This window comes from Patiria miniata, unplaced genomic scaffold, assembly GCF_015706575.1.
Source record: "Patiria miniata isolate m_02_andy unplaced genomic scaffold, ASM1570657v1 HiC_scaffold_20, whole genome shotgun sequence".
In the NCBI taxonomy this organism is placed as follows: Eukaryota; Metazoa; Echinodermata; class Asteroidea; order Valvatida; family Asterinidae; genus Patiria; species Patiria miniata.
Genome location: NW_024037059.1, coordinates 27,900,003 through 28,178,347, shown reverse-complemented (window position 1 = coordinate 28,178,347; position 278,345 = coordinate 27,900,003). Strand labels below are relative to the sequence as shown.

The 278,345-nt window shown below is 39.3% G+C and overlaps 12 protein-coding genes and 3 long non-coding RNA genes across 30 annotated transcripts in view; 9 read left to right on the top strand and 6 right to left on the bottom strand.

Annotated features, from left to right (window-relative positions):
• Positions 1-3,999: 3,999 nt before the first annotated feature.
• LOC119728737 (regulator of MON1-CCZ1 complex-like) lies at positions 4,000-9,923 on the top strand. Its single transcript, XM_038201093.1, has 8 exons — positions 4,000-4,129; positions 4,264-4,376; positions 5,107-5,176; positions 5,672-5,778; positions 5,938-6,135; positions 6,668-6,841; positions 7,478-7,703; positions 8,459-9,923. The coding sequence occupies exons 1-8, from the start codon at positions 4,000-4,002 to the stop codon at positions 8,530-8,532; spliced, it is 1,092 nt and encodes a 363-aa protein (XP_038057021.1). The 3' UTR covers positions 8,533-9,923.
• A 14,414-nt stretch (positions 9,924-24,337) lies between these two features.
• LOC119728456 lies at positions 24,338-47,088 on the top strand. Of its 4 annotated transcripts, none has more exons than XR_005271059.1 (5): positions 24,338-24,457; positions 25,577-25,645; positions 44,137-44,310; positions 45,450-45,603; positions 46,919-47,088. It is a non-coding gene; the product is annotated as an uncharacterized LOC119728456 (long non-coding RNA). The 4 variants fall into 4 exon arrangements; XR_005271061.1 differs by having other exon boundaries at positions 24,403-24,442; XR_005271062.1 differs by lacking the exon at positions 24,338-24,457 and adding an exon at positions 24,911-24,943.
• On the top strand, positions 32,528-36,067 carry LOC119728457. Of its 2 annotated transcripts, none has more exons than XR_005271063.1 (3): positions 32,528-32,567; positions 34,301-34,369; positions 35,912-36,067. It is a non-coding gene; the product is annotated as an uncharacterized LOC119728457 (long non-coding RNA). The 2 variants fall into 2 exon arrangements; XR_005271064.1 differs by lacking the exon at positions 35,912-36,067 and adding an exon at positions 35,331-35,654.
• A 12,150-nt stretch (positions 47,089-59,238) lies between the features above and the next one.
• LOC119728732 lies at positions 59,239-69,264 on the bottom strand. 2 transcript variants are annotated; one of them, XR_005271136.1, is made up of 5 exons: positions 69,066-69,264; positions 66,667-66,888; positions 63,148-63,302; positions 61,394-61,562; positions 59,239-60,091 (listed from the first exon to the last, which is right to left on the bottom strand). It is a non-coding gene; the product is annotated as an uncharacterized LOC119728732 (long non-coding RNA). The 2 variants fall into 2 exon arrangements; XR_005271135.1 differs by having other exon boundaries at positions 59,240-60,091; positions 63,148-63,274; positions 69,066-69,260.
• A 3,739-nt stretch (positions 69,265-73,003) lies between these two features.
• Positions 73,004-73,792, bottom strand: LOC119727961 (uncharacterized protein K02A2.6-like). Its single transcript, XM_038200043.1, has one exon. It carries the CDS (start codon positions 73,790-73,792, stop codon positions 73,004-73,006), a length of 789 nt encoding a protein of 262 aa, XP_038055971.1.
• A 2,369-nt stretch (positions 73,793-76,161) lies between these two features.
• On the bottom strand, positions 76,162-134,568 carry LOC119728453 (neurogenic locus notch homolog protein 1-like). 5 transcript variants are annotated; one of them, XM_038200702.1, is made up of 64 exons: positions 134,258-134,568; positions 131,155-131,271; positions 130,718-130,837; positions 130,398-130,511; positions 129,762-129,881; positions 128,133-128,243; positions 127,471-127,584; positions 126,663-126,779; positions 126,079-126,189; positions 124,779-124,889; positions 123,742-123,861; positions 122,962-123,072; positions 121,201-121,320; positions 120,767-120,880; positions 119,422-119,535; positions 118,548-118,658; positions 117,799-117,909; positions 116,606-116,728; positions 116,282-116,392; positions 115,645-115,755; positions 115,167-115,280; positions 114,410-114,520; positions 112,540-112,653; positions 111,831-111,947; positions 110,002-110,112; positions 109,305-109,412; positions 108,739-108,849; positions 107,647-107,757; positions 106,242-106,352; positions 105,769-105,879; positions 104,353-104,478; positions 103,428-103,544; positions 102,352-102,474; positions 101,542-101,655; positions 101,033-101,146; positions 100,328-100,447; positions 100,048-100,173; positions 97,423-97,536; positions 96,549-96,677; positions 95,791-95,913; positions 95,258-95,380; positions 93,592-93,708; positions 93,021-93,140; positions 91,743-91,856; positions 90,868-90,996; positions 90,180-90,308; positions 89,927-90,052; positions 89,349-89,471; positions 89,018-89,134; positions 88,267-88,383; positions 87,987-88,100; positions 87,460-87,567; positions 86,675-86,791; positions 85,596-85,709; positions 84,290-84,412; positions 83,279-83,410; positions 82,792-82,908; positions 82,080-82,199; positions 81,079-81,438; positions 80,742-80,849; positions 79,963-80,079; positions 79,234-79,344; positions 77,863-77,976; positions 76,162-77,000 (listed from the first exon to the last, which is right to left on the bottom strand). In XM_038200702.1, the coding sequence occupies exons 1-64, from the start codon at positions 134,316-134,318 to the stop codon at positions 76,627-76,629; spliced, it is 7,911 nt and encodes a 2,636-aa protein (XP_038056630.1). In that variant the 5' UTR covers positions 134,319-134,568; the 3' UTR covers positions 76,162-76,626. The 5 variants fall into 5 exon arrangements, with proteins under 5 accessions (XP_038056630.1, XP_038056633.1, XP_038056634.1 ...); XM_038200705.1 differs by lacking the exon at positions 114,410-114,520; XM_038200706.1 differs by lacking the exon at positions 123,742-123,861.
• Positions 134,569-137,222: 2,654 nt separating this feature from the next.
• Positions 137,223-153,685, top strand: LOC119728452 (cell surface glycoprotein 1-like). Its single transcript, XM_038200701.1, has 5 exons — positions 137,223-137,691; positions 146,122-146,241; positions 147,132-147,206; positions 149,189-149,539; positions 153,324-153,685. Exons 1-5 carry the CDS (start codon positions 137,505-137,507, stop codon positions 153,338-153,340), a joined length of 750 nt encoding a protein of 249 aa, XP_038056629.1. The 5' UTR covers positions 137,223-137,504; the 3' UTR covers positions 153,341-153,685.
• A 6,813-nt stretch (positions 153,686-160,498) lies between these two features.
• On the top strand, positions 160,499-163,458 carry LOC119728855. The gene is made up of 2 exons (XM_038201263.1): positions 160,499-160,569; positions 161,794-163,458. Exons 1-2 carry the CDS (start codon positions 160,563-160,565, stop codon positions 163,413-163,415), a joined length of 1,629 nt encoding a protein of 542 aa, XP_038057191.1. The 5' UTR covers positions 160,499-160,562; the 3' UTR covers positions 163,416-163,458.
• A 1,592-nt stretch (positions 163,459-165,050) lies between these two features.
• On the bottom strand, positions 165,051-208,366 carry LOC119728450 (brefeldin A-inhibited guanine nucleotide-exchange protein 2-like). Its single transcript, XM_038200700.1, has 34 exons — positions 208,243-208,366; positions 205,102-205,132; positions 203,589-203,736; positions 197,415-197,561; positions 197,108-197,287; positions 196,093-196,267; positions 195,470-195,541; positions 194,739-195,087; positions 192,830-193,064; positions 191,763-191,862; positions 190,416-190,664; positions 189,110-189,314; positions 188,059-188,205; positions 187,509-187,764; positions 186,569-186,728; positions 185,447-185,598; positions 183,774-184,061; positions 182,948-183,092; positions 181,150-181,284; positions 180,323-180,492; positions 180,075-180,226; positions 178,916-179,088; positions 178,129-178,289; positions 177,412-177,545; positions 176,352-176,481; positions 173,612-173,747; positions 172,810-172,948; positions 171,611-171,689; positions 170,389-170,560; positions 170,109-170,251; positions 169,579-169,762; positions 168,818-168,956; positions 168,150-168,267; positions 165,051-167,950 (listed from the first exon to the last, which is right to left on the bottom strand). Exons 1-34 carry the CDS (start codon positions 208,364-208,366, stop codon positions 167,810-167,812), a joined length of 5,469 nt encoding a protein of 1,822 aa, XP_038056628.1. The 3' UTR covers positions 165,051-167,809.
• Positions 208,367-213,828: 5,462 nt separating this feature from the next.
• LOC119728446 (cytosolic carboxypeptidase-like protein 5) lies at positions 213,829-223,303 on the top strand. 4 transcript variants are annotated; one of them, XM_038200690.1, is made up of 16 exons: positions 213,829-213,975; positions 214,849-215,122; positions 215,544-215,715; positions 215,895-216,058; positions 216,373-216,550; positions 216,726-217,795; positions 217,952-218,087; positions 218,197-218,381; positions 218,480-218,655; positions 218,764-219,245; positions 219,530-219,649; positions 219,908-220,023; positions 220,198-220,388; positions 220,697-220,754; positions 221,327-221,405; positions 221,932-222,024. In XM_038200690.1, the coding sequence occupies exons 2-16, from the start codon at positions 214,923-214,925 to the stop codon at positions 222,022-222,024; spliced, it is 3,420 nt and encodes a 1,139-aa protein (XP_038056618.1). In that variant the 5' UTR covers positions 213,829-213,975; positions 214,849-214,922. The 4 variants fall into 4 exon arrangements, with proteins under 4 accessions (XP_038056618.1, XP_038056619.1, XP_038056617.1 ...); XM_038200691.1 differs by lacking the exon at positions 213,829-213,975 and adding an exon at positions 214,180-214,218; XM_038200689.1 differs by lacking the exon at positions 213,829-213,975 and having other exon boundaries at positions 214,923-215,122; positions 221,932-223,303.
• Positions 223,304-223,816: 513 nt separating this feature from the next.
• Positions 223,817-231,471, bottom strand: LOC119728449 (TATA box-binding protein-like 1). 2 transcript variants are annotated; one of them, XM_038200698.1, is made up of 6 exons: positions 231,254-231,471; positions 230,227-230,419; positions 227,293-227,375; positions 226,374-226,544; positions 225,564-225,658; positions 223,817-225,280 (listed from the first exon to the last, which is right to left on the bottom strand). In XM_038200698.1, the coding sequence occupies exons 2-6, from the start codon at positions 230,335-230,337 to the stop codon at positions 225,045-225,047; spliced, it is 696 nt and encodes a 231-aa protein (XP_038056626.1). In that variant the 5' UTR covers positions 230,338-230,419; positions 231,254-231,471; the 3' UTR covers positions 223,817-225,044. The 2 variants fall into 2 exon arrangements, with proteins under 2 accessions (XP_038056626.1, XP_038056627.1); XM_038200699.1 differs by lacking the exon at positions 231,254-231,471 and adding an exon at positions 231,041-231,217.
• Positions 231,472-236,478: 5,007 nt separating this feature from the next.
• Positions 236,479-242,963, bottom strand: LOC119728447 (TATA box-binding protein-like 1). 2 transcript variants are annotated; one of them, XM_038200693.1, is made up of 6 exons: positions 242,873-242,963; positions 241,840-242,226; positions 239,771-239,853; positions 239,207-239,374; positions 238,687-238,781; positions 237,737-238,003 (listed from the first exon to the last, which is right to left on the bottom strand). In XM_038200693.1, exons 2-6 carry the CDS (start codon positions 242,131-242,133, stop codon positions 237,768-237,770), a joined length of 876 nt encoding a protein of 291 aa, XP_038056621.1. In that variant the 5' UTR covers positions 242,134-242,226; positions 242,873-242,963; the 3' UTR covers positions 237,737-237,767. The 2 variants fall into 2 exon arrangements, with proteins under 2 accessions (XP_038056622.1, XP_038056621.1); XM_038200694.1 differs by lacking the exon at positions 242,873-242,963 and having other exon boundaries at positions 236,479-238,003; positions 241,840-242,133.
• Positions 242,964-243,226: 263 nt separating this feature from the next.
• Positions 243,227-249,134, top strand: LOC119728448 (geminin-like). Of its 2 annotated transcripts, none has more exons than XM_038200695.1 (7): positions 243,227-243,369; positions 244,210-244,390; positions 244,699-244,806; positions 245,068-245,193; positions 245,940-246,068; positions 247,126-247,215; positions 247,761-249,134. In XM_038200695.1, the coding sequence occupies exons 2-7, from the start codon at positions 244,253-244,255 to the stop codon at positions 247,950-247,952; spliced, it is 783 nt and encodes a 260-aa protein (XP_038056623.1). In that variant the 5' UTR covers positions 243,227-243,369; positions 244,210-244,252; the 3' UTR covers positions 247,953-249,134. The 2 variants fall into 2 exon arrangements, with proteins under 2 accessions (XP_038056623.1, XP_038056625.1); XM_038200697.1 differs by having other exon boundaries at positions 243,235-243,369; positions 244,251-244,390.
• Positions 249,135-250,639: 1,505 nt separating this feature from the next.
• On the top strand, positions 250,640-266,695 carry LOC119727960 (cell wall protein RBR3-like). Its single transcript, XM_038200042.1, has 7 exons — positions 250,640-250,952; positions 252,869-253,009; positions 261,946-262,214; positions 262,935-263,019; positions 263,480-263,935; positions 264,739-264,841; positions 265,378-266,695. The coding sequence occupies exons 1-7, from the start codon at positions 250,874-250,876 to the stop codon at positions 265,913-265,915; spliced, it is 1,671 nt and encodes a 556-aa protein (XP_038055970.1). The 5' UTR covers positions 250,640-250,873; the 3' UTR covers positions 265,916-266,695.
• A 6,489-nt stretch (positions 266,696-273,184) lies between these two features.
• Positions 273,185-278,345, top strand: part of LOC119727173 (adhesion G protein-coupled receptor E3-like) — a 17,666-nt gene continuing 12,505 nt past the window's right edge. The window contains exons 1-7 of the mRNA XM_038199034.1: positions 273,185-273,482; positions 274,012-274,253; positions 274,781-274,936; positions 275,337-275,384; positions 275,842-275,950; positions 276,351-276,503; positions 277,476-277,554. Coding sequence (XP_038054962.1) covers positions 273,278-273,482; positions 274,012-274,253; positions 274,781-274,936; positions 275,337-275,384; positions 275,842-275,950; positions 276,351-276,503; positions 277,476-277,554 — 992 coding nt within the window. The 5' untranslated portion in view covers positions 273,185-273,277. The remainder of the gene's footprint in view (positions 273,483-274,011; positions 274,254-274,780; positions 274,937-275,336; positions 275,385-275,841; positions 275,951-276,350; positions 276,504-277,475; positions 277,555-278,345) is intronic.

The window sequence follows — 278,345 nt, the reverse complement described above, 5'->3', positions numbered from 1 at the left end:
GAGTATAATGTAGCTCATTTCTTAATAGCTTTTCCTGGCCTTCAAGAGCGCCATCCATGCGTAGCTTTATTTTACGTTAAAAAAAAAATAATTTGAAACTAGGAGGTAGATGATTTATTTGCAAATTCTGTAATTGTCTGCAGTCTGTAACTTCCATGAATAGAGCATGCAGCTACACAAAACAGATTTTATTTATCGAGTGTTGTTTTTTTTTTGGCGGCGGGCAGTACGTTTTCCGGAACGAAGTCGGTTGTTTCCCTATGTGTTATTTTGTGAAGTTTGTTGAACATGAATTTTTAGAATTTTGTCCGCGATTTGGTGGGCAAATTGGCACTAGCTGGCGGAGTTTTGAGATGGAGAATGTGGACTTATTGATTTGCCCGCGATTTGGGCTTCAAATTGGCTGTAGCTGGCGGAGTTTTGAATTAGTTCAAGAATGTGTTTTTATAATTTTGTTCGCGATTTTGGGGGACAAATTGGCACTAGCTGGTGGAGTTTTGATTTTAAGAACGGGTGGATTTCTAGATTTCTAGTTGGTAAAGTGTGCGGGTAAGATGCCCAAACAAAATAGTAAAAAAGACGAACTTCAAATTCATTAAAACGGGTTTTTCTTCCTATGCAAAAGGAATGTGTTGCTTTTATTCCAGAAACATTGACTTTCATTCGGATTGTATTTATCGCGTGTAAAGACTTTATTGTTTCGGTCAATTTTTTTATATTAGTTGATGATTTCTCATGAAGTTAAATTTCAAAATATAAAATATCATGAGAAATCACCTGGTATTTCTCGGGTTATTGCTAGAGAATTTTTCCCAAGTGTTTTAATGCCCGAGTGTTTTATTTTTCAATGAACGTTGACTTTTTTTCGGAATGTATTTTTCGGCGTAAACATCGTTTCTCCCAAAGTTACAGTAGATTGACAATCTAGAAATGGATAAATAGCTCAAATTCCCCAAAACTATCAATGTGTATTCCAAGTAGGTCATGTTGCATTGCATTTCAATGAAGGATTTTAAAACAGTTGCCGAACTAAAGTTTTTCCATGCAGTACTAGCTCACTAGACGCCCCAGCACCGCAAGCAACGTTAGACTTTCTATTTTCACTTTTCCATCCGTGGCGTTATCTGAGCTGAAATTGCATCAATTTGGGAGGAGTTATTACATTATAACGCTATCCGTGAATTTTCATTCGCAAACACGGGACCTGTCTTTTCCCATAAAAAAGAGGAACTGGAGCCCGATACGAACATGAAAAAATGATATGGGCCTTCGGGACGACCGTCTGTTACAACTGATAATGTAATAACCAACGGATAACGTATCAACAGCCGATAATGTCACACGTTATACAGGTATGTGTAGGAATTTTGTCACCAATAAAACCGAGGGTTTGTGCTAATGATTACCAAAAAGACACAGAAGGCCATAGACAGGGATCCAATTAGTTAATAATTGGTGGGATAATAAAGTAGCAATTACGAGCAAAGTATGTAATTACTCCAAGGTTCCACTCTTCGTAAGTAATTTGGTATGTGCTCGGCGAGGCGTTTATCATTTAAATTAGATGAGAGCTCTACATATACATCAATGATGAAGTCAATGCCAGTCGTCAGTTATCGCAAACTATCACAAGTCATTCGTTAAGTAACAAGCTGTATCTGTCATGCAATATTTTTTGTATTGTTCGACGGTTCGTCATGAATATATTTCAGTGTATGTGCAGGTTTTGTTAATCGGTATGCGCTGCCACTCAGTACGATGTTAAACAATGAAGACGTATTAAAGGGCCGCTAAGTCCTGAAATCCCCGAAAATTTCTTGTTATGAATTGTTTACTGATCCTATTTCATTGCAAACATGTGGTTGAAAGGAAACCAACCTAAAATGTTCTATCCAGCAAAATGTATTATTGAATTCAGTCGTCGTTTGTATTTGGTGTGGCTATGGCAACGATGATAACTGTAGCCATGGTAACGCACTGAAACACTGTTGACGAGTGTGACACGTTGCTCATATTGCTGTTCCACAGCGCGGCGTTGTCATTTCGAGCCAGCCAGTGATTCTCGCCGTTTCACAGCCAAGTCCGGTCGCAGAAATATTGACACTTTGTAAACTTGAGTGACTGAAAAGCGAACGTTTTGAATTGTCCGCTCATCATGGCGTTCATGTCCAAATTTTTTGGCATTGTGGTTGGCATTTTATCGATGAGGGCTCTCTCTGAGTCAGATTTCTGCCCGTCTCGGTCCCCTGTCAGATGCTCTTGCCCGCCAGAGTGGCAATTGTGGGGGAACGGGTGTTATCGCCTCACTCCTTCAAAACACACTTGGGATGACGCCAAGACAGCTTGCCAAGACATGGGAGGCAAGATGGCCGCTCCTCGCTCGCTCCAGGAACTGAAGTTTCTGGCAGAACTGGCACGAAAGGTGGACAGTCAATACAAGGCCTGGATTGCTTGCAATGACAGAGAAGTTGAAGGAGCTTGGGAGTGTGACGGTCAGGAAGGAGGCGAGCCCTTCTTGGTATGGGGTGATGGGCAACCAAATGGTTTCAAAGGCGAACAAGATTGTGCTTTCGTAGGCGCAAATCATGACAAGATGGGTGATGGTTCCTGTGGTAGCCCTTACTGGGCTAATTGTGTTCGCAAGGCTCACTGCACTGGTAACCACTGCATTCATCTCACAACCCAACCCCGTCAATACTGCGTCTCTACCGACACCCACGGCCGCATTCTCAACTCAACCTGCCTCCTCGACCACAACATCCGGGAGTTTATCACCCAGGGCGTGGTCGCTTGTGGCTTGGCCTGCGCCCAAGAACCCCGATGCGGCTCTTTCAACATCAAGAAAACCGAAGACGGGAAGAAAATATGCCAGCTGAACAACAGCACAAGCGCCGAAGATAAGGACAAGTTTCAGAAGACTGATTATTTCTGTACTATGTACGGAGAAGAATTGTGCTCTGACTAGTCATTACAATAATAGAACAATTTCAGAGATGCACTCTACGAACTTGTGAATTCGGATTTGGCCTTAGATGATGAAACATTCGCGAGACACTTGTCCTTAATATTTAGATCACGTGGCAACTATTTCATTTTCTTTCGTTCTGAAGAGAAACAAAAGCTTTGGATGTACTTTGAAGTAAAAAAGATGAATGTTTTGCTCTTTTGCGAACAAGAAAAGGATTAGATTAAAAACATTTTGAACTGATGAAAAAATGTTTGATTTTGTTCACAGACTGCATAACAATTTGAAACGCTAATGCATTGTACATTCGTAAGTAGTGCTAGTTTTAGCAATGTTTGTATTTGTCAAAACAGCAACAAAAATATAAGATCAATGTTATCGCTGATTTAATATATCTTAAATTATTACTGTCGTCATTTTCTTCACTGACCAAAAAAGTAATTCGAAATTACTTACGTGTGTCATGAAACAGTCCTTTCAATTGTGGCTGCCCCTATGTTTTTAAAAACTGAATTTCATAGGTTTCGGAGGGAATCAGAATTTCTCAAGTTGTTCGATATGTACAAATCACATTTTTTTTTTGAAAATTTCAAATCGCTGGCATGCGTTCGATCGCTGGCATTCGTTCGATATTACATAGGTTTGCAGAACGATGAATCTGTACCGTGTTGCTTTATCAAATCCAGTATGTCGAATAAATTAATTATTGGTGTTGTAGGTAAAGGACCAACTACTCTCATCAATTTTTCATTCTTTGTGATACCTTTGTTAGGATTTTATAGCAACTTAATTTTAAGCAACCCAACTGGATATAATGGTGACGGGGGAGGGCGTGGTCAGCAGTGGCGTCGCCAAGGGGGGGGGGGGGGCAGGGGGGGGGCACGTGCCCTCCCTGGAAAACCTAGTGCCCCCCGAGTGCCCCCCCATCAAATGCTGGTGCCCCCCTATCCTCTGCAAAATTCTGCGCGTTGTTAAAATCATTACCTCAAAAATAGCAATTTCTTGAGATATCTTCAGATCGAATTTAGCATCAAATGTGGCACCATTTTGCATCTAGCCCAACGTCAACTACCACTACCCAGTCCATCTGGCCTATCAAGCTGAGGGTTGCTGGGATACCTACGCAGACGGGACTAGAAATGCGCGAGGTCAACATTGATTTGTGTATCCTTACATAATTGTTTGGGGTTCTGGCCAGGAAGTGTTTTTAGGTGGTTAAGAGTGCTCCATAAGCAGTGTTATTGTTATTGGTTTGGTTGTGCTGCAGTTTGTTCCTTAACGTTGCAACCGATACCAAGACTCACCCAACTGGGTGGTGTTCCAACCCAACACGGTGATTGATGCCCGGCTGGGATGTCTGTGGCATGTCCATCTCAGACTGGAGCCACTGGTCACAATGATCCCAGACAAGGTAAGACAATAAACAATATCAGATGATTCCAAATGAAGTAAGATGGTCATAGACAAATGTTAGATGATCGCAGATGAGGTGAGATGATCACAGACAATGATTTCAGATGATGTAATAAGATGATCACAAACAATATCAGATGATTCCAGATAAAGTAAGATGATCATAGAAAATGTTAGATGATCACAGTTGACGTAAGATGATCTCAGACAACATTTCACTCTTTCCTTACTAGCTTTCCAAAGTTGCAAAAGCCAAATATTCTGAAGTTTAAATGAAGTACATGAAAAGTTTGGCATTTGGAACAGTTAACAGGGACTGCTTCCAAAGACAGAGAGTCAGAACACCCCCCCCCCCTCCCCCGGAGTGTCGGTGGTGAAAATAAGTACATAAAGTTGCACCTGTCGGACACCTACATTTTTGAACAAGTTTGTTTTCTTGAAATTGTGTTTGCAAACCAGATATGTACATTTTTTCACGCCAGGATTGTTTTAACAAGAAAGGAACAAGGCGTGGTATTACTTTTCACTCGACCTTAGGTCAGGCAGGTTGAAGCCATCATGCTCGGGCAGCACACTCATATTTCTGGCTTCGCTCCCTGCATGATGTTATCGGTCATCCATTCCAAATACTGCAAAGCTTTGCGTGTGTGAACGGCCTCCAGCACGAACTGGTTAAAGTAATATGATGATCTGTAGTTGCTCTTAAAATTGTCTTGCTTGCTTTGCAGTGCCGTCTGATCGACTTCCTACTTTTGAGGAAGGAGAGCAAAAAGGTGATCTTGTTTGTTTGCAAGCAAGGTAAGTGATTAGAGAAACCATCGGTTGTTCTTTGCCACATTCAAGCATGCAACTTTTCCTCGGATCCACTGATTTGCTCATTTTTTTTTACTTCTCACGAATGTCATTACAAATTGAAAAAACACTGTGCAAAGTATTGTCGTCTTTGGAGTTTCCTTTTTTTTTTATAAAAATTCCTAGTTGCATGCCTGCATATTGTTGTGTTGTAGTTCAAATTATCACTTAATTCTTTTGTAGATTTATTAGCATTCACTTGATTAAATGATTGAAAGTTAAATATTTCTGCCTTGGAAATGTATGGAATAAATAAAGCATATCTCCTCAATTTATTAAGGGAATAAATGTTCGCTTTGAAGGTTTATACGCTATGTTTATAACCAATTGGAGTATGGATGCTGATAATTACCCGAACCAAAGGTGAGGGTTTTCCTGACACGACAGCAATGTTGCTTTTAAGTTTAGTGCTGTCAAAATCCATATTGTGATATTTTCCAGTCTTATTGCCGGGGCAACAGTGTAGCCTAGCGATTATTGCTCGGATGTTTGACAAGCTCAACCAGGTCTATCGCAACTTCCTTGAAGACGAACAGTTGGCAGCCCAGGTAATACAGTTGAACTTGTACCAAAGTAGCTTGTAAGCGTGGCTGAAGGAATGAACATTCTTCTGTGTACCGTGTTGTGTTATCAAAGTGAACATAGTGAGATAGTAAGTATCGAGCCTTCCTTGATGAGGATTCTCAGAACTTCTCTTTTGTTGACAGAACCCTGAAGGCGGTGGAACTCCTAAAGCAGCCGCAGCTAGACCCCCAATCATCAGAAAGATTGTCATCGACCAATCGGACATGTACACGCATGTATTGACACCCGTTGCTGAACGCAAAGACATCAAGTATAAGTTTGTTGTAGCAGTGCTGGTGGAATACATCAGGTCACTCAACCATTATCAAATCCCTGTTCAGGTAAGGACACTAAGGCATGCACCAAAAAATATGTCAAAGCAACTTTGGTATTTGAAATATCCATGTCAGAACCGTAGTGCATAATACACAGATGGATGACAACTATAGGAAAGAAGCAGTTCTCTTCAGAATATTTACCTTTTTTGAGTAGTCTGTCATTTTTGTTAACTATCATGTGAATCATGGGCAACTTGTGTTTGTTGTTTGGAAATGACGTTGTTGTTTTGATGGTTTTCTTGGGGGGGGGGAGAAGTCCATTTGTGCTGCGTGTATCAAATATGGTGACATCATGATGTCAAATAATTTGTGAATACTAATGTTTGCGGTAAATTCAGCCTTTGAATAATCAAAACAAGAACAAAGAATGATTGAATACTGAACAGCAAAATAAGCTTCAACTTTATTGAAGATATAAGATTTTTTTGCTTTGCATGGTGGAGTATCAGTGTTGTTTTGGTTTGCGGTCACGGTAACACCAATAACTACTGTCACTCCGTAGATCTTTAGTTTATTGAAGATATTTTCTAAACAGCATTTCCTGTACGAGTTGGTCATCAATACCTTGGTCCATCACAACTGTTTCTATCAACTGCATCAATTCCTGCAATATCACGTCTTAAGTGACTCTAAGCCCATTGCTTGCCTACTGCTGTCATTAGAGAGCTGTTACCCACCGGCACATCAACTAGCACTGGATATGCTCAAGGTATGACTGGGGGTTTACTCGGAAGGTTGTCCCTGAAGTTATAACCACTTCTCAGCAATCTTGATTCCATGGGTATTGATTCCATTTGGACTACGCAGATACTCATTATCCTTGGCCTAAAACCCCTATGAGTTTCATTTAATTTTAGTCATGTATCACTACACAATTGACAATTGATCACAACAACATTTTTGGACACTGTGACCAAGTTCCTTGCCGTATTCAATTTCAGTGCTGTGTTATGTAAGCTGTGTAAATTCCTGCATGCTGAGACAAAAGGCCGATGTGGTTTGGGATTGGAATCATTTGCCCTTGAGCATTCAACTGATGTCTCGCCATGATGACTGATAGCCATGCAAATGATTCCAATCCCAACCGCAGCCCTTTTCACAACATGCAGGATTTTACACAGCTTACATAACATATTGGACTTAAAAGTCCACTCAAAACTTTGCGGATGACAAATATCCACATTGTGAATTCATGAAAAGCATTAAGGAAATAGTGGCAGAGCTCTACATATTTCCGTTGGAAAAAAAATTGCTTAAAACCTCTTTGTGAGTATTTAATAAGAATTTTGTATGGTAAGTGTTTTAACGTGATATGTTTTTCTCTTTTTTGGGTGGAAAATAACAGAGGGTGTCAACAGCAAACGAAGAGATAGTTGAAGTGCTTCTGTCTAAAAACCAGCTGCTTGCCGCACTGAGGTTTCTCCGTAGTGTCGGGGGTGCCGATAGTGCCTCAGCTAGGAAGTTCCTTGATGCCGCGCTGAACACAGCAGACAGCATGCTCTTCTACACAGTCTTCAAGTTCTTTGAGCAGAGGAACATCAAACTCAGGGGATATCCTCAGTTTATGCCAGGTAAGTGCAAGACAGCAAGGACGCAAGGGTTAAAGGTACAAAATGTCTAAATTTAGATGCGACATTTAAATGTTTAAAGGCAGTGTAATGTATTTCTTTAAATGCAATCCCTGAAAATGCACTATTCTGTCACATTTAACCTCAATTTCATTTTCGTTTTGCTATGTTTAAAAACAGTTTAGTATGTTTTGGTTTTTTTTTTTGCATAATGCAAAGCTTGATGTCATTTAAGGTGGAGACCTTAATGTAATGGCACCAACATTTGCCAGAATTTTGGATAATTTGCTGTCGTGAAGATTCTTTTCTTTGGCTTACTGTCGTGTGCTGAAACAACAATAAATCACCAAAGAGCAAAGTTTTCTTGCTCATATTCTTTTTTCATTGAGTAAATATTGGGTTCACAATTTGAATTAAAAACTCTTAACAGTGTGTTCCTGAATGAAACCACAGAAACACGCCCTCAATTGTCATAAAACGTGTGGAAAATGGTGAAGCTTAAAACTGTGCACTTCCTGATGAAATTAAGGAAGTCAAATAGTTTTCATACATTTAAAAGCAATTGAGAGTTGCACAAAATATGTTCTCAAGTAAAATTCATGTCATGGGTCTTTTAAACAAAATCCTTTCTAAATCAATTAACAGATGTACCCATTTTTTAAAGCAGATTCTCGTCAGAATTGAAATGGCATCATGATTACAGCTTAAATTTAATGTCGTGTTTTGTTTTCTTTTTCACCATTTCTTATTTTCTGTAGGTGAACATTGTGAGAAGTATGTGAAACATTTTGAGGCGACGTTTGGTATCGAGTCACTTGCCCCTTTACCTTAACATCTACCGTGCTTCTGTGGACTATTTCCCATCAAGCAACCATCTTGGACTTGTACCCTGATAATGTGTTGTTTGCAATATGTTAAGTTTTAACATGGCACCAGGCGCCAGACTGTTTAGGAGCCTAGCTTTTACATGTACGGCCACGTCTATTGTCAGCGTACTTCCAGGTAATTTGTAAATTATGTCAAAGTCTCAAAGACCTTCTGGTAGACACTGACCCTGGAAAATATATTTCCCAAGAACTAACGTCTTGGGAATTCATAGGAATTGGAGCAAGGCCGTTTCATGTACATTTTGTAAATGAGACTGTTGGTGTAAATATTAATATTGTTGAACAAAATGGCGACTTTCAATTTGATACTGGTAGTCGTACGCGAGTATCACTGCGTTGCATATCTAATTAGTGATTCTTGATCACCAAAATTCACAATGGAATTTCTACGCGTAGCGCATATATTTATTTTAATGTGACTGACGCGCCTGACTGACTTTAAACCATATCCTGATTGCTGATTGCTTTCCTAGAAAAGCTTTGGAAGAAAATAAAGAAAACTTAAGACCACTACTACAAAATTTGCAAGACGTTAGTGAGAGTCTAATTATTGTGTCGTTAGACGGCGCACTATGCACGATCACAAGCATTTTGAACCAAGACTACTGAAGGCATCCAAAAATAATCACAAAAAGTTTGGGGTTTGGTAAAACTTACAAACATACAAGCTAGACATTTATACACCTAGGAGCGATTGTTATGAGAGTACATGGGAAAATTGTACACGTGTATATTTGATGTAAATACAAGTAGATTAAAATTATTCCGTAAAATTATGGAGAATTGAAAATTGAATTTGAGAGAAAACCCAGGTGCTTGACATGTAGGAGGATGAAATTTGTCAGACGAGACGTACAAGTTATAAAAGTTTATTTGTTCATGTCTCTGAGCCAGCCAGTAATCATTTTCACTGTGAACAGATTGTAAAAATTGAAACGCCAGCCTTGTGTATAAAATAATCTTCTAATCATGACTCAATAAACGGTACCCCCATATAATATTAGTTTCTTTTATTATTTGCAGACCAATGTTCAAATGAACTGGACGGAATAAAAGGCATTTGTATGTTGATCCACTGTAGAGACCATTTCTCAGATATTTACAGTATATGAAAGAGATGCATCCTGTCGTCCTCAAATTGCTTTAAACTTTCAGGGAGGATGCCTACAGAACCATAAAACACATTCATATATTTTTCAATTTAGCTGAAAAAACAAATCACTTGAAACGTACAGGGGATGCCTAGTTCTTTTATGTAAAATTGTTCAAGCAAGTGATTTTTGAAAACTATTATTGGAAAATTAACACATTTGTAATGATAAAGCCAAACCAGAAATGGAACCGAGCTTACATGTACATGTGTGTAGGGCCATCATGTCTATTTTAGCCACTGATTTCTGTTATAGCGATCAATGTTCCTGCTCTGTTTGCAAGCAAGGCAGAGGGTACGAGTGCAGAAAGCCAACTGCTTCATAAATTCAGAGCATTATAGGGCGCTATATCTGAAAACAAATAGTAGTCCAATCAAAGGAACAGGAAAGCAGTTGTCTGTAATTTTGTTGCAGAGCCGACACACTGGCAAATCTACCATTTTGGCAATTTTTAGATTTTGGGGTTTTTTGGTATACAGTGTATAAAGGATTCTCTTTTAAGTATTTATGCCAAAATTCTTAATTTTTGTCTGGATTTTGAGATTCGGACCCCCTCCTGTGGCGAATCAGACACAATAACTGATCCATAATTTGACATGCAATACGGAATTTCAACGATTATTCCAAAGTTATTTGTCAGTTTGTTAGATTGTGCACGCATGCACGCGTGATCTGATAAACTGACGAATAGCTATACAGTGTGAAGAACAACTGGCTTTTAGAAATGTTACAATTTGACAAACTGACGAATACATTAACGATCAAATAAAATCATATTGCACAATTTCTCTGATTAAATAAGTAACCTGATGGATACTACGTTTCCTATTTCATTTCGAATATACACCAAAAGGGTTATTATCAAAATATTAAGGGTGAAATACGACGCCCAGAAAAATGTCCAACTTCAAATGTGAATAACTCGAAACAGGATTTTTGCTTATTCGTTGGTATGTCAGCTCTTTGAAGATTTGAAACTACTCAATAAACTCGCCCCGCTTTAATTATATCAATACATTATGCAGAATCGCATGTAGTCAACAGGGGCACTACTGAATGGAGTCGAAGCATGCAAACATGCAGACATACAAATGTGAGTTGTGTATAATATTAGAAATAAGCAAATAAATTCCCCCTTCATGAAATGAATTCGTCAGAAATACAACTGGTGACAAATGGTCAGAATCTGTTGGATTGGGAACCAGACTACCATTATGCACATACAAACATGAACAAGCACTCGATCTGCGGCTGTGTAGTAATTCACCCACGCAATCTGGCCAATTTTCAGTACCTCCGTCGCGCGCGCTGAGGATTTAGTGCTTGGTGAGTCTTCTGCGCCAGCTTGGTTAGTGTATATTATTTTGCGCTACAGAAAGCCTACAAATCATCTCTGGACTCGAAAGCATTGACTCCAGGAATGGAGAGGCCACTGAATGGGAATAGATTCCTCCCTGGGCCCGGGACAGGCCCCAGCAGAGTCTGCTCAGACAGCTGTGACGACATGCCTGGGCCGGAGCGTGGTCATTGGAACTTTACATCCTTCGCATCGCTACTGGTACCGGCTGCAGCGACAAGATGATTTGCATCACAAGATGTCACAGCTTTGGGGTCATCTGAATGCTGACATCAGTCAACTCTGTACATTGAGGTAAGATTACCTAATAAGCCCGGGGCGCAAAACCTGAGAGGTCATAGAAGACAACCTGAAAAGAATCAGCTGACCTTTTAGGTTGGAGGTGTGGCTACGATACAGCATAGCAATATCCCAGGCACATAGGGCTACCATCACAGCAGTCGTTAACCAACAGCTATCAATACACGACCATCTTATGCATCTGGTTCCCTGACCTTAGTATAGTATTCAACGTCAGAATTTTTGGCTGTTGGAACCAGATTACCATGTACATGTAACCAACCAAATGGTTTCTCGGACTTCATTTCGGAAAGAATGTTGCAACCTGACGCTACTTCAGCGGTTGTGTACAAAGTTATGGAGAGTGAAGGAAATTTTTTAATTTTTCCTAACAAAATTGGAAATATTTTTCAGTCCCAGATTTAAGTCTTATCATCATTTTTGCACTTTGCACTGCATTGGCACATAGTCAAGATAGTGGGGCAAACTCCTAGTCTGGCAATAGCCAGTTAACCATGTAAAAAACAAAAAAAAGTTAACCCAATGTTAAAAAGGCGTGTTGGGTCCAAGTTCCCTGGACTAGTCACTGCCCAGCTGCTAGTTGGACGGTGACTTTGCAATACAGTAACGATATAGCTGTCGAATGCAATTTCAGTCCCCTACGCAAGTTTAAACTTGCGCGCGCAATTTGTAGCAAGAAAATTAATGCGAGCGCAAGTTTAAACTTGCGTGCACGTAGGTTTAAACTTGCGCGCGCAGGTTTAAACTTGCGCGGGGGACTCAAATTGCGCTCAACATAGCTATATAGCAATAGCATGTAGCAGTTAACAATCGGGTTACAAATACAGCTGCTGTGTATAAGTTGTAACAACAGCCACCTTGGTCGGACATGCCTAGCTGTCCAGTGATTTCAGTCATTTGATCTGGCGATCTTCCCACATGCAGAAATTTTCCATGGCATGTCATTAAAATGAAATCACTAAACATCAGCATTTTGGGCCGAGTTTATAACACCAAAAAATGGCAAAAATTAGTTGATTAGTAGTACGAATTAAGCCCCGGTACTGGTCATGCTGGAAGTACGAACGTTTGTTTACAAATCGACAAAAACGTGTTTGGCGCCCTCAATATTGAGGGCGCCAAACACATTTCACTGCTTGAGTCTCATGCAATGCGAGGGCGACATACACTCCGGCCGGTGTGCTTGACATGCCAATTTTCTTTCAAAAGAGGGCGCGCTACACAAATAGTGGTCGCCACCACAAAAAGTAAAATAAATAAATAAATAAATAAATAAATAAATAAAATTCTCGCCACGGAAGAAAAAACCTGTGTCTACAAAAACAGTACATTCGTTTCAGGACTAGAATATAATAACTCCAGAAACACCTGTTGTATCTAATTATGTCAAATTATTGCTTGAAATTATATTTTATATTTTTCTTGAACATAAAGGGAAATATACTTTTCTTGAATATCAAAGGAATAACCCAAAAATAACAATTAATAATATAATATCTAAAACAATGCAGTGCTTTAAATGTGATTTTGCGCTATATATATATTTTTATTAACTTTCTCGGTCCATCGATTTTCTTGATATAGGCAATAATCAATAAATCAAATTCATACAAAAGACAGGCTTTTTATATTGGCCCGGACGCAACTAGTGTTCTTGAAGAAAGTTTGCCGCAAGCGACCAACCTTGTTTTGCTGTAGAGGGAAACGCAGATATGGCATGTTTTTTTTCACACCCCCCCCCCCCCCCCCCCCCCCCCTTGGCTCCTGGAATGCGCAAGTGCTTTAGAGTGATACGCAGTAATGGCATGTTTTCAAGCCCCGTGGCTCGTATGCGCTAATGCTATCCGGTGATACGCAGAAATGGCATATTTTTTTAGCCCCTTGGCTCGTATGCGCTAATGCTATCGAGTGATACACAGTAATGGCATGTTTTTAAGCCCCTTGGCTTGTATGCGCTAATGCTACCGAGTGATACGCAGTAATGGCATGTTTTTTAAGCCCCTTGGCTTGTATGCACTTATGCTATCGAGTGATACGCAGTAATGGCATGTTTTCAAGCCCCTTGGCTCGTATGTGCTAATGTCATCGAGTGATACGCAGTAATGGTAGTTTTCCAAGCCCTTTGGCTCATATGCGGTGGTGCTACCGAGTGATACGCATAATGGCATGTTTTCTACGCCCCTTGGCTCGTATGTGCTAATGCTATAAGCAGTAATGGCATTATGTTGTCTACACCCCTAAACTCAGATAGGGCATGTTGTAATTTTTTGACCCACTTTGGGGGTACCAAAATTGTTTTTGCCCCCCCCCCCTTGTGTTCTGGATCCGCCCATGCTCAATATAGCTTGGCCTGGTGAGCTCGGGTATTGTTCAAACGAGTGTATTAATTATAATTTTTCCATGGACGTTGACTTTTTATTTTTCATTTGGTTTGTAGTTTTCACGTTTAAAATACTATAATTGTTTCGGGTATTTTCTTTTTTATTGTTTGATGGTTTCTCATGAAATTAAATCTCATAATGTAACACGGTCATCATGACAAATCACTGGAGGAATATGAAATTTTGAAATACAGAACGAACTCGTTTTGGGGGCAACAACTCAAGAAATACTAAATTTAATTGATTAAAATTTCAAACGCCTTGGCGATCAAGAGTTGTTAGCATTAACAAAAACTGGAAGTGCGTGTAAATGGGCAATTCTCCATGGGAGAGCAAAAAATGTCAAAAATAAATATTTACATATTAAACCTTTTTTGTACTTTTTCCAGACCTCAATTAAATGGGGAATTCAGTTCAAAAAACGAAATTAAAAAAAAATACATATTTCTGGTAAAAACAGTGATTTTTGCATTTTATGATTAAAAACGTTCAGATTTGGTAAAAAAATAAAATTTTGTGTATGTATTACTTTCTGAATTATAGGGAAAAGATTTGATTTATTTTATGATGTTACAAGTTACTAACATTACTCAGGGTCATTAAAAAAAAATCTAAAAATATAAATATATATATATATATAGTGTAGGCCTTCATTTAAAAATGTCAAAATTAGCACGTAATTCCGTTACCGAAAAAATGGCAAAAGTTACTTATTTCACAAATGTTCTTGTTTTTTTTCTACAAATCATGTATGTTGAGAAAAGACCCTACTATAAACATAAATGAAAAATAAAAACTTTAAAATAGTAATTTCTTGGCATTTTTCCAAGTGGTAACGGAATTACGAAACGGTAACGGAATTACGGTAACGGAATTACACATGCACAAAGTATGCACACTTCCCCCAGATTATGTACATGTACATGACATATTAAATAGGAGATTTGCATGTAAACCTTGGACAATAACTTTAAATACTAAATTACTTGTTAAATCATTTCCCTCTTTAATTGCTATTATACAATTAAAAATAATCAGGGGTTCCATTGATATTTTTTACTTTTACTTTTTCTTTTTTACTATTTAAAAAATGCTAATTGTTTGGATGCTTAAAGGGAATATACAACATTTGCAAACATCAGAAAATAAAACTACCAAGTTTTTACCAAATACCTTACTAGGATGTTGGTAAATGACAGTCTAAAGCATCCTGTAAAATTATGGCACCTGGTGTGAAGTAATTTTCAAAAAAATGATATTTTTGTATACATTTCCAACGGTGGTCGGCCGACCACCGTTGGAAAAACCTAAATATTTTTCAACTACTGCTCCAACTTTACACTCTTTCCAGTCCAAATTTTGTTTGCTACACCTATTTGTTACATGTTCATGAATGGGTGCAGGCCAGCTAGTCTGGTTCCCTTACCTTCCACTTTTCCAGCATCTATAAATTGATCCATTTTACCTTTAGTGGAGTCAAGGAACCAGACTACTTGAACAGTTTTGTTTTTCTTGGTTTTCCAGCATTTTCGAACGGAAAACTTCAAACATGTCAGTGTAACAATATTTGATCTATTACATGTATACTAACCCCTCAAATAGTTCATTTCTGAAAATTACAGCAAAATCCAATGATGTACATTCCCTTTAAATATGTTGCCAAAGCCGTTGTCTGGTACCCAGAGAAAATATATTCCACAACAAGTATATGAAAGTTGAGTACCAGACTGTACTTGTACTTCTACTTAACATCTTCCCTTGCTCAGAGATGCCAACCAGTACAGTTTAATTGTATTTTCCACGATAAACTAGTGAAATAGGATAATAATTGTTCATAGTAAAATTTGATTTTCGTTAAAAAATAAATATACATTGCTAACAGGCAATGCAGCCATCACCAGACTGCTTTCATTTAACCTTGACCTTTGACCTAAAAAATGAAGCCCAGACATGTTTAGGCCTACATTTACATTTTGATCTGCTTATTTTCACTGAGCTTTCCCCTTGTGGCATTTTACATACTTCTAAAATTTGTATTGTGATGAGTTTATGTTTAATTCAATGTTAATGTATTGCATTTACCTATTACATGTAAACCTATGGCGTAATTCCGTTACCGCCCAGGCGTAATTCCGTTACCGTGATTAAAATGCAAATTATGAAAAGAGTGATTATTTTTTCAACTTTGTTCTGCATTGTAGTTAACAACACCCCTGAACTCTACAAATAACAGGTAGTGTCCAATTTTAAAATTTCAAAACTTCAGAGAGTTTTATTAATTTATGCGAGAACTCAAATATGCTTGTCCTTCGTCCGTAATTCCGTTACCGATATTAAGCTCCGCCCCTAAAAGGGTAATCTTGTGGTTTTTTTTTTTTTTTTAGCGGTCAATCAATTCTACTGGGTCTTGGCTCCCTTTCCATGTTTAGATTAGTTGCCTAGCATTGAACATATTTTCTTGGGAAAGAATAAACCTTGACAAAGTGACACAATTCCGTAATTCCGTTACCAAAGAATTGCCCAAATATCACTCTATGGGAGCCGATTGAAAGGTCTGAAGCCATCGAAATTCAAAAGGGCGGCGCGCCCTGTGCATGCGGGTTTTTTATGTCGCGACAGTTGGGGGTTTTTTTTCTCAAAATGAAACCATTTTTGTTTTTATGTGACGTCGCAATTAAGGCAGGCACTGAGTACACCACCATCTTTTCCTCCTAAAACGTTGGTTAAAGTGGTCAGAAATTCCCTCAGATCGCACCTAAGAGCATCTAGAATCCAAAAGTTTTTCGGGGCCCTTAAGGGGCCCCGAACCCCACGCCGTAATTTGTGGAATCACTTTTTGAGGGACCAAATTTTTTTCGCCCCCCCCCCCCCCCAAAAAAAAATTGTGTTTTGGATCCGCTCTTGGGGAAACGCAGGTACATGTTTTCTACACATCTTGGTTTGTGCGTTTATGTCTTTGGTGGTTTGTGCCATTGATCTCAGACTGTGTACAGTACAAAGGTTTGAGCAGTCAATGAAACGTGTTTGGCGCCCTCAATATTGAGGGCGCCAAACACAGTTTAATTGCCAAACACGCAGCTGTCCGTCTTGCAGTCTTGGTCACTGTGTATACTAAGTTTGTTTACTTTTCTGCGTTTGTGATTATGGAATATGGGTCTTTGGTTGAGACCCTCCCACTCCAGTTTCATGTTCTTATTTCATTATCATATTTCTAATATTCATAGGACTGCAGACATGGTGTACAACCTCTGTCTCTCCGTTCCTTTGGAATATTGAGGAGTCTTTGGATGAACTCGCGTTTACTTCTGGCAATAGCTAGCAAACCTTCACGTGGGCTTGATCATCTTCTGTTGTTGGATGAGCCATAGCAAATGTCATCGCCGATCGCATCATTTCGGATGTCATGACGGCGGTGCAGGAGGGAAGTCAACCAACTTTCCAAAGGTAGGAAAAATCCCTTGATGTCAGTTTTTGCCTTACTGGAAAAATGTTGCATCCTGACAACACTTCTGCGATTGTGTGTGTGTGTGTGTACAGGCATTACATTCACTGTGCGGACTTCCGAACGAACAAAAGAGGTCCACATATTAAAACCAGGTGGAGGAGACGCTGTGTGGACTTGGGCAAGTCCACACAGTGTTTCCCCATTTCTGGAAAACGGGTTTAGAGGCATTTTGGGGTTAGGTTTATCTGTAGCATAGCAGAATGAAGAGAAACACTAAAGGGAATCATAGAAAAAAAATTTGGGTTGAAAGAGTTTTCACAGTTTGAGAAAAATGATTTTTTTTCACTGGTTTTTCTTAACTACACGAAAGCAATGGAAAGTCCACACTTGGTATGTAACGTAGACTTGGGTGTGTGGGTGTGTGTGTATAAAGTCTATGGACACAAATGAGAGTCAAGAAAAAAATGCTGAGTTATTTTCCTAACACAATTGGGAATGTTAATTCTCAGTGCATGCAGTCCCAGATTTATGTTGTTAGTATCAGTATCATCATTTTGGCGATCATGTATAGTTTAGTATAGTGTAGGGCCCCTGTTTTGTTTTGATCAAATTCGATTTTTTTTTTATTTCTAAAAAACGATGTCAACCTAAAGCAGACTTCTCTCAATGTAATGACACCTTTTTGAATGTGGGTAATTTTTGAACACTAGTAATGCCTTCAAGAGAGAACTGTACAAAGACAGAATATGTCTCATTTTCCTATGATTACTGTTATTTTTTGCTCAAACAGCTGATAAAAATCAACCAGTCTAAGTAAGTTCTCTTGGTTGGAGAGTCATTTGGGTGGTAACGAAGCAGTGGACCAGGCAATCAATTGAGCACACCATTGAGACATGGATCAACCTCCACTGATTGACGGAGTTGTGCTGACTTAGATTGACACCATTGATGATAAAGTAAGTAGCAAGTTTGAGTCCTGTATGGGTTTGACCTTGGTTCAATTCCTCTTCTGTTCCAAGGTGTAGCCTTAGTTATCCTTGAATGAATTGAAAAGTTTTTGGTTCAGATCTGCTTGTTTGGTTTGATTCCTTTTTATTTCAAGTTGTAATCTCAGTTATCCTAGTATGAATTGAGGAGTCCTTGGTTCATGCCTAGTCCGAAAATTGGGGACTCTACATGTACGGGGCATTCATCCAACATGAGACAGAATTGCGCACAGGCCGTGAGGCCAAAAGAAAAATAGTGGGTCTCTGGTCAGACCAAAGTTCTGGAATTGATGTAGTGATGCGTTTAAAAAAATATTCTTTGTCTGTACCATCCAAGCTTGGGAAAAAATAGCAAAGTGGTACTGCTTTGTTTGTTTGAGTTCTCATATGGGCTTACATCATTTGACTTGGTGCCCTATCATTTGTCTTGGTGCCCTTGTGCTCCTTAGTGCTAAATATTTGAGGTGGTGCAGCACTAAAGGGCACTGTTGTGGCTACAGAAAATTTTAAAGAAAAAAAGAAATTTACTCAACAGATCAAAATTGACGCACAACAATTTTTTTATGGCTGATGAATGGACAATAATGCAAGTGGGGGATTTTTGTTTTCTTTTTGTTTTTAGATTGAGTGATATTATTAATAGCCTTTGATAGTCACTCTAATCTCTGCCTATGCACCTACCCAGAGTCTAAAGACGACTTCTATCTTCAGCTTAGTGAGTTGTTGCACAATATCCCGGCTGGTGATGCAGGGGTTGCCCTTAACTTTTTTTTTGACTGGCCAGCCGGACCAGTTGGCTAGAATTTTGACTGGTCCGCCAGGTTTTTGACTGGTCCGTCTTATACAGCGTGTACCCACCAGTTAATCAGTTTCACATAAGTCATAACAAGACTATGGTCATCAACACCCATGTCATCATGTCACCTGAGCAATAGAGGTCTATTTTCTTCCCCCATGATCTGAGGCCGCAAAAAAAATATATGGTTCTGCCTCAGATTACATGCCTTTTAAAAATAGGGTCGGTCGGTCGGATTTTTGGGGGTTTTTTTGGGCCATTTTTTTTATGCCGCTTGAATGGGGTATTCAATTAGGCCTCAATATGCGAAGTTTTAGCCTGATTTTATTTTCATTGCTGCACTATGAAAGCTATACACAAAAAGATGGCCACAAAAAAATGAATAAAACCTACCTTAATTAGGCCAAAAAAATAGTTCTGCTTCCGATTACATGCCTTTCAAAAATGGGGTCGGTCGGTCGGAAATTCTTCTTTTTTTTGCCAATTTTTTATGCAGATTGATTGGGGTATTCAATTATATGCGAAGTTTTAGCCTGAACTAGTTTCATTGCACTATGAAAGCTATACACGAAATGGCAACAAAAAGTGAATAAAACCTACTTTTAATTTTTGTCAATATATTTACGTTCGATAATTTCAAAAAATAATGGAAAATTCAGGTCGTTTGCACCATATGCACAACGCTAGTCACGACGCGGGGAGCTGGCCGAAACTCCGAGGTGTGTGATGCGTGCGTGTGTGGTGAGCGGCCCACCATGGGCCGACAGACCCGTTTTTACCGTCAAAAATTTCGGGAAACACGCGGCATGTAGTGCGATCTCAAAATGAACTCTTGAACACAGAAAATACATACACAGATAAGCACAGAAAATACATACACAGATAAGCTAGATCAATTCTGTAAATTAACTTGCAAAAATGATCTTTCTCCATCGGTGTTTTCTTGGCATTTTTACGATGTCGATTCCGACCAGTTGACAGAGCACAATGCATAGCCGGCCATGCTATCGCTATCGATCGCTACTCCTAGAACTAACGTATGAGGCTCCACATAGTGGAGCCTCATAGATTAAGAACCCCGCAAAATGGTTTTCAGCACAAAACACTAATCAAGTACAAAAACGTCCATCAAAATGCAGAAATTTCCAACAGAACCGCTGCACAGTTTGCCCCCAAACTTCGTACTACACCTCATGACATACTCACAAAATATGCACTGAGCCAACCTGACACTTGAAACGTGCACGCATATGATCGAGCGATGATTTTCGGTTCGTTCGGAGCGCGCCGCGGGGGGTACCCCCCTGCGGCGCGCTCCGAGCGAACCGAAAATCATCGTGCACGTTTCAAGTGTCAGGTTGGCTCAGTGCGGAAAGGGCATATTTTTCATCATTTTAGCCCCACAAAAAGACAAAATCCAGCGATGTTTGTTCTGCGCATATTTTGTGAGTATGTCATGAGGTGTGGTACGGAGTTTGGGGGCAAACTGTGGAGCGGTTCTGTGGGAAATTTCTGCATTTTGATGGACGTTTTTGTACTTAAATAGTGTTTTGTGCTGAAAACAATTGTGCAGGGTTCTTAATCTATGAGGCTCCATAGACCGTGCACAGACTAGTTACCGCATTTTCATCGTGTCTTCTAAATTGGCGCGGCGGGAACCAGTCATCGCCGCATTGAGCTGGGTTTACGCACATGATTATAGTCACCGTGACATCGAGTTGCGAAGTAGTCATATCGCGAAGCGAATTTGTAAAAATAACGGAGGTTTCTTTTTAAAAAATATAGCGAATGTAAGTAAGACACCAAATAAATACAACAAGCATTTTTTTGATGCAGATTTTTTTGGCTGGCCAGCCGGACCACTTGGCAAGGTGTTTCAGCTGGTCCGCCGGCAATTCAACTGGCATTTGGCCAGCGGACCACCGCTAAGGTCGAACCCTGGTGATGGCATCATTCTCCTTGGGGACTTCAATGCCCGCATTGGTTCTGACTGCAGTGCGTGGAAGAATGTAATTGGCCCGCATGATGTTGGGAGAATGAAAGACAATGGTCAACGTCTCCTCGAGCTCTGCGCTTCGTACAACCTATGCATTGCCAACACCTTCTTCGCAGGCTCTGTTCGCTCCAAGGTCACCTGGAAACACCCTCGCTCACAGCACTGGCACCAACTGGACCACATCATTGTCAGACAGAGACAACTGCGCGATACCACCCACTGCTGCAGCTTGCATTCTGCTGATTGCAATACAGACCATGCCCTTGTTTGCTGTAAGCTTCATTTACTACCCAAGAAGTTCCATCGTGCAATGCATAGACCATTGGCTGCTATTGACACTGTCTCAACTCACGACATCAGTCATGTTACTCAGTTTCAAGAGCTCCTTTCTGGTAATTTCAGCTTAGCACCAATCTCTGCCAACCCTGAAGGTGCTTGGTCTAGGTTCCGTTCAGTAGTCTACAACAGTGCTGTGTCTGCCTTTGGTCGCTGCTCACGAAAGCAACCTGACTGGTTCCGGGACAGCGCGGACATACTGCTCCCTGCACTAGAGAACAAACGGTCAGCCAGAAACAAATGCCGCTTGATCAACACACGCTCCTCAAAAGCTGCCCTTCGGGCTGCCAAGAGCACTGTCCAGCGTCTTACTCGAGCAGCTTTGCAACGCTACTGGTCTCACCTGAGTGATCGCATCCAACGTTGTGCCGACTCTGGTGACCTACCCGGCTTGTACCAAGGCATTAAGGAGGCAATTGGTCCTACCCCAAAGAAATCTGCTCCTTTACTGTCGTCCACTGGTGCCATCCTCACAGACCAAACAGCACAGCTTGACCGGTGGGTAGAGCACTATAGCTCACTTTACAACAGCGATGCTGCAGTCAGTACTTCTGCAATATCTGCCTTACCTCGGCTTCCCGTCCTGAAAGAGCTGGACAATTCCATCACCTTGGATGAAGTGAAACATGCCATCAACGGCTTAAAGAACAACAAGGCTCCTGGCACTGATAGCATCCCTCCAGAGGTACTTAAGAAGGGTGGTAATATCTTGGCTGCAGAGCTCCACGCTGTTCTCCTGACCTGCTGGCAATCCCAGTTTACACCACAGGATCTAAAAGATGCAAACATCATAACCCTCTACAAAAACAAGGTAACCGACAAGACTGCAATAACTACAGAGGCATCTCACTGCTGTGCTTAGCTGGGAAGGTTTTTGCTCGAGTGCTGTTACCTCGGCTACAGGTCATTGCCAACAGAATCCTTCCCAAAAGCCAGTGTGGCTTTCGCCCATCCTGCTCCACTGTTGACATGGTGTTTTCCTTGAGACAACTCCAGGAGAAGTGTGTTGAACAGCGGCGACCTCTGTACATGGTCTTCATCGACTTGACTTAGGCCTTTGATAACGTGAGTCGTTCAGGCCTGTTTTCCATCCTAAAGCGCTTGGGCTGCCCAGATAGGCTTTGTCTATTCTGATGTGTTTTCATGATGACATGCACGCCACAGTCCAGTTCAATGGCTCAAGATCTGCTAAGTTTGAAGTTCGCCGGGCATCAAGCAGGGGTGTGTACTTGCTCCTACCCTGTTTGGGATCTTTTTCTCAGCCCTGCTACACCGTGCATTTCCCGAACCATCTGGTATCCTACTCCACACACGCAGCTCCAGGAATTTCTTCGACCTCTCCTGTCTCCGTGCCAGGACGAAGATTCGGCATGTTCTCATCCGGGAACTCCTGTATGCTGACGATGCTGCCATTGTTGCCCACTCAGCAGATGAGCTTCAACATCTCTGCAACTCATTTGCTAGTGCTTGCTCGGAGTTTGGCATGATCATCAGCCTTGGCAAGACAATGGTGTTATCGCAAGGCCCAGGTCCCCCTCCCATGATCACCATCAATGGCACACCTCTGAGCGTGGTCAACAAATTTCAGTATCTGGGTTCTACAGTTACCAGCACCAACTCCCTGGATACCGAACTTGACTCCCGAATAGGTAGGGCTGCAACCACCTTTGGCCGACTCCCTGCTCGTGTTTGGGACAACCGGGCCCTTTCCATCAAGCTGAAGATTCGCATCTACGTATCCTGTGTGCTTAGTGTGCTACTATACTGCAGTGAGTCATGGCCGACCTACCGCCGTCAGGAACGTCGACTGAACGCGTTCCATTTCCGCTGCCTACGTTCAATTCTTGGAATCTCCTGGCAAGACCGAGTCTCAAACCCTGCCATTCTTGAGCTCACAGGAGTCAATGACATGCTCACATTGCTGTCAGCTCGCCGCCTTCGTTGGTCTGGTCATGTCTGCAGACAAGAGGACGGTCGACTGCCGAAGGACATCTTCTTTGGGGAGCTGGCTCATGCTCCTCGCCCCCGTGGTCGTTCAAAACTCCGTTACAAGGATGTTCTAAAGCGTGATCTGCGAACCTTCCAAATTCCAGTCACCTCCTGGCAGACCGTGGTGCAGGACCGCACTCGTTGGCGATCCGCTGTCCATCTTGGCCGCTCTGCTTCCTCTGCCGCCTATATTGCTGATTGCGAGAATCGTCGTGCAACTAGACACCGAGCTACATCGTCGTATTCGACGGGATAGGCCACTACCTGATAGTCACTACTTATGTTTTAAGGAAATTGTATAAAAAATATGGAGTAAGGTCTAAGGCATGTTTAAAGTAAAAATATTGGGCTTGTTTCATTGTTTTTGTCATGTAATGCTGCGGCCGGGTGAGGTGGGGTAGAGGGCGCTATTCAGGACTTTCTTCTGTCACCTTGCAAGATGTAATGATGCCAAGTCACTATAAATTTATATTTCCCGGATTCGTTTGTATCAAAGATATATAACCAGGCATCCTATTCTAGGATGGGACTAATAAGGGAGCAAAGACACTTCTTTTTCAGTGAAACAATAATGTATTCTTAAAATCTCCAAGAGTTCTCTGACCCAATTTGACATCTGTATACTGTAGGACTCAGCTATCATTGCTTGTTCATCTGTCATCCGCTATGAATAACTGGTTAACCTGGTTTTTTTTAACCTTGTTCCACTCGAATTTGCAGGATAGCTAATAATGAATACAAGTAAATGTTTCAATCAGTATCAAACATTTTTTACCAAATTGACAATATTCAAATTTCTTGACCAGGTGATGGCAGATCTACCAGCTCACTTCACATCAGAGAGCTCTCTTGAGAAGCACTATAGAAGCACTATAAGGCCCAGGAGAAGGACTGCTTCTCACGGCTAGAACAGACTCAGACCAGAGCTCTCTTGAGAAGCACTGTACGGCCCAAGAGAAGGACCGCACCAAGTACATCACTACCTTGCTGGTACTTCACAGGGATGGTACAGACTCAGACCAGAGCTCTCTTGAGAAGCACTATACAGCCCAGGAGAAGGACTGCATCAAGTACATCACTACCTTGCTGGTGCTTCACAGGGATGGAACAGACTCGAAGTAGGCTACTGCAAAGTAAGACTTTTTCATATTTGAAGAGAAAATGCTCTAACTGTACTTTAAAACTGTTGAGTTAGGAACAGCAAAAGATCTATCTTGCCGATTTTTATGCTCAGCACAATAAAACAAAGAAAGAACAAAAGTGGAAAATCTGTCAAAAGCAGGATTCATCACACTGCATGTTTTTTTGGACTTTTTGATCGGGTACAACCTGATCACCTTTTTCAAATGGTAATAATTATTCTTTGGGTTTTTTTTCTGGACAATAATTCTTTACGGGTTTTCTCCTAAACCTACGTGAACTCGCTCGACCTTTACTTCTGGGTCTACTGGAAGGTCAAAGTTGGGTGAATTTTATATTACAGACAGAATAGCCTCAAAATCAAAACGAACCACATCTTATCCAAACAGTTCACGTGATGACGATAAAACCTACATGGAATTTGAACCCTGGTACGAAGATGTACAAGAAATTGTGATGTCATCATGACATCACCTCAGGTATCAAATTACAAGCGGGTTAACATGAAAATTTGAGAGCTTACTTTTAATTAGGCTATAACGGAACAGAGTTGTCATTTTTTGTTGTTTCAAACATTGCTACTGGCAATATTTTGTTCCAGCATGTCCAGGGCGCATACCATTTGACCTTTACTTCCAGTGTAACCGGAAGTGCAATGATAATAAATTTAACTTGAAGATGGAAGCATTTTGCTACAGTTATATAAATTATGCAAATATTTAGTGAGGAATGTCCAACACAAACATTGGCATGATGACATAATTACACGAAAGGGCACGTACCAGTACATTCACGCAGTGCGTCTCTCCAACTAGGGCTCTCAAAAGTTGTCAAAAAGGGACAATCTACTGTTTGGGCACGTAATCTTTATAATCTTTACCTAGGGCATGTAGGGCCTAGTACTTTTTAATCATGTTCTCAAAGGTGGCTTAAGTTCAAAACGTACAATGCACTCAAATTTGATCAAATTGTCTACTCAGATTATTTATTTATTTATTTATTTCAACCGGATCCAACAGCGGCCAAATCGCCAATTACAGTAGCACCAAAAATAATTGCAAACCAATAGTATCACCAGAGTTACCCTTTACATCTTGCGCTTAACTTTCCAGGTTGTTAACTTGTTGAATGCCTTGTACACGCTGTTCAACGCCATCATTTCCAACTATGACGTCTAAAAGGTAAATATTTCATATGACCCAGCAGATTGTTTTAACCAGTTCGCGCTGGACTATTTTGACATTGACCAGACCAAGACTTGTGATTGTTTTCATGAATCTGGATGCCAGACGGCTTCAGGCTGTCATCTACGGGTAGCTCGCTGCAAGCGGGCCACTGACAGACATTTTAGGCCTCGCTTGTTGCGTGTTTATCCATCATCCATTCCGATTACCGCAAAACCTTGCGTGTATACATACACGTTGTCTGATGTGAACTGGTTAAGCCAAACGTGCCATATCACAGGAAGTTATTTTAAAGGGTACTTGCAGTAGATTATACTTAATACACTTATCCTGGTTCATTTATTTTTTATGGTAAATATGCAAACATGAAATGATCAACAATACATTGACAGAAAGCACCTTACCCGTTACTGCTTGGCTTGATTCTACCATCTTAGATCTGTTTTACTTTCAGAGTACTTTACAAGCTATGCTTATAATTTGTAGTCTTGCATATTGACTGCTTCAAGTGGCATTATAAAACAGGTCTAGGAGGCTACCGGTAGTTTGATTATGCCACTCAAAGTAGTCAGTATTAAAATGGAAGGTGCCATAGTCCTTTTAGCCATGTACATGTAGACGGAAAATAGCAAATACTATGTGATGCACACTCTCGGCCACTGAAAAACACAGAATCTGTGGGTGCGGTGATATAATTTCAAAAAGTCACTTGCATTATCATTGTCAACATTACTGGGCTGTTCGCAGGCGTAGTCATGACAATCACTTATATTCAGCGTTAACATCAAGTGGACTTTGCTGAGTACCTGCGTACATGTAGGGCCTAGATGTAGATCTAGATGACCCGTGTTGACATGGTTGACTTCTGGCATGTCTAGCAATCCGGCGATCGTCTGCTTTTGATAAAGGTGATTTTTGCGCAATTAAAAACATTTTTGACTCTTATTTGATCAAAACAAAACAGGGGGTCTACAATTCACGATCGCCAGCAAACCTTCACGTGGGCTTGATTATCTTCTGTTGTTGGTTGAGCCAATGTCATGACGGTGGTGCAGGGGGAAGTCAACCAACTCTCCCAATGCAAGTAGTTAACACTGAAATGTCAGTGTTTGCCTCACTGGAAACAAATGTTGCAACCTGATGGCTGATGCCCTTTCTGCGATAGTGTGTGTGTGGGTGACTACAAATTCGTATCCTTGTGGAGACACACACACAATAGGGAACAAAACATTGTAAAGGTCTCCACAGGGCAATTTCTATAGATGAATAGGTCTCCACAAGGTTTTCACGAAATAGATATATGGGTTTTACTCAAAAACTAGGAATTTCCAAGGTGGGTTGATCTGTCGCAAATGAAAGAGTTTTAGAAAAGGGATATTAAGTCCAAATTTCAGCCAAGGCAACTAATTCTGGTTAAAATAAGAGCATTTTGAAACTTCACTTTCAAAATTGAACACTTTACTACACGAGAACAAAGGAATGTCTCCACAAGGATACAAATTTGAGAATGTGTGTGTGGGTGTGTGTGTATAAAGTCTATGGACATGAATGAGAGTCAAGCAAAATTGCTGAGTTATTTTTCCTAACACAATTGGGAATGTTTCTCAGTGCATGCAGTCCCAGATTTATGTCGTCTATCAGTATCATCATTTTGGCAATCGTGTATAGTGTAGGGCCCCTGTTTTGTTTCGATCAAATTAGAATCAAGGATTTTTTTATTTCTAAAAAATGATGTTGTCAACCTTAAGCAGACTTCTCTCAATGTAATGACACCTTTTTGAATTTTGGTAATTTTTTAACATAATGCCTTCAAGAGAGAACTGCACAAAGACAGAAAATGTCTCATTTTCTTATGATTACTGTTATTTTTGCTCAAACAGGTGATAAAAATCAACTAACCAGTTCTCTTGGTTGGGGAGTTATTTGGGTGGTAACGAAGCAGTGGACCAGGCAATCAATCGAGCACACCATTGAGACATGGATCAACCTCCACTGATTGACGGAGCTGTGGTGACTAAGATTGACACCATTGATGATAAGGTAAGTAGCAAGTTTGAGTCCTGTATGGGTTTGACCTTGGTTCGATTCCTCTTCTGTTCCAAGGTGTAGCCTTAGTTATCCTTGAATGAATTGAAAAGTCTTTGGTTCAGATCCTACTGCTTGTTTGGTTTGATTCCTTTTTATTTCAAGTTGTAATCTCAGTTATCCTAGTTGGAATTGAGGAGTAGCCTATTTGGTTCATACCTACATGTAGTCCGAAAATTTGGGACTCTCAATATAATATACATGAGACAGAATTGCGCACAGCCAAAAAAAATAGTGGGTCTCTATCTGGTCAGACCAGAGTTCTGTAATTGATGTAGTGATGCGTTTCAAAAAATATTCTTTGCAATTTTTTTCCCAATCTTGGATTGTGCAGACAAAGTGGTCCTGTTTTGCTTGTTTGAGTTCTCATATGGTGTTACATCATTTGCCTTGGTGCCCTATCATATGCCTTGGTGCCCTTGTGTTGGTGCTAAAAAATTGAGGCGGTGCGGCAATAAAAGGCGCTGTTGTAGCTACTGTGGAAAATTTTTAAGAAGTGATGCAATAGATCAAAATTGACGCATGACTAGTTTTTTGAGGGCCTAATTGAGAATAATGCAAATGGGGGATTTTTGTTTTCTTTTTTTATTTTCAGCTTGAGTGATATTAATAACCTTTGATATGTCACTACTTATATTTTAACCCTAAAGGGGCCGGGGGGGGGGGGCGCCCTCCCCCCCTCAACATTTTCCGTGATAGCCTCTAAAAAAAATGTTTTCGCGACCCGAGCTGTTATGACTTTTTAGCCTCGAGCTTTGCGCATCTTTTGATACCAAAAACATAAAAATCGGACCACGGGTTGCCGCGTAGCGAAAAATTTTCCGGCGCTACGTGCCGTGAAAACTGAATTTTCGCATAAACGTTGTGTACACAGAGCAGAATTGCCATTCATACATATGAATAATTAATTAGCCATAATTCCAAAACCCCTTGACCTATAGTCATGAAATTTCTTGGGTATGTTAGGGAAGAGTTGCTCTATGCATGTGCCGAGTTTCAAAATTTGTCGTCACTCGATGGCCGAGTGATGGTCGATGGCTCGATGGCCGAGTTACATGTATAATACACAGAGCTGAGTTATACAGACAATTCTTGGATTTTTTTTTCTATTTTCACATACAGACTTTGTTGCTAGTTTAATTATGCTTTGGATGCACACTCGCTTTGTTACAAGCAAATAGCAAAATAACCCTTATAATTCAGACGTCCACTTTTCATACAATTTCCAGAGCAAATTCAGAGTGCAGCTGCAAAGTATCACACTGTAACGTTTTTTGGATGACACCAAATTGATCTGCCAATATTTAAAATTGGTATATTTCTTATACTTCTTTGAATTTCACTTTTGGTCTTCTTTAGTCTCTTTATTTAATAAAAGACTTCAATAATCACTTAAAAGTTAGAATAGTTGACAGTTTCTACAAATATTATAATCAATGGTAAAGTTCACTCTGTAACAGGATTTGCTGACACCAAATGTTACAGAGTGATGGTATTTTTAGCGGGCATGTCAAAATGATACAAAGTTGCCGATGCACGAACATTTTGTTTAATATTAAGTTTTGGGTTTTCATCAATCATTTAGAATTAAAAAGGACCAAATTTATCAATTGACAGAATGAAAACTGTGCACCATTGGACAAGCTGTAAAAATGTCACGCAATTTTACCTAAGTAAAAATGTCATAATTCTGGCTAATTTTTTATCAAAATTATACAAATGCATTGTGGTGATTTAATTTTTTTTTATTTCAGTGGGTACATAGTGATATGGGCAATAAAGTAAAAACACAAATATTAGCAAGCTGGTTATTTTAACATGGAAATGGCCCTTGAAAGGAGAGAACATACATGTGCATTATACCACTGGCCTCCACATTTATGTAAACACCCATATACAACCAGGCCTCCTATCCTATCTACAAGGATGCGACTAATAGGCCTAAGGGAGCAACTTTTTTAGACGCTTTTTCTACAGTGAAACAAGAATTCATTCTTAAAAACTCCAAGAGTTCTCAGAACCATGCCAATTTGCCAATCAGTATTTATAGGACTCAGCTATCATCAAATTCAGCTCGAAAACTGGAAAATACAAATGTACTTGTCTGCCCAGGCTGTACATAAACTCCCCCATTTCTTAACTGGACTTAATTGAGTTACATGTATTATTATTGTTATTATTATTACAATATTATTTTTTATGTATTATTACATTGGTAACATCACTTGTAACACCCCTAATGTCATATATCTTATTTCTTGCAGGGTCTGTGGAGTGCAGTATGTAGGTGAGACTAAGAATACGCTCAAGAAGCGTTTCTATGCCCACCGGTCAACGGTCAACACCAAGAAACTAGACACCCCTGTTGGTCATCACTTCAACCTGCCTAACCACTCCATTTCTGATATGATTTTGCAGGGCATTGAATCTCTTGGCCATCGCAAGGACTCAGTTCGCCTCAGCAGAGAGAAAGTGTGGATGAATCGTCTTCGAACTATTCAACCACATGGTCTCAACATCCAACTTGGAAATGATTAATATTTTTCTTCCTCCATTGTCTTCTGTTACAGATAATCCACCTGGTCTTCATTGTTTGTGTTTCCCCATCTTTCCCCATCTTTCATCCCTTTCCACCTCCATACTGTTCCCCCCCCCCCCCCTGCATAATCCCCCTTCACTCCCACACTCTTTTGTCCGTTCCCACTCCCTGTGACCTTTGATCCTTTCCCTTTCTGGTCCCTCCCCTGTTCATACCAGACCCCTTGTGGTTTGCCATCTCCCTTTGTTTCTTTGTTCTCTCATCCACCCTCCCCTGCATCTTTCCACACCTTTCCCACCTAATCCTCCTTTTGTGTTTCTTCTTTCATCCCTGCATGTTTGTGTGCACCCCCATGTTAATGTATGTACCTCTGTCATTTCTGTTTTAGCCTCTGAAGAAGAACTTGCTAAGTTCGCAACGTCAGGCCACATTAATTTTTAGATTTATATATTTCAGGTCCACCCAGTCAGTAAGCAGTTTGCAGCAGTCTTACTTTTTTCCTTATTATTATTACATGTATTATTATTATGGTTTATTTATTTATTTGAATTAAAAGCAGGCCATAGGCTGAAAACATTCAAATTTACAATGTGTATTTTACTTAAAAACTAATTAGAATACAATCAATACATCTTTAAATTGTAAATTAAAAGGTACAAATCAAAACGGGAGAATTATTCATTATCATTAACAGACTTCTAAAGATTGCTAAGATAAGACATTGCTGATTAAAACTGAGTGTAAAACTATTTAAAATTATCGTTAAAAAAATGAGAGTGGATCACAGAGGCTTTACTTATTATTGACAGATCACTAAAGACTGACGGATCAATTATAATACACAGAGCTGAGTTATACAGACAATTCTTGGATTTTTTTTTCTATTTTCACATACAGACTTTGTTGCTAGTTTAATTATGCTTTGGATGCACACTCGCTTTGTTACAAGCAAATAGCAACATAACCCTTATTCAGACGTCCACTTTTCATACAATTTCCAGAGCAAAGTTTGGAGGCTGGTTTGTACACGTTTGAATGTAACCAAATTCCAACATGCCATGGCAATGGTAACAGGCAAGCATGATAAGTCGTTATCGGCGATATCGATATCAAACCAATATCGATAAAATCGATATATCGATATATCGACTGTGCTTAGTTAGCTGTCAGTCACGCAGCGCTTAGCCTTTAGTCAAGTCCCACGCGCTTACCTGGCACGTGAGGCACACAAGATGCTGACACGTAAAAAGACTAGCACGAGTGGCAAAGCCGCGAGGGCCTTTACCATCTCGTGGAGAATGCTTATGTTTTTCCTTACATTTTGTCTACCGATTTGGTAGACATGCATTATGCATTACCCGTTGTGAATTGACCAATGACAATGCAGAATTTCTAATGTAACTCAGCTGTCGTCTGGCATCAGACAGCAATATCAAACATTTTTTCCCAAATTGATAATATTGAAATTTCTTGACCAGGTGATGGCAGTTCTACCAGCTCTCTTCACATCAGAGAGCTCTCTTGAGAAGCACTATAGAGGCACTATAAGGCCCAGGAGAAGGACTGCTCCTCACGGCAAGAACAGACTCAGACCAGAGCTCTCTTGAGAAGCACTACACGGCCCAGGAGAAGGACCGCACCAAGTACATCACTACCTTACTGGTGCTTCACAGGGATGGTACGGACTCAGACCAGAGCTCTCTTGAGAAGCACTATACAGCCCAGGAGAAGGACCGCACCAAGTACATCACTACCTTGCTGGTGCTTCACAGGGATGGTACAGACTCAGACCAGAGCTCCCTTGAGAAGCACTATACAGCCCAAGAGAAGGACTGCACCAAGTACATCACTACCTTGCTGGTGCTTCACAGGGATGGTACAGACTCAGACCAGAGCTCCCTTGAGAAGCACTATACAGCCCAAGAGAAGGACTGCACCAAGTACATCACTACCTTGCTGGTGCTTCACAGGGATGGTACAGACTCAGACCAGAGCTCCCTTGAGAAGCACTATACGGCCCAGGAGAAGGACCGCACCAAGTACATCACTACCTTGCTGGTGCTTCACAGGGATGGAACAGACTCAGACCAGAGCTCTCTTGAGAAGCACTATACAGCCCAGGAGAAGGACCGCACCAAGTACATCACTACCTTGCTGGTGCTTCACAGGGATGGAACAGACTCAGACCAGAGCTCTCTTGAGAAGCACTGTACGGCCCAGGAGAAGGACTGCACCAAGCACATCACTCCCTTGCTGGTGCTTCACAGGGATGGAACAGACTCGAAGTACTGCAAAGTAAGACTTTTTCATATTTGAAGAGAAAATGCTCAAACTGTACTTTAAAACGGTCGAGGGATTAACAGCAAAATATCTTTCTTGCCCGATTTTTATGCTGAGCACAATAAAACTAAAACAAAAAAAAGTGAAAAATCTGTCAAAAGCAGGAATTCATCACACAAAACTTTTTGGGGACTTTTTGATCGGGTACGACCCGATCACCTTTTTAAAATGGTAAGAATGATTCTTTTGGTTTTTTTTCTGGACAATAATTCTCCGTGGGTTTTCTCCTAAATGTACGTAAACTCGCTTGGCCTTTACTTCCGGGCTACTGGAAGGTCAAAGTTGGGTGAATTTAAATTACAGACAGAATAGCCTCAAAATCAAATTACGCAAATATTTAGTGAGGAATGTCCAACACAAACATTGGCGTGTTGACGTAATTACATGAAAGGGCGACCTCTAGCGGTACGTCAAAAGATCTATAGATGGAATGTTTGAATTTAAAAACCATTCGTTACAATTTTACAAAATTGCCTCTAGATATTAATTCTGTTTACAACCTTTGAAGAAATTTGGAAGGTTTCAGAATCGTGACAACATTCGACTGGAAGTTATTGTACAGAGAAGTGAAAAAACGATCAATTTTCTTTTCTTTAAATTTAAATTCGTCATTTAATCCGTGTCCACTATGTTTGTACTTTATGTACTTCATTAACTTTTAACTTTGCACATAATTATATCGACCCTGATCAAAATAAAAGCGAACCAAATTTCTTCCAAACGGTTCATGGGATTAATTGTTGATGTCGATTTGTAAAAAATGTACCGAGTAAAGTGTAGATTACACTTTAACAATAATGTGACGTCACAAAAATAGTTTAATAATACAAACACTTCAACATTCATTACAATTCCTTTATTTTCACAAATTCTTTTTACTTATAGATGAACATGTATTTTCTCTTAACTAAATCAGTATTCAGTTTGCGTATTTTAATTTATAATTTATGAAACCGGAAATTCCATGTATTTCTACATATTACAATTTCTAAACTCAAATTTATCAGACTCCAAAAGATTTTTTTCTACAAAAATAAAACAAATCATACTTCTCAGAGGGTGAAATTTTGTGATCCTCTTTCTGTTACGATATTCACAAGTACACTGGACACGTTCATATGAAAATGTCACCCGATCACCCTGCGTTTGTAACTCAACAAACGCAAATCACTAGTTATTTTTACATTTGAATGCATTGTACCTGATGCTCACGCGAAGAAGCTCTGGATTTGTGCAAATCCAGAATAAAATTAATCTTGTGTATTTCGCCCCATATTATTTTTACATTTGAATGCATTGTACCATAGAGCTAGGACCCAGATGCTCACGTGAAGAAGCTCTGGATTTGTGCAAATCCAGAATAAAATTAATCTTGTGTATTTCGCGCCATATGCGCGGGCACTAGTACGGTACACGCAATGTGTCTCTCCAACTACACAATGTAGGGCTCTCAAAAGTTGTCAAAAAGGGACAATCTACTGTTGGTGCACGTAATCTTTATAATCAGCCTAGATAAACATGCAGCTAGGGCTTAATACTTTTCAATTATATTCTAAAAGGCGGTTTAAGTTAAAAACGTATACTATTATCAAAAATGCACTCAAATTTGATCAAATTGTCTACTCAGATTATTGCAAACCATTAGTGTCACCAGGATTACCCTTTACATCTTGCTCTTAACTTTCCAGGTTGTTAACTTGTTGAATGCCTTGAACACGCTGTTCGACGCCATCATTTCCAACTATGACGTCTAAAAGGTAAATATTTCATATGACCCAGCAGATTGTTGTAACCAGTTCACGCTGGACTATTTTGACATTGACCAGACTAAGACTTGGGATTGTTTTCATGAATCTGGATGCCAGACGGCTTCAGGCTGTCATCTACGGGTAGCTCGCTGCAAGCGGGCCACTGACAGACATTTCGGGCCTCGCTTGTTGCGTGTTTATCCATCATCCATTCTGATTACCGCAAAACCTTGCGTGTATACATACACGTTGTCTGATGTGAACTGGTTAAGCCAAACGTGCCATATCACAGGAAGTTATTTTAAAGGGTACTGCAATAGATTATACTTAATACACTTATCCTGGTTCATTTATTATGGTTAATATGCAAACATGAAATGATCAACAATACATTGACAGAAAGCACTTTACCGTTATCCCTTAACTTGATTCTACCATCTTAGATCTGTTTTACTATCAGAGTACTTTACAAGCTATGCTTATACAAATGTAGTCTTGCATATTGACTGCTTCAAGTGGCATTATAAAACAGGTCTAGGAGGCTACCGGTAGTTTGATTATGCCACTCAAAGTAGTCAGTATTAAAATGGAAGGTGCCATAGTCCTTTTAGCCTGTACATGTAGACGGAAAATAGCAAATACTATGTGATGCACACTCTCGGCCACTGAAAAAAACACAATCTGTGGGTGCGGTGATATAATTACAAAGAGTCACTTGCATTATCATTGTCAACATTACTCGGCTGTTCGCAGGCGTAGTCATGACAATCACTTATATTCAGCGTTAACATCAAGTGGACTTTGCTGAGTACCTGCGTACATGTAGGGCCTAGATGTAGATCTAGATGACTCGTGTTGACATGGTTGACTTCTGGCATGTCTAGCAATCCGGCGATCGTCTGCTTTTGATAAAGGTGATTTTTGCGCAATTAAAAACATTTTTGACTCTTATTTGATCAAAACAAAACAGGGGGTCTACAATTCACGATCGCCAGCAAACCTTCATGTGGGCTTGATTATCTTCTGTTGTTGGTTGAGCCAATGTCATGACGGTGGTGCAGGGGGAAGTCAACCAACTCTCCCAATGCAAGTAGTTAACAATGAAATGTCAGTGTTTGCCTCACTGGAAACAAATGTTGCAACCTGATGGCTGATGCCCTTTCTGCGATAGTGTGTGTGGGTGTGTGTGGGTGTGTGTGTATAAAGTCTATGGACATGAATGAGAGTCAAGCAAAATTGCTGAGTTATTTTTCCTAACACAATTGGGAATGTTTCTCAGTGCATGCAGTCCCAGATTTATGTCATCTATCAGTATCATCATTTTGGCAATCGTGTATAGTGTAGGGCCCCTGTTTTGTTTCGATCAAATTAGAATCAAGGATTTTTTTATTTCTAAAAAATGATGTTGTCAACCTTAAGCAGACTTCTCTCAATGTAATGACACCTTTTTGAATTTTGGTAATTTTTTAACATAATGCCTTCAAGAGAGAACTGCACAAAGACAGAAAATGTCTCATTTTCTTATGATTACTGTTATTTTTGCTCAAACAGGTGATAAAAATCAACTAACCAGTTCTCTTGGTTGGGGAGTTATTTGGGTGGTAACGAAGCAGTGGACCAGGCAATCAATTGAGCACACCATTGAGACATGGATCAACCTCCACTCATTGACGGAGCTGTGGTGACTAAGATTGACACCATTGATGATAACGTAAGTAGCAAGTTTGAGTCCTGTATGGTTTGACCTTGGTTCAATTCCTCTTCTGTTCCAAGGTGTAGCCTTAGTTATCCTTGAATGAATTGAAAAGTCTTTGCTTCAGATCCTACTGCTTGTTTGGTTTGATTCCTTTTTATTTCAAGTTGTAATCTCAGTTATCCTAGTTGGAATTGAGGAGTAGCCTATTTGGTTCATACCTACATGTAGTCCGAAAATTTGGGACTCTCAATATAATATACATGTATGGGGCATTCATCCAACATTGTCACAACGTAAATTCTTTTCTTATATTTTTTATTTTCGCGCACCTCATTACTCGGTAATGAGATCACCCTACGCACATAAATAGTCGAGTCCTAAAGTTTTTCTCCAATAAGAAACGACTATAGTTCCTGCGCCATTAAAAACGTATAACCACTGAGATTTAAGGCGTTGGCATTCGATGCATGGAGCGATGTGATGTAATAGGACATGTTCTAGCATTCTCCAGCATTGTCATCAACCATTGTGGTTGGTGGTACTATTATTCCCTTAATTGGTTGGTATGTAAATGTACATAGAATGAGAGAGAGAATGAGAGAGAGGGAGAAAGCCTTGGGAAGAACGATAGTAGCGTCAGATCAGAAAGCATCATCAAAATTAGTCCGTGTTAGTCTGAGTGTGTGTGAATGTGACCGGTATCAACCGTCCGAAGACACCTGAATGCAGCAGGTTATAGAAAACCCAAGATTCTGATTTTTGTGGAAATCAGCCACAAAATCCAGTTTGTCAGCTCGATCGGCAAAATTACAGTGCCGAAGTAAGATCTTCGGACCAGCAGTCCCCGGTCCGATTTTGACCAAAATCGCAACACTCAGCCCGGCATCAATTAAACTGCACTCTCCACAACCGTAAGTGTTATTTTAAAATATTTATAGACTTATTTAGACATTCATTTTATTTCATTGTGCAAAGTCGACAATCCATGAAATGAATTGTAAATCACGTAAGGCCACATCCTGAATGTCGTGTAGACCTTAGATGAATTGCCATGGTTGTGAAATTAAAACGAAGAACGGTCTACATGTATGCCGAAACAGCAGTTGTTTCAATTTATTGTATTAACCTTGCCTTTGTTTGAATTATTGGACGAAATGCTCTTTAGGTTTTTGGTTATTATATTATTATTGTAGATGGCCGTAAATACTGGTATGATCTAACCCGCCACTGAGCCTGAGGGACCGCCTGAGAGACCGCCTGAGAGATCGACTTCTTGGCCGTCATACTCAACTACCTACAGCACGTCTAAGTAAAGCGCAGAATAGTCCTACTTTCACCGTAAAGGTCAAGTTGAGCGGACAACATCTCCTTAAAAAAAAAAAAAACTGTACGGTATCCATATTGATCAAAAACTCCTCAAAGAACTAACTGACAAGAAACCTGTGTGATATTTAAATAAATATGATAAAATTAAGTGTTACAAGTATATGTAAGTAATAAGAGAACTAAGTGTTCACAAGAAAGCCCAAGTGTTGGGAAAATTAACTGTGAGACGTCTGCGAGTCACCCATCAATACGGTGATAAGAAAACTAAGTGAGAATTAATAGAATTGACTGGTAGAAGATCTGTGTGATCTATCGAATTGAGTGTAAATCTAAGACGTGATAAGCGATAAGATAAATTAGTTTACAGAAAATTTGTACGATTGATAGCTTAACCTTAAGCCAAGAGAATAAGAAAACTGAACTACAGAAAATCTGTGTGAATTAGATAAGTGCAAAAGTTAAACTGAAGTCTTCAATCCGAGAAGACAGTGATTGGAAACATAAGTTCTATTTGGATCCTTGTATATATTAATTGTAAATATTAAATTGGCATATATAACTTGTTAAAATAATACCTGTTCAAAATATGAAGATTATTGTGTCTGTTGGTTTATATTTCTTTCTGTCTGATACTTCTTTGATCATTGATAATTTGAGCCGGGGTCACCATTAATAAAATTATACAAGTCGATAGAGATAGAGAAAATGAAAATGGTGACAAACATGAGACAGAATTGCGCACAGCCAAAAAAAATAGTGGGTCTCTATCTGGTCAGACCAGAGTTCTGTAATTGATGTAGTGATGCGTTTCAAAAAATATTCTTTGCAATTTTTTTCCCAAGCTTGGATTGTGCAGACAAAGTGGTCCTGTTTTGCTTGTTTGAGTTCTCATATGGTGTTTCATCATATGCCTTGGTGCCCTTGTGTTGGTGCTAAAAAATTGAGGCGGTGCGGCAATAAAAGGCGCTGTTGTAGCTACTGTGGAAAATTTTTAAGAAGTGATGCAATAGATCAAAATTGACGCATGACTAGTTTTTTGAGGGCCTAATTGAGAATAATGCAAATGGGGGATTTTTGTTTTCTTTTTTTATTTTCAGCTTGAGTGATATTAATAACCTTTGATATGTCACTACTTATATTTTAACCCTAAAGGGGCCGGGGGGGGGGGGGGGCGCCCTCCCCCCTCAACATTTTCCGTGATAGCCTCTAAAAAAATTTTTTTCTCGACCCGAGCTGTTATGACTTTTTAGCCTCGAGCTTTGCGCATCTTTTGATACCAAAAACATAAAAATCGGACCACGGGTTGCCGCGTAGCGAAAAATTTTCCGGCGCTACGTGCCGTGAAAACTGAATTTTCGCATAAACGTTGTGTACACAGAGCAGTATTGCCATTCGTACATATGAATAATTAATTAGCCATAATTCCAAAACCCTTTGACCTATAGTCATGAAATTTCTTGGGTATGTTAGGGAAGAGTTGCTCTATGCATGTGCCGAGTTTCAAAATTTGTCGTCACTCGATGGCCGAGTGATGGTCGATGGCTCGATGGCCGAGTTACATGTATAATACACAGAGCTGAGTTATACAGACAATTCTTGGATTTTTTTTTCTATTTTCACATACAGACTTTGTTGCTAGTTTAATTATGCTTTGGATGCACACTCGCTTTGTTACAAGCAAATAGCAAAATAACCCTTATAATTCAGACGTCCACTTTTCATACAATTTCCAGAGCAAATTCAGAGTGCAGCTGCAAAGTATCACACTGTAACGTTTTTTGGATGACACCAAATTGATCTGCCAATATTTAAAATTGGTATATTTCTTATACTTCTTTGAATTTCACTTTTGGTCTTCTTTAGTCTCTTTATTTAATAAAAGACTTCAATAATCACTTAAAAGTTAGAATAGTTGACAGTTTCTACAAATATTATAATCAATGGTAAAGTTCACTCTGTAACAGGATTTGCTGACACCAAATGTTACAGAGTGATGGTATTTTTAGCGGGCATGTCAAAATGATACAAAGTTGCCGATGCACGAACATTTTGTTTAATATTAAGTTTTGGGTTTTCATCAATCATTTAGAATTAAAAAGGACCAAATTTATCAATTGACAGAATGAAAACTGTGCACCATTGGACAAGCTGTAAAAATGTCACGCAATTTTACCTAAGTAAAAATGTCATAATTCTGGCTAATTTTTTATCAAAATTATACAAATGCATTGTGGTGATTTAATTTTTTTTTATTTCAGTGGGTACATAGTGATATGGGCAATAAAGTAAAAACACAAATATTAGCAAGCTGGTTATTTTAACATGGAAATGGCCCTTGAAAGGAGAGAACATACATGTGCATTATACCACTGGCCTCCACATTTATGTAAACACCCATATACAACCAGGCCTCCTATCCTATCTACAAGGATGTGACTAATAGGCCTAAGGGAGCAACTTTTTTAGACGCTTTTTCTACAGTGAAACAAGAATTCATTCTTAAAAACTCCAAGAGTTCTCAGAACCATGCCAATTTGCCAATCAGTATTTATAGGACTCAGCTATCATCAAATTCAGCTCGAAAACTGGAAAATACAAATGTACTTGTCTGCCCAGGCTGTACATAAACTCCCCCATTTCTTAACTGGACTTAATTGAGTTACATGTATTATTATTGTTATTATTATTACATGTATTATTATTATGGTTTATTTATTTATTTGAATTAAAAGCAGGCCATAGGCTGAAAACATTCAAATTTACAATGTGTATTTTACTTAAAAACTAATTAGAATACAATCAATACATCTTTAAATTGTAAATTAAAAGGTACAAATCAAAACGGGAGAATTATTCATTATCATTAACAGACTTCTAAAGATTGCTAAGATAAGACATTGCTGATTAAAACTGAGTGTAAAACTATTTAAAATTATCGTTAAAAAAATGAGAGTGGATCACAGAGGCTTTACTTATTATTGACAGATCACTAAAGACTGACGGATCAATTATAATACACAGAGCTGAGTTATACAGACAATTCTTGGAATTTTTTTCTATTTTCACATACAGACTTTGTTGCTAGTTTAATTATGCTTTGGATGCACACTCGCTTTGTTACAAGCAAATAGCAACATAACCCTTATTCAGACGTCCACTTTTCATACAATTTCCAGAGCAAAGTTTGGAGGCTGGTTTGTACACTTTTGAATGTAACCAAATTCCAACATGCCATGGCAATGGTAACAGGCAAGCATGATAAGTCGTTATCGGCGATATCGATATCAAACCAATATCGATAAAATCGATATATCGATATATCGACTGTGCTTAGTTAGCTGTCAGTCACGCAGCGCTTAGCCTTTAGTCAAGTCCCACGCGCTTACCTGGCACGTGAGGCACACAAGATGCTGACACGTAAAAAGACTAGCACGAGTGGCAAAGCCGCGAGGGCCTTTACCATCTCGTGGAGAATGCTTATGTTTTTCCTTACATTTTGTCTACCGATTTGGTAGACATGCATTATGCATTACCCGTTGTGAATTGACCAATGACAATGCAGAATTTCTAATGTAACTCAGCTGTCGTCTGGCATCAGACAGCAATATCAAACATTTTTTCCCAAATTGATAATATTGAAATTTCTTGACCAGGTGATGGCAGTTCTACTAGCTCACTTCACATCAGAGAGCTCTCTTGAGAAGCACTATAGAGGCACTATAAGGCCCAGGAGAAGGACTGCTTCTCATGGCTAGAACAGACTCTGACCAGAGCTCTCTTGAAAAGCACTGTACGGCCCAGGAGAAGGACCACACATCACTACCTTGCTGGTGCTTCACAGGGATGGAACAGACTCAGACCAGAGCTCTCTTGAAAAGCACTGTACGGCCCAGGAGAAGGACTGCATCAAGTACACATCACTACCTTGCTGGTGCTTCATCACAGGGATGGAAGAGACCCAGAACAGAGCTCCCTTGAGAAGCCCTATGCGGCCCAGGAGAAGGACTGCACCAAGCACATCACTCCCTTGCTGGTGCTTCACAGGGATGGAACAGACTCAAAGTACTGCAAAGTAAGACTTGTTCATATTTGAAGAGAAAATGCTCAAACTTTACTTTAAAACGGTCGAGGGATTAACAGCAAAATATCTTTCTTGCCCGATTTTTATGCTGAGCACAATAAAACTAAAACAGAAAAAAGTGAAAAATCTGTCAAAAGCAGGAATTCATCACACAAAACTTTTTGCGGACTTTTTGATCGGGTACGACCCGATCACCTTTTTAAAATGGTAAGAATGATTCTTTTGGATTTTTTTCTGGACAATAATTCTCCGTGGGTTTTCTCCTAAATGTACGTAAACTCGCTTGGCCTTTACCTCCGGGCTACTGGAAGGTCAAAGTTGGGTGAATTTAAATTACAGACAGAATAGCCTCAAAATCAAATTACGCAAATATTTAGTGAGGAATGTCCAACACAAACATTGGCGTGTTGACGTAATTACATGAAAGGGCGACCTCTAGCGGTACGTCAAAAGATCTATAGATGGAATGTTTGAATTTAAAAACCATTCGTTACAATTTTACAAAATTGCCTCTAGATATTAATTCTGTTTACAACCTTTGAAGAAATTTGGAAGGTTTCAGAATCGTGACAACATTCGACTGGAAGTTATTGTACAGAGAAGTGAAAAAACGATCAATTTTCTTTTCTTTAAATTTAAATTCGTCATTTAATCCGTGTCCACTATGTTTGTACTTTATGTACTTCATTAACTTTTAACTTTGCACATAATTATATCGACCCTGATCAAAATAAAAGCGAACCAAATTTCTTCCAAACGGTTCATGGGATTAATTGTTGATGTCGATTTGTAAAAAATGTACCGAGTAAAGTGTAGATTACACTTTAACAATAATGTGACGTCACAAAAATAGTTTAATAATACAAACACTTCAACATTCATTACAATTCCTTTATTTTCACAAATTCTTTTTACTTATAGATGAACATGTATTTTCTCTTAACTAAATCAGTATTCAGTTTGCGTATTTTAATTTATAATTTATGAAACCGGAAATTCCATGTATTTCTACATATTACAATTTCTAAACTCAAATTTATCAGACTCCAAAAGATTTTTTTCTACAAAAATAAAACAAATCATACTTCTCAGAGGGTGAAATTTTGTGATCCTCTTTCTGTTACGATATTCACAAGTACACTGGGCACGTTCATATGAAAATGTCACCCGATCACCCTGCGTTTGTAACTCAACAAACGCAAATCACTAGTTATTTTTACATTTGAATGCATTGTACCTGATGCTCACGCGAAGAAGCTCTGGATTTGTGCAAATCCAGAATAAAATTAATCTTGTGTATTTCGCCCCATATTATTTTTACATTTGAATGCATTGTACCATAGAGCTAGGACCCAGATGCTCACGCGAAGAAGCTCTGGATTTGTGCAAATCCAGAATAAAATTAATCTTGTGTATTTCGCGCCATATGCGCGGGCACTAGTACGGTACACGCAATGTGTCTCTCCAACTACACAATGTAGGGCTCTCAAAAGTTGTCAAAAAGGGACAATCTACTGTTGGTGCACATAATCTTTATAATCAGCCTAGATAAACATGCAGCTAGGGCTTAATACTTTTCAATTATATTCTCAAAGGCGGTTTAAGTTAAAAACGTATACTATTATCAAAAATGCACTCAAATTTGATCAAATTGTCTACTCAGATTATTGCAAACCATTAGTGTCACCAGGATTACCCTTTACATCTTGCTCTTAACTTTCCAGGTTGTTAACTTGTTGAATGCCTTGAACACGCTGTTCGACGCCATCATTTCCAACTATGACGTCTAAAAGGTAAATATTCCATATGACCCAGCAGATTGTTTTAACCAGTTCGCGCTGGACTATTTTGACATTGACCAGACCAAGACTTGTGATTGTTTTCATGAATCTGGATGCCAGACGGCTTCAGGCTGTCATCTACGGGTAGCTCGCTGCAAGCGGGCCACTGACAGACATTTCAGGCCTCGCTTGTTGCGTGTTTATCCATCATCCATTCCGATTACCGCAAAACCTTGCGTGTATACATACACGTTGTCTGATGTGAACTGGTTAAGCCAAACGTGCCATATCACAGGAAGTTATTTTAAAGGGTACTTGCAGTAGATTATACTTAATACACTTATCCAAGTTCATTTATTATGGTTAATATGCAAACATGAAATGATCAACAATACATTGACAGAAAGCACCTTACCCGTTACTGCTTGGCTTGATTCTACCATCTTAGATCTGTTTTACTATCAGAGTACTTTACAAGCTATGCTTATAATTTGTAGTCTTGCATATTGACTGCTTCAAGTGGCATTATAAAACAGGTCTAGGAGGCTACCGGTAGTTTGATTATGCCACTCAAAGTAGTCAGTATTAAAATGGAAGGTGCCATAGTCCTTTTAGCCATGTACATGTAGACGGAAAATAGCAAATACTATGTGATGCACACTCTCGGCCACTGAAAAACACATAATTAATATAATATAATTACAAAAAGTCACTTGCATTATCATTGTCAACATTACTCGGCTGTTCGCAGGCGTAGTCATGACAATCACTCAGAGGTTAAGTTGATGCTACCATGGTTACTAGTTCAGGCAAAAACCACGCAAATATGTATGTTCTATGATAATGTCTGAAAGCAAAATTAACCAGTGTTGAATAATAACATCTTGCCAAGGTTGAAAGTATCGACGATGCCTACATGTTGGTCTCCTGCCTACTGATCCGTAATGGCAGCCGTCATGCTGGTATGATCGCCTCCGCTGCATGGCATCTCCTGCAGGGCGTTAATAGTTGATCATGCCACACAAACAAGATGAGAAACTCAAACTCCTCATCGGTATTCACTCAGGTAAGATCATTGTCTTTGCTTGTGGCCGAGATACTTAAGATTGATAAATCACAACTACATCACAAGTCCAGTCACAAGTACATCACAAGTCCAGTCACAAGTACATCACAAGTCCAGTCACAAGTACATCACAAGTCCAGTCACAAGTAAATCACAAATCTAGTCACAAGTACATCACACGTCCAGTCACAAGTAAATCACAAGTCCAGTCACAAGTCCAGTCACAAGTCCAGTCACAAGTGCATCATAAGTCTAGTCACAAGTACATTACAGTTCCAGTAACAAGTACATTACAAGTCCAGTCACAAGTTCAGTCACAAGTACATCACAAGTCTAGTCACAAGTACATCATTAGTCTAGTCACAAGCACATTACAATTTCAGTCACAAGTACATTACAAGTCTAGTCACACGTACATCACAAGTCCAGTCACAAGTTCATTCACAAGTACATCACAAGTACATAACAAGTCCAGGCAAAAGTACATCACAAGTCCAGTCACAAGTACATCATAAGTCCAGTAACAAGTACATCATAAGTCCAGTCACAAGTACATCACAAGTCTAGTCACAAGAACATCACAAGTCTAGTCACAAGAACAAGTCTAGTTCAGCTAGTCGGACTGCCTGTGAAATTATTCACTCTGGCATTACATGCTGTCATTGTGAAGAACACAATAAAAGAAGGCCATTTCTAAGAAGTGTGTCAAATGACACATTTTTTGGAAGTTTTCGTTAGTAGTTGGTTTGTGATCGGACTAATCTGTGAATGGGTGTGCACACGCGTTGACATGACTCATTCAGCGGTTTAGTGTGCAACATTGCAAAGCTTCAATCAGCTGAATGAGAACAAACGTGTCTCGGCAACTTTTGAATAGAATTTGAGATCCTAGAATACTGTTTCCTCTGAAAACACAGCATTCACATATCTTTAACTTCATTTGGGGTAGTTGTTAAGCACTTATCTTTAGATTTTGAGCACGTTTGTTGCTTCAAATGGGAAAAAAATCACAAATGACAAATGATCTACCCTTCCTTCAATTTTCACTGCTGCAAATTCTCAAGTCCATCATATTTCAAAGGAAACATGAGATAACTGTTTCAATCAATCTCTTATCTTTTTCCTTTCTTTTATTTCAGGGCAAAGGTGAAAGCCTGACGTACTGGCTCGAGGGACATGATCCAAGCTACAAGATCGACCAAATCAAGCCACCCAAACAAAACTTGTTAACAACCAGAATATTATCCCAACATTATCTGCAACGCATTTGGATCAGCAATTTTTTGTAAAGAGGTAAAAAGCATAATCAGCTATTATACCACAGCGTTTGTAGGTCTATTTGAAAAACCTAACAACAAATTCAAATTAACACCCAATTGTGTGTTTACCAACAGATTTGTTGTTCGCGATTACAGCTTTCATTTAGCAACTTTAAGAAAAAGATTCAGGAAAAAAAAGGTTTAGGCCTAATCGCACTTGTACAATAAGTAACTTTGATCAAGTCGCCTATTTTTTTTTTTTACACAGACTGAAGTATTTTGTAGTCGCCTTTTAATCTACTACCATGTGGAAGTTGTAACAAAAATTCCGTCATCAAACAAACAGACTGTGAGTTCATAACTATACTGTTGAGAGTCACTAATTTGGTATTAAATTGTATTCAAACTAGTGATGCGTTTAAAAAATATTCTTTGTCTGTACCATCCAAGCTTGGGAAAAAATAGCAAAGTGGTACTGCTTTGTTTGTTTGAGTTCTCATATGGTGTTACATCATTTGACTTGGTGCCCTATCATTTGCCTTGGTGCCCTTGTGCTCCTTAGTGCTAAATATTTGAGGCGGTGCAGCACTAAAGGGCACTGTTGTAGCTACAGAAAATTTTAAAGAAAAAAAAGAAATTGACTTAACAGATCAAAATTGACGCGCAACGATTTTTTATGGCTGAATCGACAATAATGTAAGTGGGGGATTTTTGTTTTCTTTTTATTTTCAGATTGAGTGATATTAATAACCTTTGATAGTTACTACTTATGTTTTAACTTTTTTTAAGGAAATTGTATAAAAAATATGGAGTAAGGTCTAAGGCATGTTTAAAGTAAAACCAATGGGCTTTTTTCATTGTTTTTGTCATGTAATGCTGCGGCCGGGTGAGGTGGCGTAGAGGGCGCTATTCAGGACTTTCTTTTGTCACCTTGCAAGATGTAATGATGCCAAGTCACTATAAATTTATATTTCCCGGATTCGTTTGTATCAAAGATATATAACCAGGCATCCTATCCTATCTACAAGGATGGGACTAATAAGGGAGCAAAGACACTTCTTCTTCAGTGAAACAATAATTTATTCTTAAAAACTCTAAGAGTTCTCTGAACCAATTTGACATCTGTATTTATAGGACTCAGCTATCATTCTTGTTCATCTGGCATCCGCTACGAATACCGCAAAATCTTTGTTTGTATACACTTTATCCGATGCAAACTGGTTAACCTATTTTTTTTTAACCTTGTTCCACTCGAATTTGCAGGATAGCTAATAATGAATACAAGTAAATCTCTCAATCAGTATCAAACATTTTTTCCCAAATTGACAGTATTCAAATTTCTTGACCAGGTGATGGCAGATCTACCAGCTCACTTCACATCAGAGAGCTCTCTTGAGAAGCACTATAGAAGCACTATAAGGCCCAGGAGAAGGACTGCTTCTCACGGCTAGAACAGACTCAGACCAGAGCTCTCTTGAGAAGCACTGTAGGGCTCAGGAGGAGGACCGCATCAAGTACATACACATCACTACCTTGCTGGTGCTTCATCACAGGGATGGAAGAGACTCAGAACAGAGCTCCATTGAGGAGCACTATGCGGCCCAGGAGAAGGACCGCACCAAGTACACATCACTACCTTGCTGGTGCTTCGCAGGGATGGAAGAGACTCAGAACAGAGCTCCCTTGAGAGGCACTATGCGGCCCAGGAGAAGGACTGCACCAAGTGCACATCACTACCTTGCTGGTGCTTCACAGGGATGGAACAGACTCAGACCAGAGCTCCCTTGAGAAGCACTATACGGCCCAGGAGAAGGACTGCTTCTCACGGCTAGAACAGACTCAGACCAGAGCTCTCTTGAGAAGCACTGTACGGCTCAGGAGGAGGACCGCATCAAGTACATATACACTACCTTGCTGGTGCTTCTCACGGCTAGAACAGACTCAGACCAGAGCTCTCTTGAGAAGCACTGTAGGGCTCAGGAGGAGGACCGCATCAAGTACATATACATCACTACCTTGCTGGTGCTTCATCACAGGGATGGAAGAGACTCAGAACAGAGCTCCCTTGAGAGGCACTATGCGGCCCAGGAGAAGGACCGCACCAAGTGCACATCACTCCCTTGCTGGTGCTTCACAGGGATGGAATAGACTCGAAGTACTGCAAAGTAAGACTTTTCATATTTGAAGAGAAAATCATACTGTACTTTAAAACGGTTGAGGGATTAACAGCAAAAGATCTTTCTTCAGTGCTTAAGGGTTATTCAGGTAAGCTTTGCTTAATTTTAGTGCGTTCGATTACTTCCCCCACGCTTACTCGTGCAAGCACGACAGCATTCGATTGACCTCTCACGTGACTTCTCGTGCTTACTCAAGCTTGGCCCAAGTAACCGACTCACCGAGCCAGTTACTTGGGTAAGTATCCCATAAGGCCATACAATGAACACGGCTGCCAACGTGACGTTCGGCGGGCGCCTCAGGCCGTGTCTGAAACAGGCTTCCAGAGCCACGGCTATGTCTATTGTCAGTGCGTCCCCGCTGCTATTTTCAGTGGGCGCAGAGCTAGACCTAGCTCTAGACACTTGATTCGGATGCAGCCTCAGTGTCATGTCAAAGTTCAACTTTCCAACTCCTTGCACAAAACTTAACCCGGAACCGTTCGTTTATTTAGCTCCACTGCGCATGTCTGTCATCACGCGAGCCAAGCGCGAGTAAGCTGGGGAAAATAATCAAACGCACTCATTGTGTAACATACAGTCATCCATATTGTTGAAATGAGGCTGATAGATGTGCATTCTGATGGTTATGCAACACCACAGACTTCAACAGATTCAAAAATTATTTATTTCATAAGTCTCTAGTTTTATAAGTAACTATAAAGTATCTGTGGTTTCATGGTTTGAACGAAAAAAAAGAGGTAAATTTATTTCCCAGATGCGAAGGGAAATGTGTAGAGAAGAAAACTATAATTGGGATAACACTGAAATTATGTTTGATTTTTTTATGAAAAAATGACGTTTAAGTTTTGAGGTTAGTTGAAAAACACCTAATGTTAGAAACTAAGTGCATTTGTCAGAGGAATCAACAATAATGTACATTATATTGTTTTGGTTGAGCGAAACAAGCAAAATGTGCCTTTAAACGTTAACAGGAAATTAGCAATAATGAATGGGACAGTTTTCAGTTTAAATCTTACACTTTTTGAAGGATTAATATTTTATGGACCAAAAAATGACCAACCATAGCTACACATGGAAGTATTTCAAATGATTTTATTGAAATTATCCGTTAAAATTAACTACCAATGCTGTGTTTATGCACATTTGTATAAAAGCTGTAAATAGTACTGTAGAATAATTTCAGAGTACATATTAACAATGTATGAAGTCTGTACTATGTAACATTATTGAAACTGCCTTTCTAACTATCCATGGCATCGCAAGGCAGTGGTTTTCTGTACAAATTATTCCTGTTATTATTTACTTTTCTCTTGTGTATGAATTGTTCTGTCGGTCATAATTATTTCAATAAATCAAATCAGTCATCAGTAATTTCAATAACAATTGAAGAGATTTCCAAAAAGGGATAAATGCCAGCTAAAATCCTCCTGGCTGCTCCAGGTCAGTTTCGGTGGGTGTTATGTACGGTAGCTAAACACAATTTAAAGAAGAGAGTAAAGCCAAAAATGAAGTTTAGAAGTTTGTTTTTACAAGTTTCATAACCATGCAAATTTTCTCCCTTTCTCCCTGGATTTAAATATCGCATTTTAAAAATAAAACTCTTCAAGTGTAACTTGTTTTTGTTAATGTGTCTTCTCTCGAGATGTGTGGAATTGAACTGTAGCCAGCTGAAAAACATGATCTGTTAAGTTCCAATGCACTATTAGAATAATTATGATTGGATCAAACAATTTGATTTAGAGCTCCAAAAAAACACAATTGTTTGCCTTTTTTTTTGTGTCAAAAAAAAAGAAAGAGCAATCTGGATGGTAGATTTTTTTTTTTCAAAAAAATTTATTTAGGGAACCTAAGAGCTAAGTTTATAAAATAGGGACATGTACTGGGGGGACCCAAGTAGTGCACTGGTTAGTAGTTGTGACTGGAAACCCAGGCGTTGTGGGTTCAGGTCCTGATGCATGCATCAAGTTGTCCGAATTTTGGGTCCGAATTTTGGGTCCGAATTTTGGGTCGTCCGTCCGAATTTTGGGTCGTCCGAATTTTGGGTCGTCCGAATTTTGGGTCCGAAACCACTTTTCAACTATATCATCATTTTTTTCATACTCATTATATATTTCGCCTTATGAATATTCATTGATTTCCTGATGAATATTCAGTGGTGAAACCACTTTTCAGCTATACCATCATTTGTTCATACTCATTATATATTTCGCCTTATGAATATTCAGTGGTGAAACCACTTTTCAGCTCTACCATCATTTGTTCATACTCATTATATATTTCGCCTTATGAATATTCAGTGGTGAAACCACTTTTCAGCTATACCATCATTTGTTCATACTCATTATATATTTCGCCTTATGAATATTCAGCTATACCATCATTTGTTCATACTCATTATATATTTCGCCTTATGAATATTCAGTGGTGAAACCACTTTTCAGCTATACCATCATTTGTTCATACTCATTATATATTTCGCCTTATGAATATTCAGCTATACCATCATTTGTTCATACTCATTATATATTTCGCCTTATGAATATTCAGTGGTGAAACCACTTTTCAGCTATACCATCATTTGTTCATACTCATTATATATTTCGCCTTATGAATATTCAGCTATACCATCATTTGTTCATACTCATTATATATTTCGCCTTATGAATATTCAGTGGTGAAACCACTTTTCAGCTATACCATCATTTGTTCATACTCATTATATATTTCGCCTTATGAATATTCAGCTATACCATCATTTGTTCATACTCATTATATATTTCGCCTTATGAATATTCAGTGGTGAAACCACTTTTCAGCTATACCATCATTTGTTCATACTCATTATATATTTCGCCTTATGAATATTCAGTGGTGAAACCACTTTTCAGCTATACCATCATTTGTTCATACTCATTATATATTTCGCCTTATGAATATTCATTGATTTCCTGATGAATATTCAGTGGTGAAACCACTTTTCAGCTATATCATCATTTGTTCATGCTCATTATATATTTCGCCTTATGAATATTCATTGATTTCCTGATGAATATTCAGTGGTGAAACCACTTTTCAGCTATATCATCATTTGTTCATGCTCATTATATATTTCGCCTTATGAATATTCATTGATTTCTTGATGAATATTCATTAAATCATTCTTTTTCCTTATTTTAAGCTATTAAACAATTGCTATTGGACAAATGCTAAATAAAGTGAACACACAAGGTATAAAAGCTTTTATTTCCATTTTGTTTCTCTTTATTTCTTCAATAATCACATCATTACTCTGACAAGTTCTTGAATTTTAAGCACCAAAGCAAAAGGTAAAAACACATTTTTATCCAAAATTTACAACGGTAATGGGTAAGCCTTGCATTTTTATCAAAAAGAGGCAAAAACACATTTTTAACAAAAATTTACAATGGTAAGGGGTTAGCCTTGCATTTTTATCCAAAAGAGGCAAAAACACGTTTTTATCCAAAATTTAAAACGATAGTTAACCTTGCATTTTTATTAAAAAGGGGCGAAAACACATTATTATCCAAAATTTTAAACGGTAAGGGGTTAGCCTTGCATTTTTATCAAAAAGGAGCAAAAACACATTTTTATCCAAAATTTACAACGGTAAGGGGTTAGCCTTGCATTTTTATCCAAAAGGGGCAAAAACACATTTTTATCCAAAATTTAAACGGTCAGGGGTTAGCCTTGTATTTTAATCAAAAAGAGGCAAAAACACATTTTTATCCAAAATTTAAAACGGTAAGGGGTTAACCTTGCATTTTTATGAAAAAGGGGCAAAAACACGTTTTTATCCAAAATTTAAAACGATAAGGGGTTAGCCTTGCATTTTAATCAACAAGAGGCAAAAACACCTTTTATCCAAAATTTACAACAGTAAGGGGTTAGCCTTGAATTTTTATCAAAAAGGGGCAAAAACACATTTTTATCCATAATTTACAACAGTAAGGGGTTAGCCTTGAATTTTTATCAAAAAGGGGCAAAAACACATTATTATCCAAAATTTAAAACGATAAGGGGTTAACCTTGCATTTTTATTAAAAAGGGGCAAAAACACATTATTATCCAAAATTTAAAACGGAAAGGGGTTAGCCTTGCATTTTTATCAAAAAGGGGCAAAAACACATTTTTATCCAAAATTTACAACGGTAAGGGGTTAGCCTTGCATTTTTATCCAAAAGGGGCAAAAACACATTTTTATCCAAAATTTAAACGGTCAGGGGTTAGCCTTGTATTTTAATCAAAAAGGGGCAAAAACACATTTTTATCCAAAATTTAAAACGGTAAGGAGTTAGCCTTGTATTTTTTTTCAAAAAGAGGCAAAAACATGTTTTTATCCAAAATTTAAAACGATAAGGGGTTAGCCTTGCATTTTTATCAAAAAGGGGCAAAAACACATTTTTATCCATAATTTAAAACGGTAAGGAGTTAGCCTTGTATTTTTTTTCAAAAAGAGGCAAAAACACGTTTTTATCCAAAATTTAAAACGGTAAGGGGTTAGCCCTGCATTTTTATCAAAAAGGGGCAAAAACACATTTTTATCCAAAGTTTAAAACAGTAAGGGGTTAGCCTTGCATTTTTATCTTAAAGGGGCAAAAACATCTTTTTTATCCAAAATTTACAACAGTAAGGGGTTAGCCTTGTATTTTTATCAAAAAGAGGCAAAAACACATTTTTTTCCAAAATTTACAACGGTAAGGGGTAAGCCTTGCATTTTTATCAAAAAGGGGCAAAAACACATTTTTATCCAAAATTTTAAACGGTAAGGGGTTAGTTAGCCTTGTATTTTTATCAAAAAGAGGCAAAAACACATTTATATCCAAAAATTTAAAACGATAAGGGGTTAACCTTGCATTTTTATTAAAAAGGGGCAAAAACACGTTATTATCCAAAATTTAAAAGGTAAGGGGTTAGCCTTGCATTTTTATCAAAAAGGGGCAAAAACACATTTGTATCCAAAATTTACAACGGTAAGGGGTAAGCCTTGAATTTTTATCAAAAAGGGGCAAAAACACATTTTAATCCATAATTTACAACAGTAAGGGGTTAGCCTTGAATTTTTATCAAAAAGGGGCAAAAACACATTTTTATCCATAATTTACAACGCCTTGCATTTTTATCAAAAAGGGGCAAGAACACATTTTAATGCAAATTTTAAAACAGTAAGGGGTTAGCCTTGCATTTTTATTTAAAAGGGGCAAAAACACCTTTTTTTATCCAAAATTTACAACAGTAAGGGGTTAGCCTTGTATTTTGATCAAAAAGAGGCAAAAACACATTTTTATCCAAAATTTACAACCGTAAGGGGTAAGGCTTGCATTTTTATGAAAATGGTGCAAAAACACATTTTTATCCAAAATTTTAAACGGTAAGGGGTTAGCCTGGCATTTTTATCAAAAAGGGGCAAAAACACATTTTTATCCAAAATTTGTATTTTTATCATAATGGGGCAAAAACACATTATTATCCAAAATTTAAAACGGTAAGGGGTTAGCCTGGCATTTTAATCAAAAAGGGGCAAAAACACATTTTTATCCAAAATTTGTATTTTTATCAAAAAGGGGCAAAAACACATTATTATCCAAAATTTAAAACGATAAGGGGTTAACCTTGCATTTTTATTAAAAAGGGGCAAAAACACATTATTATCCAAAATTTAAAACGGTCAGGGGTTAGCCTTGCATTTTAATCAACAAGAGGCAAAAACACATTTTTATCCAAAATTTACAACAGTAAGGGGTTAGCCTTGAATTTTTATCAAAAAGGGGCAAAAACACATTTTTATCCATAATTTACAACAGTAAGGGGTTAGCCTTGCATTTTTATCAAAAAGGGGCAAAAACACATTTTTATCCATAATTTACAACGGTAAGGGGTTAGCCTTGCATTTTTATCAAAAAGGGGCAAAAACACATTTTTATCCACATTTTAAAACAGTAAGGGGTTAGCCTTGCATTTTTATCTAAAAGGGGCAAAAACACTTTTTTATCCAAAATTTACAACAGTAAGGGGTTAGCCTTGTATTTTTTTCAAAAAGAGGCAAAAACACATTTTTATCCAAAATTTACAACGGTAAGGGGTAAGCCTTGCATTTTTATCCAAAAGGGGCAAAAACACATTTTTATCCAAAATTTTAAACGGTAAGGGGTGAGCCTGGCATTTATATCAAAAAGGGGCAAAAACACATTTATATCCATAATTTAAAACGGTAAGGGGTTAACCTTGCATTTTTATGAAAAAGGGGCAAAAACACATTTTTATCCAAAAATTAAAACGGTAAGGGGTTAACCTTGCATTTTTATGAAAAAGGGGCAAAAACACGTTATTATTCAAAATTTAAAACGGTAAGGGGTTAGCCTTGCATTTTTATCAAAAAGGGGCAAAAACACATTTTTATCCAAAATTTAAAACGGTAAGGAGTTAGCCTTGTATTTTTATCAAAAAGAGGCAAAAACACGTTTTTATCCAAAATTTAAAACGATAAGGGGTTAGCCTTGCATTTTTATCAAAAAGGGGCAAAAACACATTTTTATCCATAATTTACAACGGTAAGGGGTTAGCCTTGCATTTTTATCAAAAAGGGGCAAAAACACATTTTTATCCACATTTTAAAACAGTAAGGGGTTAGCCTTGCATTTTTATCTAAAAGGGGCAAAAACATCTTTTTTTATCCAAAATTTACAACAGTAAGGGGTTAGCCTTGTATTTTTATCAAAAAGAGGCAAAAACACATTTTTATCCAAAATTTAAAACGGTAAGGGGTAAGCCTTGCATTTTTATCAAAAAGGGGCAAAAACACATTTTTATCCAAAATTTTAAACGGTAAGGGGTTAGTTAGCCTTGTATTTTTATCAAAAAGAGGCAAAAACACATTTATATCCAAAAATTAAAACGATAAGGGGTTAACCTTGCATTTTTATTAAAAAGGGGCAAAAACACGTTATTATCCAAAATTTAAAACGGTAAGGGGTTAGCCTTGCATTTTTATCAAAAAGGGGCAAAAACACATTTTTATCCAAAATTTACAACGGTAAGGGGTTAGCCTTGCATTTTTATCAAAAAGGGGCAAAAACACATTTTTATCCAAAATTTACAACTGTCAGGGGTTAGCCTTGTATTTTAATCAAAAAGAGGCAAAAACACAATTTTATCCAAAATTTAAAACGGTATGGGGTTAACCTGGCATTTTTATGAAAAAGGGGCAAAAACACATTATTATCCGAAATTTAAAACGGTAAGGGGTTAGCCTTGCATTTTTATCAAAAAGGGGCAAAAACACATTTTTATCCAAAATTTAAAACGGTCAGGGGTTAGCCTTGCATTTTTATCCAAAAGGGGCAAAAACACATTTTTATCCAAAATTCAAAACGGTAAGGGGTTAACCTTGCATTTTTATGGAAAAGGGGCAAAAACACGTTATTATCCAAAATTTAAAACGGTAAGGGGTTAGCCTTGCATTTTTATCAAAAAGGGGCAAAAACACATTTTTATCCAAAATTTAAAACGGTAAGGAGCTAGCCTTGTATTTTTATCAAAAAGAGGCAAAAACACGTTTTTATCCAAAATTTAAAACGATAAGGGGTTATTAGCCTTGTATTTTTATTAAAAAGGGGCAAAAAACACATTCGTATCCATAATTTACAACGGTAAGGGGATAGCCTTACATTTCTATCAAAAACATGAATAAGGGTATAGCTTTGCATTTTGATCAAATGGGGGGAGTTAAGATTTTATCACAAAGTTGTAATGGTAAGGGGTTAGCCTTGCATTTGTATCAAGAAAGGGATGAAAACCAACTTTTTTATACAAATTCAAAACGGGCAAGAGTAAACTTTCATCACAAATTCAAAACAGTAAGGTGCCTTGCATTTTTATCGAAATGGGGGAAGTTACATTTTTATCACAAATTCAAATCGGTAAGGGGTTAGCCTTGCATTTTATCAAAATGGGAGAAAAGTTAAGTTTTTATCACAAATTCAAAATAGTAATGCGTTAATAGTCTTGCATTCTGATTAAAATTGGACAAAAATTTTGTTCATTATAAAAAAATTGAAATGGTAAGACCTTGTTTTTTCTTTGTTAAACCGAACTCCATCAACAGAACATCAAAGAAAGAGAAATACATTGTAAAGTAGTGGCTCAAAACACTATGCCAAAAGCCAAATCATCGCTTCAATGTGTGCTTTTGTGTGTGGGCTAAGAATGTTTTATCAAAACGTGACACAAGATAACTTTTATCAGAAAATCAAAGCGTTAACAGATTAGCCTTTCATTTCTATCAATAAGGGATGGAAAAAAACCCTAATTTTGATCCAAAATTTAAACAAAAGGTTACATATAGAAATGAAGTAGTGGCTCAAAACACTATGCCAAAAGTCAAATCATCGCTTCAATGTGTGCTTTTGTGTGTGGTCTAAATTTTTTTATCAAAACGGGTCAAAAGTTAACTTTTTATCACAAATTCAAAACAGTAAGGGTTAGCCATGCATTTTTATAAAAACTGGTCAAAAGCAAAATTTTTTCACAAAATCATAAAAGCTAGGTGTTAGCTTTGCATTTTTATAAAAATGGAGGGAAATGTACTTTTTAACACAAATTATAACGGTAAGATGTTAGCATTGCATTTTTTTTCAAAACGGGGTAAGCGTTAACTTTTGATCACAAAATCAAAACGGAAATGGGTTAGTTAGTGCAAGTTAGCCTTGCATTTTTATCAAAAACGGGGCAAAAACCCTTTTTATCCTTGCATTTTTATCAAAATGGGGGAAAGCTAAGTTTTTATCACATATTCAAAACGGTAAGGGCTAATGAAGGGGTTAGCCTTGCATTTTTATCAAAATGGGGGAAAGTTAACTTTTTATCACAAATTCAAAACGGTAAGGGCTAATGAAGGGGTTAGCCTTGCATTTTTATCAAAATAGGGGAAAATTAAGTTTTTATCACAAATTCAAAACGGTAAGGGGTTAGCCTTGCATTTTTATCAAAATGGGGGAAAGTTAACTTTTTATCACAAATTCATAACGGTAAGGGCTAATGAAGGGGTTAGCCTTGCATTTTTATCAAAATGGGGGAAAATTAAGTTTTTATCACAAATTCAAAACGGTAAGGGGTTAGCTTTGCATTTTTATCAAAATGGGAGAAAGTTAAGTTTTTATCACAAATTCAAAACGGCAAGGGGTTAGCCTTGCATTTTTATCAAAAAGGGGCAAAAACACATTTTTATCCAAAATTTACAACGGTAAGGGGTTAGCCTTGCATTTTTATCAAAAAGGGGCAAAAACACATTTTTATCCAAAATTTACAACTGTCAGGGGTTAGCCTTGTATTTTAATCAAAAAGAGGCAAAAACACAATTTTATCCAAAATTTAAAACGGTATGGGGTTAACCTGGCATTTTTATGAAAAAGGGGCAAAAACACATTATTATCCGAAATTTAAAACGGTAAGGGGTTAGCCTTGCATTTTTATCAAAAAGGGGCAAAAACACATTTTTATCCAAAATTTAAAACGGTCAGGGGTTAGCCTTGCATTTTTATCCAAAAGGGGCAAAAACACATTTTTATCCAAAATTCAAAACGGTAAGGGGTTAACCTTGCATTTTTATGGAAAAGGGGCAAAAACACGTTATTATCCAAAATTTAAAACGGTAAGGGGTTAGCCTTGCATTTTTATCAAAAAGGGGCAAAAACACATTTTTATCCAAAATTTAAAACGGTAAGGAGCTAGCCTTGTATTTTTATCAAAAAGAGGCAAAAACACGTTTTTATCCAAAATTTAAAACGATAAGGGGTTATTAGCCTTGTATTTTTATTAAAAAGGGCAAAAAACACATTCGTATCCATAATTTACAACGGTAAGGGGATAGCCTTACATTTCTATCAAAAACATGAATAAGGGTATAGCTTTGCATTTTGATCAAATGGGGGGAGTTAAGATTTTATCACAAAGTTGTAATGGTAAGGGGTTAGCCTTGCATTTGTATCAAGAAAGGGATGAAAACCAACTTTTTTATACAAATTCAAAACGGGCAAGAGTAAACTTTCATCACAAATTCAAAACAGTAAGGTGCCTTGCATTTTTATCGAAATGGGGGAAGTTACATTTTTATCACAAATTCAAATCGGTAAGGGGTTAGCCTTGCATTTTATCAAAATGGGAGAAAAGTTAAGTTTTTATCACAAATTCAAAATAGTAATGCGTTAATAGTCTTGCATTCTGATTAAAATTGGACAAAAATTTTGTTCATTATAAAAAAATTGAAATGGTAAGACCTTGTTTTTTCTTTGTTAAACCGAACTCCATCAACAGAACATCAAAGAAAGAGAAATACATTGTAAAGTAGTGGCTCAAAACACTATGCCAAAAGCCAAATCATCGCTTCAATGTGTGCTTTTGTGTGTGGGCTAAGAATGTTTTATCAAAACGTGACACAAGATAACTTTTATCAGAAAATCAAAGCGTTAACAGATTAGCCTTTCATTTCTATCAATAAGGGATGGAAAAAAACCCTAATTTTGATCCAAAATTTAAACAAAAGGTTACATATAGAAATGAAGTAGTGGCTCAAAACACTATGCCAAAAGTCAAATCATCGCTTCAATGTGTGCTTTTGTGTGTGGTCTAAATTTTTTTATCAAAACGGGTCAAAAGTTAACTTTTTATCACAAATTCAAAACAGTAAGGGTTAGCCATGCATTTTTATAAAAACTGGTCAAAAGCAAAATTTTTTCACAAAATCATAAAAGCTAGGTGTTAGCTTTGCATTTTTATAAAAATGGAGGGAAATGTACTTTTTAACACAAATTATAACGGTAAGATGTTAGCATTGCATTTTTTTTCAAAACGGGGTAAGCGTTAACTTTTGATCACAAAATCAAAACGGAAATGGGTTAGTTAGTGCAAGTTAGCCTTGCATTTTTATCAAAAACGGGGCAAAAACCCTTTTTATCCTTGCATTTTTATCAAAATGGGGGAAAGCTAAGTTTTTATCACATATTCAAAACGGTAAGGGCTAATGAAGGGGTTAGCCTTGCATTTTTATCAAAATGGGGGAAAGTTAACTTTTTATCACAAATTCAAAACGGTAAGGGCTAATGAAGGGGTTAGCCTTGCATTTTTATCAAAATAGGGGAAAATTAAGTTTTTATCACAAATTCAAAACGGTAAGGGGTTAGCCTTGCATTTTTATCAAAATGGGGGAAAGTTAACTTTTTATCACAAATTCATAACGGTAAGGGCTAATGAAGGGGTTAGCCTTGCATTTTTATCAAAATGGGGGAAAATTAAGTTTTTATCACAAATTCAAAACGGTAAGGGGTTAGCTTTGCATTTTTATCAAAATGGGAGAAAGTTAAGTTTTTATCACAAATTCAAAACGGCAAGGGGTTAGCCTTGCATTTTTATCAAAATGGGGGAAAGTTACGTTTTTATCACAAAATCAAAACGGTAAGGGGTTATCCTTGCATTTTTTTTCAAAACAGGGCAAAATTTTTTTTATCACAAATTCAAAGCGGTAGCGGATTAGCCTTTCATTTTTATCAAAAAGGGACAAAAAGAATTATTTATCACATATTCGAACCGGTTCGTGGTTAGCCTTGAATTTTTATCATAAACTGGTCAAAAGTTAACTTTTCATCAGATATTCAAAACTGTAAAGGATTAGCCTCGCATTTTTATCAAAAAGGGGCAAAAACAAACTTAGTTTTTATGGTAGTTTTTATCAAAAAATAGCACGAACGTAAATTTTCATCAAAATTTCAATACGGTAAGGGTTAGCCTTGCATTTTTATAAAAATGGGGAAAGTTAAGTTTTTATCACAAATTCAATACGATAAGGGCTTACCATTTACTTTTTATCAAAACATGTTCAACTTATGCCTGTGCAAATCCGAAGGTAAAAGTGGCGAACAAGACATTGTTTAGACTTACCACTTAGACGACTTGCATGATGTCAGACTTCTTGGGTGTATTGTTTCAAAATGAATGTGTAAATTGCAAGTTTGCATCGACAGGTCTCGCATATGACCAAGAAAAATTACCGCAAATAAATGTTTATCTGGAAAATACAACACTACCTAGTCGAGCCTTAAGCCGAACTGTTTACAAAATCAGTCACAAGTCATCACAAGTTAACTAAGAGTCATTCAGTCTCAAATCTATTCAACGTGACTGATCTGGTTACATCTCTGCCCAAAACAGCCAAGTCCAGTTCTGCCCTCTGCAAATCTTGGGTGTCGGCAAGCTCACCTTGGCCCCCTCTCCAAGTCTCTTGTCCAGTTTTTCACACTCCTTGTTGACAATGTGATCAACCTCATTCTCATCAATCTGAATGGAAAAAAGAAACAAAAGTTTCATTTAAAACAACATTTTCTCTGTATCTCTGGTAACTGTGATTTTACAAAACTTGCCACAAATTTGTTTCCATGTGATACTTCAAATGCTTGGCACTGAAAGCTTAGTTCTTTATTTTTCTGCTCCTGTAGTATTGAATAGTTATCTTTGGTTCAAGTTAGGGCACATCTTAAAAGTTAAAATGTTCCAATTCCATAAGCTTCTTTTTGGAGCACTGTGTGTTCCCAATGTGTTCCCAACTGTGGCCTAATTACAGAAGTTATTTCTGCACCAGGCGATTTTGACTTTGACTCAACCATGTGTCCCGTCCGAAATTTCAAGTTAGAATGATTTGCTCTTCTTTTGACATTGACCTTCAATACTTTAAAACATAAATCAAATGGCCATTTGTGCTCGTTTTGTTTTGGCATGGTACAAAAACCTGGCTACACTTTTAAAACAATTTGGAACAGCGACTCAACTTCTAAGTGGCATTTGAAAGGACCATGGCACATCTTGATTTTAGACGTAAATCCACTCATGAGCTAGTATATAATATTTGAGCAGATTCGCTGATTAATTATGCAACACCTCTAGATTTTGACCAATCAGAGGGCACTTTCTATATCAGGCCTTCGGTCATTCACCCATTGTCGCATCATACATGATTAAAAACCCTCCAGACACGACATGGGATACGCTGTGAATTGAGCACACAAAGTCTGTGGTCATGCACTCTGTGTTATGTTACGCATTACACCCCAAGCTTGTCTAGATTTTATAGATCTAGGCCCGGCCGTTATTTTAGTATAAAACACTGCATCGGAATCAACCAATCACACTTGTACATGTATGTTGTCAAGATTTCAGAATGAAATTACGTCCTGATTTAACGTTGACTCTGATTGGCTAGCTCATGGCACAGCACACATTTGCATTCCTAGACGTTTGAATGGAGTTAGGGCTAGAACGGGTGATACTCAGACTACTCATGAGCTGAACCTAATGCAAACTGCTGCAAATCTACAGCAGGTTTGCCTGTCTGAGACATGAGGATAAAATTACGACTGTTGAACAAAAACTCAGTTTTGAGCCGCCATCTACACTTTTAGTATAAAATTTGTTCGGACAAACATGGTCAGTGATTGGTAATTATCTGTTCAATGGTAATTTCACCTTTGTGAAATGAAAATCTAGTTTGGCTTACTGATTTTTGGGATGGCTTGACTCTTGATCGCCAGTCGGAACCATGTGGATATAAATTGCCAAATAAACACAAGATGTGAGTAAACTTACTTGTTGAGTTCTCTGGGCATGTTTGCCCTTTCCAGCAACTGGCACAGCAATGGTTCCATGTTGCTAGACTCCAGCCCATCAAGCTTGACGTCGATACACAGCAGACTGTTCAAGATCTCCCTCCCTTCCAGAGCCTCAAACTCCGCCCCCTTCCCGAGCCCTCCCATGCCTAGAACAAAGAGTAGCCGCCGAAGATTAGCGTAAGTAAGCACTGGAGTCATCATTGATGCATTGGACATCATGGATCGCTATCAGCGGGGCCGTTTTGGTGTCTAGTTGGGTGTCTTGGACGAAACGACTCAGGAGACGTTGGAGGATTTAGTGCGCCCTGCTGGGGAGAGGCTTGCGACGGACTCATGAGAGAAAAGCTGGGGAGAACCAAGAAGGAACACTCGGTGTCAGGTGGCTTGGAATTTATGCTAGCAGTAACTCTGCATTTGGGTTTCTAATAAAGCAGTTTAACCCATTCATAAAGACATGAATGATTTCAAGTGAATCGATCTGGAGCAAAACATTACCTAAACATGGGCACAACAAGCCAATAACCTATAATGAAATTGAGTACAATCATATCGTCTTTTACTGAATCAAATACGACTCTTCTGAAAAGCTATTTTAACAGGTTTTTAAAAATAATGTTAAAGGCGTATAGGATCATTTGCATTTAATCAGATCAGACTGGTTTTTAAACGTGTACATACCGGTACAAACATGTATACCGTACAAAATTTTCTTTTGCTGTAATTTTCATATATAGAAGGATTTGGGGAATAAGTATTTAAAAGCAAGTATTTTAACACTGACCAATTTAAAGTTTTGTGTTCATAGATGCTGGGAAAACCAAGAAAAATATGCTGTTCTTGTCTTGTAGTATGGTTTCCTCACCCTACTTCAGACAAAACAGAGCAATTTATAGGCGTCAGGGAATTGTACCGATAGGGTCAGGGAACCAGACTAGCTGGCTTGCTCGCACTCACAGATGTGTAACCGATTGCAAACAAAATGTGTACTAACTATAATTGGCAAATTGGGGGCAGTATTGAAAACAGTCAGGTTTTTCCAACGATGGTCGGCCAACAATCATTGGAAATTGATACAAAAATTCCACTTTTCTGGAAAATGACAGCACACTAGGTGCCATGATTTCATAGGACACTTGAGACTATTATTCACTGAAATTTCATAATAATTTAGTAATTTTGTTTTTTGATGTTTGCAAATGTTGCATACCGCGGTATTAACTTTTACACCCCACAAAATAATTCCGTCTGTCATTTAGAAAACCGAGTAATGTAGGGGATTTCCAACGATCAGTCAATCGACTCATTTTTGAAGAAAGAGTTACAAACACACAAATTATGTTTAATGATCAAAAGGTTGAGCTTTTTTTTTTTTTTTTTTTTACTGTTTTCTAGGGGGGAAATGGTATCACTGATCTGAAACTGTTTTCTAGGGGGGAAATGGTATCACTGAGCTGAAACTTCAATAGGTTAGGCATTCAACATTCTTCTTTTGATTTTGAATGGTCTTATTATTTGAAAACGAACAAAAGTCATGATATCAAATGATCCTATATGCCTTTTAAAATAAAGATCTTCCCTTTTTTTACAATGACCTTTTTATTTTCTAAACGGACTTTCCTACAATGTAGGTGATATTATGCCCATTTGAAGTTTGTAAATTTAACAGAGATACAGCTTGTTAAATTTGTTGGTTATGCGTTCTTGAACTGCTACACAAATGGAATCACTTACTGTCTCGCATTCCCTTGATGATCAACAGGTCATCAGCTTGCCGTAAGGGACGTCAATGACTTCATCAACCCTCAGTCGCTGGACGATGACACGGTCCACCTCGGGGCTGGTCAGATCCTCACAATTCCTGTGAACATTGGCAGAAAAATCATCATCTATGGGAAAAATTACTAAGACAACAATTGTGCAAGAGAACTAGTTACAAGCAAGATAAATCACATGGGAATGAAGCTGGTAACCGGCATCTGCTAAACAATGAACAAATTCTATTCTTTGCAGCGTTGTAACGAGACACTGAATGTTGGGACTTGAGTCGAGTTGAGTCATTTTAAGGAAGTGACTTGAGTCAAATCCAGTCGGGTGGAGTAACAGTGTGTGGTCGAATCGAGTCAAGTAGAATCTGTGCTCTAGTCAATTTAAAGCCGGCCTCAGGTCGACCTTGCGACTGACAAAGATCAGTCGACGACCGACTTTTCAGGATCAAGCTGTGCCTGAGCTATCACCGGCGGGAAGATTTCAGTCACCGATTTTTTGCGACCTGAGTGTAACTGCGACGATATTAAGACGATCGGAATTAGTCGGGTCTAAAAAAAAATCAACAGTAGCAAGAGAAGAAAAATTTCAACTTCTATGACGACGTTGCGATCGTGTGCGCATCAAGATCATCCTTTCCAATTGTTTAGCCAATTAGCACACTACTCTGGCACTCCACACGTTCTGCGCAACATCACGTAGTACGCAGCACGCGTGCATCAATCACCATATAAGGCGATTGTTTACCTACTCACGAGAGGATATTCCATACCATAGCTAGAGGGGTGTTTAGAAAAAAATTAAATAAAACTGTTCAACAAAATCATCGGAAACGTATAATTGTTTGACTTGTGCCGATTTTTTGACTCAAAGCTATTTGTGAATGGGAATACCACAAGTACATTTAAGACCGTATCAGGGGAATGCGTGCTGGTAATGGCTCGAGACGAGCCAGCCAAACACATATTTACTCCCTTATTGGTAAAGTCTGTCTATGACTGTCTATGCTGTGGAATCGTGGTGGATCGTCGCGTCAAGGTGACATGAGCAATTTTGAGCATGGTATACAAATATTGAGTGGCTCAGCGTGGAATGGGAGGAATATTATCGCAAGGTAAAATCTGGACTTTTCCATTTCACGAGGCGAAGCCGAGTGAACTGGAAAAGTCCAGATTTTACCGAGCGATAATATTCCTCCCATTTCACAATTTAAAGCCACTCAATATTTGTTTTATATAACTGACATATAGATCCTTGTCATTTGATATACTTGAACTTTTTTTGCAATAGAAAACTGAGGGAAAATATATTTCTCTCTTCCAAATACCCTTTCACGAAAATGATTGAACCCAACGCTGTAGCGCTGGCTCTTTGGAACAATACGCGCTACGCGCAACGCTGAACGCGCACACCAGCATGCATTTCCACACAAATACCGCCTCATGATCCTAACTGTTGAATAGTATTTCCCATTCCCCATGGGCGGATCGTACTTTTTGAGCCGCGGCGTGAATGGGAGCAATAACGAATGTCACGTGATGTGAGTTCCACCAATCAAATGACTAGGATATATGTCAGTTATATAATTGCGATTATTTAATCGGGATGCCACTTGTTCAAGAGAATCACACGATTTCTCAGTTTTGTGATCTGAGTATTATTTTTCTGCTTGATGCCGACGGTTCCGTCATGGCGCAAGCAAATCGCAGGTCGAACCTGAGGCCGGCTTAAGTCAGTGATATTTGAACAACATCTAATAAATTACAGAATGGAAGAAAGAACACAAGGCACCAGTTTGTAATGAAAATCCAAAGACTTAAAAAACGCTGCATGGTACCCAATAGACAGTTTCTGCTGGACGTTGCTACCAAAGATCTGCGTACCAATTAACATGAAGTGAACTCCGGTTTCATCTCTGGTTTGGATTCAGGTCTGAAATATTTTTTACGCTGACAAATTGCAACATTTGAAACTGTTTCTGATTATATAGAAAATATCAAACAAAATTTGAAAACATAAATTTAGTTGGAGTTTCATCAAGGGCTTAGGAAATCGCCCGAAGCCGAATATGAAACCAAGAATTGGGAAAACTCTGGTTTCGGGATAGTAATTTGTGCGCTACATTATAGTACACGAGTTGGGAGTCCGTGATGAGGCCAAAAGAAAAAAAATAATTCTGCTTCCAATTACATGTCATTCGAAAATAGGGTAGGTACATGTAGGTAGGGACTTTTTTTGGCCAATATTTTTTGGTACGATCATATGGAGGAGTCTGCGTGTAGTCATGGGTTAAAGGCAGAAATTGATGGTTTTTGGTGTTTTTTTGTCATTTTTCCCATAACAAGATTAGGGTAGGGGCTGTCAGAATAGGGTAGATAGGGGGTTTCCCTACAAAAAAAAAATTCTGCTTCCGGTTGAAAGCAGAACATTTTTTTTTTGGCCTGAGGCGTATACATGTATTTGTACGCGATAAACGGCAACAACTCGACGGTAATGTGAATATAAAACTTTGTAATGTTCGCACAGTGTTAGGACTCAAGTTTTATTAACCTTCGACTCAAGTAAAGTCGAGTCTACTGATGAGAGACTCGAGTCCAGTCGAGTCAATTACCCATTGGGACCTGAGTCGAGTCAATTACATTGTAAATCATTGACTTGAGTCATTACAAACTCTGATTCATTGTTCAGCAAAGTTGTGTGCTTCACAGCAACATGAAATATGCTCTTATTGAAGGGTTTAGAGGTGAAATGCCCCAAGTATGACATCACCCCAACTACATTGTATTGTTGGGACCACTGCCATATTTTGGGCTATAGTTGGGACGACTGCCATATTTTGGGCTATACTTTGGACCACTGCCATATTTTGGGCTATAGTTGGGATCACTGCCATAATTTGTAGTTGGGACCACTGCCATAATTTGGGCTACAGTTGGGACCACTGCTATAATCTGGGCTACTGTTGGAACCACTGCCATATTTTGGGCTACAGTTGGGACCACTGCCATATTTTGGGCTATAGTTGGGACCACTGCCATAATTTGGGCTACAGTTGGGACCACTACCATAATCTGGGCTACAGTTGGGACCACTGCCATATTTTGGGCTACAATTGGGACCACTGCCATATTTTGGGCTATAGTTGGGACCACTGCCATATTTTGGGCTATAGTTGGGACCACTGCCATAATTTGGGCTATAGTTGGGACCACTGCCATATTTTGGGCTATAGTTGGGACCACTGCCATATTTTGGGCTATAGTTGGGACCACTGCCATATTTTGGGCTACATGTATAGTTGGGACCACTGCCATATTTTGGGCTAAAGTTGGGACCACTGCCATATTTTGGGCTACAGTTGGGACCACTGCCATATTTTGGGCTACAGTTGGGACCACTGCCATATTTTGGGCTATAGTTGGAACCTCTGCCATATTTTGGACTACAGTTGGGACCACTGCCATATTTTGGGTATAACAGGCTTACCGATGGTTTGATGGTGCTCAGTTTGTGGATTTTCGTCTTCGTTTTTGCCACCTTGCTCTACTTGTACAAGTTTGCGCTGCATCTGCAGGCACTTCAGCTTTTTCTCCAACTCGCTCATCTTACGGCCCAAGTCCATGCTGCATCATGACGGCCTTCAGCACCTCCACCAGGCTGAACTCCTCATGCAGGCCCAGGCTGCGGCCAGGGAACTGGCTTTGAAACCTAAAAAAGAAAAATTAACATCTATTCAATTAATAAAGTGTCAATTTCATTTTCTTGAGCAACATTTTCAATTTCATAACGTTTATCCAAAAACTTATTACGTAGCTCCGCCAAGGAGGCTATGTTTGCACCGGCGTTAATTGGTTTGTGATTTGGTTGGTTGGTTGGTTTGTTGGTTGGTTAGTTGGTTATGGACGGATTTTCATGAAAGTTTTTGCGGGAGTGGTCTTTGGTAAAGTACAAATCGATTGGATTTTGGAAGTGATCCAGATAGTCTACATGTTCATCTGGATGCAGGATTTTTTTTTACAGATTTTTTTCACCCATCATATGGAAAACTTTCAACAGATCACCCTGCGTGACCCTCTTCTTGTGCGTGGCACTGACCCGGTGACCCTGTATCCCTTATCACCCACCTAATCTAACCACACAGGTCAATGGACTAGACCATTTTATACAATGGGGGAGTGGAAAGGTAGACCGACACAGGCATACATACACAAAATGTTTGAGTTAAAGGATTTGTTTTGGGTCTGCATGTAGGATTTTTTTAAAGGATTCTTCACCATAAATGCGAGTATTTCTTTCGGGTGAACTGACAATAAGGCGGGGAATTGTTTATCCTTGGTCATGTTGGTACATGTAGGTTTGCACACTCTGAGTGCTTTGCTTTAAATTGAATAAAAATACAAATAAGGAGATCCATTTTAGAGTGAGTAGGCCTACAAACAGAAGGAATAATTGATAAAATCACCATGTGAGTATACCGGTACATATGTCACAATATAACACAACAATGTTGCGACAAGAATTAAAAATTGGGATTTAAATCGGTGAATTAAATCAACGCGATTTAAATCAGACAACCCTAATAATAGGCATGTAAGGGGGTGTGATTCAAGTCAATTAACTATTCTAGCAGGCAGAGAATGAAACATATTTGGTACTCAATTGACAGAGAATTGACAAAGGAAACATAGGTGTGCGATATGTGTGTTCAATACGTAACAGTTTGACAAAGTTAAGTGAATCATTGTGTTAAGATTATGTGGTCTGCACTGGCGCAGCGCTGGCCGGCCACGCCCTTCAACTTCTGCCGGCCCACATTGCTATATGAACACCCAGGTACATGTATCACCCCCTTTGTGACACACTGCAACACCGGTTTTGCCACTAAAAATATGAACCATGTATGTCGGATCAGAAAACCCCAAATTTTCCAGTGCATGGTGCCAGAAGGTGCTAATGACTCCTTGCATATTAAAATTCTGTATTTTTAAAGCAAAAATCAAACAAACTACCGGTACCTTGAATTTGGAGAGTTTTATTTCTTCGTATAAACTTTTTCTTCGACATAATTTACAAGTGTTGTGTTTGGTATTGCTGGAAAGAGCAAGATATTGTCTATAAAACTGACCTAAAGTATAAAGGTTAGGAAATACCAAGAATGATGACGCTTAAGGTTGATAATATTCACGATGGCGACGGGCAACATCGGCGGCTAATTGTCATAATTGTTACATGTATGCTCATTTTGATTGTCACTGATTGTGTAATTCTAGTTTGTTTGCACTTTGCACACATTTGCATTATCGAAATGACGTCTGAAAAATGCCTAACTTCTTTTCTATAGCTAATATAAGAGGGTTCTAAAGCATAAATAAACTACAAAGTCTAAATATGAAAATCAAAACTTGACAAAGTTCTATGTTCGGGTACATGTTCCAAGTGTGGACTATATTTACGGAGGTAGTACAGCAAATTGGCCACATTTGTGGGGCTGGCTATCACGGATGGTGCCGAAAAAAAAGTGCTTTTTGTCAGATTGTTAGCCCCATAAATGCGGCTGAAATACTGGACTAACTCTGCACTACATGCATGACATGTGGCCCGGGGGTGGAATGGATGGTCCCATTGCTACAAATTGTAGGGAAGCCGAAAATCAATTCAGAACAAAATTATTTTGTCATTTAAAAATCACCCCACTTATCTGAGCTACAGAAGTGTGATCGCTTGCTTAACCCTCGTACTATTAGAGAGGTCACCAATGGTAAAAATGTTTGTATCTCACCTCCTGGCATACTGCGTACAAACCAATGGGGGTCTTGACCAATATGAATAACCAGGCTGACAATGCATGTTTCCATAGGAATAGCAAAAACCGTTGAATTCCGTACCTTCAGAGGACTGACGAATTACGACGGTTTTCCAAAAGCATGGCGTCTTTGCCGTAAGTTCGGCCAGTGATCGGTCTTGATGTGTAACATAAGGAGATTCCTTTTCGTGAGAAACCGTCAAACAACAACCGACAGTTCTTTCGAGAATAAGGGTGCGCAAAGTAAACTCGCAGCCGCTGCACACGTGTCTGTCTAGGTTTCGTTCAATAGAGAGCGCGCCACATGTAAATAGTAGTCTCCACGTACAACGCGCATCATGACAAACTCGTTTTCGATCAACTACTCAATAAATACAACTATGTATTACATTGAAATTTCGCGCACTGAGTTTCCACGATGTGTTACATAAGGAGATTGAATATCATGTGAAAACATGAAACAACAAATATAATATATGATCGCAACAATGTAGTGTTTTAAACGCGAAAAATCGATGTTGACTACCATTCGGATTGTATTTGTAGCGCTCATAATAGCTCCATTGTTCGATGGTTTCTTATGAAATTAAATCTCGTAATGTTGAACATTATGACAAATAAGTGTACGAAAATTCAATGTAGTACTGCTAATACATCATGTTTTTCTTGAGTTGTTGTCCCCCACAATGAGTTTGGTGGTGGAGATGGAGACCACTATTTATGTGGTGCGAGACCACGAGGGGTGCAGACCTGTAATGAAAGTGGCCCATCATTGCCTACGCGAGCCAAATCACAATGTGTGTACCCTCAAATATACTTTGCTATTAGAGCAATTATTGTGGGCCATGAACTTGAAAGTTTGTAGAACAGAAGAGCAGAAGCCGTGCACGTGACTGCACGCTTGTATTTCTGGATTTTTTTCTGCTATCAAATTCAAATCCGACTTTAATAATAAGGGAATAAATGTGTGCTCCGGAGGTTTTTATCACTCTGTTTAATACCACTTAGAGTCTGGGTGCTGATAATTACCCGAGCCGGAGGCGAAGTTAATTATCAGCACCCAGACTCTAAGTGGTATTAAACAGAGTGATAAATACCGACGGAGTACATATTTATTCCCATTCATAAATACCTTTTCGGTAAAAAAAAAATCATATAATTCGTTCAAAACATCCCGATTTTGTTCAACAAATTCACTTTATGCTTTTTGAAACATCCCTCCTGCAAAATAATGGAGTGTTCAGCTGGCGAGTAAGATGAAAACAACCCTTTTATGGAGATTGACGCGCGCGTATCATGTTCTATGCGATGTCGCGCAGAACGCACCTGGCGCGTTGCGTTTTGAATTTAGAACTATAAAATTCTAACTCCCTGGTAGTGTTGCGCATGCCTACGTGAGGATTGTGAACGTTCAACCAATGAAACGATAAGAGGCACTGGATTTTTAGGAGTCCACATTTTATTGTGACACTGGAAAAGTGTTTAAGACCAGCTAGCCATGTCTTTATCATCCGTTTAATACCGGCCACGTGACGGGCTCTCGACCAATAGGAATGGCTAAACTGTCTGAGGTATTTATGAATAACAATTAAAGGGAAAAGTCGAAAACTGTTGAAAAAAGGGGGAAAATGAAGACCAGGACAGGAATCGAACCACGAACCTCGATTCAGAAAAGAAAAAAGCTTTTCTGCTGTGAAATTCGAATCTCAATTAAACAATAGGGCCGCCTCACAGTTATAATTAGGGGGGAAAATCGAAGAGTGTGCAAAAAAAGAGGAAAAAATGAGGACCAGGAGAGAACTCGAACCACGAACCTTAAGATGAGAACCCTACGCGTTTTGTCATAGTTTCTAACTTTGCATGCATGACGTCATCATTATAAAATAATTGAAGTTTCCATAAAGTACACACAGGCACATGGAACTGAGATATTTTCTAACTTCATGCAATAATGAATTATTAATAAGTAAATTGATTCCTTTCAGCCAAGCCCGTTACAAGGTTTGTGGTTGAATCAATACATGAAAACCTTCGAATAATGGCGCGGTATCGATTATTGGTACAGTATACCTTAAGCCTGAAGTGATGGACAAAGGATTGACTTCGCAACATCCATACCGCGATAAACAAGTCACAATAAAAAATTGGCCGTTGCACACTTATTACTCTCCTGCGGGCCACAACGCGTTTATTCGCCCATGTGTGTAGCGACTGCGCGAGACGGTCAAGGAATTCGCGGAAACGCTTAAAAAGAAGCAACATTAATGTCCTTCAACTGACATGTGACACTTTATGCGAAGCAAGCAATGACTCCTCTTCATCTCTGTGTGGTGTGCCTAAGTGTGCCAAGATTTCTCCCCAATCCAACACCATCATTTCAGAGAATCAAGACTGTTTTCAACATCTAAATGACCGCACTACGATATCTCGGGTAGCGGTCACTTGAACTGGCGGTGAATTGAACTAACTGAGAGATAAGTCCGTTGTTAATTAAACACTGCACACTAATCGCTGTTCTTTGTTTTCGCCACCCATCTTACGCCCGCCCACAATCAACGAGGTTTTAGTTGATGCTGGTAGTTACGAATGATAATTGTTGTGTTCGTACGTCAATAACACCCGATTAAGGAGAGACTGAGATTAGGGATACTTTTCTGGTTGCTTTGTATTGTATTCACGTTCCATGTCATGCCATAACACACTAGAGTACACACATTCTGGAATTTGTATCCTTGTGGAGACATTTCTTTGTTCTCGTGTAGTAAAGTTTTCGAGTTTGAAATTGAAGTTTCAAAATGCTCTAATTTTAACCAGAATTAATTTCCTGGGCTGAAATTTGGACTAAATATCCCTTTTCTAAAACTCTCCATTTGCGACACATCTACCCACCTTGGAAATTACTAGTTTTTGAGTAAAATCCATATATCTATTTCGTGAAATTCTTGTGGAGACGTATTCATCTATAGAAATGTTCTTGCGGAGACGTATACAATCTTTTGTTCCCTATTGTGTGCATGTCTCCTTAAGGTAGTAAATTCCAGCACACACGTACTAGAATGTACAGACGATTAACAAATGACGTCATACACTGGTTGCACTATAAATAGATCACTGCAGTCTGCATACACTACATCCTCTCCCCCTTAATATGGAAGCTGTACACACACACAAATATCATTTTCAACCCTATGAAAATGTCCTCGACTGAAAATTCTGTCTATAAAAGCAATGTCACACCTTACACAAAAAAATGCTAATCCTACAAACACTTGTTGCAAGAAAACCAAAGTTCAAAACAAAGAAAATCCTTTTTTCCATAATTAAATCCATGTCCCTAGACAAGGTACATTGTAGCAATGGCTTTTTTCTCTTCCTGCCCTTAATTTGAATAAACGGAACTTCCCTTAGGATTTCCTTCTTGTTTGCTTGCTTGTTTGTTAGTTTTTTGGGTTTTTTTACACCCATGACATTCCAATACCGTACAATTTCAACTTCAACCTTTTTTGTTTGTTTCAAAACTGCAACTCTAAAAACTTGTTTAAACAACTTGAGTAACAAGATAAACATTAACACAACTGTAACAACTCAAAGTGCAGTACATGCACATTTTAACTCTCATGCCGGCCTCTGCGAACAACAGTTAGGTTATTCCATAGTCTCAATGAGTCTGTCTGGGGGTTTGCTGACCCTTGACGAACGACGTAGGGGTTTGGGTGAAGCACTGGAATCTGCGGTTACGGTCGGTGTCGCCGATTGTGAAGTCTGCTCACCACTTGTGATGTTTGAGGGTGGCGCGTGTGTACGTTCTGTCTGAGGAATTTGCGAGCCAACGACTGGAGCTGTCTCAGCGGTAGGGATAAACACCGGAATGGTTGCTAGGTCAGACATATCAGTATCTTGGTGAGCTGAGGTGTGCATCCCATTCCTTGAGTTCTGAGAATGACTGGTTGTAGACCGTTCTGCTCTTCTCATCTGATCCACGTGTCTTTTCCACACTCGACCATCCTGCAAAATTACCACCTAAGACTTTGGGGCTGTGCGCTCTGCGACTGTGGCCAGCCACCAAGTCTCTTTGCAGCGGAAATCCTTAACCAACACATCCTCCCCCGCATAGAACTCGCGGAGTTGGGTCTGTTTGTCGTGGTGCAACTTTTGGTTGCTCTGCATGTTGACCACCTTGCGTTCAACGTCCGGGCGTAGCAAGGACAAACGAGTACGCAGTTCGCGTCCTAGGAACAAACTCGCAGGAGTACGACCGGTTGTTGCATGTGTCGTAGTGCGATATGTCAACAGGAAACTGTCGATACGTTGTTGCAAACTCCGAACACTCGATTTGCTTGAGCTGAGAGCACGTTTGAAGGATTGAACCATTCGTTCTGCTGCACCATTACTTGCGGCGTGGTACGGTGCAACTCTTACGTGTTTTACGCCATTCACCTTGAGGAACCATTGGAACTCCTCACTTGTGAATTGCAGTCCATTGTCACTGACAAGTTGGTAGGGGATGCCATACCTGCTGAATAAGTCTTGCAGCACCGTGATGGTTGCATTCGCGGTGGTGCTACTCATGTGGAAGATCTCTGGCCATTTTGCGTATGCGTCAATGACGATCAGGAAATCGTGACCATTTTTCTGCGCGAAATCGATGTGAATTCTGTGCCACGAAGAGCTATGCCACACCCATGGCATTAGGGGTGCCACAGCTGGAAGGTGTCTAGTCTGTTGACAGCTAGCACAGAGACGAACAGTCTGTTCGATGTCGCGATCGATGTTAGGCCACCAAACGTAGCTTCGTGCAATTTCTTTCATCCTGACAATTCCTGGATGCGCATCATGTAACTCACCCAGAATGAACTTCTCGTACTTGTAGTGTATCACAACTCTTAACAGTCCTGTTCCGTGGATAGTTCGTGTCTGCGATTGAAGAAAGGTTTGAGGCGTTCGTCCCTTACCTCTGCTGGCCATCCACTTTTAGTGAACTCTAACACGCGCGAAAGCACAGGATCAGTTCTTGTAGCCTGTGAGATCTCCTTACTGGTTACTGGTAGGCTATCGAGGCGTTTGTCTTCGATGTTGTAGATAGCGTCTTCATCGTCCTCCTCCATTGTGGGTAATGGGAGACGTAAGAGCGCATCCGCGAGCACATTCTGCGAAGATGGAATGAACTGCAAGTTGTAGTCAAATGCGGACAACATTACAGCCCATTGCTGAAGACATTGTGCTGCAAGGGTTGGAATCGACGTCTTGGGACCAAGGATGCGCTCCAATGGCTTTTGATCAGTCCGTATGGTAAATTTCCTTCCGTAGAGATATGTGCGGAAGCGTTTGAGACCGAACATGATTGCCAGGGCCTCCTTGTCCAGTTGCGCGTAGCCCTTCTCATGTTTATTGAGTGAGCGTGAAGCATATGCTATAGGATGTCTGGAGCCGTCAGCGTACACATGCAGCATGACTGCTCCAAGTCCATATGGTGATGCGTCCGTTGCGAACTCGAGAGGGAGTGCTGGGTCGTAGTGAGCGAGAAGTTTGTCTGAACTGATGGCGTCCTTCACTGCCTCAAATGCCCTGGTACATTCATCCGTCCACTGCCAAGGACAATCCCTGAGCAGTTCGTTTAACGGATGGGCCATGGTCGACAGGTTGGGAAGGAACTGCGCTTGGAAGTTGACCATCCCCAACCATGAGCGAAGCTCTGTGACATTCTGTGGAACTGGAGCGTTGCGTATCGCGTCAACCTTGTCGTCGGTTGGCTTAATCCCTTTTGCAGAAATGCGACGTCCCATGTAGATTACGCTCTCCTGCATGAACCGACACTTTTCGGTCTTCAACCTGAGACCGTATTTCCGGAATCGCTGGAAAACGTTCTTTACGTTGCGGAGATGTTCCTCATCCGTCTTGCCTGTAACAAGCACATCATCCATGATTGCTTATGTGCTGTCCAGACCTGCTAGTACTTGTTCGATGAATCTCTGCCAGATTGCAGGACTCGATGAGATACTGAATGGTAAGCGTGTATACCGATACAGTCCCTTGTGCGTGTTAATCGTGACGTATTCTTGGGATTTGTCGTCGAGCAACATTTGCTGATATGCGCATTTCAAGTCGATTTTGGAGAATTTCTCCCCACCGGCTAGCTTGCTGAATACTTCCTCCGAAGTAGGTATGGGGTACTGATCGGTGTGGATTGATTTGTTTACAGTGTTCTTGTAATCCCCACACAGGCGTACCGTACCATCTGCTTTGGGTACACACACCAGGGGTGTCGCCCACTCGCTGAAATCAACTGGGTAAATGATTGTCTCTTGCTCCATTCTGGCGAGTTCCTTTTCGACTGCGGGGCGAAGAGCCAATGGCACTGTGCGAGCCTTGTGGAAAACTGGAATAGCGTCTTCTTTGACGTGCAGTGTTGCCTTAACTCCACGTACTGTGCCTAACTCTGGCTGAAAAATGTCCTTATATTCACTTTTCAACTCGGCGATTGGGTCAGAATTCACACCGTACTGACCCTGAGAAAACAGATTAGGCCAGTCCAGCTTGAGAACTGTCAACCACTCCCTGCCCAACAAGGGTGGTGCGTACTTGTCTGCATGGACGATGATTAGCGGTAACGTTGCTTTCTGGTCGCCGTACTGAACCTCGACAACCAAGATAGTAATGGCACTAAACTCCCTGTGAATTATTCTTTCTGGCATGCTGTCATTTTGTAGAAAACAATAAAAAGGTCATTCCCAAAGATGAATCTATAAAAGACGCAGCTATGGAAATTTCCATTAGTAGTTTGTTATTAATTCAGTACAGCCGATATTGGGTGCGCGCATGCATTGACACAAGGCACACATGCACATGCTTGCTCTCATTTGTCAGTTAGTGCGTGATATCGCGTAGCTGCAATCAGCTGAATGAGAACGTGTCCTAGGCGCTAACTTTGGCGCAATTTCAAACATGACTCGGGAACTTTTGATTTGAAATCGAGATCCTAGAATATTGTTTTCTCAGAATATACAGCATTCACTGAGCTGAAACTTTATCGGGTTATTTGTTAAGCGCCCTCCAGAATTCGAGCTTTTTTGTTGCTTCAAACGAAAAATGCACAAATGACAAATGATCTATTCTGCCTTTAAACCATTCATTGCTTTTGCTTAGGTCTGCTACAATAATTCCATCTTCGGATCATTGTGTTCATTATTCAGTTTTTTTTTTATTCAACTAATCGAGAACCATCTTTAGGTCTATTTTTCAGAGGCCATTACAAATCTTATGCAAAAACCTAAAACAAAAAATCCATGTACAAGCACGTACGTTGCAGACGAGAAGTATATTGTTGTTTAAAGGGCTGGCTGGGATTTTCAGAGACATTAGAGTAAGGCAAAGAATAAATCAGCCTTTGGGTTTATTTAACTCAAAACCCCCAAAAGGAACAATGGATTTGAAAAAAGTACTTGCAGATTCGTTTTTGGTGGCTGAAATGTGTAGCATGCAATGCCAATTATAGTTACCAGGAAGACAATTTGAAACTCGTCTTTCACATCCAAGTAATAATAAATTAAAGACTCTTAATCAGACCATTATTACAAAGCTTGCATTTTTGCAAGACAAATTTTAGGCAGCCACTATTATACATTGGTTTAGATTTGTGCGACTGTTCACGTGCTGCGGTTGTTATCCGATCCAGCGCTCTCAGAGCTCTGCAGTTCAAACAGTTCTCCTTCCAGCGTGTACTCAGCATAGACCGGTTGTCGTACATGCGGTATGGGTAGCGATCGCGTCGACTGTAGCACCGTTGGTGGGTTAGTACCGTGGCCTGTCCTCATCTGCCAGTTGGCGCGCTCCGTGATTGGCACCATGTCTTTGGGGTTATCGCTGGTCTTGCGACGGTTGTACAGCATACAGCCGACGAGGATGCTAACAATGACTAGAATGACTGCTGCTAGGACCATGACGGCGATCAGCCAGCTATCAACCATCCCTGCTGATCCACCCAGGGTGCCACTGCCAGAACTGGAATCATCACTCTTGCCTGCCAAAATGAAATTGCAAACAGTTATAATTGAGGTTCCTATGATGGATTACAAGTGACAAAATTACGCACCTCCACTGAAAAATGTTCATTGTTACAAATCAATCAAACACGAACACTGTGATAAACCAGGGGCCGTTATCACAAATCACCAAGACGCTGAGACGCATCTGAGGAAGGGTAACTTGTCTTAACTTGCAACTCGTCCTAGGATCAATTTCACCAAACTTAAGATGCATTCAACACGTCCTTACTTCCTTAGCAATGGCGCTGATCTTTTAAATCTCATTAATCCGTGCGTAAATTTGTGCGTAAATCATTGCAATATCTTCTCGTTACAGACGAGTGTCAGCCTAGAGTTATAGTTTCGAGGAAGAAAACTACTGTAGAACAGATTTGAAAAGAATTCCGATACGTAGCTTATTTACAAAATTTACTTATATGCAACACCCAAATCACTCAAATAGAGTGATGAAACGGGGAGCAAGAATGACTCTTTCGTATCTTGTGTAGACCAACCTTGTGTGTAAAATTTATTGAGTAGCTTGGCAAAAGTTTGTGTTCTATGCACACGCGCATGGGAAGTTGGTTTTGTGCATTTTTTTTTCAACGACTGTTTCGTCCAGCGGTAAAAACAAACATGAAACAGCAATCAAATTCATAGTTTTGATGCGTCTTGCTTAAGATAGGATTAGTGAAATTGGTCTAAGGATGGGTCTTAGCTGAGATCGATCTTGGAGCAAGGACTCGTCTTAAGTCCTAAGATCAGTCGTAAGATAAGACAAGTTTCAGGAAATCGGCCCTAGACAGGGTAAATTGAAAAGATCGCCAACATTTGATCTTCTCTCAACTTGCTACTTACTGTTTTCACAGTTGGTGCCAGTGTAGGTGTTGGAGCATAGACATCGATATGATCCCACTTGCTGCACACACAGACCGTTATTCTTACATGGGTTGCTCTGACACTCATCCACATCTGAAATAGCAACATTCCCAGCGATAAACATAAGCATTATCAAGATATAAAATGATTGTAACACATACATTTATGAACAAAGCTTTATAAGCCTAGGTGAAAATCCAGTTGAAACTAGTTCAACTATAACCAGTATAATTGGCGACTGGTTTTGAACCAAACTGGTTTGAAATGTTGTAACTGGTATTGAACCAGTTAAACCAGTTCAAAACCAGTCACCAATTTCCGGTTCAACTGGTTTCAACTGGAATTTGCACCTGGGAGTTCCACCAGTCACCATGTGATTTGGTTCTCGTAAGTTCTCATATGGAAGTGTGGAGTGTCATGGCCGAGCGGTTAAGAGCACCGGACTCAAGCTCTGGTGTTTCTGATCAGCAGAGTGTGGTTCGAGTCCCGGTCTCGACACTTGTGTCCTTAAGCAAGACACTTAACCATTATTGCTTCATCCTTCAGATTGGACATAAAGCCATAGGTCCCGTGTGTTGTGTAATGCACGTTGAAGAACCCAGTAACATTTATCGCTCAGAGAAGGGGTTTGCCCCGGTGTTTCTGGCAGTGGCTGCAATATGCGCCACAGCACTTGTATACCCTGATGAGATTTGAAGGTTTGCATGGTGGAAAGATACTAAGACAAAATAAGTTTGCGGTAGCACCATGAGAATAAATCTCTTTTGTGAGTATGTGTGGTTCTGAAAAGAACCGGAGGGACTCAACGTTTTGAACAGTATGCTCTGCCCGTCGTCAGGAGAATCGACGGGCAGAGCATACTGTTCGAAATGTTGAGTCCCTCCGGTTCTTTTCAGAACCACACATACTCAGAAAAGAGATTGATTCACATGGTGCTACCGCAAACTTATCTTGTCTTAGTACTTGTATACCCTAATAAGGTGCTACATATGGGTCTCATTTTACCTGTCTTTAAAATAAATTCGTTAGCGCCTCGAGTACCTAATTGTTGGTATATGCATGTGCTTTATAAGACTCCGGTATTATTTACAGCGCCTATGAAAATGATTTAAATGAAGGCAAAAAGCCAGTTTCAAAGAAAAAAATGCTTTTGCAAAAAATTGGTTTTCTCTGTGCCAAAAATAATCACTTATCAAGCAAAAAGGTTATTCCATTTCGGGGAAAGTCAACTGTACTTCATTGCACATTTTTTTGAAATTTTACTTTCTTGAAATTTTGTTTTTAAACATTTGCATAGGATTACTTCTTCCGATTTGTATCTGAGAAAGGTGAGTCTTGTCAATCTTGTACCTGTTTCACATCGACTGCCGACGAAGCCGTTAACACAGAGACAAGCATGGGTACCGTCTGTCAGCTGGTTACACGTCCCTCCATTGTAACAGGTCTCTACCGTACAGTCAGCTGCACACCAAAAACAAAGTGACAAAACGTAAAGAAAGGGCCAAAAAAAGTAACATTAAACAGGATCTGAAATATTAGCTTACAATTTTTTTTCTTCGATATAGTCCTAATGCGTATATATACCTTAAAGACGCATTTTTGAAAAAAATTCTTTTAGTAGATCGTTTTTGATTTGACGAAGCCGTGAATGGATGCATGCAAGCTTTGACATGACGCACACACGCCGCTGTAATTCGTCGTTTTAGTGCGTGACATCGCGTAACTGCAATCGGCTGAATGAGAACGTGTCTCAAATGCTGATTTCAGGTGCAATAACAAAACATGACTTGGCAACTTTCGAATTGAAATCAATCTGAAAATATTGTTTTCTTGGAATATACAGAATTTACAGAGCTGAAACTTCATCAGGTTAGTTGTTAAACACCCTTGTTTAGATTTTGAAAACTTTTGTTGCTTCAAACGAAAAAATTGCACTAATGACAAACCATATACTCTACGTTTAACAAATTCTAAACGTAACTGTGCCATCCAGGGCTAATTTGAAAACGCTGCTGTAATCTTGCACCCAGACTTCACTAGTGGGAGTCTCTAGCATATGAGAATCATCACCATACTTACCAATGTCACAGTTGGTACCTGTCCAGCCAGATGCACACGTACAGCCGAATGTTGACCCGTCGGTACTCTCATGGCATACTGCATTGGTCATACAGGGATTACGGGCACAGGGACCAGCTAAAAAAAGAAAAACAAATGCTTGGATTATTTATTGATCAATTTTGAAAAGAACCTATCATTAATATTATTGTTTTTCTAGTTATTGACTCAGTTACAAAGCTAGAGTTTGTAGGAACTCAAACTCATTGCTGTCGTATGGCTGGCTGTCATGTGAAGACCAACAGTTTAACGGCATATAGGATCATTTGCATTCACCCCAAAGTAGCCTACTAAATTATTACCAAAAAGCTTACGTGGATTAAAGATTGTACTGGTACAAAACATCCTGTGAAATTATTCCATCTGGCTTGCTGTCATTTAGAAGAAATCAAGAAATGTACATGATTTCCAACGATCAGTCAAGTGACTGAACTCGGGATATAAAGAGTACTTTTAATGAAATCATGTTTCTTGTCTAAAGGTTGTGTATTTTTTTATGTTTCGCTTAAACTGTAATAGCCACTGAGCTGAAAGTTTAACAGGTTAGGTTTTGAACATTCTTCTTTGGATTTTGAGTGGTGTTATTATTGGAAACGAACAAATTGCATGAAAAGCAAATGATCCTATATGCCTTTAATGCATAACCAGAATAAACTAAGTCATGCATACTAGAAAAACAAAATATTAATTTGTCCCTTGGTTAAAAAAATAAATACCGTCTCAAATCTGGTGATATTTACCTATTTTGCAGCGAGGTCCGTAGTATCCTACAACACACATACAGGAATAACCACTGCCTGCTACTGAACATGCTCCATCATTGTAGCATGGGTTGGGAGAACATGGATCTGGTGAAACAAGGGCAAACCAAAATCTTAAGTATTAATAACGCCTTTATTAAAAATGCCTTCAAGTTCTGAATAATTATCTAAGACATGGACAATGGGGAACCGCCAAATTAAACTTGGATAGCTCAGTTGGTAGAGCACCGGAACGGCAATCCGCAGGTCGCAGGTTCAAACCCCTCTCCAGTCAATTTCTTTCTTCAACTTTCTTCAAACAAAATGGACTACGTACCTTCTCCGCCGCCAATCTCCATCAGCAAAACGTCAAAACCTCCCAGCGTCACTTTCTCATTAGTCACAAACTGCATCGTCATTCCGTTGCCATCCGCCTCCACGTCCTCCGGGACCACGCCCCCAGAGTGGGCCAGCACCCTCGCGTCTGCGGTTGTGGTGTGTCCCTCGAAGATGCTCAAGACGTCATTTGGGGCTTCGGTGGAGAAGGTTAAGAAGTGAGCTCGGATGGTGGTGTTTGGGGCTGAGGTGATGGTCCATGTTGTGATGAGGTTGTCTGGGTAGTTGGAGGGGTGGTAGGGGGACTTGAGAGACATGGTGCCCCCCGATGGAATGGTCACTTCACCACCCCACGTCGCTTCTGGTATCAGAAAGATCAACCGAAAATTGAAATAAGATTTAAGCTAACACAGTAACCACTTGATACTTTTGACATTTTCCAAGATTTGTCTCATTGTCCTTGTAAAAGATTACTTTGCTGCTGTTACATCTCTTGTACCTACAGCTTTCTCCCCACCATAGTTATCACCATATTCGTCACTATAGTTGGCACTGCTGACAGATTTCTGTATCTTTCAACCTTGACTCTCTACCTCACCGTTTGTATCACTCTATTTGTCACTGCATACCTCTGTACCACTGGCATCAATGACCCACAATGGATTGTATACAAATAATGAATGTTTATGAGTGCAATGGTAAGAATAATTTCATTCGGTGACAGATGGAATGTTCCATTCCATGAGGCAAATTTGTATATACAACCCCGCAACACAGATAGTGACTGTGCAATGGAAATTTGATTTACCGTGGAATAGAACTTCTATTTTTGCGTTGTGGCCGTGCCTTGTGTTGGGACGAATAATTCAATGTCATGTGATCAACGACCTACCAATCAGATGACAGGGATTTATTCAGGTGTTGTATAATACGTCCTGTATCTGTTTCAACTTTCCCTCTGCCCCACTATGTAGTTTACCCTATTTGGCAATTGGTACCTACCTAATTCACAATGTGTGCCGCTGTATGCAGACAGACACTTGCAGACATACTCAAACATTTGTTGCTGGCACGTTCCACCGTTCTGACACGGATCGCTGCTACACAGATCCTCAATAATAGCTGCCAATCACACACAAATATTTAAAATTATGCACCATGTAGAATATTCACTGATGCCGAACTTCAAATGGTGCTTTAAAAGTTAACTGTAGGGGGCCTATATATTTTGAAAACTTCCAAAATAAGCTGATGATAAAATGTTGTTGCAAAAGGGAGACGTTAATGTTTAATCAGTTGTTAGGCATTCTGGCAAAATGAGACAGAACTGGGCAGAGGTCGAAATGAGAAAAAGGCTTTTACAGTTTTAAGTTTCTTTTCGTAAAAATGAAACATGCCAATTGCTTTTCCTTAAAAAAAAAAATTGTTCCACATTTTTTGTACTATTTCTATAACATATGTGTAGTAGACATATCAAATATCACAAATATCAATAAATCTGAAAAATTGAAAAATCAATCACCCCCATTAGGTTTTTGCATTTTCCTGACGCCTGACGTTTTGGTTTAGCCCTTCACTTAATTTTTCAAAGTGTGGGGGCAGGAGAATGCGTACAAAAAGTACCAGAGTATTTGTTCAAATGAGAGTATACAGTAACCATAAATAAACTAATTGTTCTGTGTGATGATACAAAATTAGGGATTATTTTTCTTACCTTGTTCGCATATGACTCCCGTGTAGTGTTCAGGGCACACGCATTCTATACCAGCACCAACGTTGTAGCACTGACCACCGTTGACGCAAGGGCTACTGGCACACGCTGCTTGATCCGCTGGAACAACATTGGAAATACGTATTCAAAAATCAAATTCTTCAGAATTAGAAACATGGAATAGAATATAGACTGTACAACCGACTAAAAACAACAGCATCCAAGACGCACGATAGAAATCCAAGTGATTCTTCAATCTTTTTCGGACTTGTATCTCATAGTGGTGTTACTATTGCAAAGATTGAATGAATTTCTTAATTTACAAACGATTTGGAATGACCACACTTGAATGTTCAATTGTTGCAATCATTTAACATAACTCCAGAGCCCATGGGAAAAAGTAATTGTAAATTTGCCCGTCTTCAAGTGCTCTATATATTTTTTGTTTGGCGCGACTACGGAACGCCAGTTTCAAATGGATTTTATGTACCTGTTTCACAAGTCTGTCCGCTCCATTCCGTGGGGCACACACACTCATAGTTCTTGATGGCTGATCCGATGGTCTCTGAGCGACAAATCCCACCGTTCTGGCAAACGTTGCTATCACATGGGTCAACCTCAGCTACAGAGGAGTCAAATTTAAGAAATTGGAATATTATATTTCAGTAATTTAAAAAAACGCATAACTATAGGTTTTCCTGGCTCTTTTAAAATATTTTTTCATTCCAATTCACCAACTCTAACATTCAATTTCAGGAGCTTTCAACAAAACCAATTTAGTCATTTACCATTCAATTTCAAAGTTTGGTTACCCTCTTTAGTCACTGGGTCGAGAATATTGGCCATCACAGATCAAATTTGTCTAAGCTGTTGCCAAATGGCAGCATTCAGATATCAAATTCGAAATCAATTAGACAAATTTGATTTCTGAACAAGGTCTGGGGTAGACGAGACAAAATCGAGTACTCCAGGATGAAAACATGTACTCATTGTTTGAATTTCTTGAACTGAATTTGAAAATGTCTGACAAAAGACAAACTTAAACAAAAGTGCACTAAATCGATGTTGGTGGAAGAATTTGAATATTAGAAACGGGGAAGTCGAATGATAAACGTTTTAAAACAGCCGGGAAGATCTATATTAACGAACTTTTGAAAAATGACTTCAAAATTTAGTGTTGCACTGTAATGATTCATTTTCATAAGCAGTTTATGCTCATTGCTGTTTGTGGCTTGTGAAGAAAAAATTCACAAGCTTACTCGAGTGGGACTCGAACCCACGACCTCCTGCTTACTAGTGCAGACATCTTACAACTCAACCACTAAGCTTGCTCAGCAGAGAAACTTGCTAATCACAGAAATCCGCTAAGCGAAAATATTTGTTCAGCGCAAAAAAGATCAAAATGTCTTTCTTGTGACTCCTTTTCAGCCAAAAAACCCACAAAACTGCTTGGAGACAATAAATCGCTAAGCGATATTTTGATGCTAAGCAGCCTGCTTACCTGTTTGGCACTGTCTGCCCAGCCAGCCAGTTTGACAGATGCATGTGAATCCATTGATGTTCCCATCCTCGGTCACTATACATTCCCCTCGATCGTTACACGGATTAGGGTCACATGGTAGTACTACAACAAGACAAAAAGAAACTTATTTTTAATGGACAGTGGAGTTTTTAGACCATTTGGGACCATTTTGTTCTTAGGATGGAAAAAGAAGACCTCTCTTGGGAAGTGGGAAATTTAAAATGTTCCAGGATTTTATTTTCTCTTAACTTTTGTTTCTTCAAAAATATCCACTGTATCAGGACTAAAAAAAAGTTAAGGTTTTATTAGATTTTGGTTTTCACCTGGAATGGGCAGGTGTGTTCTGTTTTCTGGTTAATTGTTTTTAAGTATAGAGAACATCAAAGTCTTATCACACTTCAAAACAAATAAAGCAGACTTTGAAGCAGTGAAATACAACAAAGTTAAAGCCAATCAATTATGCGTAACTTACGCGTAATTTACACAATTATTGTGTAAATTACTACATATTACATAACTAAGTACGTTACGCAATAAAAGGGCAGTGAAATACAACAGTGTTAAAGCTAATCACTTTTAAAAGCAATACTGACAACGTAATTTATACAGTTATTGCAAAAATTACTATATACTACATTATACAAATAATTAATGTTTGTGAGTGCAATGGTAAGAATAATTTCATGAGGTGACAGGTGAAATGTTGAACATTTCATCTGTCACCGAATGAAATTATTCTTTCTATTGCACGAACGTGAAACATTCATTATTTGTTTAATATAACACCTGAATAAATCCTCGTCATCTGATTGGTTGACTTTTAATAGCCAATTTATTCAAGTTAAAAATTGTTTACAAGTTTGACGAGTGCAGAGTTATCATATTAAATTTTTCTCAATTTAAAACTTTTCCATAAGTTTAGAACTCAAACAGTTCAATAAGTTCAGAACTTTTATTGCCAATTTTAACACCACAGCGCCACCATCGGCAACATGTGCAGTGACGGTGCAATGGTACTTCTAATCACAGTGCAATAGTACTTCCATTGCACTGTGCGCTGCGCGCCACGCGCACGCCGTGCATTGGTACAAATAATTCAATGACATGTGATCAACGATCCACCAATCAGATGACGGGGATTTATTCAGGTGTTATATAAAACGAAACACTTCTAAGATGTTGCTTGTCGTAAAATCTCACGTAATTTACACAATAAAAATGTGGCGTAAGGGCAGTTAAACTAGTACATAGATTTTCGTGAAATCAGCAGCATTATTGATCTTACCTTGATCACAGAGAGCGCCAGTGTAGTGTGGGGGACAGTCACAGGAGAAGCCAGCACCCTGGACATCACACGTAGCTCCATTCAGACAGAAGTTGGGATTACATGGATCACGCACTGTCAACAAATAAAAAATAGTTTAAAGTTGAATAGTTGAAGAAAGAAATTGACTGGAGCAGAGTTTGAACTTGCGACCTCCGGATTATGGTTCCGTGCTCTACCAACTGAGCTATCCAGCCCTATGTTAAAGCTACAGTCCATCATTTGCAGCTATCCAAAAAGTAACTGATGTAATTTTTGTTGAAAAGCATACTTGGTTTAAAGATAGTAATGGGAAACTCCCTGTGAAATTATTCTTTCTGGCTTGCTTTCATTTTGAAGAAATTAATGAAAGAAGGCCATTTCCAACGATGCGTCTAAAGACGCATTCTTGGAAATTTTTGTTAGCAGTTCGTTTTCATTTTGGCGAAGCGCGTGCAAGCGTTGACACAACACACACGTGCCCAGGGTTGCTATAATTCGTCGGTTCAGTGCGCAACATCGCGTTGCTGCAATCGGCTCAGTGAGAACGTGTCTCGGACACTGAATTCAGGCCGAATTCAAAACATGATTCAGCAACTTGAAATCGAGATCCTAGAATATTGTTTTTCTCGCAATATACAGCATTCACTGAGCTGAAACTTTATCAGGTTAGTTGTTCAGCATCCTTATTTAGATTTTGAGCACTTTTGTTGCTTCAAACAAACATAATGCACAAATTACAAATGATGGACGCTATCTTTAACGGTTTCCCATTTCGTCCATGTCTTTGTTCAAGTATATGGAAGTATATTCTGGTACAGTCAGACAAAAGTTGGAACTTTTCTACTGCAGAATTAATGGACTTACACGTATAATGTAACGAAATAAAACAATTTTGTTATGACATTCACAATAATGTTTCTAGCCAATTAACTGAAGCAAATCAAAAACCAGACAGAGTTGTTCAGCATGTTAGCTTTCATTAGTGGGTAGAAATTGGGAATTTTTGCCAAAATGTTGGGCTGAAAACTTTGAGGATACAAATCACTAAACATACATACCACTTCCACATAAATCTCCCACGAACCCCGGCACACATTGACAGAAGAAGCTAGTGGTGAAGATCGGCAGACATGTGGCACCGTTGAGGCACGGGGAACTGTCACATGGAAGAACGGCTGTGTGAATAGAACAAGAATGAAAGTTATCAAATGATATCATTCCTTCCACCTACCTTAACACAATCCATGCAAAACAATAGACCAATCCATTAGGCCCCGCCCACTGCGCATAGACCAATCTATTAGGCCCCGCCCACTGCGCATAGACCAATCCATCAGGCCCCGCCCACTGCTCATAGACCAATCTATAGGCCCTGCCCACTACACATAGACCAATCCATCAGGCCCCGCCCACTGCTCATTGACTAATCTATAGGCCCTGCCCACTACACATAGACCAATCCATCAGGCCCCACCCACTGCTCATAGACCAATCTATAGGCCCCGCCCACTGCGTATAGACCAATCCATTAGGCCCCACCCACTGCTCATGGACCAATCTATAGGCCCTGCCCACTACACATAGACCAATCCCATCAGGTCCCACCCACTGCTCATAGACCAATCTATAGGCCCTGCCCACTACACATAGACCAATCCATCAGGCCCCACCCACTGCTCATAGACCAATCTATAGGCCCTGCCCACTACACATAGACCAATCTATAGGCCCCGCCCACTGCGCATAGACCAATCTATTTGGTCCCGCCCATTAGGTCCTGGCAACGATACATGCGCATCTCCAACAACAAAAAGTATAGCTTGAAAATATTGTAAAAACCTACCAGTCTCACAGAGGTCGCCAGTCCAGTCTGATGTACACTGGCAACGACGTTGGGTACCAGACAAAAAGCACAGTCCGTTATTCATGCACGGGTTCTCATTACAAGGTGCTGGAAAAGGTGTAAGAAAAGTTTATATTTAATTGGGCCAAAAGCAATTCTTTGCAATTTTGACAGGAATTCTTACACAGGTTTCGTTTTATTTGGATATTGTCAATAAAGCTAACTGTCAAAAGAGTGCTAAAGCATTTGCGACATTCTATAAATCTTTATTATGCTGCCACCATTTCAGTCATGTTCCCTGTATCTAATAACAGTACTGAATGATAATGCTTTTTGTGCTAAAAGGAACCAGACTATTTCTCCTACAAGCCTCGCTTTGGTTACGGTGATTTGAACAGGCAAAAATATTGATGGCCGCAACATGATAATGGTCTAAAAACATTATTTTGAGAATGTAATTCACTTGGAAATTAAAAGACGTTTTACTTCAGAAAGTTTAGGAATTAGCAGGAATTCTTATTACTTACATGTCTCGCAGTTGAGACCCGACCAGTCTTCTTCACAGTTACACAGGTAGCTAGTGAACCGGTTAATGCAGGTACCAGCGACGCCGCAAGGGTTACTCAAACACGGATCAAGCTCTGTGATGAAGACAGAAAAAAAAGAGAATTGATGCAAACAAATCGGCCATTTTGTACATTAATAAAACACTGACAATTTTTACTTTTGAACAGGAACATCATAAATGCACACTGAGTGGAAATAAATGTTTATGAAACTAAAAAATTCAGATTGAGGATTTCTTACCGATTTCACAGAACGTTCCTGCATACATAGGACTGGAGCATTGGCACACGAAGCCCCCGTTGGACGTTGACAAACACACAGCGCCATTTTGGCATGGCATGCTTACACAAGCAGTTACTATGGAACAAACAAAACAATGACTTTAAACATCACCCTTTAAGAAACTTTAAAAAAAAATGGTGACTAATAATTTTGTCAATCACAAGTCCATCACTAGCCAATCTCATGTTCATCATAAGTCAATCAAAAGTCCACTATAACTCCATCACAAGTCAATCACTAGTCAATCACAAGTCCATCACAAGAACTTCACAAGTCAATCACAAGTCCATCACAAGTCAATCACAAGCCCATCACAAGTCCATCACAAGTCAATCACAAGTCCATCACAAGTCCATTACAAGTCCATCACAAGTCCATCACAAGTCCATCACAAGTCCATCACAAGTCCATCACAAGTCCATCACAAGTCCATTACAAGTCCATCACAAGTCCATCACAAGTCCATCACAAGTCAATCACAAGTCCATCACAAGTCCATCACAAGTCCATCACAAGTCCATTACAAGTCCATCACAAGTCCATTACAAGTCCATCACAAGTCCATCACAAGTCCATCACAAGTCAATCACAAGTCCATCACAAGTCAATCACAAGTCCATCACAAGTCCATTACAAGTCCATCACAAGTCCATCATAAGTCCATCACAAGTCAATTACAAGTCAATCAAATTTCCCGCAATTGTCTTACCAGTCTGACAGATCGGTCCAGTATAGCCCTCCAAGCAGGCACAGACGAACTCACTGGAGGAACTAGAAGTGCATACACCACCAAACAAACAAGGGTTACTGCCGCAGGGGTCCGTCACTATGGAAACCAAACAAAGCATTATGGGTAATTCATGGTATTCAAAAATCGCTTGACTGCTGATGTTTCGTTTTTGTAAGTGTGAGCTGTTTTAGAATTTATCTTTCACAGCTGTACAGTACAAAATATCTATGCAAATACTTGTAGAGAGAAGAAAGACAATTTTCAGATGATTTTATGAATCTTTTTATAAGATTATTTTTCTGTTTCTTACCAATTTCACAATTAGTTCCGGCGTAACCATTAGCGCAAACACACGTGTAGCCAGGACCTTGTGGGAAGCATACGCCTCCATTATGACAAGGGTCGCTCTGACATGGAATAACTGGCGCGACATCTGTACCAGAAAAAATAAATAATAAAAACCAGAACATTAAGTTTTGTAAGAAGAGAATGAAATAGGTATTTTGAATATTTAAATGGTCCTTAAAGATTCACTATTTTTGAGTTTCACCTAAAAAAACTCAATTAATTTTTAAAATTGCTATTTTCTCGCAAAACAATAGCTACCCACTTTTGAATGAGACATCGAACAAAAAAAATGGTCCAAGTTAATATGAAATAACTACGTAACAAATTTCAAATTATTTACGGCCTGACAAGAATTCAGTCCTCCCAAAATTTTGAAAATTCATGATGAAGACGAACAAATTTGAACTTATTTAAGAGCTCAGATAGTACATCTTAAAAAAAAAAAAAAAAGGGATAGAAAGTCACAAATTTTAAGAATTTGGATTACAACTTAATAAAATTATCTAAGAGTTAATTCTCCAATAATTAATAGTCTCTTACAAGTTTCACAGTTGGTACCAACGTAGTTGTCTGGACAATCGCAGAGATGGCCAGCACTGCCTTGTGGGTAACAGACTCCTCCATTCTGGCAGGGGGAGGGATCACATGGATCTGGAGGGGCAGGTGCTGATGAAAAAAAACATCAAGATTATTATAAATTCTCATCGTCAACGTTCTTCCATTCAGTTTAAACTATAGAATTAGCCAAACAATTTTGAAAACACAAAAATCTCAAAACAAATTATTTATTTACCGTTTTCACAATGAACTCCAGTGAAGTCATTCACACAGGAACAAACGTAGCTCTCTTGAACGCTGCTACGGAAACAGACTCCCCTATTCTGGCACGGGGAACTGTCGCAGGGATTTTGAGGGACAAGACCTAATGATTGAAAGAGGTAATAAAAGTGTTTTTAAGAACAATTCTAGCTTGCAAAACAAGGGATTGGTATTTTTTTATTTTACATCTCAGGAGGTATCAAAGATAGTGTGCTGATTTAACCCTAAAGGGGCCCGGTTATTTTTACCATCTCACAGCCGGCCCCCCCCCCTTCAGATCTCAGCCATCAAACGATGAAAAATTATGAAACTTGGTACATGCATAGAACAACCTAATATAGCCATACTCAAGAAATTTCATGACTATAGGTTTAAGGGTTTTGGAATTATGACTAATTATTTATTCACATGCACCAATGGTACTTCTGCTTTGGAAACACTACAAAAAGTTTCGAAGCGCAGCAACAAATGGTTGGAATTTTATGTTTTTGGTATCAAAAGATGTGCAAGACTCGAGGCTAACAAGTCAGGAAAGCTCGGGTGGGGAAATTTTTTTTGCAAGGGTATCGCGAAAAAAATGATGGGAGGGGACGGATTCCACGCCCCCTCCCTCGGCCCTTTTAGGGTTTGATAGGCAAAGTGTTTGAAGTTGTTTCACTTACTTATTTCGCAGTGCGTTCCAGCGTAATTCTGACTGCAGAAGCATCGGTACTCCCTGTTCAGATCGTACACCTGACAAAAACCATTGTTGTGGCACGGCTGGCTGAGACACGGGTCAGGTGGAATAGAAACTGAAAAGCAAACAACAATAACAACACTTTATAAACAAAATCCAAAATCAGCTACTGAGCTACTAACCACAATTTTGCCTGGCAAGGTTATGTGATAAAGCCCCAGTTACACATTTACGGTTGGAGCTACGAATATCCACGGTTTACCAAGAATCCATCAATCATAATGAACCGTCGACGTTCGTGGAGAACTTTCCCCAAATGCAATACGGTTTCAGGACGGATAGCCACGACTGTTATACGGTTTCTCTACGAATACACCACGGTTTGTCAAGAATTTGGACAGACTGGGCCACGGATGACCAAGGTTCTCCTATGAATAAAGCGTGGATATTGATTGTACAACCTTAGCGGCACCCTAGCATATCCGGGCACATCCGTAGGACATATGTAGCAAATTTGTATAGATTTCTACCACGAATGAGCTACGAATCTCCAAGAATATACACGAATAGCCATGAATAACAACGAATAAGTACGGTTGTCCTGCAGATGTCCCACGGTTGCACTACAGATTGATTTTCATGACGTTTCACCATGGAAGTTATGTACAGTTTAAAACTTCCGTAGCCCCTCCACGAATACCCAAGGAAGATGACGGATAACCACGGATGTACTAAGGATGAATACGGTACTCCCACGGTTTATCATGAATTTCAAATCGTGGATATCCGTAGCTCCAAACCGTGAATGTGTGACGAAGGTTTAATAACGCTTTTTGCTAAAGAAATATCGTTGAAGCTTACCAAATTGGCAGTTGTCACCGGAGAACCCTTGCAGGCAGCTACAGTGATAGGCACTGCCCAGGTTGAGGCATTCAGCTTGATTCAGGCAAGGGTTGCTGAAACAGGGGTCTGAAACTGCAAGGAAAAGAAGAAAACTATGGTTAAATAACAGACCATTTCATTGGACAAGGGAAATATGTCAGGGTTTGTGATTGGCTAGCCGAGAAACGTCACACCCTCTGATTGGTGGATGTTGCAAGAAAAGGGTTTCATATCTACTAAATTGGCCAAAAGAAACAACTATGATTGATTGGCAAGGCTATGTCTATTGTCAGTTTGTTCCCATGTACATGTAGTTACAACTGTCAAAGACCTAAGCAATAAATGACACAGATTTTGGCCAATTTAGCTTCAGATAAGAGATTTTGGACATGGCCAATAGTTTTAGACAAGAGATTTTGGACATGGCTAATAGCTTTAGACAAGAGATTTTGAACATGGCCTATATAGCTTTGGATAAGAGATTTTGGACATGGCCAATAGCTTTAGACAAGAGATTTTGGACATGGCAAATAGCTTTAGATAAGAGATTTTGGACATGGTCAATAGCTTCAGACAAGAGATTTTGAACATGGCCAATAGCTTTAGACAAGAGATTTTGAACATGGCCAATAGCTTCAGACAAGAGATTTTGAACATGGCCAATAGCTTCAGACAAGAGATTTTGAACATGGCCAATAGCTTCAGACAAGAGATTTTGAACATGGCCAATAGCTTCAGACAAGAGATTTTGAACATGGCCAATAGCTTCAGACAAGAGATTTTGAACATGGCCAATAGCTCTAGACAAGAGATTTTAGACATGGCCAATAGCTGTAGACAAGAGATTTGGGACATGGCCAATAGCTGTAGACAAGAGATTTTGGACATGGCTAATAGCTTTAGACAAGAGATTTTGGACATGGTCAATGTAGCTCTAGACAAGAGATTTTGGACATGGCCAATTTAGCTTCAGACAAGAGATTTTGGACATGGCCAATTTACCTTTAGACAAGAGATTTTGGACATGACAAATAACTTAAGACAAAAGATGTTGTACATGGCCAGCTGGGTGGTCAAAACGTGTACGAAGAAGTTAAGGGTTCAAAGTAAAAATGTGGGGACTTTGATTGGTTGATAAAGAATGCTATTTTGCTTATAGGCGAAAGATGGTTATTCTGATTGGTTTAGATAAAGGTTCAAGCTTTCTGATTGGTTGAGATAAAAGTATGTACTATCCTGATTGGTTGAGAGTTTTACCTGTTTGGCAGTTGGTGCCCCCGTATCCTGCTGTACACTGACACACGTACTCAGTGACTGTGTTGGTAAGACAACGACCACCGTTCTGACATGGGTAACTGGAACAAGGGTTCACAACGGCTGAAAAAAAATTACATAATAATAATAATTATAATAATGTGGTGTTCATATAGCGCTCTATTCCAAAAGTCTCAAAGCGCTTCACAATTATTACCCCTGTTCATCAGACCATGAGACTATTTTTTCTGCAGCAGATCAAGATCAACGCATTTTGATCTCTAACTTCACATGTACCCATTTATGCTCCTGGGTTGAGAGAGGCAATTGTAGTAAAGTGCCTTGCCCAAGAACACAAGCATCCGTGCAATCTGGTCTCTACTCTGACAGGTACCCATTTATACTCCTTGGTGGAGGCAATTGTGGTAAAGTTTCTTGCCCAAGAACACTAGCACCATGTTCTCTAGTGTTTCGATCCCACACTCCACACTTCTCTGTTACATATTATTTGACAATTTATTGCAAGCAAATTTTGGTTGAAGTTTGTGGATAAAATACTCTTGCTTGTACTTACCCGTTTCACAACGCAGTCCTTGCCAACCTAGGGGACAGTTACAGGCGTAATCGCTGGTCGATGGGAAACAGGTACCACCGTTGAGACAAGGGTTGCTACCACATGGGTTGGCAAGATCTAATAATAATAATAAAAATAACAATGACAAAGGGATGATATAGTGCCATATTCTGTTAAAGGCCTATAGGATCATTTGCAAAAAGTAAAAAACAAAACCGCCAAAATACTATACAAATATTGAGTGGCTCAGCGTGGAATGGGAGGAATATTATCGCAAGGTAAAATCTGGACTTTTCTTTTTCACGAGGCGAAGCCGAGTGAACTAGAAAAGTCCAGATTTTACCGAGTGATAATATTCCTCCCATTTCACAATTTAAAGCCACTCAATATTTGTTTTATATAACTGACATATAGATCCTTGTCATTTGATATATTTGAACTTTTTTTTTTCAATACAAAACCGGAGGAAAATGTATTTCTCTCTTCCAAACCACCCCTTCACGAAAATGTTTGAACCCAACGCTGTAGCGCTGGCTCTTTGGAACAATACGCGCTACGCGCAACGCTGAACGCGCTCACCAGCATGCATTTGCACACAAATACCGCGTCATGAAACAAGAATGATCCCAACTGTTGAATAGTATTTCCCATTCCCCACGGGCGAATGGGACTTTTTGAGCCGCGGCGTGAATGGGAGCAATAACGAATGTCACGTGATGTGAGTTCCACCAATCAAATGACTAGGATCTGTATGTCAGTTATATAACATGAAATATCCTACTGGAATGTGGACAAATAATAGCATCTTGCATCTTGTGAAATCAGTGCGGCTAATATGCTGTCATTTTCAAGAAAAGATGAATAAATCATTTCCTTGTGCATGTTGTGATGGCTAGGGCAAAACCACTGCACTGTCAACGGAAACCTATGCTAGGCCTCAAGAAAAATGAAGATGCATTTTCACAATTTTCTCAAAAAGTGTGATGTCCACTGAGCTGAAACTGCAACAGATTAGGTTTTGAACATTCTTCTTTGGATTTTGAGCGGTGTTATTATTGGAAATGAACAAAATGCATGCACAGTAAACGATCTTACATGCCTTTTAAAAGTTATGCTCAAGACACTTCACGATGATTAAAAAAAATGAACCTTGAAACAAATAAGAAGAATGGCTAAACTTTAAAAATGTACTGTAAAATAGCATGGCTCACATAATTATAAAGACATAAGAAATCATTCTTATTTATTATTTATTTCTTATTTTAACTGGGTAGCCCATTCGGTGGAATCCGCTGGTCTCCCATGAGGCCCAGTAAAGAGAAGACAATGTGAAGAAATTACAGTTTTAGATGTGGGAGGAAAACCCCAGGAAAATATTTCAAGGAGAAACCACGGAACCAGACAGGGACTGAAAACCCAATCCACATATTGGCCCAGGCGGGTTTCGAACCAGAGTCACAGCGGTGGAAGGCGAGGAAAGTACCGCTACGCCAACCTGACTCCCCTAAAAAGACAAACATGTGTCTATAAAATAGTTACTGATCTCTGGAGATGTAAATTGGCTCCAACATTCTTGCAGGAAAATTGAGCTTTTGAAAAAAGAATGTGGCACTAATATATTTAAAAACGAGGAAATTCGTCAATTGCAAGATTTTGTACAACTCACCAATTTGGCAGTTGTTGCCGCTGTAGCCAGTGGGGCATGTGCAGATGTAAGCCTGGGTGTTGGTAATGACTGAACAGAATCCTCCGTTGATACAAGGGTTCGTCAGACAAGGGTCGGTCGAATCTAGGGACACAAAAAAATCACAAGAAATAGACGCGCTGTTTTAATGTCCTTTGTCACCAAGAACAAGATGATGTACCCACGAAAAATTCCTCAAAGTTGTACTCCAAAACTTGATATCTCGATTACCAAAAGTGGAAAACTGTCACGGTTATGAACTTTTAAAGAATATAAACAGTAAACAGCTGTTTTTAAACTTCATTTTCCCCCTTATTGTATTCTTAAGTTGCGTTTAAGCATCTTACAGCCGTCAAAATCGATTTTGGGCAGCCAGAAGAGAGCAGGATTCTAAACGGGAACAAACTGGCGTATATCACGTTTTAGAAATGATCTCATCCAGTCCTCCCATCTTATTTACTCCCCCTACCCAACCCCCCACCCAACCCCAACCCCCAACCCTCAAATGTACCTACCTATCTGACAGTTATTTCCGGTGTAACCAGTGGGGCAGTTACAGACATAAGATCCCCCGGATTGCGCATCGTAACACACACCTCCATTCACGCAAGGATCGCTGGAGCACGGCCTAGCCAATGCTGTAGAAACATCACAGGAAAAAGTTTCGACAAAATCACAAACAGAATGAAATTCTAATTTGCATTTTTTTCTATTTTGAACGGCATAAATGGGTAAACGGTCATGAGGAAAACAAAAATAGGAAATCACCTAGGCTTGATTCACAGCTTTGCTAAAGTTTGCTTACCACTAAATTCTGTGCTTATATTCATTATTCTGTGCTTACAGTGCTAGCAAGAAAATTCCTGCCCAATTTTTGGCCAAAAAGTAGCATTTTAATTCAAAATCTCTTCAGTTTCACTACAGTTACAGCCTGAACGCTGATATCACATCTAGAACAGGTTTTAGAATACTCACGTAATGAAAATACAAAGGTATAAATATTGAAAAAAAATGCAAATATGACAGTAACTTTCCAGCCTCCTTTTCTGTGTTTTGCATTTTAAAAAAATTGACCAGAATTGGACCTGAGCCTATTTGTTAAAAATGCTCAGCACGGACCATAATTGGTTAGCAAAATTTGGTAACCAGCCAAAATGCCATGCAATGTAGCCTGTAACTGGTATACCCAGACAACATTTTTGCTTAACATACAAAACTTGCTAAGCGGTATTTTCCTGCTAAGCGCTCATTTGGTCCCAGTATAAGCACGAACCTGGTAGCTCACAGTTGGCTCCCCTGAAGTCCTGTGTGCAGAAGCATACATACTGGTAGTCTGCGCCGACAACGCTGGTGAAGCAGAAACCAAAGTTCTGACAGGGGGCACTTCGGCAAGGATCCGGTTCTGAGGGGATGAAAATGACATCTTTAAGGAAAGATTCTCCAACTGTATGTGAGTTATTGAGACACTTTCCGTTGGCAATGTCACACCTATAAAGGTGATTACGTACATTCTGAAGAAATCTGATCATTCACACAAAAAATCTCTCAGTTAAACTTGCATTATTGGGCTCTTCAAAAAATGGAGATTATTTTTCCTATCAATTCTCAATTTGCATGTTTTGTTTAACGAAAAAATTTGTTATTCAGATTTTACGCACAAATGAATTTGCCCTGCGACAACCGAATTATTGTCAGGCAGCTGATAATTCAAATTTTGTAAAAAACCTAATTCTATAATTAACATGGGTGGATTTTGTCGTTCGATGTCTCATTAAAAATTGAATAACTTTCAATTGCTAGGAAATTAGTAATTGGAAAAGCACATCTATTTTTTAGGTGAAAATCCAAAACAAAACTTGGAACGCATCTTTAAAGCTTGCTTGTCCCCTAAGGAATGTAATGAAGTCGTCTGCATTGTTGTAGCCTGATTGAAATCAGTAAAATTTTGCAGCATCCAAAACAGATGTTAACATTTTCTGATGATGCAACATGGTTTAGCATTATTTGCCATGCCAATGGCTTATCTTTCATGTAAAATCACTCATTTTTCAGGAGCATATGAAGCCAAACAAATTGTGGCTTTTCCCCACCAATCACATTAGAGGATTACCTCATAAATATGTATAAATTATTATTACTGAACTTACCAATTTGGCAGTTGGAGCCCGACCATCCCCCAGCACAGGCGCAGGCAAAGCCAGCCCCAGTCGTGTAGCACAAACCATTGTTCAAGCACGGTGAACTACTGCAGGGATTGAAAACTGTAAAAAACATAAAGAGTAACGATTTCAAATTTAGTCTGTTTAACCTTTTAGTGGTGCTTGAAACTGCCTGAGCACTCTATGATTTTATTTAGTTAACACAAACATTCAGTGGGTAACGTGATGTAGGCAAATTGACACTGTCAACACTTTTTAAATGTAATGCATAGTCTCAGCTCCAGGATTTTACCATTGGTAATCTTCAGAAGTGCGGCCTTTTGCTGAAATGCTCTTTTCAGACCGGAGTACCAGAGATGTGTTGAAGTAATTTCTTCCGAAAATTTTAAAGTTTGGTTGTAGTCGAGTTTGGAAGTCCGGTCACATGTACCAGGGGATGAACGGTAACAAAAAGAATGCCTTCATTTGGATAGCTTGTGATTTGACTTGTGACTATACAGGACTTGTGAATGATTTGTCATGGACTTGTGATGGACTTGTGATTGTCTTGTGATAGACTTGTAATTGTGTTATGATTGTCTTGTGATGGACTTCTGATGGACTTGTGATGGTCTTGTGATGGAATTGTGATGACTTGCGATTCAATTGTGATGGACTTGCAATTGCGTTATGATGGACTTACAGTGATTGAATTGTGATTGACTTGTAATTGACTTGTGATGGACTTGTGATTGAATTGTGATTGACTTGTGATTGACTTGTGATGGACTTGTGATTGAATTGAAACGGACTTGTGATTGTCTTGTGATGGACTTGTAATTGTGTTATGATTGTCTTGTGATGGACTTGTGATGGGCTTGTGATTGACTTGTGATGCATCTTGTGATGGAATTGTGATGACTTGCGATTCAACTGTGTTATGATGGACTTGTGATTGTCTTGTGATGGACTTGTGATGGACTTGTGATGGGCTTGTGATTGACTTGTGATGGTCTTCTGATGGAATTGTGATGACTTGTGATTCAATTGTGATGGACTTGCAATTGTGTTATGATGGACTTGTGATTGTCTTGTGATGGACTTGTGATGGACTTGTGATCGGCTTGTGATTGACTTGTGATGGACTTGTGATGGAATTGTGATGACTTGTGATTCAATTGTGATGGACTTGCAATTGTGTTATGATGGACTTGTGATATGTCTTGTGATGGACTTGTGATGGACTTGTGATGGGCTTGTGATTGACTTGTGATGGCCTTCTGATGGAATTGTGATGACTTGCGATTCAATTGTGATGGACTTGCAATTGTGTTATGATGGACTTGTAATTGTGTTATGATTGTCTTGTGATGGACTTGTGATGGGCTTATGATTGTCTTGTGATGGACTTGCGATGGGCATGTGATGACTTGTGATTCAATTGTGATGGACTTGCAATTGTGTTATGATGGACTTGTGATTGTCTTGTGATGGACTTGTGATGGACTTGTGATGGGCTTGTGATTGACTTGTGATGGTCTTCTGATGGAATTGTGATGACTTGGGATTCAATTGTGATGGACTTGCAATTGTGTTATGATGGACTTGTGATGTCTTGTGATGGGCTTGTGATGGTCTTGTGATGGTCTTGTGATGGACTTGTGATGGACTTGTGATGGGCTAATTGTGATTGACTTGTAATGGTCTTGTGATGGAATTGTGATGACTTGTGATTGTGTTAGATTGTCTTGTGATGGACTTGTGATGGACTTGTGATGGGCTTGTTATTGACTTGTGATGGCCTTCTGATGGAATTGTGATGACTTGCGATTCAATTGTGATGGACTTGCAATTGTGTTATGATGGACTTGTAATTGTGTTATGATTGTCTTGTGATGGACTTGTGATGGGCTTATGATTGTCTTGTGATGGACTTGCGATGGGCATGTGATGACTTGTGATTCAATTGTGATGGACTTGCAATTGTGTTATGATGGACTTGTGATGGACTTGTGATGGACTTGTGATGGGCTTGTGATTGACTTGTGATGGTCTTCTGATGGAATTGTGATGACTTGGGATTCAATTGTGATGGACTTGCAATTGTGTTATGATGGACTTGTGATGTCTTGTGATGGGCTTGTGATGGTCTTGTGATGGTCTTGTGATGGACTTGTGATGGACTTGTGATGGGCTAATTGTGATTGACTTGTAATGGTCTTGTGATGGAATTGTGATGACTTGTGATTGTGTTAGATTGTCTTGTGATGGACTTGTGATGGACTTGTGATGGACTTGTGATTGACTTGTGACAGTCTTCTGATGGAATTTTGATGACTTGCGATTCAATTGTGGTGGACTTGCAATTGTGTTATGATGGACTTGTGATTGTCTTGTGATGGACTTGTGATTGAATTGTGATTGACTTGTGATGGACTTGTAATTGTGTTAGATCGTCTTGTGATGGTCTTGTGATGGACTTGTGATTGACTTCAACACTGCTAGGGTCATTTGCACATGGGCTGCAGTAGCGCATAACATGTTGATGGGTACGTTTGACAGATGGCTGACCACACTATAACTTACTTGACAGCTTACCATTAAGATTTCATCAATCTGAGAAGCTTCACCTACCTTGTTCACAGTACGTTCCCCCATAGCCGTCCTCACAGAGACACACAAACGAATAGACCAGACCTACGACGCTTGTGAAACACTCTCCACCATTCTGACAGGGGTTGCTGGAACAGGGGGCGGGGACTACCAGAAAAAGAGGCGGACGATAAAATGGAGAAAAAAAAGTAAGCTATTTCACTGAACAATGTCTGTTGATAGTTAAGATACACAGCGCTACAGTGCCCAAAAAGTGCCCTCTCTTGTTCACTCACAGAGACCATTCTTAATTCTCACTTACCTATTTCGCAGTTGGTTCCTGTGTAGCCTGTTTGGCAGCCACAGACGTATGAATAGGACATCGCAGATTGGTAACATGACCCTCCGTTCCGGCATGGGTAGCTCAGACAAGGATTAGCAACTGTCAGCAAATAAAAGAAAAAATGTAAATATACCACAGCGGGATTCGAACCTAATACCTACCAGATACAAGTTTGGTGCTTCACCAACTGAATTATGCAGCCCTATGTTTGCAGTCTTCAAAATAAGCCAGTTCGGTTTCTCGATGAAATTGTCCAGGTCAAAGGTTATTCGGGATAAAATTGCTGACATGATGTTTACGCGATGTTAGGCGAACACCCACTCTGCTTGTAATAAACGCACAAGTGTTGTGTGCCATCGCCCTGCACATTCATACGCATTCAATGAGCGTTCAATGACTCAGGACCATATCATTGTGCACATGCGCAGTTGCAATACCAAACTGGCTTACTGTCAATATCTTCGTTCAAGGGTTCGAACCTGGAACCTGCTGGATGCAGGTACGGTGCTCTACCAACTGTCAAGGTCACATTGTTCACTCATGACGTCAATATCTTTGTATGGATTCGAACCTATGACCTAATGTATACAGGTATTGGTGTTGTAACAACTGAACTATACAGCTCCACTTCTCGTACCCACTTTAACTAATAACCACTTTAATGATGAATACTAACAGACTTACCTATTTGGCACTGTGTTCCCAGGTAGCCAGCAGGGCATGTACACTCATATCCATCGTTGGTGTTTAGGCAGATACCGTTGTTCTGACACGGTGTGCTCAGGCACGGCAGAGCAACTAGGAAAAAATACAGGAGTAATCATTTCAATTTTTCAATTCAGCTAAAGAAACTTATCTTTAAAACAGAATTCAAATGTGTGATCTGTAAGTTTATATGCGAATATAGGCTCCGTTCACAAGTATGCCCTCAACGGTAAGAAAGGGAGATTTTATGGAGACACTGGAAGAGACATTGCAACGCATTGCCTATGGCTTTGTACATATTCCGTTTAAAATAAGTTGTGCGTACTTTTGCGCAATACGTGCCTGAAGCAATGCACGAAGGAAGCATGTCCCTCGCATTTGAGCTCTCACAAGTGGCAAAGCGCCATCTATTGTTTATAAATGGAGTCCATTTGGGTCAAATACGCTCAACGTAAAAGTAAAGGTACAAAACAAATGTCCAAACTTACCGAATAGCTCGCAGTCGGTGCCGGCGTAGTATGTGGGACATCTGCAGGTATATTCCGAACCACGATTGACACACGTTCCTCCATTAATACACGGTACACTCAGACAAGGGTTAGCTAGGTGTATAAACAAAAACAATTCACAAGTTACTAAAAGTACAGTCTGTAGTCTTCACCAAATTCATTTTTTTTCCCCGACAATTTTTTCCCCCTTTTTATCCTGGTGTATGTCACATACTAAAAAGCATCTTATTGGGGTTGACTTTGCACCCAAAGGTTCTGCCCAGCGAGTAAACTGGTTCCTGGTCCCAACATTATTGATTCTAATAGGGAGGCAGGAACCAGTATATCCTGAAAGAAATTAATCATTGTCTGTCCGCAAATAATATGAAATGTGCAAAAATATTATTCCGTAATTAAATTTTGGAAATGTTTTTTTATTTGGTGTCTCATGCAAAAATGAATATATTTTGTATTGCTAAAAAAATAGCATGAAATAATATATATGTGAAATAATATGAAATGTGCAAAAATATTATTCCGTAATTAAATTTTGGAAATGTTTTTTTATTTGGTGTCTCATGCAAAAATGAATATATTTTGTATTGCTAAAAAATATAGCAATTTAAAAATGAAAACCTTTAACATTTAAAATATGAAATAAATTGTCTATGGACAGTGTGCATTTCTTAATAAATCTTTGAAAGTGCTCATTTTTCATCTAGAAATTAATGTTGACTTTTTAAAAAGATTTTAAGATGTGTTGGGTAAATAAGACTATGAAATATCGCCAAAAAAAACCCCAAAACTTACAATATTGGCAGTTGGTGCCGCTATACAAAATGGGGCATTCGCACTGGTATCCGTCAAACGAATCGTCCTTGATATAACTGCAGGAACCGCCATTCTGACATGGTGAACTAAAACACGGACTCACTGAAAAAGGAGAAAAAATGAGAAAAGGGCTAAAACCTTAAATTTTATGTCAGGAACAGCCAAAACAAAAAAGCAATTCCAGCATTAGGCCAAAAAAAAAAAGTCTCCGGTTTCTGATATGGAGCTTGCCCAAAAAGTGGTGCGGCGACGCGGCTTTTTTTTTTACCTTTTTTTTTGCTTCAAATGTCGGCTGATGACTGCAAATGGTGCCCGACTAAACTTAGTGCAAATATATGGGAGTCCAGAGAGGCCACATAAAGCTTATTCTCGATCATAACCCCATCTAAAAACACGTTAAAATTGTGCAGCAGCAGAATTCCAGTCAAACCAGTGAGTTTGGCGGTTTTTAGACATCATCTTTTATTGAAAAAAAAACCTTTTTCATTTTGCCGACGCGCATGGCTACGGCGACGTGCGCGCATACCAGAAACCGGAGACTTTTTTTTTTTGGCCTTATGTAATGTCCGTGCTAGAGCTTTTAAGAGCTCAGTGAATAAACCTGGGAAAAAAATTCAAATCTTATACATCCATCATCTAGTAATGGTCAAGGAGATTACAGACTAGGAGTTTTGGATCATTTCTCTGAATCATTAATTAAGTATCGTTGTTAATTGGCTCTATCGCAGGCATTACACTTCCTTTCGTAACGCTGGACTTTCCCAGATGTGTTACCAATTGTGGCCGTCCGTCCCTACAACCAAACTGTAAACGTGCAAATGTCAATTTTCGCAACGGCATAAAAATCTAAAACTGCCAGTCAGAAAAATTAGTCAAAAAATAATAATTTATAGTAGTTTTTCTTCGATTCTGGAAAAATAAGGAATGTCTGACAATTCAACCAAAAGAAAAAAATTCAGGTCAACTTTGAAATGTACGGAAATTATAAAATAAATAATTGATAAATTTTGAAAATGGCCATAGTTTTAAAATTAATTAAAGTTAAAAGTCTTTACCAATTTCACAGTTGATTCCGGAGTAGAGGTCTGAGCATGTGCACTCGTAGTAAGAATTGAACGGGTTGCACGTTCCGCCATTCATACAAGGGTTGCTTGAACAAGGCTCGTACGTCACTAAGAGTAACAGAATAACACAACAAAAATGTTCAATTTGGGATTAACCCTCCTGCTATCTGAGCAGTCACAGACAGTCAAAAAATCCTCTTCCCCTGCCATGCCTTTTACACAGGCTAGTCACCAACAGTCAGATCAGATTTCAAGTAAGCACTGTGACAAGTCAAATTCAGTCAACAGACAAAAGCAGACAAGTGGTAGGCACAGCTGGCTTATCAATCCCCTACAGTCAAAGCATAGCTGTATCAAGTTACATAAACAGTCACAGCCAGTCAATCCTGCTTTATGTAGGCTGGGAGCTCTTAACTGTTGAAAACAGTCACTTGATTGATTTTGACTAAAATGTCAACTTTGCACAGAATGTATGTTTGCATAGGAGAGATAAACAACGTCACACAAATTCAAATTGTTTTGAAATAAAGTGGCTGATTTTGGCAACATTCTGCATTCTAGAAATTTTGGGTCCACTTGTTTTTTCCTGCCCAAAATACATCTGACATCTATGATTGTATAATTCTGATGCACTCCTTAATGCAGTCGTCCTCCAAGAGTTATTATGAATAGCAAATGACCCACCCAACAAATATAAAATCATTTGAGGTCATTCTTAATGATTCTTGAATAGCAAATTACAAAGTACCAAGGTAACAGAGACAGGAAAAAAATGCCACACTTTGGACCTAAATGTATATAATGTACTTTTATCAAAATAAGTTTTGATGACTAAAAACTTACAAGCCATTAATTCTAAAATTATTTTGAAAAAATGGAAAAAAAAAATTTGATTTTGAATTAGGATGTAACTCACCAAAATCTAGACACTGAGTACCGGTCCATCCAGGATTACAGGCACATCGGTAAGCTGTGTTAGCGTTGAGAAGGAAACACGTGCCTCCATTGAAGCATGGATCACTGGCGCAGGGATTGTCAAAACCTGCAAGAAATACACAACACAAGTTTAATTATCAACACTCATATCAAATCCTTTGTGGTCAAAAGGACCCCATGTAAACTGGCCAAAGCGCACAGCCAGATGACCTTGGACACACAGAGATAAGAGCTCCCGGGCTCTGTGTATATACAGTAGCGCTGCCTAGCACGTGTACAATAAACAGACCCTACGCGCTGAGCCATCGAGAAACGGCAAATTTTATTGGAGTTTAGATGTACAATTCTTTAGTAAATGAATACACGTGAGCCTAAACCTTAACCAATCACAATAAGGGTTATATTGTTGAAAAGCTGAGACGAAGAAAAATGACTCGAGAGATCTAAGCTCCCAGGTGGCGCTATTTAACGTTATGATGATGTTAATGGACCAGTTCTTGGCTGAACGCATGGTTTACACACAAAACAGGAAGATTTTTGACTGAAAATGCAATGTTTAACATCAATTCGCGAGTGAAACTCAGTGTTTTATTCAGTTTTTCTTTCATTTTCTGAAAGAATATATTGTTAGGGTCACACTGTAGTGAGATCTAAGGTATACCCTGTCGAATAATGAAGTTGTGGCGACAGATGTGAAAAAAGGCCAGTATTTAATGATTTTTTCGCCGTGTTCTCTCATAGAGGTTGCACATAAAAACCGGCCTGGTGGGTTAGTTCCCCAAAGGAATTCATATGCGATGCAAAACTCAAGAATTTGGGATCAGTTACTCAATCAATGAGTCATCGGCGCTATGACAGATCCTTTGCCAAATAAGATGCAAGTTACTCATAAAAACTCAGGTACCAAGGATCTGTTACTCAAATATTAAGCAAGGATCACTTATCTAGGAATTGTGAACAAATTTGGCACAAGTTACTTAACATTAGGATCGGGTTGGTTACTCATCTAGTGACTCAAATGAGTTACACACTGAGTAAATCTTTTGCCACTTCCTTTGCATCACCTTTGATAACCATGAACTCATTCCAGCAAATGTAAGTTTAATACTCAAATACTATCAGTTTGTAACAAATATGAAGAGTAAATACGTTTACTACTCAACAAAGTCTAACACAAGCAAGGTTACTCATTAATCAAATCTTACTCATATGAGTTCTAAACTCGCCAACACTCATTTAATACAAAGTACTCAAATGAACAACAAAAGCATTTCAAAGGAGTTTTACTACTCATTGAAGTCTCACACAATCTTCAATGAAATCTTACTCATGAGTTTCAAACTCACCAACAAAGACTCATACATGAAAGGTTACTCAAGTGAGTTTTATTACTCACCAAAGGTGCACTCGTTGCCGGTCCATCCAGGTCTACAGTCACACTGGTAATCTGCCCCTACCTCCCTACATGTTCCGCCATTCTGACAAGGGTTGCTGTCGCACGGTATCGCTGAACAAAACAAACAAATAAATGTCTGATTGTCTCTCAAGTTTTCAAATAAATGACCGCACAAGGATCAAATACCTGAGCTAACCAGCATGAAGAACTTAAGCATAAGCACCATAAGACTTTCTCATTGGCTATTGTCTTCATGCATATTCATGCCTTCATGCATATTCATGTCTAGAATGCTGTAATCTGATTGGTCCAGAGAAGACACACATCAAGCTTCTAAGAATAACAATGGACAATTTATTTGTAAGGGGTCGCACGCAGGTAGCACAGATATACGAACATTTTGGCCGTACTGACACAAGATATTTTGACATGAGTAAAAATTGTGGATTAAACGTGGGGGTATACAAACTTACGTATTTCGCACTGGTCCCCGATCCAAGGTACCAGGCACGTACAGTTGTAGCCGTTGGGTTGAAGATGGCAAATTCCGTCGTTCATGCAAGGCTTGTTGTAGCAAAAATCCTCTAATAAATGATTTTAAAAATGAGAAAAGAAAAGGAATAAAAAATGAAGAAGAGTTAAAAACGGGACAGGGTAAAACTTAATGGAAAAATGTTTTATTTAGGACTGCTTCTAAGCCTCTAACACACAAAAAGATCTGCCTGACTTAAAGTTGGTACACAAATAATTAGAACCTTGGAACATAACTTAATGTCAGTGCAATTTGCATTCGAAGTGTCTCTGAACCAGTTCGCGCCGGGATTATTTTGACATTGACTGAACCAAGGCGTGGGATTGTTTTTCATGAACCTCGATGCCAGACAGATTCAGGCCGTCATCTGCGGGTAGCACACCCTAATATTTCCAGCCTCGCTTGTTGCGTGTGTATCCATCATCCGTTCTGAATACCACAAAACCTTTGCTGTATACACGTCATCTGACGTGAACTGGTAAAAAAGGAATAATTTTCGTTTTGCCAGAGAACCTTTTTTGGGGATGGTACAGAGTTGTAATGACTCGAGTCAATGACTCGACTCGAGTCCGACTCGAGTCACAATTTTTGGTGACTCGACTCGACTCGAGTCCCTAAGGGTAAATGACTCGTCAGAAGACTAGACTCGACTCGAGCGAAGGCTAATAAGACTCGAGTCCCCCCAAAAAAAGCACAACTTTGCGAAAAGAATTTGCAATGACTTACGGTGCAAAAATATGCTCACTTCGCTTTGCGAATAGCAGTCATGTATAAATATACAACGTGTCACAGACTCCCACCTCATGGTTCTAGAACGCACAAAATACTATCCAGGAACCAGATTGTTAAACAGATTTTCTAATTCGCTGTTTCATTATTGGCTTTGGGCAATTTCTTATAAAGCTCTTGCATGGATTCGAATGCTGGATAAACTTATGGCCTCCTTTTATAAATTTTGGTATATAGTGTTCAAATATTCGTGACTCGAATTGACTCGAGCTAAATACTTGACTCGACTCGACTCAACCTTTTGACCTAATGACTCGACTCGACTTGAGTCACTTCTTTAAAATGACTCGACTCGACTCGAGTCACGTCATTTTAAAATGACTCGACTCGAGTCACAAAAATCAGTGACTTGTTACAACTCTGGGATGGTTCTGCCCCAAACCACTCTGCCTGTTAATCCTTATGCTGCCCAAAACTGCCCCATCACTCTATGGTTATATGGATTCAACAATGAGTAATTACAGTGTCATACAATGTAATACAATGTAATACAATGTAATACAATGTAATACAATGTAATAGAAGTGTTAATGGATTAAAGTTGTGGTATATTTTACCTATTTCACAGTTGATGCCGATGTAGCCAGCTGCACACTGACAGACGTAGCCGTTCATTTCCAACTGACATTTGGCTCCATTAAAGCAGGGATCACTTACACAGTAATTCACTAAACAGTTCAAGCAAACAAAAATAACATCATTAATTAATTGATAACTTTTCTTCTTGTAATTTCAAATGTAAGCAAATAGGATAATTTGCAATTATCCCAAAAGTAACCTACCAAATTATTATCAAAAAGCTTACTTAGATTAAAGATTGTACTGGTACTAAACACCCTGTGAAATTATTCCGTCTGGCTTGCTGTCATTTAGAAGAAATCAAGAAATGTAGGTGATTTCTAGCGATCAGTCAATTGACTGATTTCTGGAAATAAAGAGTGCTGTTGACGAAATCATGTTTCATGATCAAAAAGTTGTGCATGGTTTTTCACTGTTTTCTCAAAAAGTGTGATATCCACTGAGCTGAGACTTCAACAGTTTAGGTTTTGAATATTCTTCTTTGGATTTTGAGTGGTGTTATTATTGGAAACAAACAAAATGCACGAAAAGCAAATAATCCTATATGCCTTTAAATAAAACTGATGTTTTTAATTACAGCAACACAAAAAAATACTTTTAGGCCCCAAAATGGCATAGTAAGGCCCCCCCCCCCCCCCAAAAGTCTCCTGTTTCTGGTATGCGCGCGCGTCGCCGTAGCCATGCGCGTCGGCAAAATGAAAAAGTTTTTTTTTCAATACAAGATGATGTCTCAAAACCGCCAAACTCACTGGTTTGACTGGAATCCTGCTGCTGCACAATCTTAACATGTTTTTAGACGGGGTTATGATCGAGAATAAGCTTTATGTGGCCTCTCTGGACTCCCATATATTTGCACTAAGTTTAGTCGGGCACCATTTGCAGTCATCAGCCGACATTTGAAGCAAAACAAACAGGTAAAAAAATTTTTTTTAAAAAGCCGCGTCGCCGCACCACTTATTGGGCAAGCTCCATACCAGAAACCGGAGGCTTTTTTTTGGGCCTAAAGTGCCCGTATTGCTAAAAAAAAAAATTCTGATTCGGTTTTCTGACATACAATGCATTTCTCTTACCTATTTCGCAGTGCGTTCCCACGAATCCACTTTGGCATGTACAGATGTATCCATCCTCCAGTAGCTGGCACCCACCACCGTTCATACATGGATCGCTATTGCAGTGATTCACTGATGACAAAAATAAGAAAATTGGGCAAAGAACAATGAAATTTCAGTGTTGTGTTGGAGATAAAGAGATTTTCTCATTGTATAACTGAACCAATAATTGGCCCCTCCCACATGTCAATCAAACACAGCTCACTGACCAATAAGATCACACTTTTTGGTCAGGTGACCATTGTAGCTCAGTCACAAGCACTGTGAGAAATGAACACAAACCAAAGGTGGGCGGGGCTTATGGCCAAATCTGGATTTTTCTTTGACCATTTAGATCATGACTTCTGGTCATTTGAGCATGATTGATATTGGTCACAAGCACTGTGAGAAATGTACACAAACCAACGTGGGCGTGGCTTATAACCAAATCTGGATCTTTCAACGACCAATTAGATCACGACTTCCCATCAGGTGACCACGATAGCTTGGTCACCAACTTAAAATAATCTAATAATATTATAACTCACCTATATCACAGTTAGCTCCTACGAAGCCGTTGGCACACTCACATGCATAGCTGTCATTGATGAGCGCACATGAACCCGTCACACATGGATTGCTAGCACAGTGGTCAACTGAAGAATAAAAATACAAACAAAAAGAATTAAGTTGACTTTATAGAATTGATTTAAAGATGCAATCCCCGTACTTTGCGCGACACGAATTTACTTCTCCAGACAAACAAATTTACGAAAACCATATTTTGAAACCCCCAGAACTTCATTTGGTCTTTCTCAATTTGTTTTCTGTTATTTATCAACTTCTGAACCAAACTAAAATTCGGCTACAGATATTTCAAAATTTGTAATGTCATTACACCGTAACTATTAGTAGGGATTTTCGGTTTAATGTCTCAATCAAATTTGAATAACTTTGTATTACTAGGAAAAAGCAATTGAAATATGTATATATTTTTCTGAATTAAACTTGTTAATAGCTCAGCAGTACAGCTTGAAGCCCGGTTCATACTTGGCACGAAAGTGAAAGCGAACGTGAATTCGTGACGTCACAGAGAGTATTCGTGCTGCAAATTCGTAAAAGCTGAACATATTTCAACTTGGGCGAATTTCGCAGCGATCGTTTCATGACGTCAAATTTGCTTCGTATAAACGCATTCGCGTGGAGTATGAACCGGGCTTAATAGAGAATTTCTGAAGCACTGACTTATTTGACAGTTGTCGCCTAGGAATCCGTCTTCACATTGGCAGTTGAAGCCATTTGAGGTCAACTGGCAGTTCCCTCCGTTTTGGCAGGGTTCGTCAAAGCAAAAATCAACTGTTGAAAAAAACACAACAATATTAACTGAATGAATGTTGTATGGGCTTTGTGCATATAGTCCTGGTTGTGGCAAAGACGATGTACATTTCACTGTAAAGACTGGTTAATTACAATCTAGAATAACTGACCTCACGCTAAAAATTCACACTGCTAATTCACAAAAAGTTGAGCACATTTTGCCAAATTTCGTCATGGATGCTTTCATTTCTCATATTGGACCAATCTGTTTGTACAGTATCTTTTTTTAAGCTTATACCCCAACTTAAAGCTATAGTCCATCATTTGCAGCCATCTGAAAAGTAACTGGCGTAATTATTATTGAAAAACAAACTTGGTTGAAAGATAGTAAGGGAACTAAACTCCCTGTGAAATTATTCTTTCTGGGAAGCTGTCATTTTGAAGTAATCAACGAAAGAAGGCATTTCCAACGGTGATTCTTAAGAAGCACCGTAGGAAAATTTAAATCAAAAGTTCGTTTTGTTATTCAGCGCAGCGCGCACAAGTATTGGAACAACGCACACGCGCGCGCGGTTGTTGTAATTTGTCGGATCAGTGCGCGACGTCGCGTATAGCTGCAATTCAAAACAATTCAAAACATGATTCAGTAACTTTTGATTTGAAATTGAGATCTTAGAATGCTGTTTTTCTCGGAATGTACAGCTGAAGCTTAGCTGAAACTTCATCAGGTTAGTTGCTCAGTATCCTTCATTAGATTTTGAACTCTTTTGTTGCTTCAAACGAACAAAATGCACAAATTACAAATGATGGACTATAGCTTTAATGCTTCAAAATTTGCTATTCAGTAGAAAGATAACGGGAAACACCATGTGGAAAGTAATCTCTTCTTGGAAGAAGTGTGGTTCTGAAAAGAACCAGTGCGTTGAGTGTAGAACTTGACGTTTTCGGACACTCAAACCAACCGATTCTTTTCAGAACCACACTTCTTCCAAGAAGAGATTACTTTCCACATGGTGTTACTCGCAATCTTCCTACTTTATCTCATCCGCCATGCAAAACTTCAAGTCAAATATAATCTCTTCTTGGATGAAGTGTGGTTCTGAAAAGAACCGGTTGGTTGAGTGTAGGACTCGACGTTTCGGACAGTGTACTCTGTCCGTCCTCAGAAGGGTGATTTACTATTCAATTTAAATGTTAGGTTTTTTTTTCGAGTGCAAGAAGACTAAACTTAAAAAATTCATTGTGACATATTTGAGGACAGAGCAGCTTCATCAGTTGAGCTAATTATGATAGATCCTAAGTACATCAAGAGGCTAGTCACAAGTCAATCACAAGTCCGTTCATAAGTCCAGTCACTAGTAACAGGGGATGAACAGTAACAAAGGAATGACTTTGTCAGAGTTCTTTTGTATAGCTTATGACTTGAATTGGAGTTGGATCGCTTGAGATTGACTTGTGATTGATTTGTGATGGACTTGTGATAATTTGTGATCTATCTTAAGTGCTGCTGGTGTAAGATGGCCACAATACCACGCTTGATGGCTTTACAATTGAACGCCGATGCATCTTTGTCTCTATCGCGGCTAGCTACTGAGACCCTTTTCAAAAGAAAGGGGTTTTTCCTCTTGATGTAGCTTATGACTTGAATTGGAGTAGGATCGCTTGAGATTGACTTGTGATTGATTTGTGATGGACTTGTGATAATCTGTGATCTATCACAAGTACCTTCACTACAAGTCAAAGGAAAACTGACTTACTTGCGTCACAGTCTCTGCCGATGTACGGATCCACGCACAGACAGTTGTAGCCAATGGCGTCAGTCAGCAGCTGGCAAGTAGCATTGTTCTGGCAGGGTTCGGCAAAACAATGATCAACTGTCCGCAAACAAAGGAAACAAAAAATTCAAATTAAATCAGGAAATTGTAATAAAAAGTAGACTATTTCCATAAACATGAATGTAAGTTTTTTGTTTTTATTTTCAGTTTTTTTAAACCGTCCTGCTATTTAAGCAGTCACAGACAGTCAAAATTCATTTCCACTTCCCCTGCTATATTTTCAACAAAGGCTAGTCACCAGCAGTCAGATCATATGTCCAGCAAGCGCTGTGACTAGTCAAACTGGGTCAACAGACAAAGCAGGCAAGTTGTGGTCACAGCTGTTTTATCACTCACCCGGAGTCAAAGCATAGCTGTATCAAGTTACTTAAGCAGTCCCAGCCAGTCAATCCTGCTTTATGTGGGCTGGGAATTCTTAACTCTTGAAAAGTTTTGCTTGATTTTGACTGCCAGGACAACTTGGCACAGAATGTATGTTTGTATTGGAGGGTTAATAAATTGCTTGTGTTATGAACATTGGTAGTAAACAAATTTAGGAAAATTTGCATATGTGACAAGGTAAATCTATAGTAAAGCTGTCCAAGAGTGCACACTTCAAAACGGGAATGCCGCAAAAGCTTCTATAACTTACAGAATTCACAGTGTGTGCCGAAGTAATCCACAGGGCATGTGCAGTTGTATCCCTGGTTGGGAATAAGATCGCACGCTCCCTGGTTGAGACACGGGTTGCTGCTACAGAAATCCTCTGTCATAATTAGAAATAAGAATCACTGAAATGTTTTACGATACATAACCAAATTGCCATGCTCCGGAAAAGGTTAAGTGATATGTCGATCAGATATCGATCGAAGCACAGGTCAATCAGAGGGCAGGCAATACGTTGCACAGTTTATGGGATACTTGTCGATTTGTGTTCGACCCACGATAACTTGAATACCTTTGAACCATCTACAATTTCTGTTTTACCTAATAGCATACCCTATAGAATCTTAACTTTATTCCTGGTAAATATTGGTTTGATTTTCAAAAGGGTTTTGAAATTATTTGTGTTCAAAAAAAGGCATGTCCAAAACAAACTCAACCAATTCAAGGAAAATCAATCATGAGCAATTTTTTCTAATGTGGAAATGGTTCATCGTGATCATGATGTGACGATCTCGTTGCCTTTTACGTTCTATGTTTCCTATTCTTTTCGATCCCATTGACTACACCTTTAAATGCATTCAGAATATTGTTCTTCGTTTCAAGTTCAATTTTGAAATTCATGTGCTAGTTTGTACCTATTCAAAGAGTGTGCTCAAAGTGTGACCCGAGTTTGCATCTGATGTACCGCATCATCGATTTTCCTTGAAATCGGTTGAGTTTGTTTTTGACATGATTTTATTTGAACATGAATAATTTTAAACTCTTTTAAATATCAAACCAATACTCACCATGGATAAAGTTAAGATTCCAAGCTTTAAAATGATATAAAAATAATGGCGGTACATGTTTCTGCGCCGACGCCAGAGCCTCGCTTAAAAAAGTTGCAGATATTTTGGGACGCGCTGTATATATATCTCATCATGCCTGTATTTTTTTATTTATCCAGGGCCCCCAGGGAGAACAGTTCACTGACAACTGATGGGGCTCCCCTGGTAAAATAACACAAAATAAATAAATAAATTGAAAAGGAAATAAAAATGACAAATGAAGACTGAAATAAAAGAACACATTCTCAAAAACACCTACAGAAAACAGCAAAGTTTTCTCTTTAAAATAAGGGAATAAATGTGTGCTCCGGAGGTTTTTATCACTCTGTTTAAGACCGCTTAGAGTCTGGGTGCTGATAATTACCCGAGCCGGAGGCGAGGGTAATTATCAGCACCCAGACTCTAAAAGTCTTAAACAGAGCGATAAATACCGACCGAGCACATATTTATTCCCATTCATAAATACCTTTTCGGTAAAAAACCCCCAAATAATTCGTTCAAAAAATCCCGATTTTTTTTCAACAAGTTCACTTCGTCATGCTTTTTGAAACATCCCTCTAGCAAAATAATGGAGTGTTCAGCTGGCGAGTAAGATGTTAACAACCCTTTTATGGAGATTGACGCGCGCGTAACATGTTCTGCGCGATGTCACGCAGAACGCACCTGGGGCGTTGCGTTTTGAATTTAGAACTATAAAATTCTGACTCCCTGGTAGTGTTGCGCATGCCTACGTGAGGATTGTGAACGTTCAACTAATGAAACGGTAAGAGGCACTGGATTTTAAGGAGTCCACATTTTATTGTGACACTGGAAAAGTGTTTAAGACCAGCTAGCCATGGCTTTATCATCCGTTTAAGACCGGCCACGTGACGGGCTCTCGACCAATAGGAATAGCTAAACTGTCTGAGGTATTTATGAATGACGGTTAATACTTTACAAATGTGATGAAGGTGCAGCATTCAATACAGTGTCACAGAATTGTTAAAATATAAAATACAAACAAATCAAAAACTGAGGTAAATGCATTACCCTCGCAGTTCAATCCAGAGAACCCGGCCAGACACGTGCACGTGTACGAGTCAATGGTTTGTGAGCACATTCCATTATTCTGACAGGGGCGTGAGGTGCAGGGCTCCAGGCCTGATGATGAGGGGCAGAGGTGAATTGTGGGAAACAGTGCGAGGAGACAGAAATGGAGTGATCGTGGAGAAATACAAACAAACAAATCACAGCAAAACAAAAATTACAACAAAAAACATGCATCTAGAATAAAATTCAATATCATGCAAATGTTTAATAGAAAATCAGTGACGATACATCATAGAAATGATTTGTACATTTATTCAGCATTTTTGTGACTAAAATGAAAGAAAATCACAGATGTGGAAACGTGCAATGTCTCAAAAGATGAACCTTTTCAGTACCAAATTCTTTGTTTAGTCATGCACAAATTACTAGACGACTCGTTAAATAAAAAATAATCTAACTTTTTACAGACATGGTTTTCAGTATCAAGAATGGATTGAAGTTGGTATGTTGTTATTATTTTTTGTGTGTGGTTTCCATGGCAACGAAACTCAACATTGGTACCAAAAGGGTTACAAGTTGTAAACAAAGTTTCCAAACAAGAATTCTGACAAGTTCAGATTTAGTGAGCTAAATTGGACTAAAGAAGATAATGATGAATGAAATTACACTGAAAATCGTCACGAGATCACTTCACAGCATACAGGGAATGGTGATAGCGCCCTCAGGGGCTAACGCACACATCGGATACATTTCTTACCGATCTCGCAGAACGTGCCCAGGAAACCGTCCGCACACGTACAGGTGTAGCCAACGAACGGTTGTAAGTTACACGTGGCCCCGTTCTGGCATGGGTTACTGCTACAAAAATCCTCTGACAGAAACAAAAATCAAGAAGTCAACAAAATGTGTTGCCCAGATCCAGCGAAAGAAAAAACAGGCTTTTGAGGATGACTTCATAACCAACTTGGGGGTGTGATCTGTCACAACTTGGAGGGGGGGGGGGGAGGTGTTAAGAGGGGGTGTTGGGTAGGAGTGGGGGTTGGAGGGGGGGGTGTTAAGAGGGGGGTGTTGGGTAGGAGTGGGGTTTGGGATGTGGGGGTGGGGTGGGGCTGAGGGAAGGGGTGAGGTGAGGGTGGGCTGAGAGTTGGGGTGGGAGAGGAAGTGGGGGTGGGGGTGGGGTGGGGTGGGGTGGAGGTTACAGGGTGGGGGAAAGAGAATTCACTGACAGAACTCACCGATTTCACAATGTGTGCCCAGATAGCCATCTACACAGGCACAATTGTAGCCGTCCGACAACAGATTACACGTTGCATTGTTTTGGCACGGATCACTGAAGCAATAATCAACTAAAACAGAAGGAAAAAAGGAACGATAAGTTAATTAAAATTTTGATGAGCAATTGCAAGTGGCTAGCTTAGAAGGAAAATGTAAAACAAAATGTGTGCAACCGAAAAAACATGTGGTGTTGGGAAGATGCATGTTTTTTTGCTTATATTGTGCATAGTGGGCGGGGCTTATGTTGCGCACAGTGGGCGGGGCTTGTGTTTTGCATAGTCGCGGGGCTTATAGTGGGCGGGGCTTATGTTGTGCACAGTGGACGGGGCTTGTGTTGTGCATAGTGGGCGGGGCTTGTGTTGTGCATAATGGGCGGGGCTTGTGTTTTGCATAGTCGCGGGGCTTATAGTGGGCGGGGCTTATGTTGTCCATAGTGGGCGGGGCTTATGTTGTCCATAGTGGGCGGGGCTTATGTTGTGCACAGTGGACGGGGCTTGTGTTGTGCATAGTGGGCGGGGCTAATGTTGTGCATGATGAGGCTTATGTTGTGCATAGTGGGCAGGGCTGATGGCCCAATCTGGGAGGGTACATTATTACCTTCGCTACAAGTCGTTCCCAGAAATCCTTCCACACAGTGACACATGTAACCATCCGTCAGCAGCTCACACGAGGCTCCATTCTGACACGGATCACTGAAACAAAAATCAACTGAAGAAAGAACAAATATTTATCAGTTAAAGTTTAATAAAGTTTGGAAGATTTCCATCTACAAAGGGAAACTTACAGCTAACGACAAAATAACAAGTATACTTCATGCAAAAAGGCATGTGGGTAATTTGTGCAAACTTTTTTCTTGTTTTTTTGGGATTATTTCTTTTAAGAATCAAGTTCTTCTTTCGGAGAAACTGTTTGTTTTCTTACCTTGTGCACAGTTGAAGTCTAAGAAACCAGGCTGACAGGTACAAGTAAAGTTGGCATCAATTTCCCCTAAAACAACGTCGCAGGTACCTCCGTTATTACAAGGGTTACTGAAGCATGGATCCTCTGTAGGAATGAAAGGAACAAGAGGAGGTGAGGAACTAGACTCACAAGTTCGGCCATTTTGAAATTATTTTACATAGAGATTTGTGGGCTGAAAGTGAGGCTACTGAACAAATAGTCTGGTACCTATGATATAGAAACGTATGAAAACTATAGGTCGGCATTAAATAATAAAATGAGGGGAATTTCTAAATGATCTAATTCCGACAAATTTGTCCCAATATAAAATTGAGAAATATAAATATGAAAGCTGTCGAATCTTGTAGTTTCGGTGGAAATTGGGAATTACTTGATAACCTGCTTTAAAAAAAATATCAAAAGTGAGTTTCTGTGCGATTGGAAATGGAAGTTACTGAAATTGAGACAATTTTAAGTTGCAATTTTCTCCTTTTTGGTAAATTTCCACATTCACACAAAACCATTCAATCAATAAAAAAAAAATATGAATTTGGAAAATCTGTGAAATTACTTTAAAATTCGTTTCCTATAACCAAAGAGACTCAAGTATGTTTTTTGCAAATGTTGGTCATATTTAAATTAAAGACCTAATGTACAGGATGAATAAAAAAAAAAGAAAACCCAAAAGGCAGGACTAATTTTTGTATGAAGTTCTGCATGTAGCACTTTCAAAATCTAGAATAGGAACGCCGAACTCATTAGCTTTCTTTTCAGTACAAGAATCATTTTCATAGTTCAAGACACAGAGTTTTGAACACAAGAATTGTTTTACAGTTCTGTCCACAAATCACAAAAAAAGGTTAGTGTTCTTTCAGCAAAATGAAAACAATTCACATAGGAATCTAGGTGAATTGATATTGTTTGCTGAAAGAACACTTGATCTGTGGACAGAACCTTAAAACAGTGTTTGTGTTCAAAATTCATGAAAAGTGCATGAGTGATTTGAATGATTCTTGTTCTTGTAAGAAAGCTTATGAATTGGGCTTTCATATCCTAGATTTTGAAAGTGCTACATGCAGTACTTCATTCAAAAAATGTGGATTTCCTTTTTTTTTTATTCACCCTGTATTAGCATCGTTCTGACATAATTAAGTGACACGAGAGTGCATGCATACCCTCGCAACTTAGTCCGGACCATCCGTGAACACAATCACAAACATAAGATGGGCCATTCTCATGGCATGTTCCATTGTTCTGACAAGGGGTGGACAAACATGGGCTAACGGCTGTGAAAGGAGGGTGAGACGTGAGACACAATGTGGAGAAACAAGTGCAGACGGAAAAAAGTGAAAATGGAAATAAAATAAATGAAAGAATGGATGTTAAATTACAAAAGTTACAATATCGGAGTTGACTCCAATGAAATACAAGGAAAAAAGTACAAGCAAACAATATTTGTAAAATAGGGAATTTACAAATTCAGTTGGGGAAGAATGATAGCCACATAACGATAACTATAACAAACAAGTGAAAAATCAGTGAGAATTTTGTGGGCTGAATATGGAACAATTATATTACATTTTTGCTACAAGTATAAAGACAATGCGAAAAACAATTTGATTAAAAGTGTTGACGGTGAAAATGGTTACGGAACTGAACAGCGAAAACATTTGAAGAAAATTAGAAAACAGATTCTGATGGAAATTAAAGATCAAACTGTGATTTAACAGTGAAAGATAATTCTAGCATTACTTTTCTAAATTCTGATTGTTGAGAAAAGTCAAAATTGACATTACATGGGTAGAAAAAACTGAGATAATTTATATTAGACGAGGACACAAATGCAAAACACTTTAAAAATAACAATATATGGAAACATCGATAAAGCACACTTCACACACAAAATTCCAACTTTAGTGAATACCTATTTCACAGTTTGTGCTCAGCCAGCCGTTGGGGCAAGCACACTCATACCCAGGGTCTGTGTTGGTGCACGTAGCACCATTCTGGCATGGGTTGCTACGACAGGCATCCTCTGAAAATGGGAAAGAGGTTGACAGTAAAGAAGTATTATACAGTAATATTCAGTGCGCTCAGAATTGGTTATGGAAATTCCAAACTTAGAATTTTCTGTGAGAAACTGCAGAGAAGATGGCATTTTTGACAATTTTTGAGAGCCAGAGTGCGAACTGGTTCGCACACATATGGCGCAAAGCACACACAGCTAATTGTATTTTGTATGTGTGCAAAGCCATAGCGTCTTTGAGGAAGCGTCAGGCGTCGTCAGCAATGCGTTGGAATGTCTCTCCCAGTGGTCACCCCCAACTCTCCCTTTCTTACCGTTGAGGGGGTACTTGCGCACGGAGCCTATTAAATAAATACTCTTCAAATAGAGGCCAAGTTCGCGCAAGGACTATAGTTGACCAATGGTTAACTAACGTTTGCCCGAACTCTGTCTAGTCGACGGTGGTTGACTACGCTAGTCGACTATTTGGAACCAGCCTACTGGGGTTGGTTGCTTCGCTGGTAACCATAGCCGCGCGCGTTCATAACGCAAGCAGAGAGCCAGGATCCAGAAGTTTTGCGATGACATTTTGACCAGCGTTTGACTAGAGACGTTCGCACGTCGCTATCAGTGCGCAGGCGTAAGGTACGTCACAAATCAACCACTAGTCGACTAATGGTCCTTGCCCGAACTTGGCCATTGTTGACTTATAATTGCACATAAAACAGGATTTTGCACCAATAGCATCTATTCTTATCAGTAATTTCTGTTCTAAGAGAAGTATTTCTTGTACCTATTTCACAGTCCGTACTTGTCCAGCCGGGCACACAGTTACAGATGTAGTTACTCAGGCCATCTAGGACACACGTAGCGTTGTTCTGACATGGGCTGGGCAAACATGGGTCATCTGTAAGATGGAGAAAAGTTTAACTAAGTCACATAAATGTAGAGGCCAACAACGATTATTTGGTTAATCTATTAATCAATTATTGTGTTGTTTATTCGTTATCTTTTTTTCAGTTCAATTAATCGAGAACCACTGTGCGAAAATAAGGCTGCCTTTTAAAAGACTAATAAGGCCAAAAAAAAAAAGTCTCCGGTTTCTGGTATGCGCGCGCGTCGCCGTAGCCATGCGCGTCGGCAAAATGAAAAAGTTTTTTTTCAATACAAGATGATGTCTCAAAACCGCCAAACTCACTGGTTTGACTGGAATTCTGCTGCTGCACAATTTTAACGTGTTTTTAGATGGGGTTATGATCGAGAATAAGCTTTATGTGGCCTCTCTGGACTCCCATATATTTGCACTAAGTTTAGTCGGGCACCATTTGCAGTCATTAGCCGACATTTGAAGCCAAAAAAAAAAAAAAACAGGCAAAAAAAAAAAAAAAGGCCGCGTAGCCGCACCACTTTTGGGGCAAGCTCCATACCAGAAACCGGTTTAAGCACGTGCCAGAAAATATCTCAAGTCCCCCAACAAATGTGAAAATGAAAAAATGAAAACATTCAACAAACTCTTTCACAATACTCTATCATTTGGAGGTGGAACAAACATTCATCCTCAAAAAATAAGCAAAGACATCAGTCTACAAAGTCATGAAGTTTTAGCACAAAAAAGTATCATACAGCGATGAAACTTTTCAATTAATCGAGAACCACTGTGCGAAAATAAGGCTGCCGTTTAAAAGACGAATAAGCACGTGCCAGAAAATATCTCAAATCCCCCAACAAATGTCAAAATGAAAAAATGCAAAAATTCAACAAACTCTTTCACAATACTCTATCACTAGGAAGAGGCACAAGCACAAAAAGGCACATAGTATGTGAATATGTCCCCCCCCCCCAAAAAAAAAAAAAAATCTCTGAAAATCAATAACTACTTTTTGTGAATTTTCTTTTGCAAGTAGAGAAATTCATCCTTAAAAAATAAGCAAAGACATCAGTCTTCAAAGTCATGAAGATTTAGCACAAAAAAGTATCATACAGCGATGAAACCGGAAAAAAATGTAGAGGAAAGTTAAATGTAAAATATAAAGAGTAACGGTTCAGCATTAACAAAATGCTAAGGTTAGCTAGTGTAACTTCCCCAACAAATTTGAAATTAAATTAATTCTAAAAAAACAAGTATTTGTTTTTCGTACCAGCATGGCAAACGTCACCGATCCATCCTCCTGGGCATGTGCAGTTGAAGTCCGTGTCACCGTTGTAGACGCAAACGCCGCCATTTTGGCAAGGGTTGTCGAAGCACACATCCACTGTATTAAAAACAAAGTGTAGATGAATTCGGGCACGTTACACTATACACTCGCCCCCCATCAACGGAGAAACCTTTGTGCTAGCTATTGTACAAAGTAACTGTCCTGTAACAGATTATCTGGACCATAGCTAGCACCATTGAAGGGGGCCTTCATGATAGAATTGTCAGCATGACCAAATTGTATTTGCTTCTGAAGAATACTGACCATTTTTTTCCTCAATGGAGAGCTCCTAAACAGAACATACTTTGAACAAGTTTAAACAATCTCATTTTCTAGAAATTTGTTGATCCATTGGTAATTCTTAAGATGTCGCTTACCGATTTCACAGTTGGTTCCCCGCCACCCATCAGCACAGGTACAGTTGTAATCACTGGTACCCACTGGGTTGAAGCACGTAGCTCCGTTCATGCAAGGGTTGTCCACAATACAGGGATCAACTGTGAATGCAGAAGTAAATATATAAAATCAACAGCGTTTTCACGAAGGGACGAATTGGGCCATCGGGTGTTAGACTGTGGTTTTGAGAAAAACAGGTTTTAAGTTGGTCACTTTTTGAAATTAAGATTTCGCCAAGTTTGAGAGCACATGTTGACTAATTTTTGATACAGATAGTAAGCTGAGATCTTAAACTTCAAAGATGTACCAATAACAGTATAATAGAACAATTAATTGTGGAGTAATTAATCTCCATAGAGATTTGTTTGTTCGTGAAAGCTCAAAATCCCACGCGCCCATTGTTTTGGCAAATTGTCAATACCCATTGCCTTAACCTTTGCGCTAATTCGTCTCTTTTTGAAAACTTAAAGTCAAACACGCGCGTTGTTTTGCCCTTCGCGTGCACTCAATTCCTCTCTTCGTGAAAACTTAAATTCCACACGTGCGATGTTTTTGCCCCATAGAACAACGTGATAGAGTTTGAATTTGTCTCTTCATGAAAAACTCAAACTAGGTGAAATTTTCCTTATATTGATTGTCATGATTTTGTTGATTTAAACTGATTTTGACCCAAAAAACTTCGCTAAAATGTTCGTAGCTGTTCACTTAACCGATTTCGGCCGGAAAAAGAATATTGAAATATGGTTTTTGGCCTAATTTGTCCCTTTGTGAAAACACTGACGAAATTTGTACATTTCAGATATGTCATTATTATCAATGTTCATGTCGCGCTTTAAGAAAGGCTAAGCTAGAAAGGCTGGTCCAAGTACACACAAGAATGGCTGTTCACTGGAAGTCTTATCATGCATCTGCACCCGATTTCACGAAGCGCTGCGACGCGTCGTATCTTCCATTTCACGAAAGTTGCGATGTGTTGAACGCGTCGTAAGTTCCTTGACAACGGCTTAAAATACGTCGCAAGTTACGACGTGTCTAGTGGTCATCGCAAAATAAGAAGAGTCATTTCTAAGCCAGTTTTATGCCACAAATTACGTTAACGAGATTATAATACCGAGGCAATGTGTGTAAAGTTGTAAAAAGAAAATTCATTGAATAATTATGAATTAGACTGGAATATTGGAGTTGAAATTTCAAAGTAGCTATACAGTCCAATGAGAGCTTGTTTTCCTTCAAAATTGCATCGTACGGCCGCCATCTTGTTTTACGTTTTAACAAATTTCTAGCTGAGATCCGACGACTCTTTGTTGAATATCAGACGACTATTTACTGTACGCTGACTGAAGACATAAAACAGTCACCGAGTTGTGCTATAAATACACCTACGACGCGTCGCACTTACGACGTGTTTAGTAAAATGGATCGCAGGACGCGTCGCAGCTGCGACACATTGTAGAGATACGACGCGTCACATCGCTGCGATGCATCGTAAGTTACGGAGAGTTTGATGAAATCGGGTGCTGGTCTACACAATTGGCCGGATTTAGCCATTCATTGGTGTAACTTGGTAATCCTATACAACAGCACTGCCCGGCTCACACGTGCCAGTCAGTCAGTCAGTAATGCAAAAACGTGTTTATTATTACAAGTTTTCTACCTCTAAGAAAAACATCTGCCTATCATTCTGAAGATTTTTATCAGTGTTAGCGACCAATCAACAGTAACTATTAGTCTAACAAACTTACCGATGTCACAGCTTTTGCCGGAGTAACCATCTTCACATGAGCAGGAATACCCATCAGCTTCCACAGTGCAATTGCCGCTGTTCTGACAAGGGGCCGGTAAACACGTATCAACTAGAGAAAGAAATGCCCATAATCAAAACTAAACTGTGATATCCATCAAGTAGTATCATTAATTTAATAATTATCCCTAACAGAACTTAACCCATCCAACCCCAACAGCATGTATTATTGGAATCTGTCAGGATGGGTACAGTACCCCTAAACTGACAGTCTTTTACATTGGGTTGGCACACCTCCAGAATCAAAGTCAGAAATATGTGTGTGCAGTTTCCCATATGGTGTTGGAATTTGCCAGGATGGGTATGGTTCCTAGTAAATCACGCTAGGGAGTTAGGATTTTAAAGAAGGCACACTATTATTAAGTTGAATTGTTGTAACGTCCGTCACAAGTCAAACCACAAGTAACAAAGGATGAGCGATGACAACGAATGCCTTTGTCAGAGATCATTTGAATAGCTTGTGACTGGCTTGTGACTGACTTGTGATGATCTGTGATGATCTGTGATAATCTGTGACAACTCAACAACTCGGCACTCAAAGCAGAAACACAGGCAAAAACAACCAAAACAAGAAGTGATATAAAAGTGAAATAAACAATTATTATCTCGTGATAAACAATTATTATGTACAAGTACACTAATCGCAATACGGTTTATATATAGAATTGTCTAAAATATATCCTGCATGAGACCAATTTGTTCAGATTTAGGTTGAATTTACCGATATCACAGTTGGTGCCGATCCAGCCCACAGCACACGTGCAGTCATACAAACCGGTATCTGGGTTGGCGCACGTCGCGCCGTTCTTGCACGGTGACAGAATCAAACAGGGGTCACCCACTGGAGGACAAATACACAAACAAACAAATCGTGCAGTGCGAAAAAAAAATCAAACCAACCATGAAAGTGTTTACAAAGTTTGGTAGACAGAAACACCGCAATGGAACGCAACACTACAAAACGACTGAAATTACAAGTGATCGTTTTGAGCACTTTCGTATAATCTGAAATCTTCGTGCAAGACCCGGGTCAAATCCAGATATTTTGAAAGCGCGTTTCACACAAGCAAGAATCTAACACGGCTTCTACAAGGGTTCAACGCTCTACCCAGGTATAAGCCAACCCTGGATAGGGCCAGGATTGAGACTCTCTACCCGGGTAAAAAATCCAAACTCTACGGCCGGCCCAAAACAAGCTGGCGACAGTGAACAGTCAGCCTTGTAGACCCACGTTCGATGGGACCAAACACTTCGCGCCGGGATCATTTTTGCCAAAAATTTCGATTTTTGCAAAAGGCAACATTTTCCAGCCAACTTCTGATATACAGACAAACGCCTTAAACACTGATTCGCAAGAGTCATTTCAACAGTATTTGTATGATGTTTCTTGACGAAACCTCACATGTTTCAATACTCCGGGCGTTCACTGGAGCGTAAATTGTACAATAGGCCGTGCACAACGGCCAATTCAAGATCAACACACGGTCCGCCTACACAGAATTCACGGACTTTGTGGGTGTGTACAAAAGGCACGAGGGATTAGCGTGTTTAGACGTAACCCGGAGGCGAGTTGAAGCAATCTTGACATTTAAACGGCTCAGCCATGCCTGTGTATAAAAACAGCCAGTGCGTGTTATCACGTCCTACGACGCGAACTGGTTAAACTCACGTAGGACCTAAGTTAATTTTAGCATGGGTAGGCCAGACAATAGTGTGAAAGGGCCTAAATTCTCAGGTTTTCAAACAAAAATACGTTACCAATGTTGCAGGTGTCGCCGACCCATCCACGCTGGCATGTGCATGTATACAGGTCTGGTTCCCCGGTACACATGGCACCGTTCTGACAGGGACCGCTCAAGCATGGATCCTCTGAAGGTAAGGCATTGAGGACAAAAAACAGAGAGAATTTGAGAATAAAAAAAAATAATTTCTGATTCAGTCAGTCAATCGATTCAATTACAAGTTATAAACAAGAAGTATTTTGTGCAAAACAGCTCCATAGTTAAAAGTTTCCAGATGAATTTGATGACGATAAATACAAAATTGTGCTTTAAAATCACATCTGTGTTTATGTAAATATTGCTATTTCAAACTCTTTTACCTTATTTATGTCAAAAGCAAACTTAATATTGAAATGATTTCTTGCATTGCAGTAATGACGGTTCCATTAACTTTTGAAAATCTTAATGCACAGTCTTCAAAGTACAAAGCAGAATTTGCGTTTTTGACCCACATATCAATTTTAGTACTTCCACAAATTTGATTCTGTGATACAGGGATTACATTGATGCGTACATACTTACTTACATAAAATTCCTACCTTTGATAATGTGATCAACAAAATATGAAACCAAAAAAGTCATATGGTTTGCTGGGGTAAATTTTCCAAATTGATCTTAGAATAAATGATACATGACGATAAACCAGTTCAGAATCTCGATGAAGTAGTCCAGGTCAAAGGTCATTCGGGATAAAATCGCTGACGTGATGATATGTAATGCTACGCGGACACCCGTTCTGCTTGTAACTAACACGCGAGCGTCATGTGTGCATGCCCCGTGCGCATGCATGCGCCTTCGATGAGCGTTGATTATCCCGAATGACCCATATCATTGTGCGCATGGGCAGTTGAAAACCGAACTACAGCTTAGGCCAAAAAAAAAAGTCTCCGGTTTCTGGTATGCGCGCGCGTCGCTGTAGCCATGCGCGTCGGCAAAATGAAAAAGTTTTTTTTTCCAATGAAAGATGATGTCTCAAAACCGCCAAACTCACTGGTTTGACTGGAATCCTGCTGCTGCACAATTTTAACGTGTTTTTAGATTGGGTTATGGTCGAGAATAAGCTTTATGTGGCCTCTCTGGACTCCCATATATTTGCACTAAGTTTAGTCGGGCACCATTTGCAGTCATCAGCCGACATTTGAAGCAAAAAAATCAGGTAAAAAAAAAAAAAGCTGCGTCGCCGCACCACTTTTTGGGCAAGCTCCATACCAGAAACCGGAGACTTTTTTTTGTTGACCTTATTGCCACATAATTTTTCAAGAACAGGCGACGTTTACCGGCTTCACAGTTGGTGCCCACCCATCCACTCAGGCAAAGACAGTAGTACTCAGTGTCATTATTACGACACACGCCATTCAAACCACACGGGTTACTCTCACACGGATTGGCTGAAAAGAGGCAAACAAGGTGCAAAAAACAGGTGCAAAGAAATAACAGGTGCACGCATACATAATTAATTAGGGAATACGAATATCAAATTAAGATTCGATTAACAGTAGACTCAGATTCATTGAACAATACTGACATTCTCCGAACACAGAAAATGGTAATTTCTATAACAGGAATTTTGTCAACTGTACTACGTCGAAAAAAAATTTAAACAAAAAAACTCTTTTTTTGAAATAGCTTTCTGGTTTAACAAATTTTGACAACAAATTGCAACATTTTCAAAAACGTTTCACTTTTTTTTCTTTTTAATTGAAATGTCTGTAGTTTTGTTGCATTTATTGAAAACTCGACCAAAAAGATAAACATATTATTATTATTCTAGAACATGACGAAACTTTCAAATTAACAAATCCAGAGGAATACTTCACAGCTATTTCTTAAAATAATTTTTTTTTTTTTTTTTCCAATTTACCATTTTCACAATTAGGCCCGTTCCAACCAACATTACATGAGCACGTGTAGTCCATCCCGGTTGCCGTTGGTGTACAGTCGCCGTTTGAGTTGCAAGGATTTAGTAGGCAAGGATTGTCTGTGTGTTTGATGTGCAAAGTAAGTGATTGGAGAAGGAAAAACGGTGCATGAAACAGTCACACAAATTCAGTGATTATCTCAAAACAGAAACTCTGGCTGCGAAATGGAACGCACAAAAGTTTACTTAAAGGCATATAGGATCATTTGCATTTATCCCAAAAGTAACGTACCAAATTATTATCAAAAGCCGACTTGGATTAAAGATCGTACTGGTACTAAACACACCATGAAATAATTCCGTCTGGCTTGCTGTCATTTAGTAGAAATCAAGAAATGTGGGTGATTTCCAATGATCAGTCAACTGACTGATTTTTGGAAATAAAGAGTGCTATTGACGAAAACGTGTTCCGTGATCAAAAGGTTGTGCATGGTTTCTCACTGCTTTGTCAAGACAATATCCACTGAGCTGAAACTTCAACTTAGGTTTTGAACATTCTTCTTTGGATTTTGAGTGGTGTTATTTTTGGAAACAAACAAAATTGAACAGTAAATGATCCTATGCGCCTTTAGGTGTATTTAAATAATACTTGGACTAAATATGACTGAAAAGTATGTTTAAATATCAATTCACTGCAATATGTAAAAACCAATATACTTGGGGAATAGAATTTGATTTTTCTTGTTATGGGAAAATTGTTATTTTTGTTCATTATCGTCTCTGAGGGATTTTTTTTTGCGAGTTGATTTACCTATGGAACAAGTGGAGCCTAACCACTCGGTGGGGCAGTCGCATGTAAAGGATGAGGCGTCGTTGGCATCGGTGCAGACTCCTCCATTCTGGCAGGGGTTGCTATTGCAGGGTCCTGGAGGGGCAAATATAACGATGACAATTATGTATGTTGCTGGCGCTATTTCTGCTCTTCAAAAATGTCTGATGTTTTCGGGGGGGGGGGGGGGGGCATTTTCAATCCTCAAAAACTTTTTATCGAGAGTTGCTGTTGCGGAAAACAAGTTTCAAGACTGGTTCCCGGCCCCTACATTATCAACTTGAAAGAGAGGCTGGAACCAGTCTACCTTAAGACTAGAACAGAATTGTTGTAATGTCAGTCTGTAAATAATTCCAAATATATTAATTTGGCGTAATTATTCCCTGAGTATACAAAACGTGGGCTTATTCGTTCAACACTGACTGGTTCATTATCATTGGCTCATTATAAAATGAATAGCTATTGCTAGAAAATTAGTGATCCAACAAATGGATCAACTTTTGGGGGGTGAAACTCTACAAACAAACAAAAAAACCCAGAAAATAGATCTTTGAGTTTGACCAAAATAAGTGTCAGCTTAAATATAACTTTTTCTAGAAAAGAATACGATGATAAGACAATTAATTTGATGAGGTTTTATTTACCAACTGTGCAGACGTCACCCAGCCAGGAATTAATGCAACTACAGGTGAAGAAAGTCTGGAAGTTAATGCAGTTGCCGCCATTTTGACAAGGGTCGCTCAGACAAGGGTTACCTAGCGAGAAATAAAATCATTTTCCATAAATAAAAACAATATTCTTGACTTGTAAAAATGAAATAAAACTTTCTGCCATTCCAATTGCATCATGGGTACGGATGACAAACAAGCTAAGCACTTTGCACAAACCTATGGGGACAGTAAACCAGTCAGAGCATTTTCTTGTGATCATCGCCGGCTAATGCACAGATTATAATTTGAAAATAAAATTCAATTTTTACATTCAGAAATATAAATAAGTTATATTATAATATGGGTAATCCTTACTTTTAGGACCCCTTTCCTATATAAGGTTAAAAGACTCACCAAAACAGCTGACTAAATGACACTCAAAAGTGACATTCTGATATTTCATGACACATTCGAACATTTGGCAATGACACCTCTTGAATATCAGCAGGTTTTATTTTGTAGAAAGAGGGCAGGGTTGGAAAGTCACATTTTCTTTGAAAGTGCTTTCAAAATTATAACTAACATGAGTTTGTCTGAAGAAAAAAGGCTTCTTTAGCCTGCAAAAGTCACTTTGGTATTGGACAGTCATCTGCAAAAGTCAGTTTTGAACAGAACTCGTACAAAATAGAGGTGTCCTAAAAGTAAGGATTACCATAATATGTTTCAATTTATTTCCGGGACGACAAATTCTCTCAACCTCTGGTTTGTTTGTCATCCTGACCCAAGATGCATTGTGAATATCAAAAAGCATGAAAAAGTTAATTCAGAATCAGATAGACACTGTTGCCAAAACAACTGTTTAACTTCAGAAGTTCAGTTGAAAAATGTTGAAATTCTACCATGAATTAGGGGAAGACAGTTACAGGAAATTTTTCACTATCATACCCGAGCATAAAAGGTCAGAAACACAAAATTATGTTTAGGAAGTATGAAGAAAATACATCTATTGTCATTCACATTTTTTTCTTAAAGCAAAGTTGAATGGCCCCCATTCGTTTACATTTGTCATGTTTGTACACAGCACAGCCACAGGGGAGGCGCTTTTGTGTTATTCAAGCGTAAAACTAAACAGAATTAATTATTTTCCAAGATTTTGCTATTCCTCACATTTTATGGTTAGGAATAGGAGGAAGGAGTTGTCAGTAAAATGTTTCCAGTTAATTTCATTACCTGCAAAAGTTGCATATTTCTGTCCGAATTTACCGGCAAATCACATACGACGTACACTAATGTTTTGAACACAGATTGCAGAAAGTGAGAAACTTTTTTAAGTTGAAATCGAACTTTTTCAAGAGCGCCCTCTCTGGGCAAGAAAGAGAGAATCATGTCGGTGGTATTTTCCCCTGAACTTTGCCAAAAACATCAAAATTTGTGTTTAAGTTTCCAATTATTTATTTCAATCATTTCCTTATTGCAAATTATCGATATGTCCATAAGCCACTTCGTTTTGCATACGTTCATTAAACATTTAAACTTGCAATATAAATAGCTTGACTAGTATTAAGTTTTTAACTCAATCGTGGGTCAGAAAATAACTGTTTAAAAAAATTGAAAAATACTCACCACTTTCGCATGTTAGTCCGCTCCATTCTGACGGACATGCGCAGCTGAAGGCCCCTCCAAAACTGGAACACGTCCCGCCGTTTTTACAGGGCTCACCGGCGCAGTTGTCTGTCGAAAACGCTAGCCAAGAAAAGAAACATACAGAGTTTATAATCAATATACAGGGTGAGTTAACAAACAAAAAACCCGAAACCCAATTGTCGGGACTCGGGACCATTGTTTTAGTTAAGTTCTGCATGTAGCACTTTCAAAATCTAGGATATGAAAGCCCAATTCATAAGCTTTCTTTTAGTACAAGAGTCATTCAAATCACTCACGTACTTTTCAAGTTGCAGAATTTTCAGCGTTTGCTGAAAGAACGCACACCTTTATGTGATCCGCGGACAGAACTTTTGGTTGTGTTTAAAATTCCGTAACTTGAAAAGTACATGAGTGTTTTGAATGATTCTCGTACTAAGAGAAAGTTTATGAAATGGGCTTTCATATCTTAGATTTTAAAATTACTACATGCAGAACTTCACTATAACAATGATCCCGACATTTGAGTTTCGGTTTTTATGACTCACCCTGTATTCTATCAACTTTTTTTACAAACGAATCTTAAACCTTTTTCATTCACTTTCTGACAATACTTACGAACTTCGCAGCTGGTTCCAATCCAACCATCAGGACACGTACACGTGTAGAAACCAACATTGGTCACGCACGTCCCACCGTTCTGGCACGGGAAACTTTCACACGGACCCTCCTCTGTAAAAAGTGAAAATTCACGGTCGAAAAATCAATGGTATCATAGAGAATCAGTTCTCGATTACGTCGGTGTATTGTAAGCCAAACTTATGAAACATTATTTTTACATGTTTTAATTTAACTGAAAACTCAGCAACAATTTGAGCCTCAATATTACTCAATCATCATAAAATAAATTCACCCACTTTGGGCAAAAAGGGACTCACCCACTTGGCAATTTGTACCGGTCCAGCCGGTAGAACAAAGACATGTATAACCACTGGTTCCACTCTGTAGAAAGCACTGTCCACCATTCTGACAGGGGTCACTTGAACATGCAGTCGTCACTTAAAACAAATATCATTCGATTAAAAAACATTATGCAAGTAACTTTTAGTCTCAACTTCTAGTCCACACTTACCGGGAATTTACCTTCAAAACTTTGAATAACACTAAGAGGATAACACTAAGAGAGTATTTTAGGGATGCCATATCTAGAAGTGAAAAGAATAGAACAATGAAATATGAAAATCGCAAGTTTTGTTTTCATTTAATTTCTATTTACAGAAATGAGTGGTAAAATTACACCAAAATATGAAAGCAAATAATAGTGTATGGGGATTCGTACACAAAATAAATCTATTTACAGCTCGATATATCTTACCTTGTTCGCAAGTGTCGCCTTCAAATCCATCTGCACATGTGCAGACGAAGAAGTTTGGCAGACTGTCGAAACCGAGGCAAGTAGCGCCATTCTTGCATGGTGTACTGACGCATGCATCTGGTACGAGGAAAAATAGTTCGTTGGTTTGTTTTACTGTTGGTTGGTTTCGTCGGTTCGGTCGATCTGATGCTTGGTTGTTTATGGTTTGATGATTGCTTGGTTATAACAGTTAGTTGCAATGGGTCGGTTAAGTGGGAGTGGGATTTCCGCAAAAAAAAGAGGTCTGTGTATCTCATGCGCCCAACATGCAGGAGACTTTTAAGATAAAACAAATAATAGGTGTAGTTGATATTCACGATATTTAGCTGGCCTATAAACTTGCGCGTAACCAAGTTATATGATTCTCCACTGTTATAAACGTTTGAGTGTAAAATACCGATTCTGACTTTTAAATTCGGTTCTACCAAGTTGAACCAAACTAACATTGCTCCAAGGTTTGACTTCCTTGCCAAATCTTTCATAAAGGCTGGGCACGTACATTGGCGTCCATTGTTTAATGCTTTAAAGGCAAGGTCATTTGATGTTCATGTATTTTGTTCTTTTCCCAATAATAACACCACTTAAAATCCAAAGATGAGATTTTGAGAAAACATCGAAAAGCATGCACTCCCTTTTGATCACGTAACACTATTTCGTCCATAAAGCACTCTGTATTCCAAAATGAGTCCATTAACCGATCATTAGAAGTCACCTATATTTCTTGACTTTTTCTAAATGACAGCAAGCCAGACTGAATAATTTCACAGGGTGTTTAGTATCAGTACGATCTTTAATCCAAGTAAGTATTTTGATAATTATTCCCTCAGGTTAATTTTCGGATAAATGTAAATGATCCCACATGTATATGCCATAAGCTCCAAAATGAAAACGCAATACTGATTTAAATTGGTTACAATATTTAGATTGCACCGATAACCTCCGTTTTTCCAGTCTGTAAATTTAGATTCCGGGTGCAAAAATAGCCCGTCAGTTCAGTTAACTACTTTCCAGTAAGCTAGTAAAAGCAGACCGATTGAATGCAAACACTCGTAAAATAACCTCAAAATGAAAGCAATAATGAACCTTAACCATGAACAAACATCAACAAAGCCCAGGATCTAGAACCGACCGCGGTGAACTTGTCAGCGAATCACTGATCCGGAACGGTGATCTGAAAAGCTGAATGGAAGTTCACGGTGATTCAATAGTATCGTTTCCGTGGTAACAGTGTAAACAATCTCGGCATCGTGTTGGGTGTTCGAGGAAATACCGGAATTTTCAATGCACGGTTCACTGTTGTCTGTTTTGGAGTTTCTGTAAATGCCTGATAGTCTTTTAACTTTGATTATTTTAATTTTAAAAAATATTCGACCGTAACACACACAAATATTTTGTTGAGAAAAAGACACTTGTTGGGCTGTGTTATTTTATTTGACTTTTGTATAAAATCCCTCAATTGTTGAAAAATGTGACTGCAATTTAATCAACTTAAGGGAGGAATTTCCCCAATAGTGAAGAAGGATATTTTGACCAAAGTTGGACAAGAAATTGAGCAATTGCCAAACTATTGGAGTGCGACTGCAGATGAAACACGACTTTGGATGAATGAAGACAATTAAACGTACGTTCATAGTCATACTGAAATAAAATTGTATCAGAAAATGATCCTTTATTTCGAAATCTATCCTTTAAGAATTCGTCACATTTGGAAACCATTATTATACCTGAACAAACATTAAACAACATTTCAGGTTGTCATTTCGATTAGTTGCTCCAGCATGATCGTTGAGTGCCTTTGTTGTAGGCCTACTTCAGCGCGTGCATTGAACAAAAAACTGTTGAAGATATGTTCACGGACCATGCCTAACGCAAATAGACAAAAATGCCCTAACAAACTGTTGAAAGGAATTACTGTCGAACTGTAGTCCTACTTTTACTATAAAACTTTTCTAGGTATTCTAATGTCATTATGGTGTCCCAGTTTTGTATTATAACTCACAAAGTTAAGCCTGAAATGTCTTAGGTTATCATATACCATCATATTTCAGTGCCGTAGACATGCAAATGTAGTTGCATCTAAATTTCTAAATTGTAACGGTTATGCCGATAGTGTCACAAGTAAGTACACAGTTTCATGTCTAGTCTGTTGCATGTAAGAACTGTTTGGTAATCAATAAATAATAATGACAAAACGGGCATTACGAAAGAAACATTCTGCAATGGGCACATGCATTGGATGAAAGACAAGAAATGAAAATAACAAAATATAAAGTTACGATTCCAAATTCGATTCGGAGAAAAAATTCCTCGAAATAATTTTGTCTCGCGTAACACTGGTAGCAGTTTCCTAAGCGCGCGTATCCGGAAGTAGTGTAGAAATGTAACAACTTAGCGAAACACCTGTTTCACAAAAGTATACATTTTGCGTAACACCAGGAGCACAAAACACACTGGTTTCAGGTGTAACACAATGTACTAATCTCTACAGAGACACATGTCTCGTCTTCACACTCTGTTGCAACGATAAAAAAAAACTCTATGAAAGTTATCAATTGAGACGTTAGAAGTTGGTGTTGTTGGGGTTTTTTTTTGGGGGGGGGGTAAACTTTTTTTTTAATACTCCGAGTCCCCGTCTTAAGCTTTGACAAGTGCAAATTTTTGTGAACTTTGTTTACCAAGTTGTGAGTAAATTTTGCCCGATTTTCATTCGTGTTTTGTTAGTACTTGATGTGTCAGCCTGAGTTTAATAGCACATGTCATCATGGGCAGTAGTTTACCCCGGTGTACTAAATTATACTGCACCGTCTTATTTACTGTCTTCCCAGAAAAATATTAACTTTTCAAGTTGATCTAAATTACTTCTAAATGTTGTGAAGTCGACAGCTAAGATGCTATATCACTGAATGTACCTACTTTTTAAAATCAAGTTGAACAACATAGTTTGGATGATCTACAAGTTTCGGCACTCAATTTTTAACGCAACATTGCAAGATATAGCTCCATTTCAAGATGACATAAAGCAGAACACAACTACACTCATGCTTTAGAGTGTGATCATACTTACTCTGTGCATAGCTTCCTACAATCACCAGAGCCAAAACACCAAACGCTTGCCTCCAAAACATCACGGCGGTAAAATTCCAGCAAAAAATAATCTCTCTAGTCCTAGTAATATCTATCGTCCACCTTTGTTAAAATCCAAAGCATGTAACATCTCCGAAAACAGTTCTTGAAGATTTTTGACAGTTGAATTTGCAGAACAGGTACGTCTGTTTTCTAAACTGATCGGTATTTAAAATGTCGCTTTCAGCAGTCAGCCGGATTATTTTTTTTGAATTGAGTTAACCAGGAGGTCGCCTATTGTCCGAGTGACAATGGTTGCATAGCGTGCGCTTGTATGCAGTTAGACCGTTGAGTCAGCCGTTTACTCGGTAGGGATTTGCATGTGAAAGCCGCTCTAGATTCAGCGGCTGGTGAACAAACACAATTGAAAGAGATGACTTGTTGGTGTTGCATTAAACATGACGGCATCTTGAAGTAGTTATGTCATTCAATTTCCTCTTCATTGTGATGCCTGGCTTACAGTAAAACCGTCGACTCCCTAGTAATCACCTGTTATTAAACAATCTTGCACAAACATTACTTAACAACATCAGATTTGGTATTTTTATTTTCACTTGTTTACATTTGCTGAGAAAGAAAACATTTTGACGAAAGCCTATCGTTACTTATTTCGTTTGATATACATATTTTTACAAGCTGTTTTCAGTAAAAATAAATAAATAAATAAACAAATAGGACTGCAAATTGAAAAGATGTTTAATTCCTAAGTAAAAATTGATCACAATGACCTAAACTATAAATAATAGAATATCATAAAGCAGGCAACGGTTTCGACATTAACAGGAAACATAATAAGTTTCTGTTAGGATCGCACGATAGATCTGAGTTTTTAAGATTAGGTTTGAATGAAAGTCAATGAAAAAGTTGACCCCAAAATGATTGAGGACTCATAAGGCTACACCAAGTCTCCATGTAAAAACTTATTGTGATGTCATGAATTAAACATCTATGAATGACATCCACTGGAATATCGTATTTAAATATATGAATAATCATGAGCAGTGCACCAATAATCTTACATAATAAGTACATCGATCTGACGTCACTGGGTGGTACAAACATCAAAATCAATCGATGTGAAATGCATCATGAGCCGTGGGCGTGACGGACAACTTTAAGAAACAGGGCGTAGTCCTAACTTCTTTCAAAATGGAGAAAGTGAGACATCAGTCCTTCTTCAAGTCAGTTAAGATACTTGCTGGTGATAACCATGGTTCCATTATAATAACCGCCTTGAAGATTATGGACGTCTTTCAAATAGCTTGGAAGACGTTCCATCAACCTCTATGTACATTCACTACACAGATAGAGGGCGCAATTTACTTGAAACGGTGTCTGGAAATGTGGATCGCGAATAGCGCCATCATTTTTTTAAGGAGAAAAGTTGTAACCTCATAGACCGCTAGTTCCGTGAAATTGTTTGCTTTTACCAATAAAAGTCTACAAACTACCAAAATGGAAAAACTGGACTAATTTTGGTATTGTAAAAATGAGAGAATCACTCAAAAATATGCTCTATAGGAGGTACTTTTACAGCCTGGATAGAAATATGGAAAACGTCTGAAAAAAACCTTCAACGCATCATACATTGTGAAGTGCGCCCTCTTTTCTCTTGCCTGTTGAAACATTTGTTGCGGTACCAGACTGCACGCTGCGGCTGCATTAATTTTAGCACTTGCTCGGCCCGATACCGTTTCCTATACAAGAAAATAATTTTTATTAGTGCGAAGCGATAACTTTTCTAAGGAATCCAGATGTTGTAAGGGACAGACCTAGCCTACAGCATATACAAAACTTGTTCTTAGAATTCGCTTGAAATAAACCGAAAAAAATTGCGTGTGAGTTTAGCCGTGAAATTAGCCGTGAAAAATAACCTTTTAAGGTTGGTGTTGGCATATACGTGCTTTTTGGGTGTGGCACCTTGAAAAATAGATTTTCAAATCAAATTGATATTTTGTTAGCATTACATTAATTATGAGCTTTTCAATGACACATCGCACGAAAAAATCGGCCCACAGACAAGTAAACAATTAAGTAATTTCAACTTTTGAATTAAGAGCATTAATTCATTATGAATAGTGTGCGCAATTTCGGAACTGGAGCGCGCCATTTAAAGCCACTTTTAAAACTGTATAAAGACCTGCAAAAACAAACAAGCTGATTCCTTCTTTTCTCAGCAAGGCCACTCATTTTGTTTTCACGCTGAAGCACAAGGGCTGTACCAGTGTTAAATAATATCTCGCCCGTCCAAAATCCCAATAATCCACAGTTTTTCGTCTAGGCCTATTTCATAACAGCGCAACCAGGCGCGGATCCAGAGGGGGCGGGGGGGGGGGGGACCAACCCCCTAGCTCTATCTAAAAAAAAATGCATAGAAATTCATTTAAACTAATACGAACCCCCCCCCCCCACGCCGCTCTGACCCCCCCCCCCCCCCAAACCGAATTATACTGGTACACACAATGTAATAACACGCCTGTGCACAACATTAACAGCGCCCCCATAGAAAGTATGGTACCCCCCCCCCCCCCCCCCCCCCCCCCCCACCTATTGATTTTACGGAGGCTAATAGTGTCCGGACCAAAAACCTGTCGACATTTTCAGCATTAATTTGCTGATGAACCCACCCCCCCCCCCCCCCCCCCCCAAAAAAAAAATCCCTGGATCCGCCCTGATAGCTCTATGTTTACTGGTTCTTGGTAGTTAGTTTGTCGCACTCACTGCACAAACAATATTCCAGCTCCACATTGTAGCAATCGACTTTTATACATGTAACAAGAAAACCACCATTTCAGATGTGTGTAGCGGCCGTGTAACAACTGGCATACATCACACATGGTGACTGTTACCCCTAGCAACGGGTCACAACATATAAATAGCCCACCACGCGTTCCCTGAATAGCACTATCACGTGGCCTTTTGTCCCGCTACGTGTAATGACAGCTTCACCTTCGCGATCTAACAACTGTGTACATCTGTTATGTATGCCGTATCACAGGTGCATTTGTACCACATCTCGGCACACAATACATCGATTTCACTCTAAGTGATCAGCAACTCAAAACTCCTTAGAACTTCTCAGCAAGATCGTGGATGATATAATATCCTGAGTGGTGTTTTAGAAACTTCAGTTTCTGCAGGATTTATTAGAGTTGTGATATTTAGAGAGGAATTTTGAAGAGGTGAAAATGGGGTGTTCAGGTAGTACGCAAACGAAGCAACAAAGTCCGAAGCACAACAACAGCGCACCGGCACCGCAGCAGAAGGCGCCGGCGGCCGAAGAGCCGATCGTCCCCCAGAAACAGACCCAGGAGGGTGTCAACAGCACCACGCTACCGCCCACGGACAATAAACACATAGAAGACCAAACCACAGGTTAGTCAAGCTCTCCTTAATAATGAAACGGCAAAATCATGCGAAGTCGATTAAAATTCAATCAATTATAAAAGGGGTTGGAAACAGGTGTAGGGAAGTTGTGATTAAAATTGATGCGTTTGTGGTGAACTTTGCAAATTGGGAATGGGGAAAATAATGTTAGAACTCTCATAAAAATGACTTTCAATTTTAGTTGGAATTCAAATATACAAGACTATCATATTTATGGTTTACCCCGAAAACTTGGTTAGTTGTCAGAGATCAAGGATTAGTGTTATAAATGGTTATAATTTTTTTTAAAAAACAAATCTGAGCATTCTCCAAATACAATGTACATTTAATACAAGAATAACTTGCAATAATGTTGACATAAACCAAAATCAATTTGTTCAATTCAACTTTTGCAATTTTGTTTTCTTACTCCTTTTCAGTACCATTTTTTAAAATTAAAAATATCATAAGATACTTTGAAATGCTTCGCATTGTTGCAAAGTCTTCAGTTGAATAATAATTGATGCATTAACTTCTTTCCCTATTTAGGACAGTCTTCTTTGTATCTTTCAAACATTTTTTGACATAAATTATTCAGAAATGGAAAAAAAACAGCATTAAAGTCCTCAAGGCAATCTTTGAAAAAGATAACATGATTACAAAAGAAGTGCAGTCAAATAAAATTTATGACTTCATTTGTGTCAGAGCCATTTGCGTGGAACGAGCCACTTAAAGATATAGTCCATCATTTGTAATTTGTGCATTTTGTTCGTATGAAGCAACAAAAGTGTTCAAAATCTAATGAAGGATACTGAACAACTAACCTGATGAAGTTTCAGCTCAGCTTCAGCTGATATATTCCAAGAAAAACAGCATTCTAGGATCTCAATTTCAAATCAAAAGTTGCTGAATCATGTTTTGAATTGTTTTGAATTGCAGCTATATGCGATGTCCCGCACTGATCCGACGAATTATAGCAACCGCGCGCGCCTGTGCGTCGTGCCAATGCTTGCGCGCGCTGCACGGAATAACAAAACAAACTGCTAATTTAAATTTTCCAACGGTGCGTCTTAAGACGCACCGTTGGAAAGGCCTTCTTTCGTTGATTACTTCAAAACGATAGCTTGCCAGAAAGAATAATTTCACAGGGAGTTTAGTCCACTTACTATCTTTCAACCAAGTATGTTTTTAATAATAATACGCCAGTTACTTTTTCGGATGGCTGCAAATGATGGACTATAGCTTTAAAGTAAAAATTAAGGTTTTGGAAGTCACTGTTAACATTAAGCCATCTTTTTCTGTAATAAATATTTGGTTGTGAATTGTAAGTAATGTAAATGGGTAGGAGCTTTTGTCGTTAAGCAAAATTTTTCTATGCTTAGCAAGTTGGGTACTTTAAACGAGCTCAACAAAGTTGCTTAACAATTATTTTCCTGCTAACCAAGTAGCAGCTCAAGAGGGTATTGCAAGATGTTTTGTTTGGTAACCAGCTTTTGCTTAGCAATTATATGCTAAGCGAGAATTCCTGTAATAAGCCATTAGCAGCCTAACAGTGCTTATAAATTGGACACTTGTTTTTCTCTGAACCTCTCATAAGCACTTCACATAAGGTAATGCCATGATAGCAGTCAATTAGCGTGAAGAAGAAATCTCTTAGGGATGAACGCCCACAAAGTAATTAATACGCTAGAGGATTAGGCCTCTTTGCTGGGGACCAATTAAAATGCTAATTAAAATTACTACCAATATTGAATTCTCATTAGTTGGCAAGTATAATTTTACATGATTTAATGATTATTTTCATATTTTGTAACAAAAAGTATACATTACGATTTTACAACTGAAAGGTTTTGAAATAAGTGAGGGCAGGTTTTTGGAAAAAGATAGTTAGTAATTTTAACAAAAGTTGAACATCATTATCTTATGACTTAGGAGGTTGCAAAAAAAAAATTATTTAGGATGAAAACACGGCATTATTTCATGGGCAGATTTTATGGATGCTGAGTAATTTTGTAACAAAAGTAGAATATCATTATCTTATAACTCAGACAGTAGCAAAATCCTTATTTTCTTATGCTGAAAGGATGAAAACAATGCATTTATTTTCAGGGGGTGCTTTTTAGAAAAGGATATAGATTTATTGGTATTTGAGTTGGATTGTGTTAGAGGCAGCATCAGGTTATGATTATTAATGTAACAAAATCTTTGGGTTTACAAATTGAGAAACTAAAATAGAGTAAGAGAAGGAATGGGATATTTTGAAGGCTACATAAGGTTTTTTATTTCTCGGTTTTTTTTAGGAGGTGGTCATGTTGTCAGTTATAATATAAAGCGAAGGAAATCTTTTGATTCAATGTTAGTTAATTTTGTGTTGTATTTTAGGATTTACATTGTTGTATTGTTGAGTATTATTTAATTGTTTTGCTAAAAGAAATCTTGTCTTCTTCTTTTAAATCACTGCACAAATGTACAATTCTATGAAAATGCATTTGAAACACAATACTAGGTTGAGAAGGTAATGTTCGCATCAACGTTTCATTATCAATCAAAGTAATTTATTCACTTGTACAGAAAGCAATTACAAGTGGAACACCAGTAGGTGTTAATTGAACAATAATTTGAAGAATTGATTAACCCTAACCACCCTGAATCCTTTAAAATCCTCTTTGCCAAAGTGGAGAAATTTGGAGGACTGAGGTTACATAGCAAAAGTGCGTTACTGATTTCGTAGGATGCACTTTGTCAAGGTCTTGGGCCAGATGTTGTGTTGTTTTTGCTCAGCCATGCATAAAAATAAATATAAATATTGACAGTCACTGCCGCAGGATTTTGCAGGATTCAGGCAGTGGTTACCCCTATTACCATATTCAATAAAAAATTGTGGAATTTGCAGGATTGAGGCTATATGCTATTTTTCCATGGGGCCAATTAAAGGATTTTGCAGGATTGAGGCTAGCAAAAAGGCCTAGGGAGTTAAAAAAGAAAAGTTGAAAGTATGATTTTCCTTCCAATATGAGCATTTCTCCAGGAGTGCGAAGTTGAATTTGTGTTACTATGGATTTATTTGAAACGTGTTTCTGTGAGCAACGGTGTAAACTTAGAGACCGTTATTTATTTTGGGTCATGTTTCGTAGTGATGAGCATGCAGACACATCAAGCACTGTGCAAACTAGCTAGGCGACAGTCAACATTTGAACGGTTATGTCTACAACGTTTGGTTCAACTGTACATTTCTGAGCTTTCGTATGGCTATGCAGTAAATTTATTGATTGGTTTCCATACTTATAGAATGAAATGATGTAATACCGTTTGGACATCCTATCTGCTCTGTGCACACTCCATTGAGGGCGCCACATACCTTAAGAGTGGACTCGCAGTTGAGACTGTTTTACCACTTTCTTTGGATGGGACAATTTTGTTCCTAAAAAATAAATGAGTGTTTGGGAAATCCTATCTGCTCTGTGCACACTCCATTGAGGGCGCCACATAACTTAAAGTTTGGACTCGAAGTTAAGATTGTCTTACCCCTTTTTTGAATGAGACAAATTTGTTCCTAAATGAATATTTGGGAAATATAAGACTTGGACCAAGCATTTTTGCTGTATGCAAAAGAAAAGCTGAACATTTTAGGGGTGCATATTTTTCTGTAATTTTAATAGAAAAGTTAAGATGAAATTTAAGGAAACGTGAGTTCAACGAACAAAACTGCAAGATTTTTAACACAGTGCAGTGGCTGTGCTGCAAAAGAAGGCAAAATTTACCCCAAACAACCTAAAACTTCAAATAGAAAATATTCCTTGCATTGCATTTTACATTATAAAAACAATAATTCATGTGAGACAGTTACATGTATGTGCCATTAGAAACTATTTTTAAAAGCAGATAAAAAATTTGAGCAAAATGTCAAATAACAAAAAGCTTTTTCTAAAACTTCTTTGAAGATTGGAAAATGGTGTCCTATATTTGATATTTACATTTTGGTCCCAGTCAGTTCATGTGTGTATTTAGTCTAGAATGCAAATTTGGACTTAACATTTTCTCCTTGGTTGTGAAGTTACTTACACACATGATGCTAACAATTGGCTATCCTTGTTGATCGTGTCTGTTTACTTGTCAAAGACCAGCTGAGGGTTCTTTTACACACTTTCTTTACATTAAGAATTACTCAACTGTTAAACAGGCTACTTGTACCCTGTTATAGGGGCGAGCGTTGGTTACCCAAAATGGCTGCCTAGCAACCGAGGTTACAGCGCATTGTTGTGAATCAATGGCTGATTGTACGGCAGGCATGTGGACATAAGAACACTCCTTTGTTGACAAACTTGCATCAGACCAACTTTGGGTGAAACTCTTAAGGAATTTTAAATGTAAACCCACAGAAAACTTAAATTTGTAGAAAATTCTTCACACTGCTAAGGAACTGTCCACTGTTTATTTTAGGAAAACATTTTTAAAGAACCACACAAAAATTTTGACCGACAGTGAACAAATTGATTTCGCATCCCAAAATGTGAGGCGATTTGAACCTTTTTGCTTTTACAGAATTTTAGACCGTGGGCCAAAAAACTTATCTCGCCTAGAAAAGGAAGTCCGTTCAAAGTTTCTGGTGGCAACATAAAAATGCTTGTTCTTTGTCAATTTGAGGTTGCTGAATTCAATTCTTTCTGTTGCCAAGCCTTCAGGTGGCACGTTTAAGCACAAACTTCGTCCGAAGTTTTATCCAAAAAATGTTCATTTTGGGTGCCTCTGACAACCAATGGCGCAATGCATCCTCTTAGAGATCTCAGGAATGGCCTCTTCGATTTCAACACAGATTATCACCCACTTAGAATAAGTAATGATAAATAACTGTAAAATAGCCAAAGGGGTTTCATATTTAATAACGGCTTTTCTAGTTTCCACTCAAAATAAAGAATGAAGCAGGCAATTTTCTTTACAGAAATATTAATAAAAACAACTTTTCTCAGTCATCTGAAATAACAGACACTCTTTGTATAAAATTTGCAATAAATCTTTTTAAAACAAATTTCACAGGCAGTTATTGGTTGCTGAAGTTATTTTCACAATGGGGAAATTTTGCAAAAAAAAAGGTTTAAGTCATCTATCAGCAGGATTTTGATGAACAAATTGGTCATATCAAACCTCAAAACTGTCATGATATGTGAGAAAAATCTCTAGGAATGTCAGGAAGTTTAAGGTGTGATAGGCCTATTTGTCCGCAATTTTAAGTCGACAAATCTTTTTGCAATGTTTCTTAATTACAAGGAAATCTTTTAAACTTGGGAAATCTTTTTGCAACATTTGTAAAAGCTAACTACATGTAGGCCTATACGAGAAACTCTGTTGCAATGAACTGAGTGAACACGCACAGTCATGACAGTAAGAAACAAATACATTTATTTGTTATGCAGTGCCATAAGCATCGAACAGTTCTTATGTTCTGTCCGGCTATATCATAAATTTCTCATGGCCACATGATAGCTAGGCTAACATCGTTATCATTTTACGGCTGTCATATTTTCAACCGTTGAATCTTTCACGATTTTCTGTGCACCCTGTGGTAAATTCTCATCTGTGTTTAGTAATCATTCGGGATGCAAGTTCGGTTACCATGGTTACCAGCGCTAGCGTAGTGCGTAATCACTTCTATGGATAATTCAGAGAGTAACGATAGAATTCCTGGGAAGTTGCAGCCACAACAGTAAAACATCTTCAAGTTCTCTTGATCATTTCAATAAATGCCCAAGAGCAGATTTTGAGGATTCGGTTGGGATGGCATACCCCTCCCCATATTCCTGTGACTAAAATTAAAATTTGCTTGAAAAGGATCTCAAGTTTCCGTTTCTGCAATAATAGTTTGTTACTCTCTGACTTTTGTTAACGTGTGTTGTCTACATTTACCAACTGCCTTTAAAAACGTTCGTTCTTCCAACTGCGACCCCCTATTTATTTCATGGTCATTTTGTTTTCACAATAAAAATGAGTTTGAAATTCACGCATTCCATTTGACGCACGAGTGTGTGAAATTATACACTTGAGTACAGATGGCATTCAGTTTCCTTTCAAACACATCACAAAGAGTAAATTTGGCAATCAATGTTGAAAACGTCAAATACACGTCCGTAAATAACAAATCCATAGCACATATACTGTATGTAGGCCTGCGGTACATACTATTATGTGTGATATTGTTTTCATACACTATTCATTATGAGACCTTCAAATATCAGCTGATATAGTAGGGTCAAACTCCTTAGCAACGGGGCAATATTTATACTTGAAAACATGGCAACAGGGGCCAACAACACCACATGAGCACTCGTATGTCTCTATCCAGTCCAATACCAAAATATTGACATTGCAAGTGGGCTGCTATGCACTTTGTATCAGCAGTTATTTGCATAATCTGTATGATATACATGTATTAGTGCCCTAGTGATTGCATTTGTCGATGAAATTTTTTTTTCGACAGGTGTTTTGGGGAATGATGTCAACTTTTCATTAGATTGTTGCCAAACGAAAAATCTGTTTAATATGATAGATTTAATGGAGATTCATAAATACCTCAGACAGTTTAGCCATTCCTATTGGTCGAGAGCCCGTCACGTGGCCGGTATTAAACGGATGATAAAGACATGGCTAGCTGGTCTTAAACACTTTTCCAGTGTCACAATAAAATATGGACTCCTAAAAATCCAGTGCCTCTTATCGTTTCATTGGTTGAACGTTCACAATCCTCACGTAGGCATGCGCAACACTACCAGGGAGTTAGAATTTTATAGTTCGAAATTCAAAACGCAACGCGCCAGGTGCGTTCTGCGCGACATCGCGTAGAACATGATACGCGCGCGTCAATCTCCATAAAAGGGTTGTTTTCATCATACTCGCCAGCTGAACACTCCATTATTTTGCAGGAGGGATGTTTCAAAAAGCATAAAGTGAATTTGTTGAACAAAATCGGGATGTTTTGAACGAATTATATGATTTTTTTTTACCGAAAAGGTATTTATGAATGGGAATAAATATGTACTCCGTCGGTATTTATCACTCTGTTTAATACCACTTAGAGTCTGGGTGCTGATAATTACCCTCGCCTCCGGCTCGGGTAATTATCAGCACCCAGACTCTAAGTGGTATTAAACAGAGTGATAAAAACCTCCGGAGCACACATTTATTCCCTTATTAAAGTTGATTATTGTTCTTACAAACATGAAAACTTGTGTTACAATTGTGACAACTTTTGTCCAATGAATACGGAAGATGAATGTACGTTAAAAGAAAGAAAATCCGTATAAAACAGTTTAAGATTATAGATGTAAATCTTTCACACAATTTAGTTCTTTCCTTAACTACCAACTGACATACTCAATACAGTTGAGTCTCGTTAATACAAACTCGTTCGGACCTAGCCAAATTGTGTTTTATATAATTTTGTATTAAAAGGAACATCAGTCCCATTCATTGTGCACATAAATGCACAGTCGGGACTAAGGCTTTATGTTTGTTATAACCAGAATTTTGTATTAAAACAGAGTTTGTACTAACGAGATTCGACTGTAGTTGCGTAAATTGGCTTTTAGGCACAAAGTACACATACCAGCTGATCTAGTGGATCGATATGCCCCGATACCCCAAAGTTTTATAGACAACGCAAATAAACACTGATAAAAGTCTTTTTGTACTTTGAACCCTGAAACTACTGTCAAGATTATGACAAAGCTGCTTCAACTCTTTGTATTTGACCCTGTCAACAAACAGAAATCGACATTGAATGGCCAAGTTGACATTCATCGTCGAACTGTACAGTTATTGATCGTTATTTGTCATTCTAAATTGGAGGATTTGAAATCATTTAATAATCTTGATGTTGAAACTCTCCTCATGTTTCAAGTGCTAGGTTTCTTCAGTGTCCGCATTGATAAATAGCCTAGAAATTAAGTGAGATATTTCTGAATGGATGTTACTGCTTTTTTCAAAATCTGTATTTTATTATGTGGCGGGATCAAGTGTGCATAGCCATTTTCCACCTTTTTTTCCTTAGGACTTTGACTTGAGCAAAGCGGTTGCGTAGACATTCCAAAATTGAGAGTTGGGCTAAACTCTAGTGGCCATCAAGTCGGTACTTGCACATAGAGTCTATAGTCCGACTATCAGAAATGTCAAGTTTGTAAATGAGTTTACATTAGACCCTTCAAATGGAACTGAGTCAAATTTGTAGAGAGCAAGGGGAGGAGCTTGTGCTCATTTTCTGAAGGGGGGGGGGTACCGTAAGGATCAGATGCTGTTTTTTTTCTTGTTTTCTCAGTAATTAACAGACTTCATTCATTGATATCTGGCTGGTATTTCTTATTTTTTGACATTTTGAGACAGTGTTTGTAACAAACCAACCTATATGGTCGTTTTATGAATATTTTTCATTTCATTTCATTTTCGATGCAGTATCTCCCAAGGAGCCCGAGCCGGAGAAGGAAGAAGAAAAGAAAGATGAAGAGAAACCCACGGAGGAGAGCAAGACAGAGCCTGCTGATACAAGAACAGAAGAACCTGCAAAAGAACAAGGTATAATCTTGGGCATTACTCATAGAGGGCGCTCTTACTGTGACCTATTAAGCTCCTATACCCCACCCTATTTTTGTTGTAGTTTAATGGGTGGAGATGGGCAGTACCTTATCTGAGTATCAGCCGTTGTCCAACGGATCGGAGCCCTCGATCTCTGTATGCAGCGTCTGATATATCTGAGCAATGCAACTTTTTAAGTGGGACCCCGGCCAATTGGAGTCGACTTTAGTAATTGATTTTTGATCAGAAATGTGGACTAAGCTGTTGAGTGGTCAATTGTGACATGTTTTTGTACTACAACAACAGGTTACCGAAGACCCGACACAGACGGCGCCCGATGAATGGTCAGAATCTCGAGGTCAAGACGCAGTCTTGTTTTGCATAATTAATCGCCAAATCTGCTTGCATATATCATAGACCTTAATTTGCTGTATCTTGCAAGAAACTTCCTTTTTTATTTTGTCATCTACTGTACGTGGGGCCAGTGTGGGCTCTCCGAAAAACAAAAAAAATATCTTAAACCATTAACACAGCTATGCACAATACAATATAGCCTATAGTGTGAGTTTCAACACGTAAACTGTCCCCAAGTGTCGAAAAATGTGTCTGGCAGGTTGGCACAGAATTTCCATGACTGTAAACGCAGCATAGTGAGCCTATGTACGTGCAGAATTCAAGGGTTATGAAAAGGGTTGGAATTCCAGAGAGTGAAATTGGTCCCGAGTACAGGAAAGGTCATAGAGGCGATTGAGTACCACATCTTCCCGGGAGGGGAGGGGAGGGGAATGGCCAAGTGTCTGCCCGACTAATGCCTCCCCCCCTCCTCCCATCTGCCTATGGAGAAGGTATAGGGCAGTAATGACTTGATTGATGTATGGTTTGATTCACAGAGCCTGCTGCACAGGAGGAAGTGAAGGAAGAGGCTGCGGAGGAGAAGACCCCTGAACAACAGGAGGCAGAACCAGGTGAGATAGTCATCAGGGCAAATCCGAGATGATCCCTGGAGTATGGTGGCCCAGAAGGGACATCACAAACACCGCATAATTTTCATTTATCTATAGGTCTCTCTCAAATGACGTCACTTGTACATATATTGCCAAGTACATCAGCATTTCGGGCGTCAAATTTTCATGATGCGCATCGGCTCCGCCATATTAAGAAGAAATTTTGAGCAACACGCGCGTGGGTTTAGGACATTTTGCAAACCGCGCGCGCACGCACTCTTGGTTTACTTTACTCTTGAGGACAATGCTTTGTGTTTCCCTTTGTCCCTGTAATATAACACTCTCCCATAGACTAAGCACACAAACTTACTACAGAGGACCGTTTCCAACAAACGACCCAACTCCCGAGGACTGAAAGGATCTGTTGTTCTCCCTTTGTGTATCGGTCCTCAGGGGTTATGTAGAACACGTACAGACATACCTGATGGCTTTGAACACGCAGTTGTAATTTTACTACAAAGATGGCGTCCTATGAGAGAGATCTATTTGTTTTTATTTATTTAAACAAGACAGGAAAACAAACGTTGAAAAGACAACTCAAACGGAATATTTTATAATAAAGATCCTTCCAAAATTCTAAAAAGTGTCACGAAAGGAAATAGTTTGACTTCAGAATGGTCTAACTTTTTTCAAACTTCGCATTTTTAACGCAGCGATTTTTAGACAAAGTAAAAATCCTTACACACAGCCCAACAACATACTTTTAAAAACTACTTTACTTTAAACACATGAATCAAGAAACAGAATGAGCTTTTAGGTACACTCTTCTTGCAATAACTGATTCCCCATGGTAGAATAAGAAATATAACACCAGACAATAAATATCTTTTGAACTCTTGTTTATAAAAATGTATGGGACAATATATCACTGTCTCACAGGAACGGATGTTAACCTCTATATCCGGGATTGAAATCTGTGTACTGAAAAAAATGTTGGGTATGCAGGTCTGGCATGAAATGTTGCACCGATACTAGAGATGATAAAAAAAAATGGTCAAAGTAAAATTTGTAGAAATATAAATGGGGTATTGGATGGAAGAAATTGGAAGAAAAAGAATTTTGATGAACGCTTATGATTTTCTATCAAGAAAACGTGTGCATTAAGGAACTGACTTATGTCTTGGGAACATGATGATGCTACATATCTGAGTGCAAAAAAAGTGATAAACAAAAAGAATGTTAGTAAGAGACAAACAAAATAAACAAAAACACTTGGCTAAAGTGAGAAAAACATGAATGCTTTAGATACGTTTCTGTTGTTAAATAAATTTATGTAAATCAAAGGTTTTTTAAACAAACCGTCGCCATTTTTAATTCACAATGGTAAAATCACTTGGTGTGTTGCTTTTCTTTTTTTGTAAGTTGTCATGGCAACCATTTCCCAAAACCCAGAGCAATACACTAAAAGCGTGTTGATTTATCGCATTATCTAAGTATGCTTGCTTTGTGCGGAAGCATTTTGTGTGCGTGTGTGTGTTTTGTGTACAGCAAACCAAAGATTGTTTCTAAATTTGAAATTTCTTATTTTTAAGCGGCCTTTTGGTTTTTCGAATAAGCTTTATGTGTACCTTTTTGTGTGAAACGCAACTGCAACTTGTTTGTGAGAGTTGCCCTTTTCAGCTTAAAGCTAAAATCGCCTTCTTGTGTTATATCATGCAAAGCATTCTTTCATTGAATATGAGGTTGAAAAGAAATTCATTACCAATTCTCTATTCAAATGTTTCAATTTTCTTGATAAAAAATCCCAAACTTCAAGTAAAACAAATGTGCTTTTGACCTACACAAACAATTGACCTTCAAAGTACTCTTTCAAAAGTTGCCAGGTTTTCTTGCAGTTTAACTTTATTTCTGAATACTGGCATTTGGAATTATCTCGTCTAAAACAGTGCAATTAGCAGTTCGCTTTAATAAACAAAAATCTGAAATTAATTGACACCCATCAGCTGAGGTGAAAGCCACAACAGAGGTAGATGGGGATTCTCCGCCTTCAGAAACGTGTGCAGAAAATGGAGAGTTGATACATGAAACGGCAGTTGCGTCTGAGGAGCCCAAGGAAAGTGCACCGGCTGAGACCCAGGACTTGGAACAATCACAAACTGAGCAATTAACGGACACGCAGGCAACCGAGGAGGCGCATCAGGATGCGGCAGAGGGACAGGAGGGGGTGACAGAACCCACAACAGAACCCACAGCAGAACCCACAGCAGAACCCACAGCAGACCCCACAACGGAACCCACTACAGAACCCCCGACAGAGGAGGGTGGGGATGCCAAGACAGACCAAGCCACGGAAGGTGATGAACTCACAACCTGAGCACTTTCTGCATGATGGAACTGAATCATCTCTCATCATCATTAGATTCACAAAAGCATCACTAATAGTGCATTCTCCTCTTGTTATTTTTCCGTTCACAATCGCATGACTTAGCAATCTTCAATTAAGCGTTCCAACTGCAGTCGGTTTCTTTGTACATTTATCATCCTCATCTTCAACTCATCTTCTCATGCGTCTGTGTTTCTTCAATGTTCATGCAGTTTGCAGTAGGCATAAGACCCAGTTGCTTTGTGTTTAGTTTCCTTTAGTTCATTATTTGGAGCTTTACGATAGATAGCATTGCTGTGTATGCAGTAGAATAGCATTGTGATGAGTTGCTTTGCTTGCCGTGAGAATTTCATGTGTTTCTTTGATTGGTTATATTTGCATTTCTTAACATAACCCTTCGAGATCAAGCTTCAAAATATTTGCGACAGTCTCCACAAACATGAAAACAAAACCTTCACAAAATTTCAGGCCGTTACACCAATAGGCCTAAGTTATTACATTGTACTCACGCTAGTCGTGTTACATATTGGCACAAAACTGTCTTTCCCCCCCCCCCCCCCTTCGATTTTCAATGATTTTGAAATCTGACTTGAGATGCTGTAATGGATGTTTTGAAATAGTCAACTCTGGTTTCATAATTTCTACTATTTTGAGTTCAAAGTTATTTCTTGCAGACGGCAAAAATATCCCTTTGCATTCAAAGCATTTTTTCCCGGCATTTGGACAGAAAAAAAGAATTTGGAAAAGGGAAAAACTGCCTTTAAATAAAGCATTTTAGTCTTTTTTTTTCATTCAATATGCCATAAGTAATTCTTCATAAGGACATATAGAGCTAAATAAGACACACATATAAATTCTTAAACACAACTTAATAATACAAAACAGCAAAAATGAATTTTAAAAACAGCTGTTATACTGTTTTTATTTTTTAAAGTTTCGTAACCTTGTAAAATGTTCACCTTTTTACAAATGGATGTGTCGCATTTTGGAAATAAAATCCTCACGTACACAAGAAGTACAAAAGATCTTTACATTTAAGATCCTGCATACGTCACGAGAAATAAAGAAAAACGTTTAGAGAAAAACATGAAAATGAATGAAATTTTCTGCAAAATCCTGAATCCAATGAAAACGTGAAAGTCAACAAAAGGCTTTTGTTGGTTTTTATGAAGATATTATTCATTGGAAGTTAATTTTATGCGAGGGCTGCGTTCGCAGGGAGAACCTATTTGCGTCTGATGTCTCTATTGACAATCATAATAATCCTCCATTCTTCCTAATGGCAGGCTTCTCAATTCAGAACGGTCTGGCTATTTTTCATTACGGGATTAGATTTGAACAATGAAAAATACTTTTCAAGCATGAAAGTTCATTCCCTCATTTTACCGTCTTCGGTTATTTTAATTGTTTTTTTCATATGAAGTAGAGAAGAAATTCATTTTTTTTGACAGAATTTTGTTACAAATGACTCGCGTGGGCAGTATCTGTCAAAAAAACTCTTTAAGTAATATTTTTTTAGGATTTCTTGGTTTTAGTGCAGTTTCAGAATGTTGGTTGATGAATAAAAAAAAGTCATTTTAAAAAAATTAATTTTATTTCAAATGACCACCGAATTCTAATTTCCATAATTTACCCAAACTCCAAGTTTTTTTCTATAATTTTAAGCACCCCCCAAAAATTACTTTATTAGTCATGACATTTATAAAAGACTGAAAATACGTCCAAAGAATAGAAAAAAAGTCTTAAGATGTTCAAATTAAGAACACCTTCATTTATCATTCTCTTTCAATCATTCTTTCGTGTCACTGTTATCATACATGAATGTGTTTTTATCGTCTATCGTTTCAAAGATATTGTGAGATATCACACTTTTTTTTATTATATGAACGCACAAAAATCCAATTTTTATGATTCAATTCACAGAAACATCAACTCATTTTACCATCTTCTGTGATTTTAAAAGTATGTTTCATGTCGTAAATGAGAATGCATGTCGCATGTTTTGATTGCATGTCGTCCGGGGTTGAATCAGTGATTATATCAGTTTACAAAAAATTAGAAAACTAGAGAAAAACTTTTAATGCAAAAAATATTACAAAAAAGATCTTGCAGATGCTACCACAAAAAAGTGCTCTTATACTGTTACTTTTAAATACCATACAGTTTAATTAACTAATATACACTTCATGAATACATTATGAAGTGCATGCGAAAATCTATTAGTTGGCTGGGAAAGCCTCAGATGTGCGTTGTTTTGTTTTTATGTGCTGTTGCCATAGTGATGCCGAGTGCGTAAACATCCTTGAATTGACGAGGCAATTTTTACTGCAGCATGCTGTGTTTTGTGATGATTTTGACAAATTGAAATGTCCAGCAAATGTTCAACAATGTGAAAAACAAAAACATTGAGAGTCCCAAATTTTCGGACTAGAAAGGGGTATGACCAATTTTCCCTAAATCCTGCCTTATAGTGCACGAGATATGGCTGTTTTCAGCCAAAAAAAATTAAAATATTACCGGATTCACACAAGTTTATCAACTTCATGGAAAGTGCATTACCTTTTTGCATTCAAATGCAAACTTAAGATAAAAATAGTGAGGTAGCTTGTGTTGACATAACTGTGTGCACAGGAGTTGTATAAATGTATTGAACCATTGGAAACTATATGTGCTGCGATTTGTAGCCTTCGCGGGAAAATAGAAAAGGGAATTAGACAAATGTAATAACACGTCTGTGTGGTTTCTACCGCCGAATAGCCAATTCAATTTCCCTGATAAAATCATCAGAATTGCTGATATCGTGCGTTGCCATGGTTACTGACGACGTCATGTTCTTGTTGGAGGACAATCCGGCAACGATAATTGTTTTTGACAATGCGGCGGTAGCTCGGCTGTGTTGTTTTCGCCTGAACGAAATGTCATTACATTATTGTCCAAAACAATGGGAAGATTTCTTTTGTCGGAGAAGCGCAGTGCTAATTTAAAATAGTCCAGGACGAGACGGGAAGTTTTGGTTATAAATCTTGTCTGCGCCTCTTTCTCAGTCTTGCTCTACACAATCTGCCCCGAAGAAACCGAATTTAGTAGGAAAAATCTCAAAGCTTTTTTTATTTTCTGGTATTATGTCTTTGCTTTGGCGGTACGAAAAACAAAACAATCGTGAAATGGATGACCAACAATCCTAACACAAAGGGTCATACATTTTTCCCATAAATCTTTTATGAGGCTGTAAAAATTAACGAGCGAGCATAAACAGTCTTAGTCCCCCCCCCCCTCCAATAAAAAGGGCAATTACGGAGTCTTCCAGTAATGGGTTAATTTGTCTAAAAAGGTTTCCATGGTGTTTCTTACAAAACGCATGTATCTCTGTTCTCCTGACAACCGTACATATACTTAATTGCGAGAAATTTAAGTGTGGTTTTTTTTTTTTTTTTTTTTGGTCATTAAATGTGCATGTTGTACGGTTGCCCTTCATGCAATTGACCTTTGACATTGCATTTAAAATACCATATGAGCTCCCCTACCCAGGGGCTGTTTGAATATTACAGGGTCGGTAAACTACTTTTTTCTGTACTGCCTCTGGTAGCAATAGCACTATGTAATGACCAGCCCCCCCCCCCCCAACATATTGACGCAGGTGCCAGCAAAAACAGCGATGCAATTACCATTAGCAAGCCTTTTGTCGGTAAAGGAAAAACATCGATTTGGTAATAACACCATATTTTTTTGGTTATTTTTTTTCTTTTCAAATACAGATGCAGAAGCCTCTTAAGCCAGCAGATATCGACACCCAGCAAGAGTACGGATAGGAGGAACAATCCAGCATCCAAAAAGGAAGGATTTTTTTAACGAGTGTAAATATTTTTTTTGTATATGAAAGGGCCACTTTTATTGCAAGAGGAAGTCTTTGTATATATTTTGTGTACAAGAGACAGATATGGTTGCCCACACTGTGAAAATTCATGTTAGATGTAAAATTTAAAAAAGTAGCTGCACGCCAGAACATCTCTGAAGGGTTGAATGAAAATCGGCCTCCCCTTCCCAATCTATAAGCCCCTCCCCTAGAAATCACCCACTTTCTTAAAATGTCACGCAAGAGACAAAAAAAAACCTCAAATGTTCTTATCGTTTCAATTCAGATTATTAAATGTATTGAGATTTAATTAATGAAAGGTTTGCGGAAACACCATATGCGAAAAATTTCTCAACTAAGAGAATGGTTCTGAAAAGAACCAGAGGTATTAACTCGACGTTCAAGGAGAGTGCCTAAACTCTAAGAAAGTGAATACTTAAGTAGCAAAGGGCGAAGTCAATGAAGTGTGAATTTGCATCCTGTGAGGATGCCAAGTAGACAGGATCCTAGAACAAGCTTTGTCAGTAGAGGGAGGACCTAGGGTATAGGAGACCCATCAGTCTAAGGTGGTAGCTGAGGACCTAGGGTATAGGAGACCCATCAGTCTGGAGAAGTGATTCTTTTCAGAACCATTCTCTTAGTTGAGAAATTATTCGCACATGGTGTTTCCGCAAACCTTTCATTATTTAGTATCTCCACCATGCAAAGCCTCAAATCTTTCTTATTGAGATTTAATTAATTTAGTAGCAAAAAACACTGTATATAGAGTTGAAGGGAAAAGTTACATTCAATAATCCTAAGTTTGCCATAAAATTAAAAAACACACGTAAAGTGGTTAATTGAAAAACCTAACTCAGTTTAATATTCTTAAACTCAGTTTAACATGCAATTAAATGTTTATCTTGTCACTGTACAAGTATATTATGAACACCAATTTATGCAGACAAAATTATTGTTCCTTAGTACAAGCTGATGTGCACAGTTTTCACCATTGCATTTTGTGCACGAACTCACATTTCAACCCATAATCATGATACATTATATTAGGCCAACAAAAAAAATCTCCGGTTTCTGGTATGCGCGCGCGTCGCCGTAGCCATGCGCGTCGGCAAAATGAAAAAGTTTTTTTTTTTCAATGAAAGATGATGTCTCAAAACCGCCAAACTCACTGGTTTGACTGGAATCCTGCTGCTGCACAATTTTAAACGTGTTTTTAGATTGGGTTATGGTCGAGAATAAGCTTTATGTGGCCTCTCTGGACTCCCATATATTTGCACTAAATTTAGTCGGGCACCATTTGCAGTCATCAGCCGACATTTGAAGCAAAAATATCAGGGGAAAAAAAAAGAAGCCGCGTCGCCACACCACTTTTTGGACAAGCTCCATACCAGAAACCGGAGACTTTTTTTTTTGGCCTAACAAAAGTAATTGCCAAATTTGATCAAATACATTGTAGAAGAAAATAGCTTTGAATGAAAATTCACGAATCAGATTAAAGTCAGCAAGCATATTTTGATGCATAAATTGTTTGCTATGAATGAAGATAACATTTGGTGGGTTTTCTTTTTTGGGGGTTGTAAAAAAAATAGTATTTTTCCACTTTTAATGTTTCATACTGAAGCAATGCACATACATGTACTTGTATATATTGATAAAAAGTGCACTTATATGTAGCATACATGTAGTTGTCTATACAGATAGTTGGATGCTTTGAAAGATGATGGGGAAATTATTTGAATGGGGAGGAATACGTTAGTTTTATCATTAGCTTTCAATTTGTCAAGAATTATCTTAAAAAACTTAATATGCTAAGAATGGAAAGTTTTTGCTGGTTACCAGCTAAAAATGCCATGCGATGTATTGCTCTTTGTGACTGGTTCACAGTGGGTATAGCATTGCTAAGGCCAAGTAAAAATATAAACCAGTTTCTTGTCCCGCCCACTTCCTTTTTTCACGCCTGCTTTTTTTCCCCTCAATTCATAAATTGGCTATATAATGTAAATAAAATTGTCAGTATATTGTCTTGATATTTGTTTCTTACAAAATTATAGCTATGTAGAAAGGCTCCTTTGAACACAATTTTATATCAGAAAAAAAATTCAAGAAAATGAAAGAATCAATCCCCATCTTGAAAAATTCGCCATCTTGGGAAGGAAAAAGGTTGGGAGAAAAAGTGCCTGACTCCTTCGTTTTTTTTTCAAAAAGCGCGGGCGAGAAACTATTTTATTTTTTTACTTGACCTAATCAGTAATCTTAGCGAAATTAGGGCAAGTGTTTTCTATGGAACTAGGAATAACAGGGTTTGTTGAAATTTTTAAAATTTGTTGGGGAAAACAGGTCTTTTCAACTTAAAAAAAAAAATGAATTGCTCTTATCTTTCGATGCTCTAAAATGATATAAATAGAGTACCGTTTTGCAAATGAGCTCATAAAAGACCATGGGTATTTATTTAAAAAAATTATGCGAAATTATTTGCAGAAATGTATCAGAAATTGTTTTCATTTATCCAAAGTCTTCAAAAGCTAGCAATTTTAGTGTAAAATAGTACAGCACAAGTAAATTTATAGATATTTTTTCACCACATAGGGACAGTATTAAACTTAAATACTAGAAAAATTACATCTCATTTTCTTTGCTGTGCACTCACTTCAATTTTGTTTTTGTAAAAAAAAATGAAAAAAAAACGCATAAGAAATTTCAGTCAGTCTGGAAAAATGTGTGTATACTATAATTCTTACACTTTAAAGTTTTACACTAGTGTTGTAAAAAGTTAAATCATGCCTATCACCCCATAAACTTTTTTTGCGGGGAAGGGGATTTTTACAAGCCCCCCCCCCCCAAAAAAGAGAATGCCTTGTGTTAAAAAGAATGTAGTCTAAATGTCAACTTTGTTTTCACGAATAAGTCGGAAAAAAAGCAACTTATTTTGTATAAAAATAAGATGTGCAAAATTTAATTACACATTAATTTATTCATTAAAATTAAGCCCAGAATTTGAACAATTATGATTTTAGGAAGGGTTTGTGTGTGCTACTATTCTTTATTTTGCTCCTAAACATGTTTATTTAAAAATTATTAGTGACTGTCAGATCAAAATCGCTGCAAAATTTGTTGCTAAATTTATGTCTGTGGGAATCCCAGTTCAGCTTCCCCGCTTACTGTAATGGACTACACCGCATGTAAAGAAAACATGCAAGGAATGGAATATCCCATTCTAAATTTTAGGTGAACATTTCAAAATGGGATATTTAAACCCTAAAAATTCATTGAATGTTAACATGAATTTGGTTATTAATTATTTTTAGAATGAGGACAATCAAAAATTCTATTGTGTAAATATTTTTTCCATTTCTCAAAGTTTTGTTGAGTCCGTCCGAAACTAAAACCATGTTGTCTCTAATTTCTTTTGTACAGTATGCGTGTGTGTGACTATAATGAATGAAGTTAATTTAAAAAAAAATGCACATTTCACCAAAAAAGTTGGTATTTTTGTCATTTTTATTTGTTAGTTTTCTCTTACTTTGCAAAAGAGTAGTTTTCCAAAGCGACGTTTTTGTAACTTTCTTGACTGTTTATTGACAGTTAATTTACCTTTTGAACCTGGCAGCCATTTTGAAGGTTTATTTTTCGAAACCTCATTCCTAGCAGCGCCCTCTTCATTCCAAAAGCTTGCCCATTGACGGCTTTGATGCAAAGTAATTTCATTTTTTTTCGGTTGAAATAAAATCAATACAGCTTGCAAAGTTATTACATGTAGGCCCTACATTATTGCAGGACGGTTGTCTTCTCTCAGCTGTATGTTTTAGGAAAAGTAGCATCAAATTGTTAAGGTCATCGGCTCTGCTGGAACGTAGAGCATTTTAAGGACAGCTACAAATTATCTTGAGTCCAAACTTGAGCAATTCTTATTTCCTATTTTCTTTTTAACCACCTTTTTTTGTGTGTGACATCGTATTTCATAAGGAATCCATTTTGATGATATAATTTTTTTTTTGAGATACACGCCATTTTTTCTAGTAGTGCAAATGCTTTTTTCGCTTCTGAATGAGACATGAAAGACTATTCGTTCAAAGGAATCTTTAAACTTTGGATTATTTGCAGTGTCTCACACACACACAAGCGCTACTGCATTAAAGTCCGTTGCCCATGAAGAAATCCTTGCGCCGCCCATAATTACAAGAAATTCTGATCGATTTTCTATACAAATTTTATTTTCGGAGAATGGCTGATACGTCAGACTTTTAAGAGAAAGCAGCTACTTTAATGAAACCTCAAGTTCCGGTGTCATATGGAATTTGGACTTCTAAGAAAAATTGGTCTCAATACTTCTAAAGATCGACTCTTAGTCCTATTGTATTATTTCCAAGGCATGTGCAATACAACCAAAGAGTCTGTATTTTAATGAAGTCAAAATATCACACCACACCGGAATTTTCAATAATGCGTGTTCCGTATGATTAAAAACCAGGAAAAATCGATATAATTCAATATATTTGGCGTCACAGCAACAATTTCTCATTTTCAAGGCACCGTCTGGCTGCCTTGGTAAAATGTCATAAAATAGACGTACTGAATGTGGAATGCACACACAGATTGGGCCTGCATCATTGTAGTAAGGTTTCCATGGTAACCAAGTGACATCCTACATAGTAACCTGGATTAAAAACCAATCAACTACCTGCATAAGTAGCTTGCCTTGTTATGCCACGTTGTGCACGTAAACCATTTGATCAAACTCAATGGAAATTTGCTTTGACCTTTAAAGGGAAGATACAACATTTGCAAACATCAAAAAACGAAATGATCAAATTATCACGAAATATCTTACTGGATTGTAGGGAATGACAGTCTAAAGCATCCGGTAAAGTTTTGGCTCCTGGTGTGCTGACATTTTCAAGAAAAACTGTATTTTTCCAACGCTGGTCAGCTGACCAGCGTTGGAGAAAACTGGCTTTTTTTTCAAAAAGTGCTCCTGATTTTTCATATTTAGTTTGTCTGCATTTTCTTTGCAATTGATTACACACCTGTGGAGACTAGCCCGCTAGACTGATTCTCTGATCTTACAATTGCCCAAAGTCTATAAATTGCTCCGTTTCATCTTAAGTGGGGTCAGGGAACCAGACTACAAGAATATGATTGATTTTCTTGGTTTTTCCAGCATCTACGAACCCAAAACTTGAAACAAGTCAGTGTAACAATATTTGCTATAACATACTAATCCTCCAAATCCATTTATTTCTGAAAATTGCAGCAAAAGCAAATGTTGTACATTCCCTTTAAAGAACGCCCTCTGTTGAAAAAAAGTAGCTTATCTTGCAGGCAAAATCACATGGCGGACCTTTAAAGATATACGAGAAAAAATGATATTTAACTTCGAGGACACGTTATGCATTAGCTTGTACACCTGTAATATTAACAAAAAATCAAAAATTACATGAAGTACTGTTAAGAAAAGTGTGAATATGCTATAGGCCTACATGTAGGAATTCCTAGCGTTTGAAATCAGACAACTTTTGCCTGTTTAGTTCAAATGTTTGAAATTTAAACCTTGAAATTTATCCCTTGGTATTGTGTAGGATGCTGTTCTTGTACTTCCAGAACTGTAAGGTTTTTTTTACAAACCTTACAGTTCTGGAAGTGCTGTTCTTGCAGACAAATTAAATTTTCTGGAAAAAAAGTTCACAAATCATGTTGAACTCGAAATTTACCGGAAAAAAAATTTAAAATTCAATTTCTTGCTCAGGAATTCGGTACAAAGACGACCACGCACAACCTTGAAAAAGGTTTTTCAAGGTTTATTATTAAATTAGTGGAAGCAAGCATAGTGTTATATATTGATGAAAAAAATCACGGGTACAGTCGATGTATAATTGTTTTTCAGGCGAAATTGAATGAATTTAAACACCATCTGAATTTGAGTGAATTCATTGCTGGTAGTGGAAAGTCAAGCGAATGACTCTTTTGAATTGTGACGGACAAAAAAATGTTAGAAGGCATGGTTCAGATGGGCCAGGTATTAAACTGATTTTTTTGCCGGAAAAACCTAGAAAAATAGTAGAATCCCTCAATACAATGATTCTTACAAGCCGCTTTTGATGACTGCAGGACCTGGGAATTTCGAGCATACCATGAAGACATTCTCTAAGGCTTCTACCAGAATATATTTTACGAGGCACGCCCTTAACGTGACCATAATTCTTTGATTTTTCGCCTATTGTTTTAGAGCAAAAATTTTACCTCAAATTGGCACGGTAAGTAAAATTTCTCCAAGCTCTAATATCATTCCTGTTCAAAAATCTTGACATTACATATCCGTTTAATACAAACTTCCAGAGAAATTATATTTTGGCGTAGCGCAATCTCCGATCTTATTTCGAAGTGCACATGAACCCTTTTAAAAAACGAAGTGGCTATCGTTACGGCAGCCGTTGTTTAGCGCCCTCTACGATACTTTTTTGATACGCACGCAGGTATAATTATTTGTTTCCCCACGTTTTAGCGAGCAGTGCGACAGCTCAGTCGATAGAGGGTAGGATTTTGCACCGCGAGGTTGTGGGTTCGCATCTCAGTTTTGCACTCGAATTTTTTTCCTTTTCTAACCTGAGGCTTTGGACTGGAGGATTTTTTTTTAAAGGGAAATAAAGTCCGAATTTCATAACCTTCAAAATCACTTTTTTTCCTTCTAATTTTATATTTTCTTCTCATGTTTTCTATAAAAGTTGCAGTAGGCCTACTACCGTAACGATAGAAAATGGGAAATGCGTTACGGCTGCCGTAACGATAGCCACTGCGTTAAAAAAAGGTTTTCTTTTGGGGGTGTGTCCAAGTCTAGTTGTAGGCCTATTTTGTTTTGATACTGATAGGGGAAAATGTAGAGTCGTGACACTACTTTACAAATTGCTAAACGACAAAAGTTTCAGCTTACCTAGTTGCTTGAACTGACACCTGAACACCGTTTTTGTCTACTCTTAATTTCTTCAAGTATATAATTAAGGTAGTGTATATTTTGCCGGAGGTAAATTAAACACGTGTTTTGTCATGTTTGTGTATACCGCCCTCCATTGACCAACATTGCCTAATGCTTAACCGATCCGGCGGCAAGCAAACTGATTGCCAGGAATTCACTGATTATTAACCAACTATGGAAGGTAATTTACTCAGATTTATTGTCATATTATAAGGTCTCTATAATCTGATAGTCTGACTAAAGGCCGTTAACCTGGCTAAAAAAGCATTTGTCCTCGACCGTCCATTATCTGCGCAGGTAACACTTGCATTAAAGTTGCAACGCGCGTGCGTTGTCACACACAAATTGAATGCGACTGCGAGTGCGTAGAAATACACGCGTAGGACCGTGTAGCTTTAGGGGGTCTGACAGTGACACAATAAGCTTGCCACCGGCGTTGTGTATGGGTTTTTTGTGTGAAGTACATGTATACATTATTTAATATATGTAGTCACAAATTTCGCGCTGCATAGAGCATTCATTTGAGGGGCGGGTGTAGCTTTCAGGAAAAAGGGGGGGGGGAAGTTGGTATTGTCATGATTGTTGTTTTGTTATTGTTTTGTTGTTATTATGAAGGGGGGGGGGGGGGTGAAACTTTTTGCGTGAAGAGGCCCCCGGAAAATTTTGAAATCTACAAAAAAAAACGATGCTTAATCTCCCTACATAACAGTTTGGGAACCATTCTTGTTTGGGGTGACCTTATTAAGATTACTTTATTATAATATAAGAGGAAAGAATGAAAGATTCCCATATCTGGCCATCACTTGTCACCCTGTGCACAAACCCTATGGGACTGGTCTGACAATTTCTAAGTCCTAATCTCAGTAAAAATTCAAAATTTGCCCCTGCTAATTTTGGCTTTTTAGGATATATTATCACTTTCTGATGGGTGATAGGTAATTTAAGGGGAAAATTACTGATGGCCAGATAATGAGATATGGGATTCTTTCCCATTATAAGATCCTGAATGGCTTCGACGATATATGGATTCAGAAAAGTTCTTCTCCAAGTCAAGTACAAGTACCCGAGGTCACAGGTTGAAGTTGTTCAAGAAGAGAATGCATATTAAAAGTCTCCAATTAATATTGAGGAAGCACTTCTCCCAATGGGTACTAAACAACTGGAGCAACCTCCCAGCCTACGTCGTAAATGCCATGAATGTCAATCAGTTCAAGAATACCTTTGACAGTTACTGGGTCTTAAAGGGCTTAAGCCTATAATTGATAATCCCATCAAATCTTAAGTGTATTACTTCTATATTTTTGTATTTCATTACAAATCGCCCACGGAACAAACTTGCTTAACGTCCGTTTGATCAATCAGTAATTATTTTCATTTAAAATGTGTATGTTTTTTTTTTCTTTAGATATCAAACTCCAAAGGAAGTTTGATTTCATCATATCTCCGCAAGAATGGGAAGAGAGCATTCACATCAAGCAGACCCACAAGCAACGATCTCTTCAAGGTTACTCTAGAATTTTCTCACGGGAAGTCGCAGTGACGAATCCACACTGTTCGTTGCTTTTCAAGTACAATCGTGTCCGAAAGGTCGGCAGCAGGAAGGGAAATATGCCGTTTTTCCACGGTAAAGGGCTTTGCAGAATTGAAGGATGTACTAGGTACGACTTCATTATCAGGAAAGAAGTAAAACGGGGCACCCGAGTTAAAGTTAGGGTTAAAGTGTCTGGTGAACTTAACCATCCCCAAGGTGAAATTCACACGCTGAATGAAAGGGAAGACATAAAGCATTTGATGTTGAATACAGCTACACAACCAAGTCCTGCACAAAACCACTCGAATCTTGAAAATTCAAGCGATGAGGGTTCTGGCAACGATTACGACGCTCTTACGGATCTAGTGGCACAAGGCGAAGTGGATGTATTCCGTGAGATCGAAATTGTCAGAGAAATCACGTCCGACTTGATACCTGGTGGTTTTGTACGTTACATAGGTGTCTTCCCACTGGGAGTGATTATGTACACCGTAGAACAGATTCAGTTACTGAGCAGTTCGCTCAAAGACGGACAGTGCACTGTTTTCATGGACACAACAAGATCATTGGTGAAAAACCTTCCAGGCAGGCCACAAGACGTGTTGTACTCTGCGCTTGTTGTTGAAGGGTGTAGTGAGAACTCAGCTATGGCAGTTGCAGAGTTCTTCACCGATGACAACACCCTTCCGAAAGTTTCATACTTTCTGAATATCGTGAGGCGTGCCCTCAAGCAGGCCGATCCGAAGAACAACGTCCCGCAAAACATTGTGATGAACTACAACTGGGCGTGGATTAATGCTGTCAACATGGCTTTCAATGATATGTCTACGTTGTCGTTTCTCGAGCATGCGTGGATTGACAAGCTGCCGCCATGCAAGATTCACATCTGCAGCACGCATGTGATGCGAACAGTAGCCACACGTCTCTACGATGTGGACGTCCGCAAAAAGTACTTCATCCTGTTATGTGTCGGGTGTTTGATTGTGGCGACATCAAAGACCAAACTTGACGAGATATTCAGCATGATGTGCGAAGCGCTCCTATCCAAGCAAGCACCCAGCGAGAACATACAGGAACACCTACAATCTCAGCTGGTTGGAGTCTCAATTGACTTCGACCATGATAAGATTGAAGGTCACGTTTCCACCGGCGAAACTGAGAACTTCTGTAACCTGACCGAGTCTCCGTACTACAAGCACTACCATACAATCAGGATGTTGTTTGATTGTAACAAGGATACAGCGCCTGTCAAGAACCCGTACTACGCTCCCGAGTTCCTCCACTATTTCCTGCGTTGGTTTATGTCCATCGCGCCACTGTGGACAGGCATGCTGGGAACAAGGAGTTCGCTCACGTCCAGTGCGCCAGCGAGAAACTGGTTCCAGAAAGTGGAAGAAAGCGTCCTGCACCGCAAGAAGAGACTGGGACCGAGCAAGTTTGTCCGCGCCATGGCGGGCAGTTTGAGCAAAAGAATGCGAGAATTCAAACTTTCTTAAACTTGAGTTAGAGTTGAAAATTGTGACACCGGTATAAGTGCCATCGTAATAATAAGTTATCCCGCGAGCGCGAGTGGAACACGCAATATGTGGGACAAAGACGCACTACATTTTCCATGTTCCACGAGCGCGATAACAAATTTATCTTCAAGCAAACTTGACGCACAGTACAGTTGGAACGAGCACGCTTTACACGGACATTCAGCAGCTTGGAATGTCGCTCGCATCTTGGAATAGCGGAATACGCGGAGTGCGGTATGGACCGAGGCCGTGCTACATGGTTATATGTAGCACGGCTTGTTGCCATGGATCGACCAATCAGGATGGAGGATTCAAGTTTACTTGAAGATAACATTTTATGTTTTAATCCCAAGTTATGTTGTTCATGTACTATTATGTGGGGGAAAAAGGCACAATTTCTTTGAAATAAGTTCATAAAAACAAAATGTTTGGTCAATGGGAGCGCAAATAAAGCATTTGACATAAAGTAATGATCAGTTATGTAAAAAATACGAGTTCTGCACTCAAGCCTGTCATAGAAAACAAATACAGTCGAGTCTTGTTATAACAAACTCGTTCGGACCTAGCCAAATTGTTTGTTACATCAGAATTTTGTGTAAAGAGGAACATCAGTCCCATTCATTGTGCACATAAATGCACAGTCGGGACCAAGGCTTTATGTTTGTTATAACCAGAATTTTGTATTAACAGAGTTTGTACTAACGAGAGTCGACTGTATAGTCAAACAATCCATTGGATCTTTCTAGCCCGTTTTTGAGCGACAGCCGTAATTATTTTCTCTGTAAAAGAAACGTGAATATCCATAAGCCAGCATTGAATTGATATTAAAGCCATTACCAAGAAAACTAATTTCAGAATTACATGTACTTGATTTTTTTAAGCATTTTCACAGACCAGGGAAATTTTGAATTTGTCATTCATTCTGCGGAATGTTTGGTTTGGATTTTGCTTTTTTGGCCGCCATTATGTTTCTGTGTAAAAAAGTTTTGGACGTGGTTTACATGCACAATCATTTTTAGAATAAACACATCACAACAAGCCCCATTGAGGTATGTAACAACACAAGAACATTACCTGTAACATGTGTAATGTATTAAAATTGTGTTAACTTTCAGGTTTTTTTCCCCCTGAAATCAAACCATTGTCTTATGCAGTCCTAAATAAACACCATTTAAACCATATTTTGCCTTTTCTAAGATTTTCAAATGAAACCATTTATCCAAGGGATGCAACTGGAAATAAAAACAGCAGCAGTTCCCATGGTAACAACTTTATACAAATCGGAATCAATTATTATTTATATCTGGTAATGAAACCAAGGATTCCTCAAAAGTGCCCTAGGCACTGTAGCTCGCAAGCCTGAAGAAACCTGTAGAGAGAAAACAAGAAGAAGAAAATACAGTTTTAGAGGTGGGAGGAAAACCCCAGAAAAATATTCTGGGGAAACCCACGGAATCAGGTAGGGACTGAAAACCCAATCCACATATTGGCCCAGGCGGGATTCGAACCCGGGTCACAGCATTGGAAGGCGAGGAAAGTACCGCTATGCCAACCTGACTCCCTTGATCCAGACAAGAAAATTACAAGTACAAAAAGATGACACGAAACGCCGACTTAATAGAATAGCATCTTAGACATTTAATCATCTGAGTTACAACATAATCACAACAAAAACATGAGAATATATTCTTAAAGTAACAATCTCTATTTAAACTGTGTCCATACTGTATTAATTAATTACATGTATTGGTTCCCAATGCATATGTACATCACAAAAAACTATAAACAACGGCCAGTTCTGAAACATGGCTACAAAACATGAAATATTAAAATACCAATTACATGTTTTCCTAAAGATCCCTCTAACAATTTTAGACGTAGAGCAAAAAACCTACACGTGAGGGAGCTAGGAGTTACAAGGATTTAGTAAAACTAATTTATAAGCAATGACTTTAGTTGAACACAAACTCAAACTCGGTAAAGTTAAATCATGATCGAGTTTGGGACAAAATCTGAAATCGTGGCTGGCTCATTTTTTTTTATTAATTTCTACAATTTGTACATTGCATTACAGAGCTGCTGTAAGCTGTAATTTTTCTCATTTAATATTTCATTTTTAAAGTAAAACAATCTACGCAGTAAAAATATTCATTTTTCTAGTTTTTTTTTAACTCTTGGTATCGTTGGAAATCAATAAATTAATATTTTGGGAACTCATCTTTCCTTGTTGCAAGTTTTGAAACTTCGTTCTTGCCTCCAGTTTCGGCTTCCATCACGTTTACATGGAAACAGTCTCCGGAAGCCACATCTGAAAACAAAGCCTGGTTTCGAAAATGCATCAGGTGCATAATTGCTCAATTTTGGATTCAGGTCAGAGAACTGCCCCTTCAGTACCACCAGCTTTCTGTCTGAATGACCTCTGACACATGACCTTTGACACATGACCTTTGACATAGGGTCAAAGGTTAATATGTCAACAGGGAATGCACCACAAAACATCTGTAATCAGCCAATCAAATGACAGGAAGGAAGAACTAATTGTTGCAACAACCAATGAAATCTATGAAGATGGGGCACGATTACCTGTCCTCATTAAATGAAGTCAGGATACCAGTCTAGTGGTCTACAACCAAGAAAAAAATACACTTGACTGCCCATAAACAAGTTTTTATTTCTAACTAGCCCACATTTCAATCAAAGCTTTTTAAAATAGGAAAATTGCTGCGGAACCTAAGGCTGGAAATCACATTTCCTTAAATCTGTTTTTTTTTTCAATAAATGTTAACACAAAATATACGCCATCAAACTAAATATGAATAACTCAATTTTTAATTACCTCCGATCGACTTTAAGGACAAAACAAAGACTTATTCCTAAAAACGATTGGAGATACGGTACACATGTACAGCTTGGGAGTGTATAAAAGATACATTCATTTTTGTATACAACGCAAAAATTATGATTATTTCTTTGTTTTTTTTATCAAATTTTAATTTATACAGTCCACATTAAGTTTGGGGTTTTACTTTGTGACTAATGTACATCGTTCTAGTAGGAATGCTGTTTCTCGGTGACATAAAAATACATGAACTTTTTTTTTAAATTTGACTAATAAGCTTTTATTGAAATACATTTATTTTATATCGTAGACATTTTAAAGAAATTTCTTGAATTAAAATAGAGAGAGGAATGCAAAAGTAACATTTTACGGAAAAACAATTGATACGCATTTTATAAACACAACTATTAGTTGGAAATTCTTTGAGAAAGTATTATGTTAAGCAAGATAATGTTTGTTGTTTCAATTTAAGACTGAAATCTTATTGACTATTGCCATATGCGAGTCTTTTCCAATTTGGAAAATATGAAAAAAAGTGTCGCTAGAACGTTTATTTACCTGCAAACAATAAAACAGGCAAGCGGTCCGTTTCTGTTCGTACTTTGAGAAATGTCAATCGGGTTGCGAATATTGCCGATGAATACAATTGCCGTAGTACGATACCTATGGATTCCGTGCGCAAACAATAGAGGGCGCTATTTTACCACTTTCAAAAGCGCAGTGGACGGCATGCGATTACTGGTTCGCGCGCACACAGCGCGAAGTACGCACGACTTATTGTATTCTGAATGTGCAGAAAGCCAGAGCATCTTCGCGTGAGCGTCAGGCGTCGTCAGAAATGCGTCCACATGTCTATCCCAGTGGTCTCCCCAAACTCTCCCTTTCTTACCGTTGAGGGGGTATTTGCGCACTGAGCCCATTGACTGGTACATACTCGTCTAAATATCGACGCGAATGTACAATGGCATCACATTCACATTTAATATAACTTTCCCATATGAAATCCGCGGTGCAAGTAAATACGTAACACAACAGTACATTTCAGTGCTCGAATCCAAATCATGAGTGACCTATATAAATTTCTAAAACAAAATCTGCAAAAAAATAACGCTGTTACTTTAATGCAAACTTCATATGACCTCAATAAAGAAAAAAAAACGGTCCGACACGTAAAAGTTCGACCATACTACAAAAATTCTTGTGTTTTACAAAAAATAGTCCTCTCAGATTATTTTCATTTGAGATATTAAAACCAATGAAATGTTTGGTATTTTTTATTAATTTCCTATTTTGTTTCAGATTTGCACGTCCCCATTTGCTAAATTAAAAAAAAAATCTAGGAAAACAATATTTTTTTTTATATATCTTAATGATCCAACCACGGTTGGGTGTATCGCTGTATTTGTATCGGTGTGTGTTACTGTAGTATCAGGGTGGTGATGTCGGTAGCATGTATCATGGTGTCTGTCACGGTGTGTATCACCATAGACCATGCATGTATCACCATGTGCGTCACTGTGTTTTCGTCTTACCCTCATCTAGGGGATGCAACAATGCCAAAGACGACGCCCGTTCTCAGCAGAAACTTGCGGAATATTGACCTCAGCTCAGGTCGGAGGTCAAACATGACGACCTCGCACATTTGAGCGTAGTACTTGGAAGCGTGGATCTTGAACTATAAAATTGATTTGATCGTGGATTTAAGAAGTTAATTGTTTGTTAAAATCAAATAAACCACAAAGCGGCATGAGCTGGGTACAATTTCGAGTTGACTTTAGTTGAGTCATCAACTTGAGTCACTACAACTAGGGTTTTAAGGCCAGGAGGGGGGGGGGGAGGGGGAGATGGGAGGGGGAACTTAAGGACCAACTTACCCTCTCGTCACTCATCTTGAGTATTTTGGTCAATAGGAGGACCAGCAGTGACTTCCAGGCCGCCCGGTGGCTCTCTGAGTCTAATGAGTTGAAGTATTCTAGAGCACTTTGGCAAACACTGAACCAGAGGAGAAAAGACGGCTAATCAATGAGTTAATCACAAGTCAATCACAAGTCAATTACAAGTCAATCCCAAGCCTGTCACAGGTCAATCACAAGCCTGTCACATGCCAGTCACAAGTCTGTCAGCAGTCAGTCACATGTCTGTCAGAAGTCAATCACATGTCAGTGATAAGTCAGTGATAAGTCAGTCACAAGTCAAATCACATGTCAGTGATAAGTCAGTCAAAAGTCAAATCGCAGTCATTCACAAGTGGTCACAAGTCAGTCACATGTCAGTGATAAGTCAAATCACAAGTCAGTCACAAGTCAAATCACAAGTCAGTAACAAGCCTGTCACAAGTCAATCACAAGTCATTCATAAGTCAAATCACAAGTCAATTACAACTCATTCATAAGTCAAATCACAAGTCAATTACAACTCAATCACAAGCCTGTCACAAGTCAATCACAATCGCACGACAAGTAAATTGCACAGGTTTCGAAAAAGTCAGCAACTTTAACAGAGTAGTCAAGCAAAAAATAGCCATAATATAAAAGCCGCTGACCTGAGGAGTTTTTCTTCGATAGCAGGCCATTCAGCTTGCCTGGTTTCATCACTGTACATCTTGAAGAGGATACGTAGACAGCAGGCCAGGCTAGCTGTCTCCTGGGTAGACAGGTTGGGCTTGTTCTTCCCACGGAATCCTGCAAGAAAAAAAGGAAAACTTCAAATTGATGAAGATTTTTGTCTAAATTTTGCAATGAGATGATGTGACTTTTTTGTCGCAGCTACCTTTTGCTAAATTTTGATGTCGCATTCAGCAGTACAGTTTCAATCACAAGTCAAGTCATTCACAAGTCAATCACAAGTCAGTCACAAGTCAATCACAAGTCAATCACAAGTCAATCACAAGTCAGTCACAAGTCAATCACAACTTAGTCACAAGTCAATCACAAGTCAATCACAAGTCAATCACAAGTCAATCACAAGTCAGTCACAAGTCAATCACAAGTCAATCACAAGTCAATCACAAGTCAGTCACAAGTCAATCACAACTTAGTCACAAGTCAATCACAAGTCAGTCACAAGTCAATCACAACTTAGTCAAAAGTGAGTCACAAGTCAATCACAAGTCAATCACAAGTCAGTCACAACTCAATCAAAAGTCAATCACAGATGATGAAATAATGACAAAGGAATGGCTTTGCCGCCATTCATTTGAACAGCTTATGACTTGCAACTGGACGACTTATGATTGACTTTTGATTAACTTATGATTGACTTATGATTGGCTTGTGATTGGCTTATGATAAGTCTGTGCATTACCTGCCGATCGGAGCAGTTCCCGCTGCCCGTTGTTGCTGTTGAACTCTTTGGCGAAGCTGTGTGATTCCATCAGACAATCCATGAGCAGGAAAAGCTGACTGGACGAAAGGAAACGATACATGCCTGGATCCTCACCGCTCAGAGTGGACTCGGAGGACACCGATAACTGATCCATTGTATTGTCCTGTAAAACAAACAACTTGTCAAATGATATAACGTGATTACGGTGGCTATGTCCTTCAGCAAGGGTGTTTACTGTGATTGCTCCACTTTTCAACAAGTACATGTACCAGTGGCATAAAACTTTTGTGGACACTTGAGTAGTTGTCCTACCAAGTTAAGTTGAAAATGGTGCCTATTTCTTGGGCAAGCTAATTTACTGTGATTGCTCAACTCTACAGCTGGATCCCTGTGGCCAAGTTGGTAATAGTACATTGTATATATGTCTAGTATATATGTCCTTGGGCAAGTCTGTTTACCGTGATTGCTCCCCCTCTACTGCATATCCAACAACTCTCTAATGCCCATACCTGTGCCGCTTTGAGGTTGTCAGCGTCTTCGTGTCGACTGGTGGCCGGGAAGAATACAATGTTATCAATGGTCTGAATGAGCTCTAGCTGGACGACACACTTGATGAGCAGGTTGGCAAAGATCTTTTGGTCAGCAGCAGTTTCTGGGAAGTAGAAACAAAGAGAAGGAGTTTAGTGGTCTGTGCAGCAACACTAGCAAGGAATTGGGACCGGCTACATTAGGAAAAAAAAAAAAAATCCAGTCTTGAACTAAGACTAGAATGCGCAATGTGTTACATACTGTGTATGTCCATGGTCCTGCTGCTAGTCTTGCTCTCCATGCTGGTAGCGCTGGCCACGCTGTGCTCACTGCCAGCTCGGCGTAGGTCTGATCTACGCTCGGACGCGGTAGGCTGGGGGTGGTTCTCCTTGTCGATGAAGGCGGGGGAGCCGGGCGGTTTGGCCGGAGACTCCTGCAAGGGATGATGGGAAAAATGTCGAGATCCGTTTGTAGAGTTTGGAATGCTGTGGTCGAGTCCATCACAAGTGTACAGCAAGTCGAGTCACATGGTAATCACATATCTATTCACTAGTCCAGTCACAAGTAACAGGGGATGAATGATAACAAAGGAATGCCTCTGTTACAGTTCTTGACAATAGCTTGTGATTTGACTTGGGAATGGATGACTTGTGATGACTTGTGATGACTTGTGATGACTTGTGATGGACTTGTGATGACTTGTGATGACTTGTGATGACTTGTGATGAATTGTGATGGACTTGTGATGACTTGTGATGACTTGTGATGACTTGTGATGACTTGTGATGACTTGTGATGGACTTGTGATGACTTGTGATGACTTGTGATGACTTGTGGTGAACTTGTAATGACTTGTGATGGACTTGTGATGACTTGTGATGACTTGTGATGGACTTGTGATGACTTGTGATCGACTTGAGATTGACTTGTGATGACTTGTAATGACTTGTGATGACTTGTGATGACTTGTGATGGACTTGTGATAACTTGTAATGACTTGTGATGACTTGTGATGACTTGTGATGGACTTGTGATGACATGTGATGACTTGTGATGGACTTGTGATGGATTGTAATGACTTGTGATGACTTGTGATGACTTGTGATGACTTGTGATGACTTGTGATTGACTTGTGATTGACTTGTGATGACTTGTGATTGACTTGTGATTGACTTATGATGACTTGTGATGACTTGTGATGACTTGTGATGACTTGTGATGACTTGTGATGGACTTGTGATGGACTTGTGATGACTTGTAATGACTTGTGATGACTTGTGATGGACTTGTAATGGACTTGTGATGACTTGTGATGACTTGTGATGACTTGTGATGGACTTGTGATGACTTGTGATGACTTGTGATGACTTGTGATGGACTTAGTTGGCTACAAATATTTATGTGACATTTACACTGAAAACAATCACAGATTTTGCCTGATTTAGGGAGTTGCTCATGGACTGGTCGATTGGGAGATACTTACATGGTCAGGTGATGGTACAGAATCCCTGCTGACCGTGTCAGCATCGCCATGATGTTCCTCTGGTTTCCACGTCAACAAACTAAGAAATAATAGCGAGATAAACAAATATTTTTCTTACCCATGATATTTATTCTCTGTTCTCTGACGAATCCATACAACCACCGAGCTTCACAAAAACATCACAATGGTGCATTGAACGACCAGTATAGAGCATACATGTTAACAATTTAAGTATACTAAACTGGCATGCATCTACTTTTCCTGACTCCTTGCGAAATAAAAACTGTGACTTTTCATGAGTTTCCATGATAGCTTTAAAGGGAAAATACAACATTTGCAAACATCAACAAATAAAACTACCAAATCATTTTGAAATACCTTGCTGGACTGTTAGTGAATGACAGTGTAAAGCATCCTGTAAAATCATGGCACCTGGTATACTGTCATTTTCAAGAAAAGTGGTATTTTGGTATCAATTTCCAACCCTGGTCGGCCGACCAGCGTTGGAAAAAACTGGCTTTTTTTCAAATACTGGCCCCAATTGACCATCGCACTTGTTTGCAATCGATTACACACCTATGAACGGGTACAACGCTAGACTGGTTCCCTGACCTTACAATTCCCCAATGTATGTAAACTGCTCTGTTTTTCTTATATGGAGTCAGGGAACCAGACTACAGGAAAATGATTGTTTTTCTTGGTTTTTATAGCATTTTCGAGCCCAAAACCTCAAAAAAGTCAGTGTAACTATATTTGCTATATATTTCCAACCCCCCAATTCCATCCATTTCTGAAAATTACAGCAAAAGCAAATGATGTATATTCCCTTTAACCCTCCTATGCAAACATACATTCTGTGCAAAGTTGTCCTTTCAGTCAAAATCAATCAAGTGACTGTTTTTAACAGTTAAGAGCTCCCAGTCTACATAAAAGCAGGATTGACTGGCTGTGACTGTTTGTGTAACTTGATGCAGCTATGCTTTGACTTTAGGTGATCGATAACCCAGCTGTGCCTACCACTTGCTTTTGTCTGTTGACTGAATTTGACTAGTCACAGTGCTTGCTTGAAATGTGATTCGACTGTTGGTGACTAGCCTGTGTAAAAGGCATGGCAGGGGAAGAGGATATTCCAGGATATTTTCAGGAGTTTTCCACGACTGTGCCAGCTGTGGCTTATCAGAGGGAAGAATGCAACTCACCCGTGAGGTATGGTGTTCTTGAAGATGTCCAGCATGCATGTACAGACACGGTCCCACGTAGCTTTGCTGAACGATGGTCCGTTGCAGATCACGAGCTGCTCTAGGCAGTTGGTGCCTGACCGCGCCAATTGCTCATTGTCTGGGGGGGGGGGGGGGGGGGAGGCAAAGTTTACTTCATAAGTTACTTCGAGCAAGACAAAGCAAGTCTAGTAAAGCTGATCCCAGAGCGCACACAATTGTATTCAGTTGATCCAGAATGGCTATTCACTGGTAGTCATTTCATGCATCTGGTGGGCCCGATTCAGCCCATTATTTGGCGTTACGGGTAACCCTATACAATAGCACTGCCCAGCTCACAAGTGCCAGTCAGTCAGTGAGATAGGTACAAAGGTACAAAGATATTGAGGTAATTACGTGCACCTTTAATGTCTTCCTTTACTTCAGTGAGTAGCGCCCTCTATTGTAACAGAACGGAGTCCAGAAGCTGTTCATTTTCGCCTAGGAAAGTTGACACTACATGACCGCAACACAAAACTTTGTAAACATATTCCGTAAAAAGTTGAGATTTAGGAGTTTAAGTAAGATTTGCGGCTTTGCATGGTGGAGATACTAAATAATGAAAGGTTTGCGGATACACCATGTGCGAATAATTTCTCAACTAAGAGAATGGTTTTGAAAAGAAGCAGAGGTATAAAGAGCATTTATACCTCTGGTTCTTTTCAGAACCATTCTCTTAATTGAGATATTATTTGCACATGGTTTATCCGCAAACCTTTCATTATTTAGGAGTTTCTTCTCGTACCTTGTTGGACGCACCACAGGAGCTGCTGGAGTAAGTCTTCAAGGAGTATCTCATTGAGAACGTCAAAGTATTGCGTGAAGACGTCTACGATGGCGAACAGGGCATGGTTGCACGTCGTCATCATCCACTCAGTTTTCTAAGCCGAAAAAAAAAGAAAAAAGATGAAATTCTTCCAAGTGAGTTAATGTTTTCAATGGCTCATACAAGCAGTGCTTTTCAAATTAATACAAAGAAGTTAGACTGGAGACTTGATCTCATTATCAGGTATGGGTAAATGTCCTGGGTCAAAGGTCATGCTGACGATGACAGTTGGTCGTTCTCAGCCCCAATATCTGAGTGAGATTTTTGATGTAGTATTTGGATTTAAGCAAACAAAACAGCTAAGTGAATTTCTTAGTGATTGGCAAATTTACATTGAAGCAACAATGGCGAACGTCATCAAATTCACTTTATGTAAGAAGTACAAAGAATATAATGAAAGGTTACGGACCAGCTTTTGGATTAATTTTGAAGAGTTTTGGGATTCTATCTGTTGCTTTTCTTTTCATTGAAATGACCTTGAATGTGTGCAAATTATGTGCCTCAGGTCGCATGCAAATGAGTGGAAGTCCGCCCTCTGTAGGTGACGATGGCAAAGGAAAAAAATTCCACAAAACTGTTCTTCAACTTATTACACAAGACAATTGCGTGGCAGCAATCGGCTCAGTGAGAACGTGTCTCGGCCGCTGAATTCAGGCCCAATTCAAAACATGATTCAGCAACTTTTGATTTGAAATCGAGATCCTAGAATGTTGTTTTTCTCGAAATATACAGCTGAAGCTGTGCTGAAATTCATCAGGTTAGTTGTTCAGCACCCTTCTTTAGATTTTGAGCACTTTTGTTGCTTCAAACGAACATAATGCACAAATTACAAATGATGGACTGTACCTTTAAAGGCTTTGTATACCCTCCACAAAGAAACTTTGCCGACAATAACATAATTTTGTCAGTAGTGGTTAGTATATTTTACAGGATAACAAGGATTTTTTTAAGAATCTTAATGCTAAGAACACAGCACAGAAATTCTGTGCCAGAGCAATAAGCATATTAACAATGATCATAAGCGCACGATTTCTGCATGATCACAAGTGCAGTATTCTGTGGTTAGCTGAACCAAAAAAATTAGACCGGTTATTATTTTTAGTAACACAATTAGTAGCTGTAACTAGAACGGCGAAGCCGCCATGGCTCGCTGTCCATGGCAGGAAGGGAGGCTGAAGGTAGGGTTGGGGATGGGCATGATGGAAGGGGATCAGGAGTCTTGTTGATGTGCCTAGGTGTAGGGGACAGTTTTTAAATGTCAACATAAAAAGTTAACAGATTACCTAATAAATACATATGTATATAGGTTAGCCGTCACTGTATTATGGGGGAGTTTTCCATTGTTAGGGTAATTAGGACCCACTTGTGGATTTTTGCAGCCCCAACAGTGTCTTCTGGTCCCCATACTTGTAGTACCATGGGAAAACTCTTGTGTAGTCGCCACAAATGCAGAACAAGAATGGGTATACATGTACATGTAGACACAGCACCATCACCACCTCCCCCGAACCTTACCCCATCCCAAAACCTTACCCCATCCCCAACCCGCCCCCTCCCCCACCCAACCCCCTACCCACACCCATTCCATCCTCCCCTAACCATCCCCACCCTATCACCTACACATCCCAACCCCACTCAAACTCCAATCCCTATCTCCTTCCCCCTCCCCTGACCCGTACCCTCCCCTACCCCTACCCCCTACACCCACCTACCCTATCTTCCCTTATCTGTCCTTACCCACCCTACACATCCCCATCCTAACCCTTACTCGAATTCCAATATCCCGCCCACCCCATTCCCCCACCCATACATCCCCACCTGACCCCATGCAACCCCTACTCTGATCCCTATATATTGCCCCCTCCCCTTATCCAACCCCTACAACCCATCCCTACCCATCCCTACACATCCCCAACCCAACCCCTACTCCGATCCTATATCCCGCCCCCTGCCCAACCCCCTCCTAACCCAACCCCTACATCCATGCCCATCCTCTCCCTACCTGTCTCTCCCTACCTGTTCCCACCCCACCCCTACAAATCCCCACCCCACCCAAACCCAGTATTCCAACCCCTCTCCCCACCCCAACCCACCCCGCCCTACCCATCCTAGCTCCCCTACTCATCCTACTCACACAAACCCTAACTCCAACCCTATACCCTACCCCACCCCACCCCACCCCACCCCACCCCCACCCCCACCCCCACCCCCACCCCTACCCCTACCCCATCCCTACTCCAACCCCATAAACTATAAGATCAAACCAGAAGCTCATGCACATCCCCAAAATGCATAGTGTACATGTACATGTTATACCGGTATACACACACGTACATGTTATACTAGTATACATGTACATGTAACAATTAAAAACTTTAACATTTCCTTGAATTAAAATTCCTCAATAAAATCATAAAATTTACTGCAATGATATGAACCTAACTGAAGTTATAAGGATGATACATGACAACTGCATTTAATTTTTTTCCCCAAGTTAACTAGAACCAAAAACTTCAACATTTTTATCTGAACGCGGACGGCCGGACGGACGGACGGACGGACGGACGGACGGACGGACGGGCGCCCGGACAGACGGACGGAAATTGGTATTACATAGGCTCGCATCTGCTTCGCAGCTCGCCAAAAATATCTATCTCACTTCTAAGATCTGTTCCGGGAGCTTCATGTTGTCGAAGATTCGGAAGACGATCCTGAAGAGATCCTTCCACCAATGTTGATAGAATGTGTGGCCGTAGCTCTTCATAATCTCAAACATGACGGTCAGCCCCCTAGGAGAGTAGAAAATATGAAATGATTAGAGGTAGGTAGAGAATAGGCGTTGAGAAACCCCCTAAGTTGGCAGAAAATAGAAAGTGCTTTGAGAAACTGCCTAAAGGCCGGTTCGTGCTTCATGCTTCATGCGAATGCGATGCGAAATTCGGGCGATTCACAATGCAGTGCGCCACCAAGAGTTTGCCATGGAGAGTCAACTTTTCGAGTTTACGGTCGACAAAATATGGCCCATTTGAATGAGTATCAGTAGACACTTGAGCTAATTTGTTATAGATTGGGGCATAGCGTTCTGCCGCCTTACCAAAATTCACCATATTGATACAAAGAAAAGAAAAGGGCGAACGTATACTCGAATCATACATTTACGAAACTACTGACCGGAGAAAACGAACAATTTCAAATGTCCCGCCCTGCGAATTTGTCGACCATCTCCCACAATGCACTGGGAAAAATGAACTCTCCGTGGCAAACTATTGGTGGCGCTCTGCATTGTGAATCGCCCGAATTGGACGTCAAGAAGCATTCGTTGCGAAATTAAATAACTCTTGAAGGAGGCAATACTGCACATTTTTACTGCACACAATAATGAACAAGAACCTTATTATTATTCACGAGGCTTGAAAAGATTGACAGATATATTGCAAACACCAGAGTTACAACTTTTAAAAATGCACATAGCCAGGCCTATTGTTCCAATTTCAATGAAAAGTACTTAACATATCAAAACAATTATTAGCACATAGTTGGACCATTATAAAGAAACAAACCCTGAAAGTTGCATGAAGATACGGTCTTCCAAATGGGAGAAATTGATTTTCAAAGATTTTGCCTGCGACCATCCACATGTCTGTGTGCATGTTGTTTCAATCAATATTACGTAACCTTTAAAAATCGGCCTTTGCAACCACATGGCCGTATTTTCTCACCTTGTTCTGACGTCTAGTTTACACCTATTGATGACGCAGGACAACTCAAAGAGAACAGGGAACCATCCCTTGACCCAGATACGATCGTCTTCATCAATAGGTGTCTCGTGGTCTCCTACATGCTCACGAAACATCTAAAACAATGGAAAATTGAGAGGGGAAAATGATTCTTCAATTATAATAATGTTGTGCTTATATAAATTTGTGGGGAGTTTGTGGCCTAGTGGTTAGGGTTCGTGACTCATGATCAGAGGGTCCGGGGTTCGAATCCAGCCGCTGGTCATATATTGTGTCCTTGGGCAAGGCACTTCACCCCCACTTGCCCCTCTCCACCCAGGAGTATAAATGGGTACTGGCATTAGCTGGGGAGTAACCTGCGATGGACTAGCATCCCATCCAGGGGGAATAGAAATATTCTCAGTCGTTTCATGCTACTGAAACCGGAGATAAACGCTGGCCTGATGGGCCACATTGGCTCATGACAGACTTTACTTTTTACTTTACTATATAAATTTATACCAAAATCTCAAATTGCTGTACAATTATTACCCTTGATCATCAGGCCATGAGCCCATTTTTTTTTGCAGCAGCTGACGGCTGTGGCTATTCACTATAGTACCCACATATCAGGAATGTAAGCCACAGCCGCAAAAGGACAGATTCAGAAACAGCCTATTGAAGAGCAGTAAGGAAACCAAGTCTTGTACCCTGACCCACCTGCGGCTTTTCCATGACGTATTTGGCACAGCTCCGTATGAGCCGGATTGCCTCCATGCTCGTGTCAGGGAAGGCTGCGTTGCAGGCAAACTCCGACAGACACTTGACAGCGTCTTGAAAGGAGTCTAGCGTGGCGCCGAAATACTTCTCAAACACATTGCCTGAAGAAATAACGAGAAATAAAATGGTACAATCAGGCCAAAAAAAAAAAAATATTCGGCTTTTTTTTTTTTTTTTTTTTTTCTTCGAGCTTGGATTGTACAGACAAGGTGGGGTACTATTTTGCTTTTTTGGTGTCCTCATGTACATTGGTGTCCTCCATAATTTGCCTTGGTGCTCTCGATCATTTGCCTTGGTGCAATTTCCCATTCCTTGGTGCTCTTTGATAAAAAAAAAGTGAGGAGGTGCGGCAATAGAGGGCGCTGTTGGAGCTACAGCGGAACTTTTTGGGAAAAAAAAAGATTGACGCGCATGATTAAAATCGACGCGCGCGCTGACCAGAGACCGACTTATTATTTTTTTTGGCCTAAAACTGAAAGCGCAATAAAGTGGTGTATCGCACAAGGTACCCACGACTAATATTATTTTGAATGTGGACAAAGCCATAACGTCTTTGCGTGAGCGTCAGGCGTCATCGGCAATACGTTTGAATGTCCTTCCCAGTGGTCTACCCCAACTCTCCCTTTGTAACCGTTGAGGGGGTACTTGCGCATGAAGTCTATCCTGCCACAGTTGTCTAACACACACCCATGGTTAGCCAAAGTTTTTTTTAAATAAGCACACTTACTGACAATGTTGCCAGTGGTCTGGAATGCCAGTTCTACGATGCCTTCTTCATGATCGGCCGCAGCCAGATGGAAGACTGAAAAGACGTTCTTCCAACCAGATCGGATATTGATGGCTTGGGAGTTGACCATCTGAGCTATACAGCGAACAACCATGTCTCTTATGGTGGATGACCTAGGTACAAACATATCACAACTCTTGACTTCAAACTTGGTATGTCTATAGATCCGTGCCAATTAGAAGTAGCACATTAACGCTCCAGGTGGGAAGTCAGTATTCAGAGCAATATGTAAAACCGTTTAAACCCTGCAGGTCAGTTTCAGGTGAAGGATATGAAATGTTACAGTAACTGTGTCACACAGAGAGTCACTATACACACACAAAAAAACAGCACTGTGGACAGCAGTGAAACGTGACCAAGTGTGGATCTATCTGCGATTTATTTTCTGTAAACACTTCGTCCACGGACTTATTTACTTTTTCTAAACCGAACATCTTTGTACTTTTGGACACAAGGAATATGTAAACGAAATATCAGCTTCCTCCATCAGGTAAAAAAATTACAAAAAAATTGTAATTTGTTTTGCTACGGCAGCAGAATTTCATACCGTGGATGTCAGTCCTAATGCAATAAAGACGTCATCCAGCGCAGCCTGGGCCCACTAGGGTGGTATATAACAGCGCATATTAAAGAGATAGGGTACCACGGATTTATAGCTAAAATATGGCCACTGAACATGAACACAAAAAAGTCTGGAAATATCCCCAAAAGAAAAGTCACAAAATTGGAGCATTTTAACTGTTGATTTCGTTAAAAAGGTATTTATTAATGGGAATAACAGTGTGAGGATCCGGTCTTCACCATGTTCACTGCGTGATAATGACCGGGTTTGGGGGTGACCGCTGTTAATGTTCGTCTCGGTCCATTAACAGCGGTTACCCCCAAACCCGATCATTATCACGCAGTGAAGACCGGATGCTCACACTGTTATTACCTTATTAAAAGTAAGAGTTCCATAACTAAACTTGGGCAGACTTTTTTCGGTCAATGTCACATTCCAAAGTGAATAAGATTTGTTTTGCTAGAAAAATAGCAATTTAAAAAAGAACTTTTCTTTTTTCTTCACTGAAGGAATAAAGAAAAGCGAGCATAGACTGACTTGTTCTTCTTCATGATGTACTCAAACGGCCGCAAGAACTCTTTCTGGAACTTGAAGTTGGGCAATTCTCCCTTCTCCAGGAACTTCATGGAGAGTTGTCGGAGGGAGTCGATGGCAAAGAAAGCTACATCTTCCTTAGGATTACATCCCACCTACACAAAAAGCATCGCAAATATTTAAAGATTTGTAAAATAGTTATTCTATAACAAAACAGTTGATTTGGAAAAAAACTAAAATAAGTAGCACACCTTGTTGAAATGGTCGCCCAGTATGCTCCAGATGCGAGACCATTGTACACGCACACGGCCCATGTTGTAGTACGAGATCTCAACAATCTTAGTCAAGCTGAACATGCGACAGGTGTTTGTCGCCTGTAGTTCCTCCATGGATACTTGGCACAGGGCTTGCACAAAGTCAACTGCAAGAGAAAATTGTGAATGCTCTGTCAAATATCGACTCTTCTTCGAAGATGGGGAAAAGCAGATTAGTATATACATCTTACCCTTTGCAATGACACTTTATTTTTTTGAAAACAGACTTTGTGAAAAAGTGAAAGGGTATGATGTCACAAAAGTGAAAACAGAAAATCTGCCTGCTAAAGTTTTTTTGTTACTTAAACTGATTCACCTTTAGAAATCCTTTAAAAAAATCATCTTTAGAGGCAAAATTACACTTTGAAACTTTTACAGTATATTTTAGAAACATGTTGAATGACAAATTTGCAACCCCCAAAATTGGGGGGAAACCCATAAAAAGACATCAGTATTCCTTTCATCTGAAAACCCAGACTATAAGGACTTTGTTTTGAGTCTCAAATTTCAATGCAATGTTTCTCTTATCTGAAAAATCTTTCTACACAATTTACCATAGGTATCAAATATTACATCCTCCAAGTTGATGTCAAAATCATGCTTTGCTTTTGAAACAAGAATTTCACTAGGCACACATGTTAACGCTGTGATCACCGAATTTGTCAGTATCATTCAGTACAAGCCGTCATCTTGATATTTTCATTCGATAGAGGGCGCCCTTTTGATTGCGATATTGTCAGGTACAGTGAAAAGGTTCACCTCACCTATTGCATCCCCATCTAGACGTGTTGAACCGGTGAATATCCTATCGACGGCAACCACGATGCCTTGTGAGGATGTCTCTCCCATCGCCTCCTGTAGGCTGGCCATTTTCTTCTGATCCATGTGAACTCTAGACACTGTCGTAACGAGAACCGAAATAGGGTGGAGTGTTATCAGAAAAAGTAAAGTCTGTCCCAAGCCAACGTGACCCATCAGGCCAGCATTTATCTCCGGTGTCAGTAGCATGAAACGACTGAGAATATTTCTATTCCCCCTGGATGGGATGCTAGTCCATCGCAGGTGACTCCCCAGCTAATGCCGGTAGCCATTTATACTCCTGGGTGGAGAGAGGCAAGTGGGGGTGAAGTGGCTTGCCCACAGACACAACAAATAGCCAGCAGCTGGATTCGAACCCATGACACTCTGATCATGAGTCACAAACTCTAACCACTACACCATACTCCCCCACACGGTATCAGAAAGAACCAGTTCAATTAGGCTCCGCCCACTGCGCATGTGGGTAACGATATGCACGCCTCTCCAATGCCACATTGCATGTTCCAGATACGTGCATCACATGCATACATGTTGGAATTTTGTGCACGCATGTCGGTCATTAAAACACCACTCAATGGATCAGCCCATTGATAAGGCCAGCAAGTGATTTCATGAACTTGTAACTTTACATGCATCACAGTACTACGACGTGTCTTATCCCAACAAAGCATCACTGCTGCGATGCGTCCTGCAAACCATTTCATACAACTTGTAATTGCAATATGGCATGAGCACATTTACAGAGTACCAAAGTCTGATGTCAGATGTCTATGTTCTGGTTCATGCGCTGGTTCACATGTTGATGTCTTCACACACTTAAGCTATGCACGTGAACCAGAATACGCGGAACACTCTATGTGCAATGCAGTAACTATTCTATGTATTCTTTTTACGTACATCAAATAGTTGTCTGATATTCAGCAATGAGTAGACAGGATGGCAAAACTATACTATGGAATAGAAAACAAGCTGGCAATGGACTGTTATACAAATATTGAATGCTTCGAGTGGTGTAGTAAAACTAGCCTCCTGAGGTGATCCATGGACATTCTATTTTCCCGAGGCGAAGCCAAGGGAAAATAGAATGGTCCATGGATCACCGAGGGAGGCTAGTTTTACTTCACCACGAGATAAAGCATTCAATATTTGTTTTATAACACTTCACCCACAGATTCTGCTTGGTTATAATATTTAAAGTATTTAAATCTGAACGCAGTTGAAATAAACTTCAATTTCAATACAAAACTGGAGGAAAATGTTTTTCTCTCTTCCAAACTACCCCTTCGCGAAATGTTTGAACCCAACTCTGCGGCGCGCTCTCTTTGGAACAAAACGCGCTGCGTGCAACTCGCACACCAGCATGCATTTGCACACAAATACCGCGCCGTGGAAATTGTACTTTGGTTGCTAATGGTATAGTACTTTGGTTGCTACGGGAATAGTACTTTTGGCCTTGCACAGAAAGATAGCAAAAATAGAAAGTATCATGTGACTTGCTCTCGGCCAATCAAGACAAAGAATCTGTGGGTGAGGTGTTATAATATAAACTTATGTGAAAGTTTGAACTGTAATTGATCACATTTATTTTGATGTATATATCATTAGTAACTTCACATACTAGTGTCTTAAATACAATCTTGTTTACATAACATAAAACTGGCTCAAATTCACAGGATCACAACTGCATTATGCCCCCCCCCCTTAAATTGTGGTTCTGGATCCACCATTGAGAGCACTACCTACCATCTCCTGATTCCAGCAGGTCATTGTGATGTCCAGAGCTCCTATGCCCCCCGGCCGAGCTACCGCCTGTCCCCGCGATGAATTTCCTCTTGACTCCAGTGCCAATGAGTTGAGCCAACTCCAGCTGAGATATACACTTCAGGATCTGTCAAACAAAAGCCAAACAAATTGAGATTCAGCAAATTGAATTATCTTGCAAAACAGGGGATTCTCATTGAGCAGAGAAATTTGCGAGGCACAAAAAAATATGAGGGCATAAATTTGTGGCTTTTTGAAGAGTGTTTGTATAGTATAACAAAAATAATTTATTCTGACTGTAAGCATATTATTAAGCTTAATATTTGCTGCTAATGTTGCTTTGAAAAACATACAAATGCACGTACATTTTTAATCCTCAAATCAAACACGATTAAATAAATAAACGGAGAAGGTGAACATTGACAACTTTTTTCAACTTCCGAATGAAGCAAGTGATAAATCTGAATAACATGTAACAGGTAGCACATCACGTACGACGTCACAAGGTCAAACAATCTAATGACCTATTTAGTACACTTGGTGTAACCTTTCTAAAGCAAAACCTTTCTAAAAATTCAGGGTCCAATGTGTGACATTTTACCTTGGAGTCTTGTAAGTTGCCATTCAAGTATCACTAAGAATGACTTCAAATGATTGTAGGTAGTTTGCAATTCAAAATCACTCTTGGAGGACGAATGCATTACGAAGTGCATCAGAATGATAAAGTCATAGATTTCAGATGTTACAGGGACAGAAAAAAAACAACCCAAAATTTGTAGACTAAATCCAATAATGAATTTGTCCTTACCTCCAGCCATGCTTTGCCTAAGTAGTTCCCATCCGTATGAGCGACTGTGATGAGCGTCTTGATGGTGTCGATGTTCTTCGTTTTCATCTCCGTGATGGAGGAGTTGGCGGTCAGTAAGGTGAAACGGGAGAGAGCTTGGACGTACGCGTCACGTTCCATCTCCAGACGGAATATGCACGCGATGCGGATCGCGCAACGGATGCCATCCAGGCAGTGCGTGGCTATCTCCGGGTCGTCGCAATCCTGGAGGCCTACGCTGAATGCCGCTAGGAATGGCGTCCACGCAACCTATGCGGGATAGATCGTAAGGATGCTTAGAAAAGGCTCTCAGACTTACGGCTAGAGATACTGTCAGCATGTACCATGTTGGCCAAGTTCGGGCAAGGACCATTAGTCGACTAGTGGTTGATTTGTGACGTACCTTACGCCTGCGCACTGGTAGCAACGTGCGAACGTCTCTAGTCAAACGCTGGTCAAAATGTCATCGCAAAACTTCTGGATCCTGGCTCTCTGCTAGCGTTATGAATGCGCGCGGCTATTGGTTACCAGCGAAGCAACCAAGCCCTAGTAGGCTGGTTCCAAATAGTCGACTAGCGTAGTCAACCATCGTCGACTAGACAGAGTTCGGGCAAACGTTAGTTAACCATTGGTCAACTATAGTCCTTGCGCAAACTTGGCCGTTGTTGTAACTGTCAAAGACCTAGACCTAGCCCTGGACCAATTTGATTGTTGAGTCAGTCACAATTCTAGTGTTACAAACAGAAGTGTTACGTTCGTGACAGAGCCAATTAACCATGATATCTAATTAATGATTCAGAGAAATGATCCACAACTCCTAGCCTGTAATCTCCTTGACCATTACTAGATGATGGATGTATAAGATTTGAAAACTAAATGTTCAGGTTTATTCACTGAGCTCCATCTGTGACACCGAACATTACACAATGTTGGAATTGCCCAAGTCTGTTCCAAGTCCATCACAAGTAACGGGGATGAACAATTACAAAGCAATGCTTTTGTAACAACTCATTTGAATAGCTTGAGACTGTATTTTCGGAAGGGGGGGGGGGGGAGGAGGTCAGCCTCCCTGACAGCAGTTGGTGAACATATATCCACCCCAGGGCATAACATCTCCGTGGGCAATGTTAAGATCATGCCATGGAGGACGACCTCTGGAAACGTAAAATCCACGAAGCCGTGGAAATCTGTAGGCACCCCCATATGAACAGAGATGGAGGGTACGAGCTGGCCCATGTGTGCGACCGCCTCCTGTCGTGTGACCAAGCCTGGTCACGTGACGGGCCACGTGACGGGCCTCAACATCGCCAGTTGATAGAGACATAATGGTGTTGCAAGTTCCTGATACGAGCTCTGTAACTCAAGTTCCAAAAAGGTACCTTCTCTTTCTTCTTCTTCATTCATTTATTTCATGATGACTTGATGAGTTGGGCCCAACTGTCCCTGTCGAGCATAGTGTTGGAAAGAGATGGATCACTCAGACCAGTTTCTAGCTCGATCAGTTTCTATTTATTTGATACAATAATGGGACTGGAAAAGAACTTTCATGCTCGATGAATTTTTTAATTCCATGTTGGAAAAGTTACTTTGAGAAATCTTGCAGTGAATTGGAGGGCATGGTCAAGCGAAAGTTTAGGGCTGTATTTTAGACTTACTTTGAACATGGGTCTGACGTGCTCGTGGTGTGTCGCGCTGGTGAAGCTTGTCATAACGTGGCTGACACTCTCCATTAAAACCTTAGCGGTGTTGGACAATGCCTCCATCTCCGCGTTATACAACACCTTGCGTTGCTTCTCGCTAGTCACATCTGTAATGACGCACAATCAGGAAAATTTCCTTCAATAAACATTGAAACCTAATTTAACTTTTTCAAAATTTAGTGAGGTTTCGCTTGGGAATGGATACATGTAAACACACATTTCGTTTGAAACTAGTTTGCATGAGGAATGCTTGACATTTGTCGGGTCCAGTGCCAAAGTTCCCAATACTGGATTGATTCATGTTGTTGACAGCGCCCTCTAGTGCTAGGGTTGCTTAGCTGTTTACCAGGGAAGGACTGGCAGCATTAAAGGGCCCGTGTAATGAAATTTTGTTAATGCAATCCTCAAAAATACACCTTTGTGTCCCATGTAACTTTATTGTCAATTTTCATTTTGCCACAGTTAAAGGTATTTTGGTGCTTGTTTGGGTTGTTAATGCTAATGCAATTTTCCATATTCCCAAGCGAAAGTGTGATGTCATTTCAGGCAGAAACCTCAATGTTACAGCTATTTCAACACCAAAATTTGCCAGAATTTTGGATGATTTGTTGTTTGTAAACTTTCTTTCCTTTTGTGATGCGTTGATTTTTCAGTAGACGACAGTAAGCCAGTGAGCAAGGTTTTCTCACAAAACTTTTCAGCGAGCAAATTCTAGGTCCACAATTTAAACGGAAAACCCAGAAACTGAACTGTGTCTTCCTGAAATGACATCACAGCAACAGCGCCCTCATTTGACAGGAAAAGCAAGAAAAATATTTAAATGTTAAAAAAGCTACACATTTTCATAACAAAAACCAAAAAGAGAAGTCAAAGAGTTTTTTTTACATTTAAGAGGAGTTGAAAGTTGCATTTAATATGTTCCCAAGAAAAATCCATGTCATGTGCCCTTTAAGAGAACAAAATAAAATGAGACTTGAACCTAGACTAACTAGGGGCTGAATAACATGGTTGGTAGGGCACCGGTGCAACTTTCAAGATGTCGTGGGTTCGAATCCTGCTAAAAAAAGAACCACTTACTTGCTGTGACCACTTTGTTACTGGTCGTCGGTTTCATCTTGATCTCGTTGCAGGCGATCTCGTCGTAGATCTCTGACAGATACTCTGGTGGGAGATCTTTGCTGTCATTGATGCCACGATTCATCCGGATGTATTCCTCCTTGGAGATCTTGTGCTTGACCTGAGGTCAAAAGTGACAAGGTCAAAGTATAGCTCACAAAACTAAAAATACTGCAAGTAAAACTTGCGCGCTCCCTCAGCATCCTGTCAGTTTGTATACATGTACATGTACAGGCAGTTAGTAAGGACAATTTTCAGAGACAGCCTGGGCCAAGTTCAGGCAAGGACCATTAGTCGACTAGTGGTTGATTTGTGACGTACCTTACGCCTGTGCACTAATAGCAACGTGCGAACGTCTCTAGTCAAACGCTGGTCAAAATGTCATCGCAAAACGTCTGGATCCTGGCTCTCTACTAGCGTTATGAATGCGCGCGGCTATTGGTTACCAGCGAAGCAACCAACCCCAGTAGGCTGGTTCCAAATAGTCGACTAGCGTAGTCAACCCCCGTCGACTAGACAGAGTTCAGGCTAATGTTAGTTAACCATCGGTCAACCATAGTCCTTGCGCGAACTTGGCCGGTACCAGTTCTCAGAATGGGCAGTTTGGGTTGAATGGAGAGTTTGGGTGAGACACCGGACTAACATATGTTAGAGTCATTAGTAATACTGAGCTGAGCTCTCCAGAGACCTCGTAAAAGTCTGTATTGGAAAGGATTTGTTTTAAAATCGGCCTCCTCTCTACAGACCATTTTTCAAGTTTGGTTGAGAACTTTACAGTGAAATTGAACACACACACACACATGGACACACGCTATCGCAATATCCCCTTGTCTGGATTGAAGGCCAGGGTGATAAAAACTAGAATTACACCATATTGTAAAGATGATTAACGATCACTGACCTGTGAACTGTGCAGGTCTGTCGTCAGCAATATAATGGAGTATGCCAGTACGTAGGCAACGTCGGCGCTCGCGAATACCGTCTGCCTGATGTTATTGTCCACGTAGCGACTGGCAAACTTCTCCATCATGCGGTCAATCTTCTGGGCCTCCCCAGGCAGACGGAACCCCGCCAGGAATGACCGAAGAGCCGCTACGAAATCCTTCTCGGAGAAGTCCATCTGGTCTACGTAGGCGTACATCACCTCTTTGTTGAGTCTGTGATCAAAACAATTAAATGTATCAGATAATTGGCCAGTGATTGTGGTTAGGGTTTGTGACTCAGGATCATAGGGTCAGGGTTTGAATCTAGCTACTGGCCATATGCTGTGTCTTTGGGCAAGCCACTTTACCCCAATTCACTTCTCTCCACCATTGAGTAGCGGCATTAGCTGGGGAGTAACCTGTTCTGTAATTTCATGCCATGGACTTAAACACTGGACCAATGAGCCGGATTGGCCCCAAAAGATGTTATTTAAAGACGAAAGGGTTTTAAAAAAAATTCCAACTTACTTTTCGTTTTCTCCCATGAAATCCCCTAAGACGGTGGTATTCAGCCGATCGTCTTTATGGAAGAAATCCGCGATATCATCCGGCCTCTTACCCAGAATGCCGTGCTCCTGCAGGAATGTGATACCCTTCATGGGTTTCTTATTGAACCTGTGGATAGGTAGACGGAGACATTTGTTTTAGAACTTGAGATGTAAAGTGTCTTTAACCCTAACAACCCTGAGCCCATCAAGCTCCAACTGCGGGTTTTGCTTGATTTTGGCAGGGTTGGTACCGAACACTGGCCAGTTGGTGTTGGACTTTGATTGACTGGGTACCAAAGGCCCAGGGAGACCCTGTTGAATTTTGTGAGGTTCGGGGCAGAAGGGCATGAGATTTGTGAACACGTTGGAGTTTGAGGGAGTTCACTGGCATTTCTTCGTGGGTATGCTCACCCACGGTCCTCAGCACAGTTTGTGGTCAAATGTGCATGTATATATTGCTTTATTTTGTTAGGTTTGGTACCATCCCTATCCAATCACTCGACAATGCATAGGCCCATCCGTACCAAGTCAATCATACTCCAACAGTTGGAGTTTGGCAGGTTTAGTACTGTTCCCCGTACAAGGCCTGTTGGAGTTTGGCAGTTTTGGTACCAGTGCTTACAGACCTGTATGCAGCTGTTGAAATTTGTTAGGTTTGGTATACTTTCTAGTGCAAGAGCCTAGGGGGTTAGGGTTAATCTAAGATAAACTTAGATTATCCTGGATTAACAAGGACTAACCTTTATTAGCACAAATAGGGTTAGCGTAACTTGGCTAGGTCAGTAAAACATTACTATATAACATAACCAACATGTTCAATGCCCTGTTCAATGATCTCCTCCTGCTGTATTTGGCCCTCAACTAACTTGGATTACTAGGACTAACTCAGATTAGTGAAACTTAACTAGGTAAGATAACTTACATTTCAATGCCCTGTTCAATGATCTCCTCCTGCTATTTTGGCTCCGAACTAACTACGATTACAACGACTAACTCAGATTAGCGAAACTTAACTGGGTTACATAACTTACATTTCAATGCCCTGTTCAATGATCTCCTTCTGCTGTTTCTGGCTCTCAAACTGCTCAGGACTGTCCATGGGCGCAGTTTGTGACTGCAGGTTGGAGGTGGAGCTAGAGTGGGTGGAGTTAAGTGACCCTTGGCTACCAGAGCTGGTCATTGTTCCCTGACCGCTGTCTGCGTCTGCTTGGTCACCGCCGACGGCCTTCTCTTGACCTGGTCAAAATCAACAACCGATAGGAGAGGTTACCTTGGAAACGCCATATTTTACAGTACATCATGGGAAAACGTGAACAACTGTTGTACTCAGTGGCAATGACTCTACAATTTCCAGTTTGTCACGTTTGACAGGGTTGGGTTTTGGAAATTAGTTTTGTGGTTTTTTCCAGTAATATGTGACGCGGTATGTCAACACCAGGCAGAATTGGGCAGAGCTTGGGGGATTGACTTTTATCATGCTGCCACCATTTTAGTCATGTTCCCTGTATCCAATCACAGTACTGAATGATAAGTTTTTTGTGCAAAAAGGAACCAGACTATTTTTCCTTCCATTCTCGGTTTGGTTACATTGATTTGAATGGGGAACAAATCAGATGGCTGCAACATGATAATGGTCTTTTGCCAATGATTTTGAGATTTTGATGCTACTAATGTTTAAAATGTTCTGTACAAGTTTCAAGCTAATCTTTGGAAAGATTCCCATATCTGGCCATCAGTAATTTTTCCCTTAAATGGGTGGGTTGGACGCATTTGTGGTAGATCCTTGCGTGTTATGGGTGGGTTGAACGCATTTGTGGTAGATCCTTGCGTGTTATGGGTGGGTTGAACGCATTTGTGGTAGATCCTTGCATGTTATGGGTGGGATGAACGCATTTGTGGTAGATCCTTGCATGTTATGGGTGGGTTGAACGCATTTGTGGTAGATCCTTTCGTGTTATGGGTGGGTTGAACGCATTTGTGGTAGATCCTTGCATGTTATGGGTGGGTTGAACGCATTTGTGATAGATCCTTGCGTGTTATGGGTGGGTTGAACGCATTTGTGGTAGATCCTTGCGTGTTATGGGTGGGTTGAACGCATTTGTGGTAGATCCTTGCATGTTATGGGTGGGTTGAACGCATTTGTGGTAGATCCTTGCGTGTTATGGGTGGGTTGAACGCATTTGTGGTAGATCCTTGCGTGTTATGGGTGGGTTGAACGCATTTGTGGTAGATCCTTGCATGTTATGGGTGGGTCGGACATTAGGAAATTAGTTCATTACCATAAATGCATGCCTGAAAATGAATTCTAGACTATTTTTCTGAATTCAGAGGTCTTACCGAGATTGGCCTGAATGTTAGGATTGAAGTATAGATCCTTGCTCCATTCCACCATGCATTTGAGTATGGACACCAGACAGTGCAAGCCTTTGATACGCATGCGTTTCTCCTGCTGTGGTGTGGCACCCAGATCCATTGCATGCCGGCCCTGTGCGATCTTGGACAGGTCACTGACTAATCGCTCAAAGATGTTAGCGCTTGATAAGTCGCAGTCGTAGTTCAGATAGATGTCCACTACGCACTGGGCATCTGGTAAGGAAAAAAAACGAAAGACACATCGGTGACGATTTCTTTCTAAACTTTCCCTCCTTTCTGTACTTTATTTGTCAAACTTTAATTAAACTTGACTGTTTTAGTATTTAAGACAAACCTTAAAAGAAAATTGTTTGACTTTTTTAAGACCTTTTTTAAAAAGTATGATTGGCAAAAAAATATGCTGGCTCATTCAGCCGCTGCTTCAGCAGACAATGGAACAGAATGATGGAATTCACTTTTAGAAATAGATTTCAGTTTTTGGGAAAACATTACCACATGCTAAAAAAAAGAGAAACAAAAAGCATTGAAACTTAAAAAGGTTTCTGTAAATATCTTCAATTTCAAGCATAATTACAGCTTTGGACAGTTTTGTTAAATCTTTTGTAACAAACATTATCGACAGTAACTTTTGTTCAGTTGTTTTCAGTGAAATGTCCACTACATAACACAAAATAAAGCAGGCAACTGATTTTCCTAAATAGTTTTGTGGTTGGTTTCACGGCATTCACGATTTACTTAAAGGGAATGTACATCATTAGCATTTGCTTTAATTTTCAGAAATGAACTATTTGTGGGGTTAGTATAATATATCAAATTATTGTTACACTGACATGTTTGGAGTTTTGTGTTGGAAAATGCTGGAAAAACTAAGAAAAACAAAAATGTTCGAGTAGTCTGGTTCCCTGACTCCACTGAAGATTAAATGGATTAATTTATAGATGCCGGAAAATTGTACGATAAGGGAACCAGTCTAGCTGGTCTGCACCCATTCAGAACATGCAACCAATAGCAAACAAAATTTGGACTGAAAAAAAATGGTACATTTGGAGCAGTAGTTGAAAAATAGTTAGGTTTTTCCAACGGTGGTCGGCCGACCACCGTTGGAAATGTATACAAAATTACTATTTTCTTGAAAGTGACTTCACACCAGGTGCCATAATTTTACAGGATGCTTTAGACTGTCATTTACCAACATCCTGTTGTGTATTTCATAAAAACTTGGTAGTTTTATTTTTCGATGTTTGCAAATGTTGTATTTTCCCTTTAAATGGAAAACTGACATATTTATAATTGAAAGTTTTCCTTTAATACCTGCACATATTCTTGTCAGTGCTTGAACCACCATCCATTTCTGCTCAAAGGAGCTAGTAGGCGTCTCCAGAATGTTCAGGAAAATTTCCTTGAAGAAAACCTAACAGAAGGAGAGATGCAAACACAAAAACCTTGAAAGTTGTTCTTCCATGTCCCTTTACAAATTGTTCTTTTTTTTCAAACAAGTTTTCAATTTGCACGATATTTTTTAACGAAAGAATGTGTGTTGATCTTGAATTGGCTGTTGTTCACAGCCCATTGTTGTACAATTTATGCACCAGTGCACACCCCGGAGTATTGAAACATATGAAGTTTCGGCAAGAAATATCATACAAATACTGTTGAAATGACTCTTGCGAATTAGCATTTGTGGTGTTTTGGCTGTAATTATCAGAAGTTGGCTGGAAAATGTTGGCTTTTGCCTTTTGCAAAAAACAATCCTTGTGCGAAGTGGTTAAAGAGGTTGTGGAATGCTCGAAGACATTTCCGTCATTTTTGGGGTATATGTAGCCTAAGGTGTGATGAAATAAAAACAACTATTGTGTCTGTCATGAAATGAGTACAAAGGGTACTTTTGAGAGCTATTTTTCAGGTCCTGTTTCGACCCGAACGTGCAATTTGTGTAAAAGTCGTCGTTGCGGGCAGCAAACAAAACACAGTAAATCGTGACGTAATAAACAGGACTCGTTTATGCTACTCAGCATCGGGAGTCGTGTTTATTACGTCACGATTTACTGTGTTTTGTTTGCTGCCCGCAACGACGACTTTTACACAAATTGCACATTCGGGTCGAAACAGGCATGACAGGACTTGAAAAACAGCTCTCAAAAGTACCGTTTGTACTCATTTTAAGACAGAAACAATAGTCCTTTTTATTTCATCACACCTTAGGCTACATATACCCGAAAAATGACGGAAATGTCTTCGAGCTTTCCACAACCTCTTTAAGCATTAACAGAATCTCCTGAATGTAGGTTTGATTTACTGCTACGATAATAGTGCTGTGGTCCACTAGCAAGACACTTTACTCCAATAATCTCCAATAACCACAGATAATGACCTCTCACCTCGATTTGCATCTTGAGGTGAGTCTTGAAGAGGCTGAGCAGTGTCAGGAATATAGCCAGAGACAGCTCGAAGACCTCCGGTACCGATGACACACCATTCTTAGACAACGCCACGCACAGGTACTGCTTGATGGCAGTGATGAACATGTCGTTGGTGCGGAACACGGGACCAGCGCTCTGGAGAACTGACAGGAGGAGGTGAAGGGATAGGACCTTGGAACGAAGTTCATGGGATCTGGGAGGAAAAAGAGGAAAATTAGGAGGTTTTGTTGCAGTACATAGAACTGTATTGTTTGGTAACCTGGGCCCAATTTCATAACGCTGCTTAACAGTTAACAGAAAAGTTGTGCTTACTATAGCAGAAAATCATGCTGCTGCTTAAGCACTTTTTTATGGCCTGGATGTGCTTACTGTTGCGCGTGCATGGAGACTACTATTGTTACGTCACTGATTTAAGCAAATTTTTCCTCTGGGGTTAAGCATGCTTTTGATGTGCTTACTGCTTAGTCTCTGTGAAATAGACAGCTGTTGCACAGATCGGCTGCTAAGCAGCGCTATGAAATTAGGCCCTGTTCTTTGTCAAGGCCATTTCATTTTCCCCTGTGAGGGATATTAACATTTTCAATCAATCAATCAATTTTACCTAATAACCGGCAAGATTTAAATAATAATAACTAATTTGGTGACCGAACGACGCCATCTTGCCTGACTGCAATATTTTGCCGCGAATGCAAAGCGTGGCCACTGTGTGTACATAGTACAAAGCCCCTGGTGTACGTGCGTCACACACAAGGAACGGTGTGCGCGCGTCAACCAGCGAAATGTATGTGTCCCGCCCATGGGGCGTCATTGCTAGGTAAAAGGGCGCCCTCTTTAGTTGGCGCACGGAGCCCATAAGGACCTGGAAAAGGTTTTCCCTACAACACTTGTCTATATTCATGTACATCAGGGAAAGTATATGGGTCATTCCACCAGGTTGGGGAACAAAGTGTGACATATGACCATATTAAAAAAAGCACGAATGCCTTGCTAGCAGTTGCTCTACATAATTTTTGTTGTTGGATGTTTCACTACTGCAGAAAGTTTGAAATCATTTCAATGTATTTTGCCAAAAATATGAGCAAAAAATGTCATTTTGGACATAACATTGACACCGTGTCAGTGTTACGTCCAAATATGACATATGTACCTGTTTTTTAATTTCTGCAAAACATTACCCAAATTCACTTTGCGCACTTCTTACTATACATGCAACACAATAAGAAAAGCTTTTGTTATGGTAGTCAGGTATCAAATGGAGCTGAAATGATAGCTTGGTTGTGTGGATGTAACATTTACACGGTGTAAAACCCAAATGTCACACTTCCATTGAGTGATTTTTACACCGTTACATCCACACTTGAGGTATTGTTTCTGCTATATTTGAACCCTGACTATACCAAAACAAAAGCTTTTCTTGGTGCTTAGGTGTCCAGTTGTAAATATGCAATGTCAGTTTGGGTAATATTTTACATACGTGTAAAAAATGGCAAAAAAAGAATATGTGGATGTAACATTGACACGGTGTCAATGTTACGTCCGAATTAATACATTTTTGCTCATATTTTTGTCAAAGTACTTTCAAATGATTTCAAACTTTCTCAAATATTGAAACACCTTAAGACAAATATTATGTTCAGCAACTGTTTAGAATGCATCATGAAACATGCACTGCTTCCCAACCCGGTGGAATGACCCATATACAAACATGTGCACATGATCCATGTACACTCACGTGGCTCCCTTCAATGGAGAAACCTGAACAATAGCTAGCACAATGCTTTCGCCATTGAAGGGGGCCTTCACGATAGAAATGATAGCAGCCTGTATTGGTCTATACATGAAAGATGACAGACTATAAGATTCTTACTTGGGGTCTGCTGGCCCGTCCGGTAATGGCTTCATTGAGAGCTTACAGAGGGAACGGAACACCAAGAACGCATCCTTCTGAAGGATGTGAGAGAACGGTTCCTCCGTCTCTGCCTCTGCGTCCCCATCATCACCAATGGGCGGCAGGGTGGGCACCGGGGAAGGAGTGGGCGCCGGGGAAGGGGTGGGCGTGGTTATAGCATTGGTGGGCGGGGCTGAGGGGGTGACTACATTGGAGGCCGGAGGTAGCTGGGGGGTGGTGGTTGGAGCATCTTGTGGGGCATCCCCTGAGGTGATTTCAGTGATGATGTCGCCCAGGATCGAGGCAACGATGCCTTGAACATCCTCTTCTGGAGAAAGTGAAAGTGAACGGAAAGGCAGTTTGTCATTCACAAGAAATTGCAAAGGTGTTATAAACATTTGCTGGGCAAAGATGGGAAAAAATCCCCAAAACACATTGAACAAAGCAGTGCCAGTAAAATCAAACAAGTGACTGTTTTTGCTGTTCACCCCGCAATGCCCACATAAAGCAGGATTGACTGGCTGTGACTGGGTACAGCTATGCTTTGACTGTGGGAGATTGATAAGCCAGCTGTGCCTACCAGTCAACTGTTTTTTTTTGTCTGCTGATGGAATTTGACTGTCACAGCAACTATAAGAAATATGATCTTTTTTTTTATTTTCTGTAACTTTTTAAACAGGATTATTGAAAATAAGAACAGAATAACCTACCATTTGGATTCAGTTGACCATTTTCTGCACTCACAATATGATTGCTACTACTGGCGTCATTGACAGTCACTTCTGAATTAGAAGAAAATAAAAATGTAATTTAGTTTTCTGAGAAATTTTGTTCTGCTTTTCTGCTCCTTGAAATGGACTGCCTGTCAAACATACAATGTGCATTGACCAATCAGATCACAACTTCTGGTCAGGTGACCATGGCAGCTTGATCACAAGCACTGTGAGAAATGTACAGAAAACCAAAGGTGGGCGGGGCTTATGATCAAATCTGGATTTTTATAACCAATTAGATCATGACTTCTGGTCAGGTGACCATGATTGACTGGTCAAAAGCACTGTGAGGAATGTACAGAAAACCAAAGGTGGGCGGGGCTTATGCTTAAATCTTGATTTTTATGACCTATTAGATTAGACCGTCTGGTCAGGTGACCATGGTTGCTTGGCAAGAAATGTAAACAAATACAAAGTTGGGCGGGGCTTATGGTCAAATCCGGATTTTTCATTGACCAATCAGATCATGAATTCTTGTCAGGTGACCATGGTAGCTTGGTGAGAAATGTATACAAAACCAAAGGTGGGCGGGACTTATTACCAAATAAGCCAATACTTACCCGGTAATGTTCCAATTGGTAACACACTGTCCGAGGTTTTCGTAGCACCGTCACCATTTTCTCCGTTGGTGATAATGACGGGGATCTTCTCTGTGTCTTCGTTCAGCGATCCGGAATCTTTGCTCTGACGTCGAGCTTCTGCTTCGCCTTCTGCTTTCACCTTGGCATCCGCAACCTACAAGTCCAGGGGAATATTGAAATATTACAAGTCATTGTTAACCATCAAAAGTCATCACAAGCCATTACAAGTCATCACAAGCCATTACAAGTCATCACAAGTCATCACAAGCCATCACAAGTCATCACAAGTTATCACAAGCCATTACAAGTCATCACAAGTCATCACAAGTCATCACAACCTATCGCAAGTTATCACAAGCTATCACAAGTCATCAAAAGCCATTGTAAGCAATTGTAAGCCATCACAAGTCATCATAAGCTATCACAATGCATTACAAGTCATTATAAGTCATCACAAGATATCACAAGATATCACAAGATATCACAAGATATCACATGGCATCACAAGTCTTAACAAGCTGTCATAAGTCAAACACAAGCCATCAAAAGCCATTGTAAGCCATCACAAATCATCACAAGCTATCACAAAGCATCACAAGCCATCACAAGCTGTCACAAGCAATCACAAGTCAGTCACTACTCAGTTCAATCTCCATTCCAGTCATAGCTACACCAATGAACTACCACTGTTCACCTCCATTCACTTGCGAAACTACAATTTTTTCAAAATGGAATTCTAAATGCTTCCGAATTAAATTCTACAAAGTCAACAAAACCTCAGTGTATAAAAGTTTTCTAATTTGCCATATTTGTAAATTTTGTCTGTCATCTTGTACTGAATAAGTGAAAAGGTAAAACAAACCGAACAAATTTGAATTGACTTGTAAAGACTTGCAATGGACTTGAATATAACATTGACATGCTCTAAATCAAACCAAATGAGCTACGGGTTAAAGATAACGTCAAACATTTGAAGTTAAACCAATCTTCTTACCGCCTGCATCTCCATGCGATTGAAGATGACATTCAGCATCTGTGTGAGTGTCGCTTTGGCCGTGGTTTGGTTGACCAGGTTCTTGCTGGCCAGGTAGATGTTGTAACATGTCCTCAAGACTTGCAGGAGAGTTCCTTCATGGACCTCACAGGTTGGGGAGGTGACAGCTGTTAGAAGCGCCTAAGGGAAGAAAACATCATGTCCATGAGCAAGATACTTTACGACAATCTGGAAAAACTTGGAGCAAATGAGATCTCGGGTACAATTCAAGCATCTGGAGACAAACCTGGATTTTGTAAATGCTAACCTTGATGATTTGGAGTTGCACCCCTTCGTCGGTTTGGGTACCAATGAAGCAACCGCATATGGTCTCAATGATGCGATCGATTAGCTTCTTGCCAGGCATGGTGCTGTCCGGTCCATCGCCAGTCAGGTGGCCATATGCTATCAGTTTCTGTCAAAACCAAAACATGTACATAGCAATATAAGGTACAGTCAACTGTAACTTACATATGCCAAGTATTTCTGGTTGAACTACAGCCAAATACCATCTCAAATTAAAGGGAATGTACATCATTGGCTTTTGCTGTAATTTTTAGAAATGAACTATTTGAGGGGTTAGTATAATAGATCAAATATTGTTACACTGACTTGTTTGAAGTTTTGTGTTCGAAAATGCTGGAAAAACCAAGAAAAACAAAAATGTTTAAGCAGTCTGGTTCCCTGACTCCACTCAAGATGAAATAGATCAATATTTATAGATGCCGGAAAATTGTAAGGTAAGGGAACCAGTCTAGCCTACCTGCACCCATTCATAAACATGCAACCAATAGCAAACAAAATTTGGACTGAAAAAATGGTAAATTTGGATCAGTAGTTGAAAAATATTCAGGTTTTTCCAACGGTGGTCGGCGGACCATCGTTGGAAATTTATACAAAAATACTATTTTCTTGAAAATTACTTCACACCAGGTGCCATAATTTTACAGGATGCTTTCCACTGTCATTTATCAACATCCTAGTAAAGTATTTCGTAAAATCTTGGTAATTTTATTTTTCGATGTTTGCAAATGTTGTATATTCCCTTTAAGGACCACTGGTTTTTGGCTTCACCAAAAACAAGTTCATAATTTATGAAGAAATCCAATTTGAATTGTTGTTATGGAAATGATGAATATTCATCACATCTTCTGTTTTGACTTTAAATATGCAAAGATTATGAAGTTTTGAATTTATATTGAGCCAGGCCTGGTGAAACTGCAGCTCTTGTATCACGAGGTGGATATTTTTACAGAAGCTGTAGGAATGCATTTTTCAACGGCAATAGTAACAGAATTGCAACATACATTGTGACTGTATAAATATGAATTTTAAAATTCCTACAGCAATTGAAACGTTTCGGTGCTAGGGGTGTGCATTTACGGTAGTACAGAAACCGGGCATTTTTTTCCTTTTAGTTTTCCAAAATATAGGCCTATGTTCTTACTTTTATTGTTTGAAATCAAATCCTACTTTGTATGGTTGTAGTGGGTTGAAATGATCTTTCTGATTCAAGGCTCTTGAAGATTTTTTTTTAAACGGAAGTAAAGTTCAAGACCAATTCGGGTGAAAACTGATGCATGCACAAGAATCAGGGGAGTCACGTTGGCCCCGCCTTCCACCGCTGTGACCCGGGTTCGAATCCCGCCTGGGCCAATATGTGGATTGGGTTTTCAGTCCCTGCCTGATTCCGTGGGTTTTCCTCAGAATATTCTTCTGGGGTTTTCCTCCCACCTCTAAAACTGTAATTTCTTCTCATTGTCTTCTCTCTACAAGTTTCTTCAAGCTTGCGAGCTACAGTGCCTAGGGCGCTTTTGAGGAATCTTTGGTTTCAGTACCAGAATTAGTAACAATAAAATCGATTTCCGTAAATATAGTAACAGCGTTTCTTTAAATATCAATGAGTCAATCACATTTACAACAGGAAATACTACTTAAGATCAAAGGAATATATTAAACCAAGGACATGAGTAGCAGAATACTTTGTAAATGTTGCACATAGTCGCTCAGCAAAATCACTAAATTATTATTATTTTTTTAATGTGGGATACACTTTTCTCACCCCCCCCCAAAAAAAATAAGAATACATGTACATGGGGTACATTCATGAACATGTATGTTTTACCATTTAAGTGTAAAATAAACCAGTTGCCATTTGAACAGAAAAAAACCCCAGACAAATCCAAGACAGCACCGTTCCGAAATTTATAAAAGTTGAGGAGTATTGCGCGGTATTTTTCAACATAACTGCTTTCATCACAGCCACACTATATTTATGACATTTATTTATTAGTGTGGTTGTTGGATGTTATTGTGACAACGCATGACATTTCAAACATCATGTAGATTTCAGTGTCTTAAATGGAAAGTACAAAATTTGCTTTTGCTGTAATTTTCAGAAATAAATGGATTTGGAGGAATAGTATGTTAAAGCAAATATTGTTACACTGACTTGTTTCACGTTTTGGGTTCGTAGATGCTGGAAAAACCAAGAAAACCAATCATGTTCTTGTAGTCTGGTTCCCTGACCCACTTAAGATGAAACGAAGCAATTTATAGGCGTTGGGGAATTCTAAGGTCAGAGAATCAGTCTAGCTGGCTTGTTCCCCTTCACAGGGGTGTAATCAATAATGCAAAGAAAATGCGGAATAACTAAATATGAAAAATTAGGAGCAGTTTTTGAAAAAAGCCAGTTTTCTCCACAACGCTGGTCGGCCGACCAGCGTTGGAAATTGATAAAAAATACCATTTTACTTAAAAATATCAGCACACCAGGAGCCATGATTGTACGGGATGCTTTAGACTGTCATTCCCTAACAGTCCAATAAAGAATTTTGTGGTAATTTGATCATTTTGTTTTTTGATGTTTGCAAATGTTGTATCTTCCCTTTAAAGGGAATATACATCATTTGCTTTTGCTATAATTTTGGAATTGGGGGGTTGCAAATATATAGCAAATATAGTTACATGTACACTGACTTTTTTGAGGTTTTGGGTTCGAAAATGCTATAAAAACCAAGAAAAACAATCATTGTACTGTAGTCTGGTTCCCTGACTCCATATAAGAAGAAACAGAGCCGTTTACATACATTGGGGAATTGTAAGGTCAGGGAACCAGTCTAGCTGGCTTGTACCCGTTCATAGGTGTGTAATCGATTGCAAACTAGTGCGATGGTCAATTGGGGCCAGTATTTGAAAAAAAAGCCAGTTTTTTTCCAACGCTGGTCGGCCGACCAGCGTTGGAAATTGATACAAATATACCACTTTTCTTGAAAATGACAGTATACCAGGTGCCATGATTTTACAGGATGCTTTACACTGTCATTCACTAACAGTCCAGCAAGGTATTTCAAAATGATTTGGTAGTTTTATTTTTTGATGTTTGCAAATGTTGTATCTTCCCTTTAACCGCACATTGAGCGTAACCGTATTGAAAAGGTCGAGCAACTCTATTATTAATTATAAAATTGGAGGGGTGGATATCACAACGTCAGAGAAAATGAGCAAATGGAAATTTCAAAGGTCCTTCTGACAACGTCAAAGCAGAACACAATATAAGACAACAGACGGAAATCAATATTCATAACATCAATACGAGAGGGAGGGTTTTGTAGCTTAAAGGCATCTGCACACTCTCAATTCGCACTAATGAAACATTTGGCCGTTAGAGATAAACCACTTCCTATCAAATTAAATTCATAAGATATAACAAAGGGAATATATAACAAAGGGAATATTGAAGGTGTGATAAGTCACCATTTATGTTTAATTAATCAAATTGTTGCATTAACATTCTATTAAGTTGAGTTATTGTTTTAATTAAAGGGAATGTACATCATTGGCTTTTGCTGTAATTTTCAGAAATGAACTATTTGAGGGGTTAGTATAATAGATCAAATACTGTTACACTGACAAGTTTGAAGTTTTGTGTTCGAAAATGCTGGAAAAACCAAGAAAAACAAATATGTTCAAGTAGTCTGGTTCCCTGACTCCACTAAAGATGAAATGAATCAATTTATTGATGCCCGAAAATTGTAAGGTTAGGAAATCAGTCTAGCTGGCCTGCACCCGTTCATGAACATGTTACCAATAGCAAACAAAATTTGGACTGAAAAAAGGGTAAATTTGGAGCAGTAGTTGAACAATAGTTAGGTTTTTCCAACGGTGGTTGGCCGACCAGCGTAGGAAATTTATACAAAATACCACTTTTCTTGAAAATGACTTCACACCAGGTGCCATAATTTTACAGGATGCTTTAGACTTTCATAATACCAACATCCTATTAAGGAATTTCGTAAAAATTTGGTAGTTTTGTTTTCCAATGTTTGCAAATGTTGTATATTCCCTTTAATTGTTGCATTAGCATTATATTAATTTGTGACAAATGGAAATAAAAACAAAACAATACAAAGTGCCTTAAAAAATAACTTGTTTCGTAATATACATGTACTCTCAATGTGATACACGTTGTAAGATATGTACACAGTCATGTTGATTGGGACTACAATTTCAAACAAATCAAAATTCATACACAGGACTTTTTATAAATGCTTAAAAATGGGGAAAATGTACATTATTACACTTGTTTTGCCATTTTCTATCTGGTAAGGATTAATTTATTTTAATTCGATATTTTCTTGAGTATCGGTGAATACACTGGGGATGAGCCATATGAATACATGTGTACATGCCTTATGTTTTTTTTGTCATGTCATTTATACTATGTACATGTATGCTATCTGTGGTTGCATTATTTTATGTACATGCAAAAAAAAAAGATGTAATTCATAAGAATAACTGAATAATGTATATAGACTGTATGATCATGCTGTTAGATCTGCATAACATGCACATGTACACATAGCTTGGGACAGCTGGCATGCGTTATGCCATATGGCCAAACTGCCAAATTAACATGCCAATTTCCGTCCCATGAAAATTGAAGTTTTTTCAATGTACGCTTAACGTGGACCAAACCTCATGCAAAATAAACAAGAATTTAATGACCCGTGTGCAAATTTAGTATTCAATGCAAACACACATATTAAACAGGAAATTTTGCAAAGGTATTTCAATTTGAGAGACGTAGTTTTGTATTTTGAACCCATAAACATCAAACCTTCAGGATGAGATAGTGTTCGGGCCAGCGGAACAATTTCGTGAAAAACTGCCTTTTGTTGGATCTTATGGGAATTCGATGTTTTTACCGAAACAATGTTGTGCTAGAAAGCGTACATCTTTTGCAAAAGGGCACAGCAGATCTTGCATTTTACGGTAAGCAATTTCATAAAAAATGAACATCTGCTATTTAGTAGAACAAAAACATACTTCCACATATAAATCCATGAATTCTGAATTGTGTGCATTTTACAGTGCAAATCACGGACTACTACTCACTTTTTTTTAAACTGACTGTTTTTATACACAGGTACGGCTGACGGTTTAAAATGTCAATCGTGCCTCGCCTCGCCTCCGGGTGACGTCTAAACACGCTAATCCCTCATTTGTTTTGTACACACATACAAAGTCCGAGAATTCTATGGCGGGGGTCAATGTTGACCTTGAACTGGGTCGCTGTGCACGGCCTATTGTTGTACAATTTACGCTCCGTGAAAACACCCCGGAGTGTTGAAAAAATATGAGATTTCGGCAAGAAATATCGCACAAATACTGTTGAAATGAATCTTGCAAATCAGTATTTGTGGCGTTTGCCTATATATCAGAAGTTGAAAATCGAAATTTTCGGCAACAATATTTCCGTCCCAAAACTATTAATACCCCCTAGGCCCTTGTTGCTTACAACCATCCTCAATCCTCCAAAATATTTCAACTTCGCCTAAATTTTTCAAAATTGTCAGACAGTCCTGCCTCAAAATGCATTCATCCTCAATCCTCCAAAATCCTCCACATCCCAAAACTTTGCACTCGTGTTTAAATGAAAGATAACCAACGCCAAATCCATCAAAATCATCAGACAGTCCTGCCTCAAAATGCATTCATCCTCAATCCTCCAAAATCCTCTTGTGCTTCAATCACCATTCATCCTCAATCCTCCAAAATCCTCATGTGCTTCAATCACCATTCATCCTCAATCCTCCAAAATCCTCTTGTGCTTCAATCACCATTCATCCTCAATCCTCCAAAATCCTCATGTGCTTCAATCACCATTCATCCTCAATCTTCCAGAATCCTCATTTGATTCAATCACCATTCATCCTCAATCCTCTAGAATCCTCCAAAACCGCCAGGAGGATTTTGGAGGAGTGAGGTGGGTTAGGGTTAAGGTTTTGAGGAATTAAGTTAGTATTTTTGTCAAACTAATGTTTATTCGCAACGCTTCCAAATGCATATTTGGAGTTTGTGTGCATTGCAGGTAAAAATGCATGATGAATTTAAATTAATTAAAATTGAACTCATAAGAAGTATTTTTATTTGTTCATACCTGTAGACAGTCCAGCGCCGTGTTGACGATTCGTGGGGCTTTGGACTGACAGGCCAACTCAAACGGCAGAAAGTAACGGTCTGCCGCGATGAAGTTGACTTGCGTCTTAGGGAGGGGAAGTGCACCGGATGCATTCTGTTGATTCTCCCTGTCAAAAGATCAAGAGAATCTTAACCATTTACAACCAAAAATGGTTTGAGACATGCCGACAGCATACAGGATTATTTCCCTTTTGTGAATTTTGTTTGTTTTCCAATAAAGCCACTCAAAATCCAAAGAAGAATGTTCAAAACCTAACCTGTTAAAGTTTCAGCTCCGTGGATATTACACTTTCAAGAAAACAGTGAAAAACCATGCACAACCTTTTTATCATGAATGATTATTTGTCAATGGCATTTTTTATTTCCAAAAATCAATCAATTAAAGGGAATATACAACATTTGCAAACATCGAAAAATAAAACTACCAAGTTTTTGCGAAATACCTTCATAGGATGTTGGTAAATGACAGTCTAAAGCATCCTGTAAAATTATGGCACCTGGTATACTGTCATTTTCAAGAAAAGTGGTATTTTTGTATCAATTTCCAACGCTGATCGGCCGATCAGCGTTGGAAACAACTGGCTTTTTTTCAAATACTGGCCCCAATTGATCATTGCACTTGTTTGCAATCGATTACAAACCTATGAACGGGTACGAGCCAGCTAGACTGGTTCCCTTACCTTACAATTCCCCAATGTATATAAACTGCTCTGTTTCTTCTTATATGGAGTCAGGGAACCAGACTACAGGAAAATGATCGTTTTCTTGGTTTTTATAGCATTTTCGAACCCAAAACCTCCAAAAAGTCAGTGTAACTATATTTGCTTTATATTTCCAACCCCCCAATTCCATCCATTTCTGAAAATTACAGCAAAAGCAAATGATGTATATTCCCTTTAACGCTAACTTCCTAGGCATTTTTGCTAGGATGTAGCCTCAATCCTGCAAAATCCTCCAATTGGCCTCATGGAAAAATAGCATATAGCCTCAATCCTGCAAATTCCTCCGTTATTTCTTGAATGTGGTCCGTGGAGGGGTGACCACTGCCTGAATCCTGCAAAATCCTCCGGCTATGACTGTCAATATGTCGAGGCAGAGGCAGTGACATCCTGGAGCAGTGCGGAGGATTTCAAGTATAATCAAGGACTAAATTTATGCATGGCTGAGCATAAATAACACAAGGTCCGGCCCAAGACCTTGACAAAGTGCATCCTACGAAATCAGTAACACAATTTTGCCATGTAACCTCAATGCTCCAAATACCTCCACTTTGGCAAAGAGGATTTTGAAGGATTAAGGGCGGTTGGGGTGTGTAATGCTTTGAAACAAATTAATGCACATCAACATGCACAATGCTTCAGTAGTTTGCTTCTGCAAAATCTAATGGGGGCAAAACTTTAAAAACAAAGACGGGAGTTTTTACATATGTGGGCACATACCGACATAATAGAGAAACAAAAATCTGAACTTACCCCTTGTCATTGTATTTTTTATTGATTTCTTCTGCAAAAGAAAGGAAAAACAAAAGATGTTTGTGAATAAAAATGTAACACTTCTTAGAAGGATGCAAATAATTTAGACTTGTATTGGAGTGCATGGGCAGAAAGTTTGTTTTTCTATGTAAAATTTTGTAAGAGTTTAAACCTTTTTTTTTTAACCCTAACTCCCTAGGCTTTTTTGCTAGGATGTAGCCTCAATCCTGCAAATTCCTCCATTATTTCTTGAATATGGTCCGTGGAGGGGTGAACTCTGCCTGAATCCCGCAAAATCCTGCGGCAGTCACTGTCAATATGTTGAGGCAGAGCCTATTTCTATGCATGGCTGAGCAAAAACAACACAAGGTCCGGCCCAAGACCTTGACAAAGTGCATCCTACGAAATCAGTAACGCACTTTTGCCATGTAACCTCATTCCTTCAAATTCCTTCACTTTGGCAAAGAGGATTTTTAAGGATTCAGGGCAGTTAGGGTTAATAGCACATGTTGTTACAATGACCTGTTTAAGTTTTGTGTTCATAGACGCTGGAAAAACCAAGGAAAAAAATGCTGTGCTTGTAGTCTGGTTCCCTGACCCTACTTCAGACGAAACGGAGCAATGATTGCTATCGTTGGAAATTGATACAAAAGTTCCACTTTTCTTGAAAATAATAGCACACCAGTTGCCATGATTGTACAGGATGCTTTAGACTCTCATTCAACTACAGTCCAGTATTAAAGGCATTTCATAATAATTCGGTAGTTTTGTTTTTGATGTAAATATTACCATTAAAATTACCTTCAAAGTGTGTATGATTGTGAAGGGTCTGAACTAGCAATGGCCATTTTGGGGATTTTTTGGAAGCTCATTATGTAGCAAAGGTAGACCTTAATTTACTGTCTTAGAGACAAATATTCAGGAACTTGTGATCATGCACATCATGAACAAGCTACAATTATAAACCTTTGTGGAAAGAATGTTGCAACCTGATGCTGCTTTTTTTCTTCATATATAATCTCAATGAAGGTCAGTCATTGCAAAATAAAATGACGATAAGACATGAATCTGGAACTGAGAAACATTTCCAATTTTGTTAGGAAATACTCAGAAAATTTTCTTGACTCTCCATAGACTTTGTACACAACCGCCGAAGTAGCGTCAGGTTGCAACATTCTTTCCCCTTTTTGAAATTCACAATACATCTTGGGTTCATGGATGACAAATAATCCGGGCTGTTTATGCTCAACCTAAGGGGGGGGGGGGGTGAACCAGTCAAAGGGAAAAAATGTTGGGAAAGAATTCCATAAACGGACGTCACTAATTTTTCCCTGCAATAGTACCAGCCATCAGAAAGCGATAACATGTTGCAAAAAGTCAAATTTATCACGGAAAATATTGAAGCATTTAGTGAGAAAACACTAATTTTTGAGACCAGTCTCATAGGGTTTGTACACAGGGTGTCAGGTGATGTCTGTATATGGAATTCCTTCCGAGTGGGACATCCTTTTTGCATCATATCTCAATGAAGGCCAGTCATTGCAAAAATGTTGAAAAGACATGAATCTGGGACTAAGACACATTTCCAATTTGGAAAAAGTTCCGTACTCGATCGCCACTTTTTTCAATTAATTTTCTAGCGCCAAAAGTTACATCTTTTATGGTTATTCCTCCACTTTCCCTCCTCTACTCTCACCCTCTCCTTTCCTTAATTTCTATTTATTAATCAGTCAGTTACTTCATCGGGATTCGAACCTTTGACGCTTGCTTGATACACGAGACTCTTAACCGCTAGGCCGCGCACGATCGCTGTTGCAATAATCAATCTTTGGACGTATTTGAAGTATCCATTGAAATAAACTAAATATTCATGAGAAAATAAATATCATAATGACGTATTGCACTATCATTGGCAGGCTCATGCGACGTCATGGTTGTTGATGTCATGTGTATAATGTACCGCTGTCTTTCAGCCACTACAATCAGTTTTGACCGGCTGCTTCAAGTTAGTTCTGCACAACGTACATGTATGCATCCAAAATGTGCTCTAAAAACACATTTTGAGTAAATTTTTTTCACCTTTACACAGCTTCCTGGATTTCTCTTGGTTCAAATGACAAGGTGAGGTGACAATTAATATGTTTGGCAGCAGATAAATTGACGTCCGAGTACGGAACTTTTCCCTCCAATTTTGTTAGAAAATACTTTGAAATTGCACTCGACTCTCCATAGAATTTTTACATAACCATTAACGGAGTGGCGTCTGGACACTGCAGTCTTTCCATTATTTGTAAATAAAATGAACTTTTATAACGTCAGAAAAAATGACAAAAGAATAGCCTAACCCTAGAAATTTCTTTCAAGATAAATATTTCCTCACAAAATACAAAATCGTGAATGTTTATCATTCCCAAATCCCATTTGTAATCCCTGACCATCACTTAAGTCATATAATGAAAGAGATGGTGTCAGGATTTTACACTGTACCCCTCCCGGATCCCCCAGACCCTGCCCCCCCCCCCCCCATCCCCCCTCCCCCTTCAAAAGGGGGAAAAAATGAAAATAAAAATAAAGACCCACGACAAAACACTCCTTTTGCTGTATGATATGATAATAAACCAAACTATCGCCACAATCACATTACATAAACATTAAGCTAGAGCTAGCTAGACCTTCAAATAAAACTAAACGAAGTGGCTATCGTTACGGCACTCGTTGTTTAGCGCCCTCTACGATATTTTTTTGATACGCACGCAGGTATATAATTATTTGTTTCCACACGTTTTATCGAGCAGTGCGCCAGCTCAGCCGATGGAGGGTAGGATTTTGCACCGCGAGGTTGCGGGTTCGAATCTCAGTTTTGCACTCAAATTTTTTTCCTTTTCTAACCTGAGGCTTTTGAGGATTTTTTTTAAAAGGGAAATAAAGTCCGAATTTCATAAAGTTCAAATTCACTTTTTTCCTTCTAATTTTATATTTTCTTGTCATGTTTTTTTATAAAAGTTGCCAGGTTGCAGTCTACCGTAACGATAGAAAATGGGAAATGCGTTACGGCTGCCGTAACAATAGCCACTGCGAAAACTAAAAGATACATTTCATTTCAACAAACAGCACTGTTTTCACGAAACTGGTTGTACTCACCTAAGGCAACTTGGCATGCCTTCCTCAGCTGCGAATTGTACGATTTCTTAGTTTCCTTATCGTTGAGAATTTTCTCCAGGGCACGCCGAAGAAACATGTCTCTGCCTTGCCGAACATCCACCATCTCAGAAACTAACACATTTACTCAGAAAACCTCACAAATCACCTAATGACGACGTGAAATTCAAGAAAATAGCTCTACATTCTGTGAATTTTACTCGCTTTCCGTGGATGCCATGTCACCTTCCTCGATCTTGAACGTATGAAACTGGTACTCGGTGCGTGCATTATTGAACGGACAACGTACGTTGGTGACCAGTGCAATTTAGCAAACAAGTAGGCAGCGCCACGGTACCTGTACTGTACCGTACCTGGCTCAATGTAGCCGCAAACTTGGGCGAATTTCACATTCAGCCATTCACCAACATTTAAAAATGTATAATACATACGGCAAAGGGTGATCTAGTGTCAAGACAGATTTCTATCAAAAGAGGGCGCGCTACACAAATACTGGTCACCACGTAAAGATCTGCAAAAAAAACTAAACACACTTTGTGGAGACGATAACTCAAGAACAACACAGTGCACTGAATTGAAATTTTGTGCAATAATTGTTTCGGATATGGGGCACAAATGGTTGGAAAGTCAACGCGAACCCTTGAAGAATTAAGTAAATGCTTTAAGAAATTACAGTGTACTAATCGCAAAAAAAACAATAATAATTCGAATTCGAGTTACTTTGAATTGGGAAAAAAATAAAGCACTCTTTGTGGAGACGATAACTCCAGAAAAACACATTGCACTGAATTGAAATTTCGTCCAATAATTGTTATATATATAGGACTCAAACATGTTGAAAATTGACGGGAACACTTGAAGAATAGATTTAAGGGATAAGGAAATACAGTGTATTAATCGCGAAAAAAAAAATTCGAATGCGAGTCACTTTGAATGGAACAAAAATAAAGCACTCTTTGTGGAAACGGTTTCTCACGAAAAACACATTGCACTGAATTGAAATTGCGTCCCATAATTGACTATGATTAAACGACACAATAAATTGAAATTCGACAGAACCGGTTGAAAAAAAACCAATTAATACAACGAAAACAAAAACTACTTTGTGTACGGGCACTCCCGTGCATTCTACCAACATAAATTTCTTCCAAAAGAGGGCGTGCTACACAAATACTGGTCACCACGTAAAGACTTCTGTCAACGTGGGACACGATCTGCCAAAACGAATCAAGTGAGCAAAAACTAAACACACTTTGTGGAGACGATAACGCAAGAACAACACAGTGCACTGAATTGAAATTTTGTGCAATAATTGTTTCGGATATGGGGCACAAATGGTTGGAAAGTCAACGCGAACCCTTAAAGGATGGAGTAAATATGCTCCATGAAAATAGAGTGTACTAATCGCAAAAAAAAGAATAAAAGAATGTTTCGCAATTAGTACACTGTATTTCCTTGAAGCATATTAACTTTATTCTTCAAGGGTTCCCGTTGACTTTCAAACCATTTGTGCCCCATATCCCGAACAATTATTCCACAAAATTTCAGTTCAGTGCAATGTGTTGTTCTTGAGTTATCGTCTCCACAAAGTGTGTTTAGTTTTTGCTCACTTAATTCGTTTTGGCAGATCGTGACCCACATTCACAGGTCTTTTTACGTGGTGACCAGTAGTTGTGAAGCGCGCCCTCTCTTGGCAGAAATTGATGTTGGTAAAATGTACAGGACCGGCCGTGCCCGTTCACACTGTAGTTTTTGTTTTCGTTTTATTAATTGTTTTCTTCAAAAGTTTCTGTCGAATTCCAAACTTAGTGTGTCGTGTACCACTTTCAATTGTGGTACGTAACTTGAAATCAGTTTTTTTTCTTGAGTTAATTATCGTCTCCACAAAGAGTGCTTTATTTTTGCCCCCTTCAAAGTGCCTCGAATTATTTTTTGCGATAAGTACACTGTATTTCCTTAAATCATATTAAATTTTTTCTTAAAGTGCTCCCCTCGATTTTTAATATGTTTGAGTCCTATATATAGAACAATTATTGGACGAAATTTCAAATCAGTGCAATGTCTTTTTCTTGAGTTATCGTCTTCACAAAGAGTGCTTTATTTTTGTCCCATTCAAAGTGACTCAAATTCGAATTGAATTTTTCGCAATTAGTACACGGTATTTCCTTAAATCATATTAAATTTAATCTTCAAGTGTTCCCATCGATTTTCACCATGTTTCATTCCTATATATAGAACAAGTATTGGACGAAATTTCAATTCAGTGCAATGTATTTTTGGAGAGTTATCATCTCTAGAAAGAGTGCTTTATTTTTGTCCCATTCAAAGTGACTCGAATTCGAGTGAATTTTTCGCAATTAGTACACTGTATTTCCTTGAAGCATATTAACTTTATTCTTCAACGGTTCCCGTTGACTTTCGAACCATTTGTGCCCCATATCCCGAACAATTATTCCACAAAATTTCAATTCAGTGCACTGTGTTGTTCTTGAGTTATCGTCTCCACAAAGTGTGTTTAGTTTTTGCCCACTTGATTCGTTTGGGCAGATCGTGTCCCACGTTGACAGAAGTCTTTACGTTGTAAACAGTATTTGTGAAGCGCGCCCTCTTTTGATAGGATTTGATGTTGGTAAAATGTACGGGAGTGCACTGCAATTTATGTTTTTATGTATTAATTGTTTTCTTCAACGGTTTCTGTCCCGTCCCAAATTTATTGTGTCGTATAATCATAGTCTATCATGAGACAAAATTTCAAATCAGTGCAATGTGTTTTTCTTGAGTTATCGTCTCCACAAAGAGTGCTTTATTTTTGTCCAATTCAAAGTGACTCGAATATTTAATTCACTCTTTTACACTAATCAAAGTGTTCACTTTGATTTTCAAAAGGTTTGTGTTCTATATCCCGAACAGATATTGGACGAAATCTCAATTCAGTGCACTTTACGGTGGTGACCAGTACTTGTGTTGCGCGCCCTCTTTTGGAAGAAATTGATGTTAGTAAAATGTACGGGAGTGCCCTCACACACTTTTTGTTTTTATTGTGTTATTTTTTTTCTTCAACAGTTTCTGTTGAATTTGAAATATATAGTCAAATTATAGTCAATTACGGGAAGCAATTTCAAATCCGTGCAGTGCGCAAGGGCGGATCCAGAACACAATTTTTTTTGGGGGGGGGGGCAAAAAAAAAATTGGTCCCTCCCAAAATGGGTCCAAAAAATTACGGCGTGGGGTTCGGGACCCGCTCAAGGGCCCCGAAAAATTTTTGGATTCTAGATGCTCTGTGGTGCGATCTGAGGCAATTTCTGACCACTTTAACCAATGTTTTTTTGGAGGAAAAGATGGTGGTGTACTCATTGCCTGCCTTTATTGCGATGTCACATAAAAAAAAAAAAAATTGGTTTCGTTTTTTTTTTGGGGGGGGGGCCATGGCCCCCTTTGGCCCCCCCTCCTGGATCCGCCCTTGGCAGTGCGATGTGTTTTTCTTGAGTTGTCGTCTCCACAAAGAGTGCTTTATTTTTGCCCCATTCAAAGTGACTCGCATTCGAATTGAAGTTTTCGCGATTAGTACACTGTATTTCCTTAAATCATATCAATTTATTTTTCAATGGTTCCCGTTGATTTTCAAACAATTTGTGTCGTATATTTCGACCAATTATTGGACGTATTTTCAATTCCATGCAATGTGTTTTTTTTAGTTATCGTCTCAGGAAAGAGTGCTTTATTTTTTTCAGTTAAATTCAGACTCAATTTTAGTAAACTCTATGTTTTTTAAAACAAAGTGTATCTCACATGTTGTAAAAATCTCACAATTTTTTTTCATAATCTTCGAGATCATAATCATCATATACTGGGCGGCACACCTAATTTTGGTATAAGTTTCAACTGAACACTAAATAAAGCTTTATTTATTTATTTATTTTATTTATTTATTTTATTTCTTTCTGGTAATGAAACCAAGGATCCCTCCAAAGTGCCTTTGGCACTGTAGCCCGAAAGCCTGAAGAAACCTGTATTTTAAAGCTAATTTAATAATAATTGTTGAGTCGAAATTTCAAAAAAATGTATGAAACGGTTGCTTATGTTGTGGTTCTTTATATGGCGTGTCAAAAATACCGTTATTTTCCGTTTACTATGAACATTCGTTGAATATATAAATCACCTTTTGCCGCAAATAGATCACCTTTTGCCGCATGTATTATAGATTGTGTTGTCTTTTAGGTGAATGCGCGGCTGAAACCGCAGCTGAATAGGCAGCCATAAATTCGGCCAAATCCACGGCTACCTTGGGTTTTTTCGTAGCGGTGCGCGTGGCCAGTCTGCATCGTCGGAGGGCGTTAACTATTTTGTGATGTCGGAGGGTGTCGAAATCGCGCACTGCACCGAATACATGGAATAAAAAAAATCGGCATATATTTTCTTTTTGGTCACGAGACATGACATGAGCTTTCGCGTGAGACACTGCACTAAAATGAGCAAAAAACACTCACTTATTCCAAACTATTTTGAAATAGGAGTGTCCCCCCACTTGCCACGTACCTGACCTTTCCCCGCCCCTCCTCCAATCAACAACAATTTTAATGTATAATGAAAAAGTAACTAAACGTTGACACATTTTTGATTGTAATATTAAAGTCTCACTTGCAAGGAAATAGTTTTTGCAGGCCTACAAAGAAATAGCAAATAAAACCGATTGTTTATTGGTAAAACTCAACTTCGGACAAAAGGTCCTTTGGACGGAGGCGCATATGGCCTAGCAGCACGGCGGACGTTGCTTAAAGTACTTTGCATACTGCTTAGTTTCGAAATTTCATATTTTTTCTACCTAACGAAATTTAATGGAATATGTTATCCTGTAATAAGTAAAATTAGTTGTTCGTTTTTGCAGGTCTTTACACAGTTTTAAAAGTGGCTTTAAATGGCGCGCTCGATTAAGTTCCGAAATTGCGTGCTATTCAGAACGATCTCCCGCTCCAATAAAAAGTTCAGATAATTTAATCGATTACTTGTCTTCGGCCGATTTTTTTTCGTGCGATGTCTCATTGGAAGCTCATAACTAATAAAATGCTGGAAAATTATCCATTTAATTTGAAACCTGTTTTTCAAGATGCCACACCCAAAAAGCAACCTTTTTTTGAATTTCGGATCGAAAACATATGGCTTGAAAATGATTCCCGTCTTAATTTTTCTATTCTCGTTAAATTCTTTATTTGTATTCAAAAATTCTTTATAAATATTCGAAAAGGGGGGTATAGGCAGGCCAAACAAATGCTTTAAAAAGGGGCGGGGGGGGGGGTGTTAAAATTAAGTTTATGATGAATTTGGAAAAAGCGGGTCTCATTTATTTACGGTGGGTAAAAAATCATATTAAAATTCGAGGATATTAAAATTGTAGCAATGTTAGGGTTAAGAAAGGAAACAGAACACCTACTTACAATCGTCTTATTTTCTTTATCAAAAACAAAAGTCAGGTCATGAATTAATTATTAAAATAACTCTAGCTACTTATGAATGAATAACTAGAAATGTCACTATCTACCAATCAACGAGCTGCTTTTTGATCACGTGACAGTTGCTAACAGTTTGTTTTCTATCGCCCAGTGAGGCTGTGTTTTGCAAGCGTCTCCGTTCATATTTTGCAGAATATGAATAATTGAGGGTCTTCAGAAAGTCCGATGTAGCAAATTCATAAATTTTACGAATTCAAGATCAAGACAGGTAAGTGCATTCTTTCTCAAAATGTACATTCTTTCGAACTGCAGCCCGAATTTGGTGAGGGATTCCTGCAAAAGTGCGAAGCGATACGCATTGTTAATGATAGTCTGGTGTCCGGGGTATATGATTTGGATCATGTGGCGTCGGGCGTCAGACAACTTATTGCTGAATTCGAAATGTCATGAACGTGAACCAAAAAAAAAAAAACTCCTCGATTTCGAAAGATGACAATCGCTTCTAATATTGGTAGTAAATGTTTCCGAGGAAAGATTTTTCATATAAGAAGCTCACTCAACACCCTGTGTACAAACCCTATGAGAGTGGACTGAAAAATTCTAAGTGTTTTCTAAGAAAATGCTTGTATTTTCTCACTGCTCAAATTGACTTTGATGACATGAAATTGCTATCTGGGGGCTTGTTAGTCAATACTGACATGACTGAGGAAAATTAATGAACTTCTTATATGGAAATCTTTCCGTTTCCGATAATTACAAGAAAAAGTTAATACAAGACATTTTGGTCTTTTCTGAAAAGAAAAACAAGGCACAGTTTTATCTTGCGTGCGTGATCAAACCTGGTGATGATGAAGAAATTTGTAGACCCTAAATAATCAAAATTTAAACTATGCAAACAAAATCGCTAGAAAATTTTTTCACTTTTCATTGCCTTTTTTCCGTCTCTTAATTAAAATAACAAATCCTCCAGAGCCATGGCTAGACGGTAAGATGAATCTATCAATATTAATATCAATCTAAATCAATCATTATGAATCAATCTAAATCTAATCAATCAAAACATTCTTACCTACCTTGAATTTGATGACAGGGATGACAAACTAAAACATCTTTTCGGTGGCCACTGTTTATTTTTTTCCAGGAAGGATGCAAGCCAGATGACGTTCTGGTTGCTAGCGGCAACGCAGACTAAACCTCCCTGACCCCCCTTCCATCATGGAGTATCGTAACGGGGGCCTTCTCTTCACGTCAAAGTTCGACTCGGGTAACTTAGCCCGAGTGGAGCGTGTCTGCCGTGATGACGAGGACGATCCTAGCATACGACGAGTCGGGGACCCAAGCCCGGCTCCAGACTATGAGTTCAATGTGTGGACCAAGCCCGACTGTGGCGGCACGGAGTTTGAAAATGGCAACAGGTCAGTGACAATGGAGCAAGAAAGAAAAATTGTTGACTCGGCACCCAAAAAAACCCCCAAAAATTGACAAAATGATTCATTCATGTGTTCATCACTGACATGTCTGCCCAATGAACAAGCTGGTGAAGATCAACATCATGAATATGAATAAGACTCATCTCATAATTTATTAATATATTCGTCCCTGACAGGTCCTGGTTCCATTTTGCCATCAAGGGCTGTCCAATGAACAAGCTAGTGAAGATCAACATCATGAATGTCAATAAGGCTCATCTCATAATCTATTCATATATTCATCTCTGACAGGTCATGGTTCCATTTTGTCATCAAGGGCTGTCCAATGATCAACCTGGTGAAGATTAACATCATGAATATGAATAAGACTCATCTCATAATGTATTCGTATATTCGTCCCTTACAGGTCCTGGTTCCATTTTGCCATCAAGGGCTGTCCAATGAACAAGCTGGTGAAGATCAACATCATGAATATGAATAAGCAGGGGAAGTTATACAGTCAGGGCATGGCGCCTGTGGTACGCGTGCTGCCCCAGAAGCCAAAGTGGGAACGAATTAGGGAGAGGCCAACGTATGAGGTAAACCAATGACCCTGAACCCCCACCCCAAACCCCACCCCACCCTGCCCATAGCCCACCCCCCTTCCCAATATCGTTCAAATTCCACTTGGATGAATGAAAGTCTTTGTTAAACACTCACTCCAGTGATTGTAAAAGCTTACGTTATTCCTAATTTCTTTCTTTCTTTTTTGATACAGAACGCGGATGGCCAGTTCATTCTAACCTTCACGTACCGCTTTGAGTATCGGTTCTCTTCCGTCTATTTCGCATTCTGCTACCCGTATTCCTACGCTGAGTGCCAGCAGAAGATGGACGACTTGGACACTCAGTTTGCCCACTGCCAAAACCTTTCACCGTCCAGGTAACGGAGACAAAATCTTTAAAGACCAGTTGAGTTAAAAGTGACCGACTGTCACTTGTGCCTAAAGCCCGGTTCATACTTCACGCGAAAGCGAAGCGAAATTCGTGACGTCAACAATGGTGGACGCGCTTCGAACACATTGTTGACGTCACAAATTTTGCTTCGCATTCGCATTCGCTTTCGCGTGAAGTATGAACCGGGCTTTAGCCTGGTTGGCGGCCGTTGAAGAGAACCGGGCAGTGCTATTGTATAGGATTACCCATAATGGGCTAAATCTGGTTTTTATGTAAATTTGCTTTTGTTGAATTTTTCAGTCCCGTCAACTCCATATACTACCACCGAGAGCTGCTGTGCTATTCGTTGGACAGGCTCCGCGTTGACCTCATGACAATTACATCATGCCATGGATTGACCAATCAGAGGGAGCCACGTCTACCTAAGCTATTTCCGGATCAGTCGGTGCCCCGCGCTTTCAAATTCAAAGGCAAACGGGTTAGTAGTGTTATTTGGATCCTAGTGTGCATAGTGACCTCTATAGATCAATCCAACAATTAATATAAGTCGAACGACTCGCTCAAAGTTTCTTTGACTGAAGTAAGGAAGTGCCCTTCTTAAATTTAAGAATGCATACATATCTTGAAATATGCAAAATTTTTCGCTTTTTCAGGTATTCTTTCTAACAAGCCGGGTTCACCCAGGTGAGACCCCAGCCAGCTTTGTCTTCAACGGATTCCTTGAGTTCATCCTACGACCTAAGGACCCACGTGCCATCCAGCTACGCAGGCAGTACGTCTTCAAGCTTATCCCGTTGCTGAACCCGGACGGTGTGCAGCGCGGGCACTACCGGACTGACCAGAAAGGCGTCAACTTGAACCGTGTGTACCTCAACCCCGACTTCAACCTCCATCCATCCATTTACGCTGTTAAGAATCTGATTCTGCATCAACATGTGAGCTCCAGGGTGGTTTCGAGCGCAAGTCCGAGTCCGAGAAAAGCTGACTTGAAGACGGTTTCGGAAAGGAGCGAAAAGGGGGAAGGGGAGGGCACCGTGGCAGTTTTGCCTTGTGTTGAGATGAAGCCGTGCCCAGCGAATGCGATAGTCTTGATCCACGAAGGTTCCGGGGAAGCTGGGTCGCTGAACACCGAATGTCAAATGAACGACGCGATTGACGAACTGATTGTGAAATCAGAAGCTGATTTTGTTGACCGACACAAAGCAGCAGAATTGTTGGATACCGGCTTGCCTGCATCCGACACCGTTAGTGTGTCCAGGGAACGTTTAGACAGCAAAAAGTGTGTGGACCACGAGTCCCGATCACGCGGATCTTCCATAGCCAAAGAGAGCTCTGTCGATGGTGATTCAGGAGGTGAAGAAGATGACGACACCGGGCTTCGAAGACCCTCCGTAACTTCTCAGGACACAACAAAAATTGAATCAAATGACGAAGCCACACCGAACATTCCGCCAAACGAGAGCGGGGTGGCGCTATACGTAGACCTCCATGGCCACGCCTCGAAGCGAGGCTGCTTCATGTACGGCAACTACTTTGATGACGAAGAACGACACGTCGACAACCTCCTGTTCCCGAAGCTGATCGCAATGAACTCAGCTCATTTTGACTTTGACGGGTGCAACTTCACAGAGAAGAACATGTACACAAAAGATAAACGGGACGGCATGTCTAAAGAAGGCAGCGGGCGGGTTGCTATACATAAAGCTACTGGGATTATACATAGGTGAGTCTTGGTCTCAGACTTGATTTGGTTCATTTGTTAAATAGCGCCCTCTAGTGCTGTTCCTTGACAGTCACCAGGGGCTGCGCTGCATTAGGAATTCAACAAAATTGTAGTACATTCTTTGAGTTTAATACATTGTCTTTGTTTATTTCGTAGCTACACCTTAGAATGCAACTACAACTCGGGCCGGTTTGTCAACTCGCTCTCCCCGGCTACTACGGACGATGGCCACGCTACCCCACCCCCGCTTGCCGGATACCCTCCTAAGTACAGCCCCCAGCACTTTGAAGAGGTATGCTCGACAATTTAAAGTTAAACCCGTAAGAGTAAAGTTTAACCATTTTTAAGATAACATCTTGTGTTGACAATGCTTAACATTTGATTATTTTTTTTCTGTAAAGGTTGGCAGGGCGGTTGCCGTTGCAGCGATAGACCTCACCAACACCAACCCCTGGTCCAGATTGGCGTCCACCGAGTACGCCAACGTCGTGGGAGTACGGGCCTGGGTCCAACGCTATCTGCGTAGCATGCGTGGAGCGCCCTCCCTCCCCAAGAAAATGGCGCGCGTCGCCTCAAAGACCTCAAGGTATGTTATCTCAATATTTCATTTAGAGCATTTAATTTTCTCTTCAACAAAAGTGGAACTAAAAATCATGCATGATTTATCTTTGTTACTACTTTTAGCATTGTCGCCAGCGCCACTGCCAATACATTCCACAACAGGCCACGTTTCTCTTGGAGCGACACAACAACAAGTCAAGCCCCCTCTAGTGTTCAAAACAATCCAGTGTCGTCAATATCATCAACCACCACGGCCACCGGCAAGAAAACGACAACACGGCATCTGGGCCCCGTAAGAGGTTCGTATAAATGAGCAAATCTACTCTTTTTAATGAAGTTCTTGCGCGGGATTCCATCCGTTGCCACATTTTTACTGGATAATTACAACCAATTCCTTTGATTTTCAGAAACAAAGGCAACGATCGAGAGAAAGAAGCACGTGCAACAGATGCAGGGGTCAAAGTTGATGTCAGCCTCTGTCCCAGCGTTCGGTAGCACCACCCTGAGGTCACACCCCCTGCCAAACCAGGGTCGACAAGCCCTCCCAAACCCCACCACCCCACACCAATCCAACAACCACCACATCAACATCGGCCTAACGAGCAGTCTCAAAACCCACAAGACTAGCCCCCAGTCCCACAACCACCTGTTGCAAGGGGTGCAGCATCCCAACGTACACGGGGTGACAAACCCTGTGACGCACGGGGTCCCGCCACCCATCCGACACGGCGTGACGCTCCCCGGAACACTTCCAGGCAAGCACCAGAAACTGGGCGACCCTTTGCAGGCGACGCAGAACGTCGTGCACGAGTTGTTAAGCAACGTGATGATCAAAGCGCTAGAAGAATCCATGATGGCGCAGACAAGAGGCGTGTCTAAAGTCTCCTGCGTGAGTATTCATTTGCATGTTACCATGGTTACCTTTAACCCAATTTTTAAAAAGAAACGTGCTTGAAGTTTAAATCTTAAAATCGACGCTTGCATGTGTCTTTGTGTGAAATAGCTTATCTGATCTTTCTGCAAATTGGCACACAGAAGTTTGTGAAATATACGATATCAAGTTTGTCGAGATACATTTACGTATTATATTGTGCCATAGGTGCATGGTGTCACCCCTAATTAGGATGAATGGCTTGAATTAACACCTTCGCTTCGCTTGCTTGGTCTGTGCAGGTTTCCCTTTCGCCCTTGCCTCCCCCATCCCCTGACGCCCCGCCCACCTCGCATGCTAAGCCCGCTAACACTGACCAGGCTGATGCTACAAACCATACAGCTATGCCTGTCCCTACCCTGGTAAGCTATGCCACTAACTTGTTAAGCAAAAGAAAATCTCCTTAGCGTATTCATTAGTGCATTAATACAGGAACGAAAGTTGAGAATGTCGCTTAACAAAAATGGGTTACCAACCAACATGTCATGTGTTACTAATTGCTCTTGACTGGCGCTCTGCCCATTTTCGCTATGTGTTATCCATTAAGCTAAGCTTCTTTACATTTAGGGATGAATACTGTTTACCTATACACATGGTTGATTTATTTTCCTATTCGATAGACACCTGGCCTAAAAATTCCGACCAATCACAAGATGCTGTTTCGAACGATTAACAACGAGGCGGTTGCCAATGGCGACAGCATCCTGAAGACTATGAAGCAACGGGACTCACCAAGGTATTATCTTGACATAACAAATAGTCTCAAAAATCAATTTAAAGAAAACTTCACATAACCAGCTTGTTGCATTTTTGTAAAACTGAAAACTGGTAAGTTTACAATGAAATATTTGCCATTATCCACATGTATGTATTTAAAAAAAAAAATTCAAACAAAAATTTGTCAATGAAGCTCGGAACCTACCAAGAGACGTAAGAAGCCATCAGGCGTGAAGCGACGCAGCGCGTCCCATAGCCCCACACGCAAGGGGCGACGCACAGGGAGAGGCAAGGGGAGTGAGACAGACAGCGAAAAGGAGAAGAGACAGGGTCATAGACGGAGGAAGGGGTCCGTGCCGGGGGGCCCGTCAGACCCTATGACAAGTGAGTAATTGTTTGAAGCACGGGTGAACATGTATAGGTGGGCGCAGATATCCGGGAAATTTTGATATTGGTTTGTCTAGCTCCCAGACCTATGAACTTGAAACTCCATGGTTCTTGAGTCAAGAGTGCTGAATGGTAACACATAGCAACTGATGAAAACTTATGTGCAAATGAAGTTTCATTGGAAGACGTAATCTCGCCCCAGCAATTGTATGTGTTTATTGGATCTCTCTCTTAAAACTCACATACCTGACTTTTAAGGCCGTAAACGTCTCACAATCATCCCGTTTTTCTGTTTTCTTCATCAGGTGAAAGTGTGCCAGATTTGAAGCTCGGACCACAAAACGACCATACAGCATTAAGGAGGTATATATGTTGGTAGTGGCATCAATTTTACAATGGGCCTTATGCACGAGTCGGCCATATTGAATTGAAAGTGAGGTAAAATCTTCATTGTTGGAACTTGTGAAGAGAAACGAAAGCAAGTTAATACAATTAATTCTAGTCTGCCTATTCCTGAATAAATAGTCTGGCACCATCCCATTCAACAGTTAACAATTAATGAAATTCAATAGGGAACTCGACAAAAATGGCCAACTCATGCTTTAGGCCTATGTGCCAATTGGGCTGTACCTACTTGTCAATCAAACAGTCTGTATTGACCAATCAGAGCACTACTTCTGGTCAGGTGGCCACAGTAGCTCAGTTGAACTCACATGCGCATGCACAAACTGCCAAAGGTGGGTGGGAGTCTACATGGCCAATGGGCAGGGCCTATGGCCAATGGGCGGGGCCTATGGCCAATGGGCGGGGCCTTTGGCCAATGGGCAGAGCCAATGGCCAATGGCAAATAGAAAGAGGTTGATTACTTTGGCTTGTAATTTGGATTGATTACTTTGGCTTGTAATTGGTTGTTTTTATTTTGTATTTATAATTAGACGGAGTTCAGACATAGTCCAACCAGACAATCGGTCCAGGCTGGCTGCACGGTTCACCAAGTCACATTCAGTTGGCGAGGTAGGTATATTTCTTAAAAAAAGTCAGTCACAAGTCAATCACAAGTCAATCACGTCAGTCACAAGTCAATCACATGTCAGTCACAAGTCAATCGCAAGTCAATCAAAAGTCATTACAAGTCAATCACAAGTGAACCCCAAGTCCATCACAAGTCTATCACAAGGCATCACAAGTTCATCACAAGTCAATCACAAGTCATTCATGAGTCTATCACAAGTCAATCACAAAGCCATCACAAGTCAGTCACAAGTCCAACACAAGTCAATCACAAGTGAACCCCAAGTCCATCACAAGTCTATCACAAGGCATCACAAGTCCATCACAAGTCATTCACAAGTCAATCACAAGTCCATCACAAGTCAATCACGAGTATATCACAAGACCATCACAAGTCCATCACAAGTCCATCACAAGTCCATCACAAGTCAATCACACATCCATCACAAGTCAATCACAAGTCAATCGCAAGTCACTCATGGATTATTTCATCGTTTCCTTTTTTGTTCCTATATTTTATTTTGCATAGAATCCTGAAGCAAGCGTCTCGTGCCAAGTTGTGGACTTGAACAACATGAACAGTAACTGGAAACCCAAGAAAGAGGTGTCATTCTGGATGTGAACATGAACCGACCGGAACCAGATTGAACTGGATCAGTCCGGTTCATACCGGATTGCACCAAAGTGGGTTAACTCTTTCAACCTCGTAAAAAGGTTACTAGCCAAGTCTTTGTGTGTGTCATGTGACTAGTATTTCAAATGAACAAAGAGTACTGTTTATGTATATATATTTAATTGCCACCAATGTATTCTGATATAATAGGAAAATGATTATTTGGAATCCAAATGAATAAATTGAGGGTTAAACGTTAAATTTGGAAATTCAGTTTTAGGCCAGTTTTATTGGTTTTATTGTATTACAGTTGCATATAGACGTAGTACACAGGCCTATGCCAATGCACACATACTCAGAACAGCCATGTTTCAATCAAAAGGAGTATTCTACATGCAAATGAGAATAAAAAACTGGTTGAAACCAGTTTGGACCAGTTCGAGGTGGTTCTCAACCTGTTTAGACCAGTACATAATTACACACAAACTACCAGTGAGTTTGGGTACCAATATTTCAGTACTAATGCTTTCGCTGTACAGCCCATCAGTTTATTAATATTTCATGACAATCGTATTGTACATTCAATGCCAAAATTCTTTGAAAGAACAATTCAGTTTCTAAAATTGGTGTGCACTTTTGTCAATGAAACTGCTGTGTATAAAATTGATGCCTTTTGTTTTATTTAGAATTGATATTCAAATCTTTTTCATTATGTTTGCATGAAAACATTTTGAGTGAAGAAAAAGTAAAAACAAAAAGCAGAAAGTTGTGCACAAAGCTAATAGGTCTTCAGTTCCAGTACCTCTTAAAAGACTTTTTTTTTACATTCCTATTGTCTGAAATAACTGCTGAACAAGTTGCTTTTCTCTGCGTACCTTCGTTATTCTTACCACTGTTAAGTTATATGTAAATATAGCTGAAAGATGTAGTATTGTGCCGTCCATATATAACAAACTTTTGACGCCGATGTGAACTTGTTATTGTAGGTGCTGTATATATGTCAGTTTGTAACTTTGAGATTCTTTTTATTGTAACTATTGTACTAAGAGTACTTTTATCAGTTGATAATGACCAAAGACAATCTTATGTTTTAATTCATGCCAGTTCTTAACCCTTGTAGAAGACTTATGATCGTATATATATCGCAGGTTCAAACTTTAGTAGTTCCAAAGAATGCCCTTATGTGTACATATCAGTGAAGTTTTTAAGCAAAGTATTCAATTTTTAAAAGTGTGGTGCTTTATTTGTTTGGTATGCCAAAAATAGCATTATCGATTCAGTTGGTCGTCTCTTCTCAATTTTTTGGGATTTTTTTTTGGGGGGGGGGGGAGAGACCCACTTTGAAAGTGTGCTTGGGTTGGAATAGACTCGAGTGATAATGGCATTATGGAGCATTGCATTCTGGGAACATAGTCGGACATTGTGAAAGATTTGAGGCTACTGCTTCGTATGTCATTGTTGGACTGCATAAAGTCATTTGTCCAACAATTATTAAGCCGTCCATTTTAGTCAAAGTTTTGTTTGGATTTTTCCTTTTTGAATATTTATTGGTGGTAGTTCACCAGTCAGCGACTGTGAAATAAAGTGTGTTCAAAAAGAGTGCTATGTTTTATCTTTTTTTGTGTGTGTGATTAACTTTAAGAAAAACAAAACAAAAGGGCAAACTAATTTTTAGAAACATAAGTTCATTTACGGCCGCAGTTGCTGCTTAATAAATACATGTATATACAAATGTCGATGGTTAATTTTCAGTCGTGAAACTTGGGTAAGAACTCGTTTTGAAGTTTTCAAGACCATAAAGTTCACAAAGGCAAGAATTTCCGAACATTTTAATACAATTAATTTTATTATCAATACATAATAACATATGTTAACGCTTAAGAAGAACGCTTGTATTTTAATAATTATACCTTATGAATATTTATGATCCCACCAACAAAACTGATCGGTCAGTCTTCAGCGGTGTGGCTGATTTTAATTACCTCCAGTAATTCCACACCTTACTTCGTGTATTTTGTACCTTTTGCTTTTAATTTTAACCAGTTCACGCCGGATGACGTGTATACCCGCAAAAGTTTTGCGGTATTCGGAACGGATGACGGATTAACACGCTAGATATAACTGTCAGCAACCCGCTTGCAGCGAGCGAGGCCGGAAATGCCTAAGGGTGATGGCTTCAACCCGCCTGGCTTGAGGTCAAGTGAAAAAGTAATCCTGCGCCTCTTTCCGTTCAAAATAATCCCAGATATTTATAAAGCCAAACAATATACAATGTATAATAAAATATTACAATACAATTACAATTATGATGTTATTATGATGTTATTTATAAAGTATGGTACATGTACGGTTCAACTAAATAACATGAATAAAGGGAAAAATCACTAACAAAAATCACTCAATACATGAACGTGTAAAATCTTCTTAAAACATTTCTATATATAAATCTGCGCTTGAGTATACACTCCATATAACTTGGTAAAATTATCTATAAAAACGTGGCTTTATCTGATATAATTATAAAGTTAAATGAAATCTTTGGCGAGAAATTATAAATGGCATGAAAACGGCTTATATAAACAGCGCCACCGTACCAACGGCTTCGATATATTTCCAAGGCAATCATTTATCGCAAAAAATCCTCATTTTTATGCAACTTATATATCAAAAATCATTTCTATAAATGTCCTTATACAAAGATGAAACAAAGTCAATTACTCACTTTGCTGAGCTGTCCTAGTATCAAAGAAAAATGGCGAAAGTTGACTGAATTTGTGACGAAAACTGAACATGTACGTTGCAAAATGATGACAAGTATGGTAAAAATGAATATAGCGCCCTCTGGCTTGAACAAACTATCTATCATTACAATGCGGGTCATAGGTCACGCACATGGCATCGCATATGAACGCAAAGCGAGTTAAAAATAATAGGTTGCAGTCAACATGGTCTCTTACCAGCGCTGTATAGCTATGGGGGGAGGGGGGGGGGGGGGGGACATGACATGACATGTGCATTTGAGGGGCACTTTAGTTTATAACCCCAAGAGGGGCCCTGCTTTTGTTGTCCTTGCGGGAGCTAGTGCCCCCCCTACTCCCCTTTCCGCCGCCAGTGTTTTCGCTGTCTTCGAGCTTCCTTCGTGTCTGTTTCTTTACTTTTTTCATCTTTTTCTTGGCGATGACATCCTCTTGTAGTTTGGTTGAGTGGGGCTCCACTAGCGGGTAGATTTGCTTTATAGCTTGGGAGATGTTTTCAACACAAGGTGCTGAAAATAAAAATAATGAAAGAAAAAAAAAAAAAATTTAATAGGACGTTGTAAATTAAGTTAACCGAAAATCTCAAACAAATACAGCATGGTTTGAGGGGAAGTAGTGGTAATTACTGGTCCCGAGGTGTAGGTCAGCTTGACTACCTCCCATCTCTTGACGTGAAGTGGAGGGAGGTACTCAAGCTGACCTACACTGAGGGACCAGTAATTTACACTATTCCAGAAATAAATATTGGAAAATAAATACCAGAAACACTGGTATAAAGTTGCTGGGCCGTACCTATGACCGTGATGCTACCTGTGGAGAAGATTTTCAACGTTGCTCGTGGGGATTTCAGTCTGTATGTGACGGCTGGATGAAGCTCAGGCTCATAGCTGTCAGGGGAGATACAACAAAAAATGCAGTTTTGCTTTAGTACAGAAGACTGGTGCTTTGATTGTTCAGTTTGATGATAAAAGCATTACATTTGGCACAGTATGTCATGGGAAAGGTATTTGGCTATAGGGCGATTGCAGATTTGTCCTTTGAAAAAAATATCACACAATAACAGGCAATTTTCCAAATTTTCCAAATGGCTGCCATCCCATGTTATCCTATGTTATTCTTTTCAAAGGTCAAGTCTGCAATGACCCTATAGCCACAAATCTTACCCATTATATACTGTGTGTGCCAAAATTCATGCTTTTCTCATCAAAATTGAACAATTCCATCAGATTGTGCACCTATCTGCCCGGCTACATGTACTTGGATTTTTTTGGGGGGGGGGGGGGATGGCACAAACAGATCCATCCTGCAAGTAAACTGGTTCCTAGGCCCTACATTAGCAATGCTGATAGGGAGGCAGGAACCAGTCTACAATCAGAGAACCACATGTACTACTGTCGCACCATAAATAATTCAATATTGGTGTTTTATTTATTCCGTAAATGAACATGGGCCAAATTTTTCTTTTGACGTCTCATTCAAAAGTGAAATTTTTTTGGGCTTAAAATATAGCAAATTAAAAACCAAATGTAGTTTTGGGGGTGAAACTTGAAAATTAGCACTGACAGGTGTTCTTTAAGAGTCACAGCTATTGTATAGACGTACTCAGCTTTGTCACGAGGTTGCTTCTTAGCAAACTGGGCTAGCTTGATGCCAAAAGGCATAGTGCAGGTCCCAAGCATGTTGACTACTTTAAAGTTGTTCAAGCGGACCCGGAAACCTAGCTTCTGTAGCATTCGGGCACACTGTCTCGCTGTTTTCTTGGCATCTTCTTCACTGGGAAAAAAAAGACAGACACAAATCAGGTGTAGATCGATAACTTGAATTTCTGGAAGTCAAATTAGTAATAAAAAAATATCACAGTTAGGCCCCCCAAAAAAATATTCGGTCTCTGGTCAGACCAAAGTTCCGGAATTGACGCGGCCAAGCGGCTTTTTTTTTCTTCTTCAGCTTGGATTGTACAGACAAGGTGGGTACTATTTTGCATTTTTGGTGTCCTCATATACACTGGTGTCCTCCATAATTTGCCTTGGTGCTCTCGATCATTTGCCTTGGTGCAGTTTCCCATTCCTTGGTGCTCTTTGGTAAAAAAAATTGAGGAGGTGCGGAAATAGAGGGCGCTGTTGGAGCTACCGCGGAACATTTTGGAAAAAAAAAAGATCAACGCGCATGATTAAAATCGACGCGCGCGCTTACCAGAGACCGACTTTTTTTTTGTTTTGGCTTTATCTCCTAATAAAGCATCCTTTGTGATCTTGTCATCACTACTGAGAATATTTCTATTCCCCCTGGTTGGGATGCCAGTCCATCACAGGTTACTCCCCAGCTAATGCTTGTACCCATTTATACTCCTAGTGAAGTGAGGCAAATGGGAGTAAAATGGCTTGCCCAAGGACACAACAAATGGCCAGCAGCTGGATTTGAACCCCTGACCCTCTGAACATGAGTCCCAAACCCTAACCACTAGGCCACATTCCTTGTCAGACCACGGTGCAAATAGTAAACAACTGGTTTCCAGGCGTACCTATTATTTCCCATAATGGACACCTTTCCTGACGAATATATTGTGCATGTTGCCTTGGGATTGCGAAACCTCTTGTGAACTATCTGGGAAGAGATAAAAAAAAAATGGATCAAAACAAACAATGCGAATATTTGACTCTATTTTAATTCTAAAACCACAATTTAATTCTAGAACTCATCATAGAGCAATTCACTCATTCAAATAATGTCTGGGTGGCACAATTGCTATAACAGATGTTATCTTCAAGTAAACTTGAATCCTTAATCCTGATTGGTCGATTCATGGCAACAAGCCGTGCTACATATAACCATGTAGCACGGCCACGGTCCATACCGCACTCCGCGTGTTGCGCTATTCCAAGATGCGCACGCCGTTACACGCACGTGTAATAGGATAACCGCTGAAAATCTTTTGAGTGCTTCAAGTTTGCTTGAAGATAAATTCGTTATCACGCTCGCGCTCGTGGAACACGGAAAATGTAGTGCGTCTGTGTCCCACATGCTGCTCGGCCTTCGGCCTCGTGGTATGTGGGACACAGACGCACTACATTATTCCGTGTTCCACTCGCGCTCGCAAGATAACTAATATAAACCAGTCAGTTGACACTGACAAGCTTGGTTGTCCAAGACCGAGACCTGAACAAGTCCAAAACTGAGACATGATGTCCGAGAGTGAGACCGTAGTCCGAGACCTGAAGGTCCAAGACTGAGACCAAAACCAATACCTACACCTGAAGGTCTATTGAGACTGTAGCCCCTTATACCTGAAAATCTGATACCAAAACTGTGCCAAAGACCGAGACCTGAAGGTCTCTGCGACTGAGATCTGAAGGTCCAAGACTGAGACCGTAAGGTTCAATTTCATTATTATTATTTATCTTAAATGAAACCAGGGATTCCTCAAAAGCGCCTCAGGCCCTGACCTTGCAAGCCCGAGGAAACCTGTAGAGAGGAGACATTAAAGGGAATATACAACATTTGCAAACATCGGAAAATAAAACTACCAAGTTTTTACGAAATACCTTACTAGGAAGTTGGTAAATGACAGTCTAAAGCATCCTCTAAAACTATGGCACCTGGTGTGAAATCGTTTCAAGAAAATGGTATTTTTGTATGCATTTCCAACGGTGGTCGACCGACCACCGTTGGAAAAGCCTTACTATTCTTCAACTACTGCTCCAAATTTACCCTTTTTTCAGTCCAAATTTTGTTTGCTATTGGTTACATGTTCATGAATGGGTGCAGGCTAGCTAGACTGGTTCCTTTACCTTACAATTTTCCGGCATCTATAAATTGATCCATTTCATCTTTAGTGGAGTCAGGGAACTAGACTACTTGAACATTTTTGTTTTTCTTGGTTTTTCTAGCATTTTTGGCCACAAAACTACAAACATGTCAGTGTAACAATATTTGATCAATTATACTAACCCCTCAAAAAAGTTTTAGGCCCCAAAAACCCATGTGTTTAGCATCCCTGTTCGCTTCCTTTTTGGAGGCCAACTCACTTTTTTTTACTTTTTTTTAAAAACACCCGAAAAATGATAAATTTTAAACAGTCACATCAGTTTGGCATCTTTGTTTTTTGCATCTAGCCCATATAAAGCTGGTATGTCATTTCCTGAGTCCATGTGGGGGCCAAATATAAAAAAAAAAGGTTGGGGTCATCTTAAAAAAAAAGCCCGGCCGGTCCTTTAAAAAAAAAAAAAAAAGGCCTCCTTCTTCCTTTAAAAAAAAGAAAAAAGGCAGGACGATAAACATGTCTTTTTCAGGTGTGTGAGTGACCACTGATAAAAATAGCTGAAAACATCTGAAAAAGGTGCAAAAAAGCTGGACTTTGGAAATCTATACTTTTGTGCACAGCAAGTGAGGGAAAAAGCTGAATCCAAAACTAAAACAATAACTGAAATCAGCTTTAAAGCTGAGATTGCACACCCCTGCTTTTTTTATTCAGCCTTAGAGATGGGAGAAAACCCCAGAAGAATATTCTGGGGAAAACCCACGGAATCAGGTAGTAACTGAAAACCTAGCCCGACTGCATCTGGCCGTACAGTACTATCGCGAGCTCTGTAGTACGGCCAGACCGCCAATGCTCCCCTAAACGCTGAACTCTGATGTAGCAATTTTGCTACCGATTTTGATCGAGATTATCTTCTCATCCAGGACAGACCTTTCCAAAGTTAATATTCCTAGTCGTAGAGGAACTCATACCTTTTCGAAAAAACATTCTTTTATCCCAAAATCTTCATCCATCTGGCCAAAAGACGACTTGCAGTCATCATCTTCCACTGATATCGTCCCGAAAATGTTCCTCCATCCGATTTCAAAATGGCGGCCGCATTGTAATGTCTGCATTATGCAGACGCACTTTGGCAAGGCTATGAATATGCATTGTTCAGATCATGACCTCGTGTTTGTATGGCCAGCCGCGCCGTGCGACCGAGAAACGTCATGAACTGCAATGCATATTCATAATCTTGCCCAAGCCCACCCGCAAAATGCGTAAACTACAACACGGCCGCCATTTTGAAATCAAATCGGGACGATATTTGTGGGAGATGATGACTGAAAGTCGTATTTTTGGCAATATGGATGAAGATTTTGGGATAAAAGAACATTTTTGTGAAAAGGTATGAGTTTCTCTACAACTAGAAACCTTAACTTTGGAAATGTCTGTCCTGGATGAGAAGATATTAATTTCGATCAAAATCGAAATCGGTAGCAAAATTGCTACATCAGTTCAGCATTTAGGGGAGCATTGGGTGTCTGGCCGTACTACAAAGCTTGCGTTAGTCTAGTACTGTACGGCCAGATGCAGTTGGGCTACTGAAAACCCAATCCACATGTGAACCAGGGCAGGAATTGAACCTGGGTCACAGCGGTGGAAGGCGAGGAAAGTATGCCAACCTGAATTCACTGTGTGAACAAATCTTCTCACCCCATTTTTGTGTTCCACATTGATTCCTTCCATGCCAATTTTCTTCAAGTCCAATGGACAGCACACGCTGAACGTGCTCATCAAGTTTTTGATGGAAATATCTCCAGCCATTGTAGGGGACGAGCCAACTTCCTTTTAAGTCGGGCTACTTCGCAAGCACTCTGGAGTTTTTCATGAGCCTGTGCCTCTGAACCTGTATTTTAAACAAAAAAGATAATCAATAAAAACACTGACAAACAACAAAACACTGCCCAAGACCAATTTCGGAAAGAATGTTGCAACCTAACGCCACTTTTTTCTTCATATAGGCAGCCTATCAAGTATCATCTCAATGAAATGAACATCGCAAAAATGATAAGACATGAATCTGGGACTGAGAATTGAGAAACATTTCCAATTTAGAAAATTGTCTTGACTCTCCATAGACTTTGTACACAACCGCTGAAGTGGCGTCAGGTTGCAACATTTTTTTCCAATATTTCAGCTGTCCGTATTGTTGTTTGTTGTCCTAAAACTTAAGTCATGTAACTAGTAAGTAGTAGGCCTACACGAAGTTGGGGCCTATATTATTAATAATACTAATAAAAGACACGATACTGATAGACAATCGCTATTTTCAAACGGAATCTTTGAAACATTGTCAAAAGAAAACTGCTGCTGTTTTCCCCGATGCGATCCGAGAAGTTCCTTCTCGCGATGGTGGTGAGAACAAGTATTTTTTAATATAAAACATGTAATTAATTGACTTGAAAGAAAATTTAGAAGTAACGTACTACGTAGGCCCTACAGATATGTATTTTGTTTGAAGACTTACCGCGCTACGTTCAAATTTCCCGGTCGCGAATGTCACAATCGGAAATGGGTCAACTCGTACCCGAATCAACGCGTACCCCAAAATTACGCCCCAGTCAAGTCGTACCCAAGTCAAGTCGTACCCCAGTCAACTCGTACCCAAGTCAAGTCGTACCCGAGTTGACTCGTACCCAAGTCAACTCGTACCCACAGCTCAAAATAGTTGCCTATTTACCAATGGTGAAACGAACGAAAAATGAGGGATTTTGCCGGTTTTCCGTGCAGGGTGACATCGTTTTGCCGGGCCTGTGTACATTACTCGTCAGTCAAGCTGGTGGTCGTACCGTGCACGGCCCGGTGACATCGTTTTTGCCGGGCCTGTGCTCGCACTCGCCGGTCAACGTGGTCGTACCGTGCACGGTGACATCGTTTTTGCCGCGCATGGCGCGCTCGCCGAATTTTTTTTCTGTACGTAGGCGGGATGGCTCCAAACTCATGCATAATTCAGTTTTCCTTTGAACCTTTACAAGATCGACACTTAGGTTCTCATTCTTACGAAAGCCCTGTAGTGCCATCAAGTATATATTTCGCCAAGTTCGTTTTTATGAGTTATATATTTCGCCAAGTTCGTTTTTATGAGTTATATATTTCGCCAAGTTCGTTTTTATGAGTTATATATTTCGCCAAGTTCGTTTTTATGAGATACATTTTGTCGAAGTTCGTTTTTATGAGATACATTTTGTTGAAGTTCGTTTTTATGAGTTACATTTTCTCGAAGTTCGTTTTTATGAGATACATTTTGTCGAAGTTCGTTTTTATGAGATATATTTTACGGAGTTACGGAGTTTTATGAAGTTACGGAGCCCCTAAAGGGACATCCAAAATTATTTTCTTATCTCGTGCGCACGACATAATATCTCGTGCGCATGAGATAATTATCACAGGCTCACGACATATATGACGTGCGCACGACATAATATCTCGTGCGCACGACATAATATCTCGTGCGCACGAGATAATTATCACGTGCGCACGACATATATCTCGTGCGCACGAGATAATTATAAGTATTAACGGAGCTTGCTGCACTTGCAGCGGACGAGTTTGTGTGTAACGAAAGCAGCGTGTCTGGTACGCTGCCCCTAAAGGAACATCCAAAATTATGTTATTATCTCGTGCGCACGACATACTATCTCGTGCGCATGACATATATCTCGTGCGCACGACATGCGCAAGCTCCGTTAATGCTTATAATTATCTCGTGCGCACGAGATATATGTCGTGCGCACGAGATATATGTCGTGCGCACGAGATATATGTCGTGCGCACGAGATATATGTCGTGCGCACGTGATAATTATCTCGTGCGCACGAGATATTATGTCGTGCGCACGTGATATATGTCGTGCGCCAGTGATAATTATCTCGTGCGCACGAGATATTATGTCGTGCGCACGAGATAAAAAAATAATTTTGGATGTCCCTTTAGGGGCTCCGTAACTTCATTAAACTCCGTAATTCCGTAAAATATAACTCATAAAAACGAACCTGGCGAAATATATAACTCATAAAAACGAACCTTGGGAAATATATAACTCATAAAAACGAACCTGGCGAAATATATAACTCATAAAAACGAACCTTGCGAAATATATAACTCATAAAAACGAACTTGGCGAAATATATAACTCATAAAAACGAACTTGGCGAAATATATAACTCATAAAAACGAACCTGGCGAAATATATAACTCATAAAAACGAACCTTGCGAAATATATAACTCATAAAAACGAACTTGGCGAAATATATAACTCATAAAAACGAACCTTGCGAAATATATAACTCATAAAAACGAACTTGGCGAAATATATAACTCATAAAAACGAACCTGTCGAAATATATAACTCATAAAAACGAACTTGGCGAAATATATAACTCATAAAAACGAACCTGGCGAAATATATAACTCATAAAAACGAACTTGGCGAAATATATAACTCATAAAAACGAACTTGGCGAAATATATAACTCATAAAAACGAACCTTGCGAAATATATAACTCATAAAAACGAACTTGGCGAAATATATAACTCATAAAAACGAACTTGGCGAAATATATAACTCATAAAAACGAACTTGGCGAAATATATACTTGATGGCACTACAGGGCTTTCGTACATTCTCTCTTTTCCCTTAAAATATAATTATCTCAAAGATAAATTGAGAGAAGAAAAACAGTTGATGAAAATGAGCAGCGACGCGACGACGTGGAATCGAACCCGGAATCTTTGTATAGTCGTGTTCCCTAACGTGGCGCACTTCGAAGTTTACCCAACTTTCCTCGTGTAGTGTTGCCAAACCTCTTTGTTGATAAACCTCAAATTCATGCAGTGAAATACTGGTACTTTTACTTTTTTATTGCTTGCTATTTAACCTCTGTGTACAATTTCGGTTTCATAAAATTTAATCCGAAATGCAAAAACGGTCGCGTCCGGAAATTGGGCACAAATTGGCGGAGTGTTCCTTTACGTGGCGCACTTGAATAAATCTCGGAAAATTCCAAATTAACATTGAAGAATTTCTGTAATCTTGATAATTTCTGATAAATCATTATTATCTTTACTTACAAACCCAGCCAGATGTTTGTCAGAAAATTATTTTCTTAATATTCCTGATTCGGGGCATTTTCAAAGGGTTCACTTTGCACTTGAAAATAAAATCGGAAAATCACGCCAAAATAATTTTTTTCTTTTAACTTTGTAACGGGTAAATAAACTCGCGATTTATGAACGGGAGTGTTTAGAACTTGATGAAATTTCACTTTCTGTGAAATTTCAGTTAAAACTTTTGCTCTAGCTATTCGCTACAGGCGAAAAATCAAAGTGCGCCACGTTAGGGGCCGCGCCACGTTAGGGAACATCAACAATATTCAGAGCTCATCACGCTATCCACTAGGCTAACGTGTTGTACTACTACTAGCTCGGCGATGTTCGTAGTTTTATTAAAATGCTTTAAGGTAACTGGTTGACTAAATAACAACGATGCTCCTGATATCATTGTTCTGTTTCATGAATAAACATACTGGTCCGATCAATCTATTGAATTATTCATGACTTTGGAGCATGCCGCCTACGGTCCGCGAATTTTTTATTTACACAATAGTACAGGGTAACCATTTTCAGGCGACTTGAATCAAGGTTATAGGACTTGAATCAAGGTTATAGGATTGTAGAGCGCGCGCCGCGTATTTAGTGCAGGGCCAGTCGAAAATGTGCGTGTTCGGAAGGGGCGGGGCGATACCATATTGTATTAGACTTGCCCAGTCGACCGCCTACATACAGTGCAGTGATGGTTGCTCAGTTGACTACAAAATGCATGTGCCCGTGCATGCCACTCACGTATGTGTACGTACGAAGACATGGTGTGCAGTGCTATCGCCCTACAATGTGCCCGTCCTTTTTGCACTGTTTGCGTCATATTGAGCACGCGCGCTTTAGCTCGAACATGACGTAAACAATTGAAAAGAACCCCATGATGTGCCCGTCCTTTTTCCATTGTTGCGTCAAATATTAAGCACGCGCGCTTTTGCTCAAACATGACGTAAACAATTGAAAAGGACTGCGCGTGTTCTAGGTATATTATCTGCCACGTTGAGGCTCAAAAAATGCTGCTTTTTTGCAGCCTTTTCGAGAATCCCTCGTCCAAACCACTTCCCACTTGGCACTGCACATTCTGTGGTCCTGAGCAATATACCCGCCGATTTTCAACTTCATACGGTGCCCAGTTCTGGAGATAATCGACGGACAGACAGACAGACAGACAGAGATTCCTGGAATTGTAGTATTGGATGACCAACATAATGATGTGTGTGTGACTCTTTTAAGTTTCTTGTTATATATTTTCTCTATCAGATTTGATGTACTTTTAGTGCCCCCCCCAATTTTCCCAAAGAGATTTGTGCTATGTGTAGGTATATAAAATGATGCCAAAAATGGAGTGAGTACACGTTGAAAAATATTACTTTTACATTACAAAATTCATTTTTTAATAGCTGCAATTTTCTTTAAAAAAAGTCTTGAATACTAAATTCGTAAAAAGAAAACCATGCATGCCCTTAAATTATAACACGTTCGGCCGAACAAAAAAAAAAGACGTAGCAGTTCGCACAATCTCAGTGATCCAGGGTCTTTGAAAAAAGAAATAACATCATTGCTACAACCTAAATTTTAAAATAACACATCTGATGATCTCAGGGATGAAAAGTGAAATTTACCGTATCAGCGGGGGCTCCTTCGACTCGCGAGTACCACGTCTGTCGTTTTGAAAATATGCTCTCCGCGCGATCATACCCGTCGCGATGTCCCTTGCCGATGAACGGGACATTTTCCCTTTTCATCCAGATTGTGAGTAACTTTAAATACGTACTACCGCCTTTAACTAAACCTTGAACTTTATTTGTATTGCTGGCGGCTTAACTACTATTTCTTTCACCGTTTTTTGGGTAAAATCTGAAGTTTTTGTTAACCATCCATCCGCGCGCCTTTTGGGGGAGTACGAATCAACTTCGTCCCCATGGTGTCAGTACGCGCCCATCGCTGACCTGGGTACGAGTTGACTCAGGCACGAGTTATCTTGGATACGAGTTAACTCGGCTACGAGTTAACTTGGGTACGAGTTGACTTGGGCACGAATTGATACGAGTACGAGTTGACTTGGGTACGAGTTATCTCGGGCGCGAGTTGACCCAACTTCTCATAATCGTATCACGTGATGCAAATTGACCAATAGAGTACGTCTAAGGCAAAGTTCGCGCAAGACCATTAGTCGACTAGTGATTGATTTGTGACGTACCTTACGCCTGCGCACTGATAGCAACGTGCGAACGTCTCTAGTCGAAAGCGGGTCAAAATGTCATCGCAAAACTTCTGGATCCTGGCTCTCTGCTGTACGTTATGAACGCGCACGGCTATGGTTACCAACGAAGCAACCAACCCCAGTAGGCTGGTTCCAAATAGTCGACTAGAGTAGTCAACCATCGTCGACTAGGCAGAGTTCGGGCAAGCGTTAGTCGACCAATGGTTAACTATAGTCCTTGCGCGAACTTGCCCTAAATTGTAGGTGAGGCAGCGTCCGTGGCTAAAAATAAACATGACGACATTGACGGCCCTTTTTCAAAGCTCGGTTTCGTTCCGAGTTCGCATATTTGTTTGGCATGCCCATGGGGCTTTTTATAGCTCCATGGTATGCCAAAAAATAGTATTATCAAAAGTTGGTCGTTTCTTCTCAATTTCTTTGTATTTGTTAACAATTTTTTTGGGGGGGGGGGGTAATTTAATTTATTGATGGTAGTTCAACTTTCAGCAACTGTGAAATAAAACGTGTTCAAATGCTGCGCTATGTTTTTGCTTTTTCCTATTTTTGTGTGATTAACTTCATGAAAAACAAAACAAAAGGGCAAACTTATTTTTAGAAACATCATTTATTAACGGCCACAGTTGCCGCTTAATAAATATATACAAATGTTGACGGTTTATTTTCAGTTGTTCTACAGATTCTACAAATAACACTCCATACAAACATGCAATTGTCTCTTATAAATAACTGCTTCATTAACTTGGTTATGTTAATGAATTTTGCACTTTAAATGTAAAACTTTTTTGGGAAGTGACTTGAGTACATGTATTGAAGTTTTCAAGACCATAAAGTCCACAAAGTTAAGAATTTTTGAACATTTTAATACAGTTATTGTAATAATCAATACATCAATAACATGTTAATGCTTCAAGAAGAACAGCTTGTATTTTAATAATCATACCTCATGAATATTTATGAGCCACAAAACTATCTGATTGGTCACAAAGTCTTCAGCGGTGTGGCTGATTTTAATTACCTCCATTAATTTCTCAATGCACCTCATGTATTTTGTACTTTTTGGTATTAAACTTAACCAGTTCGCGCCGGATGACATGTATACCCGCAAAGGTTTTGCGGTATTCGGAACGGATGACGGATAAACATGCCAGAAATAGCCGTCAGCGACCCACTTGCAGCGAGTGAGGCTGGAAATATGAGTGTGCTGCCCGAGGGTGATGGCTTCAATCCGCCTGGCACGAGGTCAAGTGAAAAGTAATCCTGCACCTTGTTCCGTTCTTGTCAAAATAATCCCGGCGTCAACTGGTTAAGGAAACACGGACATTTTACAACATCTTGTAAACAGCCGCTCCGGCGGATTAAAATTTTCCTCCATATTTCAAACATCTTATTTCGTCTTACTTCACACACATAACTCTTGCCTCTGACATACAACTGAACTTTTTCAACTTTTTTTCTTTCTGTGAACATAAAAATAAATAAAAACCTAAAAATGAAATAGTGGTCTTCACCACTGATACTAGTAAAGTACAAAAGCTCTTTGCTTTATCAAAGGGGGTGAAATTGGGTTCTGTGCATACTTTTCTGCAAGATTTCAATTAATTTTTTTAACAACTTCAGTCTTTTGTACATTTCTTAAATAAGTTCTGTAACTTTTCTCTCAGACTCTGTTACACAAAAACTAATCTTCACAGATCATCAGACAGAGTTCTTGGGTCGATTTTCACAAACACCGTCACTAAGATCATCAAAATCAAAGTAATCATCCACAGTCTCGAAATAATGTCTTAATTTTTTTCATCCTTTTTTCTTTGCATATACCATCTGGACAAAAGTCGATTGCAGGTTTTTCGATCGTTGAAAAAAAAAAAATCCTGTCACAAATCATCTGAATCATCTGAGTCGTCGTCCGAATCATAGTTGTCATAACCTTCGTCATAATCGTCATCGGTATCATCGTCGTCTTCGCTGTCGTCAAGTTTCCTCCGTTTCCGTTTCTTGACTTCTTTCATCTTTCTTTTTGCGATGACATCCTCTCTTAGTTTGGTTGCGTGGGGCTCCACTAGCGGGTATATGTGCTGTATAGCTAGGGAGATGTTTTCAACACACGGTGCTAAAAAAAAAAAAAAATGAAAGAACTTTTAATGAAAACAAATTCAAAAAAGGAGGTCCTCAAATAAGTAAACTGGAAATCTCTAACTAGAGATTACAGTCTGTGCTGTCAAAAGCCACAAGTCAATTGAAAGTCTCAAGTCAAGTCACATGCTATAGATCTCGTTCAAATGACATAATGTCCTAAGGACCATCCATGTGCATCGGAATTTTGAGCGTCAACTTGCATAACGCGCATCGGCTGCGTCGTGTTTGGAACACATTTCGAGCAACTAGCGAGTGTTTGGAACATTTTTAACACTGCACAATGTGTGCTTGATTGTGTACAATACGCAGTTTCAGTTCTCCTACAGAGATGGCCGTCATTGAGCGAGCCCTATTTGAATGAACTTGACAAAGATAATGTTTTGTACTTGTTCGTCCCCTGTTACTTATGACTACACTTGTGATGACTTGTGATGACTTGTGATGACTTGTGATTGACTTGTGATGACTTGTGATGACTTGTGATGATTTGTGATTGACTTGTGATTGACTTGTATTTGACTTGTGATTGACTTATGATTGACATGTGATTGACTTGTGATTGACTTGTGATTGACTTTTGATGGACTTGTGATTGACTTGTGATTGACTTGTGATTGGTAGAGACAGAAATACTGGTATAAAGTTGCTGGGCCGTACCTGTGACCGTGATGCTACCTGTCGAGAAGATTTTCAACGTTGCTCGTGGGGATTTCAGTCTGTATGTGACAGCTGGATGAAGCTCAGGCTCATAGCTGTCAGGGGAGATACAAAAAAGATGAACTATTACTTGGAAGTTTTCAGAATCGACCAAAAGGCTTCTTTTTTGGGGTGGGGGGGGGGGGGGGGGGGGGGTGTCGTGCACAGACAGATCCCTAGGAGTATACTGGTTCCTAGGCCCTACATTAGCAATGCTGACAGGGAGGCAGGAACTAGTCTACCATGGAAGAACTACACGATAGTCGCAATGTAAAAATTCAATTATGTGAAGTAATTATTCCGTAAAATTGAACATGGGCAGAATTAGGGAGGAATTGTTCTTGTGATGTCTCATTCATAAGTGAAGTATTATTGTGTTGGTAGAAAAACAGCAAATTAAAAACCAGGGAAGGGAAGGGGAGGGAACTCAAAAATAGCAGACAGTGCGTCTTTAAGAGTCACAGACATTTGATAGATGTACCTGGCGACACGCGGGTGCTCCATGGTAAATTTTGCTATCTTGATGCCAAAGGGCATAGCGCAGGTCCCAAGAACATTGACTACTTGAAAATTGTTGAAGCGGACACGGAAACCTAGCTTTTGAATCGCTCTAGCACACCGTCGGGCCGTTTTCTTTGCATTGTCTTCGCTGAAAAAAACAAAACCAGACAAATTAGGTGTACATTTACTTGAATTTATTGAAGTCAAATTAGAAATGGAAAACGGTCACAGTGATCTCCTAGTAAGCATCCTTTGTGATGTTGTCAATCACAACTGAGAATATTTCTATTCCCCTAGATAGGATGCCAGTGCATCGCAGGTTACTCCCTAGTTAATGCTGGTACCCATTTATACTCCTAGGTGGAGAGAGGCAAGTTGGGGTGAAGTGGCTTGCCCAAGGACACACATATAGCCAGCGGCAGGATTCGAACCCCTGACCCTCTGATCATGAGTTATGAACCCTAACCACTTGGTCACACTCCCCATCAGATCAGGGTACAAAGAGTACATGATTTTGTTGGTTTCAGTTAGTTTCAATTTTTACCTATTATTTCCGGTAATGGACACCCTTCCTGACGACCATATTGTGCATGTTGCGTTTGGATTGCGAAACCTCATGTTAACTTTCTGTAAAGAGATGGAAAAACGGGATAAAACAATGTGATTTCGTTTGACTCTGTTACAACCAACATTTAATTCTACAACTCATCTCAGAGCAATAATTCACTCATTCAAATAATGACCGGTTGTGGTACAACTGCTAAAACAGATGTAAACCAGTCAGTTGACACTGACAAGCTCCGTTGTCCAAGACCGAGACTGAGACCCAAACAAGCCCCTGAAACCGAGACATGAAGGTCTGCGACGGAGATCTGAAGGTCCAAGACCGAGACCTAACCATAACCTTCTCAAATCCTCCAAAATCCTCTTTGCAAAAGGGAGAATTTTGCAGGATTGAGGTTATATGGCAAAATTGTGTGGCTGATTTTGGAGGATGCACTGCGTCATCGTCTTGGGCCGGACCTTGTGTTGTTTATGCTCAGGCCAAAAAAAAGAATAGTTCTGCTTCCGGTTACCCGACCGACCCTATTTTTAGGCTGCGACCCTAAAAATTTTATCGGCAATTCCAAAAAAAAAAAAAAAAAAAAGATTGAATAAATAAAAATAAAAACCTTATGTCTTGTCTGTCTTCACAAAATACCTCTCAACAACCCTTTTGCATCAAAAAATGCTTGTATTTATTGTTTTCTTACTTACATTCGCTATTTTTTTCAAAAGAAACCTCCGTTATTTTTACAAATTCGCTGCGCGATTCAACTACTTCGCAATTCGATGTCTATAATCACGTGCGTAATATTAAGCGCAATGCGGCGACGACTGGTTCCCGCCGCGCCGCGCAGGAGCCAATTATGAAAATGCGGTAACTAGTCTGTGCACGGCTATGCGATGTTAGCGCTAGCATGGCTATGCAGGCGCAGGCACGTGCTCTGTCAACTGGTCGGAATCGACATCGTAAAAATGCTGAGAAAGACATCGTAAAAATGCCAAGAAAACACCGATGGAGAAAGAACATTTTTGCAAGTTAATTCACAGATTTTATCTAGCTTGTCTGTGTATGTATTTTCCGTGTTCAAGAGTTCATTTTGAGATCGCACTACTCGTATTTGGAGTGATACAATGCAGCGTGTTTCCTGAAATGTTCGACCCGTTGGCCGCGGGCCACACATGTACAAATGTACATGTACAGTGCATCACACACTTCGGAGTTTTGGCCAGCTCCCGTTCTTGACTAGCGTTGTGCCTATGGTGCGAACGACCTGAATTTCCCACAATTTTTTTAACGAATTATCGAACTTAAATATATTGACAATAATTAAGGTAGGTTTTATTCACTTTTTGTGGCCATTTTGTGTATAGCTTTCGTAGTGCAATAGAAATAGTTCAGGCTAAAACTTCGCATATAATTGAATACCCCATTCAATCTGCATAAAAAAAATTGGCAAAAAATTTTTTTTTTCGACCGACCGACCCTATTTTTGAAAGACATGTAATCGGAAGCAGAACTATTTTTTTTTTGGCCTCAGCCGGGCATAAACTTCGGACTAGATTATACTTGATATCCTCCGTACTGCTCCAGGATGTTACTGGCTCTGCCTCAACATATCGACAGTGACCACATTCAAGGACCACATTCAAGAAACAACGGATGATTTTGGAGGATTGAGGCTGTATGGAGGCAGTTGCAGGATTTTGTAGGATTGAGGTTGCATCCTAGCAAAAATGCCTAGGGAGTTAGGGTTAAGATCCAATATCATTATTATCTATTTATCTTCTGGTAATGAAACCAATGATTCCTCAAAAGCGCCCTAGGCACTGTAGCTCGCAAGCCTGAAGAAACCTGTAGAGAGGAGACAATGAGAAGCAATTACAGTTTTAGAGGTTGGAGGAAAACCCAGAAGAATATTCTGGGGAAAACCCACGGAATCGGGTAGGGACTGAAAGCCCAATCCACATATTGGCCCAGGCGGGATTGGAACCCGGGTCACAGCAGTGGAAGGCGAGGAAAGTACCGCTATGTCAACCTCACTCCACTGTGAAAAACAATCTTCTTACCCCGTACTCCTTTCTGTATTCCACATTGATTCCTTCCATGCCAATCTTCTTCAAGTTCAAATGACAGCGCACGCTGAACGTGCACACAACGTTATTGATGAAAATATCAATGCTGGGCGTGGCGTCCGTTCCATTCTCCTCCTCGTCGTGATGAGAAGTGGGTTCCACGAAATCTTGGTTCACAAAAGTGTTCTTAGTGTAGGGAGTGTGTTCGACGCCGTTCCCGTCTGCTAAATCTGTGGAGTTGGAACTTTCCAAGAGGAGCAAAGCGGCGTCTGCTTCAGCTCCAGCCATCGTTGGCAACGAGCCAACTTCCTTTTAAGTCGAGCTATTTTGCAAGCACTCTGGAGTTTTTCATGAGCCCGTGCCTCTGAACCTGTATTGTAGCTGAAGATAATCAATAAATTCTGATAACGAAATAACTTCCAACATTTAACAAACGTGTTATTACTACATGTACTAAACTTGTTGTTACAAACTTTAGTTTAACATGTTTAAAGTTTTGCATTCAGTTTGATAAACACAGTGGCTATCGTAACGGCAGCCATAACGCAATTTCCAACAGCTTTCAGGTAACGCTTGCAAGTAATGCAACGCGCGCGCATTGTCCAACGCAAATTGAATGCGAGTGCTTCGAAATAGATCCTTGTCATTTTAGGTGGACTGACGATACATAACGAGAGAGTGTAAACTGCTTGAATGCTAATCTTTACTGGACTCAAAAAACAAGAAAATGATTAGATGTTGAGAGTCAAATTTTTTGGAATGAGCAGACTGCCATGATAAGGGCTCAGACAATATCACGTGCGCATGGACACTGCCATGACAGTGCAGTGCCAGTCATCGGCCAGTGCAGTGTCACATTGGCATGTTTACACTTGTAAATCTGTATCTTCATACGAATTACATCCTTCAATGGAACACAAACAGTAGATAAGAATATAAGCTCTGCCTACACTGAAAATGTTGGTCGTTAAACATTGCATTTGGCTGTATTGATGATGTTAATAAATGAGAAATTGGAGACACGCACCTCTTTTGCCGACAACGAATTTTGTTGTGCGCTGAAACCTATCCAAATCCTGACGTAGGTGGCGTTTTTCGCAGACGAAATTATTTGGGTTTCTTTCTAATGGGTTTCACATGAAACAAACATTGTGATTAGTCCTTGCTGTATTTTTACAAGGTAATAATTTTTCAATTCGTTATTCCTATAATCAATACATAGCTAAATTCTCCAAATAATATTGCTTTTATTTCATATGTTGAACTTTTGATTGTATTTTTTACAAGAAAAGTAATGTTAATAAGTGAATAATTGATTTCAATCTCTTTTTAGCTTATCTTTTACTTCAACCAATAGGAAAAGGGGTACGTAAAAGCAAATTAGAGAAGCCGCGCCGTGCCCCGGGAAATTTAAAGCCACTCACTAAGAAGATACAGTGTCGACTAGACAAGAATCCCTCACAAATATAACTCCAAACAGCTACACAACCACGTTTTCTATTAATTTCAGTTAGAATTTTCAAGGTAAGCATTGGGCACTTAAAATACAAAGAATATCTACGGGAAATGGCTCTACTTTTGTCGATTATTTTGGCACTGAAAAATGTCCAAAATATCATGTTCGTTTTTGTTGCAAAATGCAAAAAATTATTGAATGACGAAATGAAATGCAATATGATTTACTTTAATTCAGTTTCAGATAACTTAGATATGTATTTGGTTTTAGATTGTTCATTTTAATAAGCAAATCAGCAATATTAAATTATAAAAATATATTGGGCGCTAAGTAAGACCTAAAATTGTATGAATATGAATTCAGAAATAGGCCTACCTCAGACAGTTTAGCCATTCCTATTGGTCGAGAGCAGAAGTAGTGAATGATGAATAGGCCCTAGAGTCTAGACTAGTCGTGCTAGTTTTCTTTACTTTTAATTGTTTAAATAAATGTTTGTAATCAAATAGTTCTTTTTATTTATTTTGAAGTAAATTCCATTTTCCTTTTTGAAATCAGTAGCCTTTGGAGGATTTTTTTTAAAGGGGAAATAAAGTCTGATAACCATTTGGTTGAATGATAGTCTGATTCCAGCAGGCAAAAAAATCCTAACGTTGAATAGGCCTACTATAAGGTCAGGGAACAAGACGGTTCCGAAACGATAGCACGCAGTTGAAAATCCCGTTACGGCTGCCGTAACGATAGCCACTGCATTTATTATTTCATAACCAGAATTTTTTTAGACATTTTTGCCACATAAGACATGTGTAAATTGTATGGCATTCCTGTATTTGGCATGTCTGGGCCACATTGTTATTGTCAACATCCCTTATTTTGACCAAACCAAATGTTTTTGGTTTCGTTTTACCCAGGTAACTTGACGTCACAATCTACAGTCTTTTGTTTCTCACAGCCATGTCTGAAATCAGTGCACGGATCAGTATGGATGGGTGCATGAGTACAATGAACGGAGGCAACAAGATGTTCACTCCTATGCCTGGTGGACGAACCAGGAAAACCATCAAAGCAAAATCCATCCGGAAAAGTCATCAGGTAAAACAACAAGTATACACATAAAGTTGGAGGTTTAACACACCCCCCTCCTTGGGCCACGGATCGGAAAAACACATGACTTTTTTCAAAGTTTTATTGTGATAATTTCACCCATTCAAAATACAGTATAACACTGAATATGATTTTAAAGAAATTGTAAAAGGAAAATTATAGTATAAAATCACAAGCGGTAGGCCTAATAAACCTTATCTCCCTTAGGATTTCAGGAACTAAATTCAAATCTTCTTTATTCGTTCAAATTCAAATTCTTCCAAAACCTCAAAATATCACCTTGTGATTCCTCACAGACAACTCTTGGCTCGTCACCAGTACTCTGCAAAGGACAACGGAAGACACTACAAGTCATCCAACCAGCCGTCTGCAGCAAGACCAAACTCACAGAAACCACCAACAGGGTAAATATATTTTTTTAAATGGCCAGATTTAGAATGATACTATGTTGATTAGCTTTTGTATTTCTTGTGAATAGTGCCATTCAAAAGGCAACTTTAAAAAAAAATTAGCACCTTGTCTCTTATTGAACCAGTAGCAAGTATGCAAGTTTGTTGAAGCTTACATGTACTACAGATCCATGGACCTTTTAAAACTGTTAAACCAAATGAAATAGGATTTTATACTTGAGGATATTTGTTTTGTTTTTTAATTCCGTTATACAGCCAAAAGCAGCAAAGCGAAAGCACAACTCAGATGCAGTCGAAAAACCAAGTAAAATGTCCAAATGTGAGCGGTTTCCAATCTACGAAGATCCAAAATCGAGTTCAGAGAGCAACACAGACATTGAGGTAAGTCCTGGTGGAATTCCTTTTGACAAACTGATTGATTTGTTGGCAGATTATCATTGTTTGTACGATGTTCGGTCACCCGATTTCAAAAATCAGCCAGTTTGTCCTCTAAAATATAGTTGCTGACAACATTGCTGACACTTTCATTGATGGCCGCCATATTGAAGTCCCGTGAACAGAGTATGTGCTTTCAATGGACTGATCCAGTAAGCACCGCCCCATGGTGTTCTGACCAATCACAGCCGTGATTTATGTCCGACGTGCGTGCACAAATGTCCGACATGCGTGCACGCGCGTATGATGCGCGCAGAAGGAAAATGCAGCGTAGCATTGGAGAGGAGCACATGTTTATTTGCTCACGTGCGTACTGGGCGGAGCTTACTGGATCGGTCCATTGCTAGTTAATATTTTTGGCTCAACACATAGCTCAGGTTGCCCGCACAAGGCGAGTTTTTTCCCTCGCGAAGCGAAAAAATTCAAACAGCTCAGAAATTTGCCTCACAGCCTCGCGGGGCAGAAAACGCAGCAAAAGTTGACCGCACACTGATATTTTCCGAGCTACATGTTCAGCAAACGGCCACAAATGACTTTTTGCTCAGCAGATAGCCAGAAAGCTCTTGTGTGCAACAGGCTTAACAATTCATATTCTGAGCCAGTCTTATCAGTCCTAACATTTAAATATTCTTTATACAATCACACATGTTGATTTCAGCTAGTTTTTCCTAATTGTCCAACTTTATTCTCAGAAATCCAAGACAGCAGAAGAGAAAGCCTGGGAGCTGATGGTGCAGGAACCCGCCCCAGAGAGTTACTGGAAAGACCTAGCTGAAGAGAGGAGAGTAGCTCTGGACGAGACACTCAAAGAGAATGAACAGGTCAGGACAAAGTGGAATTCACCCCAACCCTCGTAACAGCAGCTTCAAAAATTTCACACTTGTATAAAGTAAAAATTTCTAATCCTTTTTATAGACAGGGTACAAGCTTTAAAGGGAATATACATCATTTGCTTTTGCTGTAATTTTCAGAAATGGATGGAATTGGGGGGTTGGAAATATATAGCAAATATAGTTACACTAACTTTTTTGAGGTTTTGGGTTCGAAAATGCTATAAAAACCAAGAAAAACAATCATTTTGCTGTAGTCTGGTTCCCTGACTCTATATAAGAAGAAACAGAGCAGTTTACATACATTGGGGAATTGTAAGGTCAGGGAACCAGTCTAGCTGGCTTGTACCCGTTCATAGGTGTGTTATCGATTGCAAACAAGTGCGATGGTCAATTGGGGCCAGTATTTGAAAAAAAACCCAGTTTTTTCCAACGCTGGTCGGCCGACCAGCGTTGGAAATTGATACAAAAATACCACTTTTCTTGAAAATGACAGTATACCAGGTGCCATGATTTTACAGGATGCTTTACTCTGTCATTTACTAACAGTCCAGCAAGGTACTTCAAAATGATTTGGTAATTTTATTTTTGGATGTTTGCAAATGTTGTATTTTCCCTTTAACATGTTTAACACTAACCTTCCTCAATCCTCCGATATTCTCCAGGCAGTATTGGAGGATTGTTGAGGATTGAGGCTGAATGGATTTGAGGCTAAAATGATTTTGGAGGATGCACTGTGTCGAGTTTGTAGGCTGTGCCCTGATTGTTTATGTTCTGCCATGCATAATGGAGCCCTTCGTTATGCTCGATATCATCCGCACTGCTTTTGAATGTCATCAGCACTGCCTCAACCATTGGCAGTGATTGTTGGCTGATTTTGGAGGATTGAGGCTGAATCCCGTTTTTACATGGTGGCAATTGGAGGATTTTGCAGGATTGAGGATGGTTCCTAGCCAAAAGATCCTAGGGGCTTAAGAGTCAATAATATCTGATTGATATACAAACTGTGTTTTGTCATTGTTCTTTATTGTTTTTTGTTTATCATCAGCTTCACGGTGTTATTGCTGAACTTAAAACAGAAAACGGAAGACTGAAAGAGATGGCTGATCAGGCTGAATATCTTGCCTCTGTCCTTCAGGTAAGTTCTGCACCTTCTCCCTATCCCAGCTGAAATCGGCCAAAATTTTCTTTCAGAAAACACTCGATAATCCCAATGGATTAATAAGGGAATAACAGTGTGAGGAGCCGGTCTTCACTGCGTGATAATGACCGGGTGTGGGGGTGACCGCTGTTAATGGACCGAGACGAAGCTGCACTACACTTCTGTAAGATGTCGTTTCAAAACTTCCTTACGCGCGCACGCACGCATCCCTAGCAACTGTGTTGCGTACGCGCGCGTCAGTCTCACGCGATGGGGGTTGAGCGCATGTGCAGTGCTCTATTGTTACAAGCTACCGCAGGACTGTTACTATATTTTGACCAATCATTGGCTTGCATGGGGCTGAACGGGGCTTGATCAATGCTGGTTCAGGGGCCATTTATTCGCTTGATCTTTGAAGCCGGTCCATTATCACCGTTAATGCCCGGCCACGTGATCGAGTCTCGACCAATCAGAAACCATCAACTCTCCAAGGTATTTATTAATAAGAAATCACTGGGTTTTTTTTCTGTGTCTTTAAAAAGAATGTCATCGATGGCAAAGAAATTGATCAGGACTCTGATGCCAGCGAATCAGAGCATGAAAGCTGCACACCGAGTGACAAACACGGTGACGGAGAGAGTGAGAGACACCCTGAGGAAGTGAGTGAAGCAAACAGTGACATCACAGATGCATCGAGTAGAGAAACTGAAGCAGAGGGTAACAGTGAGAACTAAAAACCGAGTTGGCGTGATGTGTATGCAGGTAAATTCTAATGTGATATTTATTGAAGTCTTTGCCATTTCGTATTCAACTCCGCTCTGGTGCGAGTAATGCTGTTCTTGATAAACTACTCATACAAGATTCGCATCCATGTTTAGCATATCAATATGAATGTGTGTTTCATTAATGAACAATATGGTTAGGTGTTGTCCAGTTGTTGCATGTGATGTTCGCAGCTGAGTGATGCAAAAGGATCCATAACTTGTTCGAGAATACTCTTTGCTTGATTTTTTGTTTATAGGGCTATCCGTTGTTAGAGGGTTTATTCGAACCAGTACATGTAACAAATCAGTTTAAGTCCTAGTAACAGTGATTATAACATTGTCATTTCTTTCACAAATTTTTAATTTCAGACATAAAAGAAAGTTTTAGTGTTATTCCTGCCTTCCTAATTAGCTTATCCGATCTCCCCAACAATTGAAGAGTATAAATACTACCCTAAGAGAAGTAAACAAAAAATTGTTGACAGAAATTGCAGACTGCTTTAAAAAGTGACTAAAGCATGCGAAATGGGATCAGATCATCAGAAGTGGTTAGCGAGGACCAAATGAGAATACATCATAACCTACACAAAGTAAATGAATTTAACAGTGCTTTTTTACCTTATCTTGAGTCTGTCTGTCTTTGTTTAATTGCCACAAAGTCACGATGGGATTTTTTTTTAGTTGCATGAATATATCTGATTCTGTTGATATATGAAGTACTCCACAATCCACTATCAAAGTCAAACATTTCTCCGAAAACCCTTACTTTTTTGTTGAACATCGTGCAATTCTGTGAGAATAATTTGCCATTATTGCTGTTTTTACTTGACTGTCTTGGATGAATGGTCGATCCGCTTCTTACTTCTTACAAGAAGATTTCTATAGTTTGAACATTTTGCCAAGAGATGAATATCTGGTTTCTGTTTTTACATTTTTTATCTTCAGTGTACTTTTACATGTGGTCGCAAAAGAGGAAATTCACACAAACACCAGTACTGGGAACACAAAAACTTGAAAATGAAGTGTTTTTTGAGTTTATGTTTACTCTGTAAGATATGTATTGTTCAGATGTTTGTATTTCATTTTATTTTTGTCCGTGTAACTATGTAAATGTGTAAAGTATTAAAGTCGTTAAGTTTTGTCCAAGCAGGATTGTTTTTGTGTGCAGAGTTTAGTCATTATTGTCTGTTGTTGTTTTCTTTTGTTTTGTTTCTCATTTATTATTTATCTGGTCGAAGTAAGGGAATTATACTAAATTTGGGTGTGAGGTTTCTATGTGAGAATGTGTTGTGGGACTATCTGCATATTTGTCTTCAAAATCACGATTAACCATCAGAATTTGCCACCCTTTGCGGCTTTGAAAATGATTCTGCTTAAGAACAAGACAAAAGCAAGCCTCGTGAAGTCGATCCATAGCACGAAAAATTCCATTCAGTTGATCCAGAATGGTTAGTCACTGGAAGTCTGTTCATGCATCTGGTCTACACAATGGGCCGGATTTAGTCCATTCATTGGCATTATGGGTAACCCTATACGATAGCACTGCCCAGCTCACACGTGAGTCAGTGAGTTCGGAACAAGGAGGACAATAGTACCCCTGGGCGACTCGTGCTTTTTCCTGTACTCGAGTACTTGTCCTGGCGCGAGTAGAAGTGTAATCGCGAGTAGAGTTTGTTAACTAAGAAAAAAGTAAACATTTTGGCGTTTCTGCGCCAAACTTGTCTTGTCTGGATCTTTCGTGTGGCTCCGGAGTTCTGGCTCCAGAGTTCTCTGGATCTTTCGTGTGGCTCGCAAATGAAAGCTAGTTTGTATTATTTAGTTTAACAAACTTTTAGGAAACCTGAACCAGTTGACTGCAGCTAGACCAAAACTTACTGTACGTAAATCAGAAACCAAACAGATGATGACCAGTCATGAAGTTCTCCGTCACAAGTTCTTTGTTTTCATTGTTTGTGAACTCCACAACCTATTGAAATACTGTACCAAAACTGCGGTGCCGGTGTCAAGCCGGTTCCGATGGCCTATGAAAATCGGACTCCTTTACTGGTTAAACCCTCTCACAAGATCGGTCACTCTCCTAATTATAATACGCATGCGCGATGCTACCAATGAGTCCGTATTTCATACAGTCCTGAATTCACGCAACACCAGCTCCAACAGAATTTCCACCGAGGCTAAACTGCCGCCTAAACTTCATCAAAAAAAAAGATAAAAAGATACTCAATCATGTTCCCTCAGCCACACAAAGAAATACATGTATTACTTTTGTCGGTTGGCTGTCAATCAAAGTCCAAAGAGTTGGGATTTATTCGAATTTGGCTTTGGATTTTATTCCTATCCTGGCGAGATTTATTTCTTCGATTAAAAAAGTCATTCCAAAGGTATCTCCAATGTATACTGATATTTAATCTGGGTTTTACTTTAAAGATACATGTTACGTCTATCCGTTACTCATTTGAAAACAAAGTACGGATGCACGACAGGTTGGATCTCTGGGACCAGCAGAAATAAAATTGGCCCAACCTCTTCCCTGGATGTTGAGGAAATAGGCCGGTGGCCAAGTGACCCACTCTCGGTATGACGGACTTCCTATTGGCGGTTTCGTCATGCCAAGTCACGTACACTATTGGTCATGCTTTTACGCATGCCTGGAAATTAAAACCGGTCATCACGTGAAACTAAACTCTTTCGTCAGACAACAAACGCTATAAAATGATTGAAGATGTCGAGAAATGATCATTAAACTAATTTGATGTGGGCGTCGTTCAGTACTTTCACTTGTGTTTTGAAAAGTGATTTTCAAGATTAACACAATTTCTTCAGCTGTCTTACGATCTTCCAAATTTGTGCGCTGTAAAACTTGTCGGACCGAGAGGTCGTATGCTGAAAGGATGGAACTTGGCGACTATCAATTTCTATCGACTGTGATCGTCTTCCTTTATCTGTTGAATGGAGTAACTTCAAACAGAGGTAAGTTATAGTTTCATTTTTATTTTGGGTGTAAAGAAATTTCTGAAAATTAGTCAGGATAGTTCAACAACTTGTAAATTGATTGGTAAAGTGTACATGAGTTGTATCCATGTTAGGCTTAAGTTAAAGTTGAACCTTGAAATTTGCGAAAACAGCCTTTACCCTCAAATATACACATTTTTTTTGGGGGGGGGTGTGTTATTCCAAACTGGGATGAGTTTTCTTTTTGATTTCTTGCGCCTCTGTTGGCATTTGCATAAAATAGTACGTTTTTGTTCATGAGAAATACAACTTTTTCCGACGCATGGTGGAAGTATAATGTTGAGCTTTCAAGAATCAAAAAGAGATTATTTACTGACTAATTGTGAATACAAATTACAAAACCCTTTGTCCGATTGGACTAAAACTTAAAATTATCATGGTTGTCTCTACATAAACATAAAGAATACATTTCGAGAACATTTTGTCACTGAATGACCTAAATCAGAATCCAGTCCTGGTTGTAAAAATGTTTGAAAAACCGGCTCATTTGGGTTTCAACGCCAAATAAATCTCTTTGTACATTGTACAACTGGTGCATTTTTGCCAAGTATTTTTGTCGCTAATTGTTTGTGTGAATGTAGACTACAGGGTGAGTAAAAAAAAACAAAAAGGAAAACCTAAATGTCAGGACCATTTTTTTTCAAAAGAAGTTCTGCTTGTAGCACTTTCAAAATCTAGGATACGAAAGTCCAATTAATAAGCTTTCTTTTAGTTGGAGAATTATTCAAATCACTCATACTTTGCAAGTTATGACATGTTGAACACAAACACCGTTTGAAAGTTCTGTCTACGGATACACAAAACAATCCCACACGTTTTCATTTTGTTAAAGTACCTTTTTTGTGTGATCCGTGGACAGAACTTTAAAACGGTGTTTGTGTTTAACATTCCTTGAAAATACATAAGCGATTTGAATGATTCTTCTACTAAAAGAAATTAATCGGGCTTTCACATGCTAGGTTTTGAAAGTGCTATACATGCAGAACTTCTTTAAAACATATGGGTTTCCTTTTATTTTAACTCACCATGTATGCTGTTAAATCTCACTTTATGCCAATTTGAAACTAGGATTAGCCGATACGCCAATATGAATTGGCTAAACCCAGCTGACTATTCTGAATAAATTGATCTTTAATAGAATCTCGTGTGCTCTGTCCCAATTTTACTGGTCTTGGCTTGTCTTGTTAAGACAATGGGAGTGTTCTGAGTTTCGTTATTGCTTGCATTGAACCATCATTTCAAAACTGTGATGACACTTTCTTGTCCAAACTTTTCCCGGTTGAACACAATGACACGAGTCAAGGTCACACAAGCGGAAAAACATGTGGATATAGGCCTAATAAATTGAGTTATGACATCTTTCTGTACACTGCCACAGTACGGAAGGAAACGATGCTCAATCCACAAGTACAGTTTTCAGGGCTGGACTTGTGCAGGGTCATTGCAACTTTATAAAAAAAAATTCTGTGAACTTTACCAAGTGGTGCACTTGTCAAATGTTAACTTTTTACAACGGAAAAAAAAATGCACATTCACCCTCGGGGTTTTTTTTTTGGGGGGGGGGGGGAGGAGGAGGAGGAGGAGGGGGGGGGGGACAAGGCAAGCCTAGTGAAGCTGATCCCAGAGTCCAAAATTCTATTAAATTGATTCAGAACGGCTAGTTTAATATCAGGCAATGTGTTGCCATGGTATGTTAAATCAATAATTGTTTGATTGAAATATGAATTGATATTACATGTACTTTTAAAAGGGTGTGGTTTCAGATTAGGCCTATATGTATTATTATGCTGTGCTTATTATAAACGCACTTTTTAAAAAATCTTTCGGATTTTCTCCTTTCAACTAATTTTTTTTTTTACTTTTTAATTGTCTAGAGTTGCTATCATGCAGTTTTGAGACATCTTGTGGGATGGACCACACCACGAATTCCCAGTTCTATTGGCGGCGCGTCAGCGGGGCTACTCCCAATGCGTACACGGGCCCCTCAAACGATCACACTTTCGGAAACGGAAATGGTAAGTAAACACACAATAATCTGAAGTTGTATACTTATAAATACATTATACAAAGTATTATGGCTGACATTTATTCTCTGTTTTTCTTGGCTGGAGTTTTCTGTGATTTTTGTACGAAATATAACTATCCATTAAAAAAAAATAAGAATAGGTGGACAATGTGATATAGGTGCCATAATCTAGAACATATACATGGTTGTTGTTTTACTTATTTTTGTAATAGGTTTCTTCAAGTAAAACCAGCACAACAGAATATAGGCCAATGCTACATGCGATACTGTATTTCATCATCACTTCTCTGTTTTTTTTATGAATCAGTCGATATGTTTGCTACTACAAACGTGTTTGCTCAGCTTTAGTAATTGCAATTCTTAGCGGAATAAAATAAATCCGGTTTTCATTTTGTTTTCATTTTCCTTGCACAGACATTTTCTATGTCAAGAAACTTGTTTTTTGTAATGCAAAGTTAATATATACACAAAGTTTTTTTTTAAATTTTTGAAAAATACATCACTGATATAAAAAACTAACTTAATGTAAGGATTTCAATAAGCATAATCAAACTGTCTTCGTTTGAATTTAACCAGTGTGTTCTTACATAATTAATAACAAATTGAACATTTACATGTTATAGTTCTGGTTTTGATTCCAATAACTTCTCCGAAATGATAAAATCTGATTCGGTATTATAAAAACGTCATATAAAAACTCAATTTTACCACATCCAACCTCTTTTAACATTATTATAGCCAATAATAAGTACAGATTTTTTTTATCACAAGCGTATAACAGAAATGAAATATATTTGTTTTATACATTTTTATATATCATCTTAGAGATATAAACTGGCATGATCACACAGGTACCGTCTTTTTGTACAAGATTTTTTGTGTTCATTATAAAATTAAAATTATCACAATTTATCACGATTTTTTTTTATAAACATTGGCACACGATTAAATTAAGTTTACGTGTTTCATGCTTTTTAAACTGATTGAAAATATACATGCAAATCGCCATGATCACACAATCACAAGTATTTGTTTTTATATATGCACACCATAAAAAATCGTGTATCAATACACAATTATACAGGTTTTTTAGTTTTCTTTCAAATATCGCAACACTCATTAACTTGAAGACAAAATCTGTCTACAGACGATATTCACAATTCACACAAAGGATAATTCCAATAAACTATGAAATAACTGCTTCGTCTCTGCACTGTCAAAGTGCATTAGCTTGATTAATAGTGAAATTTACATGCATGATTATAACGTTTGCAAATTTACAAGACCAAGCCCAATTATTTAAGTCACAATTTGGTTTTGGCAACAGCAATCAGTTTCATTTACTCCCCCCTTTTTTTTTAAGTATGACAATCGTCATTCAGGCCGGTCGCGATTTCTTACGACTTTACCGTGAAACTTCGCAATCAAACTAAATAATAATTATAAAACTGATTTTATAAATGGCTTAACATCATTCGTATATAATCACATCATTCTCTTCAAGTCCACAAGTGGAACTCGTATAATAATTCGTACGATTCAACGTTTACTCAACATTCCTTGAGCTCACCCATTTCGATGAAAGGGAATATATAACATTTGCAAACATCAAAAAAACAAAACTACCAAATTATTATGAAATACCTTACTGGACTGTTAGTAAATGACAGTCTAAAGCATCCTGTAAAATCATGGCACCTGGTGTAATGTATTTTTTAAGAAAGGTGGTATTTTTTGTTCAGTTTCCAACGCTGGTCGGCCGACGAGCTTAGGAAAAAAATGGCTTTTTTTTTCAAACCTACCAAATCTACCATATTTAGTTAGTCCGCATTTTGTTTGCCAAAAATAAACTGAACGGGTACAAGCCAGCTAGACTTGTTCCATGACCTATTCCCCGATGTCTATAAATTGCTCCGTTTCATCTGAAGTGGATCAGGGATCAAAACCTTGATTGTTTTTCCAGCATCTTCGAACCCAAAACGTTCGTCAGACGCCACCTAACATTCGCTACTGCTATTTCCTTTTTTGGGGGGGGGGGGGGGGGCTATAAATGTTGGAGTTTGTGCCTTTGACATTCCACAGGTCTTCTTCGAGGAATCTTAGATATCCTTTCACGAGGATTCTCTCTCGAGCCGCATTCTGCTGTTGTCAACATAACATCGGACTGTTTGTTTGAAGCCTGCAGAGATCGAATTCTCTTGCCTGTCTGCAGTTGTGAGGCTGAGGCTGCACCTCTCAGAGCCTTTGGAATCTTGCTTCTATGAACATCAGAATATTTCACTCTTCCAGTCAGGAGATCACTTGATGTTTTGTTTGCAGAGATAGACAATTGACTCGGCACTTTTACAGTTGTTGGAATCTTGGAGGTTGCACTTCTCGGAATCTTGGAAGTTTTCGTTGCAGAGATAGACAATTGACTCGGCACTCTTACAATTGTTGGAATCTTGGAGGTTGTACTTCTGGGAATCTTGGAAGTTCTGCTACCAAGATGGCAAGAGTCTTGGGGTGGTCTACCCAAGTGATCACTTTCTTGCTCGTGGGATGTTGACAGTGCAGGACTTGTGTTTCCTGCTCTTGGAATTGTTGAAGTTTTCCTTAGAGTTGTCGTGCAAACTTGTGTTGTGCATCGTCCACTCTTGAGACCACCTTTTGGCTTGTCTGTTGATTTGCCCAATGAACTCAGTGTGGATGAGCAGTGGCCGAGTTGACTCTTTGGTTGACTTGCAGTGAGTTGATGTTTGTCTTGTTGATTTTGGACATCAACACACGGCTTGGGGATCTTTGTGGGGATGGTCTTTCCACTGTGACTCGAGACAGGTGTTATCTTGCTGCGGCTGCGAGGAGTCATCACTTGTGACCTGTCGCTGGAAGACAACTTTGTCACTCGCACTGGAATGGCCGATCTTTTGGCACTAGATGTGTTGTCTTGGTTTGCAGGGTTCAGGCAATCTTTAAGATTGGTCTTGCTCTTACCAGAAGCTATCTCCTCAAGGGCTTTCTCCTCCTTAAGCCGTCTCCCCGTTTCCCCCTGTTGGTTCGTTTTCTTCTGTTTTCCCCTTTTGTGCTCTTCCTTTTTCTTCCGTCTCTGCTGTTTTTCTTGCTTCAGCCTTTTCTCAAGTTCTCTTTTCTCTTGCTTGTCTTTCTTCTTCTGTTCCTGTTTTTCTTTCTTTGCCTCCTTTTTCTTTTCTTTTTCCTCCTTCCTCTTTTTCTGTGCCATTTTCTTTAATACATCCTTTTTGTTGTTCTCTTGCTTATCTTTCTTCTTCTTCCCCTGTTTGTCCTTTTTCTTGAGTTTTTGTACATCCTCAGTTGCCTTGTTCTGTTCCTGCTGATTTTCCTCCTGCTTTGACATTTCCTCGAGGTTCTTTTTCTTCTGTTTTCCCTTTTTCTTTTTGTCCTTTGTCTTCCCTTTGTTCTCCTTTCTGATTGGTTCATCTTTATCCATTTTCTGCTGATTGTCCAGTTTCTCCTGCTTTTTCTTTTTCTTGTTCTCCTTTTTCTCTTCCTTGTCCATTTTCTTCTTTTTCTGCTTTTCCTTCTTTCTCTTCCCTTTGTCTTCCCCTCCACTTCCTTCCTCTTTGTCATTGTTTCTTTTCTTGTCCTCTTTTTCCTGTTTCTCGTGTTTGATCTTTCTCTTGAGCTCCCCCTTCCTTTGTTTTTCCTTCTTTTTCTCCTGTTTTGCCCTTTCCTTCCTCCCCTGTTTATCCTTTTTCTTCTGTTTCTTGTTTGACTTCTCGTTGTTCTTTGCTTCCTCATTCTCTTCATTTGCTTGCATCTCCTCTTTTGCCTTTTCCTCCTCTTTCTCTTTTTTGTCATTGTTCTTTTTTTCTTCTTTGTCCGGATTGTTCTCCCGCTTTTCCTTTTTGTTCTTTTCTCCCTTCTTATAACCTTTCTCCTTGTTGCTCTTCTTGCCGAGAAGAGCTCTGCGGGTTTTCTTTGATGCTGACTTCATGGCTGCTCTGATCCTAGATGCAGTGGATGGCTTCTTAGATGACTCGGCCATTTCTTCCTCTGTTCCAATTGTCTGAAAGAACCATATGTAAATTTTCATATTAAGACATTTTCAAAATCATAGATAAAAGTTAAAATCAAACAGTTGAATTAAAATAAACATTTCATTCTAATTTTGTAAACTGTTAAAACAGTTTCTGATAAAAGGGAAAGTTGAAATCAAAATGTTTTAAAATAAACCCACCATGTCAGCATCCGAGGTTGAAGCCACATTGTTATCATCATCTTGAACATCCATGTTGGTGAAGATGTTGACCAGATAAGCAGCATCTTGTTCTAAGATGGCTGCCTGGTCATCTGACATGAGGTCCTGTGTTATTAGAACCAAAACATGTTCTTAATTTTAGCAGTATGCAACGTTTTCACTTGACTAAATTCACACGGTAGTGTCTTTTGTATTTTACGTTTATGTAAGACTTCCACAGCACCTAGAACAGAATTCTCGGGGTGTAAAGACCAACCAGACTGTACTAAATGTACTTGTGCAAATACATTTTCATTTGCACACCAAAGTGATTAAAACATTAGCTATAATATCAATGTTACTCATCTTATATCTGATTGGTTTTAAATCAATTTTGCTGATTCTGGCCAGTGGATCAATGGATGTCCTCACTAAATTTAGTGCATTTTATAATAATGTCAAAATAATAAACGAGGTTATATTTGATATCAATATCAATGTATTGATCTGTTGAAATCAGATTACTATAATACTCATTTCCTCTTTAATTTTGTGACTCAATGAATTTGTCCAAAGGAAATAAATGAAACCACATACAAACCTTGTCAGCTTCTGTGGGTGAATCCACATCAGTATCTTGACCATCCATGTTGGTAAAGACATTGACCAGATAAGCAGCATCCTGCTCCAGAATAGCTGCTAGGTCATCAGTCATGATCGTCTGTTCGGAAATTGAGAATATTTGTAATGAAAACATTCCACATTTCCACTTAATCATTCCTGCTTTTTTTCATTACATGTTCTATGTGTGTCTAGTCTTAGCTTCACTTACACAAATATTTATATTTTTAACGAGCCACAATACCAGTGGTACACAAAGCATAACACCGAATTGGACTTCAGCTGATTTGGTGACCCCCATTTATTCTCCGGGGTGGAGAAAGGCAAGTTGGGGTGAAGTGGCTTGCCCAAGGACACAACATTATGGCTGGATCGAACCCCTGATCCCATGGCCACGAGTCACGAACCCTAACTACAAGGCCACCTCCCTTTGAATGTAGTAAAATAACTTGAGTAACTTTTCTCACTTACATCATCCTGATTAACTTCAGACTTAGCATCATCAGAGCCTTGATCCTCATCAGGCGGTGATGCACTTTCCTCGTCTTTGTCTAAGTCGGCAAGGATGACCTTCACCAGTTTAACAGCCTCCTCATTGAGACTGCTGAAATTGTCCTTTAGTGATGTAAATCAAATGTTTGGCATTACTTAATACACTAATTGTACATGAAGTACACTTCACTTATAAACTTGGCACTTCTGATGACATTTACTCTGACCATGCAACTCACAAATCAGCTTGAAAATTAACTTCAGTGAAAATGGCTTGTGCTCTAACTGACACAAATTCATTTTAATCATTGAACAAAGTAATGAAACATCAAAAGATACAGCAAAATAAATGCACCAACAACAGTAATTGGATCTTTATTATGACCAGGTTACAACCTAAGCAGTAACTTACCTCCAGAATTTCCTCCGGGGTTGCATGCTCATTGGTGGTTTGCTCAATGGCGGTAGTCAATTGCTCTGGGGTTTGCTCAGGGGTCTGCCCTGGGGTCTGCACAGGGGTTTGCTCTTGGGTTTGCTCTGGGGATTCCTCTTGGGTTTGCTCTGGGGCTTGCTCTTGGGCCTGCTCTGCAGTTTGCTCTGGGGCTTGCTCTGGGGTCTGCTTTGCAATTTGCTCTGGGGCTTGCTCTTGGGTTTGCTCAGGGGTTTGCTCAGGGGTCTGCCCTGGAGTCTGCTCTGGGTTCTGCTCAGGGGTCTTCTCACTGATGATGACTGGCAACTGGACCCCACCTATAAAACATCACAAATATGAAAGATATATCAATGATGATTTGTACATAAACAATTGGAAATAATTACTTTGCATGATGATAACTCAAATTATTAAACTCGCCCAAGTTTAATTTGGAAAATAATAAGTGTAACAATTTTCCATTGAATTTTAGAATTGTAACATGGATGTACCATATGAGAAACATGGAAATATACTCAATAAATGTCGCACTGCAAGAAGTTAGTCCAAATTGCAGATTTTCTTTAAGGAAACAATCAGAAACAGTCATTGGATGGCAATATTTTGTACTAAAGAAATAAGAATTTAATCATAAATGATCAAATTTAACCTACCGTGTCCAGCTCCAGCCAGAGCTAGAGCTCGCAGTTCAGCATCACCTTGAGCCTTGGTCTCAGCCAGGGCCTTGGCCATCTTGGCCTTCGCCTGTTTTCAGAGCAAAATGATGCTATCAAAATATCTAATTCCTTAAAAAGAATCATTAATTTGTAATTAAAAAAGCCAAAGACATGATGATAGAGATGTGATGCTTACATAAATATATTTGATAAGAGATGTGATGCTTATGTAGGCCTATCACTGCAGACCTCAGTGCAAAGATTACGTGGATTGAATTTGTTTTTTGGCAATGCCAATGGAATATGAGTGGGCCCAAATGTATACTGTGAACACTCAATATGCTCAAGTCAAGACTCCAAAGTCAAAGTCAAACTAGAAACAGTTCAAATTAGTGTCTGTTTTTCTTTTTTAAACAAATTAACAAACCTTATTTTGCTTCTTCAAAGCTCTCTTAGATAACTTTGATGTATGCCCGTACACCTCCATGTCCGATGCTGAAACAGTGCAAGGGAAAAAATGAAATGTTAGAATCACTTTCGTTTAACTCAACCAATGTGCGCTAGCGTATAGCATGTCGAGTTGTGGAAATGGAAGACATGCATGCCCATAGCAACGGGCATGTCGCGCAATATTTTACATCGAAGTTCTTACCAGAAAATGTCAAGTTAGAACAAAAGTGAAAACAATTTTACCTGATACATGGGTCGGGCGTTTTCTTGACTCATTGGAGCCCATTATTCAACTGAATTTCTGGAAATTCAGCCACAAAAAAATCGCTGTTTGCACTATAGTAACAAAGTGAGATCACAAAATGTACGTCCGCTACACGTGAATCCAAAACTGTTTCTGTATACTTCCGGAGCGACAGCGCATTTTGATTGGTTGAAAGTCCGATTTCACGCTCATGCATTATTCAGGAGGTGATGTTTCTGGTTGTTATTCGACATACGCGTTCGACAATTCACAAATAACTCGGCAAAATATACAAGCATATTACGTTAAAACCCATGATAAATTCGGAATAAAATTATTTATGGTTAAAATTTATATTTTTTACAGACAAACGCAGTGTGTCTGTATTTCTAAAACCTCTAACATTGTTCTGAGCTTTGTACCCCTTGTTCAATACCATGGAAATATGCAAATTACTCAATGACCTTTCTTGACGTTGACAAAAAGAACAAAAGCGCACGCGACTTCTTCAAGTGCGCATGCGTGTTTTAATGTTTACAAACAAACGAAGAAAGGCCATTTCACAAACTTCGGTTACGTTGCTGCTTTGGCTTCGTTGGGTGCTAAAATAATTTTTTCAATAAAATGAAGGTCTGAATTAATTTCAACAGGACAAGAAAGTTCTCGACTCCAAAATCTCCACTCGAAATAAATTAGTGCACCTACTTATAAAAATGTTTTACCTACTTGAAATTATTCTCGAACTGCCAGTACTTTAAAGATTTGGATTAAAAACGTTTCAAGAGAAGGCTGGGTTGATTAAAGTTCTCATTTTATTCGAGGATGACGATCATCCTTTTGACTTTGGCTTTAAAGTTGGACATAAAGAAGCCTACTTTTTACATACATCCCCAAAACGTTTCTACCATTGAAGCACTTGTACAAACATGCTATCATCTTGAGTCAAAAAGAAAGGGATCTGAATTAAGGATTTTTCCCCTTATATTCAAAGCAATTGAATTTTATTCACTAACGAAGCATATATTTAACGAGCATGTTCTTCCACTCATTTGAAAAAAAAAGAATTACTGAAATTGATCCATTCCATGAGAAGTACTGGTTATGCATTTTTTACTGAGAGAATCCATTTTTACAGCCGCCCATGGGATGCCATTTGAAGAACCAGAGATTGCACACAGGCATTCAGATACAAATGAGATTTCTTGTCACGGCAGAAACATTACTTTTACTGTCAGATTTTATGTGTTGAATATGAGGATTCTTTTCTTAAATAATGATGGTGTGTTTTTTTGTCTGTTTGAGTCCGTGCAAATTTCCATTCATTTATGAAGTCACGAAAAAGCCCTCTTTTCCATTGTATTTGAACGGTAAATGATCATTGGTGGACAGCTGAATGTTGTGATGTATGTATTAAAATAGACATGACTTCTGAACATAGTGCGCAAATTACGTGAATTTTTCCACAGTTTCTAGCCAATAATATGTACGTTATCCCCATGTTATTTTTATTAAATGGAGCGAGCCCGGCTCATATTTTTTTTCCAAATATTTCTTTTCTTATTAGGTCACTTTCTTCGGACTCACCTTGTAATATTTAGTTTAATCACAAGTCAATTTAGTGCCAGATCACAGGTCAGTCACAAGTCAAATCGCAAGCGAAGTCGCAAGTAAAATCGCAAGCGAGGTCACAAGGATGAGCAAGAATAACGAGGAATATGTCTTAGTTACAATCAGAAACACTTCTCACTTATGAACAGACTTCCGACTCTTGTTTTGAATAGTAAGAACTTGCCCAAATTATTTGCTAAGACTTTTCTGCCTTTGTTGTCCCATAAAGGGCAGTACATCTACGCCCCATCCAGCGAGAAGTACTACGAATTCGGCCGAAGGAGTACCCTTTACACTCCCTTGTACCGGCTGACCTCAGGGCGTGGCCGCATTGAGTTCTACTATCACATGTATGATGGCCTCGGGACTGACGACATGGGTAGTCTTGACGTGTATGTGTGTGGGGACAGCTCGCCGGTGTGGACTAGGCGGAGGAATCAGGGCAATGAGTGGCGATCGTCCGGTCAGGTGGACTTCACGTGTCAGAGAGATTTCAGGGTAAATTACTCTAAGACTTGTGTTTTAATGTTTTGAAGTTGGTCAGTTTTAAGCTTTGTCAGGAGCTTCTACATGTCACTTGGTGGTCGGTCGGTCTGTCCTCAGAATATAGACCAAAATAAGGCCCTATACGTTTCCCATATAATATATAACTACCAAATTTTTATTTTCCAAAAAAGCAAACAAAATAAATTAAATACTTGACCAAGATTGGGAAAGATGTTTATGAAAAGTGTGTAAATGGAGGCAAAATATGTGCAGTTATGTTCTAGTCACGTGGTATTTATCACAAATCGCTATAAATATAGGTACATCTAACGTATGGTGTTCCATATGTGCCATCGGCGTCGCATTATTCAGCTCTGGCAGGGATCATTTTGATAGATTAAATGCAAGACGGCCAGAGCTTATTGTGCACTTGCACTTGTTTTCCTAGAGGACACAACACACTTTTCAACTGATTCAGAATGGCTTTGCGCAATGGACCGGATTTAGCCGATTTGGTCCTCCTATACGATAGCACAGCTCGATCGGCATCGGCTAAGATAGGTACAAAGAGAACGCATCACTTAATGTTTAGCTTCCCAACGAAATAACGATGCATAGGCCCTACTGCTTTAAATTTCATAACAACATCTCTCGTGCTTTCCTCCAAAGAGCTGCACATTATTCTGCAACGAATTATTCATTTACGGAAATGATCATGTTTACCTTTGACAGGTGTACATCATCGCATCTCGAGGGAAGTATCAAAGCGACATCGCCATCGATGATCTTATCATCACAGACGTCTTTGATGACCCAAGTAAGTCATCTGGAATGAATATCTTATTCTCTTAGAAGTGTGGTTCTAACAAGAAGCAGTAGTTGTCCAATGTTCTACCTGAGATGCACATTACCCATAGTGTGCCCTTCACTAAAAACGTAGGGTAAAGCACTATAGGCAATGTTTATTTGTCCAACATTGGTATGAAATTACCTCACTGTTCAATTCGGGTAAAAACTGACAAACATTGGGAAGAATTTGGCCAATAGTGTAGGCAGTTGGTATGTTGACCAACATTGGGCAAAATATCAACTCGTTAGTGCCCACCTTTTATTTTGAGTGTATAAAAATCGTTTAATAGGCAACCTTTTTCCCAAGCCTAAGTTATCTCCCGAACTGGCATCATTCTAACGGTCCCCGTTAACATATGACTTTGCATGCTGGTTGCGTTTAGTCAAACAAATTTATCTATGTCACATGTTTTACAATTATTTTCCAGCTACACCTACCGTGACCACAGAGCCTCCCACCACTAAACCAACAACTCCATCAACTACCACTCAACAGACAACCCCTTCAACCACCACGGCTCCTACAACCACCGCGCCATCCACCACCACTCAACGAACAACTCCACAACCTCCGCCAACCAATCCACCAACCAATCCACCAACCATGCCACCAACCATGCCATCAACTGCCGCACCAACCGTCCCATACAAAATTATGCCAACTACTAGGGCTAAAACAATCCCATTAACAACGAAAGCCATTTTGACCGGCGCTTGGACAAAGAGTCCCCAAGCATCAACGGTGACATCTGCATCAAAAGACACAGCTGTTAGCTCAACAGTTACCATGACAACGGCTTCCTCCTTAGAAACGGAAGTGGACATTTCGGTTGTTCCTGACAACCCTTCGACTGTTGGTATAAGCGTGGACTCAAACTTACAAAGTAAGTGCAGTCATTAGGTTAGACACTTGAACTTATAAAGATTTTATTCCTTGCCAGAAGAATGCACTTTTATGAAAGATTTGTGTATATAGATGCGGACGATATTAATATTTAGAAATGAAACAAAAGAGGAAAAGTAAATGAATAGTATTTGGCTGGCCGGCTGTTGTGCAGATTCGTTCCTCGCATTCTCACTCTAGCTTTCCTCAGGTTACTGAGTTATACAATGCAGTACGCTTTCAAATCTTGGTTTCTTTACTAGAAAGAAATACCCAATGCTAAAAATACCCTTGGCCTTAAGGATACACCCGAGCAAATAATTTCCCATAGCTGTAGACACCAGTGCGAAATCCCCCGTGCTTCAATTTCGTTTTATATACTCAGAACTCTTACATGTATTCAGGCTGCACAGTAAAACGATGATCAACATGTCATCTTTCATTTTCTTTTCAATTTTTGCGGGTTGACTTATGACTTTTCGAGAAATTCTCACCAAAGAAACGACCTCTGAAACGAGTGGTGTTTTTCCGAAGTGGGAAAGCAGCCATATTGAAAAATAAGATCCCTCCACAACATGGCTAAACAGCGCCACTTTCGGGCCCAATTTCATCCAAAATGCTCAGAATTGGAAGCCCCAAGTCCGGGCCAGAGGTGCATTGCCATATCTCTTCAATTTTCAAACCCTTCAATGTAGAAGAAATTAAGTGTAGGCCTATACTTTTATTCATGAGCTCGGCGGACGGATTTTTGGCCTATTTATACTGTATTGCACCGTTAATCCGTTGTGTTTTTCCCCACTGTAGGCGGATCATCATCCCCCTCCTTCGTTGGTCCCATCGTGGTGGTGTGTATAGCCCTGCTCTTGATCGGCTTGACTCTTTGCCTTGCATTTAAAAGGAAAAAGAGGTAAAGAAAAATACGTCTGGAAATATGTTATGAAAACACTAACAAATAATGCTACATGTGGTTATCTTAGGTAGAAGTTTCTGTAATGTAAACGAAGGGATTTAAAATGTTACCATATCTTCACAGCATCCGATTGCATTGTTTTCTTTGTAGTAATCTATGTTTTCCTTGATAAATTTGCTACCATTCTCATCCTACTTTACTCCTAAACATTGTCGTCCAATGCTTTCGATCATCACTATGATAAATTCTTATTATCATTGGCATTATTGTTTTCAAAGTTGTCCTTATATTCACTTGTTATCATCTTACTAATAGTTGTCGTATACCATTGTTTCGTCATCACCACTCTTCAACTTCTTCAACCATTATATACACCAACACTGTTATTCTTCATAATCGTCAACATATCCTCCCCATAATTACACCATCAATTTCATCATATTCATGTATCATCGATAGCAATTATCATCATTAAACTTCATATATTGTAAAACAACCTTATAGTTCTATATTTCTGTCCAATATTTCTACAGCACGCGCAAACCTGCTTCGAAGGCCGCCAAAGAGGTCACACGCGTCGACAACCCTTCCTACTGTGGCGAGGTAGACTCTCTTCCAACCGCCAATAACAAAAAACGGGCAAACTACAGCTATCAGGAGCTACTGCAGCAGCAGTCATACAGCAGCATCGATGAAACTGGGCGGGAAAGTGATGTGGAATACCACACTCTTGAGAGCTCAGATACGGCTGGTGCAGGCGGCGATTGCTCATACCAAGAGATCGGGGAGAAGAACGCCCCCAGGCGTCGAGGGGAGTCGGCTCTGTATACAGCCATTCCCGATCAGGGTGGTGTCACAAATGAATATTCATACACGTATGCAAATCGGGATGGCAACGGCGGGTCGTCATCAGCAGCAGGGAGAAGTGGGATTGCGGGAAGGGCGCCCTCTGAAGGTAATGAGCAAGAGTACGCGGCTATACGCGATCCGAACAGCACTGGGAACGAACAAGGGGCGGCTGGCTCTTACGGAATGGTGGAAAACCAGTTGTACATTCCCTTCAAAGAATAAGAACATGTTTACATGTGAATAACAATAATGATCATCAAGTTCAACTTTGTCCTATCCAATCGCTCCTCAAATTTTGAATTCTGACCAATGATGATCTGTTTCGGCGTAGGTTTGTTTAATTTTGCGCATTATATAAAACTAATATGATCTTTCTTTGCCATAAAACTCTGCCAGTAGGGGCCTATATAAATTATGTGCGGTTAGGACGAACATTGTTTTAATTCGGGAAGATTACATAATATCAACATTATAATTGATGACCAAATCTTATTTTATGCAATACTCATACCATGTATTTATAGTACACAAATGTACAGTCCATAATATGAAAAGGATGATACCTTAATGTCTTATTGAAATTACTCAAAGCAATGGAGATTATTGTGCTTAAAGAGAAACAATAAACGCAGTAAGCATAAAATTACTATAGAATGCGGTATTATATGTTGTATAGAAAAAACAAAATGGACACTTAACCAACTTATTAAAATAGTCATGCTTAGCTAGATCATTTGTCCTAATTATCATATATGACTGTGTTAAAAAACCTTCAATATACATGTATATTATTTACAATGTTAATTTGATATTTATGATATTGTAAGTTAAATAATACGAGATGCATACGATTTACACGTTTATATCGAACACAGTGGTTTTGGTATCATAGGCTCCTGTCTAGTCCGAGGTGCAGTAATCATAGTTCAACTTAACATACTATACCACTAATTAGTTTATTGTTTGAAGAAAAAAAGATATTTAAAGTTAAATTAAAGTCAAGACAGCATTGTCAAGGTGTTTGTGTCTTTCTCTTTCTAATGAATTTTTCTTGAGGAGTAATGGACTTTGGCCGTTGTAATAGTAAAATCGGTGAATCGAATTGCATGCAGTTTATTTTGATGATAAATAAGCCTGCTGCTATTGCATGTCCGGCATCCATCCTTGAATAAGTTATACCGATGATACGACTCAATTCTCACTTCATACAGTGAACAGTCACTAATTCAAATATTTCTTGATTACAACTTGCCTCCGCTCCATCTCCCAAACAATGAGACACCTGGGCTTATCTCACGACCCGTGACTAGTCACATGATCAATCGCGAGACTGCGCATGACACCAATTTGCAAATATTGGCTGTTACCTGTCATTCCGAACAGTTTATGCTCGCGGGTAGTGGTGCATCTAAAATGGCAAAGGAAACCCTTTTCTCCACATTCGACTTTTGAGAGCCGATTTTAGTGGTACTTTCCTCGCCTAGCTTCCACCGCGGTCACCCGGGTTCGAATCCTGCCTGTGCTCAAGGGCGGATCCGGGGGGGGGGGGGGCCAAAGGGGGCCATGACCCCCCCCCCCCAAACGAAATCAATTTGTTTTTATTTTTTATGTGACATCGCAATAAAGGCAGGCAATGAGTACACCACAATCTTTTCCTCAAAAAACATTGGTTAAAGTGGTCAGAAATTGCCTCAGATCGCACCACAGAGCATCTAGAATCCAAAAATTCCTTAAGCGGGCCCCGAACCCCACGCCGTAATTTTTTGGACCCACTTTTTGGGAGGGACCAACATTTTTTTGGCCCCCCCCAAAAAAAAATTGTGTTCTGGATCCGCCCTTGCCTGTGCCAACATGTGGACTGGGATTCCCTGCCTGATTCTGTGGGTTTTCCCCAGAATATTCGTCTGGGGTTTCCTCCCACCTCTAAAACAGTAATTTCTCTCTACTGATTTCCCCAGGCTTGCGAGCCGCGGTGCCTGGAGCACTTACCAGAAATATATATTTATATATATAATAATAATAACCGTATAGTATGTCTTCGCGAATAATGACAGAAACGAGGGTAATGGAACAGCCGTTGAGTTATCGATTCATAAGTATCGAATAATATATAGGCCTATGTGTGTGTATTTTCTGGAAGTGCAAAGTCATAATTATTATTGTATCGATTGGTGAAACATCAAAAGACGCGGTACACGTATCGCCTCGAGCTAGTCTCACAAAGACTTCTCTCGTCCATGCACATTCATCGACTGCTCCTATTTTACGTACATTTCGATCTGTGTATAAGAACTGTACTGTGCCGCTAGCTAGCTGCGGAGGCAAGACATTCTGGAATCGCCACATTCTGCGAATGAATTTCAAAGAAGTCATTTCTAAAGTGTCGTTTGGTTAATTTGACTGACTTTGATGACGTCACATATCAAAGACTTAATTCATTACCAACAAACGACCAATTTCTCGCTAGAAGATTTCTTGATAATTTTTCATCCATAATGTGAAGAAACGGAGCGTGCCGCATGTTGGTTTAATTCCGGAAATCGTCAATTTGTGAAGTTTTTCATCAGCGAATCGAAGCCATCTGCAGGAACAATGATGCGTTTCAGCAGATTGGTAAGTAGCCTATAGGCCTATACTCCATCCACTGATATGATAGGGAATACCGTTGCTTAGTTTATCGGGGAATAAACCCCGATATCAATTTCAATGTTAATCTGTGATATAAGAGAAAATAATAATAATAATAAAACAGCATTTATATAGCGCAATATGAATCAAAGATTCCTCAAAGCGCTTAACAATAGAACAAGAATCCAAATTTAAAACTTAACTTGGTTACAAACTTCGGCCGGACCAGCTGTTGTCTGAATGATTAATCGTTAGAAATTCTGTAAAATTCTGTAAACTGTTAAATACCGCATTACCGCACATAGATAAAACACCATTAAAATACTGTAAAAACTTCATTTGTATATTAAAAACCCCAATCACTGTTATTCCTTGTAAATGCATGGACAAAAACAAATGTGTGCAACACTTCAAATGAAAACTAAAACATGAATAAAATGCAGACTTGTGTTCAACAGTTAAAAAGATAGATCTTTAGTAATTTCTTAAAATCATCTACCGACTTGGAACATCTAATAGACAATGGAAGCTCATTCCAAAGTTTGGGAGCAGCTGCAGAGAATGCTCTATCACCATATGATGTTGATGTTGTGGCCAGTTTCAGAAGATGTTTGCTACTTGATCTAAGTGAGCGGATCGGCCTGTGATCTGTCAATAATTCAATTATATAACCAGGTGTAAGCCCGTGGAGTGCTTTGTACGTTAGCAACAAGATCTTAAACGAAATGCGCTTGCGGACTGGCAACCAATGCAATTGCAGAAGGACTGGTGTTATATGGTGGTACTTTTTCACACGTGTCACCATTCTGGCAGCAGCATTTTGGACTTGTTGCAACTTAGCAATCTCACGGTCTGGCAAACGATACAATAAACTATTGCAATAGTCTAAGCGGGAGGTGATAAATGCATGAACAAGTTTCGCAGCAGTTGACTGATCAAGATATTTACGAATTTGCCCGATCCTACGTAGTGCCAAATTTGCAGCCCGACATACATTATTTACATACATTATAATTGTGTCATGTATTTTTATTGGGGGGGGGGATAAGTTAGTATTAGTATAAATAAATAAATAAATTAGTTAGTATAACTAGAAATTTTAGATAAAATTAGCCTTTCCAGGGGTGAGAATGGGAAACCGCCCTCAAGCGATGGAGAAGGGTTGCCTTAACATCCCAAAAATTATGCTGCTACTTTTTTTTTTATCTTGTTTGTATATATATTGTCAGTGTAACTGACAGTAAAATTTCTGGTTTTAATTCAAAACGAACATGGTTATTTTTTTGTTTTATTTTTCACTCTGTACTCCTTTTTTTGTAAGGCCTTGATAATATTTCGCTCAAGTAATATGTACCGAACGAGCCCGGTCGCTGATTGGACGATTACGTTTTGCACTTTTTTCGTGTGCGTTGTAGCGCCATGCGGAAGTGCAGATGTACACTTTGCTGAATTCATTCATTGCTTGTACATTATACAGTAACGTTACGCATTGGTGTACGTAGCGTGTAGGCCCTACCCTTTACAAATTCAGCCACCTTTTGGGCCACTAACAGGACGAATTGAGTCGGTAAGTTTTCGCACTAATGCACGGGGAGTAGTGTCAATTGGTTCGAATCAAGACTGGCCAGTACCAACTTGAACATTTTGTGTTCATTTTAATTTAAGTGTAACACGTTAATGCTTGACTTATGGCTATTTCATGCTTAGCCCCACTGAGACATAGTGTGGCTGGGACAGCGCATGCAACACTAGCCGGGCCACACTACTCACTAGCCATATTTGTGCTAGGCCACAGTTGTTCCAAAACACAGTGGCTAAAGTTACGGCAGACTGGTTCTCTGACGTTTATTGGCTCTTGGACCCAGGCCTTCGACCCATGATGGTAGTCCAACGTGTAACCATTCGAGGTACCAAACTGCAAAGTTTTTAGCTGGTCGAAAGGGCAGTTGAGATTAAAAACTATACTTTCAGATTTTGCAAGAGTATTTTTGTAATGCCGTAACGATAGCAGTTAAAAATCGTGTTACGGTTGCCGTAACAATAACCACTACGTTTGTTGTAATGTTTGTCTTGGGGTTGGAAATCCAAAAAAAAAAAAACATTTCAATTCTACAGCGTTCAGCTTGTTGACACAGGTCTGTTTTTAATTACAATTTTGGGGTTAGACAAAACGGAAAACAGTATCCTTATTTGATGGCCAGATATTGCAACTTTTATGCGTCACGTAATTTTTTTTATGATGCTCTAGAAATGAGAATCACATGAAACTAGTGTTTGCACTGCCCTAGTTAAATTCTAACAACCATCTTAATAATTCAGAACCCAGAAGGTGATGAGAAAAAGATATAGCAATTTACAGGGGCAAAATCAATTACGGGTCCAACGAGGATTTGCATGAACACAAGTATTGATTTTTCTTTTATGAAAAAGGCACATATCGTTCGTAAAAATAGGGAAATGGTGGACATTGTTTAATCATTAATAATTTCTGACCCACATGGTGGTTTCTCACAGGGCATTGCCACCATGGAAACATGGCTTCCAATATTTTTCTTGTGTCTTACTTTTGTTCCAAGGTTATAAAGTCGATTTTGTTCATGTGTGGTAACTTCATTGGAAGTAATTTCTTAACAAAAAAGTATATCAATATCTTTGAATGAATTAGATAAAAATATGTATACAATCACTTTGATGTTAGCGGTGCAGAGTATAACAAAACAACCCTTTATGGGTTTTTCTTTAAAAGGATTTTTAAAAACATCTAAACCGGCAGATATGTAGATTGACATTCTGACTACAAAACACTCACAGAAACAGGCACAGAAATAATTGAGATTCTCACAAATAAAAAAACACACTTTACCAGGCCCATAGCCACTGTTTAATTTTAGTGATTTAGTTTACTGTTTACTAAAAATGTGCACTTTTTTGTGCTAGACTTTTCTTCAAGGGACTGAATGTTTCTGTTTTTAATTTCAGTTTTGTTTAATTCTTTTATAGGTTCTACTCTTTGTGATGATGAAATACTCATGTAAGTACGATTTATTTTGTGTACAATTTTTGTACACTTAATTCCATTCTTTCCTTGGAAAGAATTCCATACCTGGACATCACTTCACACCCTGTGCACAAACCCTATGAGACTGGTCTGAAAAAATGCTTAGTGTTTTCTTAGTAAATGCTTTTTTTCCCTGCGAAATTTGACTTTTTATAGGGTATATTGTCGCTTTTTGATGGCTGATAGGTCATCACTGCAGGGAAAAATTAGTGACGTCCATGTATGGAATTCCTTTCTAATTCTCTGCAGCTTTTCTTTCAAATGGAGCAATGCATGAACTTGAAACTTAGTATGCAGAGATGTGCAATTGTCAAAGTTCAAGTGATTTTTGTTTAAAAAGTGACTGTCTTGTTTCAGTTATAACTCATGAAAAAATTAAACAATAATGTTTATACTTTGTGATAGGAACGGCCATGGCTTAATAAACATTTCTTGAATACTTCAGTCCTATAACTTTAATGTTTAAGGTCTTTGTGTGTTTTGGGGTTTCTTTCATAATAATTCATTACGTTTTGCCTCCTGTTCTTAGACAACATCGAGATAACGCAAATGAGAATCCGAAATCTGTCGGAGAAGTTCCTCCGGGTGGGTTGCCACGCCAACGGAAATGCCACAGATGTTCCTCCACCCAATATCGTATGGAGCCTCTACAGCCAAAGCTCTGGCATTAATACTGAGCAGTCCAGAGATTTTGATGATGTCTCCATTGATGAATGTGCCCAAGATGATTGGAGTCTTGCTTCAATCTTGACCATTCGGAATCCCTTTTCAAAGAATCTGATGGGTGCAGATGTCTTCTGTAACGTCTCCCAAGATGGACAAAACCTTGCATATGATTCAGTCAGAATCGATAATGGTAAGTCACAATAAATACTCATATCCTTTCAAGTTTTAACCCCTGCATTTTCAAACAATGATGCATACCTGTTGGTTTCATTTTACTTCACCCTCCAATTGTCATGGAATAAATGTGTGAAATTTTGAACAACTAGTTTGAATTTGTTAACAGAATCATATTTTCCCCCCAAGATGGGGTAAGGGTTGGGATGGAAGAAACGGAGTTGTAAGTTGTGTGCGATTTTATATTTTACGGTTGTTTATGTATTATAACAAACTTTCTCTGTGTAGTAATGTTTGCCACTTGCCACTGGTCCATGATTAACATTCAGTTTGCTACACAAATTTTGACATTTTAAACAGCGATTCTGCAACCTGGTTTGTTGACTTGTATATTTGATTGTTTCAATTTACTAGATTAGCTGAATGTTAAATTTTCAAACCAACAGCAGGAACTTCAGTGTATTTATTTATTTTTTTTCTGGTAATGAAACCAAGGAATTCTGAAATGGTGCCCTAAGCACAGCTCGCAAGCCTGAAGAAACCTGCAAAGAGAAGACAATGGGAAGAATTGTTTGTAGAGGTGGGAGGAAAACCCCAGACGAATATTCTGGGACCCCCCCCCCCAAGGAATCAGGTAGGGACTGAAAACCCAATCCACATGTGGCCCAGGCGGGATTCGAACCCGGGTCACAGCGGTGAAGGCGAGGAAAGTACCGCAACACCAATCTGACAAGTGGCCTGCTAGAAGTTCTAGCTCCGTTCTGCATAATTGCCCTGTGCAGAGGAGATGATAAAGTGATATACCTCAGCAAGACTAGACTAAGCCTGTGTCTAAATTACTTGACTATGGCTCGGAATAACACACGAGTCTATGGTAAGTGACTGCAGTTACTTCCATAGGCGTGTGTGTAACTAGCCGTAGCCAAGTGCTTTACAGTGACTGTGTTTCCTTTGCAGTGTTTTACGGAACAGTCACCCTTACTTCAGACAATTCAGCCCCTGAATACGGAAGCGATGTTCACCTCAAATGCACAGCCCTCGATGATACAGTCTACCGCATGGATTGGTACTGGATGCCGCTCAATGGCACATCAGATTCCAGTGTCTATGTGGTCGATTCTAATTATGTCTATCAGACATCTCACATCGGCGGTACGTCGCCCCTCGACATTGTGAATTTCCAGAGCGAGGATTTAGGGATATATTTGTGTGTCATCAACTGGTGGTCTGCAGTGGCTAACGTGACATTGGGACCGGAAAGAGGTAAAGAAAGTATCATTTTTTTTCAGCTCATCAGCTCACTAAATCATTCATGCAATTTGTGTTTGATAGGGTGGTTGATCTCTCACAGATTAAAGGATAGTTACTATAAAGAGGAGTTTGGTGTTCATTAAACTGAGTGGGCAATATAATAAGTCCGACGCCTCATAAGTCCGAAATTTCGGACTTATGAGGCGTCTGACTTATGAGGCATAACATTTATTTATTTTGCCTCATAGGTCCAACGCCTCATAAGTCCGATGCCTCATAATTAAGTCCGATGTCGGAAAAACGAAGCATACGAGGCGTCAAAGCTATGAGGCGTTGGAGCTATGAGGCGTCGGACCTATGAGGCGTCGAACTTATGGGCCTTTATTTGGTTGGGGGATGCGATTTTGTCGGACTTATGAGGCATCGGACCTATGAGGCGTCGGACTTATGAGCAGACCCAAACTGAGATGGTGTGATTGCAAGATGGGTCAATAACACAAAAAATGATGTTCTTGGTCAATTTATTTGATCCCATCTACAGTGGCCACAACTATAGAGCCAACAACTTCATCAGCCACTACTCAAGCAGATGATGCATCGACCACAGCCACTACTCAAGCAGATGATGCATCGACCACAGCCACTACTCAAGCAGATGATGCATCGACCACAGCCACTACTCAAGCAGATGATGCATCGACAACAGAGGTGCCATTCACAACTGAATCTTTTGCCACGGTCACCCCAACATGGTGTGCATTAGGAGATGTAGACACCCTACAGGTATGAAAAGAAAGGCGTTTTCACACCAGAGACTCTCAACCTGGGTTGAACTCAACCCTGGGTGAACCCAGTGCCGCCCTGGGGTTGAGTTTTTTATTTCTCCACCCTGCATTGTTTCAGACTTGTTTCGTGAAAAACAAGCTTATTCCACTCGGTGGCTTCTCTTTTGAACCCTAGCGAGAGTTCAACCCCAGGTGAAAATCTCAACCCTGGTCTGGAGCAGAGTTGAGTTCAACCCGGGGTGAATCAATCTCATGGTTGACGCAGGGTTGGTGCAGGGATGACTATTTTCAAGTATGAAACACTTCATGTTTTCAACCCTGCGTCAACCCCTGAGATTTGTTTATTGTGAAAAAGGCCTTGCTCTACAACAAATTTCAATTAATTTATCCTAACAAAATTCAAATTTCTATGTTTTGTTTTAAAACATCTATGTAAAATTTGCCCCACGGGACCCAACATTATAGAAGATATTAGAAACTTGGAGCTTTTGGAGGTACGGTACCGTAATTGTTTTTTTTCCACAGGAAGCGATTGCATGCGGTGAAACGACCCGTATTGATGTTGAACCAGGCAATCTAACTGATGCTAAGAGAGAAGAACTGGTTGATTTCTTGAAGTTCATTGCGACACAGCCCGCAGAGCAGCTGACAACAATCTCAGATACCGTTGCAGTTACAAAGGTAAAACCATGCATATGGTTTGAAGTTTAGAATACTACTTCGTAGTAGTTAAAATATACTTGGCAAGGTAAATGAAAATGTATTTGTCTGATCGCAAAAACTCACATCAATTCTAATATTACATAAAATCCTACTCATTTTCCCATTGTAATTTTTGCTGATTTGATTATTGAAAATGCCAAATTCTTCTTGTCCAAAATCACTTTAATTCAGAAGAGGTTGCTTAAAAATGTCACAAATGGTTGCTCAATTATAAAGGAATTTTTCATGACATTTTGAGATTGTATACAGTCTACATAAACTTGTCTTTAAAAAGTACTTTACAGAATTCAGTGAATTCAGTGAATTCATCTTATCGCAATGTGATTAATTAGAAATTGTTAACTAACTTTATTTTTAGACTGTTTTGATGGCGTTTGCTAAACTAACAGATCCTGACCAAAGTTTGGTAAGTAATTTTAACTTTAGGGTAAACAAATCCAGTAGGTAATTTTAACCTTAGGGTAAAAAACAATCCAACCACTTGAGTTTTGCTTCAATTTGCATCTTAAACATGAGGTTATAGCTGTAAATAGTGATTACAATTGTTTTTCTCTTTTATTTTAGACAGAAGTCACTGCGACACTGTACAAGAGAATTAATAATTTTAAATTGCTTTTTGATATAATTTAAGTCTGAACTTTAAAAGACTTTTGAAGGGTTTTATAGAAACCTCACCGATTTTAGTGTCAATTAATTAAGACTTCCATTTTTAATGTAAAAAGTATTGTTGTTGGTTCAATTCTAAGATTGAAAAAGCACTTTTGTTGAGCTCCTCTTTCGGGGCTTGGAATATTTTGGCTTTTTGAAATCGGATAGATACATGTATCCTCACTATATATAAGCTTTTCTTGTTACATTTTCAGTCGGTTCAGGGAGAAACAGCTATTGTAGCCGATACCGAAGAAGCGTTGAAGATGTTGGCTGGAACTCTGGCACCCAAAACCTGTGCAACAATTGGACACCAGACCGGCAGTAAGTCTGATTTGTGTCTGTCTAGTGTCATAAAAGCTAGACGTGAAATATTTTGAAAGTTATTATGTACTTTTAAACCACACATTTTAAAGGGAATAAAAAAAGCGTTCCAAATATCATAAAAATTTGTCATTGCATTTCTGAGATCTACAGGGTGGGGAGATGTCAGAATCCCCCTCCCCAACCCCAACCCCAGCCCATCCCCGTCCCCACCCACCCATCCCTCCCCACCCCAACCCCTAGTTTCCTACCCCTACCCTAACCCCACCCTACCCCACCCACTCACCCACTACTCCCCACCAGACCCCACCACACCCTTCCATTCATCCCCTCTCCACCCACCCCACCCCCTTGGCTGTTAGATGGCCACGAAAAACAAATCCCCTTTATTTCCTTGCAGGTGCAAGTCTGTGCAATTCTCTTAACATTGATCAGTCGGATGGCTACACCTTCAAGCACCAAGTGCCCCTGAGCTACGATGCAGACGGCAATGCAATCGGTACCTTTGAAGAAAGCCTGGAGTTTGACTTGCTAGATCTGGATAAGGATGCAAGTAAGAACAAACCAGGAGTAGGGTTGTGCAGTGGTACTGTCCTCACCTTCCACCTCTGTGTCCAGGGTTCAAATCCCACTTAAGTCAAGTTTTTAATCGGTTGTTTCTGGGGAGCTTCCTTGCATGTAGTCTTGGATCTCCCCTACCTCTAAAAGTGACACTTCTTCATTGTCTTCTCTCTGACGTTATTTCAACCAAGTTTCCAAGGAACAGCATCTTCCTTTACTTTCTTGTCTATGGGCTCTGTGCGTGAGCAAGAGAGGGCGCTTTAAAATAAATTATTTTGAATATGCAAAATGCGTGAGCACCAGGCATCATTAGCAATGCATTCAAACGTTAATCCCAATGGTCTCCCCCAACTCCCCTTTCTGACTGTTGAGGGCGTACTCGTGCATGGAGCCCATGGTTCCAGACCAGTGAATAGATCGACTGCCAGAGACCTCAATGGTAATTCCCAAATGTATTACACACAACTCTCCAAAGTGTTTAAGACGCCCATCAAGTTAAAGCTTATACTTTATCATCTTTCATTTTCTGTTCGATTGTTTTAGGGTTGACTAATGACTTTTGGGAGAAAATTCCATCCAAAGATGATCACCCCTCAAGTAGTCCTGAAGCCCATCACCATTTAGAAGAAGGACCCTTATTAGCTCCATTGCAAAATAGAGCCATTTTAGGGCTTAACTTCATCAGAATTTCACAGAAATGCGAGCTTGTATTCCTGTGAACGGCTCCCTTCTTTTTTTTACAAACCCTCAAGTTCATGACCCACAAAAGCTCTAATACTGGAGAGCTTGGCACTTTGCGGCCTGTTTACTGGCCTGCACCCCGTCAAGTTATCTGCCGGTCTTAAATGAAATGAAACCAATGCACTGTGACAAGATTGACTAGTAGCCTGTCTCCAGTTTCAGTTATAATAGAGAATGTTATTCATTGTTACTTTGAGAACTGATCTGTTTGTTTCTTTGACAGAGAATGCGAGTGTGATTGTTTTGAGGAAGGAAAGTACTGCACAAAACATTGACAGAGTTAAAGACCTGGATCAGGATGGGTAAGTGCACATTCCATTCTTCTGCTTTTCTTATGTGGTCTAGATTCTTATGGACATATCGAGGGGATTTTTCAAACCTTGACTTGGTTTCGGTTATATAATTTAAGATCACCGATGCAGTTTTTTTCAAAGTCAGAATTAAAGTTGCATTGCTAGAGTCCACGGCAGTCTTAAGATACTTGCAACCTTCATACGATGGTATTTTGTCTGTGAACTTCAGTCGAACTCTATCGGCGCGGCTAGTATAAGACCAGTACGTAATCGGCCGGGTTCCGACATATCTAGCGACTTGAAGGTTACGTTCTCCACCGTTATTCATGTATGCGTGCAGCGTAATACATATGCAGTGCATTTTTGCGGTAGGATCCAATGGCGCACTGCAATGCAAATAAGAACTCGTTCATTCCGTTGCACAGGGAGTTCTTATACGTCGGGACATGTTTGCAGATCGGGCGACGTTTTAACGGCCAAATCACTCAGCTTGGTCAATTGTGTATAGAAATGAAATGTATCATTGTGATATCCTTGATTTATTTGAGTCGTGTTTGCCCGATAATGAATTTTGGAATGTGACACAACCCAAAGAATAAACCATCGAAGTAATGAGAATGACCTTCCGTAGCTGCCTAGAATACACGAAATCTGAACCAATCAGAGTGCTCGCATAGAATTCGCTAGCGATTCAAAATATTTCCATATGTTGTGTACAAAATAGAAAACGTTTTCGCCAAGTCGGTTATTGAACATCAATAGTCAGCATCATTTGGTCTGGGAACCAGCCATGCGCACAT

Excerpts from the sequence above, each read along its gene's own strand:
- LOC119728449 (XM_038200698.1), bottom strand. The coding sequence starts at position 230,337 with ATGGCTGGAGATATTTCCATCAAAAACTTGATGAGCACGTTCAGCGTG. Across the intron at positions 226,545-227,292 it reads TCCATTATGGGAAATAATAG|TGAAGAAGATGCCAAGAAAA; the intron begins GTACGCCTGGAA and ends TTTTTTTCCCAG. Across the intron at positions 225,659-226,373 it reads CAACCTCGTGACAAAGCTGA|CTATGAGCCTGAGCTTCATC; the intron begins GTACGTCTATAC and ends CTCCCCTGACAG.
- LOC119728453 (XM_038200702.1), bottom strand. The coding sequence starts at position 134,318 with ATGTTTTGGAGGCAAGCGTTTGGTGTTTTGGCTCTGGTGATTGTAGGA. Across the intron at positions 108,850-109,304 it reads AGGAGCTAACTGTGATATAG|TGAATCACTGCAATAGCGAT; the intron begins GTGAGTTATAAT and ends TTTTGTCATCAG. Across the intron at positions 89,472-89,926 it reads TGGTACCAACTGTGAAACTT|ATGTCGCGCCAGTTATTCCA; the intron begins GTAAGAGACTAT and ends TTTCTGGTACAG.
- LOC119728452 (XM_038200701.1), top strand. The coding sequence starts at position 137,505 with ATGGGGTGTTCAGGTAGTACGCAAACGAAGCAACAAAGTCCGAAGCAC. Across the intron at positions 137,692-146,121 it reads CATAGAAGACCAAACCACAG|TATCTCCCAAGGAGCCCGAG; the intron begins GTTAGTCAAGCT and ends TTTTCGATGCAG. Across the intron at positions 147,207-149,188 it reads ACAACAGGAGGCAGAACCAG|CTGAGGTGAAAGCCACAACA; the intron begins GTGAGATAGTCA and ends GACACCCATCAG.
- LOC119728447 (XM_038200693.1), bottom strand. The coding sequence starts at position 242,133 with ATGGCTGGAGCTGAAGCAGACGCCGCTTTGCTCCTCTTGGAAAGTTCC. Across the intron at positions 239,854-241,839 it reads AATACAGAAAGGAGTACGGG|AAAGTTAACATGAGGTTTCG; the intron begins GTAAGAAGATTG and ends ATCTCTTTACAG. Across the intron at positions 239,375-239,770 it reads TCCATTACCGGAAATAATAG|CGAAGACAATGCAAAGAAAA; the intron begins GTAAAAATTGAA and ends TGTTTTTTTCAG.
- LOC119728448 (XM_038200695.1), top strand. The coding sequence starts at position 244,253 with ATGTCTGAAATCAGTGCACGGATCAGTATGGATGGGTGCATGAGTACA. Across the intron at positions 245,194-245,939 it reads AGAGCAACACAGACATTGAG|AAATCCAAGACAGCAGAAGA; the intron begins GTAAGTCCTGGT and ends CTTTATTCTCAG. Across the intron at positions 247,216-247,760 it reads ATCTTGCCTCTGTCCTTCAG|AATGTCATCGATGGCAAAGA; the intron begins GTAAGTTCTGCA and ends GTCTTTAAAAAG.
- LOC119728737 (XM_038201093.1), top strand. The coding sequence starts at position 4,000 with ATGTGGCACCATTTTGCATCTAGCCCAACGTCAACTACCACTACCCAG. Across the intron at positions 4,377-5,106 it reads TCACAATGATCCCAGACAAG|TGCCGTCTGATCGACTTCCT; the intron begins GTAAGACAATAA and ends CTTGCTTTGCAG. Across the intron at positions 6,136-6,667 it reads ATTATCAAATCCCTGTTCAG|CATTTCCTGTACGAGTTGGT; the intron begins GTAAGGACACTA and ends TTTTCTAAACAG.
- LOC119728450 (XM_038200700.1), bottom strand. The coding sequence starts at position 208,366 with ATGGTGGATGTTCGGCAAGGCAGAGACATGTTTCTTCGGCGTGCCCTG. Across the intron at positions 190,665-191,762 it reads ACTGACAAGAATATGTGCAG|ATGCCCAGTGCGTAGTGGAC; the intron begins GTATTAAAGGAA and ends TTTCCTTACCAG. Across the intron at positions 168,957-169,578 it reads GGAACTGCTCCGATCGGCAG|GATTCCGTGGGAAGAACAAG; the intron begins GTAATGCACAGA and ends TTTTTCTTGCAG.
- LOC119727960 (XM_038200042.1), top strand. The coding sequence starts at position 250,874 with ATGGAACTTGGCGACTATCAATTTCTATCGACTGTGATCGTCTTCCTT. Across the intron at positions 253,010-261,945 it reads CACTTTCGGAAACGGAAATG|GGCAGTACATCTACGCCCCA; the intron begins GTAAGTAAACAC and ends TGTCCCATAAAG. Across the intron at positions 262,215-262,934 it reads CGTGTCAGAGAGATTTCAGG|GTGTACATCATCGCATCTCG; the intron begins GTAAATTACTCT and ends TACCTTTGACAG.
- LOC119727961 (XM_038200043.1), bottom strand. The coding sequence starts at position 73,792 with ATGAAAGAAATTGCACGAAGCTACGTTTGGTGGCCTAACATCGATCGC.
- LOC119728446 (XM_038200689.1), top strand. The coding sequence starts at position 214,923 with ATGGAGTATCGTAACGGGGGCCTTCTCTTCACGTCAAAGTTCGACTCG. Across the intron at positions 216,059-216,372 it reads CAAAACCTTTCACCGTCCAG|TCCCGTCAACTCCATATACT; the intron begins GTAACGGAGACA and ends TGAATTTTTCAG. Across the intron at positions 220,389-220,696 it reads CCCGTCAGACCCTATGACAA|GTGAAAGTGTGCCAGATTTG; the intron begins GTGAGTAATTGT and ends TTTCTTCATCAG.